The sequence below is a fragment of the Misgurnus anguillicaudatus genome, chromosome 3 (genome assembly GCF_027580225.2).
Source record: "Misgurnus anguillicaudatus chromosome 3, ASM2758022v2, whole genome shotgun sequence".
Taxonomy (NCBI): domain Eukaryota; kingdom Metazoa; phylum Chordata; class Actinopteri; order Cypriniformes; family Cobitidae; genus Misgurnus; species Misgurnus anguillicaudatus.
Genome location: NC_073339.2, coordinates 4,966,278 through 5,199,105, shown reverse-complemented (window position 1 = coordinate 5,199,105; position 232,828 = coordinate 4,966,278). Strand labels below are relative to the sequence as shown.

The following is a 232,828-nucleotide window of genomic DNA, read 5'->3' as shown; positions in this document are numbered from 1 at the left end:
ATGTAAATAATGTATAATATATTTACATACTACCACCATTGTACTGTTTGAAATGCTTAAGTTTATAAATATTTAATAATCAAATTAAAATAGCTTATTTTAAAGTAGATTTTTATTACATATCAGTGATGTATAGATCTTAAAAATGAAAGTACATAAGGTCTTTACAACATTTAAACTTAAAAACCTATTGAAATGCCTTGGAATGGAATGTGCAGCATTATTTGATGTGGTGACGTCAGTTTAAAGGCGGGGTGCATGATCTCTGAAAGCCAATATTGACATTTGAAATCACCTAAATAAACTCGCCCCTACCCCAAAAGAATCTGGACCTTCTTTTGATAAACCCGCCCCACACATACGCAACTCAGGCAACGATGTCGGTTAGTAGACATGCCCCTTACTGCTGATTGGCTACAAGTGTGTTTTGGTACTTGGCCTGACTCTCTTTTCCAAAATGTTTTTCAAAACTCATGCACTCCACCTTTAACTGACACAATGGAGTTATCGAGAAGACCCTTCCCCTTTTTAAAAAATAACCAGTAGCGTTTCATTGATGGCACAGTCCAAGACGTACTGTAACAAAACATTAAGGGCGGGATGCTTTAGCATCTAAAGAGCATTTGATTTTACAAGAAATTTGATGAAAAGTGTAGGGTGATGTCATACAAATTCTAAACTTTTTTATATGCATGTGGCAAACTGTATGTTTTGAATGCTTATATCTTCTGTATGAGAATTTTGTCATTGTGTTGGACCATACCAATTTATATTTATTCCTATACCTAATTTATGTAAAAATTTACTAAAAGGAAAAAATATAATTCATGGGGGCTTTAAAAGACTTAAACCTTTTCAAATGTTCATACAATTAAGGCTTTGTCAAGTATCAACATTTTGTCTTTCCTCTACATTTCAAGTTTTAACTACAGTGAGATTGTAATAATGTACTTATACTTTAGTTCTACTTATGTTGTATTACAACAGTATGTAAAACTGGATTTGCTTTATCTCTGTATAGATTTCAAGCTAATTCAACTTCATCCAATTAACATGAGAATACAGTAGTGCCACACCACAGACCATGATGCATGCTGGGTAACTAGGAACAAGAACAGGATACACACATACATACACACAGATACATAGACAGAAAGAGAGAGATCTAACGGACTGTGTGTATTTATATACAGCGTGTGTGTGTTTATATGTGACTGATGCTGGTCGGCATTGGGATGTATGTTTTTAAGGAGATGGGACACATCATTCCGGACTCGTGAGGTAGGATGATGACTGACAGCTGCGCGAGAACCAGCCGTTAGCCGTTAGTCGGCTAACGTTAGCTCGCTAGCATCGCCCATGTAAACCAATGGACTCCGATGCTACTCAGTGCATGCTAGCTGATTGAGTTTGCTATTTTAAATCATTTGTCTACGCAATAACAATGAATTTGTTGCTGTTTTTTTCATTAGTAAGAAAGAAGTGACTTATTTCGACACAGTTAAACTCTGTTGTTGTAATTTGATTGTTCGTATTAACCTGTGGGATCTGGTTATCAGCTAACGTTAGACAGGCTGGCTAACTGCTAGCCGTCATGTAAACATTAAAAACAAATCGAGTCTGCCCCTAAGACTAAATGTCAGCCATTCCGATTGAATCTAGATTAAGTCAGTGTTGGAAATAGTTTAGGATACCTTAATTTCTGCTAAAAGAATATATAGTTAAAGTAGGTATTTTAATCAGTGTATATGGGCCTGTCGTTTCCTGACAGCTGTTATTAAAGTGAGTAAATAAATCTATGACTCTATAACGAACTGTATGTTTTATGTATAAATATTGTCGAGTAAACAAGAAGTGTCTACTGACTTGTTGCTTTGCACCTCAGAGGGTAAAAAGTAATATTATGTTATGTTTATAAAAGGAAAAGTAATATCTTTATTTTGCTCTGTAATGTATAAGTTTCGCTTTCATTGATTATTATTGTTGGTTTTATGTAACCTGACAGAATTTTTATATACCATCAAAATACCCATGGGGTAAATAATTTGGCAACACTTTAAAATGAGGTTGTATTATTTAACATTAGTAAATGCTTCAACTAACTTGAACAAACAATGAACAATATAGTTTTTAAGCATGTATTTATGTCAATACAGTTATTTATAGTGCCTTAATTAATGTTAACAGTTAAGACGCTTGATTTAAAAAATGTATTAGTAAATGCCGATATTAACATGAACAAAGATGAATAAATGCTGTAGAACTATTGTTCCTTGTTAATCCATGTTAGCTAATGCATTAACCAATGTTAACAAATACAACCTTATTGTAAAGTGTCACCAATAATTTTATGGAAATCATTTTAATCCCCCAACAGTTAAAATGTTTTGTATTTGTCCATAAACTAGAGTATTTTAACCCGATGAAAGTTCTGTTCACATTCAGACTAGTTTGAGGTCATTTTTAATTTGGTGTTTAACATTGGTTGAATTGTGTAGCAGCATTCTCATTGGTCTGTTAGTTTGTTTATAAAATAAAAAAAGCCAAACTATGTAGATTTGACCCCCAGTATAAATCGGTCTGTATGAATGCATTGCTTTTATTATCTTCTTTATTCATGCGTGTAGTACTAGTGTGAATACGTTTATAGACGGTTTCAGCAGTAACAACATAAACAAGCGGCTGTCGTGGTCCGCACGTAACTTCCGGTAAATTCCGCTAAGAATATATAACAACAAAGTTCTTTAAACATAGTTTATTTATATAACAAGCAAAAAACAACTATATATTACCTAGGACACCAAAACATTTGTTATTTTCGACGAGGCATTTGTTTAAGAGATCAGTTTAGCAACTAGTCAGACCATTAAAAAAAAAGCGAAACCGGAAGTAAAGTTTTGGATCCAGACGTGTATCGCGTCAGCGCATGTGCGTCCGATGAAACCATCTATACTCTTAAATCCACTGTTGTTTACAATTAGGGTTATTGTCACAACAAAGTAGGACTGGGCGGTATAACAAGTTTTGTGAATATTTTGTTTTTTTTGCTAGCGGCATACGGGATGAGACAATACCATCTATATCGTTTTGGTCTGATATGACCCTTATTTTCAAGAAATGCTCTACTGAAAATGTACACAGAGGACAGATGTAAGCTTTCCAACTAGCTTGCATGTTGTACAGCTGTGTATATTTTCAAACAGGGAGGAAAACCCTGTTTTTAAATTTTAGTTTTATATACACTGAAAGCTTCAATAAACGTAATTATGACATATCACATAAGGGCTTTAACTTGCATGTAAACATTTATCTAACTTCGAAGAGATAGTTATCGTATAACGCAATTCATCACAAAATTTATAAGATATGAATTTAAGTCAATAACCCATAACCATAATACGAAGGTTTGAATGTTTACAAATTAATCGTTTGATCATTGTTGGAAGTTGCCATTGGACAAACAACATGGGCAGTTTACAGGACACAATATTCCCTTTAAAAGCCCTGTTATGTTTGGGTTGTGGTTTACTATTATTTAATTTGCTTGTGTGCTCTCTTTTGCATTCAAAGACTGAAATCCAGACCGAGTTCCTCACTGATTTAGTTTCTCTCAGTTCTGGATTGATCCGGTTTCCTTTGTTCCACTTAAGCGAGTCACTACTTCTCCCATTAGCACTTCATTAGTGTTCAATTCGAAGGCAATCTGTCTAGTTTTACTCTGGCTAATTTAATTGAGGCTTAATTTCTGTAAATATGCCCTGCAGCACTACAGTAATAGGCTGTGACAACAGTGAGCAGTTGCTACCATTTTCGAAAGATTAAAATCGTTTCATTACACCGGCGGCAGAATTTATCTGCTGTCTGTTATCAGTGCTTTGAATAAACAAATCGTACGGCAAAGTTTGTTCAAGGAAGGTTCTTTAAGGGAGTCCGCACAGCTGGTTGTTTAACTAAGATTTTTACATTTTCTTAAGGCATTTGTGTGTGTTTGCACTTGCAAAATTCACCTCCGCAAGTTGCCAATATATTCTAAATAGTTTACTGTGCTGTTAATAGGGTGTTTTCGAGTGGTTGCTTACTGGCCGACAAGTTGCTTACAAGTCAAATTCTCAGCTCCCTAAATGTCATTAGTATTATGGCTTGGGTCACTTGTACAATATAAATGTATTATATTTTTTCACTCCATTTTAAAAGTTTGATCCCTTATATAAACAATAGTATATCTACGTTCAGCAAGCTGCATGGCTTACAGATGTATCGGCATATAATCTGTATCGGCAGATAAAAGCTATTTTTACCAGTATCTGACATCGGCCAAATTATATCTTGACAATTAAAAGGGTCGGGAAAATATATCAGAACTCATGCTGTGTGATTATTTTGAATTGGGTGACAATTACCGATTTCCAGAATTTTATGACATAACAATATGAAACAAGGAGTAAAAAGCATAAAAACGGAGTAAAAAGCATAATTGCTTTGTGTAATTGAAATTATGTATCGGTTATCATTTTGGTAGTTGTCACTAGTTTTCATTTTGGTAAGTGCTTATTGGTGGTAACCATTCCAAACCCTGAGGATTTTATACATAGGGTAAGGGATTAAACAATATTAAAATTCAATTCACATTTATTTGTATAGCGCTTTTCACAGTTTACACTATTGCAAAGCTGCTGACGTTGTTCTCTCCTAAGCAAACACCAGTACTTAAAGCGATACCCCAGCCAAATATAAAAATTATCCTATGAATGCCCTTTTTTGGGGTTTACAGTAAGAAGTTATTTCTGATCCCTGTTTTCTATCATTGGAATATCATTTGGAATAGAACATCTACTAAAATGACTCCAAATGTTTAAAATGATGAACACATGTATCTCGAAATTGCTTGGGTAAGTAAATCATGGGTTAATTTTGATATTTGGCTGGAGTATCCCTTTAAGTGTGGGATAATAGCTCAAGACAACATGTGTGTAAAGTTTGATGAGGGTGAATGGACGCATGGAAGAAATTATTTTCAAACAGATTTTTGTCATATAAAGGTGCAGTGTGTAAATTTTAGCATCATCTAGTGGTGAGGTTGTGAATTGCAACCAATGGCTTACTCCACTGCTCACCCCTTGGTTTTGAAACACATAGAGAAGCTATGGTAGCTGCCACCGAACAAACATGTCATCGTCGGAAACAACTTAGTAAAAAAATTGTCCGTTAAGGGCTTCTGTAGAAAAATGGCGGCACAAAATGGCGACTTCCATGTAAGTGGACCCTCTTTGTATGTAGATAAAAAGGTCTCGTTCTAAGGTAATAAATACATAATGGTTCATTATGAAAGGTCTTTATACATCCCTGATAATATAGTTTTGTATATTATTTTGCATTTCTGTCAAGAGATCCTTCTAAAAATTACACACTGCACATTTAAAGGGAATCTAATACAATCTGAATAATGCTGAGGACATTTTGACACTCTAATCACATCATGAGTTAGTCAAGCAGTCTTATATTACATGCGTTACATTTCATTTTCCAGGAAAACACTGAGTTATATGTAATGATGCTGATATGAAGTTAATTTCTCGGTATTGCTTAACTAATCATTGTTTTCTGTTGCAGGTGTGAGTTCGTGGTTGTGGTTCTGCTCAGGGCTTCATGGAGCCTGACGTGGTTCGCATGTACTCCTCATCTCCGCCGCCAATGGAAGATGGCGCTGAGGAAGAAGATGATGAATTCAGTGATTTCACCGGCGTCCCGAACAGCGTCAGTTTCACAGAATTCGAGACACCCACAACATTTGACCAGTCTCAGGCTTTGAACGCCACCTCACCACCGGACTTACTTAGTAATGGCAGAATTGTGGGATTAACTCAACCTGTAGGGTCTATGAAGTCTAACGGTGTGGCTCCTGGCAGTGGCCACAGTGGCACGCCCAATGGTCGAACAGTTAGGGTAGATGAACTTAAAAAGTTCACAGAGCATCACCAAGCTCAAATCAACTCCCTGGAGTTTCCAGAGGGCTCTCGGACTGATAACGATGCCATTGACTGCAATGGTTCTGTTGAAGTGCTTACAAATGGATTTGTTACATTAGACAAAGGAGGAAGCCCTCTTACACCCCACAAAAATAAAGAAATCGAGCCCACCATAGAGCACAGTCCGGAAGTTGACGATTTTGCAGACTTTTCTGCTTTCAACCACAATGATGGAAATACAGATTGGGAACATTTGAACGTGAGAACGACTAAAGAGGATCTTGGTGTTGAAGAAGAAGGAGCTTCTTCGGAGGATGTTAACAGAGACTCAAGAATCACCAGTGCCTTACCTGGTTTCTCTTCTGAGAATTCGGAGGGCTTCAGGAATGGGGACTGGGGTTCCCATGTAGTGACGGATTTGGATCAGAAGTGTCCAGAAACGGATAACACACATCAGGATGCAAATACTACTGAGGCGGTTGGCACAGCTCAACCACCAGTGCTTAATGGTGTTGCTCAAACTGTTATTGACGATGAAGGCACAGTGGACAACAAGGTGTCACCAGACCCCAATGGTGAACAATTAGATGAGAAAGGCTCAGAGAATGAGACTGAAACAGAGACAGAAACTGAGACCTCTTTTGGTCGGCCACTATCAACGGATGCACTTGAAGAATTTGGGGACTATAGCACGACAGGATCCGTACCCTCTCCTCCGCTACAGGAAGAGACATCAACTCCGGCTGATGACAGTCAGCTGGCTGAGGATGACGATGAGGATTTTGGAGACTTTGGTGACTTTGGAGATGCTAACTCCTTTGGCGGAACTGGATTTGCTGAATTTGACCAGCAAGACACAACAACACAAATAACTCAGTCTGAACCAGCCTGTAATGTCCCTGTGGAACCTGAAGATGGTGAATTTGGGGATTTTGACAAATCAAAAGAACCTAGTGGAGCAAAGTTAGCAGGTGAGGAAGGAACAACGTGTGCAAATTTTCCTGAAAGCGACAGTTTCGCAGATTTCAGCTCGGCGCAAGTGGGTGATGCTGATGACAGCAGAGGATGGCAGGCTTTCTCTGAACCAGATCAAAGCCAAAATGATGGGGATTCCTGGGCAACGTTTGGGCAGGACACATCATGCACTGAAAAGTCTGGAAATGACTGGCATGAAAGCCGACCTGTTGTGGCGCCCCCTAATGAGGAGCGCAAAAGTTGCACATCTGTGAGTCTGTTTTTTTAGGTGCTTACCTTGAAAAGAAGAGTTCAGTCGTTCATGTGTACGGTTTACACCACTGTACCTCTTTTTGTTTGTTTGCAATCGTTGACAGTATTTATAACAAGTATATACCAGGACTGGATTAAGCAAACAATCTTCTCTTAAACTTCTTTACGTTTTGTTAATCCAGCTGTAGTTGGCTATTAGGTCGAACTTATGCTACTTAGAAAACGTATGTTATGTGACTACATGTTATCCAATGTTCTCCTGTGTTTGTGATCATCTTAGGCTACTTTGGCCAGCCGTTTGGAGAAGATTTTCCAGGCCAGTTTTCAACTGGCTCTTGCTCCTCAGGTAGAGTTGGAGGAAGAGGTGCGTGCACTCAGCACCATCCTCAAACCTCCTGACACATCACAACAGGAAGAGGGTGACAGAGAGCCTGCTAATGGGTGAGGAACTAGACAAATATTTCCTGTATCATTCAAGTTTATTTGTTTAGTGTCGTTGTTGATTGAGTACCCAGCTTTAGGTATTCGCACCGTGGGCCTGTTTGTTTGCCTGCAGCTGTGTGGTCTGTCAAATTATGTGTATGTGCTACTGCATCAAAAAGGATGACGCATCTCTTATTCATTTTGATATTTGCGGCATTATTAAACGCTTAAATCTTTCAGGCAGATAAAAGACAAACTATGGAGAGTATTAACCAAATTGTCAAAACATGTTCATGTTGAATGTTTTCCTTTGGGATTTGTAGGGCACTTCAGGACGTTTGGCAACAGTTACAGGATGTTAATAATGCCTATGGTCTCCGGTACCAATGGGGCGGTTCTTATACCAATAAATTGCTGCTCTGCTCCCTGGGGATTGACACAAGAAATATAGTGAGTTGATTTGATCTAATGTATATTTTTTATTTCACTTAGGTATTCTTTAAATAATTTGGCTTACTGTGCTTTCACCCCGCCACCGGCAAGAGCGTCAATAAAATCTTGGGCTGCCCTGCCAACGACGCTATAGAAAAGGTGTAGTGGACGCTCTGACATTTGAATGCATTCTCTGGAATCCTCTCAAGTGGCGGTTTCCGCCTTCCGATTGGTTGCTGCCTTCCGATTTGTTGCCACTGAACGTTTCCGCCTTCCGATTGGTTGCTGCCTTCCGATTTGTTGCCACTGAACGTTTCTGCCTTTTGATTGGTTGCGGCCAAACCACATCTCATTACCATAAAGTTGAGCTGATTTTAACTCTCCACAATGTACATGACACGCCACTGCTCGCCGCAGTCTGTCATTGAAAATGAATGATTTTCGGCCACTTTGACGCTCTCGCCTGTGGCGGTGTGAACGCACAGTTACAAGAAATTGGAAATATGGGCTTTGTTTTTATTGTATGCACCTTTTCTTCAGTTTTCCTTTCATCTTTCTTATCTTTTTAGCTGTTCACGGGTCAAAAAAAGCAGCCTGTAATTGTGCCAATGTATGCTGCCAGTCTGGTGAGTGGAGCTCAGCTGCAGGGGAAGTGCGTGTTAAAGAGGGAGGGTAGCGTAGTGTGTGTTAATGACACCTCAGTATTGTTGGGAATTCAGAAAAATTCTAGTTGATGTGTTAAATCCAGGCACCTTTTTAATGGTTTGTCCTTCTGCAGGGGATGCTGGAACCCACAAAAGAACCAGTAAAGCCTGTCTCTGCGGCTGAGATGATCGCCTCAATAGCACAATCTCCTTCGGTTGCTTCAGAGTTAAACACCTGCCCACCTGACACCAACCAGGTGAGCATCTTCAAATTTAAATATATTTATGGCGATAGGCCAACAACATTGAATCTCCGTGACCTTGTACCAAATGGCAACACTGATGGTCTTTCTACAAGTCCGCACTTTCATGACGCAACATGGCTTTGACTGTCGGGAAGAAGTCTGCTGCAAGCTTGCACAAATATGGGGTCAAAAACTGAGCATCAAGGGTGCTTATCAACCGAAAAGGGGGTGCCCATAAGCACCCATTTGAAACATTAAATAGCAAATGCGACATCCAACGCATGATGTCCATGATATTGCAAGTCAATAAGTTCACCAAGTTCACCATTTGTGACGCAGCCATTGGTTCTTGAATGTCTCGTGACAAAACATGCATGTGATAACTAGTAATGAGAATCGTATGAACCATTGAGATTCAACGTTATTTAGTGCCACCATATTCAAATTACCCAAATCTCGTCGCCAAATCCAGCCACCTCAAAATTGTTTCATTTGGAAGATAGTAGTGCGTAAGAAGTTTGGTCTGGTAAATGTTATTTTGTCTGTTTTTGGCCGGCAGGAGTCCCTTCCTCCTGTTCAGTTTGACTGGAGCAGCAGTGGCCTTACAAACCCTCTAGATGGTAAGACGCCGACATATAATCATTGCAGAGTAAAACTTAATTCATTCTCATTCTGAAACATCTAGAAATGTGCATTGCCGCTTTTAATGTTACTAAAACTAACTGTCATACAATAACTTTTTTTATATGTGTGAATGTGTGAGCGTTTACTCTTTCACCTTTAAGAGTTAATAACTTGGTCTTTGAATGCTTTTATTAACCTAAATGTGCACTAGCTATGGTCTAAGCTGTACCTATAAAACTATAGATACACTGAACGCAATATTCGCATACTTTCAATCACTAATAAACCTCTGCATGTTTGTCATTACTTTCCTTTTCTGTCTATCTGTCTGTAACCCTTCTCCCCTCTTTTACCAAACTTTTCTCCTGCCTTTGTTCTGAAGCGAGTGGAGGCTCGTCTCTGCTCAACCTTGATTTTTTCGGTCCTGTGGACGAGTCGCCCTCTGGCACCGCCACCTCCATACCAGGTTTGCAAGAAACATTTCCTGTTTAACACTTCGTTTTCTCTCTTTTCCTGTTTTGCATCTACATGCTTAACCATTTCTTAAAGCAACCCTTTTTGAATGCATACAGACGGTAATGTATCAAAAGAGTTTGCTAACACGTTGTGTGTGTGAAGGTGTGGACCCTGAGCTGTATGAGTTAACGCAAGCCAAGCTGGACACCAGCGGGGGCAGTAGTCGAGTCGTGGATGCATTCGCCCGCCTAATGTCAACCGTAGAAAAGACCAGCACATCCACCAGGTCAGTAAGATTCAATCCTGTACAATGTTACTGTTGTGCCACCAGGTGGAGCCACAAGGCAGTTTTACTTGAGGCTGGATGTAATCTTGATGCCCAATTCTGATTTGCTGCCTGTGTTTGATTTTGTTGACAACCTGCTTTCATCATCTTTTAAAAGCAACTCGTATCCGATATCAGCATTTACACTAAAAATTTGCAAAACAATTCAAGTTAGACATACTGACCCAGAACAGCTTAAACCACAGAGAAAGTAAAATGTCACGATATGCAATGGACAATACAATAATAATAGAATAAGATAAAAGAGCTTTATTTTTGTAACAAGACATAAAAGTTCAACATTACTCCACTAAGCGGAGCCGTCTTCCTCTATTGCGCTGCTTTTCAATAACGCACGACACGTCTTGAGATGGGAATATCTGATTTGTCCGCTTACATTGTGGAAGCGAATGCATGCATTTGATTCATATAAGATTTATTTCCACTAGGGATGCTACGATCGATCTGGCACAAAATCACTCTCTGCTCTTGACTGAAGAACTGTTTTACTTTATACGATTGCTTGTATATTTAATTTAATTCATACACTGAAGAAGTGTTTTATTTTCATTACTTTTAACAGACATAAGCCTTATTTGTTGTCTATTTGTTATAAAACAATAATATAGGCTACTTAATTACTACAAGTAATATAAAAAGGCAACATCTGTGGTATTACTTTATCTAGAAAAATATATTAGTAAATACAGTCATCAAAGAGCGTGCATATTAGTTTAAAGAATCAGAATCAGTATCAGGCATTGGTATTCCAGCTGATCACAAAGACAACAAATCGGTACTTGGTATCGGCTGCAAAAATCCTGATCAGGGCATCCCTAATTTCCATATATGAATGAGGCCTGAAACCGATCTGAGAATATCGGATTCTATGCATTTTTTCCCTGCTTACAAGTTCGTGGGTCATATCCAATATGTGCCACATGATGGACAAAAATTGGAATTAAGTCACTTCAAATATGCAATGTAAATCAGGGTTCCCACACCTTAGTTAACTTCAAATTCAAGGCCCTTTCAAGGACTTTTCAGGTCCAATACCCTCAAATTCAAGGACTAAATGTGGAGGCACATTTTTAGTGAGAGCAAGGTTACATTGAGTTACCTTTAAAGATACATTGTTACAGTTCCCTTTTAAGGGAACTCATGCTGCGTCACTGCGGTGACACTTGGGGGCCTCCAGAGGTAAGTGCGTCTGAATGTGTATATCAGATTCAATGAATGTTGAGGCTTAATGACAAAGACAGGGTGACGCGGGATCCAGGAAGTAAGGATGTTTTCACACCTAGTTCGTTTGAGCCCTCCAAATACTCTCAGAGCACTTCTGGAGGTGGTATGAGTACGGTTCGCTTTTGGGTTCTTTTGTGGTTCGATTTCTTTTTGATGTGTGAAATCAATGAGGTCCCGGTCCTTTTCGCGTGTGGTTTTGACATTCAATCAAAATAAACTGCTGCACAGAAAGCTGGGGTCTGAGTTCTTATGAAGTTGTAATGTGAACAAGAAAGGGTCTGAGATCACTTCAGTTCTGAAGAGGACCAAAAAAAGACCTGGGTCCTCTTTTGAGTCCACTATATTGTGAACACCAAAAGGACTGAGGTCACATTCGGCTAGTTCCTTTTCTGGTTCACTTTAAGTGAACTGGGTTTGGTTCTTTTAAAATGAACTATATGTGAAAACACCCTAAGTCGCTATCTTAAATATTGCCAAAGATGCCGTTACAGGGACACAGGAAGTATGGCAAGGGAGACGCAGCGTCTCGTTCCCTTCTCTGGAAACAACAGTTACATACATAACCCAAGACGTTTTCATGTGTCAAACACAACTATGCAAAAAAGCATTTTGGTTTGAATCAACATTTTTTGCATACAGAAGATATAAGCATTTAAAGTGAACAGTTTAGCACGTGTGATTAAAAAGTCTAGAAATTTTCTGATATTATCCTACACTACACAGGGAATAATATAGATTTTTTTTTCAGAAAACTTCTTGCATGACATGGGAGAACAACCCCTTTAAAGTCTGATCTCTCTCAACAGAAAGCCTGTCCAGAAAGAGGAGAATCTAAGTGAGGAGGCTCGGAGAGTAATCGCAAGGCTACCGGATCTCTCCTTCATGCAGGCGAAAGTCCTGATGTTCCCCTCCACCCTGACTCCTCTTCTTCCCTCCTCAACGCCCTCACCCACGCCCGACTGATGCGTTTTTCTCCTTCACCCTATTTCAACTGTTTTTCTTTACACATCATTTGCCAGTTATTGTTAAACTGATAATTGTTTTTAAAATTGCCGTCATGGTTCCACTATTCGTTCTTTGCTGAGTTTTGGTCGTTTTTAAGCTTAAACACATTGCCATACATAAGATGATGAAAGATGATGCGATCGATTTCTTTAGAAGAGAAAAATGTAGGAAATGTATTTTTATTTGTAGATCAACAGTAGGAAAGCGTTTTGTGTTTATATTAGAGCCAATCTGTATATAATCAGGGATGAAATTTTCTTTCGAGTATTCTACTGTTTAGTTAAATGTGTGTATGCGAAAGAAAAAAGGGCACTTTTTATGAAACACTGGTTTAAAAGTCCTTTGACGGCACAAATTTCATGAATTATTTGATCTGTATTTAGATACGCAATTATAACTTGAAACCAAATCTGCAAAATTTTACTTAGTTGTGATTTTGTGTAACAAAGGCTTTAGTTTAAAAGTTTTTGTTAGTTAATTAATTAATTTAATCACACCCAATGTTGTTGTAGCATATGATTTTTCACTTATTAGTGAACTTTCTCTTTGAGTTGTGTTAAGTTAAATTGTTAATTTTGCTTTCCACACTGACAAATCAAGAGACAACTACAGAAACGATGGCTTCGTTTCAATCTGCACATATATCTGTTAACTTTGTGTTCGTTCGTCGTTTGTTTGTTTGTTTTACATTGAAGTTGCAACACTGGCATTGAACTGTAATGTAGCGAAGGAATCAATGATAATTGAATGATTAAGTTATGAATATATATACACATATATATTGAGAATAAGGGACCAATATCTACTGTAACGCTCATTTCCCTGTTATCCGTGTGTTTCTGGTCTTCATTCTCATGCTGTATCTGTGTTTTATGCTATGCTAAATCTTAACAGACTCTTGGAGGACATTCACCTTAAAAGCAAACCTGTAAGCCAGGAGTGCATGATGGGAAATGTTTACCTGAAACGTCAGTTAAGAGGCATTTATAGTTATTATTTTAAGTTGTTATTAGTTGTATCACTGTTTATTCTGTATCATGGAGGATTTTGCACATTGTAAAGAAATACAGAAGAACTGCTTACATAGTTAACTGTGGCTTTGGACTGTGTACAGTCAAACTATGGAACATGTAAAAATTGTTATGGGAAAATTCCTATGGAAAAATCATGACGAATGATATCCCTAAAGAGCCTTTACCGAGGTCAATCGCGCATGCCCAGGTTCTTTAGGAAAACTTAAGTGTGTAAATTTTCTGTAAGTGTACACAAGAAATTAAAATAATTTAAGAGAAGCTGTGGATTTAAGCCTTCGTTCATCTCTGTGTTTCGTGTGCACCGAATTCTGTAAGTAATCTTTGATTTTAAGTATGATTTAGCAAAGATTTGACTGACTAAAGGAAAAACTAATGACGGAAACATGAGCCATACTTAACAAAGTGTGTGCAGCACTGGAAAATACTCACCATTCGTTGGTTTGGAGCCCAAATAATAAGATATTTGGTAATATTGTAGTTAACGGTTAAATGTAGACCTAGTGAGGAAAAAAGTATTTTCTCGCTCGAACACGTGACAGACTCTGACAAGAATGGCGCTCATTTCAGAGGCGAGACATTTACCGTCAAATTAAGTTAATGAAATTAATCATAAAATGTAATAAACACTTTCTCAGTAAAATTTTAACAAAGAAGAGAGTTTATATTAGCTTATAATGGTTAAACGTAACAATAGGACGTAATATTACTTCCAAGTTCTTGCTTACCTCATAGATTTGCGTGACGTAGGCTATATTTTGTATTTAAACAGCGAACTGCCTGCAAATGTAAGTTAACTGGGATAAAATTAAATTGAATTTAAAAGCCATTTTCTCATATATTATGCATTTTTTCTACACAAAGAACTAAAGTCTTTAAAACACTCAACTTTAATGAATTTGGGCGGAGCTTCATCGTTTCACCTGTGAACCTACGTCGTCACGTCTTGTTAGTTTGCTGATTCAGCCTGTTTTATTAGTTTATTTTACATTACATTTATACGATTGCCATACATTTTTATTTAAAACGAATTACAGTGCATTTAATATATACATTACTTTTATCAATGTGTCCATGGGATCGATGACCCCTGCAGAAAATAACAATAAAACCATTCCAGAAAATTCTATTGGTTTTATTGGGAATTTTATTGGTTCTAATGGAATATGGCCCAAAACACACTACAGTGTAGTGGTTTTAATGGTAAAAGCTAAGGGTTCCTATTGGTATTTTAATGGAAACCGAATTTTCTGTAATGGTTTTATTGTTTTTTTTTCAGCAGGGACCTTTGGAATATGCTACACTAGGTTCAATTTATACCCAATTAAAGGTCCCATGTGACCTTGCTAAAGAGCACTATGGCTGTTTCTCAGTTCCAAGAACGCAAAGAACGGACTTGCGTTTCTCGTAGAGATCGGTCTTGCCAGGCGACCTCGGAAGAACGAACTCAGAAGGTCGCGAGAACACAGAACGCACTTGTGAGAATTGAGATGTGTGCGATCTTCCTGTTTGTCACCTCAAGAACCGACAGCCGGATGACGTCAAAGTACCGCGAGAATGATTCAAGAAATCATTTTTGTCTCGTTCTCGTGATCATCCGGCTGTCGATTCTTGCGGCACCGCATGAAGTCGAACAAGCCTATTGTTTTGCCACAATGGCTGTTTCTCAATATGCGTTCTTCAGCGATCTTGCGTCCTTGTGTTCTCGCTCTGCGTCATCATTAACCGCCGAAGTTCAATTTCTTGATATCGAGGATGCATCAAATGCAGACCTGCGTGCTGAAATCTGGGGAGGTCAGGTGACCAACAGGAAGATCGCACACATCTCAATTCTCAAAAGTGTGTTCTGTGTTCTCGCGACCTTCTGAGTTCGTTCTTCAAAGGTCGACTGGCAAGACCAATCTCCATGAGAACGCAAGTCTGTTCTTTGCATTCTTGAAATTGAGAAACAGCCAATGACTTCTGGGGCGTAACGCGATTTTAGCGCAAGTCTGCACTTGATGCGACCTTGATATCAAGAACACATCCGGGTATTTTCATGCGTCCTCTGTACTTGCGTTCTTGAGGAATAGTAATTGAACTTCGACCGTTAACGATGACGTAGAGCGAGAACACGAGGACAAGATGGCAGAAGAACGCATATTGAGAAATATTTTCCACATATCATATATGGTATTGTTGCTCATCTGTGCCCCACCTTGAAAAAGACGATTTCCACAAAGCTCATCTTTCTGAAAAAGCGCGGTGTGCTTCGATTGGCCAGCTATCCATTGCGTTCTGATTGGCCCAATAAAAGAGCTATACGTTTTATTCATAATGACAAAGTCAGAAATATTTAAATTACAATTTTATTATTATTAAAACATCTGTATACTAAAATAAATGGAATGTATCAAAATATTAAAAATGTAATACAACAGCTGCAAAATGTCTCATCCATTTTGTACTTTTTGCACCTTTTGCTAGAGTACAAATTCTCAAGCATGTAAATAAATATCTTCATCATCACCATAAAACCTCTTTTGGTTTACATGCCATAATACAAAACTCTGATAAAAAAACGGACATTAATTACTACTAATTTATCACAAAGGACGAAATGTACAAAAAAATGTTTTAAACAGGTTTATGTGACAGTCAAATTAAGACCCAACCAAAACCTCCATGATGTGATCAAGTTCATTAAGGTCTGATTTGAATGTCTGATTTGATGGAAGAGCCGCTTGGCTCATCCCACCACTACCGTAACCGGTTAGCGTCTTAATAAAATCATCCTTTACCATGGAGACGACTTTTGAGGTGCCTGAAGATGCGTTTAAGGACGAAGTACATGTTGTATTGTCAAGCAGGAGGTTGTCTATTTCTGTAAAGAGAAAATCATCCAATGAGAAATCAGCGAGAAGTGAAGGGCTGTTGTTAAAAAGAAACTGGGCGGAGTCTGACAGTGAAGGGGTGAAGTAAGATAATGACATCAAGTCCATGGATTCATTTGCAGGTTTGATTTTATTTGAAATACTCAAGCCTGGTTCTGTTGAGTCAGCATTACTAGTAATATCTGCCACATCCCTGTTTAATGTGGGTGAGCTGGGTGTGTCCGGCTCCGACGAAGAGGTAGAGAGCGAGGGACCCGTATGTGAAGCAGTTATGCCCACAGTTGGACACAGATCCTCAATTTCAGCCAGTGCTGAGGTGAAGCTATCCTTTATATAATTGGATAAAGGGGGGCAGTTTCTAGTACCAGAAGGGGATGTATGGATGGCAACAGATGACTGCAGTGAGAGAAACAGATGTCTATCCTCTTCCAACAGTGACACCGGTGTCAGACTGCTCTCAGTGTGAGATGAGGACTCAACATCACAACCTGCTGACCGCTCCGAACTCCCATCAACAACACCTAATGGGGACCCGGCACTGGGCAATGACCAGGGTAGAGCGCCCTCCACTCTCAGCTCGTCCTGGATGTGACGAAGTGTGTTTGTGATGAGAACCCTGCGTGCCAGGCCTGGATCTGAGTGCGCTGGCTGGCTGTGCAACTTCAGTAAAGAAAGGTTAAGCACCGTCTGCCTCTGAAGCCAATAACAGGTGGGTGACAGTTCCTGAGGAAGGCCCATTTTGTTCTGGTCATTCTCTTCCTCCTGCTCCAATTTGCGTTTCAGGCCTTTACCCAACATGTGTCAAATATCTGAGAGAGAGAAATTCAAATGTTTTAATAAATATATTAATTATGTGTTTTATCTAAATCAAAATAAATATAAATTATTTTAAAAAATCAAATTATTATTCATTTTTCATTTATTTAATCATTTATAACTGGGCAAAGATTAATCGCGATTAATCCCATACAAAATAAGTTTTTTTTCTTTATACATTTATATGTGTGTGTGTGTGTGTATATTATATTTTTATATACTCCATATGATATATAAATAAAAAAAATATATATATAAATAAAAAATTTCGGAAATGAATATATGTTTGTGTGTTTGGTTAAATATAAATAATAATTACACAGAGGACACATACGTATTTTATGGAAAAAAATAACTTTTATTTTGTATGCGATTAATCGCGATTAATCTTTGCCCAGCACTATTTATAACACAATATACAATGCAAAAAATGAGTTTCTTATACTTAATATTTTTGTCCTGTTTTCAGTACAAATATCTAAAGATTCTTAAATCAAGATGCATTTTCTTGGTTAACTAGAAAATAAATCTAGTTTATAGACAAAAAATTAAGTGAATTTGTGCCTAAAACAAGCAAAAAATCTGCCAATGGTGTAAGAAAAAAAATCTTAAAATGTTTTTTACATCAAACACTTATTTCAAGAAAAAATAAAGACAAATGTTTTTTACCCCATTGGCAGATTTTTTTTGCAAATTCACTTAATTTGATTTTTTGTCTAAAAACTAGATTTATTTTCTTAGGTAGTTTTGCTCGTCAAGAAAATTTTATCTTGTTTTAAGAAGTTTTAGATATTTGTACTGAAAACAAGACAAAATAGTAAGTAAGAAAGTCATAATTTCTTAAATTCTGTATAATTTACATTATGTATAATTTACATTTTAATATTATAAACTATTTAAAAACTTTTAAACATACATTAACAATAATTCTATATAAACTATACATTTAAAAACATTTAAAATTAGCTCAAAAATGAAATATTTTATTTATATTATTTATGTATTTATACACTGTAAAATATGCAGTATTTTAACTTATAAAATCCAATTGAATTTGTCTAACTTAATTTTGTTAACTTTTCACAAGCCAAAACTTAAAATAGTAGGTTGAATTGACTTGCAAAACCAAGTTGATTTAACTTTATGCTAATTTTTTATAGTGTATAGTTAGTTCATCCAGATTCAGAAAATTGAAAGAGAAAATATTTTTTTCTTTGAAGATTGGGCAAACACCCAGACAATCATCCGCCTATGACAACTTACTACACAGATGACTCTTTTTTTAAGACTCTGAGATTCCTGTAAATCAAAGGGGTTCCTGGAAGTGCATCAAATTGCATCACTTCCTCCCTTAAAATGCAGCTATGGTTAGAAGTTTGATTCAGTCGCCCAGTTACATAATAAGCAGTCCTTATAAATTCACGTACTTAAAATGCCACATTAAAATTAAAATTTAGTTAAGAACTCTGAAACTTTGTATTTTTTATTTGATCTATTATGCCGTGTGATTGTATGATGTCATGCGCCTTTGTGATGTCATCGGTTGAATATAGAGTGAGGTCATAATGTAATGTATGCGCGTATGTGGTTCGCTTTTGTAGTCAATGCAATGGAAAACAGTCATCTGCGTCATATCCATATCCATATACATGTTAACTAGATGTGTCAGTTTAAGTAAATGTATAGTTAAAAGTTACATGTAAAATACCACCATGTGAAGGTTTGTATGTAAAATATTACGTGTAAATATATTGAGCCATCATGATGCAAACAATTTCAGCAGGTCGGATTAAAGTGACTAAACAAGTGACATTTTGTTCTGCACACCCACACAACCATTAGCCCAAAGTGAAACTCGCATAGGCTTACAGTAAAACGAAAGCTTCACTGCTGTTTTAAACTTAAGTAGCCAAACAAACAATAAGAAAATGCCTGCATGGATTGTGCTGGAAGCTATGAAGTTGAACCCACCCCTGACCACCTGCACTAAAATCACCGCTGACACACAGCACAGTGGATCATGTTTCAATATCGACCCCGAGTAAACGGTACGTTTCTAACCCTAATAAAAAAAGACAACCTACAAAACGCCCCCACATATTCAAAGTGTAAGTAAAACATGAAAGCATACAAAATGATCACATCTATAAATAACATTAAACACAATACGTTATTTTTTTGTATCGTTTACGCGATTTTCCCTCTTCGTTCAGTATGCGTTTATGTTAGATAATAAAGTATTTGATATTTTGACTACATCGTAATGAACCACAGTGTGCTGAACTGATCATGAACTCACCACATCAGGTCATCTGAAGAAGTGAAACGGCTCATCGGACTTGTTTATCCGTCATGTTTTTTTGTATCGTGTTTACACGCTCGCATCGCGGTGTAGTAGTTAACTCGATCCAGTCATCGGACTGACCGATCTGTTCCGCCTTTAACCAACCCTCAAGCGGAGTCTTCATGAGTGACGTAAGCTTCACAGATGCCTTGCGATATTTGATCCGCCAACGAATCGTTCATTTGAGCCGCTTTGACGATTCGATTGAAGCGATTCAGGTTTGTAATATCGCTCGACTGATGAGGTGAAACGCTTTCAACAATATTTAAACTAATAATGTAACCGCAAATAAGACAAACACCACTGTTTAATCACCATTTAATGTCAAAATATACTATCTCATAAAGAATTACTTTTATAGCATACAGCCGCTGGTTACAGAAATGTAGATACATCCTGCTGAAAAAAACAATAAAACCATTACAGAAAATTCTAATGGTTTCCATTAAAATACCAATAGGAACCATTAGCTTTCACCATTAAAACCACTAGACTGTAGTGTGTTTTGGGCCATATTCCATTAGAACCAATAAAATTCCCAATAAAACCAATAGAATTTTCTGGAATGGTTTTATTGTTTTTTTTCGGCAGGGATATCATTGTAATAGTCATGGTCACTGTATTGTCAGTTTATCCAATCAAAAGAACAAAATAGTAACATTGTTTAATGTGCATATTAATAAATAATATGCAAATAATTAAACTAATGAAAGAAATATTGTTCTACAGTCGTAAACAACAATATTTTCAGCGAAGAATCCAACATTTGACATTGATAAAAATGATTTTTCTACAAGTGATTATAAAATAAATGTGACGTTGGGAAAGCCTGTTGAGTGAATCATTCTAACCGTTCAAAGTATTTGATTCAGTTAAATGAATCGGACTGCACAGTGCTGTCATCTCTCTCATTCCAGTCTGCATATGTCAGTGAACGTGAACACTAGCTCAACACACTCCAAAAGAAAAGCCACAAGTATGTGAACTATTCACGACACGAGCCGAGCTCTATACAACTTTCAAGTTTCAGAAGTGCAGGGCCACTGTTTGTGTAAAACACCGAGCAAAAGAATAATGATACATTTATTCATAACTTCATTATTTCTTTGTCAATGTTTTTGAGTGTTCAACGTGGGTACTTTGGGAACAAACAAAAAAGCTAAGAAATGTTTACTGAAGTCTGTCATTTTGGGGATTGTGATAATGATTCATATACGCTAAATAATGTTTTATATACTATCCCAAAAGTTGAAAAGCAATGAGATTGGATCAAAATCAAATAGAGACATTTGCTTAAAGCGACAGTTTAAGCCCTAGTTCACCCAAAAATGAAAATTTGTCATCATCTATTTACTCTCATGTTGTTACAAACCTGTATAAATTTCTTTGTTTTGATGACCAGAAAGGAAGATATTTTGAAAAACGTATTTTGAAAAACAGATGTTGGGCACCATTGACTTTCATAGAATTCCTACTATTAAAAAAAATCAATGGTGCTTCTGATCACCTTTGGTACAAACACTCCACAATATTTTAATTTTTGTGCTGATAGGCCTATCCCTTTAAGTCTCCTTTATTTACAGTTTCATTGGACGAATGTGTGGTGACGCGATAATGCGGCTGGTTGGAACTTTACTTCCGGTTTCTGTTTGTTTAATGGTCTGACTAGTTGCTGAAACTGAACTCTTGAACAAATACCTCCCTGAAAATAATGTTTTGGTTTCCTAGGTAATCTATGGGTTGTTTATTTTGCTTGTTATATATACAAACTACTTTAAAAGGACTTTGTTGTTATTTATTCTAAGCGGAGTTTACCGGAAGTTACATGTTTTCCAAGAAAGCTGCTTGTTTATGTTGTTACTGCTGAAACCGTCTATAGATTTAGCATTATTTACAATTATTTATTATTTATTTAAAATTCTGTAGAAATTACAGTTGCAGCTGGGTTTCCGGTAACTTACCGTAGATGTAAATTTATGTTATTTACTGGCAAGAGTTTGTTCAAAGTTAAATGAACATTAAAAATGACAAGTCTTTGTCTTTACAGAGTAAAACTAAAATAACAGCATAAAGCAAAGCATTCTGGGAAACAAAATCTGAAGCAAAAAAACAGAAAAAGGTTGATGATGATTTCTGGTTTTCAGAATGCTTTGCATTAGGCTGTAATTGTATAGTTTAATTCTACAAAGACTTGTTAATATTTAACATTTATTTAACTTTGAACAAACTCTTGCCAGTAAATAACAAATTTAAATCTACGGTAAGTTACCGGCAACCAGCCGCAAGTAACACTTCTATGGAATTTTTTTACAGTGTATGATGCACCCCCATTTTGACAGAAAGCTAGGTATGTGTCATGTGTTTGTAAAGAACATTTTTGAAAGATTAAACAGACGTGTGTTGAAGATCAGCCATATTTGTAGAAAGTGAGACACACTTTTAGACATCTGTCCACTTGATCGTGTTTTCCATTTCTCCACCTTTCATACTATCCAGATGGTCTTAACAAGAGAAATGACAGACAGAAGCAACCCATCACAGCTGCTGACTCATTTTAAACCATCCCTCACCTTTATAACGTCTGCTCGAAAACCACATCAAGCACACAACATAACCAATTCAAGTGGGAGTTCTGAAATTTTCAATTTAATAGCAAATTCATTACTTATATACGTACTCATGTGCATGATGCTACACACCGGAGTGATGAATACACAATTATACAAAAAGTGCAAAATGATCTTAGGATGTCATGCCAAAAAAATCATACCAATGATACAAAGTACTCAAAACATCATTGTGCTGGAAAGCAAGACAAGTTTTATCATCTATATATTAACTTTAATGAGATTATTTGTGTTATTTGCTTATAAACAGAATGTCATTTTCGCTTTTATCTTCTGCTTAAATCCATCCACCCCCCATCTTTATCTCTTCTGTCCAGCTCCTAAACAGCTGCCACACATAACTCCGCCCCTCGATCCCCCAGCCTTTTGTCTATCAGCCATCGCAGATGAAATAAAGGCGAAAAATCACTATGCACACCCCCATAAGCACATGTGTTGCCATTGTCCTTGACCCTGACCTCTGAACCCTGCAGGCCACGGTGAAGACAGCTGTCTCTTTTTGCAGAAGTGTGTGTGTGCACATGTCTAATGTTCAGGCATGGCATTCTGCCTCCTTGCTTTCATTGTGTGACTTTTCACATGATACAATACAGCGTACGCCTTAAAATCCATTGGGATTACTTTTCTTGACATATATCTGTAAAGGAATTGTTGCAGAGGACGTCAATTCGCAAGGGATTAGCGATGTTTGTAAAATGCCAGAGAGATGGGTGAGATGTCTTAGTTAAGACTAACCACAGATGGAGTTTATTAGGTTTACTATCACATATGCCACTAACACTGGACAAGCATGCAATACGTTTTCTTAATTTTAAGTAATTTATATAAAATTCACAACCTTTGAAAAAGTGTTTGTGAAAACTTGTATTGGGTTCAAACCCATTACCTTTTGCACTGCTAATGCAATGCTCTACCACTAAGCTATACAGGAGCATTTTTATAACTTCTTTAAAAAAAGGCGTAAGTCAATTAAATATTCTGTCTGTGATCAACTTCAGCTTTTTGCGCCACCTAGTAAAACAATTAGTCAAAGGGTCAAGCTGCTGTTTATAGTGTTTGCCTAAATGTATCAATATGAAACGCATCAGAAGCTGCGTTTCCATAAAAAATTTGCGCAAAACTTTAGCGCTATTTTCTAAATGTCCACAAACTATTGTGAAATAATGGCATTTCCATTAACCGATGTCATGCAACAATGCGAATTACATAAAAATACTGTGAAGGCATCTCAAAGGCATAATCGGGCATACACACCAAACGCGAGTTCAACGATTTGCGCGAATAGATTACAAGGTCAATGCAAAGAGGTGATCAGACGCTTCCTCGCGGAGTGATGCGAATGACACGATATGGGCGGCGCATTTGCAGCGAAAACACACGCTATTCGCCTCAAACGCGTCTTCACCCAAGTTGAAAATATTCGAGCGAAAAATTCGCATGAGACGAAGTTAAATCACACGAGTAATCTAGAGCGAGTAACGTAGCATAAAAGCAGTCGACTCTCAAATCGCTCCAGCGGTTTGCACATCCACAACACACCTCTTCGGTCTTGTGTTATAACCAAACATACTGTGCCATATTAAAAAAGACGACCATGCGACCTGTAAATGGGCAGTTTTCCAATATATTCCTTTTTTGAATTGCATGAAAAACCACCTAAACAAAGCGTAAAAATGAGTGCTATATATGAGTGTTTATGCGAAATTGCCGTTTCCATTGGGCACATTTTCGATTCGCTATTTCAAAATTTGTTTATGTAGTTTATATGTTATGATGCTGTGTTTTCTTTTTTCTATATTTTAAAATTGTTCAGCACAACGGTCTGTTGTATTAATAATGCTTTATAAACTAAACTAAATTTGAAGAGTACGGGAAACACAGCTAGTCAATTTCAAAATAATACAAAAAGTTCCAGTTAAAACCATTTTTATTAAACATTTCCTTCATAGTTTAAACATTGTGTGACATAAAAGAAAACAAAAAATACAAGAGAAAAGCAATATTTTAGCTTTGAAAACATATTTTTTTTTACATATTTAACTATTCTCCGTGACTTTTTGTTTTACTGTCATTTGTCACTCAATGTAAATCAGCACGTGAGTGATTACATTTATATACCGTAGATACATTTATACATTAATCTGATATAGTGCCTGCATTGGTGTTACAGTGACGCTCTTGTGCTGTTGGTAAACAAATGCTGACAGTTTTTTTTAAGTCCAATATACATCATATATATATTTATATTACATAGTATCTGCAAAAGCAACTGCTAGATTTGACTTCTAAATAACTTTAAATGGGCAGCTGGTGTGTCAAGTTTTGGTTCATAATATTTTTTTAATTATTACACAAAATCCGCCGCGTTCAGAGGACCAATATCTTGAAATGCTAAAAAGCCCAACTAAAATATAATGCAAATGATAAACAACGAATGCCCAAATGGGCAAATGATCCACCAAACTGAAGGCAGAAGCTGAGGAAGCGGTCACCGTAGCAACCGCACTGGGATCCACAGTAACGGAACCCACAATTTAAAAGTCAATCATGACCTCACAGTCCACTCCTCTGCTGATAGGTCAGATGAGGAAGTTCAAAGCCAAATCTAGCTGTGGTCCTTTAAAAAAATATTAATAATGGGACATCATCGTCCGAAGTGCTGGAATTTTGTTTAAATGGACCTAAAGAATTTAAGACGTTTAACCCCAACAATTGAGGTTCTGTCACAGATTTTAGTATGAAACAGTTGGGAAAGTGTTTGTTTGGTCATGCAGCTATTTGCATGCATGATACAATATCAGGCAATGTTTAATTTGATCCTCTTATTATCATTACATTTCCTAGTCCTTAACTCTCACACACACACACTTACTCACACTCTCTCTCTCTCACACACACACTCTCTCACATACAAATGCACACACGCACGCACTCTCTCCACCTGCTCAATCAGCTCTAGTATACGGTAGGTAATGTTACTGTTGTTTCGGTGATGTTATTGGGACATCTGTTTGCTTATAAATCATCAGGGCCTCAGCAGCACCCTCCAGCGGACGATTTCACTGGCGTGCTCTGAAAGTTGACGTTGGATTTGTCCGCCCCTCCTGCTGTGGCCCCGGGTCCCATTCTCTTCTTGATCTCAGCTGCCATGGTCATGAAGGCCTGCTCTACATTAGTGGAGCTCTTTGCACTCGTCTCGAGGAACGGGATGCTCAGAGTGTCTGCAAACTCCTGAGAGAGAAAAGATAAACATACATATAATTACAGGTACATCATCACAGTTGACTATTTTCAACTTTAGGGACACAAAGCAAACAACTATTCTTAATTTATGGATAAAACACAATTTTAGGGTGGCACTGATATATCGTCCTATAATCGGTATCGGCAATTTGTTTAAAAACAGGTGATGATCAGGGCAAATTATGTCCTGACAATCAAAAGAGGGTGGAAAAACACATCTAATGTCATGCTGTTTGATTTTAAACTGGGTGACAATGACAACAAAATAGCAGTTTGTACGCTCTGCACTTTTTTATGACGTAATAATTTGACTTAAACAATAATCATAAAGCAAAACTATCGGTATCGGTAGATGTCATTCTAATGGGACATACACACAAAACCCAAGTAGATTTGCGCAAGTAGATTACATACAAAGTCAATTTAAATACGCAAACAGATGCAGGGCGATGCAAATGATGCTAATTAAAAACTGCGATTGCCGTAAAAAAAAGTGTCTTCGCATTAAATCCTGCAATGCTTTGCGTTTGGTGTGTACGCCGCATAAGTAAATAAATATAGGTATTAGCACAAAAAAATTTAAAATTAATCTTGTTTGTTATTGTATCAAAATTGCTTTTGTATTATGAACTAAATGACTTACATATAAAGACATATAAAGATGATGATATACACACGTGACCACACATCAGTAGAGAAATGTATTAAAGGGGCCATGTCACAGGAATTTTTTAAGATGTCAAATAAATCTTTGGTGTCCCCAGAGCACATATGTGAAGTTTTAGCTCAAAACACCATATAAATAATTTATTATAGCATGTTAAAATTGCCACTTTGTAGGTGTGTGCAAAAATGTGCCGTTTTGGGTGTGTCCTTTAAAATGCACATGAGCGGATGAAGTGCAAACACTGATCACAATGATGGTGGTTTGTTGAAAGTGAAACTCAATTGTTCTGTGAATTATTTTTTTCTCTGCACTAAATGGCAATGATGTGGTTGGATTAAGGGGTGGTATTATTATAATAAGAGCTTCTTATGACATCATTTTTTCATGTGCTTGTAGAGAATGGTTTACCAAAACTAAGTTACTGGGTTGATCTTTTTCAAATTTTCTAAATTGATACCAGCACTAGAGACCTAATCATAGCACTTAATTATGGAAAAAGTCAGATTTTCATGCCATGGCCCCTTTAAATGTCTTAGTTAGGTATTGGACAGATTGCATACCTTCGCTGTTGTGTAGTCCACAACTTTTTTTGTGGTCAGATCACATTTGTTTCCCACCAAGAGTTTGTTGACATTTTCACTAGCGTAACGATCGATCTCCTGAAGCCACTGTTTGACGTTATTAAAGGACTCCTAAACACATTCAGATAAAAACATAAGCCACATTTTTTTTCAGTAGCACTTTACATACTTTGTACATACTATGTACTACTTATTATGTGACTGTGTAATTACTAGGTACCAATCCTGAACCTAACCCAAATCCTAAAATGTTCAAGCTTTATAATGGTAGTAAATGGTGTTTCTGATTCAAAGCCCAAGAAGTCCATCCGTCTATCACAGAAGTAATCTACACGACTCCAGGTGTTAACAAAGACCTTATGAGGTCAATGTGATTTTCTAAAAAAAATATAAATATTTAAAACGTTATGCTTAGGGCTGTGCAAAAATATCGATACAGCTACACTCTCTCGTGAACGTGCATTAGTCGTTTCCTGAGGCTAATTATTTTAGTTTGTAAAGTTTTAAATATGGGTATTTCTCTTCCAAAATCGAATCTGTTGCCCTTGGAAGGCCTTTATTAACTTCCTGGAGCCATGTGGATCTTTAAAAGGATGGATTGACTTATTGGTCTTCAAATCAAAAGCACCATTTACTACCATTATAAAGCTTGGAACAGTCAGGACATTTCGAATATAACTCTGATTGAAACAAAATAATCATATACATCAAAGATGACTCAATGATGAGTAAATCATGGGGTAAGTTTCATTTTTGGCTGAACTATCCCTTACAGTATAGTATATGCATTTACCAGTATTTTGTTTGGGAAATACACTCCAAGTGCATGTACTGTAAAATTTGCAACAATTTTTTCCATAAAACATGCACAAAATGCATACACTCGCTGAGGCTAAGCAAACGAATCATATTGGTGTTGCTATGACAGAATATTCGGTCACCTGATCCGTCACATCGTAAACAACAATGATCCCATGGGCTCCCCTGTAGTAGCTGGACGTGATGGTACGAAATCGCTCCTGGCCTGCAGTGTCCCACTGGTGGTAAAACAAAAACATCAATATTCACACTAAAACATATTGCATGCATAAATCGCATTAATTGCATCCGTGTCACATATAACTCAAAATAGCAGGAAAAGAAAAACAAACAGCTCTGTCTGTGGTTTTACTTGAGTAGTGTCGAGAGAAACAATTGTTTGCACGACATGGAGCTTGTAAACCAATTAAGTTCACATAAAGAGTAAGTTTTGGACTCCAAGCACTTACGATCTGTAGTTTGATGGTCTTTCCATCCAGTTCTATCGTCCTGATTTTGAAGTCCACTCCGATTGTGCTGATATAGCTCTCTGTATATGTGTCGTCCTGAGAAAGGTTCACAAGACTTTTTAAGATGTAAAATAAATCTTTGGTGTCCCCAGAATATGCATGTGAAGTTTTAGCTCAAAATACCATATAGATAATTAATTATAATAGCATGTTAAAATTGCCACTTTGTATCAGTGGCGAAGCTACGGGTGGGCCTGGCCGGGCCTGGGCCCGCCCACTTTGAGTTGTGGCCCATCCAATCAGAAGGCCATTTTCCAGACAAATGTGTAAATAATTTAACAAAAATAAATAATAGTACTACGAATAGACGTCTTATCACACTATAATTTCATATATGTAATAAAATTATAAATATAATTAAAATATAAAATATAAGTGCAAGTTTGCATGTTCAGGCAGTTTCGCAGTTTTCTTTTACCCTATTGGTGCACACGCTTGTCAACATGAAACGTTGAATATGATTCGTCAGTCATTGTTAGTTCCGCCTACGCGCGATCGAACTGAATTTGAAAATAGCGAGTTGCAAATCATCGCGTTTAACAGCCTTTCCACGATGACATCTGCTGTTGTATGTTTACTTTTGGAGACAGAGACTATACATCACTCATGGAAATGTTGGATTACTGAGGACATCTTTTCAAACGTCGTCAAAATGAAACGAGCACTTATTACTTTGATAATGACGTCATGCTGTGTCAAAGACTGTTCTTCACCACATACTGTATAAAAAACATGTAACGTTACGCTCATCGATGATAAATGCGCGTCTGAGAAATGTATTTCTGCTTTTCTTTGCGCGAAGGGACATATTATGATCAAAGATATTGGACTTTGTTATTATGATCGAGACTTTCTACATCTTTAACCAGAAGCCCCGTCTCAGACCAGTAGGACATGTAAAGGTGAGTTCAGACATTTTCGTAATGTTTATAGTGGTGTCATTACTATTTACAGTTTATAGTCAGGACTCTATTAAGTTACTCCAGTCAACTATTTAAGGGGGCAGACTCTCCGTTGTGTCATAGACTGTATGATTTACTGTTGCTGGAATAAAATGTACACTTAAATGACAACACATGCAATTTTGTATTACGCCATGTTGTTTGATGGCCATTTTCTCATTAAATAACAATCTCTCAAACGAGTTCTTTAGTAAAATCAAATCACTAACGTTACCTGTTGAATCTGTCGTATTCTATGACGCTTTCACGTCATGCATTTTGCTGACGAGGAATGACAAATCATTGTTCGGAACTATGTTCACGTAACGTAAATAGCGTACAAACTAATTCCTTTACTAATTCAGTTTATATTGAGTTCTGCGTTTTCAAGTGAATTAATAATTTGGTGTGGCACTGCCCAAAGACTGTATAAAACAGGCACAGCCCCACCTGCCCATATACTGTAGACAAGCTACTGTTGGTTATTTATAAGTTGTTTTAAGTTTGGCTTAGGTAGCGTGCACACCAACGTTTTAAAACGCGGCTGAAAACGCCTGGAGGACGCCAAATACCAGCTGTTTTTTCAGCCGAGCGCTTTGGTTGCTGTGATACTTGAGCTGTGAGCAGGTTGGTTGTTGTGATATTTGTCCCGCCCTTCGTCCTCTGTGATTAAACGGCTGTGTGAGAACTTACATCGACAAGCTGAGCTTTTTCAATAAATGGACAGCTGCTGGCTGTTTTGAAAAACGCCATGTTTCCATTGGGAAAAGAACATACGCCCACCACCGGCGTAAAAACTTTGTTGTGCACGCCCCCAGTTTATGTACATTCTATGCTTTGCCCACCCTGTTTTATAAAGGCCCACCCACTTAAACATTTCTGGCTTCGCCACTGCTTTGTATGTGTAAACAAAAATGTGCCATTTTTGGGTGTGTCCTTTTAAATGCAAACACTGATCTCCATAATGATGGTTTATAAAAAATTGAAACTCAATTGTGCTGTCAATAATTTTTCTCTCTGCACTAAATGGCAGTGTCATGGTTGGATAGTTCAGATTAAGGGGCGGTATTATCCCCTCCTGACATCACAAGGGGAGACAAATTTCAATGACTTTAATTTTTCACGTGCTTGCAGAGACTGGTATACCAAAAATAAGTTACTGGGTTGATCTTTTTCACATTTTCTAGGTTGATAGAAGCACTGGGGACCCAATTATGGCACTTAAAACATGGAAAAAGTCAGATTTTCATGATATGTCCCCTTTAACTATGACCTTCTTGGCGGCTTGATCGCAGTACACTTGTGCAATAACAACGGCTAAGTTATCTGCCCTGACATGTGTGTGCTAATAACTTACAGCAAAACGTAACAGAAGGCAAGACTTCCCAACACCCGAATCTCCGATCAGAAGAAGTTTAAACAGGTAGTCACTAAGGGAGAACAGAAAGGAAGTTATCTCACCTATTAGTGCTTAATAACACATTTATAATATGTCACATAGCCTGCGTTTATCACCACAGCAGTGACTGAACAGCCAAAATGAAGGGTGTGATGGGATGTCACGTGACCCCATATGAGATTTCTGTCAGGTGAGAATCCCCCACCATGGTTTTATAAAACCTTGCATTATCGTAGTACTTTGTTTGAAGTAACCTGGAGTGACTCGTGCATGGTACATGAATCATTCATTACTATGGTGTTGATCAAAGGTGCCTTTAAATATCCCAACAGGTCCTCAAGAAAAACTCTTGAGTGAGGCCTTCCTCACTTTTCATAACCACACGAGACGATCATCTATAAGATTTACGTTATCATTTCATTTCTTCATAAAGATGAACTTCTGGGATTCAAAGTTCATAAACCATTACATCCGTTTAATCTTAACTCAATAACGACGTGGCACTTTTTCTGTCTGTCGGACAAGAGAGTGAGCTCATGAAAAACAAAGTGACATTAAACATATATTATTATTATTACTACTAAAAACTACACATAGGTTACATAAAACGAATAGATACAGACCTAAAAATATATCATTTGATATGTAACGCGTCGCCGGTTGATCAGGACAAACAAGAACTTATTTTTCTAATAACAAAACATTCATAAATATGGATATCAAATAAATACTTCCTGATAATGTAACGTTAAGTTGATTATTGTTAATAATAAAAATAAAACACGTCAGCACGTGATATGTTTGATGTGTCATCAGCGATTTTCTTCACACAAACTTACTATTCAGGATTCATGACGGACAGCTTACAAAAACTCCTTGTTTATAAGAGTTATACGTCTTTTTCTTCTCCACAACAACGACGATTACGTTTCGAGGCTTATCTTCTGTGGTTATCCGTTGTTTTTTGGGAATAAAACCTGTTTGTCAGAGCGAAACGAACGGAACCGGGGTCCAAATACAAATCAAAAATGGCCGACCGACGGGGAAACGTGAATAATAAGAGACGATAATGAGTCGCGTTCTGCAGGCAACCCGTCACAATAAAAGTCCTGACAGCCAAGCGAACGAACTCTGATTTATTATCATTTTTTGAATAAATTACATAATTATTTGATTATTAAAAAATGCACGTTAATGGAAATATTTTCAAACATAATACATTTTATTATATTCAGTAAATTATAGAGTAATTTATTCAGATTGACATTTTTACTGCGTTTCCCGATCTAAGTTACGGAGACTTTTGTTCTGACTGAAAGTGAAAGGGTTTGTTTAAACGTTTCTGTTTTGTTTTCGCATCGCATTATATACGTATCAAATGATACATGTTTCTCAATTCATATTTTTTTCTGTGTATTTAATCAAATAAAAAAATCACTAAAACAACGCAATGTCTGTACAAAACGTAGGAACAGAAGTTCCGCCGGACATCCTGTAGCACCTTCACCGTTTGATCACCAGATGGCGCTCTAACACAAAACACATCATTACAAGTCCTAAAATAAATGCCATTTCTTGCCAGACCACTCGTGGCTCACATGAGATACCAAAATTGCATTTGGTGACAACTAGTCAGCCACAGTGTACTCTTATTTCACAGGCCTTTCTGTCTCTAATTCACCTATCTCTTGCTTTTTCTCAGTAATAATCATCCTGCAGAAGCATTTCTTTGTATTCTTCCTAGATTCTTCCTAGTCTCTTTTCTATCTAGTTATTCACATGATGCATCCCAATCCAGTTTGAAATTGTATACAAACAATCTGCATCTTAAGAAAGTTCTCTTTGGCTCAAACATAGGGGCACAGATAACAATCTTCATTTATTTGTTATCTTTAATGTTTCTGATAAGGGTTTGACGAGTGTAGCTGATCTTGAACTGTCTTTGAACCAGTGGGCTCTTCCCTCATCCAAACACACACACGTACGTTTTCAGAAGCAGGACTACGCATGCTATTAATACACCTGTCTGGTGACTGATGGAGGAAAAAGGGGGTCATAGGATAGTCTTGTCAAAGGACAATAGACCAATGGATCTGGACGGCTTTTCTTTTATTTCAGGATGTTAGTTTTTGTTATCCTGCATTTGTTTCACACACGTGTCGGTCATTGTTTTCAAATTACTGTCTTGTATGTCAGCCAAAAATGCATAGGCTGTATCCAATCACACTCACGTCAGACTGATGTCCAGTTTGCTTTATGGTTACAACTGTGCAGTTTTAACACCAATTGTGACGGTGCAAACATACTAATGAAAACCAAAACAAAGAAAATCAAAACATGCTAATGAAAAGCAAAACATAAATTACTTTTTAAAATAATTAAAGTTTGACTTGATTTCAATACACACTTTGTAAAACATGCTTTGTACAAAGTTTTCTGCATGCTGGAGCTTGTGGAATAATAAAACGATGAAATCTGAACATCCCAGAGTGCTCCACTTTCACTGCCTATGTGTGCGTGATTACTGCTGGGGGGGACTGAGGGGCGGAGTTAACATTTCATGATTGGGGAGGAATGATGAGATTGACAGGTTAGAGGTGGGGATCTTAGAAAGAGGGTGTATATAAGGTACATGTGGGGAGTCAGAGATGGTATGAGGCTTTTTGGAAACTTTTCCAAACCCACGAACACTTAGACTCTTCAGAGCGACCGCTGATAACGGTAAGTATCTTTGGTGAGAGTTTCAATTTGTTTGTGTAGTTGTCTATGTAGAATGTTTATGTTAGAATTGGTTAGGGTCAAATTTTTAAACTAAATTTTTTTTTAAATTGAGAGTTCAGATTTCCAATTTTAGGCTAAATTATCTGATTTATTGCTGTGTAATTATATTAAAGAGATTAATGATTAATGCAAATGGCAATCCTCAAGGTCATTAAGTAGCTCCAGACCACTGGTGCCTGAAACTAGGAAAACAATTTAGTAGCAGAATATTGACAAAGTTGCACATGTTTAAAGGTCATCTCTGCTCATGTTTAGACAATGTCTGACTTTGACCTGGTTCTGAAATGCTGGGGCCCAGTGGAGGCCGACTACACGGGCGTCGGAGGAGAAGTTCTGACCCGGTCAGTATCGAATCAAACATCTGATACATTTTTTAGAAGTTGACTCGATTGACGTTCTTGCTCTTTCTCCATATCCAGGTTGTTCAAGGATCACCCCGAGACTCAGAAGCTATTCCCTAAGTTTGTTGGGATCGGTCAGGGGGATTTGGCAGGAAACGCGGCCGTGGCTGCTCACGGCGCCACCGTGCTGAAGAAGCTTGCTGAACTTCTGAGAGCCAAGGGGGATCATGCTGCGGTCCTCAAACCTCTGGCCACCACCCACGCCAACACGCATAAGATCCCCCTCGTCAACTTCAAGGTAACGACACACAATGGCTTTCATTGATGTTGTGTCCTCAGGCTACGTTACAAAATCTAGCAACTATAAAGGGAGGCAGCAACCTTATATAGATTTGGAAAAAATTGGATATATACGATAAGTAAACCAAAACATTATTTTCTTTTCTTGACAGCTTATCACCGAAGTCCTGGTTAAGGTGATGGCCGAGAGGGCCGGACTTGATGGCGCTGGCCAGGCCGCTCTGAAAAGAGTGATGGAGGTTGTCATCAGTGACATCGACAAATACTACAAAGAAATCGGATATGCTGGTTAAACGAGACCAAAACCTCAGCAGGGTGTAGTACGCAGGAAAATGGGAGCATATTAGCGCTTGACATGTTATTTGCAAATAGAACGAAGCAAGCCAATAACATTAAATTGCCTTAAATTTGTCTACAAAAGTAAAACAAATCACTTATATAGCTATTCCTGTTTATGTTTTTGGTTCTGAATGAGGTCAAGTTTGAATGTCACAAGATCTTAATGATGATGTCATTGTATTGTGGCTTTAAGGTGCGTTAGGGTCTCAGGAGGATACGCATAAACGTCTGTGAAAATGACACACGTGCATGTTAATTTGTTTTTCGGATTAACAGTGTATAATACCACCGTGATTGAAATGATGACTGCATTAAAAAAAGAAAGTGTACAAATCAAAGCTTGTTTCTCTTTTTTGAAGGACCATTGCTTTTCTGCACGCTTCTTTAATGTTTTTCACGATTATTTGTTAATCAAAACGTATCAATAAACTTTGCAGTTACCTGCTGAAAAAAACCTTGCAGTTGTCTTTAATTGAATGCATGTTAAAAACCTCAAGGACATTTTCACCTTGTCATTCACTAAACCACAACAGCGGTCACATGAAAAGCGAGCCTAGGTTTCTTCGAAGTACCAGCTGTCATTCAAATACAATATTGCCAAGTATTCACATTAATAACGTTGAGAGCCAATTATGTGTGTGTGTGTGTGTGTGTGTGTGGGTGTTGTTTTGATTTATAGTAATCTGGTGGTTAATCATGTGCTCAAGTTTTATGGCCTGATGCACACAAGTTCTGTCTTGAACGAGATTTACTTACCACTATACCCTTCGGCGACCCTTAAACTTCATTGTGGAAGTTTGCAAAATCCAGACATCACATTATTTTCCCTTTCTAAGGAGTTGAAAACTGAACTATAAGGTCATTAGTGTAGTTAATCTGCGGACACCAGCTGAGGTTTTTCAGTCGTCCCTACCCACCAAACTTCATTCCAGCAGTCTTATCAGAGGTCTGCGGACGTGACAAAACCCACAGAGGTGGTGAATTGAACCAACGCTTATATGCTGAAATCTGTTTACCCACTAGAGATTAAGCTTTGCTTTGATCACATGACCGGCCTTTCTGGTTTAGGTTCCTATGGATGATGTGCATTTATGCATGTGGGCTGTTTTCAGATGTGGTTTTGTAAAATCAGACGTGCCAACAGTCACTCCGGCACCCTCTTTAGCATTACGCCGTTATGCTCTCTCTCTCTCTCTTTTTATTTTCCCTCTCTGACTCCGTCTCACTCGACCTTCCGTTAACTGCTTTCTATCCAGCACGTAGCCGGGGTCAAAGCGTACTGGGACCTGACCTTGTATTGCACTCCTTTAGCTGTTTTTAGATTTTATACACGCACATGTGTCAAAGCGGGCCGACATCCACGGTGCAGCTGTCTGCATACTCTAATGTACACAAATATTTGATCACATATGCTTCTTTATGTGGCACATTACAAATGACTCCATTAAGCTTCCTAAGCTGCGAATAAGGGACGTCTGAGAAGGTTGCATCTCTCGCTTACAATAAGACCTTTGTTTTCCAGGTCTGTCGAAGGGGGAGCATTTGGTTTCTGAGGACTTTTAACCATTCCCCGAGTAAATGTGTGTGTGAGTGCATGTCTCCATTGTGTATTTGTGTGTTTGATTTTCAGGGAAGCTCAGTGTCTTCCTGCATTATCTACAGTGAAAGGAAAAGGCTGGGCAGGAAACCGAGATATCTTGGGCTCCCTGGAGGGTGCCTGTTCACACACGAACCACAAACACGCAACGGAGCTTGTGCATGCATATACTGTACTTTACAACGTACATTACATTACAGCCGCTTGACGTCACGTTCTGCGCAAGACAAACACTTCCTATCCTCCAACAAAAATAACACAAGTGCATCGAAAAACCAGATGATGTTTACTTATAAAATAATTGGAATAAATCTGATCTCTTTAAAAAGTTATAAATCTCCTCAACGCTGCATCATGCAAAGCATCATTCGATGCATACGTCTCGTGCCAGGTTTCATGTTGATTTTTACATTTACAACAAAGGTAGTCTCATGCAGTAACATGAGCTATAGTATGATTGATGTACGACTTCCACTAATAATTACCCCAAAGTCATTTTCACACCTTCAGTACCCGTTTCTAAATAAAGTAGTACAGTAAGGGGAAAAGTGGTACGTGCGGTAATGAACGCATCACCCTGTTGACATGTCCCGACAGTCTCTCAGCATGCACACACACACCGTCTACATTATCCAGTAAATGAATGTGGAGTGTGAGCGATGCAGAACAAAGGCAGGTCTCTTGGGATATGGCCACATTGGAGATGTGTTTGTAAAGGACTTCAATGAATGCCGGGCAGTTCAAGGAACACAACCCAACAACCGTGAATGAACAAAAACAGCTGTTCTGTCCATTTTTTTATAACTATAAAGACATCAGATTTAGAATGCTAAATTAAAGAAAGTAACGAAAATAGACGTTTTACTAGAAGCAAACCAATGAACACTAGGTTAAAAAAATACAATTGCATGGTCACCTTCTAGACAGCGCAAATCGTGAGCTATTGCAATTGCATCTTTAATGGGATTGTTCACAAAAAAGATGCTAATGACCAAACAGATCTGGGGCACCATTCACTTACATACTCAATTTTTCCTACATTGTAAGTCAATGGTGCCCCAGGTCTTTTTGCTTACAAACATTATTTAAAATGTCTTCATTTGTAATCAGCAGAACAAAGAAATTTATACAGGTTAGGAACTGAATCATTTTATTAAGACACTTAAGTGTCTCTTAAAATAACATCCAAATGTCACTTGAGTTTGGTTACACTTTAGGGCATCATTGTTACAGTGTAATAACACATTTAAGTACCAAGTACTTATAATTAACAACACTTATTATAGGGTTGGTGTTGTTTTTGAAAGGTACTGTCCCAGTGACAACTTTTGTCCCTTTTTATGAGTGCGGTAGTGGTTGACTGATATGGGTTTCGATGCCGATATTGAGAAAGATATTGAGAAAGATTCGGCATCATGCCGGTGTGTTGATCTGCGCAACACAACATAATGCCATGTTAAAACATGAATAACGATTTGTCATTTGACTGTCTGTCAGACTTTGACTTTACATTTGAGTGTCTTTGCAGAAACAATAGATTTCAAGGACAGAAAGGTTTTTTGGCCGACTGAAAAGATTTATTGGCACTGGTGTCAAAAGTATTCACATCCATTACTCGGGTATAATATAGTACAAATACTAGGGTTTAAAAAGACTTCTGTAGAAGTTGAAGTATCAACTCAAGCTTTTTACTCAAGTAAAAGTGTAAAGATTTCAAAACTACTTAAAGTATAAAAGTATTCGAAGGAATAATATGCCAGCGGGCCTATTTTGCACTACCACACCTAATAAAAAAATTCTAAAGGCCATAATGACTTTAAATGATATATTAAAATGTTGCACTAGGCTACTTGTTTCAGCCGCATATATGCCCATTACAAATGTTACTAACACATTTTAGTACAATGCAAATACAACAAAGAACCACATATGTGTACCACTGAACATTAACACGTGTTTTATTGAGCAAAATATATGATGACTAGTTGCCTATAAGTATTGTAATGGTGCAAACAGTCAAACGTCAGATGCATTTCATCAGTAATTTCTATTGGAACTTTGCATATAATAATAAAATAAGCTCGGATAATATTTGGTTAAAGTCTAATTTCAAATCTCACGCAAAGCCCACCAAACGAGTTTGCAACATTGAATCACAGCCTAGTGTTAGCAAGCAAATCATAGCAGGTCTTGGCATGTACCTAGTTATAGCAAACACAGCAAATTTACCATTATTAGTATGTTACTAGGTTACTACAATATTGCCAATAATTGACTGAAATTAGGGGATTGGTTGGGACATCACTCAAGTTCTCATCTTAAAGGGACACTTCACTTTTTTTTTAAAAAAGACTTATTTTCCAGCCCCCCAGAGATAAACATTTGATTTTACAGTTTTGGAATCCATTCAGCTGATCTCCGGGTCTGTCGGTACCAGTTTTAGCATTAGCATTATTCATTGAATCTGATTAGACCATTAGCATCACGCGCAATAACCAAAGAGTTTGGATATTTTTCCTATTTAAAACTTGACTCTTCTGTAGCTACATCGTGTATTAAGACCAACGGAAAATTAAAAGTTGTGATTTTCTAGGCCGATAGCAAAACCCCCAGAGTTACATCAACTCTGCTGGGTGAACATATTGTCCCAATCTTACAGAGAGTTAAAAAGTAACTCTGAAGCAGAGTTAAAAGCTGCAATCAGTAATTTTATCCTCTCTATCACCATCTCTGTTTGAAACCTAAAATTGCACTTACTTTTAGAGTTATTTTCATAACTTAGGTTTAGATGTTGGCTGTTTCATTTAAAGTCACAATTATTGTGATTAGTGTTTGTTTTAGTCGGACTTGACCCTTGAGCGTTGGCTTGTTACTTTTTTCTAGCTGCTGCTGCAGTTTGTAGGAACTATATTCTCATTCCGGCATAATAATCTGTGACTTTGGAGCAATAATATTACGCGGCGCGCGAAAATAAGTAAGGTAACAAAGTATTTGTACTTTGTTACTTGGCACCTCTGTTTATTGTCCGATGCCGATAATAAAAAGTCAAATATCGACCAATATACCCACCACTGCAACATATCGGTATCTTACTATGTAAATTCTGACTTGTGAACTACACTAAAACATTAAACCCTTCATAAAAGTTGTCTTAAAATTACATGCAATTTTCTGTGATTAAAAATAAAAAGTTCAGTCAAAGCTTTTGCATGACCTTGAAAGTCACAATTCTTGTGATTAGTGTTTGTTTTAGTCGGACTTGATGTTGGCTGTTTCATTTAAAGTCACAATTATTGTGATTAGTGTTTGTTTTAGTCGGACTTGACCCTTGAGCGTTGGCTTGTTAATTTTTTCTAGCTGCTGCTGCAGTTTGTACGAACTATATTCTCATTCCGGCATAATAATCTGTGACTTTGGCGCAATAATATTATGCAGCGCGCGAAAATAAGTAAGGTAACAAAGTATTTGTACTTTGTTACTTGGCACCTCTGTTTATTGGCCGTTGCCGATAATAAAAAGTCAAATATCGACCAATATACCCACCACTGCAACATATCGGTATCTTACTATGTAAATTCTGACTTGTGAACTACACTAAAACATTAAACCCTTCATAAAAGTTGTCTTAAAATTACATGCAATTTCCTGGTATTAAAAATAAAAGTTCAGTCAAAGCTTTTGCATGACCTTGAAAGATTTGAGATATAGCGCAAGTTGCATGGTTTTTTTTTGTGATAGCATGCCATACTGTCACTGAAAGCTTTCCACATGAGAAAATATTAAAATGACAGGTTTTTCTTTTGTTCTCATAAACTGTTTAAGCGTAAGCCATGGCTGAGCATGTGTGGATTGGGTTAAGAGGATATCAGGAGTTTGAACCCGCGCATGAAGTGGTCAATGAAGAGATTGTCAAATGAGGTCAGTCACAAGCGAGCAAATCTGAAAGACAGTAGCTGAAGGTAGAATGCCAGAAGGCCTTTTTGTCATTTCACTGCAAAGAACGTCCATCATTGAATACTTGAGTTACAGATAGGATTGGTTTGCAACAGGTGAGGTTGTCATGGAAACGCAACGAGGGAAAAAGTTAGGGAAAAAAGGGGGCGGTGTGTAATTGAAGGCGAGGTTACTGCAGTGCACCCTAATACAGCACCAAGTGATGAGAATGTGTAGAAAAAGATTTGTAGATATCTCACATAGAGTATGAGAATAATGAAAACCCTAAAACTAGATTTTTTATCTGAAAAAATAAAAAAATGCAAAAAGTTGCTTAGGGGGTCTGAGCTTAGTGCCCACCCCTGGGTCTCTGATAATCTCTGAAGAAATGGCTCAAGTACCTCCTTCGAATTAAGCTCATAGGATTTTCTTGCACATTCGTAAATCTGATAATATAGCCAAGTAACAATGCACAAATTGTAATCACCTTATAATGGTACAGGGCGAACAAGTCACGTATATTGGATAAATACTTGGGGTTTAGGAGTTTCACTAGACTAGAATCGCTTTATTGTACAGCTGTACAACAAAAATTTAACACTGAAAGAGCAAAGCACCAGCATGCATGCCTGCTGCCATCTTGAGTATATTTTAAAATAAAGTCAAATTTCCCCTGACTAAAAAAACTGAATTTTTGACCTGAGCCTGGATAATGTAGTGTACACCGTGAGTTTATAAATATGTAGCTAATATGCATAAAACCAATAAGCAGTGCCAATAAAAAGCTGTTTAAATTGTAGTCAGCGGAGGCTTGGACTCGGAAATGGTATTCCTTACGTCAGTGGTTCTCAAACTGGGGGACGGGGCCCCCAGGGGGGCCGCGAGATGGTGCCAGGGGGGCCCCAGTTTTATGACATTTTATAAAGTAAATGAATTTATCATGAATTCTTTGCAATTAAACCTAAAAAAATAAGACTACTAACCAACAGCACTACTTAATATCATTTAATATGTTTTGTTTAATCAAAAGTTGAGTTTTAAAACAGTTTCTTGTCATAAATTTTCTTTGGGGGGCCGCAAAGGAATGCGGCATACAAAAGGGGGGGCACACGCTGAAAAAGTTTGAGAACCACTGCCTTACGTCACAATTTAACCAGCAGATTACATTTCAATTATTGGAAAATAAAATTTAAAGCAACAAACAAAAATCCTTGATATTCAATGACTTGAAAAAATATTAAATTCCCTGACTTTCAATGTCTGGAAATGACCTTTAAAAAGCCATGATATTCCAAAAAATCTATGACCCGTGGGAACCCTCTGTATAAACTTTACAGGTCATATCAAGTCTCACTCATACTATAAACTTAGTATGATCTCATAGATCAAACTAAACGTATTTAACCAATCGTAAGAGCAATAAAAAATAAAACTGAATGCATAACAGAAAAACACCATTTTATTTACAAAAACATTTATAGAAATCAAGTACGTCCAAAGCTTTACATTAGTTCTCCAATGGCTCCCCCTGGAGGACTCAAGTGATGTGAATATAAACACACATTGACAAATCACACATTCTAAAAATATCTGGGTTATTTTTAACCCATAATGGATAAATATTGGACAGGACACACCGCTGGGTTAAAAAATGCCTCAATCTCGGGTTGTTGTTATGCACCCATGGGTTATAATAACTCAGGATTTGTGTTAAAACATCCCAGCATTGGGTCAATTTTAACCCAGTGGTGTGTTGTGTCCAATATTTACCCAACATTGCCTAAAAATAACCTAGCCATTATAAAGCGCAGACACAAACACTGTCCATATCTGCAAAGTCATGAGGATATCTGTAAGAAATGACATGAACAGCCGTAACAGAGTTTCTATAATAAACTGATCTGGTATCAGTCCTCTTCCAGCTCAGATGTGGCAGAGCAGCGGGTCAGTGTTGAGAGATAGAGGGCTGTAGTTGGGATGGGTGACATTCCCGCAGACACTTTTAAAATGCTGAGAAGCCGCATGGACGCTGCGTGGACGCCATCTGCTGTCTGTGTATGAGAAAGACGGCTTACTTTCTGTGGCACATACACATGTGGAGTTTATCTGATGCAGTAATTAAAGTGAAATGTGTGTGTTTACAGTGAAAAGTCAAGCCACTAGGTTGTCAAGTTGGGCAGTTATTTCAGTCATGCATGCAAGCTTAAAATCCTATTTACTTGAATGAAGAAACTAAAATCACTTAAACATCATTTTCTGCTCAACAATTAAGCCTGACATAACCTGTATACAGGGTTATGATACAGGTTTTGTTTCTGAAGCTCAAATTGCACTAAAGACACATTTTTCAAGGTGGTTTTGACTACTGTGTTGTGACGCACCTGAGGTGACCCTTCACAGAGCCCCTCCTCTTGAGAATCATCAGTCTTTATCGATTGATAATTGGTTCTTTAAACAGCAAGGCGTAACCGTGCTCGATCTTGTAATATCCTCCTATATCATTGTTTGCATTGTCGTGTGTGTATTTACCTTGTGTTCAGCAAAGAGAACAGGACAGTGATGTGAAGCAGCCAGTTTTCTGACACTGACCAGCCGCTCCTGCGTGTGAGAGCCACAGCGAGCTGAAGACGCACAAAAAGCAGCTTGAGAAAAAAACCTACTTGTGCCTTTCCACGGGCAAAATTGTTGGAGAATGAACACTGCAACTTTTCATACCATGGTAATTTTATGTAAGATGATAATGCATGCTCAATGAAAACGTGCAATATTTGCTTTGCAGACACTATTATGTATCTTTTCGTGTAAAAAAAGGACCCACCGTCAGTTACCAGGAAACACAACTTGCCCAGGAAACAGTCGGAATGGAGATGACTGAGAGAGCTCTCCACAGACTGAAGACTGGAGAAAGAGAGAGAGAAAGAAAGTAAGAAAGAAAGAAAGAGGTTAAAATGAATCCACACTTAAAGTGAAAGCGTGATGTGTGTGTAAATGAGTGTTGTACCTGCGCTCTGACAGCAGATTCACTATAAAGACTATTAAATCAATACGTGGCCGAGACTCCTTGTTCTCAACGGGCAGAGGAAGTTTCCTGGCCAACCGTCTGAAAAACACACATTTACATATGCTGTGAATTTTGACAGACAGACAGACACATAAATAGACAGACAGACAAAGACAGACAGGCAGGCAGACGGACAGACAGACAGATAAAGAGATAAAGATAGACAGACAGACAGACAGACAGATATATAGACAGACAGACAGATAAATAAAAAGATAGATAAAGACATACATAGATAGATAGATAGATAGATAGGCAGGCAAGCAGGCAGGCAGGCAGAGAGACAGACAAATAGATAAACAAACAAACATATAGACAGACAGATAAATAGCAGTGTTTCCCATACATTGATTAATTTGTGGTGGCCCACAACAGAATCAACACTGGCCCCCACAAATAGAATTTTCATGATTCCCATTTACATTTTTATTTCACTATTTAAAACAGCTTAATTCGGCTTAAAATATAATTTGATATATAATACAGACCAAATACAGATACAGATCAAAGAGTAGAAGTGAAACATATTTCAGGTGCCAACACTAGATCAAACGCAAACACGACATGATGACATCACATATATGCTAATTAGCGGGTGACGTCATCACCACCACAGTCTCCTCAAAATCCTGTGGGAAACACTGAATAGATTAAGATAGAAAGACAGACAGACAGACAGACAGACACATAAATAGACAGACAGAGAGACAAAGGTAGAGAGACAGATACGTAGATAGGCAGAGAGACAGACAGACAAATAGATAAACATATAGACAGACAGACAGATAAATAGACAGATCAAGATACGCAGACAGACAGATAAATAGACAGACAGACAGACAAAGGTAGACAGATAGATAGGCAGAGAGACAGACAGACAAATAGATAAAAAACATATAGACAGACAGATAAAGATAGACAGACAGACAGACGGACAAAGGTAGACAGACAGATAAATAGATAGATAGGCAGAGAGATAGACAAAGAGATAAAAACATATAGACAGACAGAAAGATAGAGATAATAGACAGACAAACAAACAAACAAACAAACGGACAGACAGACAGACAGATAAATAGATGGGTACAGACAGACAGACAAATAGATAAAAACATATAGACAGACAGACAGACAAACAAACAAACATACAGACAGACAGAGGTAGACAGACAGACAGACAGACAGACAGATAAATAGATAGATAGGTAGAGACAGACAGACAGACAGACAAATAAACAAACATATAGACAGACAACAGATAAAGATAGACAGACAGACAACAGATAAAGATAGACAGACAGACAGACAGACAGAAAAAGGTAGATAGACAGATAAATAAATAGATAGAGACAGGCAGACAGACAAATAGATAAACAAACAAACAAACATATAGACAGACAGATAAATAGATAGACAGACAGATAAATAGATAGACAGACAGATAAAGAGACAGTACGACACATAAATAGACAGACAGACAGAGGTAAATAGACAGACAAACAAATAGATAATCAAACATATAGACGGACAAAGATAATATAGACACACAGACAGACAGACAGACAGACAGACAGACGGACAAACAAACAAACATATAGACAGAAAAAGTAAACTGACAGACATAAATAGATAGACAGAGAGAGACACAGACATAGATAGAGAATATACATCACCAGACATACAGAGACAGTAAGATGAAACAGTAAGAAACTTAAGACACTAACAGATAGACTAAGAAATAGATAAATAACAATATATAGACAGACAGACACACAACACAAACATAACACTTACACATTAACGTTGAACTCTTTCTCATACTGCACTATGATATTAGCGAGTTTGGACTGCAGCTGTTCTTCATTTTCAACTAGCTGTTAAAGTAAAAATATAATCGACATATTATAATATCATTATGATGAACACCAACTCGTTATTTTTACTGATATAATAACAATACTCACGAGAATAGTAGCGGTGTTTAGCTCAGGGACTTTACTGTATGGTGTCAGGAGCGCCATACTGCTTCAGTTTAAATTATTCTTCATTTAATTCATTCACTGTTTTTATTAACTTCTCATTTGTTCCTGAACTTCCTGTTTCACGAGCGGCTTCTTCCTCGCGCCTCTTTTCAAAGCTCGCACACGTGACGTCAATAGCCGGCGACATCACTTTCTGCTGCCCTCTCGCGGTATTTTAATCTCACGCAGGGATAGTGATGAAGCAACTTTTGTTGCTTAATTTAGCTACTTTTTGACAGCTCTACTTATCTTTAAGAGAATTTAGTTTAGTTTTTAAATTTATTTGGCTATTTTTTGTAATTTTTGACGGAAATTAGTCAAGTCACAGATGTAAAAAGACATCTTTAGAATTTCCTACTAACTTTTTCTGACCTTCATTGTCCAATTTATCTCTAAAACATTAAGGGGTGGTTCCCCAAACAGGCATTATCTTAAACCAGGACTAGGCCTTGGATTAATTAGGAAATATAACTAGTTTTAACAAACATCCCTTACTAAAAACATTACTTGTGTGCATTTTGAGGCAAAACATAGGGCAGTGATGTATTGTAAGATATGTCAGTGCAAGTTGTTTTCAGTTTAGACAGCTCTTACATTTATTTTAGTCTAGGACTAATCTAATCCCTGCCCGGGAAACTGCCCCTATGTAACTAAAGTACATTTTAAATATACCCAAGTGTTTATTGATGAAAAATATTTTAATATTTTCTGATAGGGACAGACCACCGAGCTGTTACAAGTCATTTCAAAAGTAACATGTGCACAATAAAAAACAAACTGCTTGCGAAACAAAATATAATTATTTTTAAATAATCTTTGCATACAACAAACGGCTTTTGGAGACCTGATGACATCATGATGATGAACCACCCATGTTACTAATTTCTCTAGCTTTTACCTTTCTGTATCATGTTACTTAAAGCTTTAGCATTGTTCTTTCACTGCCTTGTAGAAACAGGCAAGCCTATTATTTTACATGAATATGTACACAAATTAACTTTTAAAGAAAGGCTTGAAACACTTCACATAAACAATCAAAGCAACAAATTTATTGTTTCATAGCACAATTGCATGGCAAGATGAAGTTCCAAGACAGCCTCTTAACACCGCAAAATGAAAGAGTGATAAAAAGAAGAAAAAAGTTGCATACTAAACTGTACCATGAAAGACAAGTCTGCTCGTAAGCCAAGCTAAAAATGTGTGTAGTTCTGAGAGAAATAAGTGGTTTGGTTTATATGGGGAAAAAAAATCACTTTTAAACTCGGGCTGAGTTTAAATCCATATCAAAATAAACAAGGGAAAATGCCTATGAAAAATAATATCCACATCAAATCATTTTAAAAAGCAAAAAAAAAGATGAGCCAGGTTAAAATGACGCAAGACATCTTCAGTGTTGGTTTTGTTATTCAAGCAAGCAATTCCTTCATCCTGTTCACACACACACAAAAATTTCATCAGCTATTCTTTTGGTTTGCTGACTAAATTGGATCAACTAGATCGCACAACGTGTAACTGTGGTGTTTATATCGGAGGCGGTCTCGCTCGCAAACGTTCGGTACATTGTGACTGGCTTTGTCTCCGTCGCCGCTCGGCTTTACTGATGTATAAATAACCAGACTGCACTCAAATCCGGTTATTGACAAATCAGCTTTTGTGTTTATAGACGGAAGAGGGAACAGAAGCTACGGTATGTAAAAGTATCTCTCTTTCATTTCTCTCAGTTTTCGCTTCTAGATCTCTCCTGACTCCCTCTCCTCTGAGCTGGAGCGCTGATCTCTCTCCAGTGAGACCGATCTTTCTCGCTCTCTCATTCGGCTCAGGTCTGGTGCGAAGGGGGATCTCTCTTTCTCCACGTCCCTCTGTCCGTTATCTCTCCATCTCTCTTCTGCGTCGCTCTCCCTCAATCTCTCCTGAGACTGAGAGTGCTCGCCATCCCTCGTGTGTGAAGACCTGGAGGGAGAGTCACAATAATTTTACCAAGCTAGAGTAAAAGGTGACTTATGTAAGAAGTTCCTTCAGAGCAAATGTAAGCGAGATGTTTTGGTACCTCTTCCTCTTGCTCCTGTGCGAGTGAGAGCGAGAACGATGGCGATCTTTGTGGCCGTGTTTCCTCTCTCTCTCTCGGTCCTCTCTCCTCTCGCCATCTTCACGGTGTCGCCGAGAGCGATGAGAGGATGAGCTTCCTCCATCCCTGGAAAAGAGATAGACAGCATATATACATTTTTAATGTCATCAGATGCGAAGAAGATGGAGCTCACCAAAATAAGTGATAAAATTTAATATAGAGAACGATAAGAAAGTCATGTGATGACAGGCATTATAATTGAAATTTACATTATACTTCTGATGATTTTGGAGATTACATAAAAATAAGGATTATTGTAAATATTAGGATGATTTTCATCTATTATTATTTCAGCTATTATCCACTAGAAGGGGCTCTTACACAACCTATAAAACATTGAAGCATCCACTGATCCAAAAACAGTAAAAACACTCTGTATTATTTAAAATCACTCTGCTGCGTTTACACCAGCCACGGTAGAGGCGTCAAGCGCGAGTGATTTCAATGTTAAGTCAATGTTAAGACGCGTTGACGCGCGTCTGGAGGTCTCACGGTGCGAATGAGGCGTTTAGTGCGGAGATCCCGTCTCATTCGCACAAATGGCACAAATTGAGCATTGCCGTGGCAAACGCGTGAGTTGAAAATACTGGCGGAACTTTAGCGGAAAAACGCGCCACGTTAACCAATCAGGAGCTTGCTTTAGCAGTGACGTGATTACAGAAAGCGAGCTTTCAAAATGCATCAAAAACTACAAAAAATTACTATTTGAAATAATATTTTTTTTTATGTCGCTTCTAATGTTTATATAAACATAAATTCACAAAATGTATCACTAAAGTAGTGATGTGAGCAGTTGCCCATATCCAGTGAAACGAATGGGTCTCTATGGACATCTGCTGGTCGAAATTATTTAATTCCTAAACTGTAAATGGCTGAATTCAACACCTAACACCAAAAAAAAGATATATTATTTGTATTATTGAAAATGTATATTTTTATTACAATTAAGGGCCAGTAGTGTAAACAGAAAACGAGGAGCATTTGAGGGTTAAAAAAGAATTATTTTTGGAAGGCATTAAATGTTTGTTAAAATCATAAAAAAATGCTGCCACCGGCTGGCAACTCAAAAAAAAAAACACTGGTGGGGAAAGAGTTAAGGATGAGGGTGTAACACAAGTGCTGATGGATTTGGGAAGACTGATTCATTTCCACTGATATAAACAATATTATGGAGTAATAATGAGATGTTACCAACCTCCTGCGGTCTCTCTCTCGTTCTCGGTCTCTCTCCCTCTCACGCTCTCTCTCTCTTTCTCTCTCGCGTTCACGCTCTCGTTCCCTCTCTTTCTCCATCTCCCATTCTCTGGTTCGTTCGTCCTCCTTGTCCCTCTCCTCCCGTCTCCTCGTCCGCATGCGCTCCTGTTTCTCTGCTACAGCTTTCTGGAAAGCACAACAGTTTGTCCGTGAAAACCTAAGTGAGATTGTGCCGACTCAATTCTGCATGCTATCATCTTACCCTCAGCTTCTCGAGTTTTTCACGAATTTCGATGAAACCTAAATGTAACTTTCCCCCGAAGTGGTCGGCCAAGCGGCGGTCGTTGTCGTGGAGACCGAGGTAGGCGGAGCAGACCTCGCAGACTCGCAGCTTCTGCTGCTGGAAGCTAGAGGCAGGCATGGAGTTGCGATAGATGTCCTACACACAAACATTCGGTCAATCTCTATAAGGATCTGGAGTGTACTTGAAGCTTCCACAGCTTCAAAAGAAACCATGACCCTCTGTGACCTTTGAACCCACCTCTGCCTCTTTCTTCAGAGTGCGAGTCTTCTCCACCTTCTCCAGCACCTGTTGAGCCTCATCAACGTTCCCCTCGCTGCCCAGCTGCTCCGCACGCGCCAGCAGCTTCCCGATCTCCTCGTTCAGCTCGTGCACGCGCTCCGCCTGTATATGGACGCAGGAGTCAATTAGCCAATCCAAACGAAGCTCATTAACATATACGAGGAAAAGCAAATTTACCTTAGCGGCGACCTCTGCGCTGATCTCCTCTTGCGTCTCTGCCAGTCGCTTCTTGGCCAGTTCTGTTCTCCGGTCACAGTCTGCGATGAAGGACTGCAAGTGCTCCGTAGCCTGAGGAGACGCCACAATTATTGCATTTCGGACCACACTTTAAAACACAGATATGTTGTGCACACCGTTTCAGACTAAAACTCTGACATAATGAAATATGAAAGAAACGGCTTGGATATTAATACATGGATTATAAATATATGGCAAGTTTGTTTGAAGGGTCCATACTCACATCCAGTTCAAAGAAATACTCCTGCTGTTTAGATGCAATCTCATAGTCCGCCCTCAGAGCGAGATCATGAATTTTTACACACTCCCCCAAATCCATGCGCTGCATGCACAAACACATTAAAAGAGCATTGAAAACTTGCAGGTGACACATGACTAAATTGCCAAAATTATAAACATTATATTAAATAAAGAGCAGGTATTATCAAAACAGATGCTGTCATAACCAAAGATAAAAGTATACTAGGGTTGCACTGAAATATCGGCTTATAATCAGTAGCGGCAGATCATTTTGAGTTGGGTGACAATAACAACAGAGTTGTTGTTTGTATGCTCTCCATTTTTTTAAGGATTTCACAACATAATTCTTTAAAAAAGGACTAAAAAGCTAAATTATCGGTATCTGTAGACGTCATTCTAAGTAATCGAATATCAGTATCGGTACAGAAATATTGTATCGGTGCATCCTTGGAGCCCCCCACATACATGCACGACAATCTGAGCCCCCCTAAACCCTTTACATCAACCTTTCCTTTTTATTTTACCGTTATGTTGACAAGCACATTGAGATGAAGCAAGCAAAATTGAAATTAACATTTTACATGAGATTTTTTTTTATTCAATTAAATTCCATTTTATTTATATAGCGCTGTTCACAATAGTTAATTGTTTTAAAGCAGCTTTACATTAATAGATGTATAAAAAGCATAGAAAAACGAGCATAGTAAAACGAGCATAGTAAAAATGTAACATATACAGTAAAGTAGTAAGTTAAGCCAAAGGTAGCAAACTCTCCAGGGGATGAAAAAAAACCCTAGGAGAAAGACTATAAATAAAATTATTAATGGACATTCTATGTATCTATTTGAGCTCAGAGCATATTGGATCTTTAAGGGGGGCCCAGGCCCCAGCTTTAGAGTAAACGTATTAATAGGGCTGGGCAATAATTAAATATCAATATATTTCACAGAATATTTTTCAATAACAGTGATATGGTTTCTAAACACATATGGGATATTTCGATATACATTACAGTGTCCTGTGGCCGTTCACATGTCAAATCTAAAAACGAGTGTTAAATGCAGGTCAAGGCGCTAATTCCTTCAAAGCGCGCTCCCGTGGCGTCTTTCGTAGCTAAGCATCCATGAGGCACGCTCTTTAGGATGGCAAGGAAAATGGATTGATGAGAAACGTGCAAAAGATAAAGGCATGTATGCAGCTATGACACTCGTCTTGTTATGAGAATAATATGTATATAATGTAGTATGTTAGTATCTAATACCGTATTTTTCGGTCTATAAGCCGAGTTTTTTCATAACTTGGCTGGTGCTGCGTTTTATAGTCAGGTGCGCCTTGTAAGTCAGTATGAATTAATTTTGACATTTATGAGGCAAGAGACATCATTACCGCCTACAGCCGCAAGAGTCCGCCATATGCTGCTTCTGTATTTATGTAATTCAATGGATTCAGTGATGTGGAATGACGAGTATGCGAACTTCACGTTAGTTGGATTGTTCGGTTAATTTAGACTATATAGATAAATAACTTGACTTTCCAGATTAAATGTCTGTTCTTCGGCTCGGATTCTGTGAAATAATTTTCTAAATAAACGCGACGTAAAATGATGGGTAATGGTCCATATGTTTTTAGTCTTTGGTTTAAATGCAGCTGAAAATGCCAGGCAGACGGCAACAGTTGTTGAACGATGCGTCAGTTGTTTGCTGTGATATTTTTCCCACCCCCCCTCTACTGTGATTGGATAGATGAGTGACTGAGAAGTGACATTGATGAAAAAGCCGAGTGCTGGCGCTTAGCGCGGACAAAACCCACCAGGGCTGCCATTTTTGAAAAGCGTGTCACTTCCATAGGAAACAATTAAAAACATACGCCGTAAATGCCTTGGTGTGCACGCCCCTTTATGTTTATTTGACAGCGAGTTTACATTTAGTTTTGTCTGAAGGCAAAATTTTAATTAAAGATGAACATCAATTTATTTAAACCATTTTTAAATTACTATATAGTTTTAATTGGAGGCTTCATAGACTTGGCAAATTCATTTGTTCAGAAGTTTGTAATTTGTGGGCATTCTTTACAATTTTTCCCAAGGTTTTTTTAACACTATCGGATTTATACTGTATCGACCGAAATTGAGAAGTATATTGGCGATAGTAATTTCTGCCATATTGTCCAGCCCTACATATTATAAGTAAAAAAGTGCTTAACAGGACACTTACAGTTCCAGAAAGTATATCATGGGGACAGGACTCCAACAGATGACTCTTACAAACACGTTCATCTGTAAATTTTATTCTCTGACGCATTGAGTCTCCTGAAAACACAACCACAGAAAATATGTAGGTCAGATTATGAACATCATGACGTCACATTAACTGATTCATTAAATATATGACATATCAGTCAAATGAGGTGAATTAGGATTAAAATGAGTCAGAGAATTCAGATTTAATCATGATTCCCATCAAATCATAAGATTCATGCGTTACAAGAGTCATTTTATTTCATCATGTCATGTCACATAATAGAAATGTTGGACACTTATAACAAATCACAACTGACTGAATCCAACAGAAGTTTACTTTCGCTTTGAGTTGAATGAAATAAAAAACTCACCATCTCTGCTAGTGCCCATCAGCTGGTCCAGCATGGCTCTCATCTGTGCCTGGGCCGACATCTTCCACTTCTGTATCGGTGTTGTCTTATTCGTTAACCTGTGTAAGTCGAGCTAGTTTATTTAACCTGTTAAACTGTCTGCTCATGCAGCAGGCCTCAACAACACGAGCGTCCAAAACCAAGACCAAATCCTCCCTGTAACACACTAAAACAACGTCTACCAACACCCCGCACACTTCTTTGCTTAAAAATCACTCGGACTGTGGAGTTTATAGTTCAGATATATGTTTCTGTTATAGTTGAAAGTCAAAGTGAGTTGGTCTCGTGAGTTAGCAACATTAGCTAACTGCCTCAGCGCCACTCTGAATCCGCCTTATGTGCGCTCATATATCAGTCCTAACGCTGCTTTATCAATCCGCACGTTATTATTTTGTGTAATGATCCATTTTCGAAAACTTTTGACAGTGTTTATTTAATAATGTTTTATTTTGATTTCTTTTTGCTCTATCGGAATCGGACTTCCGACCCGCGCGATCAGCTCCCGCTTGGTTGCGCGCGGCCCCGAGGAAGTGTCGCACGGCTTGAACGCTGATTGGTCGAACGGCCAAAGACGTCACATAGGTGGCGCTGTAGCGCCGGATGGTTATGAGGTCATCAGAAAGTAGGTGAAATAACACGACATTGATCATTAAATGTGTTTTAATATTTTTAGAATGATATTTTAGACAGTAAAGAACATATTTTATATATAATTAGTTATTTTATTTTTTTAAATACAGTATATGTGTTATAGATGTGACATTTGCAATCAAAACTTGAAATATAAATTCACAGAGAATGCATTTATTACATATTCAATATGTTTTTATTTTCTAAACCCCTATAGTCCAGACATAAAAAATATCAGTTTTGGGAGACAACATAATTTGTAGAAATTAAAATGCACCAGATAGAAGCACATTGAATGATTTTTTTTAAGGTAAGTGGTTGCAATCAATTTATTTAAGCCACATTTAAAAAATTTTTTTTCTTTTTTTGTTTAAATGTAGCTTAAATAAATTGATTGCAACCACTTACCTTAAAAAATTTGAGTAAATTGAATGAATAATTCTTTCAGTGCAATAATATCCAACAAATGGAAAAAAAGGATGTCTCTTTAAGAAACATTTAATATTTATTTTAATTTTGTATGCGCATTCATGAGGAAGAAAACATTATGCATGTGACATTTCTCTGGTATAGATGTAACAATTCTGAAATTTCCATCTACCTATAAAAAACTGTTTTGAAAACTTTATCAGAGACTTTGCATGGGTATTTAAACCACCAAATATTGATATCTGAGATTTCAGTATTTGAACATTTTTGGGTAAAAACTTTACTTTTCAGGATAAGGTTGACATTTAGAGTTGCCCATACACAGAAAGAAGTTGACTTTTTATTGTATAGTTTTATATGCGATTAAATTACACACAAACCCTTTGGAACAAAATAAAACATTTGAGGCGGTTTCCCGGACAGGGTTTAGGTTAATCCAGGACTAGGCCTTATTTATATTAAAATAATTAAGAAGTTTTTACAAACATACCTTACAAAAAACAATAGAGGTGTGCATCTTGAGAGAAAACAATGTCACTGATATGTGTTAAAATTAGTCAGGGCAAGATGTTTTAAAATTAAGGTATCTCAAACATGCATTGAAGCCTGGGACTAGAATAAACCTTGTCTGGGAAATCGCCCCATAATGCTTTAAAAGCACTGACATTTATATAGTTTTTTCTTCTTAAAATTCCTAGCTTGATATGGATGTTCAAGTGTTTGTATATTTGTTTTAAATATATATTAATGTAATGCTCTACTAGTTAAACTACAGAAACACAGTGGCAACTTGCTAGATACGCCCATAAAGTCTGAATAAATATTTAGTATTATTACATATAAATATCTGTTTTGATATTTGATATGACCAACAACTCAACAGATGACATCAATTATTATAAAGACAGACAATTTTTGTTTCTCTCTGTTTATTGTTCTGATGTGGAAGAGACATCTCAATTTATGCATGTTGTATACAGCATTATATTTATATGTATAAAAACATCCAGCCTAATAGTTTTTCTTCAACTATTTCCACAGAATACAAAATCAAACCAAGTTGTGATTATTATCAATCAGAGTAGTAAGAACAGAAACACAAAGAGGTCCTCACAGACTGACATCGGTCCACTCATCACATTTCCCATCTCACAGTCACATTGTCGTTTTGGCACCAGATGTTGTGAGAAGTTTATCACACAACACTAAAGCACATGAAAAAATATGAGCAAACTAAAACTTTAAAGCTGATCTGAAGCCTTTAGCTTTGTCTATGCATGCATCTTCCTGTATTTAGATTGTCTGGCGTCAAATAAACACGTAATCTATTGCTTCTTTTCACTGCATTACTATCATTTTCTGACTAATCTATGCAAGTTCACAGCTTCGGCCGAACAGCCTAGTTGCAAACTGGCCACTTGCTAGATAGCGTCAATGCCATGCGTGTTAAGTGTTTCAAAGCCAGACTGAACAAATCTAGCTTTTATTATTTAATACTTTCGTAATTGAATCTGTGCAATCATAACCTAACTTTAAATTTTCTAGATCCAACTAGAATTTGTTCATTCTCTCAATCTCAGAGTGGCCTGTCCTGTCTATAGAGGTCCTCTCAATAAAAGCTTTTAAACAACAGTTTCATCACCAAGAATCACAATTTATGGATATACAGTGTATAAATATACATAAAAGAAATCAACAGCTCACAGAGTAAAAAAACATGATGTGAAGTCGAACAAAACCTCGTACCTCCAGAACATTACAAAACTACACACGCATGATCTATTACAATGCTACATTTAATGCATACATCATATGCATACTTCTTTAGAATGACTCTTCCATACTTCCATATTCATAGTTTCAGTCCAAGATTGAAATTAATCTGTCAAAAAGATGTTTTTCTCCGAGCTGTATTATGACAAAATAAGAGGATTTTAATAATGGAGAATAATTGACACATTTACAGCTGCTCCGAGTGTTTTGATGCTACATCTCTTAACTAAGACAGATTAAACCATAAAAATAAGTATTTCCATTCAAAACCATGTGTGATCTGAAGCTATCATCAAAATTTAAAGAATAGTTCTTTTTAAAATAAAAAATTAACCCATATTTTACTTTCCCTCTCTAAGCCATAGGTGTACATGACTTTTATCCTTCAGCAAAAGACAGTCCGAGTTATATTAAATAATAGATCTTGTTAGCTTTTTTGATGGCATTGGATAGTGCCCCACTTTTAAAGCTACAAAAACAGCACTCAACCATCAAAAACGAATCCATACGGTTATTACATGTTTTCCGAGGCAAAGCGATGAATTTTGTAAGGAAAATGTATATTTCAAACTTTATAAACTATGCCGTGATGTCAAGTTAAGAATGGGGCACTATCCAATCACATTATAAAGCTAAAAAAAAGAATCAGGATATTATTTAATATAACTCGAACTGTGTTTGGCTGAAAGAAAAAAAGTCATGTACACCTAGGATGGCTTGAAGGGGAGTACAATATAGGCTAATTTTCATTTTAGATTGAACTATTCCTTTAATGAGAAAAAATGATGCGTAGAACGTTAAGAATTAGATAAATCCTGTTTATTTATATCTTGTTGCTATGTTGCTTTCAAAGAGCCATAGGTGGCAGCAAAGCTCTGAGATGGGGCGTTGCTCCGTCTCAGGCAGCCAATCAGACATCAGTGGGCGGCGTGTTTGTGCTGGTCTCGTAAGGCAGTGAGGGTTACATTCAGTAACACGGAGCAGAAGCCCTGACCATATCACGGCACTGATCCCGGATCAGATCTGCACCCAAACACACAGCGTTAGGGGTCCGGAAGAGGTCTGATCCAAGATCAGTCACATGTACCCTCTATGAGCTGCTATGTAAAAGCACACCCAGGCTTGATTGTGTGTATGTGTTATCATGCTTGTGGTGGTGGTGGTGTGTAAATAAATACAACAGAGAATTACATCACACACTACAAAACAAAGTGGAAGTACTATTAGAGGAGATCTTCTGAGGTATTGACTAACGTCTAGCTTCATAGCACCATTTCTATACGCGTTGATCAAATACGACTACCCAAATACTTTTATTTTACTTTGATCTGTGAACTTTAAGCTGCGCTTTATCTATGAAAGGTGCTATACAAATAAAATGTAATATTTAAAGGAATGGTCTGGTTGAGTGAATCATTTGTGGCATAATGTCCAGTACCATGAAAAATAATTTTGACCTTCTGTTTACTACAACAACTAACGAACATGAACGTACAATACCACGCAATAAACAATGAACTGTATAGCCAGCCCAAAAGAATTGCCTATTAATTTGTGCAAACTCTGGTCACGGCCATTACAAAAGTAACAAACGTTTGCGTGAGACGTGCAAGGATACACAACAAGGAAATCAGAAATGGATCAACCCAGAAACCTCAAGTCCCATTTCCGTAGAATAATGTTTTTATTTGTATGTTTTAAATGTATGTGCAATACTGTTAAACGGATTTATGTTTGTTCTTGCAAACCGAGGCTTCGATCGAAAATCGAACGTGGAACATTCCTTCAAAATCAAACCACTGATTGGTCATTTTCCTTTAAAGGTAGATCAACCATTTCAAAATGATTTATAACACTTTAATAACCCGTGAGACATGCAATAATATAACGTTGCATTGAAAGTGACATACTCCTTATATTTCTGGATGTAATCGAAACACTTCCTAATGTTAATATAACATATTTGGATTCAGTAATGTATTCGGCGCTTCCCCTATAAATTTGGCGTTTACGTTAACGTTGCGTGCTAAATTGTACATAATATGTACACTCTCAAGGACAGCCCTTATTTAAAATGAGCTAAGCTTTATCGATTTACATATCTAATCTAACTAACCAAGAGTCTGACCTTTAAAGGAAATTTGTTCACTTAGGAACGGTTTTAAACCCAAGACAGGTTTGGAATTTTATGAATGTTCCTAATAACTCAATGGTTGTCCACCATTTACCATTTCTGTGATGATGAGTGAATCTCACAGAAACACAGGTCACATTTTACCTTAAATCAAGAGTAAGAATTAAAGTATTTTAATTAGAGATGCACCAATGGCAATTTTAATAAAAGCAATTTTTCAGACTATCGGCCGATAGTTTCAAATCGGCAATAGTCATGGCCGATATATCCTGTCAATCAAGAGAACAGGAAAATGCAATGAATTTGAGCTCGGTGTATAGAAAATGTAAAAAAAAAACATCACTAGTTTAATGTTCAATATTGATGGTCATTAAATGAATGAATAACATTCAGAAAATTTAATCTTCAGGATTAAAGGAACAGTATGTAGGATTGTGGCCAAAACTGGTATTGCAATAACAAAACTAGTGGCTAAAACTGGTACTGCAATCATACAACTGGTGGCCAATACACAACATGACAACATAAACATCAGTTGAGGGCTGCAACTCCACTTTTTAAATGACAATATCCTGGCCAGACCACTGTTGTCAGTGATATAGGTATTTGAAATGAATATTATTTCTTAATGTCCAGTGACATATCAGGGACATTTTATGATTAATTGATATACATTTCTTACATACTGTTCCTTTAAGTTAATGCAAGTTAATGTAATCACCAATTAAAATTGCAAATCATCCTGAAATTTTACTTTAAAGTTTTATATTCTCAACCATTATCCTTAATAAACTGTTTTACTATTTTGCAATAAAAATACTGCATTACGATGATAGATTACAAACATTACATCTATTACTGCTATATATGCATAAATACTTATGAATATATATTTTTCACATTATAGTAATGAGAATCTAGGAAGAAGTACACTGTAAAAACATTAGCTGTATGCAGCTGGTTGCCAGTAACTTACTGTAGAAGATAAAGACTGAAAATGTTTCATGTTCATTTAACTTTGAACAAACTGTTGCCAGAAAATAACATAAATGTAAAGTCTACAGTAAGTTACTGGCAACTAGTTGTAGTTTTTACGGTGTATAGTTACCATTACCATAGCCTTTTTTATTTTCTTCATTGCAAAACATTTTTATTTTCCGCTCTCAATTTTTGGAGTAAAATACGATCCAGCATGTTTTGTGAGATTCACCCTGATATTATTAAAAACGAGCCAAAACGGAAAAGGGAGCGCTAAAACCCCAACCCTAAAAAAATGAGGTTTCACAACATTTCAGACGAAGACATGAGAGGTCACATGAGCTGTACAGACAGAGAGAAGAGTTTGTGTATGCATGTATGTGAGTGAGTGTGTGTGTTTACAAGCATCCCTGGGTTGTACATTTGTGTAACATGGTGTTATTCCACTTCACGTCGTAGGTGTTACATTGAACTGAACGTGCGTATATCTTGTTAACACCTCGGTGCTGTCGCTTGTGTGTGATTAAAGGTGCCGCTTCCACCAGAATGAGGTGAAAACATTATAAGAGAGATGAAAGAGAGCTGAGAGGTGGTTAAGGTGCAGTGATACACCCGTGCCTGCGGGGGCGCTGTGGCCTTACAGAGCGGTGAGTCTGCCCGTCAGAGCGGCCTGGAGTTCGGACGGCAGGAACACGCCGAGCTCGGTGATGATGCCGCCTGTGATCAGCTGGTGAGGGGTTACGTCAAACGATGGGTTCCAAACGTCGATACCTGCAGCCACGGATAGGACAACAGAGGAAAGATGGAGAAAGAATTAGAATATTTGGTTACTTTAAATTTTAGAATCCAAGTGTCATGCACTGTAAAAAAAGTGAAAGTTAGAAAGTTAGATCTACTTTGATTGGTAACACTTAAAATTTTTAACTAAAATTTTTCACTTCTTAAGTGAAAATTTAGGTGAAAAACTTTACATTTTAAATTAATTGGTAACACCTAAAAATGTTTTCATGAACAAATCGTGATTCAACAAAAACTTTCGTATCAAAATATCTTCTAAATGTACGCAAACATTCAAGAAAACCACTCGTATGCAATAATCACGTATGCTAAATACTAGGCTATAGCAGTGCTTCTCAATTATTTTCTGGCACGCCCCCCCCCCCCCAGGAAGAGGTAAACATTTCGCGCCCCCCCCCAACTCTCCGCCGCGACTGTAAATAGTATAATTTGTCTATAAAATTACACATCTGCAAAACATTGTATCCTTATTAACATTGAGAAAACACAAAAAGAAAACACAAAAAAAGAAATATTGATCAACTTACAACAAAGAATAACTTTATTAACATTGTTCTTTAGTCTGTAACAGAAAAGACTTAAAATGCATCAATTTGCATATAAAATAAAAAGTCAATCCTTATTAAATTAAAATAAATATAATCAATAAATAATAATAAAAAACACAAGCGGCTTATCAGCGTGATTGAGATGTAATGTCCTGAAAAAGTATTTTCCCTGAGGTCTCGCGCGCCCCCCCTGGTGTCGCTTCGAGCCCCCCCTGGGGGTCCCGCCCCACTAATTTACATTATTATTATTATATTATAATTATTATTATTATTTATATATTAATTTAATATAATTATTATTATATTTTATATTATAATATTTTCTGTATTATATATTATTATACATGATTATAATATACATTATATTATGCATTATTATAATATGTATATAATATGTGCTCTATCAAAAAATATTGTCATTCCCTAATATTTTTTTATATATGCCAAGCTGTTTATCGTTGAATTCATTTGTATTCATGTATGTATGTATGTATTCCATTATGGCGAATATTTGTAGGATGAAGGCTCTCGCGCGACATTAAGCCTGGAGTATAGTCAGTTTTTTGTGTGTACATGAACATACGCGCACAATCGAATGCACAGCCTTGCAAAGTATAGTTTATTTGAATCGTACGTGTACAAAGATGTTCAACACATGCGTGTTGCGACAAAACTGAATGAATCTCCTAAATACTAGTGATGGGTGATAATTTGCATGTTATTTTCATTGCGCATTTCGTCAGTGAAGCTGGTTTTGTGATTTGAAGTAAATCGCGATCAGCTGCTTTCAGATGGAGTGGCATTTACTACACAAAGCCGTAGTTCACGTACAATCGGGGCAATTTCACATTAATTATCGTGGACGTATCGCCTGCGATATGGCCCAGCTTGTTAGTGAACTATGGCTTTGTGTAGTAAATGCTGCTCCATCTGAAAGCCTATCCCTACTACATACTATATTCTCTGGTAGGCTCACACTATGTACGTGAGGTTTCGAAAATATGATACAGTATGCGCGCACTCTTCTGATGATCAAACTGTCACGCACACTATACCCTCACGCCCACGTAAAAAATGGATCATAATTCACCCTTTACTGGAATTAGCTTCTTTCTCATGTTGGTGGGGATTACGTTCAAACTAAATTCATTACAACTGCTACTAGGGGGCAAATTCGGACAGTCATGAATGTCGTGTGTAGTGAAAAGAAACCAACGTCAGTAAACCTGTGAACTATTAATATAACCAATTTATCTGATACGTTTTACCTTTTCATATACCATAGATAAATAGTTCTGTAACATTCCCACATAAGATTGCTCTTCTGTAATGATCTGGGAACAGCGTTTTTAATTCCTGGATTTGTCCCTTATGAGTCAGACGGGAGAGTTCCTGAGAGTTGGTCTGTGATCAGTCAGTTAACGCCGTCTCTCCCCTGAGACACAGCAGCTATTAAATTCCAGCGTTAATTAATCTGATGCTTCAGGCTTTAGTCTCTGTCATGTTCACACACATGTTGTATCACTCCTTGCTCGCCCCCAGTCTTATATCAGAAGAGTTTAATTAGAAACAGCTCGTCTTTTTAAAATCGCACATAAGCCCTGGAGTCACGCACACTTATCGTACTTCTCACTTTCTCACCCTTTCTTTAAAAAAGCTTTGAACATTTAAACTAGTGAAAAGATACTGATGTTTACAGTTTTACAGACAGGATCCAAAATTAACAGGAGGATAAATTTAGAAAATGTAGCATTTGTATATGTAGAGAGTCAAACTGCAAATTGACTTTTGGTATAAATGAACATGGTAGATTATTATTTTTTAATAATATTAATTTCCATAATTTGGAACAAACAGCAAAATGGAACCAAAAAAAAAGGAAAAAAATATTTGGACAATTTACAACAATTAAAGAAAATGGTTCTCTTACAAACATAGTTCACACGGTGTTTAAACTCTGTTAAAAAAGGCGTCATGTCGAAAATGCAACCTTGTGCAAAGATATTTTGCTGCATACCGAAGTTTTAGTCTGTTGAACTCTGACCTGCGTGACCTTTCTCTCAAAAGCAAAAATGGACGAAGCCAAAGAACTTATATTGACAAACCGCTTCTGACCCAAATTCGAAGTAATGTCTTAAAAATATTTGCATGCTCAAGGATTACTTCACTTTCATAATATATTCTGATAATTTACTCACCTTCTTGTTATCCAAAATGTTTATGTCTTTCTTTGATGATTAAGTAAATTTAGTTTTTTGATGAAAACATTACAGTATATTTCTCCATATAGTGGACTTTAGTGGACCTTAAAGGAATAGTCTACTCATTTTCAATATTAAAATATGTTATTACCTTAACTAAGAATTGTTGATTCATCCCTCTATCATCTGTGTGCGTGCACGTAAGCGCTGGAGCGCGCTGCGACGCTTCGATAGCATTTAGCTTAGCCCCATTCATTCAATGGTACCATTTAGAGATAAAGTTAGAAGTGACCAAACACATCAACGTTTTTCCTATTTAAGACGAGTAGTTATACGAGCAAGTTTGGTGGTACAAAATAAAATGCTATCGAAGCGTCGCAGCGCGCTCCAGCGCTTACGTGCACGCACACAGATGACAGAGGGATGTATCAACAATTCTTAGTTAAGGTAATAACATATTTTAATATTGAAAATGAGTAGACTATTCCTTTAACAGTTTGCAGTTTTAGTGCAGCACCGAGGCTCTAAACGATCCTAACCACGGCATAATGGTCTTATCTAGCAAAACCATTTTCGCCCCCCCAAAATTTTTACTTTTAAACCACAACTTCTCGTTTTGCACTAGCCATATGATGCGCCAGCGTGACCTTTGACGTATTCCTGTGGGCAGAGTTTAGTCAAGTACCTCATGCGCGACCTTTCGATGCAATTACGTAATATATATAAGGTCACGTTGGCGCTAGTAATGGTTGCTTTCGAAGCACTGCTTCATGAGGCTTTGAAACATTTACAAATCCTTTGTCTCGAATCATTGGCTCGAAGCATGTTTTGAACTGGCCAAGTCACGTGATTTTAGCAAACAAGGCTTCATTACGTCATAACGATTTCGAGAAGTTTTTGGAAAATCCGATGATTCACCACTAGGGGGAGTTGATCACAAAATGACCAGCGTCTAATATGATTTGGGTCAGTTTTATTATGCAAGGTCATAAATAATTTATCCTTCTGACTAATAACACTACCAGTTTGCCTACTTTTGTTTATAGAGAGATTTAATGACAAACATGCGCATAATTAAAAGTGGAGTAAGTTCTGAAATGATTCGTTTGCCCTAAATAAAACTAGAAACACATAATACACTTTTAAGTATGGCTTAATAAAGTTAAATAATTTAAAAACATATTTTTTTAGAAAAGTCTTGCTATTAGTTTGTAATAGTGTAAAATGTTTGGACAGATCTTGTTGCGTTTACACTATTTTGACCAGCAGGCGTCGCCAGCGTATGGTGTTTCAAACGCATTGAAAAACTGAATCAATTTGCAAAGCAACTGTTTCAATTGATTCAAAGCTTCGAAAAGCTTTGTTTCTCCCATCACTAGTTGGCACATTACAAGGCTAGATGAGAAGTTGTGGTTAAAAAATAGTTATTTTTTGGCAGAAATGACGACTGTTTTGCTAGATAAAACCCTTATATCTCGGTTGGGATCGTTTGGAGCATGGATCTCCAACTTGTTCCTGGAGGGCCTCTGTCCTGCATATTTTAGTCTCAACCCTAATCCGACACACCTCCCTCTAATTTTTAGGTAGCCCTGAACAACTTGATTAGCAGGTTCAGGTGTGTTGGATTAGGGTTGGAACTGAAATGTGCAGGTCAGGTGCCCTCTGGGAACAGGGTTTTAAACCCCTGGTTTAGAGCCCTTTGAAGCTGCAATTTTACTGCATTATAAAATCCACTATATGTAAAAAATAAAAAACTGTAGAATGTATTCCTCAAAAAACTTTCAACTGAAGAAAGAAACAAACATTTTGAATGACATTGGGATGAGAAAATTATCAAGATTTTGTTTTTATATAAGTGGAGTATAGGGCGAAGTCCAAATGATGTTTTAGTGCCCTTGGAAGGAATTGCGGCAAGGGGGCACCATTTTTTATATATGAAATGATTGTTGTTGTCCATTTGCCAAATAGCTTTCCAAATGCCCCATTATGAGACACAATTACCCTACCCCCCAAAAATCCTGCTTACATCCGATTAAAATTCGCCCATGGTTCTTACCGGGTGCTGCTACAGGAACTCCATTGATGCTGGTGAGTTCCTCGGGTGGACGTTCTTCGATCACGATGTCACGACCGCTCTCCAAACTCAAATCACAGGACGTGCTTGGCGCCGCCACATAAAACGGTACCCCGTGATGCTTTGCGACGATAGCCAGCTGATACGTGCCCACTTTGTTCGCCGTGTCGCCGTTGGCAACGACCCTGTCTGCTCCGACAACGACAGCTGCACACAAACCAAAGTTAACATGACGGACATGCGCTCTAATAGAAAAGAAACGCAACCAAAAACACTCGGATACCTGTGATTCCCTTTTCCCTCATGGTGAGCGCAGCCATGCTGTCTGTGATGAGGGTGGCGGGGAATCCCTCCGCGACGGCCTCGTATGCCGTCAGTCTGGCCCCTTGATTATAAGGCCTCGTTTCTGTGCAGTACAAACGCTTCAAACGACCGAGTGTGTGCAGCGACCGTACCACTCCTGCAACACACACAAAAAGATGGATGATATTGGTGATTTACAGACTCTTCTTCTGTACAAAGTTTTTTTCTTTATTAGACAGTCATTGAAATGGTTTATTGTTTCATCCTCCACGTTAAAACTGAATGCAACAAGCCTCTTTAAACAAGTACGACAAAACAAACGCTAATTAATGCTATCAATCAAAACTTTTAATTTAATTGCATATACACTAACCGAGAGCTGTGCCGTATCCTGCCGTAGCCAGACTTCCGGTGTTACAGTGTGTGAGGATTGTAACAGAATCTCGTGGAACTCCCGACAGGATGTGCTGGGCGCCGTAGTTTCCGATTTTTTTGTTGTCGTTAACGTCTCTCTCCAGCATCTCCTCAATCCAGCCAATCACACTGTAGCAAGGGCGTGGCCAAAAGATAAAAGTAACAAACTTTGTAACAAATACTGCACTTATTTTTGGAATGTTTGAAGATAAATATTGTTGAAAAAGTATTAACATATTTACACTTCATAAACCGTTTAAACGCCACTGCATTAGATAAATATATCAAAGCAATGCAATGTTTTCAAAAGACAATGTGCTATTCGGTCTTTAACATCAAAGCCACTTCTTGAATATTTTTTAATCTAATGCAAAGACAACATTAATTTTTCAAGTGTTTGATAAATGTCCGAAATTGGGCTGCAAAACGGTTAATCACGACTAATCGTTTGTAGAATTAGTATAAAGTTTTGGTTATTTATTATTATTTATTAACATTTAACATATTATTTATTAACATTATATGTGTGTGTGTGTGTGTGTACTGTGTATATTAATTATGTATATATACACACAGATGCAAGTATATATTTAAGAAATATTTACATGTGCATATACATTTTTATATTTATGTATAATTTATATTAAAAATATATATTATACATGTATACATATAAAATTATACATGTGTGCGTGTGTGTATTTATATATATTAATGTGTGTGTGTAATTATTATACACAGTACGCATATTTGGTGCAAACAAAACTTTAATTCTGAAAACGATTAGTCACGATTAATCGTATTGCAGCCCTAGTCCAAACACATTTTGGGGTCCCCAATTTCATTCATAATTTTCTCTCCTTCATCTCACCTCTCTCTCAGTTGTTCTGTGTTCTTCTCCATGCTCTCGTTCTCTGTGAACTCCATCAGCTCGCGGGCGGCTCGGCCCATGTTGACCGCCGTAGGACGAGCGGACGTCAGGTGGCACAGAGAGTCCCTGATAAAGGAAACGAGGTCGTCACCACCGGCACCCGCCCGCAGCTCCACTGCCAGGCTCAGGCACCCCACGATGGCGATAGCAGGAGCGCCTCGCACCTGCGGGGTGAAAGGTCACGTGACTGAGTCTGAACGGCAGGGCATGAAAGATTTTTCATTTATTTACCACTCCTAAAGGTCATCTGCTTAAGTAGATGCGTACACATGTGTTAATGTCATAAACCAGCTCAACCGGATAGAGATGTTGAAACTTAATACTTCAGTGTATCGTAATGTTTTGTATGTTCTGAATTTAGAGTTCAAAACTCAACTTTACAGTTCAAATAATGAACACATAGTTAGGAAGGAATTTATCTAAGGACGTTTCAGCTTTTAAACCCTCTGGTAATCTTGCCTCGCTTCAACAGTAATTTCAGAGACAAGCTGAAATTACTTTCAGTGCTAATGGACGGCAAGACACAGATGATGGAGCTTTATATGTGACGAACCCAGAAAATTATTTTAAATCTGCATGGGGGTTTACTCGAGCGCTTTGAAACCCATCCATTCCAAAGTTTATAACCATGTGCTCCTGCTCAGTAGTGGAGGATTGCACTAGCAGCGCAAAAGCTCATAGGTTCGAACCCAGGGGACATACATACTGATAAAAAGGTATAGCTTGTATTGGATGGATGTAGTCTCTATTGAATTCACATGTTTATTTTCATATTTAGTGAAATGAGTTTGTAATACAATATCTGTATAAATGAGTAACAGGGAGATGAGATGATTCATACTCAGCGCATTATGACATCATTTCCTTCACAAACCAACTCAAGTAACTATGATGTCACAGTGGCATCTAAAAATAGCATGACATCACCTTAACTCACCAATCTGACATCTACATTCCTTCATATATCTCTCATTACCTAAATGACTCTTGGTTAACCGTGTTTTCTTCAGATGAATGAGATCGCTGTGTCTCTTGGGTCGACGTGAAGTGGTCGAGGTTCAGTGTGATTGTCATTTCCTGTCCATTAGTAAAGCGCTCACGACAGTGACAGCATCTGGCACAGGACCAAGACTCCTGAATCCCAGATTGATCAATAATTCATGCAAGATATTTGCAGCAGCGACTATTAATGAGGCGCAGACGTCGCAACCGGAAGACCACCACCCCGAAATATTAATTATGCACCGGATTAATCAGGACTAGGATGGTCGGAAAAAGAAAATTAGAGCTTACAAAAATGTATCAACACCTTTATGATGTCACTATGTGTTTGCAAACAACAAAGGGTCAGTCTTGTAGATCAATGACAAAACAAGCTCCTAGAATGAAATACAATTTTGAGTCGGGAACATCAAAATGATATCTTTGCAGAATAAAAGTTTTTGTTTACATTATATATGTGTGTGTATTGTGTAGAATAATTAATTATGTATATATAAATACACACACATGCATGTTTAATTTTGAACGAAAATATGTGTATATATTAAGTATTTATATTAATATATAATACAAATTAGATATAAATATCAAAACGTATATACACATATTTAAATATTTATTAATACTTCTTAAACATATATACATGTATGTGTGTGTGTGTGTGTGTGTGTGTGTGTGTGTGTGTGTGTGTGTGTGTGTGTGTGTGTGTGTGTGTGGTGTGTTTATATATACATAATTATTATACACAACACACACCAATTATGTAAACAAAAACTTTTATTCTGCAAACGATTAGTTGCAATTAGTTGTTATCCAGCCCTAAATTATTGAGCTTAATGTTTTTTTATTTTTTAGGAGCATTCACAGCAGTTGATATACGTCACGACTAAACTTCAGCGATTGATCCTGAGTGACTCTGGGCAGATCCAATAGTTTTAAACTTCAACAGAGGACCCTCCTTAACGGAAGTAACGCTTTGCAATGGAGCGTGGCCAGACTCTATGTACAAATGAAATTAATGTATGAGAGTCTGGTTGGACCAGGCTATGAATGCTGTGCTGTCATACCAAATTCATGAATACACTTTTAAATACTATTAAGATGTGTTTGATAAAATAGCACTTTTTCTAGTTTTACACTGGTTGTACCACTTGACACAGAAAGTGTACCAGCCTACAGTATGCATTACATTAAAGTGGCTTTTTTTAGTATTTCACTATTTTACGTTCACTGGATGATGTGATATTATGTTTAGTGTTTATATTTGTTAACTTCTTAATAAAAGTCCCATGATTGTACTTGTACCTTGATATTAGAGAACTTCCAAATTGTTGGACAAATGTTTTTCAATTATCCTTAACATCCCAACAACTTTCGATATTTGTGAAATTTGTTTATCTGAAAGGTTTCGAGCATAAAATGAGTATCTTATTTTGAATTGTTAATAATTTAAACACAATTTTTAAACAGTTGTCTTAAACTTTTAATTTGTAAGGACAGTTAACCCGACTGCTATCTTACAAGTTACTAAAAAAACTGCATTTATTACTAAAAATACTAAAAATGTATTCAAACTGAATAGGTTTTACTGAATAAAGTGTCATAAATGCATATTATTTTTATAGTACATAATGCCTCTGGACACAAAAATACGCACGTCATGTCACTGACTCTCATACAGTTATTAAGTGTTTATTTTAGTACAATTGCACAACATTCCAGGATTGTTTTTTTCATTATTCTTATTCAATAACCTTTAAACGACATTTTGGGAATTAAATGTTTTGTCTCAAGTGTCTCAAGTCAAGAGCACTGCATTTCCAAGACATCATATCAACACTTTACAGCAGTGTTTCCCAATCCTGGTCCTCGAGGCCCCCCTCCCGGAAGGTTTTAGTTTTATTTAACACACCTGATTAACCTCATCAGCTTGTTAGGCAGACATGTTTACCATTTTGAAAGGAGGCTGATAAGTTGAAAGTTGTTTTAAATAGGGAGACATCTAAAACCTTCTGGGAGGGGGGCCTTGAGGACCAGGATTGGGAAACACTGCTTTACAGTAAGGTTCCTTTATTTTAACAAATTGGTCTATAACAAGGGTTTCCAACCATGTTCCTGGAGGACACCTGTCCTGCATTCGTTCCAACCCACCTGCCTCTAATTTTTAGGTAGCCCTGAACAACTTGATTGGCAGGTTCAGGTGTGTTGGATTGGGGTTGGAACTAACATCTGCAGGACAGGTGCGCTTCAGGAACAGTGTTGGAGACCCATGGCCTAGGCGATACAGCTTTAACTGATAGGATTGTTTTGTCATGATTACTGTGCATTATGGCAGGATAACAGGCCTCGAGACCAATCAGAATCAACTGAAGTATTCATAACTAATGTTAACACATACAACTTTTAATTTTGTAAATATTTTCGTAAATGTGGAAATGACAATTAACAAAGATTAATTAAAGTGGTGTATTGTTTATTTAGTTACTAATGAAACATTTGTGTGTTAACAAATGGAGCCTTATTGAAAATTGTCAGCAGTGAAAGCGTTCAGTCCCATTCAGTTGCGTTGCGTCCGAACGCGTTCAAGACGCGACGCAACGACCAGAACCGACAGCAGGACGCGTGAAAAACATAAATAACAGCAGACACTTCACAGAGTTAAATGACGTGCAGCATCACTCCAATAGATCCGCATGCGGTCAATTAACGGTATTATTGCATTACAGTATACCGGACTTAACATCAAACGCACATTAGGCAGATAACGCGAACAAAAGCGCGACCCCCTGCTCGGGTTTGACACAAAGGAGCCTCCGCTCGGCATCCCCGCGTTGCGATTTTGCAGCGCACCGCCGAACGCGCGCGCACCGAACCGGACAGAGGTTTCGTCGGGCCCGTCTTACCTTCATACTCTTGATGGCCTCATATCCGTCCCGCACCGAGCGGATCTCATCGAACACGGTCTCGTGCGGCAGCAGCAGCTGGTTCAGGATCTGCAGAGACCCGGAGCGGTACCGGATCGCTTCCAGCGTCATGACCCGTATGAGATGCGATTGAAGATATTGCGTGACAGAGGTTCGTTCGGTTCCCGTGGGTTGGGGTGTGTGGCTGTGTGCTAAAAGCGGGGCGAATTGATGTGGGCGTAGTTTAAAGGCCTCCGCGAACAGAATGAAACGCACACGGAACCGCGTGTGTGCTCCGACAGGAAGCCCCGCCTATAAGGTCACGCCCACTTCTGTCAGTCACTCCTCCGGCAGAGGCGCGCGCGCTTATTGTGTCAGGCGAATTTGACATTCAGATGGAGTTTTTTATTATCATAACTGCGACACAGCGACAGTAAAGCGATTTTAAAGAGTGAATGGAAGAAACTAACGTGCAGATCCTCAGTTTTTGTTTAATAAATAAAATTAAAAAACAGGCAGTGATTTTTAATGCTTCAAACAACATATAAAACAGAATAAACAGAAAAAAACTCTACAGTAATAAAAGTACATAGATAAGCCATGTAAAGTTTCACAAATAAAATAAGAAAACAGAAAAGATACATAAATACGATAAGAAAATAGATAAATAAAAATATAAAAAATAAAAATGTATATAGGAAAACATTATGGATCAGTGGTATTACAGAAAAGTCATCATAATATTTTTAAAAATATTTTATTTTTTCTTGTTTTTCCAAATTTTATTTTTATAAAAAAAAACAGGCAGCACTACTCAATAAGTTTGAGGTGTTTTGACATCATCCACTTCTGAGGGACGAATTGGACAGCCTCCTTTATAATGTTTAGGAAGGAAAGTTTACTTTTTTAGAAAGATATATTTTTTATTTTAATAGAAAATACCGAATCAGACTTTTGTTGTTAATCTTTTTATTGATTATGGGAAAATATACATAAACAAAAATGGGAAAACCCCACATTTTTGTTATTTTAGATAGATATAAAACATTAGAGTTACTACTTGGGTTGAAAAATAATAAAGCAAAATGCAGTAGGTTGCTATGTGAAGCTTTTACGTTATTTGTATGATGATCTCATTCAAATGTTTTTCTTATGTTTTATGTATTTATTTTGTTGAATTTATTTTCTATTTGTATGTTATAATTATTATTGTAATATGTAATATGACTGCCAGTTAATACAAAAAGAGTTATATTACAATAAAGTTTTATTCATACATTTATTCATGTTCCTATTTATTAAATTTAACGTGTCTTATAAAGCCATAAAATAGCTCTGCCTGAGAAACATCCCAGAAATGAATTCAATACTCACTGAAAATAGTTTGTCATACAACAATCATAATTTTTGGAAGTTAAATGCACAAAAACAACAAGTGTCATTTTTGGAATAACTTTTTTTAATTATTACATTAGACATTATTATCCATTACCATAGACACATTAACAAATTAATGCTGCTTTTGAAAAATAGACCCATCATCAACATCAGTTCATACATTAATGCATCTATACAGTGATTGCCTTCAGTATATGCTAAATAATGCTAAAAACATCTGTACATGCTGGAGTGACAGAGAGGGAGGCAAGGGGTTCAGACACCATCCCAAAAGACCATAGAGGGCTGAATAAAGAAGTTGTCATGGAAACCAGTCAGCTTTATATCTGGCTTTTAAATGAAAGCAAACAAACAAACAACCACCCCCATAAAAAAGTTTATATAATGACTGACGGCAGCAAGAATGAAAATACATAAATGTAGATCCGAGCTGCACAAAGTCCCAAAAAAGCATTAAGTGTGAAAAAGACCGACTGTGCAGGTCTGAGGTTAAAGTTGATGACCTTTCACTTCTGAATAGAAAGAAAATGAGGCCGCTTTCCTTTAAAACAGCAGATCTCAGACTCTCACCCCCCATGCGCCAAGACAAAAGATCTTCATCTTAAATTCACTCATGCCATTTCTTCATTTCCAACACAACTAGACTGATCAACACTCCCTCCTTCTGTCTTATCAAGACATACACACACAAAAGCACACCTTCCCCCACCCAAAAGAAATACGGCTGAGTTCACACGGCTGAAGTATTCGGATAATCCCTGATCTTCACCATCTAATACAGTCCCACGCATCTTCCCTGGAGTGCCAGATTATTCCCATATCACAGCCGTGCAGCGGTATTATCCTAATCTGGGAATACCGTAGCACACAGATTACTGTAAAGACGCTATTAGAGCACAGATTAACAGCACTTATTTGGGAAAAGGAGGATAAAGAAGGGAGTGTGAATGATAAAGAGAAAACATAAAAAAGGGTTAAAATAAAAACATCAAACACCATTTTTGTAATATTAGCATGCATTGATCTGTGATAAAGTATTTGTTTTTCCTGTAACTCTGCAGTCGGTCATCTTATCAGATTCTGTGATATGATTTACAGTATTTTTATTTACAATTAACCCAAAGGTGAATTTCACAAAAATGTTAAGGTCATATTTGAAACATGAATACATTAATTATATTATGTATACAGAAAATTAAGCCTACTTTTTGGACTACTGGTTTTACTTTATTTTCTAACAATTAAGCACATTTCCCCCAATTCCTATTAATCATCTAGTTCAATATAACACTTTAAAGATCTTTAAATAATTGAATAAATATTGTTTACAGTAATGTGAATGCAGCTTTCTTTGCTTTACAATATATGGTGTTTAAATGTTACAGGCTTACTTTGCTTAATGCACAATATTATCAATGTAAATTATGACCTTAACATTTTGTGTATTTCATATTCAGCTGACATTAGATGCCTGTAGTGCATGATTGTTCTTCATAAAACAAAATAAAGATGAGATCAGAGCAGTGCTGATCTCACTTTGAACATTCAGATGTCTCTCCTTAAAAAAAAAGAAATCATTGGAGCACATATTTTAGTGTTTTGATGGTTTAGAGACAATGCAGAAATACTAAAGGTGCTTCAGAATGTGTGTGTGTGTTTTTGTTGCAATTTTGTGTTTAGTTGCCCTCTGCGGTTACATTACATCTGTCAGTATTCATTAATATTTTCATGAAACTTAAAATATATGAGGACTGCTTATGAGGACAGTTTTCCCACAGACAGACTCAGCGTTTCTTCACTCTCTGACGGCCCGTTTTTTTCTGACTGACTCCAGCTGTGTGTGAGAGAGATGAGGATAAAATAGTTAGTATCTTCAACGTGTCAGTGTTAAAGAGTCAGAGAACAGAAAAATAAATAGCGTTTGCAACCTGTCTGTCTAATGTGATCTTTTCTGAGAGAAACAGAATATTGTTAAAAAAGGATTTTATTCATCTTATATTGGCTAGATGCATCACAATGCAGTCAGAGCTGACTATGAGTTTGGGGTAGATTGTGAAGAAGGTTTCAAATCTATTGTTATTCTTATATTATTTTAAAAGCATCTCGTTAACTTGAATTAAAATTATTTGTGAAATTTAGGAAAAACTACATTCCCAGTAACAGTAGCCTAAACAATAAATGATGAGGTATTTATTTACTTTATCATTTCATTATTGTCCCCACCCATAAGAGCTAGGTGACGGCAAAATAAGAGATTTGTTTAAAAGCAGGAAAAAGTTATAGTTTCTCTTTTGTATAACTTCCATTCACAAATCTTTCACAATAATCAGGAATGTGCTGTAAGAAAATATTTTATTTAAATATAATTTTTTACCTCATTCTCTACCATCTTCATTCGGCCAAGAGCATCTTTTGCTGCATCCTGAGCAAAAAAAGTGTCATCTTCAATAAAAATGTTTTAGCTGAACATTTTGCTATATTAATGCGTCTATTGTATACAGCTACATTATAGACGGTTTCAGCAGTAACAACATAAACAAGCGGCTTTCGTGGTCATCATCACGTAACTTCCGGTAAACTCCGCTAAGAATAAACAACCACAAAGTACTTTAAACGTAGTTTATTTATATAACAAGCAAAATAAACAACACATAGATTAACATAGAAAACCAAAACATTTGTTATTTTCGATGAGGTATTTGTATAAGAGTTCAGTTAAGCAACTAGTCAGACCATTAAAAAAAACCTGAAACCGGAAGTTCGGACCAGACGCGTATCGAAACCGTCTATACATTCATATCACAAAAAAGAATGAAGCGGGTTGTATGAGTGTGTATGAGTGTGTGTGTGCTCACCCTGTTTCCTTGGGTGGAAAACTTCTTCACCGAATCTGAGAGACCGTGCTGAAACTTTCGCAGCACATTTTCATATTCTGAGACACAGGAAAAGAAAAATAAAGATGATGGATTATGTGTATCTTTAGAGTATTTTTCTTTTCTGTGCTGTGAATATATAAAGGAAGACACTAAATTGGATTAAAGAAGCACAACTGTGTCATCTGTCTGAACTTCTTATTGGCCAGCAGAATTATGAGTCACTGCAGCAAAAATTACATCACTTTTAGTCACATTATTCTGGCAAATGCTTTCGTTTTCCTCTACCCGAGTGTGTGTGTTTGTGTACCCGTCAGTGCTGCAGGATTTTTCTCCAGGTATGATTTCTGCCACTGCAGTCTCTGACAGATCTCCATGTGCTGCTGGATGAGTTCTGATGGGTCTCGTCTGTTCTTTTTATATTCACTAATCTAAAAAAAGTAAAAATTAATGACACGTTCTTCAGTGTCTGCATAAAAACAGCAGTCTCTTATCAAACCTGTCCCAACTGAAATCAAACCAGAAACTCTGAACCGAGAGTCACTGTGCAAACTCAATGATTAGACAGAAAACTCTAAGATTGTTTCGAGCTTGTTTTACAAATTTCAAGGGCAGACTGTGTGCCACAGATGAACTGAAACACACGTACCTTCCACTCCAGTCTTTCTTTGTCATAGTTGAGCAGACTGAAGCTGTGCATTTTGAACTGTGGAGGAGATAAGCTGAAACACAATCCAAGAAACATCAGACACACACAGACAGGCACACACGTGGAGGCAAGTAAAGGATATCTAGGTGCTACCTCGGTTTGATGTTCCTGTCATGATCATTTCTGGGTTTGGACCTTGGAGAAGGAGCCTGCGGGAATAAAAAAAATTATGCAATCTTTAATCACATATAACTTAATTATATCACAAATATTCTGAACATTCTCTCATACCCTTTCTTTCTCTCTATCTTTATGTCTCTCCCTCTCTTTCTCCGGCGACGGGGTCAGCGGGTCGATCACAAGCCATTTCTCCGTCACTGGCTGCAGCTGAGCTCCACCCAGCGGCTCTCGGATCTTCACGCGCACCTCCAGTTTCCCTCCGGTTGCCTTCCGCCCATCCAACACCTGCATCGGTGATGCACGAATACACTTATGCAACACCAGCGACTGTATGCGTTTGCATGTGTGCGTGTGCATGTGTTATCACTTACGTCTATAATCTCTCTGATCTCACACTGGTTCTCCAGCGCTTCCAACTTCAGCTGAGCATTTCCCACTACTTTATCTGTTTTAAAGAGACCACTGCACACAAAAACCACAGATAAAATTACTCTAAATATCATTACTATTGCTGATGGATAGATTATTGCGCCAATCTCAAGTCCATGGCCATTTCATTCCAAAACCAAAGCAGAGAAATAATGAATTACAAGAAAATAAAGCTTTATTGGACAATGTTTTAATTTCTCTTGAATGTTATGCATTCTGCTTCATATGTTAAAATGTAATTTTTTATATTACTATTATTCTCAATGCAATGTAAAGATTTGCTTAAAGGGGACATTTTGTGAGATTTTTTTAATAGTGTAAAATAAGTATTCATTGTCCCCACATTGCATGTGTTTTAGATCAAAATACCATATAGATAATTTTTTTAAAACATGTTAACACTGCCACTTTGTATGTGCGAGCAAAAATGTGCCATTTTGGGCGTGTCCTTTAAAATGCAAATGAGCTGATTAATACATACACTAAACACCATAATGGTGGTTTGTTGAAATTGAAACTCAATTATGCTGTCAATTATTATTTCTCTTTCTCTCTGCACTTAATGGCAGTGATGTGGTTGGATAGTGCAGATTAAGGGGCAGTATTATTATAATAAGATCCCCTTCTGACATCACAAGGGGAGCCACATTTTAATGAGCTATTTTTTCACATGCTTGCAGAGAATTGTTTACCAAAACAAAGTTACTAGGTTGATAGAAGCACTGGGGACCCAACTATAGCACTTAATCATGGAAAAATTCAGATTTTCACACTTGACCGTCATAAACATAATGTTGCGTTGCACAACATGCATTCAACGTGAATGCTTTAAAAAAAAAATTGCTTTTGGAGTGAAATGTGACCTGCACACGTTTTTATGAGATTCATCAGATGTTTAACAGATTCTCACCCTTTGTGTATGACCTCGAACTTGATGCCTTTGGCTTGTACGACTCTTTTAAAGCCTCTGTGGTCTCTCTTAATGTTCAGTTTGAACTGCTCCTTAAACTCTGCAGACACATTCATATATTTGTATACTAGTGTTAGCATTTATGAGGCTCCACTTTTAATATAACACACGCTTCATATAGACAATAGACAGCGAGACAGATTGCTAAATGTCAGAACTGAGCTGAAGTATGTGTGTATGCATGCACCTGGACTGTTGGTGTTTCTCACAGTGCTGGTTTTGTCTCTCTGAGCTTCCTCCTAAGAAACACACACACGTAGTTAGATCACAACAGCGCAAACGTGTGTATGTATGTGTTATTAAAGGTGCGTCATACCGCGCTAGGGAAAGGAAACTCGAATTGCACGCTCGCATTCAGATCATTAGCAGAACCTCCTGGATGAAACAAGATTAGAGTCTGATAAACACACCCGCATACACAAACCCACATAAACACACAAACTCACACATACACACACCTGCAGGGGCTGACAGGTTGATTCCTCTGACAATGATCAGCAGCAGGTCATTAGCAGTCAGATTAGGAAAGATCCTACAGAGAGAGAAAGAGAAAAAGACATTAAACAAGTGTAATGAAACACATTTACTGTCGTGTGTGTGTGTGTGTGCTCTTACTTGACAGTGTTAAAAGTGCGCTCCTCTGTGTGATATTTAGGAACTGATCTTCCTTTTGCGTGAGCTTTCTTCAATATGTCTATGTTGGTCATGCACTCTTCAGCCAACTTCTCGAACCTACACACAGATACACACGGCTTAAATATCAACCTTTAATGGCACATATTTAACATAAAAATTCATGTAAACACACACCTGGCAGTTTCGCCCACATTCCCCATATGAGTGAACTGCTGAGAGTAGGTCAGACATTTCTGCAAAAAAAAAAGTGTTATAAAATGAACAAAAGATTTAAACCATGTGACACCAGTAGCTTAAACGAGCATGTATAAACCTCATGCTGAAGTCTGAGCTGTTCCATCAGTTGAGCGTATTGATCGGCAGCTCGAGGAGACAGAGCGGACGATCGAGACTGAGACAGTCGGTAGTCTTCCTCGCTCACTGGAGCTGCAGGCACCTGCAAATAATACAGATTGATATCATTGCGGACGCAACTGACCAATCACAATCAAGTAATCCAGAGAGCCGTGCAGTAAGGGAGTTAAATAAGACACAGGAACTGATTACACTTGTACACGCACCTTTGTGATGTCAACAGGAAGTCCTCCCTTTGCAGCAGTGATCATGTGGTCCAGGCCTTTAGCGTTTCTCAGGTGCTGCGCAGCCCCCTGCATGTCCTTCATCTCTTTGGAGCGCAAAGCGGCCTTCACGAACTGCTGCCTGCGCACCGTCAAGAAATCCAACTGCTGCTGGGCTGCAAAACAACAGGCATTAGACACATTAAATACACAAAACTTCTTGATACAAACTTGCTCTCAAAATGGTTAAGTAGGTACTACCTTTCCCTCCCAGTTTAGGGGGATTTGTAGTGGAAGTTGGCGTGCTGGCGGTGGACGAGGCTTTGGGAGGTACGGGAGCTCTTTTCTGAAGAGCAGGTTGAGGTGTTGGCTACACATCATAAGAAAATACAATAATAGTGATGAGGGTCTAACAATAAAATATGATTGGTCAGTTTCTTGATGTTCCCCTGACCTTCTTTTGTGGCTCTTCATCATCGTCATCATCCGCTTCTGCATCCTGATTGGCCAGTTTCATGGCGTTGTCTAGGACGCCCATAAAATTCTGCTCACCCCCTTCGGCACCCGGCAGCGGGGGACAACCTGAGATACAGACAAGTGACATTTAAAACGGGTACAGCGCACACACGTCCACGGAGACACATCGCAGTAAAACAAATCACACACCCGGTGGAACAGGAAGTTCTGCCAAATTCACAGGCCGTCCCGCTTTTTGAGCTTTGATGGCATCTTGGTATTGCTGCAGTTGGGAACACAAACAAACACTTGAGTCTGAAAGTACATGATGTACTACGCATGTTTTATTATGAGTATGTGTGTTACCTTAACAATGCGCTGATGCATGCGCGCTTTGCGATCGTCTCCTTTGCTCTTGGCGGTTTCTGCTGCTTCTTTATATTTGTCCATGCGCTGCTGCAGGGCCTCGCCGATGCTCCGAGGAGCAGAGACAGCTGCATACATGTTGGTGTTATCAATACTTTCAACTTGACCCTTACACATTTTGGGCAGGCCGGCTCATTTTGCATGTTAATTGTGTTTGTAATGTCACGTTTTTCTGCTATATGTCTGCATATTATGGCTAAAACAAAACACTCTTACCCACGACTGGGGTGGCAGTGGGTGCAGCAGGAGGGGCGGCAGTGGGTGCAGGAGGGGCGGCAGGTTTAGCAGACGACTGAGGAGGGTTTGAATGTGGAACTTCGACATCTCCTGTATGAGCGAGAGAGAGAGATTTCCGTTAGACTGTTTAAGACTTCCAGGCTAATAAAGGAATTAGATGATCTGTAATGTCAATACGTACCAGGAGGGGGCGGCAGTGTGTTAATATCTACAATCTCCCCTCTGTCAACAGTCTCAATCATGGGGTCCAGTTTCTGTGCAAAACATGATTGTGTTTATTTACATTTTTTGTGCCCTAGTGCTGATATATTGGAGCTAAACTATTACACCTACTTTGGCAATGAGGTAGAAATGTTTGGCTTGGTCGGTGTTACCGCTTTGTTTGGCCTGTATGGCTGCCAGCTTATACTCTCTCTGTCTGTTTAATATCCTTGCTTTGATCTCTGTAACACACAGATATGCATGCCGCTCAGACTCAGATTATATACAGATATGATGATGTGTAAAGAAAGTGTGAACACTTTTTGTGGGTACCCGAGTGCTGGGCGTTAGGCTGGCTAGGCGTGAGGGGCGATATGGCTGGTGTATCGGGCGTTACGGCAGTCGATCGCTGTGATGGTGGTTGCAACAGCTGAGGTTTAGCTGGGGCGACCGGCTTGTCTTGAAGCATGGGCTTCTGATTGGTCGTCTGCGGTGGCGTATATGGCGGGGCAGGTTTCTCCTGCTCTCCGACTGGCTGAGCCTGTGAGGTGGGGGCGGGTTTTCCACCAGTGGCCACAGCAGGAGGAATCTCATCTTCGTTGATGGGTTTCCCTTTTTTAACAGACGTCAACATAGACTGCAGTGTCTGAAAAACACATGAACGTCTCCCTCTGAATTCAGCACACATGAAAATAATGAGAACTAAATAGAACGGAAAGTTTGTAAATCCCACCTTCAGCCCTCGGTCGTATCTTCGTGCTTTGCTTGTCTCCCCCGCAGCCTTGGCGTTAGCGATGGCTGTCTGATACATGTCGAGACGTTCCTGCAGGCGAGACTCCAGGCTCCCTGAGGAAGTCTGGGATGTGGGCGCATTTGAGCGCTGAGGGGGCGATGGTGATGGAGGGGGCTTCCTGATCACCTCCTCCTCCTCATCATCATCCAATACCTCGTTCAACTCGGCCTGAAACACAAAACAGTCCAAAGCTTTGCTCACCTGTAGTGCTGATCTCAGCTACACTGCATTTAAAGAATAAGAATGAATGATCGGGTTCGGTCCTCCAAGGACAAAACCTTACCAAGAGATCAGCATCGTTCTCTAAATCACCATCATCTTCTCCATCCTCATCCAAGTCCTTCATACACATCGCTGCCATCCGCTCTATGTGCTCCATGGGCACTGGAGCTACATGTGCAAAGAGAAAGAGTTGACTACTGCGATTAACCATCATTATCAGACTATATTATTGACTCAAGGTCCAATAAAAAACAACAACAGCACAATGCAAAAATAGTGTTTCAATATTCCTAAGATTTAAAAATTGTACTGTACAGTATGGCATTAATGATGGAAAAATACTTTCGATGAGTGAGTAAGCAATGAATAACTTAAATCACTAGATGTTAAGCATTACCATCAGATACTAAACACAACCATCATACTAAATTTTCAGCTTCTTTTTGCCATAACAAGTGTGATTTTAACACACAAAGTTATAGCAGCCAGGGAAAACCTAAGATATAAGTCAAATTAAAACAAACACGGATCACCATAATGGTCACTTTAAATGACGCAAAACATCAACATCTAAACCTAATATGTGAATTGTGTTTCACAGTAATCTTTTCACCAATCATTCAAAAATAACATTTTATAACAGTTTGAAAATAATAAAGTGCAACTTTTTTATCATTTACAAAAAATAAAGTAAATATAGAAAACAGTTGTTTTAAACATTGTGTAAACATTAAGTAACTTTTGAAAATAATAGAATGTAACATCTCTAACATTTAGACAATCGATCTTAAAACATAATAAACTGAACACTTTTCACGTTGGCAGAACATTTTTGAGAAAGTTGAAAACGTTGTTAGAACTTTTCTATGTTAGCTGGGACTGTGTTACCCAACATCCCAAGCAGTACATGTAGAAGATGATCGCCCTTACCTTTACCTCCACCTTTCTTGCCTGCTTGTCCGCCCTTTCCTCCTCCACCTCCCATCAGGGCCAGAAGCTCCGCCTCCAGCTCCTGCTCGTTTCCTCCAGAGTCATCCAGCCCATCATCAGGAGCCAAATCTAACAGCAGTCCCATCTGACAATTTGCAAGAATAAGATTGAGTGGCTGATTGAATCAATTATATAAATGATGGGTTTGGGTTACTGATTTTATATGCATAATATGACTTTGGCCCATCTATTACCTGTTTGGCCCTTGCGGCCCCCTGGCCCTTCTGCGGAGGGTTCCGGCTTCGACTCATTTTCTCTGCGGGTCCCTTAAACCTGCAAAGGGCAATGAAATTTAAAAATGTTGTTAAACTATTGCATAGGGTTCAATCCGTCAGCAACAGCACAACCAACCAGACAGGAACGTGGGTGACGTCATGACGCATTCCTAAATCACCTGCGTAAAAATTGACGTGTATATCTAAATAATCCAAACACAGACCTTTAAAATCTGTTTATTTGTACCATATTTCTTTGTCAACGCCTCACAGATCTCCCTAACATTACATTTGCTGAGTACGAACTGTTATTAAAGCTTTAACCTACCAGTCTAAACAGATAGCAAACTAATCAACCATTTTTAACAAAAATGGCAGTACATGACACTCTGGATATTTTTCACAGGCTGTGATTAGGTGCACGACAAAACAGCCCTTTACATAAAGCAGAACATAAACAAACCCACACAAGTGACTCAGTTAAGTGCTAACTTAGTTAGCAAGACAGCTAGTCATTTATACCTCGATCACATGTGTTCCTCCAAGCGTGGCTTACGGGATCAGAATTTGTTTCGTTGAGAAAAATAAACTGTCCGTCATGAAGTTTTTAAACTAGAGAGTCATAAATACTGTGGTAAACACAGATCTGCAACTGTCAATGGAGACTCAGCACTTCCTGCTTTTTGCCCAGTTTCCCATAGCAACAGCAGACTACGACAATACATCGCGGTTTACGGCAGGAGGCCACGCCTTTGTCCTAATTTGCATACCACAGGTCATAAATATATTGAAATATGCAGCGTTAACAATTGTAATTGCCGTTATATTTTGTGGTGACCTTCAACTCGAAGCTGTTTACGTCCTCGAACTGATGGGCATGGCAATGCGGTTGGTAGCTCTAAAATACATAATTACAACATTAAATGACATTTTTAAATGTTTCTCCTAAATATTACAGAACACAGAAATTGCGTCAGGTAACAGTAATAATATACTGAAAGTGAGGTTGCAGCAGTCACGTGGTAGAAGGCAAAGCTAGAAGAAAAGAAGGAAACTCCCAGTACACAAGTTGTAATTACGAACTCCACGAGGACGGGAACGCTCTAATCTCGTAAATACGGTAATTACGATATAAAGTATCCGAATGGCAACTATTTTAAGTTTAAATTCAAAATGCAGATCCATGCACACAGTTCAAAATATTTTTTTGTAGGAATCATGTTTTTGGGGTAGGCCTATTGATTAAAATGGTCAAAACCACGGTTTCACTCTAATTACCATGTTTTTTAAACATTGTTGAATTATTAGCAATTTATTCATTGCAAGAGTTTAGTGGCATTACCTTCATTAATAAATTAAATATGTATTTTATTATATTTATTTGCTTTTGAAGCATAGTTCAACTTTTGTAGTTTTATTAATTTCTAATTTGTAAGTGAATCATCTTTATATGTAATAAATTACACAGGTTTCCCGTTATAACCATTACAAAAAGTGTCCTGTGTTTTGGATCTTATACCAGTACCTTTAATGGTGTTCTATTGTTTTCCGTCAGCCAGATAAAATCCTACCAACAGAATCCAACACATTATAACCATTATAGCTACCATTTAAAACAAATCCCATTAAACCCATTAGAATTTCTGTGATGGTTTCTATTTTTGAACAGCATTGATGACATGACAGTTTAATATCTGTCAGATGTTTATGTGCATTTTAATTACATAACACTAAATTCTATAAAAAAAACCGATTGTGACCCTAAGTTCTCATGAGAGTGATATCACAATAAAAACCAAAGAGAGCACAGCTACTTAAACAAATGTCAAAGTGACAGATGTTAAAGTTGGAAATTATTCAGGAGTTTAGCGGCATCACCAATCAAACACATCTGAAGCTAAGATCTTACTTAGCATACAAGAAATGTCCAGGCAGGTGTGCTCAGGCTAATTAGAGAATGATTAAGCAAAGGAGAAACAGGACAGCTCCACCTACTGGTAAAGATTGGACCTTACAAAAACATTGACGTGGTGCAATAAGATTTTTTTGCTGTGTTTCAATGTGTTTGTAGGATTTGTATCTATATGTTTACAATACCCAACAGATAATTTATTATAGCGGGGTGGACATTCCTGGTCCTGGAGGGCCACTGTCCTGCAAAGTTTAGCTCCAACCCTGATCAAACCCACCTGAATGTCATTTCCAAGTAATCCTGCAGCCTTTGATTAAGATTTTCAGGTGTGTTTGATTAGGGTTGGAGCTAAACTTTGCAGGACAGTGGCCCTCCATGCCCACCCCTGTATTATAGCATGTTAAAATTCCCACTTTGTAGGTGTGTCCTTTAAAATGCAAATGTGCTGATGAAATGCAAACACGGATCGCCATAATGGTGGTTTGTTAAAATTGAAACTCAATTGTGCTGTCAATTATTTTCTCTCTCTCTCTACACTAAATGTCAGTGCAGTAGTTGTATAGTGCAGATTTAAAGGCACCTATTTCATTGCTAAAACAACGTTATTTTGTGTATTTGGTGTTATAAAATGTGTTCGCATGGTTTATGGTTAAAAACACATTATTTTTCACATACGTACATTTTTGTAGCACCAGATTTCACTCTCTTTTGCATATCTTTAACATGTACTAATACACACTTGCACACCAAAGGAAATGTAACCTCATGAATCGGACCACAAGTGCCCTTTAAGGGGCAGTATTATTATAATATGATCCCCTTATGACATCACAAGGGGAGCCAAATTTCAATGACTTATTTTTTTCACATGCTTGCAGAGAATGGTTTACCAAAACTAAGTTACTGGGTTGATCTTTTTCTAGGTTCATAGAAGCACTGGTGTCCGAATTACAGCACTTAAATCTTTTCTTGTCAGTCATAGGGCATGACCTTTTGGTTAAAGAATCGTAACCTTAGCAACCAGATGTCAAAGTTCTAGCCAAACCTGTCCAACCTCCAACTCCTTGTTGTTCATAAAAATGGATGCAAGCATTTCACTTTAACATGAACGCTTAATGCATATGTGTTGGGGTCCAAAAGCTGCCTGAGACTACTATTATGGAAAATTTTATATTAAAAGCATGTAAACCTGAATAAAGGTTTAATACAAGACTTCAATGTAATCAAGTTGTTTCTGTCAGAGTTTAGTCCAGTACTTCACATGAACGTTTCTTATGGTTTGTGTAAAATGAGAAATTCTCAGAAGCCAATTTTGTTAGCATCTTTTTACTGATGAAGAAAACCAGACAGCATCAAGAGTATAAAACAACCAAATTTCACATAAAAAACTTTTTTTTAAATCGCACTACAGAGGATCATAATTCTTACATACAAATAATTTGGTCACAAAGAAAAGAGCTTGTCTTTGTTGTAGTAAAGCTTGTGCACCTGTAGCAAGCCTACAAGGCCTGTGTACAAGTTTGTTATAAAGGTTTATAAATACATCACAAAACACACACACAAAACCCACAACACAATAGTGCGAAAGGAATTGAAAACACAGCAAGCAGATTTAAAAAAAGTGACAAAAACATGCAAAATCAAACCACATATTCAAACTCGGACACAAGCTGTTGCTACTGATAAAAAGAGCAAACGTTAAAATCACTTCTAAAATCAGTAACGTGAAGATCTGACGTACACTGAGGAGTAGGCCTCGTCCACAAATGGACAAAATCTCTTGGTGTGTGCTCTAGCCCCAGTGGCCCCGCACTGTGGGCACACATACTGCCTCAGGTAAGGGCACACGACGTCTCCATCACGGTCTTTAAGGTAATGCGACGTGAAGAGAGTCTCCGACTCGCCGTTGTGTTTGCAAAAACTGCAAAACTTTCTGTCGGTCCCCGCGCTACTCTTATCACTCGCCTTCACCGTGCGCGCTCGCGTTGGGCCACTTGGAGACTCCAAAGGGGCGATGGCGCGCTCGTCGTTACATGAACCCTCGACCGGACTCTTCCGACGCCCTGACGCCTCCAAAAGCGCCGGCGTCCTCTGCATGCCTCTCACCATGTCCGCCAAGCCCATGTAGTCTCTCCAGGGCTGAAAGTCCTGATCTTTGGACTCCATGGATCCATGAACCGACACGATGTACTCTAGCAGAGAGAAGGCCATGTCACGAGTGCACGCACCCCGAAAACAAACTGGGCGCAGGCGGAACACGCGTGGGTTATGAAGGGCGGGCGCGTGGGCGTCACAGACCAATGAGAAGTTGCGTTGGATGCGCTCAGGTGTCATTTCTGTCCCTCATATCCGACAACTATTTTATTAATTTAGCTCATTTATTAACACACATTTATTTAAAAAATGTTTATAAATAAATAACTTTAAATGACTTCAGTCACGTGTTTTAACACTCATTTGGCAGAAGATGGTAAGGCTAACATCAAGGACCATCAACCATTGAGAATGGTACATAATGGAGAACAATAAACTTGCAAGGCTAGTTATTATTTGATACAATTATTTAGCTATAATAGCAATCTGGAAATATGGGTTGTATTCTTATATACAGAAATGCATAAAAAACAAAAAGCTCAGGAGATAAAGCTTACATTCACTACAGTTGTATCAGTTTATTTGTTGATCCTGTCTCGTTTTTTGATTACAGCAATTATTCTTCTGGGCCTTGACTTAAAGGGGGCATTTCACAATACTTTTTTAGGATGTCAAATAAATATTTGGCATCCCCAGAGTACATATGTGAAGTTTTAGCTCAAAATATTATATAGATATTTTATTATAACATGTTAAAATTGACACTTTGTAGGTGTGAGCAAATGAGCTGATCTTTGCACTAAACGTCAGTGTCGTGGTTGGATAGTGCAGATTAAGGGGCGGTATTATCCCCTTCTGACATCACAAGGGGAGACAGACAAATGTCAATGAGCTATGATTTTCAATGATTTTCTAGGTTGATAGAAGTTCTGGGGATCCAATCATAGCACTTAAACATGAAAAAAGTCAGATTTTCATTATATGTTCCCTTTAATAAATTTTGTGCACATTTCGTGTGTGTGCGTTTGTGCCAAGCCTCCCAAAATTCTTCCCAAAGCTGAGCATCAGTTTACAAAACTATGCAGAACAGATGCAAGATTTTAAGTACATCTTCAATAATGTTTTTGTAAAGATACATTTTTGTCCAACTTTTGTCAATTTTCCAAAATCAAACATCACTTTTGGAAACTTCTGTTTGTCAATATTAAAAGTAAACTGTACATATATCAACTCTAAATTGTGATGTTGAACTACCTCAAAATGCACAGATAACATCTTCATTTTATGAACACCTATTTATAAAATTTACAAAAGTGTATTTGCTTTCACAAAGATTTGCCAGTTTTGGCACAGAAATTATGGATACCATGGTGAACGTTTTTAATGTGTTGTAAAACTTTATTAAAACCTGTTTAAAAGTTAACCAAATGTACACATTTTTACAAACAAGGAATACAAAGTAGTTTGCATATTTTATTATTCTATCATTTATTCTGCAAATTACTAAAATAATATAACCGTCGATTAAAAAGGCCAGTTCATTTTGGGTATATCCGGAGTGCCGTCTCTCTCGTTCTCCTCCCCCCAGCTGTCAGACTGAGGGCTCCGATCTGACCTGAAATAGAGGATGAGTAAATTCATTCACATTAAATTTATCACACCAGTAATATGTGTGGTCATTTGGATTTTAGAAGACCTCTAAATGTGATCCAAAAGACAGAATAACAAATGTTTTGAACATAGTTTACATTATTATGTAGTGCTGACCACTATATATCCATAAATGCATCAATGTATCATTTCGAAGAGGTACCAAGAGATGTCTGACCTGTAGTAGGGCAGTTTAAGAGCAGAGTAAAGCTCAGGGGTGTTAGGGGTCATGACTCTGTTCAGACGGGACCATGCTGTGACCTCTGACCTCTCAGATGATGGTGTGCATGGAGCACATGGAGACAGAGAGAGTTGATCCTGGACCACGACTCCTAACACAAACACACACTCACTATCATGTTTCTGTACTATAGTGCAATATAAATGCTATCATTGTATGTATGTATGTACGCAGGTCACTGAGCGCTGTGCTCTCTCTCCTGTTCCACTGGGAATTTCTTTTTACGGGAGAAACACTGAGGATGTCCGTCTTGAGGAGCGAAGCCTTCTGCTGCTCAAACTCACATCTCTAAAACACACACAGAGGTTATATCTGGTATACACATATACATTGGTATATATACTTTTAAATCACAACTACATGAAACCACTGAGCTTTCCCCACCTCATGACCCAGTCGGATTGCAGCTTCAGTAAAGGTCTGCCTCTCTCGCTGAAAGCTCCGCCTTTGTCTCTTAAGCTCCTCCCATCTGTCCTGCAGCCGCTCCCACTCCTCCAGGTAATAGGAGTCCATTAGTGCAGCCGGGAGGGGTGTAGTTACACTGTCCTGAGAGAGGAAATACTTACCCCTGTTTATATATGACCTATACTGTAGCTGTACTCTGATCAGTTATTGTCTCTGTGTATAAGTGCGTGGTTGTATTTACCTGTAGTAACTGTTGCTGTACTCGGATCAGTTGTCTGCTCTGCTCCAGCTCTTCCTCAAGATGAGCAAGAAGTTTCTCCTGGTCCGTTCCTTTAGCAAAAAGTTTTTCCTGGTCTGTCCCTTCAGCAACAGGACCTATGCACCCAAACACACACGCATAAACATTGGTATAATGCAAATCCATTTTTGGGCCTTCACAAATTAACCAAACCTCTTCTTACTTTGTGACATCATTATCCTTAGTCGTTTCTGCACATGTGTCCACTCCTGGACCACACCCCCTGTCACATGATCACCGAGACACTGCTCCGTTTGGACAAGCACATTGTCACCTGACGCATCCTCCGCTTCTGTGATGTTGTTCCCCTCAAGAGTCTACTTAAAAATAAATTCATTAATTGACATACCATCTGTCACAAATAAAATTAGCATCCATAATCATAAGTGTCTGGATAATTCACATTTGGCTCATGCATAAATATGCAGGTCTCTCTCTAACCTGTGCCATTTCATTTCTGAGCATGTGCAGTAGCGTGGTTAAGCCGTGCCGTAGTCTCATGGCTTCTCGGAGCTCGGCTTCCCGACGGTCCAAAAGCAATCGGAGTGCTTCTTCTGTCCTGCATGGTTAGGTTATCACAACACTTTTAAACTTTCTAAAGTAATTTTTACTAATATATTTTTACTCTTTAATGCTTTCCATTCAATGTAAAAGATGGAAGTTGTGTATAAATCCTGCATAATACATCTCAGCACCTTCAATGTTGTGATAGCAAAGGCTATCAGGACACAAATCTCACCTCCCATCAGCCTTTGCGGTCTTGAAAAGCGGCACTCCCCGTCCTGGCCGCTTCGGCAACACATTTAATATCTCCATGGCTATGAACAGGAAAAGGATTGTTATTGGACTGTCTAGACTTACTGTCCTCCAATTGGCCAACTAACCAGAACGTTTTGATTGGTCTGAATACCTCTGACGTCAGCCGGAAATGTGACGCTCCTTACCGTATTTGAAAGATTAGCTCCCAATGCAATACTGACAGGAGTTAATATCATCTTTACTACCTTATCAACATGAGCTGAATCTGATCTAGAAAATCATACACATGTATATGACTTTGACCCAACTTTAGAAAAACCCATCGCTTCTCTTCAGAAGACATTTAATAACTGTATGGATCAGTTTTTGATGATGTGCTTTCTAGAGCTATAAAGAATGGGGCACTATCCAATGCCATTATAAAGCTATATATATATATATATATATATACACATAGGATGGCATAAGGGTGAATAAAAAACTGGCTATTTTTTTCAATTTGGGGTGAACTAGTTTAAAAAAGGCTGATTTTAATAAGAATGTTTGACTTCATAATTATAAAGACCACCTGCTTCTGACTGGCAATAAAACTAGATGCTATAAAGCAGCTAATGAATGAATCTGTTAAATGAGTTAATGTGAACATTAGTGGAAAATAAATTTGTGAGTGGTTTGTAAATCTCACAGGCACCGCGGTGTTTCTGTCGGTCTGTGATCTGTGAGAGTTTCTCTCTCATGCGATTGATGTGCTGTTCCCTTCGCTTCAGCTCCGTCCCCTGCTGGTTACAGCGACGCTGCAGTCTCGCACACTGACATATAGAGATTATTAATAAACATATGAACGCATAACAGGACTGTACCGTACTGTGGTAAATCAACCATACCCAGTCATAATAAATTTACTTTTACCTTTTCTCTTTCAGAGTTCAGCGAGTCTTGCAGTCTGGAAATGTGGAGATCCTTTTCTGTGAGTTGCTCCTGTAAAATTCAGTTATCCACAGAAAAAAGCAAGTCAGAACGTTGCTATGGGCCCTTAACACAGTGTTTTTTACTAGGATTTATCTCTTTATCATTTTCCCCACCTTCATAAGTCTTTAGATTAAAGCTACATGCCTAAATGTAAATGTGCGGGGACAAAACTATAAGGCCGGGTCTCAAAAAGGTACATCACGCCTTCTTGTGGTGGGGCAAGAAAGAAATAAGTAACGATCACGTCATTTTTAGGATTTGTCCCTTTGAAAGAGCACCTATTGTCCGATTCACGTTTTTTAATTTCCTTTGGTGTGTGTGTATTGGTATGTTAACGATATGCCAAAGGTACAAATAGGGTGGCCATACGTGCCATTTTCACCGGAAGCGTCCTGGCCAGGATTTCGGGTGCGTCCTCCGGAAGTCGCATTGGCCGACCCCATACGTCATCGAGCACACAAAATTCTGGCCAGGACACATCCAGTGAAAATGGCATATATGGCCACCCTAGGTAGGTACAAACCCCAAAGTAAACGTTGACGCGAATGATCGTCTCCAACGTAAATCTCTTTTCTTGGACTACAACAAACACACGGATTGTAGTCAACAGTTTACTTCCTGAGATTGGTGATGTTGACAAGACCGACATTATCATAATTCTTCCCGCTTTGGACTCACAGCCTGTAAGTTAACTCCTGTTAGCATTGCATTACGAGCGAATCTTTCAAACATGGTAAGGGGCGTCACATTTCTGGCTGACGTCAGAGGTATTCAGGCTAATCACAAAGTACAGATTTGCTGGCCAATCAGAGACACAGCGCTTTTCAAATCTGTGCGTATCAGGAAGAGTGTGTATTTATAACCATAAACCACACAAACAGATTTTATTATACCAAATACACAAAATTACATAGTTTTTAGCAATGAAATAGGTGCTCTTTAACATTCATAAGCAAGGTTCACGTCACAAACTTATCAAATCATCCAAACATTTTAGTATTCATACTGTCTTTCATGCATATCTGATATCACAGCCAATCATATAATTTCTTGTGTCTGTAAAATAGTGACAGGTGTGAACCTGTAATGTGACGGTCTGCTCATCCTGCTCTCTGGAGATCCTGTGTGGGACACTTTGAGTGGTTTCATCCGGATGCAGTGGAATGATGAGAGAGTTCAGCCATGCTGAAAGAGATCAAGCTATGCTTTATACTTTTGCAAAATGACTTCAATGCTCAGAGTTTGGGTTAAAAAAAGTTTAAGCCAGTGATTTTGTTTTACCCGAGCTGTCCTGAGGTCTCATTTGTGAAGTTGACAGTTTTGTGATTTGCCCGTGTGCCATAACCCAACTCCTGCAAAGCTATAATCACAAAGATAACATTAAATATACCTCTGCAATGTATGGCATCAATGTCATACAGTAAATAATACAAAGAGATGATTTGTGGATTAAATATGATTGATAATGACGTGAGAGTGTCACAAAATAACTTACCAGAGCAAAGAGATTAATTTTTCAGATTGAATGACCTGAGATTTCACGTGACCACTGATTGATTTATTCAATCATCTTATCTGTCATCTGCAGGTTTACCTTAATCATCTCATCAGTGATCGACTGCTTTAGTCTACTTAAGATCACCTGTAAGCACTGATCCCATACCAGATGCTATCAGAGCATACAACCATGCTTTGTAACATTTTAAGGTAAATAAATGTATTTCTTTTTATGGCATGATATTTAAAGTCAATATGCTTTTTCAATATATTGCAATTTAATGGCAGTGTGTTATGTGAAGAAATGTCACACAGATAAATAATCAGTCATACAAGTTTTTATTTTAAAAGTCAGTTTAGCAAAAAGAGAACAGGAAGTAAAAAGTTGACATGTAACAGATTAATTCAGTTGAGTTATCTAGAATCTCAGGACAACATTTTTTGAGAATACAAACAAAACCAAATTCTGCTGTGTATACATCTATAAATTAGTTTAAAATAAAAAATCCCTCTCTTCATGTAAGTAAATTTTTGATATAAAATTTTTAAAAGATTTTTTCTTACTTTTTGTGACTGGATCTACCATTGCAGACATCCAGAAAATTGCATGTAGTGTTTTTGTGTTCGGTGCATTGCACAATACAGGACAACAGCACAACAGAAAACTGTATGCTCAAAATCTGCGTTCAGGGCATGTAACTTATGAAGTTTACAGAATTTTGAAACTGTAAATGGATCAGACCGCATCACACAGTAAATATTGAGCCAAGCCCACACGTGTAACAGTTTACACAAAATAAAGAGTAAAACAAACAAGTTTTTAGGTGAGTGAGCCTATTAGAAACAATACAAACACAGTGTTTTAATGCTAACCAAGGCATTTTTTAAATGTTTTTTGTAGTGCTCCAGGACGTTTCAGCAGGGTAGTGTGAAGTTAGAGAATGAGACGGCTACATCACCTGCAACATCTTCATCACCTTTGAAATAACAGAGAGAGAGAAATTATAAATAATAACCAAAAAGCACCACTTTTAAAAGACAGATGTTCCAGAGAGAGAGAGAGAGAAGCTTGTGGTACCCTAAAGCAAACTGCAGGAGGTTGGGGGTCTGAAGGGGTTGTCACTGGATGGGACCCCCATCAGCAGTGGGTCTTTATGGGCATTCTGCAGGCAGAAGTTCTTCAGGTCCGTAGCAGCCTGAGACACGTGAAGACATCAAAACCGTGAGCTTGTCATGTTAAATAACATCTAGTAAGTGCTGAGCCATGTAATTTAACCTGTTTTTAAACTGGTATATAGACAGTTTTCGCAGTAACAACATAAACAAACGGCTTTCGTGGAACAAACTTAACTTTCGCAAATAATCAACAACAGGAGTCCTTTCTAGAGTAGATTATTTCTGATAACTAGCAAAATATTCAAATCATAGCTAAAGCGTATCAAAAACTACACTGAGCTAACATTACGATGTTAAATGTGTAATACCCCTGCTAAAAAAACAATAGACACCATCACAGAAATGCTATTGGATTTATTGGTTTTAATGGGAATTTTATTGGTTGTATTGTAAACTATAATGTTCTCTGTTACCGTGGGTTCACACCAGCCGCGTTTCAAGCGTCAAAATCGCGTCTAGTTTGCCGCTTGAACATTTTGAGTTTACTCGCTTCATTTGCGCGTGAAATTCTACTCATCGAGACATTCACGCGAAAATAGTGTAATCTACTAGAGCAAGCTCCTGATTGGTTAACACTGCGCGTTTTTCTGTCAAAGTTGAGATTTTTGAACTTGCGCGTTGCCGCAGCAACGCTCAATTTGCGCCATTCGTGCAAACGAGGCGGAATCACGTGTACCGTGCCGCACTAAACACCTCATTCACGCCGCGAGAACTCCAGACGCGCGTCAACGTGACTTCACATTGACTTAACATTGAAATCACTCGCGCTTGACGCCTCTACCGCCGCTGGTCTGAACGCAGCATTAGTCTCTACTGTTATTTGTTGGGTTCTATTGGTGGGGCCATTAAATCCTAATGAAATATGTCCCAAAACACACTACAAAAAGGAATTGTAAGCTTTTAAGCTAATGGTTCATATTGGTATTTTAATGGAAACCATTAGAAATTTCTGTAATGGTTTTGTTTTTTTCAACAGGGACTATATAATGTATACAATATTAAATGCAGATCAAAAACCAAAACATTTGTTATTTCTGATGAAGTATTCGTTCCAGAGTTAATTTTAGCTACTATGTTAACCAGACCACTAAAAACAGAGACCGGAAGTTAAGTTCCTTCCAGATACATAATCGCGACAACGCAACAAGTTGGATGAAAACGTCTATATAATTTATCCATGGTTTTAATTTATAACCATAGTTTGTACTAATAACATCATCTCATTTATGGGAACCATAGACTAACAATGATAATTGTGGTAAAACTACCCTGCTGAAAAAAACTATAAAACCATTCTAATGGATTTATTGGGAATTTTATTGGTTCTAATGGAATATGGCCCAAAACACACTACAGTGGTTTTAATGGTAATAGCTAATGGTTCCTATTGGTATTTTAATGGAAACCATTAGAATTTTCTGTAATAGTTTTATTGTTTTTTTTTTCAGTAGGGTATATTAATACATATGCTTTCAATCCAACAAAATCAAGGTTACTGTACTTTTAAAGTTGTAATTTAATGTAATTGTTTTACATTTCTTTTATAATCAGATAATTGTTTTACATTTCTTTTATAATCAGTTTCCTTCGGTGCGTAAAACCATTACACAATTGTGACACTAAGTAGTTTTTAGACACACACACACACGTGGTAAGAATTGGGTACCATAATAAACAACAGAGCTGACTCGTTACTGTCCAGATCCGTTTGCATATATTTGCATTATTGATAAACATGAAAACGACACCCAACTGTTGAGTGAAGTTTACACTTCAACGCTTTTCCGACCCTATAAAAAATTATAAACCACATTACTTCAATTTGGAAGAAACATGCCGCCAAAATTATTATTTATCCATAATCGTATACTGAAGCATAACAAACTTAACTATATAGCGAACTCTAAAAGACTATCTGACTGTGGGCTAGCGTTAGCATTAGCATAGTCACACCAGTAATCTTCAAGTAAACTTTACTGTGTTTGTCGTTCCGGCAGAAGTTGACAAACTTACGTGAATTCGTCGTATTTTGGCCTCGAGTCTGAGCTGTTTGACGATTTTCTGCGCCGCGACCACATTACTACTGCTCGAGTTATTATTAGAGATCATGATGATGACCACTGACCAGATAGTGCGGAAGAAAGAGCTGCCACGATCCGCCCATAGACACTCAAACCACACAGTCTCTCTCTCTCTCTCTCTCTCTCTCTCTCTCTCTCTCTCTCTCTCTCTCTCTCTCTCTCTCTCTCTCTCTCTCTCTCTCCGATCGAACCGGTGTGAGAGCAAGTTGCAACTGAAGTCCCCTTAAAGGTAAAGTTCACCCAAAATTAAAAATTCTGTCATAATTCACTCACCCTCATGTTGTTCTAAACCTGTTTTTGAGTTTTTTATTTTAATGAACACAAAAGAAGATATTTTGATTAAATGATGGTAAGCCCACAGTTGATGGTACCCATTGAATTACATCATATTTGTTTTTTCCTACTATGGAAGTCAGTTACAATAAGCTTCATAGACTGTAAAAAAATGGACGCAGAGTCCGTGATGTCACCCATTGGTTTGTGAAGAATGTTTTTGAAGCTTAAAGTAGGCGCTGCTTGCTGTCGCCACGAAACACTCACGGAAAACCGAAAATAGGTAAAGAGGCGGGATATGGGTGAAGCTGAGGTGGCTGGTTGCTAAAACCACGACCGCCTAGCTCGATTCTGGTGACAGCAGTGGCTGTTCAACCATCATTCAAGTGGCCACGCCCTTAATTATGCAGAAGTTTAAGGCTTAAAGGCGGAGTCCACGATGTTTGAAAAAAATATTGGAAAAGGAGACGGCCTGACTACCAAAACACTAGCCTGGTAATACCATCCTCTGCTATTTTGCTTCGCTTCATAGACAGAGTCTGGCTGGGCATAATTGACAATCGTTTTCCTTCTCGTGGGAGGGGCTTGTCTGAAGTTTAAAATCATTGGTCTAAACGTAAGCCAATCACACATAACATTTGGATATGATGTGCTTTATGCGCCGGATCAGCCGCATCGAATCTCTGCTGTAAAATACACGTATAAACCCATCGAGCGAAATACCAGAGTTAACATGGCTATGAACGACTTTTGCAGATTATGTAAAGTAAATCGGGCCAGAGCTAGTTGAACACTATCCTTACGGTGGCTTTCCACTCACGTCTAACGGGAGGAAAGCCCCTCTCTCCTCTCAAACTCTTCCACCAGACAGCCATAACCATATGTAAATTAAATCTTCCTACCTTATTTTCTGGTTAATCAGGAATGTCACCAAAGAATGCTTGCCCACGCGTCCTCCACCATTAACTGTAAACAATATAATTCCATTCCATGATTTCTCGATCGTTGTGCACGTCAAGCTGTGCTGCACAAGTTGTGCTGTTTCTCGCTGACGATCGGTAAAGTTGATAAATTAAACTTTTCCAAAAACTTGTTGGGAGTAGGGCAACAACATAATCTCCATTCAAATGTTTAACAAACACTTTTCTTGTTCGGGTTTAAGTTGGCAAGTGCCGGTTCTCCACAACAGAGCAAATAGCTTTGTGTGTCTCCATGTCCACAACAAACTACAACCGTGATTCGGCGTTTAGCGTCTACGTCACGGCTCTCAGCCCGCCCTCTGTTCGTTGATTGGACGGACGTTTTGAGACCGGAGGAAAACGGTTTGAATGGGAGGTATCTCAGACTGAGTACAGAAGCGTAATGAAATTTAGCGGAAGTACGAAGTCTGACGTAGTCAGGCTACCAAAACACACTTATAGCCAATCAAATCAAATGCCGGGTTGCGTATGTGTGGGGCAGGTCTAACAACCGAAGGTCCAGATTCTATAGGGGCGTGTTTGTTTGGGTGATTTCAAATATCAACTATAGGTGTGTTCGACATCGGCTGTGGCTGGATGTAACCGATCGGTGAGATTAGCCGCGTGCAGGCGGGGAGGAGCTGAAAACGGAGACGTGAAGTCGGACGCGCTGTGGTTCCCGTAGTTTGCGGCATTTACGTCAGACATGGCTGATCACGTGCCGTTTGCTTGCTTTATCGCAATAAACATGATTTGTAAGATGTAAACTACATAAAAAGTGAATTATACTGTTAGAATGTCCGTGTATGAGCATGAGTGGAACTGAAGAGGCTTACAGCATCTGTTTTTTACAAGAATAACGTTCAAAATAAGCATAAATTATTTAAATACCAATGAAGTGGGGTCTACGTTTTTTCATTTCTATTTACATTTTATTTTGATGAAGATGACACAATATAACATCGCGACTACATGAAAAGAGCTTTAACTGTTATAAAAATACAGATTTGTGAGCATTTGTGAGGGCGTGAAAATAAGCACGAAACACACGTGATTGTTGTCATGTGGTGAATCCGACCAATGGTGAAACAGCTGTGTCGTCATTACAGCCCGTGCAGCTCCTCTTCGGGAACTGCGCTGGCTGACTCCAGCGGCTGATCTCGAATCGCTCTCGCGGTACTTAAAAACCACATGACACAGTCACGTGCCTGCAGCGCCAGCTGAAGTCGGACAAAAGTACTAACCGGAATGCACTGCTTCAAGTCAGCCGCCGATCGGTCTGCGCAGTGCCGCATGAAGTCGAACACACCTATTGGCTTTCAAACATCGTGGACTCTGCCTTTAATATAATTTAAATAGATGAGTTACAAAAAAATCCACCCCCCTCACAGTTGTCATGAAATCCGCCCACAGGAATATTTCAGTCGCCTGCTAAGCTCAAACGGCTAAGCTAAGCTGCTGTAGAATCACAATACACTAAACAAACTACACAATCAGAACTCTATACATATTTCTGAAAAAGGGACTTCATAGAACAAGGAAGACATCAGAGCGTTATTGGGACAGTGAAAACAGCGCTATACAGATAAGTAAATTGTGTTGAAAATACACGAAACATGAACACATGTTATATTGCGCACCATAAACACAATCATATATTTAAAAACACAGGAAAAACGGGACCTTCAATAACAGTCTTTAAATATGGAAAACATGGAAGTGTTTGGTGCCGCCTAAATTGATCCTTGTTTGGATCCTAAGGAATGAATGGGGCTAGGCTAAATGCTAACACATTCACGAAGCACTGTGCAAAGATAAAAGGCATGCATTGAAACAATATAGGTATGTTTTATTAGTCTAAGTTGAGGTAAGAACATGGTAAAATTTTAAACAACGGTGGTGTTTTCCCTTTAAATGGTGAATGAGAGTCAATTTCCAGTAAAATGACTAAAGTAACATTTGTGGAAAGGCATTTCATTTACTGAAAAACCTTTTCATCTCAATTTACGAGAAAACATGTCAGACACATCTTAACTTAAAACAGGAAGTTAGGGTGTGACATTGAGGAGCTGCTCCTCATTTTAAAACACCAGTAGTGTTTAGTTTACCTCACAGCCTGGAATCGGATGAAAAGTGCAAAATGATGTAATAAAAGTTTTTGATAGAAGTGAGAGACTGTATGTTTTGAATGCTTATATTATGCACTGTATTTGCATAAAGATATTCATTGACAAATCTGAGCTTCATCTGATATCTTATTGTAGTATTTTTATGTATTTTAGCATGTGTTTATTTATTTGGCATAAGACAAACGTATATAAATAATGATCTGGAAAATTTGAAAGGGTTTAGTCTTTAAAATACACTGTGAAAATTATTTGTTGGTTCAACCAAAAGTAAGTTACCTGGTTGCCTTAAATTTGAGTTCATTCAACTTAAAAATATTACTGGACAACCTTTTTAAGGCAACTAATATTTTTTAAATTGAATTAACACAATATTTTACTTTTTTTTACTTTTTTACAGCATAGAAATACTCAGAAATAGGAAATCAAGAGGATGGTCTTATTTCTTATTTGGAACCTGATTTGACATATTGCTGAATAAGAAAGTGTAAAATGAAAAGTGCAGTCAGCAGTTTTTTCTTGCCACACTCAAAAGGGGAGGGGGATGTAAAGTATTGTTTCTTGGGTTATTTGGTCTTCTTGCTTGTTTGGCTTCACTTCTTGACGTTTCATTGGCATCATTAGACTTCAGATATAATGGTAATGTCTTTGATTTCATAACTTTTTGGCATTGTATTTCGGGAGGGTTTTTTTCAGATATTTCTAACTGTAAGTGTTAGTCATATAACATTGGAGAATACATAAACATGTTAGGAGGTAAAGGCGGACTTGTTTTATGCTCAGTATCATAATAAGTCTGAAATCAGCATTCAGTAAAAGCTTTTGCTCAATGTAAAGTTTGGATTAAAGCTCACAGTTGATATCTTGCAGGTTTATCCAGCTGTATTTTTCCAATTTTTGATCTGGATCTGTCTGATGAAAACAGGTAAAGTCTTATCTGTAATATGCGATTTCATTGTAAGAAGACTGTACTGATAAGCAAAACTGCTTTCACATATCTGTTATAAATTTAATTGCCGGTTTCCCAGACATGGTTTAGATTAATCCAGGATTAGGCCTTCGATGTCTTTGGTGTCCCCACTGTGCGAATTTAAAGTTTTACCCTAAAATACCCCAAATATAATTTATTATAGCATGTTAAAATTGACAATTTGTAGGTGTGAGCAAAAATGTGCTGTTTTTGGTTGTGTCCTTTTAAATGCAAATAAGCTGATAAAATGCAAATACTGATCACCATAATGGTGGTTTGTAGAGATTGAAACTCAATTCTGCTGTCAAATATTTTCTCTTTTTAGGATTTAGGTTTTAAATGTTGTACCTGATATACTAAAAATTCTTCTTTAGTACTTTTTGAGATAATCCTAAGAACATCTAAGTGTACTGATCTGTGCGATTTTGAGACATCATGAATATGAACTAAAATCTGTTAAAAATGTATTTAGGAACCACTTGTCGTAAATTTGAAACCATCTTTGTATGAAAGTTGGGTTCAAGTGTTAAATACATTTTATAGTGTCTCAAAATAGCACAGATAAGTGCAATAAGATGTTCTTAAGTTTATCAGGGGTCATATTACAAGATTTTTAAAGATGTAAAATAAGTATTTTGGTGTGTCCTTTTAAATGCAAATGAGCTGATGAAATGCAAACACTAATCACCATAATGGTGGTTTGTAGAGATTGAACCTCAATTCTGCTGTCAAATATTTTCTCTTTTTAAGATTTAAGTTTTATTTACAAAAATGTTGTCCTTGGGTCAACACAATACTGTACACTATAAAGCCTAAATGTTAACTCAACTCAAGCCATTTAAGTGAACCGGTTGCATTAGTTTTAAGACATACGTTTGAGTACTTTGAACTTAAACAAATTGAGTCATGTGCAGTTGTGCACTTGCATTTAAGTTCACACTACTTAAATGTGGGTGCATAATTGCACATGACTCAAGTTTACAGTACTTAAATTTATGTTTTAAAACTTAAATGGTCTAATGCAACCGGTTTACTTAAATGGTTTGAGTTAAGTTTACTGTTAGGTTTTACAGTGATGTTGCCCTGAGGATATATCTCACTTGGCAAAATTAGTTCAAGCTTAGTGAAATTAGAACATTTAAGCAGCCCCTAAACCACACCTAGTGTCTTGTTCACATTTGGGTTGAGAGAGCAAAAGGCTAAAAACCTCCCCTTTTAGATAAGTCTAGATGCATTTTTTGACAGTCTCCAAAAAAATTCCATAACCTCATCTTAACCCTATAGTCATATGATGAATCATAAAAGGAAGGATGTTGCATTGGGTGGAAATTAACATACACAATTCCCTTATATGGTTTTGCATGTGTTCCAGGTTTGCAACAGCGTGCGGTTACTCATATTATCAGCACTATGTGTGTTGTCCGACAGTCGACGGTTCTCATACCCTGCACGTACCCTGACTCCAGATATGGGAAGCTGAACATAGGGCAATGGGTTCATCAGAGGGGGAAAAGCATTAGGGTCGTCTCTCGGGATGCGTTTGAAGGCCGTGTGGAGTTTGTGTACTCAACTGGAGGTGACGTTGGCAACTGCTCAATGCTGCTGAAGAACGTGAGAGACAGTGATGCCGGCATCTTCAGTATTAGGTTCAGGAGTCTTAAATCTGGTCAAACCTGGTCAACGTCTAGTGGTGTCAATCTGAGCGTAACAGGTGCGTTTGTTGGCAAGTTTATTGGAGGCAAACCTTTTAAATTTGCACACAAAATAAACAATCTGAGGCATGGGTGAGTTTAAATGTTACACATCATGGGTCAAATAAGTTCCACAAGCTAAAAAAATGTTGGTTTGTTTTAACCCATGCTTGGGTAAAATATGTAGAAACCCAGTCGTTGGGTTATAAATAAACCCATAGGCTGGGTTATTGTTACCCAGCCATGAACTCAAATCTAAACATAATCTGGGTTAATGTGATAAATTATTTTATAATAAACATAGATGGACCTGCTCTTGGTCCTCTCTTTTTGGACCTAATGGTGGCTTTGGGCAACAGCCCCACAGGTGCCCCCCAGAACTGATCATGCAAGAATCCAGTTTCTTATTAACCCCCTTAACTTAAGATATTACAAGAATGAAACTGTTAAAAGTATCATGATGCTGTTTTTCAGTAAGTGGTTGAGTTAAGTAACAATGTCAACCTCACCTAAGATGAGTCAAATCTAGGTTTTTCCATAACAATTAATTTTCTCCAATCGATCGGTTTGTCCCATTTTTAATCAACCATGAGTAAAAACAACCCAACAGTTTTTAAGTGTGTAAAATTTGAAACATACTAAACGTTCGAGGTTGAATATGGTCCAAATTTCTTAGGCAGTTCATCCCAACCTGGGGTCTGGGCCCCCCTTGGGGGATGCCAAAATTCACGGTGATCCGATATGCTGTGAGCTCAAATAAAGATGCATAAAATGTTCCACTAATCATTTTATTAAAAAAAATATATATATTTTTTAATATATGCTTACAATGCCAAAGTTAGTTAAAATATTTTCTTGTGTAAAATAAATATTTCAATTTTGCTCACTCAATCTCAATGTGCTTGTCAATGTAACTGCAAAATTAAACGAATGTAAAGGTTTGGGGGTTCTCAGATTGTCACACATGTACTTAGGGGGCCCTCAACGAATAAAGTTTGTGAATCACTGGTCTAAAGAAGTGACTTTATCATAGAACGAAACCAATCAAAACTATCTTTGCATTGTTTTATTTAACTTTTCAGAAAGTTTTAGGAACTTTTATGAAAGCACAAAGTGTTTGTCTCACAATAAATATGTAGGTGTATATCATGCATCAACATCTTTTTGGTTTAGATGCAGAGGTGGAGGTGATCTCCCAGTATGATGTGGTGACAGAAGGAGATTGGTTGGTGTTTTTTTGTGGCTCTTGCGTCCCCTCCATGATCGTGCCAACCTACATCTGGAGGAAAGATGGTCTTGTGTACAGTCAAAACTATGCGACTAACCAGCTTGATCTAAACTCTGTCAGACTGGAGGATGCAGGTCAATTTTCCTGCGTGTTAAGCGGTCATGAGGGACTCAACTCCTCGTCTGTTACCATCAGCGTTAAACCTGGAGGTAAGTCTCATCTGTAAGATCTCAACACATGCCCTAAACAGATTATACATTATAGATCACTTTATATCTATCACATTTTATATTTTGCTCTACATGATAGTAGGAAACCGCGCGGCTGTGAAAAAGGTTACAGTGGGAGTGATATCTGCTGTCTTCATCACATCTGTACTGTTGGTTGTTGTGAGGATATTTCTCAGAAGGTGAGAATTTAAATGTACACTGAAGTGTTACGAAATGCAATTTCGCTTTGAAACGGGATGTTAGGGCGAGACATTACTGGAAGTGGTTGCCAGTAGTGTTTAGTTTACCTTGGAAACGGATGGAAAGCTATTCTGTATTAGAAGTGAGTGTATGTTTTGAATGCGTATGGGAATGAGAATTTTGTCAGTTATGCACTTGGACCTTTTATGTACATCGACTGCATTTGACACATGCTTTTCCCTAAAATTGACTGACTTAAATCGCGGTTTTCCACTATCCCAGATGAAAGATGGTCACAGTGTTAAACATTCGTGATGATTTCTTTGATTGTAGGTCCTCGGTTAGTGAAAGAGATATCAAAAAAGCAATTGTGGTTTTGCGATCAAAGATTATTTGCTGGTAGTGTCAGAAATTTTGCATGATCCTACGACCTAGTAGGTAATTAAAACGCAACGTGCATGAAAAATTATTTACTGCGTACACTCTTACTATGTGTGAGACACTGCCGAGCTTAACAAAGACTTTAAAGATATCTTAAAAGATATTTAAAGAGGGCCACCTCTAGAGAAGTTAACACAGTCTCACCCCATGTCGTCAATATTTGACGACACTTGACCATTCGTCAATATGTGACGCGGAGGGTATACCTTTCGCGTCATTTTTTGACGAACTGGGGACTTCAATACTATTACGTCCGTTGCATTCTCTTCTCCTATTTTCTTACCATTTTCGCGTCGGTTTAGGGTTAGATTACGCAAAATTAAACAGTGTACGCGAAATTAAACAGTTGTCACCTGGCGTTGGGGTTAGAAACAGTTGTCACCTGGCGTTGGGGTTTGAGTTAGGTTTGGGTAGGGATGTCATTATGTAAATCTAACCCTAAACCGACGCGAAAATGGTAAGAAAATAGGAGAAGAGAATGCAACGGACGTAATAGTATTGAAGTCCCCAGTTCGTCAAAAAATGACGCGAAAGGTATACCCTCCGCGTCACATATTGACGAATGGTCAAGTGTCGTCAAATATTGACGACATGGGGTGAGACTGGAGAAGTTGATGTCTCCAAAATAATCCTTTTTCTTGTTTCACAGGAAAAGGGCAACATCAGAAGTTCAAAACAACACAAATCTACAGGACGATAAAACGGTGAGAGATTCTCCTGCTGTATTTTCTCATTTGTGAGCTGTCAATTTGATTTTCTCATTAATCTATGTCATCAGATGAAGTCTTCTGAAGGGACTTACACGACCCTTGACCCCAAGACCATGAGTGCTGATTATGACACACTGGATGTGAGTTACTCAGTGGTTCTTGTTAGGTTTTGTTCCTCATGTAGAGTTTATAATATGATGCTTTGGTTGTGATGTTTATTTCTACTGTTTTCCAGAATGCAAGTGAAACCACTGATAACAGGAAACCCTGAAAGCACACAGTTCTGCCATCAGAAACAGCTGGAGATGACAGAAGATATAATGACATTAAACACTGGATGTTTGTTGGATGAATAGTAAAATGGTTTATAGTTAAGGTCTAGTAACAGTAAGTGCTTGCAGCAACTTGGTGCATTCAGATTCATTTATATCAGCATCATCTATGCTAGAAATAAAATACTGTCTCTTATTACCGCTGTGTAGTTACCGCTATCTACCCCTAGATGTCAGGTTGGTGAGAGTTGAATCTGTAAAGGTGTAAAGTGAACTGTGCTGATTATTATTTACTTAATACTTTATTATTTTCAAATACAGAAACTTAAAGCATTAAGATATTTATTGACAAATCTGTCCTTTAACTCGTGTCTTTATGAAGTATTTTTATTTTATAAGAATCCTGTTGAAATAGAAATACTCAGGAATGCACAACATGATAAAAGACAACAGCATGGCTATGGGAGTAATACTGGCTGTCGTCATCACATCTGTATCTGTGATACTATTGGTTGTTTTGAGTATCTGTATCAGACAGTGAGGATTTAAATATTCACTTTTTTAAACGCATTGTTTTGTGTTAAACTATTTAACGCATTATGTGTTATTTCGTCAGATCAGCAGTATCTATTGCAGTAGTTATAAGAAAACATTCAAGTGCAGCACTTTTTTTCCTCACCACAGTTAAAAGGGGAAGAGGAAGTATAGTATTGTCTTAGGTCATTTGGTCTCTTTTACTTGTCTGGCTTCACTTTCTGATGTTTCATTGGCATCATTAGACTTCAAATATCATGGTAATGTCTTTAATTTCATAACATATTGATATTTAGCATATTTCAAGAGTTATTTTTTTCTCAGACATTTATTACTGGAGTAAGGTTTAGTTATAGACTCAAACACTGAAGACATAAACATATTAGGAGGTGTAGGCAGACTTGCTTTATTTTTGGAGACACAAACAGGAGGAAGTATCGAGATATCGGACGTGTCAGATAAACTTCTCTGCTGCAGACAATAAAACAACTGAACACAGAAGACGACGCTAAAGCAAGGTAAGACTAAACCTCTTAATATTTGACACTTTTATGAGTTTTATATTATATACAACTTCGTGAATATTATAAATATCAATAATGATCATGAATTTCAAATATGTAGACAATCCTTTTAAATTTGTATAAATTCTGCATGAAAACTATTTACCTTATGATTTGAATACATTATTCAGTATACAATTAAAATAATAAATATGTCTCTTCTACTAAGTTAACTAAAATCATGCAAATACACCTCTATTATTACCATTTCTGTAATTTAAAATCTTAATGTCTTACAGAATGTTTGCTCTTTTCTCTTTAATTTGTCTGCTTGTGATCCCAGGTAAGACTGAAAACTGACTTCACGTGTTATTTTCTTCAACTTAGCATTTCAAATTTTGTTAGTGGTGAGTTTCTGTAACTTATAACAATACATTGATATGACTTAGTAAATGAGTAAATAAGGTTAATAAAACTAAAATACATTTATTTAAAATTAAAAATAATAAGTTGAAAAGACTTGTAAAAGCAATTTAATTCTATTGAAAAAAGTTTTTTTTAATCTAATTTCCAGATTTTATTGTCACAAGCTTTTAAGATGTATTGTGTAACTGTTAGAAGGATCTCTTGACAGAAATGCAATAGAAAATACATATCTTTATTATCAGTGGTGTATAAAGACCTTGAACTGAATTGTTTTATCTACATAAATTGTGGGTCTCCTTACATGGAAGTCACTGTCATGTTTCTACAGCAGCCCTAACTGGACAAACTGCTCTGAGTGTGTTTCAACACTACATTAAATCAGACAACATGTTTGTCCTGTGGCAGCTACACTGTAAAAAGGATTTCATGGTGCTGCTATCTCACCACTAGATGTCACTAAATTCTACACAGTGAATCTGTAAAATAATTAAAGGGCCCATGGCATGAAAATGTTAGCATTGTTACTTTGTAGGTGTGAGTAAAAATGTGTAGTTTTGGGTGTGTCTTTTAAAATGCAAATGAAGTGCAAACACTGATCACAATGATGGTGGTTTGTTGCAATTCAAACTCAATTACGCTGTCAATTATTTTTTCTCACTCTTTCTCTCTGCACTAAATAGCAGTGCTGTGGTTGGATAGTGCAGATTAAGGGGTGGTATTATTATAATAAGAGCTCCTTATGACATCATGAGGAGGGCTAAATTTCAATGACCTAATTTTTGCACACACCTACAAAGTGGTAATCCTAACATTTTCATGCCATGGCCCCTTTAAAATAATTTTGATAAAACCTACACTGGGTTATTTTCAATACAGCATTGGTTAAAAAGGGATGAACCAAATCTTTTTGGTTTTAATTTAACCTATAATGGATTATTTAAGCACAAATTCTGGGTTGTTTTGTTGGGTCAAATATAAAAATTTTCAGACTTAATTTACCCCAACGCATCGGCTCAACTTTTTGACCCAATACTGGGTTGAAATATCCCAGCATTTTTTCAGAGACATACAAACATACATTTGAAAAAACCTAAATACCTTCATAATCCGTACTCTGAAATTTGTTTGGATCCATTTAATGTTTTTCAGGAATGTGTAGCCAAAGCTGGACAGTGAAATACTCAAGCAGAGTAAAATGTGTCCTGAAGGGCTCAAACACAAGTCTGGGTGGCAGTTTCGCCTATCCTGATGGTCTCAATATAATCAAGATATTTTTGACTATAGATCCAGTAAACGTTGAGGATAAGCCAGATCTGTCTGAAGTACCAGAATATAAAGACAGAGTTTAGTACATTCTGCATAATAAACAAAACTTCTTTCTCACACTGAGTAATATAACAGATGAGGATGAACATATGTACTACATGAAAATTTTGACAAATGTAGAAAAATATTTAGGTTATCCTGGAGTTCAAGTGAAAGTGACAGGTACAGTAAAACTACAATAACACTATTGTGGTGTCAGAGACTTCACTTAAAAACACATCTGAACTCAATATGTCAACTGTGTGTTTTGTCTTTGTAGAGCTCAGTGTTGAGGTTTACAATGAGGGAAATTCTACAGTTTTATTTTGTAAAACCACATGCATCCTTGCAAACAGCACAAAATATATCTGGTACAAAAACAAAAGTCCTTTATCAGAATCATTCAGTAATAAACTGATACTGCAGTCTGTGAGCAGTGATGATGAAGGAAACTACAGCTGTGCCGTGAAAGGAGATGAACATCTGAAATCTCCTGCTGTCACACTGATGATTCTTACAGGTAAAATAATCTGCAGAACTCAAGATTCAATTAAATTATGGTGAGAGTTAGTGACTGATCTGGAAACACCCAGCTAACAGAAAAAAGTTCTAAGAACGTTCCCTGAAAGTTCTTTACGTTCCCAAAAACGTTCTGCCAACGTTAAAAGTGTCCAGTTTTCTTGACGTTCTAAGAACGTTTTTGTGTTGTCTCAACGTTAGAGGAATGTTACATTTTACCATTTTTAAACGTTATGACAATGTCATGTTTTAATGTTAACACAATGTTTAAAACAACAACTGTTTATTATATTGACTTGTTTAATTGTTATGTAAATGATAGAGAAACATTGCATTTTATTATATTTATTTTTTATATTTATATTATTTTATTATATTTATTATATATTATATATTTATTATATATTATATATCTATTATATATAAGTTTAGATGTTGATGTTTTGTTTCATTTTAAGTCACCATTATTGTGATTAGTGTTCGTTTTAGTTGGGCTCTTGAGCCTTGTCTTTTGCTTGCTAGTTTTTTCCCTGGTTGTATTAACTTTTTGTTAATACACCACATTTGTTATGAACATGTTAAGTTAGCAGTGTAATTCTGTGGTGTGGTGGTTGGTACATAATGATAAAAAATCATCCCTAATTAATTTACTAATCAAAATTTTTTTTCTGTCAATAATGTAAATGAGATCCAGCTCTTTCACAGCAGTTTGTCATTGAAGAGTTTTAGAAACTTTGGACAAAAATATCCGCTGTTTAGTTGGGATGCGCAAACATCGAGAGTCGGGCTGTGAATCTCAACCATGGTGACAATTAAATGAAAAACTTCATGCTGCAATGCATGCTGGGTATTAACAAATTACAAATCTCATTCAGGACTCCCAGCATGCACTGCAGCATGGATAAATAATGATTCTTTTCCCCCATTTTCTTTGTCACCATGGTTGAGATTCGTGGTCTGATTCTTGATGTTTGTGCGTCCCAATTGTACGGCGGATATTTTTGTCCAAAGTTTCTTAAACTCCTTAATGACAAACTGCTGTGAAAAAGTTGGATCTTATATACATTGTTGACAGAGAGTAAACTTTTGATTAGTAAGTTAATTGGGGATGATTTTTTTCCATTATGTGCCAGCCACCACACCACAGAATTGCACTACTGACTTGGCATGTTCATAACAAGTGTGGTGTATTGACAGAAAGTTAACACAACCAGGGAAAAAACTAGCAAGCTAAAGACAAGGCTCAAGAGCCCAACTAAATCGAACACTAATCACAATAATGGTGACTTAAAATGAAACAAAACATCAACATCTAAACTTATATATAATAGATATATAATATATAAAAAATATATAATATATAATAAATATAATAAAATAATATAAATATAAAAAATATATATAATAAAATGCAATGTTTCTATATCATTTACATAACAATTAAACAAGTCAATATAATAAACAGTTGTTGTTTTAAACATTGTGTGAACATTAAAACATGACATTGTCATAACGTTTAAAAATGGTAAAATGTAACATTCCTCTAACGTTGAGACAACACAAAAACGTTCTTAGAACGTCAAGAAAACTGGACACTTTTAACGTTGGCAGAACGTTTTTGGGAACGTAAAGAACTTTCAGGGAACGTTCTTAGAACTTTTTCTGTTAGCTGGGCAGCTCTTAACTGTTTTAGAGTTTATATCATAACATTATATTTATTATGTCTTCTGCTCTACATGATAGTAGGAAACAACCCGGCCATGATAGTGATACTAATTGGTGTCATCACATCTGTATCTGTGATAATGTTGGTTGTACTGGTACTTGTAGGGATCTGTATCAGAAGGTGAGGATTTAAATATTCACTGAAGTGTTACAAAATGCTTGGCTTGCTGCATTGACATTTTATCTTTAAACGCCAATTTTGTCAATGTTTTGAAGCACACTAGTTTATAGATATCCTTAGAGCTAACAGATTCAGAATATAACAGAATACTAAAAGCCAATAAAATTCATAGGGACCTTAAATGTGTCTTAAAAAAAGAAGGGCAACTCAGATTATAAAAACTGTGCTGTTATAAACATTCTAGAGAAGTTGATGTCTCTAAAATAAATGAGTATTTCTTGTTTCACAGGAAAAGAGCGACATCAGACGTTCAAAACAACACAAATCTACAGCACCATATGACGGTGAGAGATTCTCCTGCTGTATGTTCTCATTTGTGAGCTGTCAGTTTGATTTTCTTATTAATCTGTGTCATCAGATGGAGTCTTCTGAAGAGCCTTACATGACCCTTGACCCCAAGACCATGAGTGCTGATTATGACACACTAAATGTGAGTTACTCAGTGGCAGAGGCGGACAATCCATGTGCCATGAGTAAAAGTCATTTCCAGTATTTTTTCCCCATCACCTGGATTTGCTAATTAGCACAGTTTTTCAGCAGGAGGTGACCTCCTGGCTCGCTGGTGTTTTGGGCCCTCAACGGGGCCTTCGGGGCGGCGCTGCCTGGAGGGCGCTCCACGTGCCCCGGGCGTTTCGGCCAGTCGCGGCGCTGGTGCGGGATGTCGGGCCTTCTGCCGGCTTCTGGCAGTGTGAGCTCACCGTTGGTCAGGTGAGTAGCGCAGACATGGCAAGACAGGAACGTGACTGAATTGGAATTTAGCTCAAAATGTTTTGAGCGTTCAAGCGACGTGTTTCCATGTGTCTGTGGCACGACTTTCTTTTTCGTGCCAGTTTTACGTAGGTTACGCAACTGTTTTTCCTATTTTCTTACCATTGTTGCTTGGGATTGGGTTTAGAACAACTTTCTGTTCCAAAATATTATATTCTCACCCTAACACAACCGAAAACAGTTTAAAATTCTGACATATAAACCAATGCATAAAATGACATCCACACAAACCTAACTCGCATGAAAACAGCCGAAAAAAAATGAGAGGAAAACCACAAATCTAACCCCAATCCTTAGCGACAATGGTTTTAAAAAATGAAAAACAATTGCGCAACCAATACGAGAAACTGGCACAAAAAGAAAGCCGTGTCACGGACACGTGAAGACGCGAAAACACGTCACTTAAATGTGCGAAAAATTTCAAGCTGAATTTTAAAACAGTCACATTCCTATCTTACCATATCTGCTGCGTTGAAGGCTTCGTTGAGGGCTTAAAACACCAACGAGTCAGGAGCTCACCTCCTGCTGAAAAACTGTGCTAATTAGCAAATCCAGGTGATTGCAACAAAATACTGGAGAGGACTTTTACTCATGGCACATGGATTGTCCGCCTCTGCTCAGTGGTTCTGGTTAAGTTTTGGTCCTCATGTAGAGTTTATAATATGATGCTTTGGTTCTGTTTTCTAGAATGTAAGGAAACCCACTGATAACCGACAACCCTAAATCCAGACGACTGATTCACCCCTGCAAACAAGCCTACAATAGCCCTTTATGGGCATAGCCTTAGGGCCCCATGCAGGTTTGCTCACTGGCCCCTTGGTCCCTTAGCGCTGGTCCTGCATGGGCAGCCCTCACTTAGCCCCCAAGAAGCCCTCATACACAAAACCCCTTTAAATAAACACTGCTGGATGTACAGTCTTGTTCAAAATAATAGCAGTACAATGTGACTAACCAGAATAATCAAGGTTTTTAGTATATTTTTTATTGCTACGTGGCAAACAAGTTACCAGTAGGTTCAGTAGATTCTCAGAAAACAAACAAGACCCAGCATTCATGATATGCATGCTCTTAAGGCTGTGCAATTGGGCAATTAGTTGAAAGGGATGTGTTCAAGGAAATAGCAGTGTCTACCTTTGACTGTACAAACTCAAAACTATTTTGTATAAACATTTTTTTCTGGGATTTAGCAATCCTGTGAATCACTAAACTAATATTTAGTTGTATGACCACAGTTTTTTAAAACTGCTTGACATCTGTGTGGCATGGAGTCAACCAACTTGTGGCACCTCTCAGCTGTTATTCCACTCCATGATTCTTTAACAACATTCCACAATTCATTCACATTTCTTGGTTTTGCTTCAGAAACAGCATTTTTGATATCACCCCACAAGTTCTCAATTGGATTAAGGTCTGGAGATTGGGCTGGCCACTCCATAACATTAATTTTGTTGGTTTGGAACCAAGACTTTGCCCGTTTACTAGTGTGTTTTGGGTCATTGTCTTGTTGAAACAACCATTTCAAGGGCATGTCCTCTTCAGCATAGGGCAACATGACCTCTTCAAGTATTTTAACATATGCAAACTGATCCATGATCCCTGGTATGCGATAAATAGGCCCAACACGATAGTAGGAGAAACATGCCCATATCATGATGCTTGCACCTCCATGCTTCACTGTCTTCACTGTGTACTGCGGCTTGAATTCAGAGTTTGGGGGTCGTCTCACAAACTGCCTGTGGCCCTTGGACCCAAAAAGAACAATTTTACTCTCATCAGTCCACAAAATGTTCCTCCATTTCTCTTTAGGCCAGTTGATGTGTTCTTTGGCAAATTGTAACCTCTTCTGCACATGCCTTTTTTGCGGGGGATTCTTGAAAATAGATTAGCTTCACACAGACGTCTTCTAACTGTCACAGTACTTACAGGTAACTCCAGACTGTCTTTGATCATCCTGGAGGTGATCATTGGCTGAGCCTTTGCCATTCTGGTTATTCTTCTATCCATTTTGATGGTTGTCTTCGTTTTCTTCCACGTCTCTCTGGTTTTGCTCTCCATTTTTAGGCATTGGAGATCATTTTAGCTGAACAGCCTATCATTTTTTGCACCTCTTTATAGGTTTTCCCCTCTCCAATCAACTTTTTAATCAAAGTACGCTGTTCTTCTGAACAATGTCTTGAACAACCCATTTTCCTCAGCTTTCAAATGCATGTTCAACAAGTGTTGGCTTCATCCTTAAAGCTGTAGTCTACGATGTTGAAAATCGGTCTAGAAAGCCTGAGACGGTTAGTAAGTTTTAAAAAACTCATCCCGCCCCTCTGTGCTACCTGATCCCTCCCACCGGGAAACCGCCTGAACAACGTCACTCATTCAAGCTGTGATCACTGGTAGTAAACATCAGAACAGAGATTTACCGAGCAGTAAACACATAAAGGCTTGAAGGAATGAACAATTACAATTATGATTGTAATTGACGTTATTTACTTTCACAACAACGTTTGGCATACGTTTCCCCTCATGAGCTTCAAGAAATGACTTTATAAATATAATTACTTTGACCCGTGATACGCGATGCTAAACGGCTAACATTCCAATGCCGACCGGCAGCATGGGCATGTTGTCAGACTGATAATATCATATTTATGTAACACCTCACACAATCTTTGTAAATATAATTATTTTGACCCGTGATACGCGATGCTAAACGGCTAACATTCCGATGCCGACCGGCAGCATCAGCATGTAGTCAGATTATAATACTATTTATGTAACACCTCACACAATCTTTGTAAATATAATTATTTTGACCCGTGATACGCGATGCTAAACGGCTAACATTCCGATGCCGACCGGTAGCATCAGCATGTAGTCAGATTGATACTATATTGATGTAACACCTCACACAATCTTAGTAAATATAATTACTTTGACCCGTGATACGCGATGCTAAACGGCTAACATTCCGATGCCGAACGACAGCATGTACTCATAAAAAGATATTTATGTAACACCTCACACAATAAATGTATAAATAAGTGCGTACCTGTTCAACAAAAAGTCTTCCGTGTCGGCGTCGGTTTTCAGCCCCAAATCTCCCTGAAGCTTCCTCCAACGGTCAATGGCGGACCATATATTGATTCTACTTAGAGTCCGGCGTTTTTCAAATTTTTTTAACCTCTGCTCTTTCTTCAACAGACTTCCTTTTTCTTCCAACCTTTACTGTAGGGACAAGCAGGGGCTGCTTGCCGCTGTCGTTTAGTTTTTTTTCCATTAGTGAGATGTTGCTGCTTCGCTAGCTACCATACACTGATACAAATTTCATGTCGCAGGCAGGAGAGGGGCGGGGTGGTGTGCGATGGGGTGGAGACGCGAGCACGAGGTGGATTTTCAAATGTAGCAGGGATTGGATGAGAGCAGTTAACCAATGTAAGCTATCCGGCCGGACAGTTTACATTGGTCAACTTATCTGCTACCATACACCCAATAGACTGAATGGATTTTTTAAATTCTTTTTTCTCTTCATATTGTTAGGATGTTACTGTAGAACCATAACCAGCATCTAAACGAGGTTATTAATAATGAACAATCTTTGAAATCGTAGACCATAGCTTTAAATAGGGGCCACCTGATTCACACCTGTTTCTTCACAAAATTTATGACCTCTGTGATTGAATGCCACACTGCTGTTTTTTTCAGCACACCCCTTTCGGCTGGTTGCCCAATTGCACGGCCTTGGGAGCGTGCGTGTCGTGGGTGCTGGGTCTCGTTTGTTTTCTGAGAATCTACTGAACCTACTGGTAACTTGTTTGCCAGGTAGCAATAAAAAATATACTAAAAACCTTGATAATTCTGGTTGGTCACATTGTGCTGCTGTTGTTTTGAACAAGACTGTATATATTACATCTTACAGAGTGTAAAAAAGTAACACTGAAGCAGAATTAAAAGCTTTGTTATCCTCTCTCTCACCATCTCTGTCTGAAACATTGTTTTAGTTGAACTTGACTGTTGACTGATATATTTTGTTCGGTTTTTGACTGCTGTGGCTTTGTGTGTTTGAGACATGTTTGTTGTGGCTGTGAAAAGACAATAGAGCAGTTCTTTGATGGTGGTTATTACTGTACATGAAGTCTAAACATAATCATATATAAAACTTATGTATTAGTTTAATGTTTGCACACTTATCAGAAGGATCTTTCTCTGACAATGATGTGATACTACAGAATGCGTTCCAGCTCGCTCATAGCAGTTTGTCTTTCTGAAGAATTATGAAACACTGAAACTTAAAAATTACTGGTGTGTTATGTACAGGGGCGTCATGCACCAATTTTTTTTAAGGGGGCACAGTGTCAACAGCTCACAGAAATTTGTGCATACACAGACATCAAACGAAATATTATAGAGCTTTCAGTCTTTTCCATGGCACTTACATTTCTAACAATCTGAAAACCCCTGCTTTAATGCAAAAACCTCCAAAATAAAAGTGATGACTAACTTTAATATCAAATACTATTCAATCGGAATAATGACACATTTGCATCATATTTACATCTGAAACGGCATGTTTTATTTATTTAAGTCTTAATGGCTTGTTTAATTGTGTCATTAATGCATTTTGCACAACAACTGCATTATCATATAAAATTAATGTAATTTTAAATCCATAAAGTATATAAACAACGAAAATGACATAAGCTATAGCCACGTGATGGATTTTAATGTTCAATAATGATTTTAAAAAAATATGTTTAGATAAAATTATTAGAGGAACGGATTTTTGCATTAAATTTTAATTTTTTTAAATTTTAAATTTTAAATTTTGCATTAAAGTTCTGGCGAACTTTGGCGTTGTGCCAAGAAGATGAATCTCTACTAATAAAACGTTGAGACGGTCATATTTAAAACCATACATTTTCTACACAGAGGAGGTTAACTGCACATTACCGTACTGGGGTTTGGAAATGTTGGGAGAGTTTCTAACACGTTTTAATTCCTCAGATAGCCAAATGCAGCAAGCCAGCAACAGGAGAGAACTCGTGAGCACGCCCAGACGCTGATGACGTCTGCGACTGTGGTGACTGCATCACCAGCTGCCGCCAGAATAAAAGTAATGTAACATGATCAAAACGGCGAAAATCTCCGAAAAGTGACAAGGATGCAGCACAAAATGTATAATAGTGTGCATATTAAATAGATTAAAAGTCAAATAACAGATTAATGGACGCTTATTTGATTTTGAGGTTGGATGCAAAATCCATTGGCTCAAAAAACCAAGGGGGCAGGTGCCCCCTTAGTTTGAATGGGCATGACGCCTCTGGTTATGTAGACAAACAAACAGCAAGAATCAGAGTATGAATCACAACAATGGTGACAATAAAATGAAAAGCTTTCTGCTGCAATGCATGCTGATGTAATGGGGTGACCACACTGGGTATCAACAAGTTACAAATCTCATCCAGGACTCCCAGAATGCACCGTGGCATGAATAATAAGAGATGTGTACTACTTTCTTTGTCACCATTGTTGAGATTCATACTCTGATTCTTGATGTTTGTGTGACTAATTTGCAAAACAGATTTTTATGTGTTTTTCAAAATCCTTCAGAAGGACAAGATGCTATGAGAGTTCTGGACCTTCCACTCTATTATTTTATAATTATTATTTTATAAATATATAAATAATAGTAAGTTGAAATGACTTGTAAATCCGAGTTGATTCAACAAAAAATTTTAAGGCAGCAAAGTATTTTTTGCACTATTGTCTTTTCTCTGCCATAACAAACATGTCTTAAACACACAAAGTTATAGCAGTGAAACAACTGAACAAGGTAAAAGTCAAGAGTCAATTTCAACTAAAACAAACACTGATCACAATAATGGTGACTTTAAATGAAACACAATCTAAACCTGAAATAAGAAAATGACTCTACAAGTAAGATGTAAAAATGCAATTTTATGTTTCAGACAGAGCTAGTTCACTACAAGTAGCGAAGCTAGTAGTTTAACTACATTTTTCAGTAGCTTGGCGGTAGCTTAGCTGCTTTCTAAATCAAATACCTTTTTAGTAGCTAAGCTCTTTTTTTGACCAAGTAGTGCGGTAGCTTCCACACAAGCTACAATTTTCCAAACATTTCTGAAGTCGTCCTGGATTTGTGAATAAGCGCGTCATTTTGAATCGACACGTGACATTGTTCATACAAAATTTATACAAAACATTACCACTCGCATCCTGTGAAGACTCGTGCTCTACCTCTGATTGGGTAATGGAACTGCCATCATCAGTTTGATTAGTTGTTTCATACAGTCAGGGTCAGGTCGGGGTCAATCAGGGTGAAAGGGAGGGTGGGTCTCGTTACTGTGTCTGGAGTTGGTTTTAAATGATTGTAGAGGTAGCTCCAGATCCGCGTACACCTCTGAAAGTTTCGGAGCTGTGTTAAGGTATGCAGGGCAAGGTGTTTTTAAATTAAGGCAGCTCACTCGTGCATTTTATTCTGGGAGTAGAATGAGACCAGTCTAGGAAACCGCCCCATAATGTGAAGTACCTAGGTCTACATTATGCTTTAATTGCCTATAATTATCAAAATTCTAAATAGAAACTGAATAAATAATTACATAATAAAACTGGTTAAAAATAAAAAAGTAGCTTGGATGTAGCAAGCTACTATTGATGTAGCTTAGCTTGCTACATTTCCCAGGGGGGTAGCTTCAGTGTAGTGAAGCTTCATTTAATGTAAAGTAACTGGTAGCTTAGCTCACTACATTTTCCAAGTAGCTTGCCCAGCACTGCTTCCTGGGGGCTAAGTGAGGGCTGCCCATGCAGGGCCAGCACTAAGGGGCCAACATTTTGCCAATGAGCAAACCTGCAGAGGGTCTTAGGCTAGCCCTAAGTGGGCCCATAAAGGGCCATCGTAGGCTTGCTTGCAGGGACACAACACAGTTCTGCCCCCGAAACTATTATGATGCTCAAAGATGAAATATACGTGCCAAGTATTGATTACAAGGGGGACTTTAATAATGTAAATTGTCTGAGGTGCTGATTATTATTTACTCAATGAGTTACTGTATTTGAATAAAGATATTCATTGACAAATCTGTGCTTTATCTCATGTTTTATTCTAATATTTTGTCTATTTTGGCAGGTGTTTATATTTTGACATGACAAACATAATAGAATTTTTGCACTGTAAAAATGATTTGTTGGTTCAACCAAAAAAGGAAGTTATCTGGTTGCCTTAAATTTGAGTTCATTCAACTTAAAAATATAAGTTGACTCAAAAAAGTTGTATAAAATTGTTGTCAACTAATATTTTTAAGTTGAATTAACTCAATATTTTTAGGCAACCAGCTAACTTACTTTTTAGGTTGAACCGAACTTTTTCCATCAACAAATAAAAACAAAATAAAAGTGAACACGTACGCAAACAAATGCAAAAACTTAAACACATTTACACACACTTCATAAACACACAACGATGCGTATGAGGAAATGCAACACAGATTTTTTTCCGTAATGGGAGGGGTTCTAGCAGACCAATCACAGCGCTTGCAGTAGAACCGATATGCTACGTTTTTGGAGAGGTGATCGTAGTTATGCACAGCCTATGCATAAGTCCTATGCAGAAGTATTAATTGCATTTTATGGTATTATATGTGTGTCTTAAATGTGATGATGCATTTGATTTTAGAAGCATGTCTGCTTGTTTTCACACATCTGTTGCTAAAAAAAATCCAAGTGCAGTCAGCTGTTTTTTTCCTCACAAAAATAAAAAGAGGAAGAGGAGGTGCAATATTGTGTCTTGGGTCATTTGGTCCCTTTGCTTGTTTGGCTTCACTTCTTGACGTTTTATTGGCTTCATTAAACTTCAGATATTATGGTAATGTCTTTTGATTTCATAACTTTTTGTCAGTTTGTGTATTTCAGGAGGGTTTTTCTTGATTCCTCAGAAGTTTATTACTGGAGTAAGTGTTAGTAATGAGTACATAAACATGTTAGGAGGTAAAGGCAGGTTTGCTTATTGCTCAGCTGTAGATCATTATGGGGTGGTTTCCCAGACAGGGATTAGCTTAAGCCAAGACTAAGCCTTGGAAACATAACTAGTTTTAACAAACATGCCTTCCTAAAATCATTACTTGTGTGCATTTTGAGGCAAAACAAAGGGCACTGATGTGTTTTAAGATATGTCAGTGCAAGTTGTTTTCAGTTTGGATAGCTCTTACATTTATTTTAGTTTAGGACTAATCCCAGTCCAGGAAACCATCCCAATAAGTCTAAAATCAGCATTCAGTAAAAGCTTTTGCGTCATTTTAAAGTTAACTTAAGTATTCCAGTGATTTTGTTGATGTCCTGCTTGATAAATCTCACAGTCAATATCTTGCAGATGTGTCCAGGTGTATTTTTCCAGTTTTTGTTCTGGATCTGTCTGATGAAAACAGGTAAAGTCTTACTTATCTGTGATGAGTGATTTTATTGCATGCCATTTCTGCAAAGTCTGTGTTCTGATAAGCAGGAAGCAAAAGTGCTTTCACATATTTGTTTAAAATAACGTTAAGTGTCTTGTTCACATCTGGGTTGAAATAGGAAAAGGCTGCTGAAAATAGATGCATTTCTTTTAACCATCTCCAAAAACTTCCATAACGTCATATTAACCCATATGTTATATGTTGAAACATAAGAGGAAGGATGTTACATTCAGTGGAAAATTAACAAACAGAATTCTCTTTTGTAACATAAAGATTTTTTATGTTTTCTTTTGCATTTTGCTTGATTTAATCAGCATCTCAAACATGACAATGGTTTTGCATGTGTTCCAGGTTTGCAACAGCGTGCGGTTACTCATATTATCAGCACTATGTGTGTTGTCCGACAGTCGACGGTTCTCATACCCTGCTCATATGGTCACTCCAGACACGAGAGCTTGTACATAGAGGAATGGGTTTATCAGAGATCACCGGAGGACAATCATAGGGTCGTCTCTCAGGACCCTGCGTTTGAAGGCCGTGTGGAGTTTGTGAACTCAACTGAAGGTGGCGGTGGCAACTGCTCGATGCTGTTGAAGACTGTGAGAGACAGTGATGCCGGCATCTTCCGTTTTAGGTTCAGAAGCAGTGTTTCTGGACAAACCTGGTCAAACTCTAGTGGTGTCAGTCTGAAAGTAACAGGTACATTGGATGGCGGCTTAAATAGAAGCCAACCTTTTAAATTTGAGACATGGGTTAATTTAAATAAAGGTATTAAGTTATAAGAAAGTTTAAATTAACAAGGATTTTTTACAGTGCAGGTGGATGTTTTCTTAAATTAGCGCTTTAATTTATGTCTTTCTTTTAAGCTGTTTTCTCTGCAAGATTTACCAATAGTTGTAAGATTTTCCTTTCCTAGAACTGAGTGTTAAGAATTGGTTTTCACACTTTGTGCAGAAGTTGTCAATGTCTACAAATGCTGTGTGCTTTGACTTGTTCTTGGTCTATTAGGCACGGAGTATAGTCAGTTTTTATACATATACGTGACGGTCATATGCATGGCTTTGACTTGTACGTGTAGGCAGACGTTTAACGCATGCGCACTTTGACAAAATAAAAAATGCATTTCCTAAGCTACATACTACATTCTCCTGTTGGCGCATATGTGACACATACAATGTATGCTGGGGTTCATAAATCTTGCGGTGTGTGTACACTGTACAGTACACGCTTACTCTTCCGAAATTGCGTCACGCGTACTGTACGAGGACCTCGCATACGCGAAAAAAAGGAACATACAACAATTTATTTTTTATTAATCCTCTTAAAGGAGTAGTCCACTTTAAAGATGGGGCCCATTGACTTACCATAGTATTTTTTTCCTATATGAAAAGTCAATGGACCCCATCTTTAAAGTGGACTACTCCTTTAAGGCTGCTTAAGGCTGGGGGGTATACTTCTGCAAAGGACCTACGCCATAGGCTGTACATAGCTTAATGCTCACCTCTCCAAAAACGTAACAACACACAGTTTTCGTCATTAGATTTTTAAAACCCCACGTACGTGCATGTATACAAAAGGTACAAATCCCAAAGTAATTGATGACGCGAGTTATTGTCTGCAACGTCAATCTCTTTTTCTTGGACTACAACAAACACACAGATTGTAGGCAACAGTTTACTTCCTGAAATTGGTGATGTAGAGAAAGCCGACACTATCATAATTCCTCCAGCTTGGACTCACAGCTTGTAAGTTAACTCCTGTCAGCATTGCATTGTGAGCGAATCTTTCAAACATGTTAAGGAGAGTCACATTTCTGGCTGACGTCAAAGGCCAATCGCAACGTACAGATTAGCTGGCCAATCAGGGACACAGAGAAGCCTTCTAGTGCATCATCTCATGAAAGCACAAAGTGTTTACCAATATGTCTTCATAATCTCACAATAAATGCATTAGAGATAAAGGTGTAAGGAGATAAATGCATCAAGATCTTTTTGGTGTAGATACAGAGGTGGAGATGATTTCCCAGTATGATGTGGTGACAGAAGGAGATTGGTTGGTATTTTTCTGCGGCTCTTGCGTCCCCTCCATCATCGTGCCCACCTACATCTGGAGGAAAGATGGTCATGTGTACAGTCAGAATTATGGGACCAACCAGCTTGATTTGAACTCTGTCAGACCAGAGGATGCAGGTCGATATTCCTGCACGTTAAGCGGTCATGATGGACTCAACTCCTCGTCTGTTGCCATCAAGGTTAGACCTGGAGGTAAGTCATCTGTAAAATCTCACCACATGCCACGTGTACAGTAAACATAAAAAATGGGAAAAATGGAAGTGTTATTAATATAATGTATGTCCCCCTGAATATACACTTATTTTTCTTTTTAGATCCTCCAAAGAACACAACAATACGCATCAGTCCATCTGCTGTAATAATGGAGGGTGATTCAGTGAATCTGACCTGCAGCAGTGAATCAAATCCACTTATTAACAACTACACCTGGTTTAAGGTGAATGAAACATCATCTGTTGGATCTGGACAGACGTACAGCATCACTAACATTAACTCCAGTCACAGTGGATGGTTTTACTGTGAGGCTCAGAATAAATATGGATCTCAGAGATCAAATGCTGTTCAGCTGATGATTGTAACAGGTTTGTGTTTTTGACTGATCTGGAAAAAGCTGTGTACAGATTAAACATTATAAATGATGTTATATTTATCATTTGTCTTTTGCTCTACATGGCAGGAGGAGACAGCCTGGCTGTGAGTAAGGTTACAATGGGAGTGATACCGGCTGTCGTCATCACATCTGTATCTGTGATACTTTTGGTTGTTATTGGGATCTGTATCTGTAGGTGAGAATTTAAAGGGGACATTTCATGATACCCCACAGATAATTTATTGTTAAAATCGCCAATTTGTAGGTGCAAGCAAAAATGTATCGTTTTTGGGTGTGTCCCCCTAAATGCAAATGAGCTGAAGTAAACACTGATCACCATAATGGTGGTTTGTTGAAATTGAAACTCAATTGTTCTATTAATTTTTTTTCTCTCTCTTTCTCTCTGCACTGAATGGCAGTGCTGTTGTTGGATATTGACGATTAAGGGGCGATTTTATTATAATAAGATTCCCTTTTAACATCACAAGGGGAGCCAAATTTCATAGAATTTATGTGGACCTTTCATTTACATTGATGCATATGGCAGGATGGCCAGCGTGAAACAATCATGACAATTTCTATAAAACTCTCTCACTTAATAAGGGCCTACAATCAAAGACTGCAAATGTCACAATTTTGCAATCAAAGATTATTTTCTGGTGGTGTCAGACATTTAGCATGATCCTACGACCTACACCTATTGAGTAGCCAATTAAAATGCAACATATATTGACATGAAAAACATTTTATTGCATATATTCTTACAGTGTGAAGGCACTGCTGATTTTAACAAAGACTTTAAAAGATATCTTTAAAGAGAGCCACCACATGTGCTGTTATAAACATGCAGACACTACATAGAGAAGTTAATGTCTCCAAAATAAGCGAGTATTTCTTGCTTCACAGGAAAAGAGCAACATCAGACATTCAAAACAACACACATCTTCAGCACCATAAAACGGTGAGAGATTCTCCTGCTATATTTTCTCATTTGTGAGCTATCAGTTTGATTTTCTCATTAATCTGTGTCATCAGATGGAGTCTTCTGAAGAGACTTACATGACCCTTGACCCCAAGACCACGAGTGCTGATTATGACACACTGGATGTGAGTTACTCAGTGGTTCTTGTTAGGTTTTGGTCACATGTAGACTTTATAATCTGATGCTTTGGTTCCTATGTATTTTTAAACTGTTTTACAGAATGTAAGAAAACCCACTGATAACGGAAAACCCTGAAAGCACACAGTTCTGCCATTTAAAACAGCTGGAGAGGACAAAAGAAGATATAATGACATTAAACACTGGATGTTTGTTTTTAGTGAATAGTAAAGTTAAGGTCTAGTAACAGTAAGTGTTAGCAGCAAGTGGTGCAATTTAAGTTTATTCATATCAGCATCATCTATGCTAGAAATACTATATTTTTTGTATTTTTCTATTTTAAAGGGGACATATAATTTGAGACTTTTGGTGTCCCAAGAGTGTGTTTAATGTAGGTGTGAGCAAAATGTGCCGCTTTTGGGTGTGTCCTTTATAATGCAAAATGTTGAATAGCGCACATTAAGGTGTGGTATTGTTTTTTCATAAGATCCCTCTTATGACATCACAAGGGGAGCCACATTTCAATTACCTAATTTTTCACATGCTTGCAGAGAATGGTTTACCAAAACAAAGTTACTGGGTTGATCTTTTTCACATTTTCTAGGTTGATAGAAGCACTGGGGATCCAATTATACCACTTAAACATGGAAAAGGTCAGATTTTCATCATATGTCCCCTTTAATGAGGATTTTTGTCAAGATACGTCTCTCACTAACATTGTGTAGTTACTGATATCCGCCTCTAGATGTCAGGTTGGTAAGAGTTGAATCTTTAAAGGTGTAAAGTGAACTGTTCGATTATTATTTACTCAACAGTACTTTGACAGAGTTTCTGTATTTGAAAATAATAAAACATTAAGATATTTATTGACAAATCTGTCCTTTAACTCGTGTCTTTATCATGTGTTTCTATTTTTTGAAGTATCATGTTGAAATAGAAATATTTAGGAATGGGATGTACGGTTAATATTCTTATTTGGACCCTAATTTGACCTTTTCAACTCCCACTTATAATTACCATGTTTATAATGAAAATATTATGGGAGCACTTTTAACTGGGATAGTTAATACAGGAAGTAAAGTAGGGAGTGGTTGACGACGGTCCATTGAATTATAGTAAAATAATGCAAACCAAGGTGGTAATGCAGCACGACGCGAAGCGTCCACGGGTCTGTTGAATGCTGCATTCTGATTGGCTGAGAAATGTTCTAGGGGTGTTGATTATTTTTCTGTGAACCGCACACCTTACTTGTCAAATGTCTTACAAATAGTGCCGCATTGCCACCTTGGTGTGCGTTATTTTCTTATAGTTCGATGACCCGTTGTCAATTATTCCTTACATATATGTATTTTTGCATGTGAAATTAGAAAGTCTCGCTCTGAAGATCTCCTTTAGGGTTTGTTGCCGGGGAGAAGCAGACAGGAGGAAGTATGGAGATACCGAACATGCCAGATAAGCTTCTCTGCTGCAGACAATAAAACAACTGAACACAGAAGACAACACTAAAGCAAGGTCAGACTAAAGCTCTTTTAATATACTTTATGTTATATACAACTTAATAAATATTATAAATATCAATAAATATTATATTTGTTGTTATATATAATCATTTGTAGACCATCCTTATAAATTTGTAGCAATACTGGATGGGTTACTAAAACCTCCTTATGATTTGAATACATTATTCAGTATGCAATTACAATGATAAATATGTCTCTTCTACTAAGTTAACTAAAAATCATGCAAATACACGTCTATTATTACCATTTTTTGTCATTTAAAATCTTTGTCTTACAGAATGTTTGGTCTTTTCTTTGTAATCTGTCTGCTTGTGATCCCAGGTAAGACTGAAAACTGCCTTCACATGTTATTTTCTCCAACTTAGCATTTAAAAATATGGCTAGTTGTGAGTTCATGTAACTTATAACAATAAATTGATATGACTTATTTTAAAAAGAATGAAAAAAAGAGTAAGTTAAAATTACTTAAAAGTAGTGATGTACCGATGTATCGGCCGCCGATATTTATCAGCCGATTTTTTATGAATTTGAAACCATCGGCAAATCGGCAATAGCACGTGAAAGGCCGATACCGATTGTTTATTAATTAACTGCATAAAGAAATCCATTATATGTAAAAAATGAGTTAATGTTATTAATAAAATAAATGCTGAATAGCAAAAACCACCTTTGAAGGTTGTTATGCTGTCTTATTATATTTGTTTTAGCTTAATTTGTGCCTCTCTTATTATGTTGGTCAGTTGAATGTTAATTCAATCCAATCCATGTTTAGTAAAAATAATTTGATGCAGAAATAAGCTAGCTAATAGACCAACTGTATAGTGTTGTATACATGTGTTTAATATCGGCATCGGTATCTGCCAGAAGTTGTCTGTTTAAATCGGTATCTGTATCGGCCCAAAAAATCCTATCGGTGCATCCCTACTTAAAAGCATTTTGATTGTATTTTAAAATCGAAGACAGTAAAGCTTTTTACAGTAAACCTTAATCTAGTTTCCAGAGGTGGACAGTAACAAAGTAAATTTATTTGAATACAAAGTACACTTTTTGAGAATCTGTACTTTATTTGAGTATTTTTTGTGAGTATGTGTTCCTTTAACGTCACTACATTTGAAAGACAAATATCATACTTTTTTCTCCACTACTTTTATTAAAAGGTCCCAAAGTAGAAAGTCGTTTCTATGTAGTGGGTTTTCCTGTTTGTGCTTTTTTCTGCCAGGACTTTTCCAAATATTTCCCTTTTTAAACTCATGGTTTTCTGGCTAGCTTTGAATGGCCATTTGGACGTTTTTTTTTTACGCAAATCATGCAACCCTGGGATCTTCCCCGCTCAACTAATCTAAACGTTGGCTCTACTACACAACTACACAGCGCTCTAAAAAAACCAAATAGAATAACATTAGATGAAAAAGGCACATGGTTTAGTGTGGTGTGATTATCTGTAGCTTCCACTTGATGCGTAGCTTAAAACGACTGTTATGATCAGTCAAAGATCATTAAGGACATTGACATGGAAATGAGCGGCATAACGTTGCATAAACATCACAAACACATTGAGCTTCAGGACAGGGAAAATGGAAAAAGTTATCCTTATCATTTGTTGTAAGATGGCTTAGCCAGAGTTAAATGTGAGTGTTTGTGTGTGTGTGTAAACAATAGATCTCTGTCCAAAACAACAAAACATTTAATGGATGTAATGGTTATAATAGGAACTTTATTATTATAGTTCCATACAAACATTATTGTACTACTGGTATGTGATGGATTCTAATAGAATCCTATTGAAACACTAGAATTTGGTAATAGTTTTAATAAAAAACTAATTCTAATTCATACATTTATTGTTTTATCAGCAGGGATGGTATTTGTAGTAAAACCCCAGTATGCATATGTACCATTTTCTCTCTAGTAACCATACTTAATTTAGGAGTCTACTTACAACAACACTTATTTGTATAGCACATTTAAAACAACACTTGTTGACCAAAGTGCTTTCCAATTCACTATTTACATAAAACAAGGAAGACAAAGCACAGCACACATTAAAATTCCTAAAGCAAAACTCTCAAAGGCAGTTTGAGCACAAACATTACCACGAACAATTATAAGCAGCCGAGTAAAGATACGTTTTAAGTAAAGATTTAAAACACTCCAGCGAGTTGCAGGCTCTAATATGAGACGGTAGGTTGTTCCAAAGGCGAGGAGTGGACACAGAAAAAGCACAATCCCCTTTTGTTTTTAGTCTTGATTTTGGGACACTCAATTTAAAACCAGAGGAAGACATCAACAATCAGGGTCATAGCATATCAACATGTCAGCAATATATTCAGGGGCAAGCCCGTGTAAACCTTTAAAAACCATTAGCAAGACTTTATATAAGTATATTATACTTACTTTGAAGTCGCCATTTTGCGCTGTCATGTTTCTTCAGCAGCCCTAACTGGAGCTCTACAGAGCATTTCATCACTACGTTGTCTCAGACGATGACATGTTTGTCTTGTGGCAGCTACCGTAGCTTGTGTATGTGTTTCGAAAAAGTGGGGTGAGCTGTAGACTGAGCTATTAGTTGCATTTCACAATCTCACCACTAGATGTCACTAAACCCTACACAGTGGAGCTTTAAAATAATTTCTATAATTTCTATAAAACCTACACTGGGTTATTTTCAACTCAGCATTTAAAAATAGAGACGAACCAAACCCTAATAATTTATACTGGATTGTTTAATCCCAATTTCGGGGTTGTTTTGATGGGTCAAATATAAACATTTTCTGAGTTAGTTTGGGACCCTTTTTGACCCAACATTGGTTTGAAAATAACCCAGGATTTTTAGAGTGTACATATAAACACACATTTGTAAAAACTTAAATACCTTTATAATCCATGCTCCTAAATTTGTTTAGATCCATTTTATGTTTTTCAGGAATGTGTAGCCAAAACTGGACAGTGAAATACTCAAGCAGAGTAAAATGTGCCCTGAAGGGCTCCACCACACTTCTGTCCGGCCGTTTCAAATATCCTGATGGTCTCAATATAACCAAGATATTTTGGATCATAGATCCAGTAAAAGATGAGAAGACGCCCGATCTGTCTGAAGTCCCAGAATATAAAGGCAGAGTTGAGTACATTATGTATGAGAAACAAAACTTTCTCAAACTGAGTAATGTAACAGATGAGGATGAACATATGTACTGTATCAGAATCATAACCAATGTAGGAAAACAACAATATTTGGGTCATCCTGGAGTTAAGCTGAAAGTGACAGGTACAGTACAACTACAGTAACACTATTGTGGTGTCAGATACACACATTTAAACTCAGGATGTCAAATGCCTTTGTTGTCTTTGTAGAGCTCAGAGTTGAGGTTCACAATGAGGGAAATTCTGCAGTTTTATTTTGTAAAACCACATGCAACCTTCCAAGAAGCAAAAGATATATCTGGTACAAAAACAAAAGTCCTTTATCAGAATCATTCATTAGTAATAAACTGATACTGCAGCCTGTGAGCAGTGATGATGAAGGAAACTACAGCTGTGCCGTGAGAGGAGATAAACATCTGAAATCTCCAGCTGTCACACTAAGGATTATTACAGGTAAAATAATCTGCAAAACTCAAGATTCAATTAAATTATGAGAGTTTGTGACTGATCTGGAAACAGCTTTTAACTGTTTAAGAGTTTATATCATCACATATTTATTATGTCTTCTCCTCTACATGATAGAGAGCCTGGCTGTGAGTAAGGTTACAGAGGGAGTGATACTGGCTGTCGTCATCACATCTGTATCTGTGATCATTTTGGTTTTCTTGGTGCTTGTAGGGATCCGTATCAGAAGGTGAGAGTTTAAATATCCACTGTTACGAAAGTGTTATGTTATGCACAACATGTGTTTGATAACTTTGACTTAATTTCAGTTGAAACATGAAGTTTCAAAATAGCTTTCGAAATGCCCAATAACACTGTAAAAAGTAGCTTCTGATGGGAAGTTAAAGTGCAGAATGATCTTTGATCTGTTTAGCACCAAACCGCAGCATTTTTGTCAAATCAACATTGTTACTTTAACTTATTAAGTTAAGCAATTTCAACTTGTTTCTATAAGTTATATGAACTTATCACAAGCCAAAATAAATTTTTGGGATAGTTCACCCAAACGATGATAAGCACACAGTTGATGGTGCATTTAATTCCATTGTATTTGTTTTCTTATGGAAGTCAATGGTTACAATCAGCCGTGTGCTTATACCATCATTTATCAAAATATCTTCTTTTGTGATCATCAAAATGAAGAACTTTTTTCAAGAATTTTCATTTTTGGATGAACTATCCCTTTAAAGTAGTAGGTGGAATTGAATTGCAAAACCAAGTTGCTTTAACTTTATGCTGCATTCTTTTACAGTAAATGTGTTTATCTTCCAAATGCTAATTTTGTCAATCTTTTGAAGCACACTATAGATATCCTTAGAGCTCACATGTGTTTTAAAAAGAAGGGCAACCCAGATTATGACATGCGTGCTGTTATAAATATGCAGACACTTCCTAGGGAAGTTATGTCTCCAAAATAAATATTTTTTCTTGTTTCACAGGAAAAGAGCGACATCAGACATTCAAAACAACACAAATCTACAGCACCATATGACGGTGAGAGATTCTCCTGCTGTATGTTCTCATTTGTGAGCTGTCAGTTTTATTTTCTCATTAATCTGTGTCATCAGATGAAGTCTTCTGAAGAGACTTATGTGACCCTTGACCCCAAGACAACGAGTGCTGATTATGACACACTGGATGTGAGTTACTCAGTGGATTTAGTTAAGTTTTGGTCATCATGTAGAGTTTATAATATGATGCTTTGGTTGTGATGTTTTTGTTTTTTTGTTTGTTTTCTAGAATGTGAGGAAACCCGCTGATAACAGATAACCCTGAAAGCACACAGTTCTGCTGGAGTGAACAGAATCCCAGCTAACAGAAAAAAGTAAAAAAAAGGACAAAAATATCCGCTATATAATTGGGACGGACAAACATCAAGAATCAGAGTATGAATCTCAACCATGGTGACAAAGAAAATTGAAAAAAAAATTATTATTAAAAAAAGTATTATAGTCCTGGAAGGGATTTGTAATTTGTTGATACCCAGCATGCATTGCAGCATGAAGATTTCATTTTATTGTCACCATGTTTGAGATTCATACTCTGATTCTTGATGTTTGTGCGGCCCCATTGTAAGTCGGGTATTTTTTGTCCAAAGTTTCTAAAACTCCTTAATGACAAACCGTTGTGAAAGTGCTGGATCTCATTTCTGTTATTGACAGAAAACTTTTAATTAGTAAATTAATTAGGTGATGATCTTTACAATTATGTACCAACCACCACATAATTACACTATTCACTTACATGTTCATAACAAATGTGGTGTATTAACACAAAGTTAACACAACCAGAGAAAAAACTAGCAACAAAGAGTCAAGAGTCCAACTAAAACAAACACTAATCACAATAATGGTGATTATAAATTAAACAAAACATCAACATCTAAACCTAATAAGTGAATTGTGTTTTCTACAGCAATATATTTACTTAGAAATAATGTTTTATAAAATAATAAAATGCAATGTTTCTCTATCATTTACATAACAATCAAACAAGTCAATATAATAAACAGTTGTGGTTTTAAACATGTGTGAACATTAAAACATGACATTGTCATAATGTTTGAAAATGGTAAAATGTAACATTCCTCTAACGTTCAGACAACAGAAACGTTCCTAGAACTTAAAGAAAACTGGACACTTTTTATGTTGGCAGAACGTTTTTGGGAACCTTGGGAACTTTCAGGGAACGTTCTTAGAACTTTTTCTGTTAGCTGGGATGTTGCTTTAGCTTCCTTTTGCCCTATGCATCTTAATTGTCGGTAAATAAAAAAAAGCTAACTAAAAGAGCGTTAATTCTTTGTTGTTTCTTATTGGTTATTCATGGTCACGAAGGCACGATCACTTTTGATATCTTTATTATTTCCTTTGTTGGGTTAATTGTGCATTGTTGGGGAGAATGAGTAGTGGGAACCACTTTTTGGTTGACCGTATTTGTTCTGATCAAATCATGTTTTATATGTTTAAAGGGGATATATTATCAGATTTTTTAAGATGTAAAATAAGTATTTGGTGTCCCCAGAGTGCGTATGTAAAGTTTTATCTCAAAATACTCCACAGATTATTAATAATATATAATAATTAATTAAATCAATTAGTAATGTTAAAATCGCCACTTGTAGGCTTGAGCAAAAGTGTGCCGTTTTTGGGTGTGTCTTTTAGTTTGTTGCAATTAAAACTCAATTGTGATGACAATTATTTTCTCTCTCTCTCTCTCTCTCTCTCTCTCTCTCTCTCTCTCTCTTTCTCTCTGCACTAAATGGCAGTGCTGTAGTTGGATAGTGCAGATTAGGGGTGGGTGATTAGGGTCACCTTACTACCTACATCACAAAACAGGCGAAATCTGAATGACCTAATTTTTCATGTGCTTGCAGAGAATAGATTTACCAAAACAAAGTTTACCAAAACATGTCTCAAAAGTTGTTTGCTCGAAATAGCTTGTAGGGAAAGATTGTTACCCATCTCTAGGAGCCTCTGTTTCAGTGCATTTCAGATTGTGCCGTTTTGAGCTGGTCATTACATATTTATGAGCTGCTGCTCATCCACTAATGTCATGTGCCCGTGCGCGTGCTCAGTGGTATCGTGAGCAGTACAGACCATACTGTGTTATTTTTATATATTATTATTAACGGTTTATGTTGCCAACAGACAAATCAAGCAAAAAAGTATCACTAATAAGTACACTACAGGCAGGGTAACCTAATTTAACTGTAACCTAATGTGAGGCCCCGGGGCTAAGAGGTTTTGTAGGCCCCCCTTCCCCTCGATTTACAGTCACATTTTTTTTAAAGTGTAATATCTAGGTAATCTACATCACAAAATGCATTAGTTTCTTTCGAGACATACAATAGTGAGTTTTCCCTCTTTGAGCCAGAAAACACCATAATATTGTTATTAACATATCACTGAGTCCACTTGAGCATAAACACAAGACACTTTATTTAACAACCACACACAGCAACTTGTGATGATAATAAAACCAAAATGTGTGAAAGTTTATATGTTTATAAGCTTTATATTTATATAGTTTTTGGTATATACAAATTTGCAGAAAATTGCCACTCACGCGTCACTGATATAAACGCGAGTAAACTTAAACTTTATAACAACTAACAGCATTGTGTGCGCGAATTCCTTTCTTAATTTAGCGGCACAGTTTCTTGTGCACGTTTGTAGAGACTTCTGCATGCCAGAGACTCAGACAGCTGAACGAGCGGGCGCGCACACGAAAGAGAGAGAGACCTGCACCTCACTAGTGCTTATTATGAAATTTCAGAAATTACTCTTTCATTTGTTGGTGGATTATTTCCCGTTTCTCTGTCACACTCAGTCTAACGTGCAGGAATGTCAAGTTGACAACGCGCACTTAATTACATTACGCGGAATAGAAAATATGTTACGTCTAACATTTTATTTCATGTTAAGTTACAACAGACCAATCAGCAGCCATGTAACGTGCAGTTAGATTGATTGACAGAAAACCTGACAAGTTACAAAACAATATAACCTTTTCAGCTCATCATGAACGCAAACTTGGGAGGCCCTTGAACTTGGGAGGCCCCTGGGCTTCAGCCCAGGTAAACCCGTGCATTAAGGCGGCCTTGACTACAGGAGAAGAAACTCATGACACACAATGATTCCAGAGTCAATTGTGATGTAGCAGTCTCAACCATACACTCGTTTTCCCTGGACAATGCTAACATATTCTCGTTATAAAACATTTTCAAACACATTATTTTCGCAAATGACAGAAATTTAGACCCGGCGAGGGATGTATACTGCTTGTGGGCCGCGTGCTAATTGCTAGAAGCTAGCGGGTGGTCTGGACCGTATCTTGGGAAAGTAATAAGAGACTCGGGGGTACGTTAGCCTTGTCAGAAAAGCCGGGTCGATAAGGCCCGGTCTCGGTTAGTTTGGCAAAACACTTTCAGTTTGGCAAAGCACAAGTACTTAGTTCATGTAACGTTAGAATTGTAAAATAATGCCGTTAAATTTTTTTTAACTTTCGAAACCACGCTGCAAACTATCTAGCCTGCAAAATATCTATAATTGTATACAAACAATATTATTCACATTACTATACATTAAAAGGTATAATTTACGGGATTCGCATCAAGGTATGGTCTCTGTTTTGAGAAACAGATGCCCTAGCATCATAAATGTAGTATTTTGTGACAGAAATTGACAACATGCAAAATATAACGTGACTTCTTACATTTTGTGTTGATTTAACGATCGCGAATCGAATCAAGTCTGTTTCAGATGTGTGAATAATCCATGAAAGTCCAATAAAATCCAATGACCATTTTTGTCCACAAATGCGTATAATCCGTGAAATATAGATACATAGTCTGTTGTTTACATCAGATTTTGCATGAACGTCTTATCGCCTACGATCTGAGGACTATTTGCGTCGTAACTTTGTTTTTAAAAGTAGGCGGGAGTATAATCCATAATATCCAAATAGCGCTGTTATTTCAGTGAGACATGATAACACAGAGTGCGTAATTCTACATTAATATGTTCGGTTTAATTCAGTACATTATTTCATTTTTAAATTGAATTAATTAAACTGAAAAGTAACGCGCATTACTTTAAAAAAAAGTTTCAGGCCTGAAAGTGTTGTCGAAACTCTTGAACATAGTTATGTCCGTGATGATATGAGACGTAGCCCCCGTGTCCACCATTAGACCTGTTTCCTTGATGCTGCACGTTGGCTGCCGCTGGATACGGGACACAGAGAGAGAAAAACACCGAGTTACTTGGATGACTTCGTAACTGAAAACAGTGATAATGATGAGGTGAATATCACAATAGATTATTGCTGCAGAGCGGTGTGTGGCATTCCACAGACTTTTGAGGGAGCAATGAGGTCAGCTAACTCAAAAGAATGGATAAAAGCCATGGATGAACAAATCCAGTCTCTAAACGAAAACAAAACGTTTACCCCGGCGATACTGCCCATCGGCAAGAAAACAGTGGGGGGTAGATGGGTCTACTCTATAAAGACTGATGTAGATGGAAAAGACAAGTACAAAGCCAGGTTTGTGGCCAAAGGTTACAACCAGAGAATGGAGAGACATTTTCGCCCACTGCGGACTTGACAAGTGTAAGGGTCGTGCTACAAAAAGCTGCACAAGAAAATTTACTCCTACATCAAATGGACGTGAAAACCGCATACTTGCATGCTCCCATAGACTATGAGATCTACATCAATCCACCAGAGGGTTACCAAGAGAAAGAGGGTATAGTTTACAAACTAGAGAAGTCACTTTACGGTTTGAAGAAATCCGGGCGAAACTAGAATAAGATTTTGCACGATTGTCTTTCTGAGAACGGATTCACACAAAATGCAGCTGATCACTGTGTTTATGCCAAAGAGTCAAATGGAGAAAAGGTGATCATAATTACATGGGTTGATGATTTAATCATTGCTGCGAGCAATCATGAGAGACTGAAAGAAGTGAAAGAGATGCTTGCAGAAAAGTTTAAGATGAAAGACTTGGGTAAATTGAAACATTTTCTGGGTATTGACTTTAATCTGTCAGATGGGTGTATAAAAATGACACAGGAAAAATACACTAACAAGATACTACAGCGTTTTAATATGCAAGATTGTAGGATCAGAGAAACACCATGTGAACAGAAATTAGAGTATACTAAAAATGCTGTAAAGATGAAAGATGTAAAAATGTACAGAGAAGCTGTGGGAAGTCTTATATACCTAACTGTTTGTACCAGACCTGATTTGAGTTTTGTTGTGAGCAGATTATCACAGTATTTTGCTGAACCTACAGAAGAACAATGGGTTACTGTGAAGCATGTGCTTCGATATCTCCAAGGTACAGCAGAAAAAGGGTTAAGTTTTAGAAGAAATGACTCTGAGAAATTAGGCATACAAGCCTACAGTGATGCTGACTGGGCATCTGATGCCACAGACAGACGCAGTACTACTGGATACTGTGTGAGTTTAAGCCAAAACAGCTCTCTAGTATCATGGAAGACTAGAAAGCAGCCAACGGTGGCTCTTTCCACATGCGAAGCAGAATACATGGCGCTTGCTTCAACCATACAAGAGTGTTTATACCTAGAACATTTACTGGAAGGTATAGATAACTACAAGTATGCACAAACTGTGGTACATGAGGACAATCAGGGAACAATTGCTCTTGCCAAAAATCCTGTGAACAGAAGGAGATGTAAGCACATAGACATAAAGTATCACTTTATCAGGTCTATTGTGAATGAAGGAAGGGTAACTTTGATGTACTGTTCTACTGATAACATGATTGCTGATATAATGACCAAACCTGTTACTAAGTTCAAATTAAGTAGGTTTGGAAATGTTCTTTTTGGAGAATAATATGTGTTTGACAAAGGGTCTACATGTATTTATATCTTCTATTTTTGTTATATAACAACCTGAGTACAAGTGGGGGTGTTAGAATATGTGATATAATGTCCTCAGTTGTTCTTAATGTTGTATGTTGTGCATGTGAGTTGTCACAAGAGGGCACCAAAGTGTTTATTATTATAAACGCGTTTGCGTATGTGTGTCCTCTGTAAGCTACCGTAGTTCTTCTCTGTGTTCATCTGTGTGAGCTGTTCTGACCGTGAGAATGATGTGTCGGCAGCCAGAAAATAAATATGCCTATAATGGCTAAAGAAAGATTAATCTCCATCCTCATTTGATCCTCCGAATGCATCGCTAGCTGCAACAGTAGCACAACTCCAGTCGATGAATTGCAGTTTAAGTCACTTCCGTGTTGGCTTCATTAGAGAGATCGGAAGGTTGCCCCTCGGTTACCCCCAACACTGTTGACCTGTGATAAGTTGACAAAAAACAAGTTGAAATCGTTTAAGTTAATTTCTTAGGTTAAAGCAGTGCTTCTCAATTATTTTCTGTCACGCCCCCCCTAGGACGAGGTAATCATTTCGCGCCCCCCCACCTCTCCGCCGCGACTGTAAATAGTATCATTTATCTATAAAATGACACATCTGCAAAACATTGTATCCTTATTAACATTAAAGAAAACACAAAAAAAGAAATATCGATCAACTTACAGCAAAGAATAATTTTATTAACATTGTTTTTTAGTCTGTAACAGAAAAGACTTAAAATGCATCAATTTGCCTGAAAAAAAATCAATCCTTGTTTAAAGTATAATATTTTTTGACCGTTTGATACGGAAAAATTAAATTAAGTATAATCAATAAATAATAATAAAAACTCAAGCGGCTTATCAGCGTGATTGGGGTGTAATGTCTTTAAGTGACTGTGCAAAAAAATCACTTCCTGAAAAAGTATTTTTCCCCCTGGGGGTCCCGCCCCACTATTTGAGAAGCACTGGGTTAAAGTAACATTTCAATATATGTTGATTTGAGAAAAATGCTGCATTTTTTTGTGTGATTATTCTTTAAATATGGGGCAGTATATTTGATTGGCAGACAGCACAAAAACTAGGCTTGTTTGACTTTATGTGGCGCCGCAAGAATGCAAGAAAGGCGGATGACATCAAAGTACCACTTTCTCATTTTTTTATGTCATCCCATATGTTGGTCTTTCCTGCGTGGTATGAGGTTGAATGCATTTGTCGTCATCGTTTTTGGAATTGCTTATTGCGAGACCAAAAATTTCGTTTTAGTCTCATAACATTGTTTAATGGAAACGGCGTCATTTCGCAATCGGTTTTTTGTTGACATTTACTCACAAACACGTTCACCACACTACACAAGCACAAACTCACACATAAGTAAAGTTGATATCATTGTTGGTATGAACATATGACACACCTGTACAACCTGTAGACTCTGAGCTGGTTTATTTTGTGTATAAATGGTAAAAAGATCATTTTAAGTTGTTGTGTTTACTCGACTGTGGTAGATGTGTTTAACTTTCACTGCCTGTCTACTTACCTAAACTTATTTAAGGTTTTGCCAAAAGGTTAAATAATGGGTTTAAGCCAATGCCGAAAAACCTTTTGTTTGTTTGGTTTGTTTTCAGACGTCTCTTGACAGATAACTGCCATCACAAACATGATATTGTGATTGTTCAGATCAGCAGTATCTATTGCAGTAGTTATAATAAAACATTATAGAGCAGCACCTTATTTTTGCACAACAGTTAAAAGGGGAAGAGGATGTAAAGTATTGTGTCTTGGGTCATTTGGTGTTTTTGCTTGTCTGGCTTCACTTCCTGACATTTAATTGGCATCAGACTTAAAGGTTTATTTCATAACTCATTGATGTTTAGTGTAATATCAATTAAGAGTGATTCTCCTCAGACATTTATTATTGGGGTAAGGTTTAGACTCAAACACTGAAGACATAAACATGTTAGGAGGTATAGGCAGACTTGCTTAAGGTTCATTTGTAAATCATGCAATCATAATAAATCTGAAATCAGCTTTCAGTAAAAGCTTTTGCTCAATGTTAAAGTTTGGATTACTCAAACATGCAAGTGATTTAGTGGAGGTCCAACATCTAGTGTGTTGTCCTTAATTTAACACATCTCTCTGTTATTTTTGGAACCACACTTTGTGTTGTTTTAACACATCTTTGTTGTCCCTTTTATTTATATGACCTCAAATCAACACGAAATGACACATTATGTGTTAAAAACAACACATAATGTGTTATATAGTTTAACACAAAACAATGTGTTCGAATTAAAACATCCTGGGTGTTGTCCTTAACTAGACACAAGATCTGTTAATTTAACACATTCATTTTAAGAGTGTAGGTGGCGTGTCAGGTTAGTGAGTGTTAAACACAGCAGAGATGAGGAGCTGTCCGATGTGCTGAAGTGTTTTTACTCTTAGGCAGCGTCACGTGAGTAAGCCGTGAGTTTGTGATTAAAATGTCTAAGATTCATGGATGTCACAGTCCTGATGTGATACAGATGACTTTAGCTGAGGATCCAACATATCATTTAAATGTCCCACCGCTGTTATTTTCCATCAGAGCTTTAAACTTTCTGCTGGTTTACCTTTATTAAACTATGTTTTTTTGTCATATTTTCATCGCTGTGAATTTAAGATTAATATGTACAAAATCATGATATAAAAGTGAAGCTGTGTTAGTTACAGAGTCAGGAGCTGTCTAGGTCTGCTGAATGTCACTCAAGTCTTGCAGCAACAGATTCTAAAAATGAAAATAAGGAAGACGCTTTTCTGCAAGATAAGAGTCACAATGTATATGTATATGTATATATCTTAGGGTGGTCCTTATAATGGATCAATTTTTTTTAAATGTTCAACTCTCACCCCCTTAAATGTTTTAGGATATCAATAAAAACACACTGTGAAAATTTTTGAATTGTTCTTACAATATCTAGAGGTTGCTCAAAGCCTTTGAATATTTCTAAAATCAAATCACATAGTTTTGCAAAAACTGTACTAAAAACGCACAACACGTATAAAACTTGTTGGAGGGTCAAACATATCGCAACTAAAACAGGAGGTTTAATTGCATGGGGCATGGTCAAAAAAGTCCATTGCTGACAAAAGTATATATTATTAAACAATTATATATGCTAGCATTTGTGTATCACATGTGTTAAACTTCAAAGGTCTTGAGCAACCTCTAAATATGAATTAATATTGAAAAATTTTGCCCAATTTTTTAATTTATTTATTTAAACACATTGGTGGGGTGAGAGCATGAACTTTTAAAAGTTCAAAAATAAGGACCACCCTGATATATAAATATTAAATCTATATATGTATGTATGTATATTTGTGCATGTGAAACAAGAAAGAAAAGTCCCGCTCTGAAGATCTCTTTTAGTGTTTGTGGCCGGAGGAGAAGCAGACAGGAGGAAGTATGGAAATACCGAACATGCCAGATAAGCTTCTCTGCTGCAGACAATAAAACAACTGAACACAGAAGACTACAATAAAGCAAGGTCAGACTAAAGCTCTCTTAATATAGTTTATATTATATACAACTTAATAAATATTAGAAATATCAATTATTATCATGAATTTTAAATATGTAGACAATCCATAGAAATTTGTAGCAGTACATGAGTTATCTTATGATTTTGTAAGGAGCCACCCATCGACCCCACAACTGTATCCAATGGCGTGGGTGAAAGGAATTTTGTATTCTTTCCTACCTTAGCACTTCTATAAAAATAATTATATTGTTTCAATTAATTTCTTTGACCTCTGTGTGTTTAAATTATAATCTGACTCTAATTTAATTTAATATAACATGAATTAAGTGCATTATTCAAATTATCTGTTGATCATAATTTAGATTTTAATTATTTATAAATTCTCATAATCTTAGTTATTCATTCATTAGAGATCTGATATCACACATAGTATATGTCTGCCGCCTATATCTCACGAACACAAAATTGTCAGTCTGATCTTAGTCAGACGTTGTTGGGAAATCTACTTTTAATTCTGGCTGCCCGTGCTTTTACCATTTTACCCATCGCACCATGACCTTTAAAATGATATCTCACATGAAAATAAAATTGCAATCTTAGAACCACATAATATATACATTCGATCATATATTAGATACCCAGTGATGTGAGCCTAAAGTCTAAGAAGACTGTTCAGGGTAAAAAACTTTGTGATGATGAGAACAAAAGATCAACTTTAGGTTAACTGAGGTTTTATTGCTTTACAGTGTCTTTCCATCAACAAACTCAAAGTTGATTGTTTAACATTCTGAATTTGAATACATTATTCATTATGCAATTACAATAATAACTATTCTTGTAATAAGTTCACAAAAAATCATGCAAATACATGTCTATTATTACCATTTTTATAATTTAAAATCTTAATGTCTTACAGAATGTTTACTCTTTTCTCTCTAATCTGTCTGCTTGTGATCCCAGGTAAGACTGAAAACTGACTTCAAATGTTATTTTCTTCAATTTAGCATTTAAAATTTGGGCTAAAGGTTTCTGTAACTTACAACAATAAATTGAAATGGCTCATTTTAAAAAGAATGAACATACATTTAAACATTAAAAATAGTAAGTTAAAAAGACTTGAGCGCAATTTGATTGTATTTAAAAATCTTCGGCAGTAAAAAAAACCCCTCTTAAATCTAATTTCCACATTTTATTGTCACGAGTTTTAAAGGTGCACTGTGTAACTGTTAGAAAGATCTCTTGACAGAAATGCAATATAAAATACAAATTATGTTATCAGTGGTGTATAAAGTGGTACCTTAAAATAAGCCGTTTTAATCTACAAATATTGTGGGTCTCTACAGCAGCCCTAACCGGACAAACTACTCTAACAAGTGTGTTTCAACACTACATTAAAGGGGACATATTACAAAAATCTGACTTTTTCCATATTTAAGTGCTATAATTGTATCCACAGTGCTTCTATCAACCTAGAAGGTGTGAGGGGGATCAACCCAGTGGCTTGGTTTTGGTGGACCATTCTCTGCAACTATGTGAAAAGATAGGTCATTGTAATTTGGCTCCTATTGTGATGTAAGAATAAGAAAATACCACCCCCTTTATCTGCACTATCCAACCACAGCACAGCCATTTAGTGCAGAAAGAAAGAGAGAGAGAAAGAAAATAATTCACAGCACAATTGAGTTTCAGTTGCAACAAACCACCATCATTGTGATCAGTGTTTGCACTTCATCGCTCATTTGCATTTTAAATGACACACCCAAAAACGGCACACTTTTGCTCAGGCCTACGAAGTAGCATTTTAACATGCTGTAATTTATTATCTGTTTGGTATTTTGAGCTAGAACTTCAATTACGCACTCTGGGGACACCAAAGATTTAGTTTACATCTTAAAAAAATCTCATCATATGTCCCCTTTAAATCAGACGACATGTTTGTCCTGTGGCAGCTATACATTGTAAAAAGGATTTCATGGTGCTGCTGTATCTTACCACTAGATGTCACTAAACAGTGTATCTTCAAAATAATTTAAATAATTTTGATAAAACATGCACTGGGTTATTTCAACAAAGCATTGGTTAAAAGGGATTTTAATTTAACCTATACTGGATTGTTAAAGACCACATTTTGGTTTGTTTGGGTCAAATATAAAAAAATTAATTTTTATTTAATTTAATGAGTTAATTTGGGACCCCAACACTGGGCTAAAAAGAACCCAGCATTTTTAGTGTGTACATACAAACATACATTTGAAAAAACCTAAATACCTTCATAATTCATACTCTGAAATTAATTTGATGTTTTTCAGGCATGTGTAGCCAAAACTGGACAGTGACATATTTGAATGCAGTAAAATGTGTCCTGAAGGGCTCAACCACTGCTCTGTTTGGCAGTTTCAAATATCCTGATGGTCACAATATAACCAAGATTTTTTGGACCATAGATCCAGTAAAAGATAAGGAGACGCCCAATCTGTCTGAAGTACCAGAATATAAAGACAGAGTTGAGTACATTCTGGATAAGAAACAAAACTTCATTCTCAAACTGAGTAATATAACAGATAAGGATGAACATATGTACTGCATCAGAATCGTGACAAATGTAGAAAAAGAAAAATATTTGGGTTATCCTGGAGTCCAGCTGAAAGTGACAGGTACAGTTAAACTACAATAACACCATTGTGGTTTCATAGACTTCACCTATACACACATTTAAACTCAATATGTCAAGTGCGTTTTCTGTCTTTGTAGAGCTCAGGGTTGAGATCCACAATGAGGGAAATTCTACAGTTTTTTTTTGTAAAACCACATGCAACCTTTCAAGAAAAACAAAATATATCTGGTATAAAAACAAAAGTCCCTTATCAGAATCATTCAGTAGTAATAAACTGATACTGCAGTCTGTGAGCAGAGATGATGCAGGAAACTACAGCTGTGCAATTAGAGGAGATAAACATCTGAAATCTCCAGCTGTCAGATGTAAGTATATTATTTCATTTTATATTCTGACACTTAAAAAAATATAAAAATAAAACTCATCAGGATCTCACTGAATGTGAAGATCACAATGACGATAAAGACATTGCCATATGCTTTGCTTTTATACGTTAATATTCGACTATTTAAACAACACACATCCATGTCTCTTTCTCTTCAGTTGGCAGTAATACAGTTCTGCACGTAACTGCAGGAATTGCGGCTGCGCTCATCTGCATTTGCATTGTTATTGTAACAATGAGAATCATAAGGTATACGAAAGCCTAACACACACCATTATACACTTAAAATATCATACATTAAAGCAACTATTCGGCATGTGCTCCCCTCGTGTAAAGTGCATCACTTTGTGTCCCACAAAAAACAATCTCAAAGTTAAATTAAACAACACATATTAAAAACTGTTAAGCGTTGCCGTCCCACATACGGGACACCTAAGTTTGCATTAATATTGTTGATGTAAATTTTAATCTATCACTACAAACTATATATCGTTGGAAAGGTCTAAGCCTCCAGAATAGACATTTCAACAGTGTTTTATAAAATAAATTATGTAGGGAGAGTAATTGATTCATTTATGAAGAGAGTCTGCCTCAAAAAAATTATTTTCTGCTTAATGTCACTGTCCCACCAGCAGGACGACTACATTTACTTCAATGTTTGCATATGAATTCTTATCTAATCATGACAAACTGTATATTGTTTGAAAGCTCCAAGAGTGTAGACTTAACTCAATAGGGTGGGGTGACACTTAAAGGGTTAAATTATACAATGTAGTGCTGGTTAGTAAACTTTTTCTGAGGTTTAATTTATGATAAATTAATGTATTTTATAAAATGTTATAAAAGTCCCCCTGTACCATCTCGCTTTCCTTATGCCCCCAGTTTAAAAATCACTGCTTTAAAGGGATAGTGCACCAAAATAAAATTTTTAGTTTCTCTGTTGTCATTTTGCTTCCTGTTTTTTTTCTTCCCAGCAGAAAGACTGCAGATACAGGAATCAGAAGCGACAGACCAAAACAGGCAAGTCTAGCAGCTATTTTACCAGATTTTAACTTTTCAACTACATATTTTCTAAGCTGTGTTTACCTGGGAATCAAACCTGTGATTGTTGTGTCCTATAGTGCCGTGCTCCACCAGCTGAGCCACAAAAACATTACATTATGATGTTATTGGCAGCATCTTTAAACATTGGTGTGTTTATTTAGGAGAACATCAGCGTGGCAGCGACAGATCAGATAAGCTCACATCCCACATCATGTGATTCAAAAACAGCAACTGATTTAATGTACACCAGCATTACTTTTCAAAGACCGAGTGCATCCAACAGGGATCAGAATGATGAAGATGCTGATGAGGTTCAGTACGTCAGTGTAAACCACCACAAAACCACACAGAAGAACAACGTAGATGCTGAAGCTCAATGTGGGAATGTTATCAACAGTCCTGCTATTTCATTCAGGTAAAACACACTTTGGTAAGGCAAGCATCACTGGTAATCATTTTAATATTCATCCAACACCCTCTTAAATGAGTGCATTTCTCATTGCGGTTTGTGAGTAGAAGCTATTAGTTTGGCTGTCTGGGTACCTCAGACGGTTTTAGTTTGTTAACCTGGTTTTGTGAATGATAATTATAATTTTTGTTGAACAGATCTAAGGGTGGACTCACAGAAGATTTCTCTGTCATCTACAGCGGCATCAATGTCCCGTAAAGAATTTCAGCATGAGCGTAAAAACATCTTGCACTGACATATTTTAACATATATCACTGCCATTGTTTTTTCTCAAGATGCACACAAGTGTTGTTTTTTGTTAGGTATGTTTGTATAAACTACTTAAATGTCCTAATATAACTAAGCCCTAGTCCTGGATAATCTAAACCCCCGGAAATTAACCCCTAATGCATTATATATACTGTTTATATCTTACAATAAAATAAACTATACAACTTTAAGTTAATTGATTACTTATTTAGCTAGGCCTCCTTATAATAAGCAAGCAATGTTTTGCCATTATTAAAAGCGAACTATAATGTGCAGTTTCACCTCACAACCAGCAGAGGACAGCAGGGCTGGTGGATAATCATGTTTGTGGAGAGGGCGGTGCCACCCTTTAAAGGCAGGTTATCTGATTTGATCCAGAAAGATTTTTAGTTATACTGGTTAAAACTCACATCCTGATAGCAATCACTATGTTAAGTTGTTTAAATGTATTTTTATAAATATGTGTCATTTGTGAAAGGCGTAGCACCAAAAAATGCTCAACAACCGAACCCAATAATTGGACGCATGTAATTTCCCCCCCCCCGTCGGTCAGCGTGTTTTGCATGCCACTGCTCAACCTGTTCATGCAGACACAATACGTTGTCAGCACGTCTACGTGCACTCACCTCGTATCTGCAAACTTTCCTGCTGAATTGACAACCTGCACAGGAGCCACAAATGAAAGACATGTTTTATAACAACAACGACAAAAAACATCTTGAACAGCAAAGAGCAAAAACCTGAATTAACATCAATAACTTTACTGGTTTACCACAAGATGCAAACAGCTGCAGGAGACAAAGGGTCTTAAAGGGTACTGTTTATTTTGGTAAGGTAGGTACGCGATATGATTTGTATTTAAATGGATTCAGATATTCTACTTTGATGACCATTGTGTTGCTTATGAAGTTTGTGTTGCTTTACGAATTAGCGTAACCATATACTCCTATGTCTACAGTAATGAAAACGTGCTTTAACTAATTCCGATTTAAAACAGTTGTTTATGTTGGTTATTTTGGTAATGTTATTCACTTTGTACTGCAAAGTTTTCTCACTGGTGAAGGAGACATGAGATGTGGACGTCTGATTTGTGCATGTTCATGTGTTTTGGAGGAGGCGTAGCTTTGGATGGTGGGTGGGATTGTGATTTCTGTGCAAGTAGGCTACTGTAGCATTTTTCAAAACCAGATACCACACCTTTAAAAGCAAACTATAATATGCAGTTTCACTTTACAACCAGCAGAGGGCAGAAGCGCTGATGGATAATCATGACACGGCAATGTTGTTTTGAACAATGTTTATGTAATTATTTCATGGTTTACAAAGCTTGATAAAGTATATAGAATAAAAAAACCATTTGGAATTACAATTTGTCTGTTTTGTAGATTTGTATTATCAACTGCATAACAGGAGGTTTTGTGTACTTAAATGTTTATTATTAAATATAGAGCTTAGAAAAGTAAAGTTAGTAAAATAAAAACATAAAATAAACTTCAAGTATATAAATATGCTTTTGGATTGTATACAAATATTTTCTATTAGTTTTCTCTGGATTTCATAGTGTGCTGATTTTTCAGTAAATACATTTCTGTGTTTAGATTCGCTATTGTGTTTATTTTGTGTTGTTTTACACTAGTGTCACGGAGTGACTAGAGCGGGCGGAACCAAAAGTAGAGTGAAGAGGTTCCGCCCGGGCCGGGTTGCACGAACACCGACACTTCCGGGTTTCCCAGGGAGCCCCCGTAATCACCACAATACGGCACAGCTGCGTGAGCGACGTGGGGAATGATGATTGGGCGAGCCACGCTGAAGAGAGGGACATAAACGGAGAGAATAGTAGTCACTGGGTGAAGTTTGATCGCGTTGGATGTACGCTGTGGATACCGGCTGGGTGGTGAGTCGTTCAGGTGCTGGAATACGTTGTTGTGATACGTCTGGGATCTGTGAGGAGAGAAGAAACATTGTTCAAAGTCAAGTAAGGACCTCTTGCAATTGAAACGTACCCATCGGCACCTTTGGTGTGTTGTTGTCTTCACAAAGAATTGGGAGCTCTGCATCAACGGCGTTGTTTATATTGGAGACGCCCTGAGGGAAGAGAGAGATAGATTGGAAACCGGCCAACTGTGAGTAACAGAAAGTCAGCAACTAATATTGAATGCTTGCATGTTAAAGGAGAGTGTAACCCATTTCTAAGCGGCCCCACTAGATGTGTGCCGTAGGTGGGCGAGCCGAGGGGTGTGTTTATTGAGAGAGAGATCGATTGGAGACCGCCAACTGTGAGTAACAGAAAGTCAGCAACTAATATTGAATGCTTGCATGTTAAAGGAGAGTGTAACCCACTCCTGAACGGCCCCACTAGATGTGTGTAGTAGGTGGGCGAGCCGAGGGGCGTGTGTATTGACTAACCCTGGACAGTGAGAGTTTTGCCATTAGGTTGAGGCGCTGTACTGCGTGGCCAGTACCATTCTACCCGGCTATTCAGGCACAGTCCCACCAGGAGAGGAGTACGGACCCTAACTTACCATTGGAGTGTGTGCTGTGCAACAAAAGCTTTCTTGAAGTGTTGTGCTGTGTCCTTGTTGTTCGTACTCACCTTAGGAGGGATTGGACCTTTGTGGATGCCATTGGGGGCAGCCGCGACGGTGTGTGCCCAGCCAACTCAGTTACGCTCTGTAGCGGTGTCCAGCAGGAGTTATGTGGAAACACCGAGTGAGATCTTCACCTGTCTAGGGAAGAAGACGTGCTGTGATTGGCCATCTGCAGTTTACTCAGCGGGACGTAACGTGTCGGCCCCGGCCGTGAGTCCGTCCTAGCCCCTCGCCTCTTGCTGCATTGGATGGTTGCTGTGATGTATGGATTTAAATTCAGATACTTACCTTCACACTAGCTAAAGCTGACTTACCCAGTAACGACCCACAGCCCTAGAGAATTTCCAAAGTGCGGGAGATACTCACTTTTACACCAGCTAAGCTAATTTACCCAGTAACGGCCCACAGCCCTAGAGAACCGTAGAGTAAAGAAGAGACTTACCTTTGCACGAGCTAAAGCTAACTTACCCAGTAACGATCCACAGCCCTAGAGAACCTGTAAAGTGGAGAAGAGACTTACCTTTACCTGAGCTAAAGCTAACTTACCCAGTAACGACCCACAGCCCTAGAGAACCGTAGAGTAAAGAAGAGACTTACCTTTGCACGAGCTAAAGCTAACTTACCCAGTAACGATCCACAGCCCTAGAGAACCTGTAAAGTAAAGAAGATACTTACCCTTGCACGAGCTAAAGCTAACTTACCCAGCGACGACCCCTAGCCCTAGAAAGCCTGCAAAGAAGGGAAGCTACTTACCTAGCGCGGATACAGGCACTCAGGGAGAAGGCGTAGTGAGGAATTATCGAACAGAGAACTCATTTGTTGTTTATTCTGCCCTCAGGAGAAACGAGGTGCGCCACGGGAAGTCCTCGCACGCAGGAGGTGGGCCGTGGACGAAGGAGCTCCGCCCGGCCCTTGCCCTGTTGTTTCTTGGCCCCGCAGAAAAGGCTTCTGCCCTCCAACGTCCCTGGCCCCGTAGTATTCCCCCTGAGGGTGAGAAGCGAGACTTTTTAGATTCCCTTTTCCCCATTTCCCACTTTAGTTTTAAATAATTTAAATAAAGTTGATGGTTTTAAAAGTACTTATCTCTTGTTGTTTGGTCATTGGGGTGCTTTTGGGACCTCCTCGAGGTGGAACGTGGGAAGGAGCGAGACGCACACAGTCTGTGGTCCGCTCCCCCCCCCTGTGACACTAGCCTATGTGATAATTGAATCCATTCACCATTAAAAAAACACAAAAGCCATCAGTTTATTCTGTTTCAGTGAGGTGTGTTGGATTAAATCATTTCCACTTGTTAAGGTCTCAGAATGGAGGTACTGTAGCTTTAAGAGCTGATTTGGAAACCTGTGACTCACGGTCACTTTTAAAACTTTAACAAAACGCTTCAAAGTTTCACCTCTGGCCTGCAGAGGAAATGAGGGAGATAAAAAAGTTCACACATGAAAAGTGTGAAGATTGGTCACAACCAGTTTGATGTCAGTCAAAATAGCTCCTCTGATCCTTCTGCTCAAGTTTCCAGATAAGTCAGTCTGTTTTTACTCACTTTAAATGAAGTTGTTTATAGCATACACACTTTATTATTGTCATATTTCATAAGGTTGCCATGAAACCGAAATAGCGATTGTCTTATTTTCTCCCGTGGAAATGTATATCCGGCTTCTGAAATTAAGAAAGGTAGGGCTTGACTTGAATTCGTCCATCGAGAACTGATTGGATCGTTTAAAGTTTGGTCATGCTGTAGATGTGTTTAACTTTCACCCCCCGTCTTTAGTAAGTGTACTGCAGTGTGAAATGTATTTTAGTGAGTGAGAAGCTTGTGTTGAGAGTTTTGCAAATAGTGCATAACTACCTAAACTTGTTTAAGGTTTGGTCAAATGATTGAATGAGTTGACAAATGGGTTTAAGCCACTGCTTAGAGCAGGGTTTAGAGTTTTAGATCAGCAGTATCTGTTGCAGTAGTTATAATAAAACATTCAAGTGCAGCACTTTTATTTTCTCACCACAGTTAAAGGGGGAAGAGGAAGTATAGTATTGTCTTGGGTCATTTGGTTTCTTTGCTTGTTTGGCTTCACTTCTTGACCCTTCATTGGCATCATTAGACTTCAAATGTCATGGTAATGTCTTTGATTTCATAACCTATTGATGTTTGGTGTATTTCAAGAGTGATTTTCCTCAGACATCTATTATTGGGGTAAGGTTTAGTTATAGACTGAAACACTGAAGACATAAACATGTTAGGAGGTATAGGCAGACTTGCTTTATGCTCATTTGTAGATCAGGCAATCATTATAAATCTGAAATCAGCTTTCAGTAAAAGTTTTGCTCAATGTTAAAGTTTGGATTACTCAAATATTCCAGTCATTTAGTGGATGTCCTGCTTGATGAAGCTTACATTTGAAATCTTACAGGTGAATCCAGTTGTAGGCTATTTTTCCAATCTTTGATCTAGATCTGTCTGATGAAAACGGCTAAAGTCTTATCTGTGATGTTCAAGTGTCAAAGCAGTCTTTTTGTGTTCATGTAGTTATATTCACCTGTCTGTAGGTGGCGTGTCAGGTTGGTGAGTGTTGATCACAGCAGAGATGAGGAGCTGAAGTGTTTTTACTCTTATGCAGTGTCACGTGAGTAAACTGAGAGTTTATCATAAAGTGTCTAATGCAGGGTTTACACCAAACGCGTTTTGGGCGTCAAAATCGCGTCTACCGCGCCTAGTTTACCGCTTGAACACTTTGAATGCATTCGCGCGTGTAAAGCGGAGTAGACGCGCGGAAAAAGCAAGCATTTGACGTGTGTCAGAGGCAAACTCCGCTTCTTGTGGGAGGGGCAACTGCTGTGCGAGTGTCTGTTTGCAAGATGACTGATGTTGATTGTGCATGATGTTGAGTTACCAGTTTGTATTGGGTAACCTTACTATAGGGGGAAAATAAACGGCGCTTGTCGATAAACGTAACCTAACTCAAAAGTAAAGTGTGTATTACAACTTACCAGGTTGCCCAAAGTCCTTACTGACACTCTTCAAAGCGAGGTCCTTTTTATTCCTGTATCCTAATAAGAACTTGTGTCATATAGCTCCGAGTGACTGCTTGAATGAGTGACTCTGGGCGGGGCTGCCACCACAGCAGCAGGCAGGCTCCTGATTGGTTAACGCGGCGCAAAATTCCGCCAAAGTTCAAATTTTTCAACTCGGGCGTCAGCCGCAAATAAACGTGAACCGCAAAATGCACAAAAGCACCATTCGCGCGTACCGCGCACAACGCTCAATTTGCGCCTTTCGGCGGAAACGCGTCTTCCGCTCCGCGCCGAACGCCTATTCCGCGCAGCGGGACCTCCTGACGCGCGTCAACGCGTCTCCACATTGACTTAACATTGAAATCACTTGCGCTTCACGCCTCTAGCGCGGTTGGTGTAAATGCACCATTAGATTCATGGATGTCACAGTCCTGTTGTGATACAGATGACTTTATCTGAGGATCCAACATATCATTTAAATGTCCCACCGCTGTTATTTCCCATCAGAGCTTTAAATTTTCTGTGGAGTTTGTTTGCTTTCCCGTCTTATAGCTTTATTGAACTGTGGTTGTTTTTGGGATATTTTGTCATATAATGTGCATTTATGCTTATCATGAAGTAAAAGAGAAGCTGTGTTAGTTACAGAGTCATAGATCTGCTGAATGTTGCTCAATTCCTGCAGCAAAAGATTCTAAAAATGAAAATGAGGAAGACATTTGAAAGACACTTTTTACAGTTTTTATATTTCTGCAAGATTTGAGTCACACAGTTTTATGTATATGAAGAGTTTGGTTCCAAAACGCAATAAATCCATTTTGACTCATTTGGGCAAAAATGTGTTTTCTATACCTAGAAAGTGACGAGATGAAAACCATTATTTTCTGTTACAAACTTTCACATAGCATCTTTAGGTTATAAAAACATAAAAAAACAAAGTAACAAAGTAAGTTAATCGACATATGACTGCCTCTGAACTTGATCAATACTAATACTAATACTAATAGCATATATACAGCCACTGGACCAAAAATGCATTCAGTCAGTCATCGCTCCCAAAATAAATTCAACAGGTCATCTTGTTAATGCTATAAATTGATTACAACAACAACAACAAAACACTTTGTCATATTACGAACACTTTCATTGTTGTTGTCATCCTTATGACAATCAGCTGTAAAATGTTTTGGTCCTGCTTGATTTTCGTAAAATAATGGAAAGTTTTTCATACGATCTTCTGGGTCATGTGTTAGCATGACAGAAGTATGATTTTGATGGCTTACGTTTCTTTCCCGTCACAGAAAACCACCACAGGTTTATCAATGCCATCATAAGTATTATTTTGTTTTTGTTTGTTTGTTTATCACGAAGTACAAAGTAGATGAGGAAAACTAGGATTCTGTGTGTATTCAACGCACTGCCATTATTGTTTACAATGCGTGGAATGGTGTGCTTTGTTTGCTTAAGCGGATCTATTGTATTTTGCAAAGGAAGACTTGCGTTTGTTGGGGTTTGAAAAAATAAATAAAATTAAAATTAAGAATTTAGTTTTAAATATTGCATTTTGGAATCAGACACTTCATATACAGGAACTGGTCATATAATTAGAATATCATCAAAAAGTTGATTTATTTCACAAATTCCATTCAAAAAGTGATTAATATATTTAAATGTTTATTTATTTTAATTTTGTCTAAATCTTTTAATATTCTAATTTTCTGAGATACTGCATTTAGGTTTTTCTTTAGTTGTCAGTTATAATCATCAAAATTAAAGAAATAAAAAAATTAAATATATCAGTCTGTGTGTAATGAATTAATATTCCATTCAAAAAGTGAAACTTTTATATTATTAGTAAAATAAATAAACTTTTTGATGATATTCTAATTATATGACAAGCACCTGTATTTGTGTGTGTGTATATATATGTAGGTATTTGTGCATGTGAAATAAGAAAGAAAAGTCTCGCTCTGAAGATCTCCTTTAGCATTTGTGGCCGGTGGAGCAAATACGTGACTATTTCACGTATGGACCAACGTAAAAATGTCACGTTTTGCCACATTTGAACGTGAGCATGTCACGTTTTCTGTTTGTGTCACTGTCATGTATTGGTTACTCAACTTTTTTGTCCTATTTTCAAACCATTGTCGCTTCGGTTTAGGGTTAGATTTGGTGCTTGCGTTATATGTCACTTTAAGTATTTGTCACTTTAATTATTGGTTTATAAAAAAAAAGATACAAGACTTATTCTTCTATATTTTCTAAACTTTAACCAATTGTCGCCTGACATTGGGGTTAGAGTTTGTTTAGGTAAGGATGTCATTTTATGTAAATCTAACCCTAAACCGAAGCGACAATCAAACGGGGCAAAACGTGACATTTTCACGTTGGTCCATACGTGAAATAGTCACGTATTTGCGTGATATAGGGTTGGGTGGAGACACAAACAGGAGGAAGTATCGAGATATTGGCCGTGTCAGATAAACTTCTCTGCTGCAGACAGTAAAACAACTGATCACAGAAGACGACGCTAAAGCAAGGTCAGACTAAAGCTGTATTAGTGAAAACTATATGATTTGAATACATTATGCAATTACAGTTATAAATGTTCTTGAACTAAGTTAACTAAAAATCATACAGCTCTTATTACATTTTTGTAAAATTTTTATGTCTTACAGAATGTTTGGTCTTTTCTTTGTAATCAGTCTGCTTGTGATCCCAGGTAAGACTGAAAATTGACTTCACATGTTATTTTCTTTTGGCTAGTGGCGAATCCTTGTAACTTATAATAATACATTGAATTGGCTTATTTTAAAAAGAATGAACATACATTTAAACATTAAAAAGTTAAAAAGACTTGTAAAAGCAATTTGATTGTATTTAAAAATCTAAGACAGTAAAAAACTTTAATCTAATTTCCACATTTTCTTGTCACGAGTTCTAACTGTTAGAAGAATCTCTTGATAGAAATGCAATATAAATAACTTTATTTTTTTAGTGGTGTTTAAAGACCGCGAACTGTGTTTTTTTTAATTTATTATCTACACAGCAAAATCCCCAGAGTTAAATCAACTCTGCTGGTTGTACATATTGTCCCAATCTTACAGAGAGTTAAAAGTAACTCTGAAGTTGAGTTAAAAGCTGCAATCAGTCATTTTATCCTCTCTATTACCATCTCTGTTTGAAACTTAAAATTGCATTTACATCTTACTTGTAGAGTTATTTTCTTAACTTTTAGATGTTTGCTGTTTCATTTAAACTCACCATTATTGTACTCAGTGGTTGTTTAAGTAGGACTAGACTCTTAGTTGTTAGTTTATTCCAACTGCTATAATCTCATGTGTTTAAGACATGTTATGTTGTAGCAAAGAAAAAACAACACTGTAGCTCCATAGTAATCTTTAGTACATAAATTCCAAACACTGCCAGCATCCAGAAAACTTATGTGCAGAAGTATCCTTTTCCATTAATTATGTGAGACTGTAGTGTAATATCCAGCACCCTCATGACAGCTTGTCACTCTGAAGTCTGATTCTGAGGGACTTAAAAATTAACCGCAGTACAATGTAGACACACAAACATCAAGAATCAGAGCACGAATCTCAACAAGGGTGAAAGAAAATGGTAAAAATTGTCATTACTTTTTCATGCCCCAGTGCATTCTGGGAGTTCTGGATGAGATTTGTAATTTGATGACACCCAGCATGCATTGCAGCATGAAGCTTTTCATTTTATTTTCACCATCATTGTGATTTATGCTCTGATTCTTGATGTTTGTGTGTGTACATTGCACGGTGGTCGAATTTTAAGTATCAGTGTTTCAGGGTCGTTCAGAATGACGGGCTGCTATGGGGGTGCTGTATTTAGTACTGCAGTCTCGCACAATTGATGGAAAGGAATACTTCTGATAAGTGTGCAAACACTACACCTGCACATAAGTTTTCTAGGTGCTGATGATGTTTAGACTTTATGTACTAAACGTTACTACGGAGTTGCAGTATTGTTTTTCTTTGCTATAACGTAACATGTTTTAAACAAACATAGTTATAGCAGTTGGAAAAATGAGCAACTAAGAGTCAACTCCTACTAAAACAACAACTGATCACAATAATGGTGACTTTAAATGAAACAGCCAACATCTAAACCTAAGATAAGAAAAAAAATCTACAAGTAAGATGTAAATGCAATTTTAAGTTTCAAACAGAGATGGTGATGGAGGGGATGAGGTGACAGATTGCAGCTGTTGACTCTGCTTCGGAGTTGCTTTTGGCTCTCTGTGGGATTGGGACGGTGTGTACACCCAGCGGAGTTGATTTGGCTCTGGGGATTTTGCTGTGTACATACAGCGGGGGTCCCCTTACATGAAAGTCATCATTTCACGGCGCCCTGTTTCTACAGTAGCCCTAACCGGACAAATTGCTCTACAGAGTGTGTTTCATCACTACATGAAGGGCTCTATCTTACACCCGGCGCAATGCAGCGCAGTGCGCGGCGCAAGTGTCTTTTGCTAGTTTCCACCCTGCGCAATTATAATTTCCACGTTTAGCGCCGCATTGTTTAAATAGCAAATGCATTTGTGCCCCCTTTTGCGCCCATGGGCATTCTGGTCTGAAAACGAGGTGTGTTCAGGCGCATTGTTGACGCCAGTGTTGGGTGTAACTAGTTACTAAGTAATTAGTTACTGTAATTTAATTACTTTTCCTATGAAAAAGTAAAGTAAGGGATTACTCTTATTTTTCTTGTAATCTAATTACAGTTACTTCTGATGTAACTAAATACTGTGTATGGACTGTAAAACAATTATGTATACTTAAACACAATAGTGGATTTAACATGGTTTTAGTTACAATTCTCACTATTAACTGGTTGATTATTATTAGCATTAATATTAATGAGATGATGGCTGTATTTTAATACTTAATAGCACATATTAATGCCTGATTCTGCAAAACCTTATTCTACATCTTTAACCCTCCCCATTTCTACCAATACTTAAATTAACAACTTCTTTAGTATTAATTAGCAGTAGTTGTATATTGAGCGAAAAGTAGTTAATAATTAGTTAATAGAGAGAATTGGACCCTAAAGTGGGACCAGAATAATTTATGTACTTTTATATATTATTTCTTCGAGCCGTTTCAAGCCTATCCTTGTATCATATACTAAAAGAAAGTAATTAGTAATAAGTAATTAAATACTTTTGGGAGAGAGTAATTTGTAAAGTAATCTTATTATATGATTGAAGATGTAATTAGTAACTAGTAATTAATTACTTTTTTTGAGTAAGTTACCCAACACTGGTTGACGCGTTGCATTGCTATTTTGAGGCAACTAAGATAGACTACGCCATTGACCAACTAAAACCTGCTCTAAAGTCTAAAGTTAATGGTGCAATATGTTTTTTGTTATTTAAAGAGCGCATTAGTAATATGTGCCTTTAAACGGGACAACAACGTGGGCTTGCTTATCACATAGTACATGAATGCGCAGCAGCACAAAAATGTTTTTAAATATGAAATATTAAAGGATTGAATGTAAAAGATTATTATTGAGTCTCTTGGACATAAATGCGGACTAATTGTGAGACGTTAGAATGCGCAAAAAGCTGCTTCATCTGCAGCCTGGTAAGTAAATAAATGCTTTGCTTTAAACAAATGCATCTGTTTTTAAATGTTTTTAAATGCTACCTCACGGATTTATTGTATATGATGACCCTGTACCTGTGGATATGGTGAGATGAGAAACATTTTTAAATAATGCTTAAAAAAACTTGTGACGCTGTCCAGGTGCTGAAACGTATACGCCGTTTGTAAATTCTTGTTACTTGTTACAAATAAAGTATTTTTATAGTACAAACCCTTTCTTACATACTTATTTTGTGATGATATTGGATAGCCATACATTTAAAATAATTAAAAGTCTGCTTTTTACTTCCATGACTAAACGAAAATGGGTTTTAAAGGTTTAAATGAAAAAATAAAAATTTCAATACAAGTGAAAAACAACATAATTATTTAACATTAATCTTAAACTGGTGGTCTGTTTCCTCTGCTTAGTTTTTCAGTTTACAAAGTCCGTCATCTAAATAGGGATTAGACACAGCGCTGAGAGCTGAGACTCTCATTGGTTTATTGCACGTTACGCCCAAAATACTTCCATTAATCATTAAAAAAATAGGACCAACCCTTTTCGACCATGTGCTCGGCGCACAAACCATTTTTCCCGTCGTTAAATTAGGAAAAGTGGATTTGTACACACCCATTTAGACGTTGCGCCGTGCGCTTTAGACAATGCGCTTAGATCGTTAAAATAGGGCCCGAAATCAGACGACATGTTTGTCCTGTGGCAGCTACACTGTAAAAGGATTTCATAGTGTTGCTATCTCACCACTAGATGCCACTAAAAGCTACGCAGTGGATCTTTAAAATAATTTAAATAATTTTGATAAAACCTACACTGGGTTATTTTCAACACAGCATTGGTTAAAAAAGGGATGAACCAAATCCTGTTGAGTTTTAATTTAACCTATACTGGATTGTTACACAGTAACCTATACTGTTGACCACAGTCTGGGTTGTTTTGTTTGGTCAAATATAAAAATTTTCTAAATTAATTTGGGACCCTTTTTAACCCAACACTGGGTTGAAGATAACCCAACAATTTTACAGTGTACATACAAACATACATTTGAAAAAACTTAAATGCCTTCATAATCCATACTCTAAAATTTGTTTGGATCAATTTCATGTTTTTTTCAGGAATGTGTAGCCAAACCGGGACAGTAAAATATTTAAACGCAGTAAAATGTGTCATAAAGGGCTCAGAGACACTTCTGTTTGGCAGTTTCACCTATCCTGATGGTCTCAATATAACCAAGATATTTTGGACCATAGATCCAGTAAAAGATGTGGAGACACCCGATCTGTCTGAAATACCAGAATATAAAGACAGAGTTAAATACATTCTGGATAAGAAACAAAACTTCATTCTCAAACTGAGTAATGTAACAGATGAGGATGAGCATGTGTACTACATGAAAATCTTGACAAATGTAGAAAAAGAAAAGTATTTGGGTCGTCCTGGAGTTCAGCTGAAAGTGACAGGTACAGTAACACTACTGTAACACCAGGTGTCAGAGACTTCACAAATACTTTTAAACTCAATATGTCAACTGTGTTTGTTGTCTTTGTAGAGCTCAGGGTTGAGATTTACAATGATGGAAATTCTACAGTTTTATTTTGCAAAACCACATGCAACCTTCCAAGCAAAACAAAATATATTTGGTACAAAAACAAAAGTCCTTTATCAGAATCATTCAGTAGTAATAAACTGATACTGCAGTCTGTGAGCAGAGATGATGAAGGAGACTACAGCTGTGCCGTGAGAGGAGATGAACATCTGAAATCTCCAGCTGCCACACTTACTGTCAGATGTGAGTATATTTATATTCTGACAATTAAATAAAAAATAAGTCTCATTAGGGTTTATGCGACCCTTACTAAACTCATAGCAAGATGGGAAGATCACAATGAAGATCTATGAGGATTGACATGGCCCTTTCCCACATAGCAATGTTGTTCCGGCCCAGCTCCGGCCCACACAACCAGTTTTCCTCGGCCCAGATACAATGAAAAAACTGCATGAGGACTTCCTGGGGGCTAGGGCTGCCCATGCAAGGGCCATCGTAGGCTTGTTTGTAGGGCCTGTTCTGGCCCAGGTCTGGGCCAGTTATGTGCTATTGTCTGTAATCCAGAACTGGGCCATTGAAGGGCCGTCATTCTTCGTTGTGTGGGCCGAGGAAAACTGGTTGTGTGGGCCAGAGCTGGGCCGGAACAACATTGCTATGTGAGTTGCTTTATTTGTTTAAAGGGATACTTCACCGATTTAGCATTCAGCTTTGTTTCTGTAGAAACCCGCCAGTATTACTGAATGACCATGTTTTCCTCCCTCATTTCCCCCTGAGAGGAGAGATATCTGCATTTTGGTTCTGCAAAAAAGTCCTCCGATGATGCAAAAATCGTCATATTACATCATCGGAGGACTTTTTTGCAGAACCAAAATGCAGATATCTCTCCTCTCAGGGGGAAATGAGGGAGGGAAACATGGTCATTCAGTAATACTGCCGGGTTTCTACAGATACAAAGCTGAATGCTAAATCGGTGAAGTATTCCTTTAAGTATTTATGTTAATATTCGACTATTTAAACAAAACTCATCCATGTCTCTTTCTCTTCAGCTGGCAGTAATACAGTTCTGCACGTAACTGCAGGAATCGTGGCTGCACTCATCTGCATCTGCATTGCTGTTGTAACAATGAGAATCATAAGGTAAGACAAAAGCCTAACACAAACCCTCTATTTAAGCAATATCGCTCGAGTAGGAGTGTGATATAGCTCTATATCATCACGGCTGTGATTAGGCCAGAGGCACGAGGCCGTATCACACGACTCCAAGAGCGATATTGCTTTTATACAACAGTTCGACGGCACATGTTTGAAAAACAAAAACTAGAAAACAAAAACAGAGTTATTTTAAAAACCTCTTTGTTTGAGAACTACTTCTTCCGCCACGGATTTGAGTGCTGCCAGAATGACTGGTAAAACTTTCGGCTGCTTTGAATCTCATAATAACTCAATGGACAGATAGGCGTTTCTTTATATTAATGTTTCTTGGTCACAAAGTGTAGTTTTAAGATTAGTTCAGTCGAGAATGTATATGTATTATATTTAAATCTGCAGTCGATTAGTAAAGATACCGCCTGTTTGAACGTTTGCTTAGTGAGATTCGGTACATATGAGAACCAAAGCATGAGCGGACGTCAGTGTTCACTCGCCCCGCTGACCACCGCTCTCTCTGGGCTACATCTCTGACAGGGATTCCCTGGCTCTGGTATTCACCTTGTCTGTGTTTGATGGTCAAAATGAGATCAAATCAGCAGTATTTGGTGTCATTATGAAACTATTACTTGTTTTCTTATTCATATTTAGTGTCTTTTGTGTTGTTATTATTTTGGCGCGAGGTAAAAGTTAATAAAACTATACTAATATAATGTTACTATTGGTTTCCCATTTACTTTTAACGCGATACAAGCACTCGATTATTATTTTAAACTGTGTTCTTGTCAGTACTATATAAAACTGTTTTTTATGAGAGATGTGTTTGCATGCTGCTTATAAATATACCAGTGGCGATATTCTCATAACATGTTTTAATAGTCACGTCACGATAAAGTAAATGATCAATGTCCACATTTAAAAGCTGCTGTGCTTACCTGCAGTTCCACGGTGTTTTCGCGTTCTGATAAGAGATATAGCTCCAGAAAAAATTAGTGTTTACATTCCTCTTCACAAGTGTCCACACGATGTGACGGTTGGGATTCACCGACTGATTTACGAGCTAGTGAACTAATGAGACACACGGAGTGTTTAAAAACAGCGCATCTGTGTTTTTCCATTCAGAGATGAGCCTGTTTAGAGGACCTCCATTCACTAGGTGGTGGAATGATACGAAAGGTGAAGCGGTTACTGTGCCGTTATCAGTACAATATCGCATAGCTCTTAGCCAATCAGATTCGAGAACCAGAAAGAACTGTTGTATAATATACGTTATCATACATTAAAGCACTGGTTCTCCAACTTTACAGCATTCACCCCCCTTGTGTATCACTTGTGTCCCACCACCCCAAAAAATATGACATAAAACCAAAAACAGCTCAAACTAAGTTGTTAAATTAAACAACTCATATGAAATTATACAACGTAGTGCTGTTGGGTAGTAGACTTATTTTTCTGAAGGTTAATTTATGATAAATTCATGTATTTTATAAAATGCCATAAAACTAAACCCCCATTTATCATGAATCTCCACATAGGAGAGAGAGAGAACCCAGGTGCAGGCTTAAATGAACACGTAATGAACACGTAATCAGTAATACAGGACACAGAAACAAAAGACACACGAGGGGGGCAAAACCAGGTAACACAAAACCAAAACACTAAGTAGACTTGACAAACTAAACAAAGAACTAGACAAAACCTCTCTTTACAATTGTTCTTGACAAGACCTTACACAGGCTAGTGACACGTAAATATAAAGCGAACCAGCACAGGACAGCATACACATAGGGGAGAACTAATGAGGGCAACAGGTGACATGAATCAAACAATAATAGGGTAATTAACGAGAAGACGAGGGGGCGTGGTCAAGAGACCGGACAGAAAGCACATGGCCAGAATAAACAAAAGGTGTGTTCGACTTCATGCGGCGTTGTGCAGACCGATCAGCAGCTGACTTGAAGCAGTGCATTCCGGTTAGTAATTTTGTCCGACTTCAGCTGGCGCTGCAGGCACGTGAATGTGTCATATGGTTTTTAAGTACTGCAAGAGCGTTTCGAGAGTAGCCGGCTAGCTCAGCGGCTGCACAGAGTTGTGATGACAACACAGCTTTACGTGATTGGTCGCCTCACTGATGACAACGATCACGTCCGTTTCAAGTTTAATCCAACCTTTAGTTCCACTAATACAATTATAAATTCATGTTTTAAAACAGGAAAAAACACTTTAATATGCTTAAATATGTCATATTGTGTCGTGTTATAAAATAAAAATGAAAATAACAAACTCTATTGGTATTTAAATAATATAGGCTTGTTTCCCGTTATTTTTGGGTATACAGTAGGCAGCAATTAAAATATTCGATATAAAATGTTTCTGGTTGCAACTTTTTATTAAAAGGTTTGTTTTTATCAAATTCAGCATCTAATTCACTTCATTTGCGATTAAAAACAAGGAAACACGGTGCACACGTCACTACGGCAAGCAACATGTGTCCGGCTTGACGGCTCTGTCTTCAGTTCCTCCCTCGACTGCAAGCGGCAAACCTCGCCGATCGGTTTGCGCAGTGCCGGATGATCTCGAACAGACCTATTGCCAGTGCTTTCACACAAAACATGGGCCTGTCATGATGGTGAACGTGATTTCACCAAGTAAGATGTGATCCTGGATCAACACCATTGTTGGTCCTGGATCAACATTTTCATTAACCAATCAGATTGCAAGATTAAGATTAGTGTGCATGTTAGATTTAGGTTTAGAATTGGGTTAGGGGCTTTTAAGAAACATTCCTCAAACTATTATTTCACACTAATTTGAGGGTTTAAAAATGGTTACGGTTTGAGTTAAGGGTAGGTTGGGGTATCTTTGATTAAAACGTTGATCCAGGATCAACAAAAAATGTTGAGCCAGGATCACATCTTACTTGGTGAAATCACGGCGACCCTGTCATGATCCTGCCTCAAGACTAATAATAAAACAAGGACAAGAGAGCAGAATCATGACACCCCTGTATCTTGCGCCCCTATGCCCCCAGTTTAAAAGCTACTGCTTTAAAGGGATAGTGGACCAAAATAAAATGAGTTTCTCTGATGTCATTTTTCTTCCCGTATTCTTCTTTCCAGCAGAAAGATTGCAGATACTGGAATCAGAAGTGACAGATCAAAGCAGGCAAGTTAAGTAACAGCTATTTTACCAGACGTTAACTTAGTTAAACAGTAAAGTGAATTGCAAAGCTTTTCAACTACACATTTTGTCAGCTGTGTTTTTACTTTTACTGGGAATGAAACCTGTGACCTTTGTCTTCCTTTAGTGCCATGCTCTACCATTATGATGTTAATGGCAGCATCTTTTCTAATGTCTGATCATCTATGTGTTAATTCAGGAGAACATCAGCGTGGCAGCGACAGATCAGATAAGCTTGTGCGATTCAAAAACAGCAACTGATTTAATGTACACCAGCATTACTCCTCTAAGACCCAGCGCATCCAACAGGGATCAGAATGATGAAGATGCTGATGAGGTTCAGTACGTCAGTGTCAGTCATCACAAAACCACACAGAAGAACAACGCAAATGCTGAAGCTCAATTTGGGAAGGATATCAACCGTCCTGCAATTTCCTCCAGGTAAAACACACTTTCATAGTTTAGTTTTCCAAGTCATCTACCACCCAAACTCTACAGTATTAAACATTTCTCAGATCTTGCGGTTTGTGAGTAGAAGCTATTAGTTTTTGCTGTCTGGGTACCTCAGTACCAACTGTTTTAGTTTGTTAAACCTGCACAGCAAAACCCCCTGGTTCTGCCACAGGCTCAGGTATTTATATGGGTACCACCAGCAGGGTGTTAAAAGTAACACCGAAGCAGTGTTATGCTGAGTTTACACCAAACGGGTTTTGGGCGTCAAAATTGTGTCTACCGCGCCTAGTTTGCCGCTTGAACACTTTGAATGCATTCGTGCGTGTAGAGCGGAGTAGACGCGCGGAAAAGCAAGCATTTGACGCGCGTCCGAAGCAAAATCCGCTTCTTGTGGGAGGGGCAACTGCTGTGCGAGTGTCTGTTTCTAAGATGACTGATGTTACTTATGCATTTATCAAGAGAGTTACCAGTTTGTATTGGGTAACCGTACTATAGGGGGAAAATAAACGGCGCGGGTCGATAAACGTCACGTGACTCAAAAGTGAAGTGTGTATTACAACTTACCAGGTTGCCCAATGTCCTTACTGACACTCTTCCAAGCGAGGTCCTTTTTATTCCTGTCTCCTCTATAGAAATAACAACTTGTGTCATATAGCTCCGAGTGACTGTTTGAGTGAGTGACTCCGGGCGGGGCTGCCACCACAGCAGCAGACAGGCTCCTGATTGGTTAACGCAGCGCGAAATTCCGCCAAAGTCCAAATTTTTCAACTCGGGCGTCAGCCGCAAATTCGCTTGAACCGCAAAATGGACAAAAGCACCATTCGCGCGTACCGCGCACAACGCTCAATTCACGCGCAAATGAGGCGGAAACGCGTCTTCCGCTCCGCGCCGCGGGACCTCCTGACGCGCGTCAACGCGTCTGCACATTGACTTAACATTGAAATCACTCGCCCTTCACGCCTCTACCGCGGTTGGTGTAAACGCACCATAAGAGTTAGTTAGATAATTAAGCAATCATTTGAGTGATCATTCCATCACTGAAGACACCTGATGATAATGAACAGAACTACATCTACAACTTCTAGTCACTGCCTTAGATAAAATCAACTGAAAAGACATCACTCTTATTACAAACCAGACTGACTTTTGTCTACTTTGAAATTGTTTGGTCACCATGATGGTGATCTGTGGTTCCTTTAGTTGGGCAGTTTGACTCTTATTTCCTTTTGACGTCTTTGCAACAGTGTTTACTGAACACATTATTTGTTGTAAAGGTTGTTAAAGCGAAGTTTATAAAGTTTTTATAACAGAGATTGTAGATTTAAGTAAATTGTTTAGACAGTCAAAGAATATAACTTACAGAGCTTTTCAAATTTTATTGTTAAAAATACTTGCCGAAAAGTTTATATTGTGCCTCACATGCAGATATCATGAATCACCCCATTAATCGCAACAAGGGTGACATAATTTATGTTGCAATGCATGATGGGAGTCTATGGTGGACCCCAGCATGCTTTGCAACATTATGTTTGTCACCATGATTCCGATTGGTGGGGTGATTCATGATATCTGCACGTGAGGCAAAAAAGTATTTCCAGCAGGTGTTTGATAATAAAATTTGAAAAGCTTGATCCGAGGAAAGCTGTTACTGAAGTCCAATAGAGAATAATATACATATGATCAACATCTAATTTTCTAGGAACGCTGAATTTTTAGACAAACAATTTACTTAAATCTATAATCACTGTTATAAAAACTATATTAACTTTGTTTTGACAACCTTTGAAACAAATAATGTGTTCAACAAACACTGTTGCAAAGACCTCAAAGGCATAATGGTGACCAAACAATTTCAAAGTAGACAAAAGTCAGTCTGGTTTGTAATAAGAGAGACGTCTTTTCAGTTGATTTTATCTAAGGCAGTGGCTGGAAGTTGTAGTTGTAGTTCTGTTCATTATCATCAGGTGTCTTCAATAATCAAATAATCACTCAAATGATTGCTTAATTATCTAATTAACTCTAACACTGTTTCGGTGTTACTTTTAACACCCTGCTGGTGGTACCCATATAAACACCGAGCCGGTGTTAATTTAACTCCGGGGATTTTGCTGTGTGGTTTTGTGAATGATTAATTATAATTTTTGTTGAACAGATCTAATGTTGGACTCATGGAAGATTCCTCTGTCATCTACAGCGGCATCAATGTCCCGTAAAGAATTTCAGCATGAGCTTAAAATTAATTTAAGCAAACTCCTAGCAGAACATTTAGCTTATAGAGGGGTGGTTTCCATAGTCCCAGATTTAAATACATGTTTGTCTGCCTTCATTTAAAAACATCTTGCACTGACATATTTTAACATATATTAGTGCCATTGTTTTGTCTCAAGATGCACACCAGTAATGTTTTTTGTAAGGTATGTTTGTATAAACTACATAAATGTCCTAATATAACTAAGGCCTAGTTCTGGATTAATCCTAAACCCTGTCCCGGAAACTAACGCTTAATGCATTTATATATACTGTTTATATCTTACAATAAAATAAATGATACAACTTTAAGTTTCATGATTATTTATTTTGCTAGGCCTCCTTATAATAAGCAAGCAGGATAGTTAAAATATGTAATGACAAACCCTTACAAGCACTCTGAATTGGCATTAAAGGGGTCATATTCTGAGATCTTTTTAAAAGATGCAATATAATTGTTTTTGAGTGTGTTCTTTAAAATGTAAATGAGGGGATGAAATGCAAACACTGACAAAACAGGCAAAATCTGAACAACCTAATTTTTTTAAATGCTTGCGTAGAATGGTTTACCAAAACTAAGTTACTGGGTTGATCTTTTTCACATTTTCTAGATTGATAGAAGCACTGGGGACCCAATTATAGCACTTAAACATGGAAAGAGTCAGATTTTCATGATATGACCCCTTTAATGTTTTGCCATTATTTAAAGGGGTCATATTATGAGATATTTTTAAGATGTAAAATAAATCTTTGGTGTCCCCAGAGTGTGTATATGAAGTTTAAGCTCAAAATACTCCACAGATAATTAATTACAGCATGTTAAAATCGCAAATTTGTAGACCTGAGCAAACGTGTGCTGTTTTTGGGTGTGTTGTTTAAAATGCAAATGAGCCGATGAAATGCAAACACTGATAACAATGATGGTGGTTTGTTGTAATTAAAACTCAATTGTGCTGTTATTAAGTCCTTCTTTTCTCTCTCTTTCTCTCTGCACTAAATGGCAGTGCTGTGGTTGGATAGTGCAGATAAAGGGGGCAGGATTATTGTAATTTGCCTGGCTGCCTACCTCACAAAACAGGCGAAATCTAATTTTTCATGTGCTTGTAGAATATGGCTTACTCAAATTAAGTTCTTTATCACATTTTCTAGGTTGATAGAAGCACGGGGGACTCGATTATAACACTTAAACATGGAAAAAGTCTGATTTTCACGCTATGACCCCTTTAAAGCAAACTATAATATGCAGTTTCACTTTAAATATTTAAGAGCACCTGTGGTCCCATTCAAGATTTTACATTTCCTTTGGTGTGTAAGTGTGTATTAGTTAATGTTAACGATATGCAAAAGGTACAAACCCCAAAGTAAACAATGACGTTAGTTATCGTCTCCAATGTAAATCTCTTTTCTTGGACTACAACAAACAGACTTATTGTAGGCAACAGTTCACTTCCTGGGATTGGTGATGTAGTAAAGACAGACATTATCATAATTCCTCCAGCGTTGGGCTCACAGCCTATAAGTTAACTCCTGTTAGAACTTTTCAAATCCGTGCATATCAGGAAGAGAGTGAAATCTGGAGTTACTAAAATGTACGGTATGTGGAAAATAATGTGTTTTTTAACCATAAACCACTCGCACACATTGTACTATACCAAATACAAAAAATAACGTTTTTAACATTAAAATAGGTGCACTTTGATATTAATATCTGCTTGTTATGGTTTGGTGATTGTGTTTGTTCAGTGCTGTTTTGCTCTGAGAATTTAATCCAATCACCATCAAAACACCAAAGCCAGCCGTTTGTTCGGTTTCAGCTGTGTTAGATTAACCATTTCCACTAAGGCCTCAGAATGGAGGTACTGTAGCTTTAAGAGCTGATGTGGAAATCTGTGACTCACAGGTTTTACCTCTGGCCTGCAGAGGAAATGAGGACGATAAAAAAGTGCATGAAAAGTGTGAAGATGGGTGACAACTGGTGAAAAAAGAAGCTTTAACAATAGAAACCAGTTAATATTCCTTAAAAAAACTTCTGTATGTTCCTTTAAACTTTTTATGAGTTTATTTCATTTGTAATTCTTCAGATCAGTAACATTATCAGATGGTATGGTAGTGGTTGAGTTTCTGCATTAAACATCTGAATAATTGTTAAATGTAAATATTTCCTGTTGTCACAAGTATACAGTCAACACACTCAAGTAAAAAAAACAAAATTGATGCTAAATAGTACTAAAAAAGCTCACGATCTTAGGGGAACCGTTTTTAGTGCTAGGTGAGGTTTAGCACAAAATTGCTTCCCATATAATAACGAGCCAGTAAACCACTCAGTGGTATTTAGCACCATTTATTTACAGAAGTAGATGTTATTTCATGTTTTGGCAAAAAACTTCTTTGCCCCTCTTCCTGAAAACTAAGAAAACTTTGCTCACCATTCTGCCTAAGCATCATATGCATCACCACATCTTAAAATAAGAGCTGTTAACCACAAACTGGTCAAAGGTTGATAAACACAATGCCATTTTTTAATTGGTTTCCAGTGAAACAGGTAAGAGCATTATTTTGATATGGGGTTTAAAAGTTTTTTATGTGATCTTTTATGTTTGACATCTTTTTAAATATTGAAACAACTCTGAAAGTACTTTGTAAAGACTTCAAATATATGCAAATGAGCATAATAGTTGCACAGTATTGCATAATGTTTTGTACCTTTTTAATAGATAATAATTATTTTACAAGTTTTTGGATAACAAGTACGGCACATAAAAATGTTTTTATAGCATGCATTTTATTTTTAGTAACTATATCAGTTTATTGTTTATTGTCTGGAATGGAAAATAAAGGTGCTTCATAAACCATTTTTGGCTAAATGGTTTCATAAAAAACTTTCACAAAATGTTGTTTGCGGTGAAATAAGGTTCTCCAGATTATAAAAAAACTGTTAAGAAATTATTTTATATGAAGGATCATTATGAAATTGATATTATTTGTTAATATTTAGAAGTGGGTATACCCCATGCCATCTGATAAAGAATTGGGTATACTCCAGGGGCCTTTATTTATACAGGTACAAAGCTTTTATAAGGAAACATAAAAAATCGTACTTAATTATAAAATTCTGATACAGTATCATATCATTTAGTATGAAAGAGTTAATATAGTTTACAATAAATATGAATTTCCTGTTCCTCAGATTTGAAAGTCCTTCCACGAGGAGTTTGAATGGAGTTCACTCTCTTGCAACTTTTAATTTTCCGTCGGTCTTAGTACACGAAAACTACAGAAGGGTCAAGAAAAATATAGAAACTCTTTGGTTATTTTTTAGCACAATGTTAATGGTCTAATCAGATTCAATGGATTATGCTAATCTATGCTAAAAGTGGTAGTGCCGGACCCGGATATCAGCTGAATGAATTGCTGAATGGATGGACCTAGGGAAGTTGGAAAATAAGCATATTTAAAAAAAAGTGTAGTGTCCCTTTAAATGATAAGTTTGACCATACAATACAATGCCCCCCCTTGGGGATGGGCCTGATCGACATGTTGATTGATGTGGGAATATAAAACAAGCAATTCTCCCATTATCATCCTCTACATTTAATGTTTTGGACAATTTCTTCTCTCGGGTGTTAGAGAAATATATGCACACTGTGAAAAGAATTTCGTGGGTTGATTGTTGTCACATTTAGTCATTTACTGTGTATTTATATTTATGCTTCTTACAGAATCATGATGTAAAAGAGAACTTGTGATAGTTACAAGCAACTTATTTTAGACCTTCTGAATATTGCGTGGCCTCAAGTCTTGTCATGACAAGCAACAGATTTTTCTTTAAATGAGGAAGATAAAAAATAGATGGAATGATGCAGAAATGTTCTGTATCCTGTAGAATCATAAACAGTCACTAATATTTCTGTAAGATTTGAGTCACCCAGTTGAATATATATGTATTTTTTATATGTGAACTTAGAAAGAAAAGTCCCGCTCTGAAGATCCCCTTTAGCGTTTTAGTAGAAGCAGAGAAGCAGACAAGAGGAAGTATCGAGATATTGGATGTGTCAGATAAACTTCTCTGTTGCAGACAATAAAACAACTGAACACAGAAGACTACAATAAAGCAAGGTAAGACTAAAGCTCTTAATATTTTACACTTTTATGACTTTTATATTAGCCTATTCAACTTCATGAATATGCTAAATACAGTATCAATAACTATTATATTTGTTGTTATAATCATGGATTTCATAGAAATATGTAGACAATCCTTATAAATGTATGAACATTGCATGAGTAACTAAAACTATTTACCTTTTAGTCATGTACTACATTTACTAAAAATCATGCAAATAAACCTCTATTACATTTCTGTAATTTAAAATCTTAATGTCTTACAGAATGTTTGCTCTTTTCTCTCTAATCTGTCTGCTTGTGATCCCAGGTAAGACTGAAAACTTGAACATTTTGACTAATGGTGAGTTCCTGTAACTAAAATAAGCAATTTAAATTTATTGTTAAAATAATGAACCTCACATTTACACATTAAAAATAGTAAGTTAAAATAACGTATAAAAGCAATTCGAGGCAGTAAATCTTTTTACAGTGAACCTTAATCTAATTTTTACATTTTACTGTCACAAGCTTTAAATATGCTTTGTGTAAGTTTTAGGATCTCTTGACAGAAATGCGATATGAAATACATAACTTTATTACTGATGTATAAAGATCTAAATGGACAAACTGTTCTATAGATAGCCTTTTGTCACTTTGGCCCTGTCCCAAATGGCGCGCTTCATGTGGACTGTCTGTCTCGTGGCCTTAAATTGTGTGTGCTTGCTTAGTCTACGAGTCCGTAGGGTGTTATCTGTCATTTTTACGTTCCGAAGTGTGCTTATCAGCGCCCCCTTTGAACCCTTGATGCGGCCTTTGGCGAAGCCCTCACTCCAGCAGGCTTCGTGCACTTTATCAACCCAGAAGTCATTGCGAAAGAGAAATCAAACCATTCAGAAGACAGAAGGGAGGAGTTCACACTGATGGGCAACTTCTCTTCCTATTTCTGGCGTGACGCTCAAGTCTGTCCCAAAATACAACTTCAGTGCACCCTCTTGGACTCGCGTCAAGCGTCCCTAGGGTCTGCACTGCATGATGTCATCAAAGTGTGCACTCTGAGGAAGTCCACAAGTCTGCAGTGTGCCATTTGGGACAGGGCCTTTGTTGTCTCAGACAACGACATGTTTGTCCTGTGGCAGCTACCGTACATAGTGTATGCATTTTGAAAGGAAGGGGTGAGCTGTGGACTGAGCAGTTGTTTGCAATTCACAATCTCACCACTAGATGCCACTAAAAGCTACACAATGGACCTTTAAAATAATTAAAATAATATTTTTAATTTAACTATACTGGATCATTTAAACCAAATTTCTGGGTTGTTTTGTTTGATCAAATATAAAAATGTTCTTGGTTCATTTGGGCTCAACGCTATTGGATCAAACACTGGGTTGAAAATAACCCAGCATTTTTTAGAGACATACAAACATACATTTAAAAAAACCTAAATACCTTTATAATCCATACTGAAATTAGTTTGGATCCATTTCATGTTTTTCAGGAATGTGTAGCCAAAACTGGACGGTAAAATATATAAACAGAGTAAAATGTGCCCTGAAGGGCTCAACCACACTTCTGTTCAGCAATTTCACATATCCTGATGGTCACAATATAACCAAGATATTTTGGACCATAGATCCAGTAAACGTTGAGGAGACGCCCGATCTGTCTGAAGATCCAGAATATAAAGGCAGAGTTAAGTACATTCTGGATAAGAAACAAAACTTCATTCTCAAACTGAGTAATATAACAGATGAGGATGAACATATGTACTACATGAAAATTGTGACAAATGTAGAAAATGAAAAATATTTGGGTCGTCCTGGAATTAAGCTGAAAGTGACAGGTACAGTAAATCTACAGTATCTACCTGTATATATACACACATTTAAACTCAATATTGAACTTGATTTTTTTTGTCTTTGTAGAGCTCAGGGTTGAGGTTTACAATGAGGGAAATTCTACAGTTTTATTTTGTAAAACCACATGCAACCTCACAATCAGCACAAACTTTACCTGGTATAAAAACAAAAGTCCTTTATCAGAATCATTCAGTAGTAATAAACTGATCCTGCAGTCTGTGAGCAGAGATGATGAAGGAAACTACAGCTGTGCCGTGAGAGGAGATGAACAGCTGAAATCTCCAGATTTCACACTGATGATTCTTACAGGTAAAATAATCTGCAGAACTCAAGATTCAATTTAACTATAGTGAGAATTTGTGACTGATCTCGAACAGCTCTTAACTGTTTTAGAGTTTATATCATAACATTATATGTATTATGTCTTCTCTTCTACACGATAAAAGGAAACAACCTGCAGGTGGCTGTGAGTAAAGCGGGAGTCAACTTCACATCTGTATCTGTGATACTATTGGTTGTTATAGGGATCTGTATCAGAAGGTGAGGATTTAAATATTCACTGACATGTAAATTGCAAGTTGGTTTGATGATTGATGTAATTTCTGTTGAAACAGGAAGTTTTAAAATAGCCTATAGTGTTGACCTCAGAGTCTGATGTTTAATGAAAAGCTAAAGTGCAGAATGATGTCATGCAGACATTGACTAGAAAAATTGATGTCTTTATAAATTATTATTTTTTTGTTTCACAGGAAAAGAGCGACATCAGACGTTCAAAACAACACAAATCTACAGCACCACAGAACGGTGAGAGATTCTCCTGCTGTATGTTCTCATTTGTCTCAGATGGAGTCTTCTGAGGGGATTTACATGACCCTTGACCCCAAGACCATGAGTGCTGATTATGACACACTGAATGTGAGTTACGCAAAGGTTCTTGTTAGGTTTTGGTCCTCATGTAAAGTTTATAATTTTATGCTTTGTGATGTTTATTTTTACTTTGTTTTCTAGAATGTGAGGAAACCCACGGATAACAGATAAACCAAGAAGCACACAGTTCTGCCATCAATAACAGCTGGAGAGGACAGAAGATATAATGCCTACATTAAACACTGGATGTTTGTTTTTAGCGAATAGTAAAGTGGTTTATAGTTAAGGCCTTGTAACAGCAAGTGCTAGCAGCAACTTGGTGAAATTCAGATTCATATCATCTACTCTAGAAATAAAATACTGTGACTTATAAAAAAAAGGTGTCAGGTCTGAGGTGCTGAATATTATTAACTCAACAGTAGAGTAACTGTATTTAAAAAAATAAATAAAAGCATAAAGATATTTATTAACAAATCTTATTTTAACTTGTCATTTAAGTATTTTGTTTATTTCGGCAGGTGTTTATTTATTTGGCATAAACAAACATAAGATGTTTTTAAAGATTGTTCTCTTGTTGATATAATGTAAAAAACTCTCAATGGGAAGTCAAAATGATGATCATATTTTTTATTTTTTTCTCTAATAAAGCATATTGCTGAATATGATCTAAATAGCTGTAGTTTCCTCTATACATGTTAATTATCGGTATGATATGAAATTATATAATGGTGTTAACTGGAATATAGTCAGGAAGTATGTGCAAGATCTTGTACACACATACAGTTTTGTACATCCATTTTAAAGTAACCCACACAAAAGTTATTTTGGGCTTTTGCAATTTCATGTTCATCTGCAACCCCAAACAAACACACCAAAATGAGCTTATCTGTGTCTTTTAATTTTTAAATGTTTCTTATATTGATTTTAATTCGAGTCTCTGATCTCTCTACATGTGGTTCTGAACATAAATCTTATTTGCAGACCTTTTTGTGTTCATGTAGTTATATTCAGCTGTCTGTAGGTGGCGTGTCAGTTTAGTGAGTCTTAAACACAGCAGAGGTGCAAAGATGAGAAGCTGTCCCATGTGCTGATGTGTGTTAACTCATAAGCCAGAGGTACGCAAGTTCGGTCCTAGAGAGCCACAGTCCTGGGGGGTATTGCACAAAAGTAGAATTAAGAAAGCCAGGATAACAGAAAAGGCCCAGCTTGACCTAGTTTAATCAGCCCATCCTGGCTAAGTCTGTTGCACGATTGCTAAGCCAGGATGAGAACGTGCAGCTATGTCAAGCCAGGTGTAGCTAGCTAGGATAAGTGCACGTTCACGGAATTCTTAAACAGACCACGGGATCGATCACAGAATCACTGATGCAAAAATTGATAAAACTCATAAAAATTCATCATGAAACTGCAAACACTTAACTACTACTATGTGTATCTACAGTATTTGATGCAAAAAAAGTGTGCATTATCTTAAAAAAGCTATTTATTTCCTATAACAATTTATATTTGGTGAAACTAAACAGAAATCATTGAATTATTATAAGATTTATGTACAGGATTTGACCAAATGAAGAATTTTTTTAAGGAAAATATTAGGAAAAGGCAACAATAAAAATGCCACTGCTAAAAAGCAAACATGCTAAAAAGCCCTCAATATGGGATCCTTCAGTGCATACAAGTGGATTTCAACCCCACCCCCAAACTAAAGTTTTCAAAAATACTACATTTACTGTGAGCTTCATAAAGTTTTCAAACAGTTGTGTTCATTGACATGCTATAAAACACTGAATAGTATATTCTGGATTGTTGGTGAATAGCCACCATGTTCAAACAAGGCTGGTTTGGACTGGACTATTGGGAAGTAAGATGGTAAGTCCCTTGAGGGGGCCAAAAGGACATCTGGAAGATATGTAGATGGGCATGGGAAAAAATGAATCATGTCTTCTGAAATTAATTTACTTTCATGCAGGATACTTCATTATTGCATGCTCCAAAAAAGCAGCACTGACTTTTTTCATATGGGCATGAAATAAGAAAAAAATTAAGGTACAGTATGAATACTATCCTCTGACCTCTCTATAGAGCATCAATATATGAAAGATCTGTGAGGTGGACAGCACTATAATTCATATTCAAACATAAACTCTGGGATGTAATACTAGCATCTTCAAGTGAAATAAAGACAGAAACTATAGACTTACAAGTTTAATGAATGGGAGAGTTAAAGTCATGTCAAAAATATGCTCATATATGAATATGTAACCTATATGTTAAATATATTATTTGATTTACAGTGTGTTTTTAATTATGTGTCCATGCAGCAGATTTGACAGATATGTTTTGTGGATCATTTTAACACACTGAATTTTGATAAAGTGCATTTTGCATAATAATTTGGAAAAGCATAATTTGCATATTTTTTAAGTAATAAAGTATCTTTTGACATTTTAAATATGTCAAATTATGTATTTAATTAGAATAACATGCACACTGTCATATAACTATTGAGATTAAAATACAATTTGTAAACTTACTAACTTTATTAAATAAAATAGCATGTGCATAATAATTTGGACCATTCATCACAATTTTAACATTAAAGATATCTGGCACAGGGGTGGGTGCAGTCCACTGCATCCAATGACAACAGGGAAAGCTGTAACAGAAAATAATGCATGTTCTACTGCCCTAATGTAACACTTTATGGACTAATCTGTTTATGTTACTTGCAATCTTGTAGAAGTGATTTCAGTGCTAGACTGACATTTCTTCACCTGAGAATCTGTACCTCTCAGTCAGATATTTCTCATGCCTTAATGCTAGTCTACATATGTACTTAATTAAAACCGCCTTTCAACTTCATCTGCCATTTCTTATTTCAACAACTGTATTAATAAATATATTCATCAAACCCCTGACAGCAGTCTTCATAATAACACTAAAATAACAGTATGCATACTTAGATAAATTACAGTATATCTAGTATTTTAATGCAGGATCATGAAGTGACTAAAACACATGAACATCTACTAGGATTGAAAGAGGAACTAGCCGATTAATCTGAAATGGTATAGTCTGCTATACCATGCTGTGGATGTTTTATGAGTCTGTGGTGTTTAGCATCATTTTTTATGCAGTGGTCTGTTGGGGAATTGGTATGAAGGTGGTGGACAGAAATAAACTGGACAAATTAATAAGAGGGGCTGGCTCTGTACATGGTAGCCTATAGAGCTGGACTCTGTTCATGTTGTGGCTGAAAGAAGAATACTCTCAAAACTAAATTCAATTCTGAGCAATCCCTTTCACCCACTACATAGGATGCTGGCCGACCAGAGAAGTCCTAACCCTAACTGAGCATTTTAGAAGATCCTTTACACCTGTGGTCATTAGGCTTTATAACTTTTCTTTGTAAGTGCTAGGAAAATTCATTTAATTCAATTAATTTTTTTACATTTCTTATCTATTAATTTTTAAATCATTGATGGGCATATAATTATGTTTTTATTTCTTTTCTTTTTTTTCATTTCTTTCTTTTCTATAATTTTAACATGAAAGCAATGTCCCCCCGGGATTAATAAAGTTCTTTGAATTGAATTAATCACTAGGATTAATCTTAGCCTGGTTGTTAGCCTGCTCTGGAGCAGGCTAGCTGCAAAGAGTAAATCTCCATAGTAACTTCATCAAGATGAATTTAGCCTCCCTTCATGCAACCGAGCAGGGCTAAATTCAGCCAGGATAACTGGAAAATCCCAGCTTAATCCCTTATCTTGCTTTTGTGCAATACCCCTCAGCTTAGTTTAACTCCTACGTTAAAAACACATCAACTCCGTAAAGACTTTATAATCTTGAAGACATTGATTAGCTGCTTCAGGTGTGTTTAAACTTTGCAGAACTTGTCTGCTTTCCCACCTTATACCTTTTTTGAACTGTGGTTGTTTTTCATTCGCACATTACGTTTGGTTACACTATATTTAGAGAGTCTTCATTTTTACATGGTAATTTAGTAAATTAGCTAAAAATAACGTGTTCAATATTAATTACATAAAAGTTAATGTAGAAATTCAATTATCTTAATTTATTATATGCATTTAGATTATTATAATATGTAATTTAACAGTGATTAAAAATCCCTAAGTAAAGTGACCTGTTGCTCCTTAAGTGTGTGTAGTTACATCTGTCTGCCTCTAGATGGAGACAAATTGAAGGTGCTGTCCAAAGTTCTGGGGCCTCATTTATAAAATTCTGCGTAAAAAACATCCTACATTTGATCTTACGATCATTTAACAAAAATGTGTACGTGTGATTCATAAACTGAACGTACGCGCAGAAAACGCATGTACCCCTTTTTAAATCTATAAATTGCAAATGAACTTGACCTTGTGGGCGCAGCTGAGCAGTTTCAGACCTCCGCCTTTAAACGATGCCTAATGTCATAGACATATAAAAGAGCGCTTGTCAATGTTTAAACCCAATTTCAAAGAACAAGAATGGCTTATATTTCCAAAAACCTGCAGCAATCAGACAAGCAAAAGTGCGTACGTCTGCTCAGACCCTGACGTGGCGCTAAGCAGTTTTCCATGTCAAAGACAGTTTTTATAAATATGGACTTTGCCGTGGATTTTTGTGTACGCACACTTACAATCAAATCTGTGCTTACGCACTTTTTATAAATGAGGCCCCAGATCTGTGATAAACATTGACACGTGGAGTGATGTGGGAATATAAAACAAACAATTCTTCCATTATCATCCTTTAAATTTGATTGTTTTGGACATTTTTTCTAGATTGTTAGAGAAATATGCACGATGTGAAAAGAATTTGCTGGGTATTTTTTGTCACATTTAGTAATTTACTGTGTATTTATGCTTCGTACAGAATTATGATGTAAAGGAAAAGCTATAGTCATAGACCTACTGAAAGTCCCTCAGCCTAGATTTTAAAAAAGAAAATGAGGAAGATGGAAAAAATGGGATCATGTAAAGGTCATTTGTAGTTTATATTTGACACACACACACACACACACACACACACACACACACATACGCGCACACACACAGATGCATGTGAAATAAGAAAAGTCTCGCTCTGAAGATCTGCTTTAGCATTTGAAGAATTTGACTTGTCAGACAAACTTCTCCGCTGCAGGCAGTAAAACTAAGCAGAAAAGACGACGAAAAAGCAAGGTCAGACTACAACTTAATAAACATTATAAATAAATATTATATTTGTTGTTATATATAATCATAGATTGTAGACCATCCATATAAATTTGTGGGTTACTAAAACTATTTACTTTATGATTTGAATACATTATTCAGTTTGTAATTACAATAATAAATATTCTTGAACTAAGTTAACTTTAGTCATGCAAATAAACCTCTATTATATTTCTGTAATTTAAAATCTTAATGTCTTACAGAATGTTTGCTCTTTTCTCTCTAATCTGTCTGCTTGTGATGCCAGGTAAGACTGAAAACTTGTTGGCTAGTGGTGAGTTCCTGTAACTAAAATAAGCAATTCAAATTGATTAAAATAATGAACTTCACATTTAAACACAAGTTAAAATTACGTAAAACTTTTTTACAGTGAACCTTAATCTAATGTCTTTTTGCTGTCACAAGCTTTAAAGATGCTTTTTGTAAGTTTTAGAAGAATCTCTTGACAGAAATGCAATATAAAATACAATATTATAAAGACCTTACACAATTAATTATCTTGTTTTTATTTCCTTACTCTCTAATTCTGCTGGGTTTTTAACCAAATGCTGTGTAAATATTGGACAAAACACATGATAGGTTAATAAATGAACTTATGCTGGGTTGTTTCAATGCAATGGTGGGTTGTTTCAACTCCTGGTTGGGTTAAGAACATCCCAGCATAGCTTTCTTTATTACCCCCAACATGTAATGAGCCATTTTTATCTATGTACATAGGGGGTCATAAATCTTGGTCCTGGAGGGCCGGTGTCTCTGCAGCGTTTAGCTCCAATCAAACACACCTGAGTTTAGTTTCAACCCTTATCAAACGCACCTGCATTTCCTTCCAAGTAATCCTGAATAATTTAATTGGATTTTTCAGGTGTGTTTAATTAGGGTTGGAACTAAACTTTGCAGGACAGTGGCCTTTCAGGACCAGCCTTACCCCTGCCTTACATGGAAGTCCTGTTTCTACAGTTGCCCTAAACGAACAAACTGTTCTATAGATAGCGTTTTGTCACTATATGTTGTCAGACGACGACATGTTTATCCTGAGGATGCTACCGTGTAAGCTTGTGTATGCGCTTTGAAAGAGTGGGATGAGGGATGGACTGTTGCAATTCACATTCTCAATGCTACATGCCACTAAAAGCTGCATAGTTGACCTTTAAAATAATTCAAATAATTTTGATAAAACTGGGTTATTTTTAACCCAGCATTGGTAAAAATGGATGAACCTAACCCTGCTGGGTTTAAATTAAACCTATACTGGATTGTTTTAGCCTAGATTCTGTGTTGTTTTGTTGGGTTAAATATGAACATTTTCTGAGTTAATTTGGGCTCTACCCTTTTTGAGCCAACACTGGGTTGAAAAATAACCCAGCATTTTTTATACAGTGTACCCAGCTAGAAATAAAAAGTTCTAAGAACGTTCCCTGAAAGTTCCCGAATGTTCCCAAAAACATTCTGCCAACGTTAAAAGCAGCCAGTTTTTTTTAAGTTCTAGGAACGTTTCTGTTGTCTGAACGTTAGAGTTATGTTACATTTTACCATTTTTAAACGTTATGACAATGTCATGTTTTAATGTTCACACAATGTTTAAAACAACAGCTGTTTATTATATTTACTTGTTTGATTGTTATGTAAATGATAGAGAAACATTGCATTTTATTATTTTATAAAACATTATTTCCAGTGCTTTAAGTGGCCCAAAAGAGGTGCCGGTACTCTATTTTTTTTTTTTTTGCTGACTCGACTCCTATATTGAAGGGGTTTTATATTTAGCAGTCAACAGACGACCTTGTAAAAAATAATTAATCCTTTTATAAATTTGTGGATTTGCTTGAGCTAGAAATAGCTACTGAACATAAATAAAATCTGCAAAAGGATTTTGAAAAAATACCATTAGAAAGAGCTACTGTAGAAAGAGTTTTTGAACATAAATAAAATGTGCAAAAGGTAGATACGCGAGTAAAATTTTCAGCATGGTTAAATGCTAAAACTAGTGGTTCAGATAGAAAAAGCTTGAAAAAAAAACTTTAAAATGACACCAAGACCATGTCTATGGGGTCAAGAATAACAAAATACTGGCCATTTGAAACTCTTATTAAAGTCATTTATTTTGTCCCATTGTTTTCCATTTTGCGGGTGGTAAAACTACTGTGCACGTCGTTCAAATTCATTGAAATTTCGTTTACTTTTAGTTTAGCAATTAAACTAAATGTATATTACAATATCAAGAATGTTTTCTGCACATCGCCTGAGGAAATCCGAAGTTGCGGCGAGGGGAACCAAACTGACAGCGGAGATTATCACGTACCTACAAGGCTTGCGTCTGACCTGCAGCTATCATTCTGGCTTGGTGGGATGTCAGCGAGTCCTCTGATTCTGACGGCGTTCTTTTACTACTCAGAGTCTAAAACAAGGAGGGCATATTACGTGTTCATTGTATTTTCATTTTAACCGAGCAGCTATGGTTGCGCGTTTCACACACAAACAGACACCTCTCCAGAGCACGTTGACACTGACTGAAGGACGCATGCGCTTTTAACTTGTAAACGCAAGGGTGTATGGGTAATGTAGTCTCTGCTCTCGGTGGAACGAATTAGGAAGCGTACATTAAGGGCGCTCTGAAAAGCGGCAGCGCAGCCAAATGATTAAATTAAACCTCTGATTTTTAAACAGATGAGCGTTCCGGTACGCTAAAAGCACGTTCTGGGCGCACGTAGAGGTGGTGGTACGCTCAAGAGCTATTTTTAGAAGTGTCGGTACTGAGTACCGGGGCGTTCCGGCCCACTTAAAGCACTGATTATTTCTGAATGTTCAGTAAATATATTGCTGTAGAAAACTCAATTCACTTATTAGGTTTAGATGTTGATGTTTTGTTTCATTTTAAGTCACCCTTATTGTGATTCGTGTTTGTTTTAGTTGGTCTCTTGACACTTGACTTTTTGCCTACTTATTTTTTTCCTGGTTGTGTTAACTTTGTGTTAATGCACCACATTTGTTATGACAAGTTATTAGTGTATTTCTGTGGTTGTTGTTACATAATGGTAAACATCATCACCTAATTCATTTACTAATCAAAAGTTTATTTTCTGCCAATAATGTATATTAGATCCAACACTTTCACAGCAGTTTGTCATTAAGGAGTTTTAGAAACTTTGGACAAAAAATATCCGCTGTATAGTTGGGATGCCCAAACATCAAGAATCAGACTATGAATCTCAACCATGGTGACAATTAAAATTGTTAAAAAATCCTTATTTATCCATGCTGCAGTGCATGCTGGGAGTCCTGAATGAGGTTTGTAATTTGTTAATACCCAGCATGCATTGCAGCATGAAGTTTTTCATTTAATTGTCACCATGATTGAGATTCATACTCTGATTCTTCCCAATTATACAGCAGACATTTTTGTCCAAAGTTTGTAGTTCTCCTTGATGACAAACTGCTGTGAAGGTGCTGGATCTCATTTACATTTTTGACAGAAAATGAACTTTTGATTGGTAAATGAATTGGGTGATGATCTTTACCATTATGTACCAACAACCACAGAATAACACGATTAACTTGGCATGTTCATAACAAATGTGGTGCATTAACACAAAGTTAACACAACCAGGAAAAAAATAGCAAGGAAAAAGTCAAGTGTCAAGAGACCAACTAAAACAAACACTAATCACAATAAGGGTGACTTAAAATGAAACAAACATCAACATCTAAACCTAGTAAGTGTTTTCTGCAGCAATGTATTTGCTGGATACAGAAATAATGTTTTGTAAAATTATAAAATGCTTCTCTATCATTAACATAACAATTAAACAAGTCAATATAATAAACAGCTGTTGTTTTAAACATTGTGTGAACATTAAAACATGACATTGTCATAACGTTTAAAAATGGTAAAATGTAAAATTACTCTAACGTTCAGACGACAGAAACGTTCCTGGAACTTGGAAGAGGCTGGCCGCTTTTGACGTTGGCAGAATGTTTTTGGGAGCATTTGGGAACTTTCGGGGAGCGTTCTTGGAACTTTTTATTTCTAGCTGGGTATACAAACAGACATTTGTAAAAACTTAAATACCTTTATAATCCATGCTCCTAAATTTGTTTGGATTCCTTTCATGTTTTTTTTCAGGAATGTTTAGCCAAACCGGGACAGTGAAATACTCAAGCAGAGTAAAATGTGCCCTGAAGGGCTCCACCACACTTCTGTCCGGCCGTTTCAAATATCCTGATGGTCTCAATATAACCAAGATATTTTGGATCATAGATCCAGTAAAAGATGAGAAGACGCCCGATCTGTCTGAAGATCCAAAATTTAAAGGCAGAGTTAAGTACTTTCTGGATAAAAACCAAAAGTTCTTTCTTAAACTGTATAATATAACAGATGAGGATGAACATATGTACTGCATCAGAATCATAGGAAAACAACAATATTTGGGTTATCCTGGAGTTCAGCTGAAAGTGACAGGTACAGTAAAACTACAATAACACCATTGTGATATCAGAGACTACACATATACACACATTTAAACTCAATATGTAAACCGTGTTTGTTGTCTTTGTAGAGCTTAGTGTTGAGATTCCTGAAGAGGTTGTTGAGAGACATTCTGCAGTTTTATTTTGTAAAACCACATGCATCCTTGCAAACAGCACAAAATATATCTGGTACAAAAACAAAAGTCCTTTATCAGAATCATTCAGTAATAAACTGATACTGCAGTCTGTGAGCAGAGATGATGCAGGAAACTACACTCTAAAAAAAATCCGTAAAAAAACGGACAAAGTACTGTGTAAATATGAAGGAATTTTCCGTATTTATGTTTTACAGGCATTTATCCGTTTTTTTAATAACATGTTGCATTATGGGTGCAACAACTCCTGCTGCAATCTTTCACTTTTGGCTCTCTATCCCCATCTCTGTTTGAAACCTAAAATTACAACTTGCTTGCAGAGTTATTTTCTAAACATGGATGATGTTTAACTTCTAAACAAATGCTGTCAGAACAAGATACAAGTGTTAAACTATTCCAGCATCGACACATGTGATTTAGTAGACAAATCTTCTTTCTGACGTGACGTGTAAGTCCAATGGATATTTACCACAACATTTATCACATTAAATCTCCACTTTGTGTTTGTTTTAGATTCATTTGAAGTCACCACTATGGTGATTAGTGTTCCCTTTAGTTAGGCTTTTGTCCCTTGACCTTCACAGAGCTGACTCTGCTCTTTTAGCATTACAACAGTGTTTTTGCTTGTAGCAGTTACAACTTGTTTGTTGCTTGAGGAAGGAAAATGTTCTATGATGTCATATAAGCTTATTTGTTTTTATGTTTTACTGCCTAACATTTAAATATGAAATAGTAAAATAAGAATAAAGAACTAAAATGTTTAAGAGTGAGACTGTAAAACACACAGTTTTGAATAAGATGGCTGAAAATCTGTCAGCTGTGGTTTTTGCTTTAGAGACATCATCACTTTGGATACAAATCTCAACAATGGTGAGAGTAAACGTTAAGAGAGTTTTCTACAATCCTGGTACCCAGCATGCATTGCGGCATGAAGCTTTGTTGTTGATTGTCACCATTGTTGCGTTTCATAGGCAGATTGAAGTGTCCCTAAAGGTTACGGAAAATGTTCTGTAAATCTACGGAAAGTGTTCTATAAATCTACAGAATGTTCAGTTTTTGAATAAACGGAAATGTCTGTAAACATAACGGAAAAGGTACCGGTAATTTTCTGCCAGGACATTATCCGTTTTTTTACGGAATATTTTTTTAGAGTGTATGGAATTGCACCAGGGAGGTACTGGGACTGAAATTCAGCCCGGGACTTTAAGATGGAGAGGCCTTTTACGCGAGTGCCCTTGGTGCACGAGCAGGATTTTTTGCAATTATTTTAATTCTAGTAGTGTTTTTATGGTATGAACTTGAAGAGAATCAGATTATGCTGAAGACCTAAAAGAAACTTTAGGATAACACCTGCCTCCTCAGGTTGTATAAGCAAGTCACCACTGCACTAAACACAACCAGGTCAGCAAAACCTAATCTCGAACACATAAGTCACAGTATACTGCTAACTACCAGCATGTCATGTGTACAGTCAGTTGGAGTGATAAAATTGTTACAATTACTCACACATACCCACTCAGATAATCAAAAACTACAATACAGTCCCATAAAATAGAGATTGTGTGTGTACGTACTCACTTTCAACTCTCCCTGGCTCCACTTCCTCTGTGCTGGACCCTGCCTCTGCTTACTGATTGTACAGCTACATATGCATGAGAAGAACATCAGTAATAAATATGACTAAGAATAATTCCTTTTTTTAATTCAATCTGTGCTTTAGTCAGGTTATAATCTAGTAAATGGACTATTGCATTTTATCCTATATGTAAATATGTAATATTGTGCTGTATTTTTCTATTTGTGTGTCCTTAAAGCTTTGATTGATTGATATGCCTACCCTGCTGAAAAAAAACAGCATCAAACCAGCATGGGAATTATGCTGGTCTATGCTGGTTTGATGCTGGATTAGCTGGTGGTCACCAGCATACCAGCACCAAAACACAACATATGCTGGTCTTGCTGGTATGCTGGTTTTTCCAGCAGGGTAATATGATTGCCTACCCAGCCCTGCACACTGCCCCATCACTGTTTTTGTACTGGTTCCATTCTCCTCCTCCTCTTGTTCTGCTTTCCTTCCTCCTCCTCATCAATATGACTGCAAGGGTCATCATCAACCTGTCTCTCTCCATCACTGACCTTAACAGCTAATATACAGACATACAGGGATTCCTTAGACCATTTTACTGTTTGAACACAATGATGACGTGGAAACGTATGCACGCGCATGTTGGCAATGGAAGTATGGCAAGAATCAGTAGTGAAGCAACACAGACAGAGAAAGTTATATTTAAAAGTTGACTTTATCAAGTTTTTCAACACAGCTACCAGATCCGTGTACTATAGTGGAGTGAATAGAAGACGTTAGCAGATGGCCAAATATAAAGTGACCATATATACGTATTAGTATATTATTAGTGCAACCAAACGCAATTACCAGACATTTTGATGCTGGGAAACTGTTTTGATAAACTTACTGAGTTGCTAACACATTAAAACCACTGGGGAACAACACCACTTCTGTTGCCAAAATACGCATGCAGGCTATTTCATCAATTTCATAAGCGGGATAATGTAGAGCGAGGCGGTTCTTATAGCGAATACCATAGATATGTATATAAAGGCGAATACAACCAAGCTCCGCTTTGCGTGGGGTCCTGATAAGCCTGTCGGGGTTGAATTCGCTATAACAACCGCCTCGCTCTATTATCCCTACATTATCCCTTATATATGCCTATATTTAAATGCAAATATAAATGATTTCAGTGTATAATAGATGCATCACTAATTGTGGACCTGTCCTGTCCATGCTGCTGGTCCTTCCTCATCTGCACCTCCTGCCACAGCGTCCTTTTGACTGCGAAAAAGGTCTGTTAATTTGGCGCATTTAGCTGCCTCTTGTGCCAACATTTTTATGTTTTAGGCCCCACCCATTTCTTTCTCTTCTTTTCGCAATTTTTACCGTCTTGTCTATGTTGCATTCACACGAATCCAAACCTGACCGAAAGTAAACTCTTTTGATCGGCGCCTTTGAGCCAATCGGATGTGAGGAAAACCGAGGATCAGTCCAAGTTGGGAGGGGCCGCTCTTATCTCCCCTCAAGATTTGAAGAATTGGTTTGGCCCGGTCTGAAACAGACACAGCGTTCCGCTGCAGCTGAGCGCCTGGTCAGGCATTAAAAAAAAAAAAACTTTTTGACCTCCGGCCGGTTCGGCCTGAAATGGACCGGCCGTTCGGGATTGCTCCCGGAACTCCCGATGGCCAGTCCGCCCCTGAATTGCACTATTGTCTTTTCTTTGCTGTAACATATATGAGTGGTTTCCTGGACAGAGATTAGCGTAAAGGGGTCATAGCATGAAAATGTTAGCTTTGCCACTTTGTAGGTTTGAGCAAAAATGTGTCGTTTTGGGTGTGTTTTTTAAAGGGGACATATTATGAAAATCAGACTTTTTCCATGTTTAAGTGCTATAATTGTGTCCCCAGTGCTTCTATCAACCTAGAAAATGTTAAAAAGATCAACCCAATAACTTAGTTTTGGTAAACCATTTTCTGCAAGCATGTGAAAAATAGGTCATTGTAATTTGGCCCTTATTGTGATGTCAGAATAAGGTAATACCGCCCCCTTTATCTGCACTATCCAACCACAGCACAACCATTTAGTATGGAGAGAAAGAGAGAGAGAGAAAATAATTCACAGCCCAATTGAGTTTCAATTGCAACAAACCACCATCATTGTGATCAGTGGTTGCATTTCATCCACTCATTTGCATTTTAAATGACACACCCAAAACGGCACACTTTTGCTCAGACCTATTTTAGACTTAGTTTACATCTTTAAAAAAATCTCATAATATGTCCCCTTTAAAGGGGTCATATGATGAAAATGTTAGCATTGCCACTTTGTAGGTGTGAGCAAAAATAGGTCATTGAAATTTGTCTTTCATTATGATGTCATAAGGATATCTTATTAGAATAATACCGCCCCCTTAATCTGAACTCTCCAACCACTGCACTGCCGTTTAGTGCAGAGAGAAAGAGAGAGAAAAGAAGGACTTGACAGCACAATTGAGTTTGAATTACAACAAACCACCGTCATTGTGATCAGTGTTTGAACTTTATCCGCTCATTTGCATTTTAAAAAACACACCAAAACGACACATTTTTGGACTTGACAGCACAATAGAGTTTCAATTACAACAAACCACCATCATTGTGATCAGTGTTTGCACTTCATCCGCTCATTTGCATTTTAAAAAACACACCCAAAACGACACATTTTTGCTCAAACCTACAAAGTGGCAATGCTAACATTTTCATCATATGACCCCTTTAAAGCCGCGCTACTTTTATGATACCTGAAACCCAGGGTTGGCGCAAACTAATCTTAAACTTTCCTGGCTATCCACTTAAACCGGCTTCATGGTATAGGCCCCAGTTCAGATAGGAGTTTTACTTAAACATGATCTCAGGGGCAGAAAGAAATTTGATTGGTTCACAAAAATTACCAATTAAAGTCCACAACCGGAGCCTTCAAGGCAGCTTCTGCCGTGAAGCAGTTGGAGCTCATCGTTGGTCAGGTGAGTAGCGCAGATGGTTAGATAGGAATGTGACTGGTTTTGAATTCAGCTCGATATGTTTAGAGCGTTTAAGTGACGTGTTTCCACGTTTTCACAAGTCTTTGGCATGACTTTCTTTTTTCTTTTCCCAAGTGACAATGGTTTGAAAAAAGGAAAAAAAATTGAGCAACCAATACATGAAACTGGCACGAAAAAAGTTGTGCCACACACACATGAAAACGTGGAAACACATAACTTAAACGCTCGAAACATTTCGAGCTGAATTGAAAACTAGTCACATTCCTATCTAACCATCTGCGCTACTCACCTGACCAACGGTGAGCTCAAACTGCTTCACAGCAGAAGCTGCCTTGAAGGCTCCGGTTGAGGACTTTCATTGGTCATTTTTGTGAACCAATCAAATTTCTTTTTGCCCCTGAGATCATGTTTACAGGGGTCATATGATGAAAATGTTAGCATTGCCACTTTGTAGGTTTGAGCAAAAATGTGTCGTTTTGGGTGTGTTTTTTAAAATGCAAATGAGTGGATGAAGTGCAAACACTGATCACACTGATGGTGGTTTATTGTAATTGAAACTCTATTGTGCTGTCAAGTCCAAAAATGTGTCGTTTTGGGTGTGTTTTTTAAAATGCAAATGAGCGGATAAAGTGCAAACACTGATCACAATGATGGTGGTTTGTTGTAATTCAAACTCAATTGTGCTGTCAAGTCCTTCTTTTCTCTCTCTTTCAGAGTTCAGATTAAGGAGGCGGTATTATTCTAATAAGATATCCTTATGACATCATAATGAAAGCCAAATTTCAATGACCTGTTTTTGCTCACACCTACAAAGTGGCAATGCCAACACCTTCATCACACGACCCCTTTAACTAAAACTCCTATCTGAACTGGTTTGGGGGAAAATTCAAGCGTAGAGCGTAGTGACCAGAGGTGGACAATCCATGTGCCATGAGTAAAAGTCCTCTCCAGTATTTTGTTCCAATCACCTGGATTTGTACTGTGTAAATATGAAGGAATTTTCCGTATTTTTGTTTTACAGGAATTTATCTGTTTTTTTAATAACATGTTGCATTATGGGTGCAATAACTCCTGCTGCAATCTTTCACTTTTGCCTCTCTATCACCATCTCTTTTTGAAACCTAAAATTACAACTTGCTTGCAGAGTTCTTTTCTAACATGGATGATGATTAACTTCTAAACAAATGCTGTCAGAACAAGATACAAGTGTTAAAGGGGTCATAGGATGAAAATCAGACTTTTTTCATATTTAAGTGCTATAATTGGGTCCCCGGTGCTTCTATCAACCTAGAAAATGTGATAAATATCAACCCAGTAACTTTGTTTGGGTAAGCCATTTACTGCAAGCATGTGAAAAATTAGGTCGTTCAGATTTCGCCTGTTTTGTGAGGTAGGTAGCATGGCGAATTATAATAATACCGCCCCCTTTATCTGCACTATCCAACCACAGCACTGCTATTTATTTCAGAGAGTAAGAGGGAGAAAAGAAGAACTTGACAGCACAATTGAGTTTCAATTACAACAAATCACCATCATTGTGATCAGTGTTTGGACTTCATCCGCTCATTTGCATTTTAAAGGAAACACCCCAAAACGGCTCACTTTTGCTCAGACCTACAAATTTGCAATTTTAACATGCTGTAATTAATTATCTGTGGGGTATTTTCAGTTAAATCCTCACCTTCACACTCTTGGGACACCAAAGATTTAACTTACATCTTAAAAAAATCTCATAATATGACCCCTTTAAACTATTCCAGCATTGATACATGTGATTTAGTACACTGAAAAAACGAACTTTTTGGTGTAGTAATATTTATTAGATTAACTCTCATAATTTCTACATAATAATATTAACATTTATTGAGAACTAGATTTTCCTAAGTAAAATGATGATAAATACACAATTAATTCATGTAAAAAATGAACTGTGTGGGAATAGTAAGTCTTATTAGATATTTTCTTGTATTATTTAAAGGGGTCATATGATGAAAATGTTAGCATTGCCACTTTGTAGGTTTGAGCAAAAATGTGTCGTTTTGGGTGTGTTTTTTAAAATGCAAATGAGTGGATGAAGTGCAAACACTGATCACACTGATGGTGGTTTATTGTAATTGAAACTCTATTGTGCTGTCAAGTCCAAAAATGTGTCGTTTTGGGTGTGTTTTTTAAAATGCAAATGAGCGGATAAAGTGCAAACACTGATCACAATGATGGTGGTTTGTTGTAATTCAAACTCAATTGTGCTGTCAAGTCCTTCTTTTCTCTCTCTTTCAGAGTTCAGATTAAGGAGGCGGTATTATTCTAATAAGATATCCTTATGACATCATAATGAAAGCCAAATTTCAATGACCTGTTTTTGCTCACACCTACAAAGTGGCAATGCTAACATTTTCATCATATGACCCCTTTAAGTAAAATTTACTTACATTTATTTGCACATGTTGTAAGGAATACCCACAATTCTTTGTGCCTGAATATTTTTATTTTTTAAACTTTATCACAGAATAAGAACTGATAAGAACTTTAACTACTTAAATATTTGTTAGCAAAATGTCAAAAAGGTTTAAGCTCTTATATTATTGATGTTGTTTTGTTGTAAATAATAATTTTGTGAAGTCACCGTTCAGGTGATCAGTGTTTCTTTACATGAACCCTGTTCAGAACATTGTATTGTAATTCTTTCCACAGTGCTGATAATGCATGTCAGAAACACAGTTTATGTGCGTTTCTGTTCCGAATCAAGTTTATTCAATGGCTGACTTGTTGTCAGTCATGAATTGTGTGTTATAATGCCATTTATAACACTTAAAAGAACTATGTCCATATTAATATGTTAAAGAAAATAACAAACAGAAAATACGATTTATTTAATATTATTAGGACAGCAATGCTTAAATTTAAAAAAAAACCTAATAGACTTTACCTAAACAATTAAAATAAATCTAACTTCTAAATAAAATAATTAAGTAACATTTAATTAATTATTAAACATATGTTTTATCATGCAATTTTAAGTAAATTTTATTAGATTTTAGTAGGTAAGTTTTACTTATAAAAAAGCAGTACATTTTACTTAAAAAAAGTTCGTGCAAATTGTTACGAGGATTTTTTTAAGTAAATTTTACAAGTTGTTTTTTTCAGTGTAGACAAATCTTCTTTCTGATGTGACGTGTAAGTCAAATGGATATTTACCACAACATTTATCACATTAAATCTCCAGTTTGTGTTTGTTTCAGATTCCTTTGAAGTCACCACTATGGTGATTAGTGTTCCCTTTAGTTAGGCTTTTGTCCCTTGACCCTCACAGAACTGGCTCTGCTCTTTTAGCATTGCAACAATGCTTTTGCTTATAGCAATTACAACTTGTTTGTTGCTTGAGGAAGGAGAATTGTCTATGTTGTCATCTAAGCTTGGTTGTTTTTATGTTATGCTGCCTGACATTTACATATGAAATGATGAAATAAGAATAAAGAACTGAAATGTATAAGAGTGACACTCTATGATGATCTAAAAACACACTGTATTGAATAAGATTGCTTCAAATGAGTCAGCTGTGGTTTTTGCTTCAGAGATATCAACACTTTGGATACAAATCTCAACAATGGTGAGAGTAAATGTTAAGAAAGAGCTTTCTACAACCCTTGCCATAAATATGGAAAATTCCTTCATATTTACACAGTACTTTGTCAGTTTTTTTACGGATTTTTTTTAGAGTGCACATGCCCCGAGCGTTTCTGCCAATCACAGCACTGGTGCTAGAAATCGAACCTTCCGCCAGCTTCTGGCAGTTCGAGCTCACCATTGGTCAGGTGAGTAGCGGAGATATCGTAAGATAGGAATGTGACTGTTTTTGAATGCAGCTCGAAGTTTTTCGAGCGTTGAAGTGACGTGTTTTCGTGTCTTCACGTGCCTGTGGCATGACTTTCTTTTTTGTGCCAGTTTCACATTTTGTTTACTCAAATGTTTTTCCTTTTTGCAAACCATTGTTGCTTAGGATTGGGGTTAGATTTGTGGTTTTCCTCTGATTTTTTTTCGGCTGTTTTCACGCGAGGATAAAGTTGGGTTTGGCATAAATGCGGATGTCATTTTAAGCATTGGTTTATATGTTTATTAGTCAGATTTTTAAACTGGTTTCGCTTGTGGTTGGGTTTAGAGTTGGGTTAGGGGGAGGATGTAATTTTCTGTAACAGAAAGTTGTTCTAACCCCAATCCCAATCGACGATGGTAAGAAAATAGGAAAAACTATTGAATAACCAATATGTGAAACTGGCACGAAAAAGAAAGTCATGGCACGGTGCGCGTGCCCGCGCGTGCTTGTGTGTGTGTCTATGGTATTACTTTTGTGTCAATATTATTCAATCAAACATACAGTATTTGAGATTAAAACTATTAAATTGTCGTAAAAAAATTATTTGCATTTAAAAAATGTTATCTTAAAATTATTTTAGTTACAAAATACAGTAATTGTTAACCAAATTTTTTGCAATATGAATTTTTCTTTGAGTAGTTTCATCGCGTGTCCCTACATTTTGCTCTCTGCTACGCTGTTTTTGTTTGCGGATCAAAAATCTTTGCTTTTGAGTCAAAAAGTTTTGGATGCAAGTTACAAGCGTCTCAGTGGGAGGGATCAACCTAGTTGAATGAAAGACCCGTTTCTATTGGCCACTACTGTCACCATTTGGCCACGCCCACCACGGAAGTCTGCCTGTAGAACGAGGAGAGCGATGCTCTGCTATGCAGAGGTGTCAAATCCATGTGCCAGGAGTAAAAGTCCTCTCCAGTATTTTGTTCCAATCACCTGGATTTAATTAGCAGTTTTTCAGCAGGAGCTGACCTCCTGACTCGTTGGTGTTTTAAGCCCTCAACGAAGCCTTCAAGGCAGCGCTGCCTGGAAGGCACTCCCTGTGCCCCGAGCGTTTCAGCCAATCACAGCACTGGTGCTAGATATTGAGCCTTCCGCCAGCTTCTGGCAGTTTGAGCTCACCGTTGGTCAGGTGAGTAGCGCAGATATGGTAAGATAGGAATGTGACTGTATTTGAGTTCAGTTCGAAATGTTTTGAGCGTTTAAGGGATGTGTTACTGCGTTTTCACATGTCCATAGCACAATTTTTTTCGTGCCAGTTTCATGTATTGGTTCCGCAATTGTTTTTCCTATTTTTTTACCATTGTTGCTTGGGGCTTAGATTTGTGGCTTTCGTCTAATTTTTAGAATGTTTTCATGCGAAGATAAAGTTGCGTTTGGCATAAATGTGGATGTCATTTTAAGCATTGGTTTATATGTTTATTTAACAGAATAAACCAGGAGTTGGGGTTAAGGTGAGGATGTCATTTTATGTAACAGAAAGTTGTTCTAACCCCAATCACAAGCAATAATGGCAAGCAAATAGGAAAAAGAATTTAGCAACCAATACGTGAAACTGCCACAAAAAAGCATCTGCTGAAAAACTGCTAATTAAATCCAGGTGATTGGAACAAAATACTGGAGAAGACTTTTACTCCTGGCACATGGATTTGACACCTCTGATAGTCACAATTATTGTGATCAGTTTTTGTTTTAGTAGGACTTGACTCTTAGTTGTTATGTTTCCAAATGCTATAATTTTGTACATTTAAAACATGTTGGGGCAGTTTCCCGGACAGGGATTAGACTAGTTCTAGATTAAAATAAATTTAAGAGCTGTCCAAACTGAAAACAACTTGCACTGACACATCTTATAATACTTCAGTGCCCTTTGTTATGCCTCAAAATGCACACCAGTAATGTTTTTATTAAGACATGTTTGTTAAAACTAGTTATATTTCTTACTCCTGGCACATGGATTTGACACCTCTGAGCAGAACCACAACAACTACAAAAAATAAATAAACATTTCTTGGTGGAGCTAATGTACACTGCAAAATCCCCAGTGTTAAATTAACATTAACACTGCTTAATGTTTATATAGATCCACACTACAGAGTGTTAAAAAAGTAACACTTGAAGCATTTTACATCTTACATCTTACTTGTAGAGTTATGGTTTAGATGTTTCATTTAAAGTAACCACTATTGTGATCAGTGGTTGTTTTAGTTGGACTCTTGACTCTTTGTTTATTTTTTCTGTTTGCTATAACTTTGTGTGTTATATTTGTTATGGTAAAGAAGAGACCATGTTGCAATTCTGTTATGGTGGTTGATACGTATGTCGAACATCTAGAAAATGTATTTATTCATTCAGTGTTTGCTCATTTAGCAGATGTATTGGTCTCTCTCAGTAATGTGATGCTACAGTATGATATCTGGCACTCTCACGCGGTTCATCATTCTGAAGATTTTGAAAGAATGTGTACTTAGATTAACCATGCTGTAACTTAAACACACGAACATCAAGTCTCACAGTATGAATCTCAACAATGGTGACAAAGAAAAATGCCAAAATGTTCATGATTTTTTTCCATGCCGCAGTGCATTCTGGGAGTTCTGGATAAGATTTGTTGATACCCAGAATGCATTGCGGCATGAAGCTTTTCATTTTATGGTCGCCATTGTTGAGATCCATACTCTGATTCTTTATATTTGGGTGTCTAAAGTGGACAACAGTTAATTTTGAACTATACAGTATTTCAACTTTCTTTAAATGACAAACTGATATGAGAGTGCCAGATGTCATACTTCAGTATCACATTACTGACAGAAAAATATTTTTGGTAAGCAAACCAAAATAGCATGTCAGTTTTTTTACATAACAATCAACACTATATCCTAACAACCACCACCGCCGTCATAGAATCACACTGGATACTTTTGTCTCTTTTGTTGCCTTAACAAACAGGTTTTAAACACACCAAGTTACAGCAACCAGAAAACAAGTCAAAAACAGTAAAGAGTAAAGAGTCCAACAAAAACAACCACTGATCACAATAATGGTGACTTTTAATGAAACAGCCAACATCTAGACCTAAGTTAATAAATAACTCTACAAGTAACAGAGGTGGGACCTTCAAGTCAAAATCAAGTCTCTCAAGTCATAAATCCCAAGTCATCAAAGAGTTCAATTTCATGAGATAATTGATTAATTATATGGTGATTGTGCATTAATGATGAAAACCTGTTATTAACAATCAACATCACTGAAGAAAAGAGAAACACAAGAACTACAACTAACTTCAGCCACAGCTGTAGAAGGAATTAACAGAAAAAAACAACAACAACAAAATGCCACCATAAGAATGGTCAAGGTTTGCTTTAGTTGGTCTCTTGACACTTTTACTAATTTAAAGTAATTTGTTTTTAAGCAACTGTATTATTGCTTTGCTGAAGCAAACTGCACAAAGTCACCATGATTGTGATCATTGTTTGTTCTAGTAGGACTGTTGACCCTTGAGTTTTTGCCTGTTAAGTTTTTTCCTGGTTGCATTACTTTCTGTGTATAAAACACATTTGTTATAGTAATGTAAAATTAGGTCAATTTTGTGGTGGTTAGTACATAATTAAAAATTATCATCTAGTTAATTGATTTACTCAAAAAATTATTTTCTTTCAGTAATGTTTATGAGATACAGTGCTTTCGCAGCAGTTTGTCATCAAGGATTTTCAGAGTATGAATCTCAACCATGGTGACAATGGCTGCGTCCGAAACCGCATACTGTATAGTAGGTACTGAATTAGATGAAGTACCTACTTACTTGGCGTTAAAACAGTAGGTACTGTATAGTATGAATCCTGGTAGTATGAATGAGATTCGGACGTACTACATCCGCCATGTTGTTACATCACGTGACATACGTCGTCATCACGTCGTGTCATTTCAGCGCGAAAACAGCGGCGTGCCTCTTCTCCTTCGTTGGATAACTCCTCGTCCGGGGCATCATGGGATAGTGAAGCGTCCATCGTATGCACACTGCAAAATCTAACCGGAAGTAGTAGGTCATCCGGGTACTTTTCGCATACTGTTTTTCGAATACTATGTATTCGGACATACTACTCGCCTCGCCTACTGCTTTTCGCGTACTATATAGTATTTAGTAGGCGGTTTCGGACGCAGCAAATTAAATGAAAAACTGCAATGCATGCTGGGTATTAATGAATAACACATCTCATTCTGGACTCCCAGCATGCACTTTTTACAATTTTCTTGGTCACCATTGTAGAGATTTGTACTCTGATTCTTGATGTTTGTGTGTCCCAAAAACACAGCGGTTAATTTTGCCCATGGTTTCTAAAAAACCTTTGTGACAAACTGCTGCGAAAACACTGTGTCTCATATACATTATTGAAAGAAAATACATTTTTATGAGTAAATCAATAAATTAGACAATGTTTTTTTATTATGTACCAACCACCACAAAATTGAACTAATTTTACATTACTATAACAAATGCGTTTTATACACACAAAGTAATGCAACCAGGAAAAAACTTAGCAAGCAAAATCTCAAGGGTCAACAGTCCTACTAGAACAAACAGTGATCACCATCATGGTGACTTTATGCAGTTTGCTTCAACAATGCACAAATGTTTGCTGTAAAATAATACTGCAGTTGCTTAAAAACAAATTACTTTAAATTAGTAAAAGGGTCAAGAGACCAACTAAAGCAAACCTTGACCATTCTTATGGTGGCATTTTGTTGTTATTGTTTTTTTCTGTTAATTCCTTCTACAGCTGTGGCTGAAGTTAGTTGTAGTTCTTGTGTTTCTCTTTTCTTCAGTGATGTTGATTGTTAACAACAGGTGTTCATCATTAATGCATAATCACCATATAATTAATCAATTATCTCATGAAATTTAACTCTTTGATGACTTGGGATTTATGACTTGAGAGACTTGATTTTGACTTGAAGGTCCCACCTCTGGTCTGTGTGTGTGTGTTCATGACTTGCAGTGTGTTTGTTCACTACCCACTGGGATGGGTTAACTGCAGAGGTCACTGATGGTAAACTGATGGACACTGGAGTTTTCTTTGGTGAATCTGTATATAAAAGTATAATTTAATCTTATTTGGTTCATTGTATGATTTACTTACTCAAATGTATGCGTAAATACAATCTAACTTTATATTATTTTGAGAATTAAAATTAGAATGATCTGTTTATAAAAAACAAACAATCTGAAAAAATAACACAAAGTGGATTTCGAAATCAATAAACAATTGTACATATATAAAAAATGTATCAGTGTGTACTTACATTCAACACTAAGATAAACATCGGGACAGGACAGAAGATCAACAACATGAGAGAAACATCATTTAATGTCTTTAATATCAGATTTAAAAATATATTAAAAAAAACATCTGAATTCAGCGGAAGCAACGCGGAAGCAATGTACACAGTGACAGTAAATATTAATGCAGACAACATGAAAAATGTGACACACATTTCAAAGCAATTTATGAGTATTGATCCATATAGTCACATATTTCTCCATTCTTTTAAAAACATAAAATGTCACATATACTTATAAAAGAAGTGCCTGAGAAACTTCCTGTCAGGCAGGACAATGTAAAAATGCTAAATGGCATTAAGTAACCTACTCTCAGCCTCAGACATCACACATGAACTGTTGGCTGAATGCCTGATGCATATGGACCACTTAACCAGAAACAGTTTAGCATGTTCAAAGCCTTCCTCTGATTGGTTGAATTATACAGGATTTCCGGGACAACACAAAACCCAAAATGTATGTAAGTTTCACAGTATGAACTTCAGAGGCGTGTGAATAAATCATAATGCTTATTATTACAAAACTGTTGTAGCCCCATTTACACACTCACTACTGCTAAATTATCAAATAGATGACGGAGCCTGATGCTAATAAGAAACTGAAATGTCGCAAATCCTTCCTCGAGTCTGATGAATTCTTTCACTCTTTATAGAAGAAGACGTTTGATTTGAAATGATCAGATGCAAAGGACCTGCCCGGGTCAAAATTCATGTATATGCCATCACTGGGGCCAGCAGGCTAAAGGAAAGAGACAGAAAAACAAAATCATAAGGCCATTTACCAAAACGCAGTTAATACCTCTGACATTGCCCTGTAAGATGTTAAAATATATTGCCTTTGTTGTAAAATAAGTATAACAGATGCTTAAAGATAAAGATATAAAAACAATGCATAAAATAAACGCAAGTAGTTTATTATATCAACTTACAGGTGTATCCGGTATACAGTACACATCTTCGGAGGACGCGTGTACTGTGTCATAACTTCTGTATGTGTCATATCTGTCGTCAGCTTCCTGTCAGGAAAGAGAAAGAGAGAAATCATTCACATATTTTTCACATATTTTGTATTCCACTGTTCACTCTGTTTTTGTTTATTTGAAAAAGTCTGTTTAAAAAAAACAAACATAATGATAGCTTCACATCTTGACTTACTGCTGAAGATGAAGAAATACCCTCCTCCTGAAAGACATTGCATGCAGGGATGAAATTTGTGTATGCGTTGTTGCCAAGGTCATCGTTCTGTGAAAAGAACAGGACTCATAAAGGAAACTTTGACATAACTGTGACATAACAGACGCAGATGATACTTCCTGTTTGATTGATAAATTGAGCTTATGTTCGTTTGGTATTTTGCGAGTTATTTACAATTTAAGTTGTTGTGCCTGGTTTTACACATTCTTTTTTTTTTTTTTTGCTGATTTATGATTTAGTCACACTGGCCTGAAGTCTCATTTATAAAGCATGCATATGCACAAAATTGGACTGGAAACGTGTGTACGCCAGTTCCCATGCAAAGGTTGTGATCTTTAAAAAACAATCTTGTTAAGAGAATGGGCTTGCAGGGTGGGATCTGAGGATGATTAATGGATGCACACTTGAAGGTGATCTGTGATTTATAAAGAAAACTTTTCATTGCTTAATATTTTTTGGTGTATGCCATTTTTGTCTTTTGTGCATACGTAGACTTTTAGTAAGGATCCTATGCACAGTTTTATAAATGAGACTTTTGGTCTTTCATTATTGAATTATTAATGGTTAGACATTTTTTTATTTCTTTTTAAATCTTGTACATTTGGATCAGTGGTCTGACATCCCCTTACATTTATGCATTCAGAAGATGCTTTTATCCAAAGTAACTTACAGTGCTTTACAAGATATATAGATTTACAATACGTGTGTTCCAAGGAATCGAACCCATCACCATTTGCGCCACTGACACAATACTCTACCAGTAAGTGACATGTTCGTATTGAAACTTTACCATCTTCGCCAGTCTGACTTCATATTCTGTGTCATTGTCCTGCATTCCTCTAATGTTATTAGTTCTTTGTTTTTTCTTCCTGTGTGCACAACTGTTCAGTAGAAACAAATCAAACATGTTTAACAAAAACATGCATGCTTTGTTGATTCGAATATGTTTTGACTGTATAAACGAGATCAACTTACTTACCTAAAGAACAAAATTATGAAAACAAAAACTAAACCTCCAAATGCACCTATGCCCCCAGCAATTAAATACAAAGGTATGTATTTTCCACCTGTAGAGAGAGAATTGAACATCTTGTTACACGATTATGCCAAGCTATTGTGCTGACATGACCCTGTTATGGTTATGCAGGAAGGGCGGGGGGATCTACAAACTAAAGTAGGTAGTGATCAACAGACTGATGGCTGCAAAGGGGATACATAGACAAATGACTGTGAGGAGTGATCTACAGATTGAGGCAGGGAGTGAACCACATAGTGGTGACTGCAGGAAGCGATCTACAAACTATTGTAGGGAGTGATTCACACAGTGCTGACTGCAGGAAGTTATCTACAGAGAATGGTAAGAGTCAGTGTTGGGGAAAGTTACTTTTAAAAGTAATGCATTACAATATTAATTTAGTCCACAATAAAGTAACTGAATGCGTTACTTAGTTACTTTTCATGGAAAGTAATATGTTACGTTACTTTTGGGTTACTTTTTCTTAAAGGGGTCATAGCGTGAAAATCAAACTTTTTTCATGTTTAAGTGCTATAATTGAAAATGTGATAGACATCAACCCAGTAACTTTGTTTGGGTAAGCCATTTTCTACAAGCACGTGAAAAATTAGGTTGTTCAGATTTCGCCTGTTTTGTGAGGTAGGTAGCAAGGTGAATTACAATAATACCGCCCCCTTTATCTGCACTATCCAATCACAGACCTGCAACTTAGTGCAGAGAGAAAGAGAGAGAAAAGAAGGACTTGACAGCACAATTGAGTTTCAATTACAACAAACCACCATCATTGTGATCAGTGTTTGCACGTCATCGGCTCATTTGCATTTTAAAGGACACACCCAAAAACGGCACACTTTTGCTCAGGCCTACAAATTTGCAATTTCAACATGCTATAATAAATGATCTATATGGTATTATGAGCTAAAACTTCACATAAACACACTGGGGACAGCAAAGATTTATATTATATCTTAAAAATATCTCATAATATGACCCCTTTAAGATCTAAAGACTGTGGAAGGGAGTGATGGACAGACTCCAAGGAGTGATGTATAGACTGCATGGAATTATTTAAAGACTTTAGGGAGTGATGGACAGACTTTAGGAACTATTACCAAGTATTACTGCAACTGCAGCTGATCTCTGAAATCCGTGTTTATTCTCAGCCACACAGTAGAACCATCCATTCTCCATAGCTGTGAAAATCTGTCCAGACCCAACAGATGATGTTTCATTTTCCTTAAACCAGGTGTAGTTTTGAACCGGTGGATTTGATTCACTGCTGCAGATCAGATTCACAGAATCACCCTCCATTATTTCACCAGATCCATTCATGAACAATGAGACATTCCTTGGTGGGTCTAACACAAAGTGAAATCACAAAACTTATAACCATTGTATAAACGTATAACCATTGATGGAGTAACTCTGTTGATCTATTGCTGAAATTACACTTAACTTACACATAACATTTAAAATCACAGCTTTTGAGTATTTCCATCCAATTTCATTGAAGACCTTGCACTTGTATTCTCCACTTTGATCTGATCTGATACTTTTGATGCTGTAGGTCTTTCCAAATCCTACAAATAAGTTTCCCCTAATCCATCTGTACTGGTAAACAGGTGGGTTAGCATCACTGCTGCAGGACAGAGATACTGAATCACCTTCCACTATTTCACCAGATGGACTTATCCCCACCAAAACTTTCCTTGGCGAATCTAAAAGTAACATTGGGGACATTGTAAGAATCAAAATAACAAGAGAGGGTAAGGTTTTATCATTTCGACCTTGTTTTTTCTTAATCTGAACATATTAACCAAAAATGCCTTTTTCCGCAACAGTCAAACCAACAATCATTTAGGATCATTTTAAAAATGATTTAAAATGAACTTACACATGACATTGAGATACAGAGCAGATGATATGAGTTTGTTTCCCTGTACAGAACAGCTATATCTGCCTGCATCCTCTCGTGTAACTGACTGCAGGATGAGTTCATTGTTTCTTTCTTTTCTCTCACTTAATGACTGTGTGTTTTTAAACCAGATAAATGTTGATCTGTCAGGCAGACTGCATCTGCTTTTACATGTCAGAGTCAATGAGTCTCCTTCTTTTACTCTCTGCTGTGTCTCCACCTGCAGATCTTAAAATAAGAGAGCTCTGTGCAAGACTTTGTCTACTCCTGATGAAACAATAAGATGCCATTCACTAATAAAGAGATTACCTGTAACTGTAAGAGTAACTCCAGGTGTGCCTGTCCATTTTCCATTTGTTATATTAGTGATGAATCTGAAATAATATTTGTGTGAATCTGTCTTTCTCAAATCAGTCAGTCTGATGGCGCAGCGGTGATATTTATCTCCCAGATACTGAATCCTCTGACTGTATTCAGAGTCTTCAGACAGATCTAGAGGCTCTATGCCTGTTGGGGTTGAATTTTTGGTCCAAAATGCTTTGGTGATTTCATATCCAGCAGGGTATTTATAAGTGCAGGGGATTATCACAGATGAGCCCTCTAGTGCACAGATCTTTGAAGAGCTGTAATTCACAACCCAACCGACATCACTAGAAACCCCTGAAACACAACCATTACCATACTACAAATCAGTTTTCATAAAAATACAAATAACAGATATAACTTAAATATTTAAAGTCACAGTGAAATTGAAATGAAAAACTGTAATTTGTTTAAGATGATCTCTCTTTATTTTTGGTCATTTGGTATATGCCAGGTGGGCAGGGTCCGGACAAGATAGCAGCGATTAGCAAATAGAAACCAACTTCAAACTATCCAATAATTTCTCAATGGACGAATTCAAGTCAAGCCCTGCCTTTTTTTCATTTCACAAGCCAGATATACGACACCACAGGGATGATAAGACAATTGCTACTTTCACTTCATGGTGACTTTAACTTCATGAAATACGACGATAATAATCCAGCTGGAAGAGTGTATGCTTAAAAACAACTTTATTTAAAGTGAGTAAAAACAGGCTGACTTACCTGGAAACACGAGCAGAAGGATCAAAGGAAGAGGAGGTGCTATTTTGATTGACATCTCTATAGCCACACCTACAGAGCGATTTACAACTATTTTGTTGTAATATTTAAAGAAAGTGATTATACACAGGCACAATACAATCTAAAAACCAGTACGGTCAAAGCTCCTGAATGTTTGGGGATTTTCATTTATGCTTTCACAATTTTTTTATACCAAATATATCAAATTTAAGTGATTTTGTGCGTAAAACACGCAAAAAAAATTATTTTTCTTGAATTTAGTGTTTAAGAAAATTTTCAAGATGTTTTTGCTTATACCACTGGCAGATTTATTTGCTTATTTTATGCACAAAATCACTTACATTTGATATTTTTGGTCTAAAAACTAGACTTATTTTCTTGGGTCGTTTTGCACATTATTTAAAGAATTTTTTGATATTTTTACTGAAAACAAGACAAAAATTCTAAGAATTTTTTTCTTGAAAATCCTTTTTTGCAGTGTATAAACTTCCTGTGGAAAAGCTGATATGACTAATTGAAAACAAAAACTTATATAAACTGTATAAAAATGATTGACGGCTGATGGCTTTTTTTCGAGGGCGCACAATGCAAGCTCGTCACAACATGTATTTAGTCCATCATGTGTGTGGTTCATCATGTCAAAATATGTGTGCCATCATGCGTTATGTCAAAATACATGCCTGCTGTGCCAGATACTCACATAATCTCATGGGTAATCAGAGTTTACTGATAAGTTAGTCTCTTGCGAGTATTTTGTGAAGGTGAGCGTCTCATTTATCATAAACCCTTTCGACATGTATGCTGTTGAGTCCTGCAACAGGTCAGGTACCCACGGGTACCCTCATAAAAGTGTCTAAAACAGGTGGATTGTGACATTCCTAAAATTCATGGGCGGGGATGCAGGCGGATAAATAACTCAGTGCGGGCGGGTAGTAGCGCAAATGAAAATATATGCAACATTTGTATGTCTAAATTACCATTAAACACGCAACCTATGACATGTGACCCATTACGTCACCACCACTGCGATAGTGCGAACTTTGTTGATGCTTCTCGTTGCCTTATTGGAACAAGCGTTGTATAATGTTTTTCCGTTGATGGCCAGAAGCTGGGAATGTCTTCTTTTAGAAAGCATTTCGAGGCTTGTAGGAGCACAGCAGGGGTTGTGTAGGTAGGTTGTATTTTTTTTGTTGTTTTTTCATTAATAGGTCTATTTGTGTATAGTTATCAGGTTCCATAGCCTATTTAGGTGCCGATGGTAGGCTACTTGAATGGCCCAAAACAAAGTGCACTTTAGCCTGTTTCATGTGCCCATTCATGACGCTGTTGTGATGTTGAGAGAGGTGAAAGATAAAAAAATAAAGCACTTTAATTAGAATGATTTTAGTGTGCGTGATTTATGCATGTGTACGGGTACGGGTCGTGTGGATTTAATTTGATATTATCACAGGTGGCAGGACGTATCTGGTGCTAAACTTTGGGCTGGAGCGGATCTCCAAAAATGGACCCGTGCAGGACTCTGCAGCAGGCATGTATTTTGATATGACACATATAGTTTTTCTGAATTGCTAAGACACTAAACCCCTGAACCATATTCATAGTGGCCTAAACCCTTTTGTCAAATCATGCACTCTTTTTGCAAAACTCTAAAAACAAACTTCTCACTAAAACACACATTTCACACTGCAATGCACTTGTTTTATAAATGCTAAACACAGGCAGGCAAAATTTGAACACAACTACAACACCGTTATCATCGAGTAAACACAACAACACTGTTATCTAATGGTATTGTTTACCAATTGTGTGGATTGGAAACAGTCTGAGAGGTAGATGAAGAGTATGAGGAAGAAAAGACAACCGAGACGATGCAATTGGCAAAATTTGCAGTTGGATTGCTGACTTTATACAAAATACAAGTGCTGCTTACAGTAATATTGAAAACTTACTATTACTTGCAGTACTTACAGTAAAGTATTCACTGAACTTAACTTGTGATTATAGATTTTTAACAGTATTTGTCAAGTGTGTTGTTATGTACAATAAACATGTATTTTTCTGTAAGCAGATGTCCTGGATGTTGTGTTTTCCATTTTTAAGGTATGTCTAATGGATTCTCTGTAGTGTTTTATATTATAGACTTATGTGTGTATGATTTGAAGGCTTAGTTTGATTTTGAGTACAAGTGAATGGTTTTGAAGGAATTGTTTGATTTTGCTGGAAGAGTCAGGGGTTCTGTAAATTTTGTTTAAAATTGGGATTTGTGTTTAAGGTTTTGAGAAAATGAGTGTTGGTTTCAAAAAATGTGTTTTAGCAATTCAGAGAAACTGTAATGCACATGGTTCACATGACACAACAAACACATTTTGAATTTTTGCCCCTCAGAAGAGAAGCACCGGCCCCCACTGAAAAGGAAATTGTATTTATTGACAACTATAGTAACTCTTTCATAGTGAATTATATGATACTAGGAATTAAGCAGAATTTTTTGACAGAATTAACGGTCAAAAATAGTCCCTGTCACTGAGACGTTGCGCTTCCAAAAACATGCTCCTTTGCACTTGAAGAGTTCCTATTTGTACCTCAAATGCAAATACTGGTACCAAATCTATACATATATGTACATAAATGGTACGTATTAGCTTTACAAAGTGTACTACCCCAATAACAGCTATAGGTACAATATTTTGACCATTTCTTCTGACAGTGTATAAAAATAAAAGTGCTTTAAAGGTTCTTCACAGCGATGGCATTAAAAGAACCAATTTTGGTTCATCAAAGAATTCCATTAAAGATTCTTTAAGAACCACTTCTGAACTGCCTTATTACAATCCGAAGAACCTTTTTTAATACACCACAAAGTACCTTTTGTAAAATAGAAAGGTGATGTTAAAGAGTCTTTATGGAACCATTTAGCCGAAAAAAAGGTTCTTCTATGGCATTGTAAAGCACCTTTATTTTTAAAGTGTACATTCTAGACAATAAAGCATAAACTGATATTATAAAGCAAAGCAGTTTTAACGTGAATAAAATTTGACTTGGGTATTAAAAAACTTTTTATGTACAGTATTTCTTAATAACCAAAAACTTATTTTTATAGTGAGATAAAATAATTATCTTTTGAAAGGTACCACATATTATGCAATACTGCGCCACTATTATACATGCACGCTTGCACATATATGTGAAGTCTTTATAAAGTACTTTCTTTGATCTTTTAGATATTTTTAAATACATTAAAAATTATTTTAAACAACATATCAAAGAATGATGCTCTTACCTGTTTAACTGAAAACCAAGGAGAAAATTACTGATCAGAAGAGCATTGTGTTTAACAACCTCTGACCAGTTTGTGGTTAACACCTCTTATTTTTATATGAGGCGATGCATATGATGCTTATGCAGAACGTGCGCAGAGTTTTGTTTTACTTTGCAGCAAAGGGGGGCAAAGGAAACGTTTGCCAAAACACTTGAAATAACATCTTCAGTTGTTGAGTGTATAAAAGTGACAACATAAGCAGATGCGTATGGTAAATACAATACAGACCTAAAAATCTCGACCACTGCCATCTAATAATGTTACTGATCTGACGAATGACAAATGAATGATGAAATAAATGTAAAATGAAGGCATCATAAATTTACTGTTGTGGTTTCTATTGTTACAGTTTATTATTTCACTGGTTGTCACCCATCATCACACTTTTTTTTGCACTCTATTATTGCCCACGTTTTCTCTGCAGGCCAGAGGTGAAACTTTGAAGTGTTTCGTTAAAGGTTTAGATATGAGCATGAGTCACAGGTTTCCACATAAGCTCCATTCTGAGGCCTTATCAAGTGAAAATTGTTTAATCTAACACACCTCACTGAAACAGAACAAACTGCTGGCTTTTGTGTTTTAATAGTGAATTAATAAATTTCTCAGAGCATTCTGCACTGAACAAACACAATCAGCAAACCAAACACAAGCAGACTAGAAATGGGTTTAGCTTACAGTCTTCTGAAAAAATCAGCACCTTAAAATTTCCAGAGAAAACTAATGGAAAATATTGGTATACAACTGTCTAAATGCATATTTACATACAGTACTTTTAAAAATGCATTTGTTTTATAGAACTAACTTTACTGTTCTAAGCTCTATATATAATATTGCATAACGTCTTCATCTGATTTATAATATAAACATATAATTTCACAGTGGCGGCTCCTAATCCGAGGGGCGCTAATTCAAAATAAGTGTTCAGAGTATCATGTATGTGGTTCCCTTTTCCAAAATATGTGTCCTGCGTGTCGAGAGATCCTGTGTTCATCACGCGTTTTATCAAAATAAGTGCCTGCTGCACATGCATCAAAACCGTTTATGATAAAAGAGACGCTCACATTCACAAAATACACACAAGACACTCCCTTAACAGTAAACTCTGATTGCGCATGAGATTATGCAAGGATCTGGCAAATGCAAGCGTCTCTTTTATCGGAATCACTTTAGATGCGTCTGCAGCAGGCACTTATTTTGGCAGGACATGTGATGCACACACGATCTCTCAAAGTGCAGAACACATATTTTGAAAAAAAAGAACCACATACATGACAGGCTGATTCTTGATGTTTGTGTGTCTACATAACAAACCGGTTAATTTTAAGTGTCAGTGTTTCAAGATTCTTCAGAATAACAAACTGCTATGAGAGAGCTGGATCTCATACTGTAGTATCACATTATTGTCAGAGAAAGATCCTTCTGATAAGTGTTCAAACTTTAAATTAACACATACATTTTCTACTTGATGATGTTTAGACTTTATTAACAACACAAAATTAAAGCAGTCAAAAAAATGAATAAGGGAAGAGTCAAGAGTCAAGTCCAACTAAAACAAACACTGATCACATTAAGGGTGACTTTAAATGGAACAAAATCTAAACCTAAAGTATGAAAATGACTGTACAAGTAAGATGTAAAATGCAATTTTATGTTTCAGACAGAGATGGTGAGAGAGATGATAACAAAGCTTTTAATTCTGCTTCAGTGTTACTTTTTAACACTCTGTAAGATTGGGACAATGTATACATCCAGCAGTGTTTATTTAACTCTGGGGATTTTGCTGCATAAGGACTTCCTAGGGGCTAAGTAAGGGCTGCCCATGCAAGGGCCATCGTAGGCTTGTTTGTAGGGCCTGTTCTGGCCCAGGTCTGGGACAGTTATGTGCTATTGTCTGTAATCCAGAACTGGGCCATTGTAGGGCCGTCATTCTTCGTTGTATGTGGGCCGAGGAAAACTGGTTGTGTGGGCCAGAGCTGGGCCGGAACAACATTGCTATGTGGGATATTGTGCTATGTTGAAACATGAATGATGCTATGCTTTAGCACCACTAATGGTTCTACAGAGGTGCTATAGGCGCTCTGTAGCACTAAAAATGGTTCCCCTATGATTTCGAGCTTTTAGACAACGTATAAAAAGTTTAAAGGAACAAAACCTTTTTTTTAAGGAATATTAACTGGTTTCTAATGTTACAGTTTCTTTGTTAACTGGTTGTCACCCATCTTCACACTTTTCATATATGCACTTTTTTATCATCCTCATTTCCTCTGTAGGCCAGAGATGAAACTTTGAAGGGTTTTGTTTGTGAGTCACAGATTTCCACATCAGCTCTTAAAGCTACAGTACCTCCTTTCTGAGGCCTTAACAAGGGGAAATTGTTTAATCCAACACAGCTGAAACCGAACAAACTGCTGGCTTTTGTGTTTTAGTGGTAAATGGATTAAATTCTCAGAATAAACACAATCACCAAACCAAACATAAGCAGACTAGAAATGTGTAAGTAAAAAAGTTACAGAAAGGCATTTAATGCAAAAACAACACAAAAAAGATGTCCAGAGAAAACTAATGAAAAATATTGAAATTATCCAAAATGATATTTACATACTTTTAAAAATGCAACTTTAACTTTAATAACTTTACTTTTCTCAGCTCTATATTTAATATTGCCTATCCTCCCTTTTAGATTTATAATAAACATAATAACACTTAAAAAGGAACACAAACCCTTAAGTTTTGCGGTTAATAAAAACAAATTTACAAAACAGACCAATTTTAATGAAGTTTATTTAACTAAGTTTGGGAGGAGCATGGTAATGTAATCCAACGAATCAGCGTGAAAATGTGCTTATAAAAAAACGTCCCTCACCTCCCAGCCAGCACACTGCAAAAATGACTTTCTTACTTAGTATTTTTGTCTTGTTTTCCGTAGAAATATCTAAAAATTCTTAAATCAAGATGTATTTTCTTGATAAGCAAAATGACCTAAGAAAGTAATACTAGTTTTTAGACAAAAAATATACAATTTAAGTGAATTTGTGCCTAAAACAAGCAAAAATATCTGCCAATGGAGTGAGAAAATGTTACTTGAATTAAGTGTTTAAGAAAAAAGAAATCTTATTTCACCATTTCTTTTCTCACCCCATTGGCAGATCATTTTGCTTGTTTTAAGGACAATTTCACTTAAATTCTATATTATTTGTCTTAAAACTAGACTTATTTACTTAGGTCATTTTGCTCTTCAAGAAAAGGCATCTTAATTTAAGATTTTTTAGAAATTTCTACTGAAAACAAGACAAAAATACTAAGTGAGAAAGTCATTTTTTGCAGTGCATTGCTTGGTGGGGCCAATGTAGGCCCCATATGGGCTTGCAATATGGGCCCCAAGTTGGTCTTGCACCCAGGTTCCATGCTGGCCCCATCTGACTTAGCCCACATGAACCTTCTGTAGAAACTAAAGCCAATGTGGACTAAACCATTAGGTGTGTTCGACTTCATGCGGCGCTGCGCAGACCGATCGGCGGCTGACTTGAAGCAGTGCATTTTGGTTAGTAAGTTTGTCCGACTTCAGCTGGCGCTGCAGGCACGTGACTGTGTCATATGGTTTTTAAGTACCGCGAGAGCGTTTCGAGAGTAGCCGGCTAGCTCAGCCGGTGCAGCTTCTCCAGAGCGGCTGCACGGAGTTGTGATGACGTAACAGCTTTACGTGATTGGCTGCCTCACTGATGACAACGATCACGTGCGTTTCAAGTTTAATCCAACCTTTAGTTCCACTAATAAACATTATAAATTCATGTTTTAAAACAGGAAAAAACACTTTAATATGCTTAAATATGTTATATTGTGTCGTGTAATAAAATAAAAAGGAAAATTCCAAACTCTATTGGTATTTTAATAATATAGGCTTGTTTCCCGTTATTTTCGGGTATACAGTATAAGCAGCAATTAAAATATTCGATATAAAATGTTTCTGGTTGCAACTTTTTATTAAAAGGTTTGTTTTTATCAAATTCAGCATCTAATTCCCTTTATTTGCGATTAAAACAAGGAAACACGGCGCACACGTCACTACAGCAAGCAGCAGGTGTCCGGCTTGACGGCTCCGTCTTCAGTTCCTCCCTCGACTGCAAGCGGCAAACCTCGCCGATCGGTCTGCGCATCGCCGGATGATCTCGAACACACCTAATGCCAAGTATGGGTGTGGTTGGGTTGAAGAAGTGATGAAGTTAATTAGATAATGAAGAGATGAATGAAGTGATGATTGACCATTAATGATAAACACTTGCCGTTATTAAACAGAATCACTAAAGAAAGATAAACAAGAAGAGAATAAAGAGAAAAGACCAACAGAACCACAACAACTACAAAAAATAAATATACATTTCTTGGTGGAGCTAATGAAGACAGCAAAATCCCCAGAGTTAAATTAAGTAGTTTATACAAACATAGCTAACAAAAAACAACACTGGTGTGCATATTGAGACAAAACAATGGAATTGATATATACGTCAGTGCAAGATGTTTTTAAATTAAAGCAGCTCAAACATGTGTTTTAGTCTGGGACACCGCCCCTATAAGCTTTAAATGTTCTGCCAAGAAGTTTGCTTTAATTCACTTTAAGCTCATGCTGAAACACTTTATGGCACATTGATGCCGCTGTAGATGACAGATGAATCTTCCACGAGTCCAAAATTAGATCTGTTCAACAAAAATTATAATTAATTATTCACAAAACCAGGTTAAACAAACTAAAACAGTCTGGAGGTACCAAGACAGTAAAGCTAATAGATTCTACTTACAAGCCACAAGATTTCAGAAATGCACAGTGTAATACTGTAGAGTTTGTGTGTTGGATAACTGTGAAAAGTATTACCAATAATGCTTGCCTTAACAATTTGTTTCTTACCTGGATGAAATAGCAGGACAGTGGTTAATAACATTCCCAAATTGAGCTTCAGCACCTATGTTGTTCTTCTGTATGATTTTGTGGTGGTTTACACTGACGTACTGAACCTCATCAGCATCTTCATCATTCTGATCCCCGTTGGATGCACTCGGTCTTTGAAAAGTAATGCTGGTGTACATTAAATCATTGGTTGTTTTTAAATCATATGATGTGAGATGTGAGCTTATCTGATCTGTCATTGTCACACTGATGTTCTCCTAAATAAACACACCAATGTTTAAAATTGCTGCCAATAACATCATAATGTAATGTTTTTGTGGCTCAACTGGTGGAGCACGGCACTATAGGACACAACAATCACAGGTTTGATTTCCAGGGAAAACACAGCTGACAAATCTGGTAAAATAGCTGTTACTTAACTTGCCTGTTTTGATCTGTCACTTCTGATTCCAGTATCTGCAATCTTTCTGCTGGAAAGAAGAAAACAGGAAGATAAATTACATCAGAGAAACTCAAAATTTTATTTTGGTGCTTCCCTTTAAAGCAGTGATTTTAGTGGCAAAAGGGGTGCGAGATGGTCCCTTCCTCTCTCTGCTTATATTGGAGCCAAATTACATAGCCCCCAGTGTTGAGGAAAAGAACTACAGTAACAGTAAATTCAACACAGAACTTTTAAAAAGTGATGCACCTTACACAAGGGGCGCATGCCAAAAAGTTTGAGAACCACCGTTTTTATGTTTAATGACATGATAATAGGGTTTATTTTACACTCTAAAAAAATAATCCGTAAAAAAACGGATAATGTCCTGGCAGAAAATTACCGGCACCTTTTCCGTTATGTTTACAAAATTTCCGTTCATTTAAAAACGGAACATTCTGTAGATTTATAGAACACTGTCCGTAGATTTACAGAACATTTTCCTTAACCTTTAGGGACACTTCAATCTGCCTATGAAACGCAACAATGGTGACAATCAACAACAAAGCTTCATGCCGCAATGCATGCTGGGTACCAGGATTGTAGAAAACTCTCTTAACATTTACTCTCACCATTGTTGAGATTTGTATCCAAAGTATTGATGTCTCTGAAGCAAAAACCACAGCTGACACATTTGCAGCCATCTTTAAAAGATGGTGTGTTTTTAGATCAGCATAGAGCATCTCTTTTATACATTTCAGTTCTTTATTTTTTGTATCATTTCATATTTAAATGTTAAGCAGCATAACATAAAAACAACTAAGCTTATATGACATTATAGACAATTCTCCTTCCTAAAGCAATAAACAAGTTGTAATTGCTACAAGCAAAAACACTGTTGCAATGCTGAAAGAGCAGAGTCGGTTCTGTGAAGGTCAAGGGACAAAAGCCTAACTAAAGAGAACACTAATCACCATAGTGGTGACTTCAAATGAATCTAAAACAAACACAAACTGGAGATTTAATGTGATAAATGCTGTGGTAAATATCCATTTGACGTGATTTGTCTACTAAATCACATGTGTCGATGCTGGAATAGTTGAGCATTTGTATCTTGTTCTGACAGCATTTGTTTAGAAGTTAAACATCATCCATGTTAGAAAATAACTCTGCAAACAAGTTGTAATTTTAGGTTTCAAACAGAGATGGTGATAGAGAGGCAAAAGTGAAAGATTGCAGCAGGGGTTATTGCACCCATAATGCAACATGTTATTAAAATAAACGGATAAATGCCTGTAAAACATAAATACGGAAAATTCCTTCATATTTACACAGTACTTTGTCCGTTTTTTTACGGATTTTTTGTAGAGTGTAGTGGTGTTTCGTATGTAAAGTCTACACTCTAAAAAAAATCCGTAAAAAAACGGACAAAGTACTGTGTAAATATGAAGGAATTTTCCGTATTTATGTTTTACAGGCATTTATCCGTTTTTTTAATAACATGTTGCATTATGGGTACAATAACTCCTGCTGCAATCTCACTTTTGCCTCTCTATCACCATCTCTGTTTGAAACCTAAAATTACAACTTGCTTGCAGAGTTATTTTCTAACATGGATGATGATTAACTTCTAAACAAATGCCGTCAGATCAAGATACAAGTGTTAAACTATTCCAGCATCAACACAAGTGATTAAGTAGACAAATCTTCTTTCTGATGTGACGTGTAAGTCAAATGGATATTTACCACAACATTTATCATATTAAATCTCCAGTTTGTGTTTGTTTTAGATTCATTTGAAATCACCACTATGGTGATTAGTGTTCCCTTTAGTTAGGCTTTTGTCCCTTGACCTTCCAGAACTGACTCTGCTCTCTTAACATTGCAACAGTGTGTTTGCTTGTAGCAATTGCAACTTGTGTGTTGCTTGAGGAAGGAGAATTGTCTGATGTCATATAAGCTTGGTTGTTTTTATGTTTTGCTGCCTAAATTTAAATATTAAATGATAAGATATGAAATAATGAACTGAAATGTATAAGAGTGACACTCTATGCTGATCTAAAAACACACTGTATTGAATAAGGTTGCTGAAAATGTATCAGCTGTGGTTTTTGCTTCAGAGACATCAATACTTTGGATACAAATCTCAACAATGGTGAGACACTCTAAAAAAATAATCCGTAAAAAAACGGATAATGTCCTGGCAGAAAATTACCGGCACCTTTTCCGTTATGTTTACAGAATTTCCATTTATTCAAAAACTGAACATTCTGTAGATTTATAGAACACTGTCCGTAAACTTACAGAACATTTTCTGTAGCCTTTAGGGACACTTCAATCTGCCTATGAAACGCAACAATGGTGATAATCAACAACAAAGCTTCATGCCGCAATGCATGCTGGGTACCAGGATTGTAGAAAACTCTTTCTTAACATTTACTCTCACCATTGTTGAGATTTCTATCCAAAATGTTGATATCTCAACATTTTTTTTTAGAGTGATAAGCATCATCAGCATCTATAAAACTTATGTGCAATTGTAGTGTTTGCACACTTATCAGACGTATCCTTTACTCTTAATTATGTGAGACTGTAGTATATATCCAGCACTCTCATGGCAGTTTGTCATTCTGAAAAATTTTGATGGAATTAAAAATTAACCGCAGTACAATGTAGACACACAAACATCAAGAATCAGTGTATAAATGTCAACATTGGTGAAAAGGAAAATGGTAAAAATGTGCATTCTGGGAGTTTTGGATAAAAAAATGCCACTTTGTAGACCTGAGCAGAAATGTGCCGTTTTTGGGTGTGTCATTGAAAATGCAAATGAGCGGATGAAGTGCAAACACTGATCACAATGATGGTGGTTTGTTGTAATTAAAACTTAATTGTGCTGTGAATTATTTTCTCTCTCTCTCTTTCTCTCTGTACTTAATGGCTGTGCTGTGGTTGGATAATGCAGATAAAGGGGGCGGTATTATCCTACTCTGACATCACAATAGGAGCCAAATTACAATGACCTATTTTTTCACATGCTTGCAGAGAATGATTTACCAAAACTAAGTTACTGGGTTGATCTTTTTCACATTTTCTAGGTCGATAGAAGAACTGGGGACACAATTATAGCACTTAAACATGGAAAAAGTCAGATTTTCATAATATGTCACCTTTAAGAAAATAACTCTACAAGATGTAAAATGCAATTTTAGGTTTCAAACACAGATGGTGATAGAGAGGATAACGGTACAGATTGCAGCTGTTAACTCTGCTTCAGAATTATTTTTAAAGGGCCCATGGCATGAAGATGTTAAAGGGGTCATAGCGTGAAAATCAGACTTTTTCAATTTTTAAGTGCTATAATTGGGTCCCCAGTGCTTCTACCAACCTAGAAAATGTAATCAAGATTAAACCAGTAACTTTGTTTGGGTAAGCCATTTTCTGCAAGCGTGTGAAAAATTAGGTCGTTCAGATTTTGCCTGTTTTGTGAGGTAGGTAGTAAGGCGAATTACAATAATACCGCCTCCTTTATCCGCAATATCCAACCACAGCACCGCCACAGTGCAGAGAGAAAGAGAGAAAGGAAAAAGTACTTGACAGCACAATTGAGTTTCAACTACAACAAATCACCATCATTGTGATCAGTGTTTGCACTTCATCCGCTCATTTGCATTTTAAACGACACACCCAAAAATGGCTCACTTTTGCTCAGGCCTACAAATGATCAATTTTTACATGCTATAATAAATTTGCTGTGGAGTATTTTGAGCTAAAACTTCACATACACACTCTGGGGACAGCAAAGATTTATTTTACATCTTAAAAATATGTCATAATATGACCCCTTTAACATTGCCACTTTGTAGGTGTGGGCAAAAATGTGTTCTTTTTGGATGTTTTCTTTAAAATGCAAATGAGCTGATGAAGTGCAAACACTGATCACAATGATGGTGGTTTGTTGTAATTGAAACTCAATTGTGCTGTCAAGTCCTTCTTTTCTCTCTCTTTCTCTCTGCACTAAATGGCTGTGCTGTGGTTGATTAGTGCACATTAAGAGGGCGGTATTATTATAATAAGAGCTCGTTATGGCATCATACAGAGGGCCAAATTTCAATGACCTTGATGATTTTTTGCTCACACCTACAAAGTAGCAATGCTAACCTCAGTATGCCATGGGCCCTTTAAAGGGGTCACATGATGAAAATGCCAGCACTGCCACTTTGTAGGTGTGAGCAAAAACAGGTCATTGAAATTTGGCTTTCATTATGATGTCATAAGGATATCTTATTAGAATAATACCGCCTCCTTAATCTGAACTCTGAAAGAGAGAGAAAAGAAGGACTTGACAGCACAATTGAGTTTGAATTACAACAAACCACCATCATTGTGATCAGTGTTTGCACTTTATCCGCTCATTTGCATTTTAAAAAACACACCCAAAACGACACATTTTTGCTCAAACCTACAGGGTGGCAGTGCTAACATTTTCATCATATGACCCCTTTAAAGCAAAAATGTGTCGTTTTGGGTGTGTTTTTTAAAATGCAAATGAGCGGATGAAGTGCAAACACTGATCACACTGATGGTGGTTTATTGTAATTGAAACTCTATTGTGCTGTCAAGTCCAAAAATGTGTCGTTTTGGGTGTGTTTTTTAAAATGCAAATGAGCGGATAAAGTGCAAACACTGATCACAATGACGGTGGTTTGTTGTAATTCAAACTCAATTGTGCTGTCAAGTCCTTCTTTTCTCTCTCTTTCAGAGTTCAGATTAAGGAGGCGGTATTATTCTAATAAGATATCCTTATGACATCATAATGAAAGCCAAATTTCAATGACCTGTTTTTGCTCACACCTACAAAGTGGCAATGCTAACATTTTCATCATATGACCCCTTTAACTCTCTGTAAGATTGGGACAATATGTACACCCAGCAGAGTTGATTTAACTCTGGGGATTTTGCTGTGTACATCTGGTTAATGAAACCACATTATGTCAGCGCATAACTCCTACCAAACATATTCACTTCACCCAAAAGTTAGCCGGCAAAGAGGCAAACAAACAAAGATGGCACGGACGACACTGGGTAAAAAGCTTTCTAGAACCAAATAAAAGAGTTTAATGACAAACTTGAATGATATTAAACAAAGAAATAAAACTTTGAGAGAGTTTTGTGAACGCTTTTTCCCATCATGGACCTGTACATTAAATCACTGCTGCTCTGTACATTAAATCACTGCTGCTCTGTACTGTGCACCCCAGCTCGTTCCGAGCAAGGAGACACAGGTCACCTGCCCAACATAGAGTACACCATACAATAAGTGCTGCCTTTTGTTGCATAAACATCGTCTTAACTTTTTCAAGGCTGAGAAATTGTTTTTGAATTTTAGGTGGGAGTAAAAGATCGGATTCATATCTGTTTTGCCAAGACGCATTATGTGGCCAAATGTAAATGGAACAGTTTTAACAAATCAGATACTGTAGCTATCAGATTAGAGAAAACACATTAGGTGACCAGGTGTAAAAAGGCAAGAGTATTTGAATGAATGCAGATTTTTGGACTTGTTTTGTGTTACCTTTAAAGTTTCCTCATCTCTATGTTTCAGATGTTGATGGTCAGCAGGTTTGGTTGACTTACAGCCCTTCATATGTTTGTGCATTAAGAGGATCAACAGTGAAAATAACCTGTACTTTTAAAAATCTTCATGATTGGGTCAGAACAGCCATCTGGACCAAATCAGCCTATGCAGGACCAAACCTGTGCTCAGACACAAACTACAGAGGAAAGATTCAGTGTGTTAGAGGCTTTAAAAACATTATCAGAATCACTTTGACACAAGTGACAGAAGCTGATAAAGACATCTACTACTGCAGATTTATAACAGACTGTGGATACTTTTGTGAGAATGATGATTGGAATCCTGGAGTTCAGCTTAATGTCACAGGTAATGAAATAAACCGAATCATATTAACACACAGAGGACATGAGGGATTATATAATTTAACTGTGGCCTGATATAAACTAATATGGTTAATGTTATGATAATATAATATAATACATTATGTAATGTTATAATATTGATCTAGTTTATTCTGTAATGACATTGATTGGAGGATTTCAGTATGATGATGATGATGATAATGGACTAACAGAGAGTTTGTTGTTGTTGTTGTGCTGTCAGACCTGCAGGTGGAGACAAATCAGCGAGTGAAAGAGGGAGATTCAGTGACTCTTACATGTAAAACCACCTGCAGACTGACTGAAGAAACAACATTCATCTGGTACAGAGACACACAGATATTCACTAAAGGAATAAAAACATTGAATCAACTTCACCTGCATTCAGTCAGTCGTGATGATTCAGGAGTTTATAGATGTGATGCTGTAAGAGGATCTGAACATCTTCTGTCCTCTCCTGATGTTTATCTTAATGTTGAGTGTAAGCACACACTGATTCATAATCATACACAAACAAACATTTTACAAATTTACATGAATTTACATCAGTTTACAGAGTGTATAACATTAGATGTTGTTAAAACATTTATTAATACTACTGTATTGATGTGTAAAATTATTGTGTATGTTTGGTTTGTGTTTCACCTTTATATTTTAATATTAGAATCAACTGTAGATTACTGTTTATAAAGACGTTATTGATTGAAAATAAAATTCAGTTTTGAATTCTGTTTACACATACTGTATATTTCAGTAAGTGTTGAAGTGGGAAATCATGTGGTGATTAAAATAATCCTGAATAATACATTTACATCTAGATCCTCCTGAGAACCCTTCAATGTCCATCAGTGGATCTGGTGAAATAATGGAGGGTGATTCAGTGAATCTGACCTGCAGAAGTGAATCAAATCCACCTGTTTACAACTACACCTGGTTTAAAGGAGGAGAGTTTATAAGATCTGGACAGATCTACAGCATCACAAATATGAGATCAGATCACAGTGGAGAATACAAGTGCAAGTCTAAAAATAAACATGGAGAGAAATATTCAGATGCTGTGATGCTAAATGTGATGTGTAAGCAGCAGTAGCCTATTATAGATGTTATGTGCATAATAGATATGGGTTTCAGTGTCTATAAAGAAATATATGTGTGCTTCACACAAACATTTCATACCAATATCTTAAAAATTCTAATTAAATTACAGATTTTTTTCATATCTTGTAGATGCACCAAGAAATGCTGTGGCGTCCATCAGTGGATCTGGTGAAATAATGGAGGGTGATTCAGTGACTCTGACCTGCAGCAGTGAATCAAATCCACCTGTTCACACCTACAGCTGGTTTAAAGAGAATGAAACATCATCTGTTGGATCTGGACAGACGTACACCATCAATAACTTTAACTCCAGACACAGTGGATGGTTTTACTGTGAGGCTCAGAATGAAGTTGGATCTCAGAGATCTGCTGCTGTATCAGTCACAGTAACAGGTGATCTGTTCACTATTCATTCATTTTGTGTGTTTTGCTTTTTATCTGACACTAGTGTTAAATGATCTTCATAAAACTTGTTTTAGGGGCTCAGGGTTTTGCTGTTTATTATGGGATTGTGGCAGGATGTGGTGGGCTGTCCTTCATCATCATCGTCATCATTCTGTGTATCAGGTGAGTAAAAGTAATATTTGTCTTAAATTTCAGAAGTTTTTTGCCAGTTTTATTAATGGGATACAGTAAAGTACAGTACATATGAGAAAGACAGTGATCAGGTTGACTAGAAATCTAGACGCACCCTAGCGGCCGCAAAATATATTTGCTGCCAGGGTTTAGTCTAGGCACTCACAATACACTTAACAGCTCCAAAAACCAAAATTTGGTCAGGCCAATCACATCGTGGGTAGCGTCTGTGGGGCGGGCTTAACATGATGACGACAGAGCTGCGACGGTTCCTACTTGAAAACAAAGAATGGCTGCTGCTGCTGGCAAACAGCTTTCTTTTGAAGCGGCTTTGGCCGCGACTCTGGAGGACTTAGACTTATGTTTTTCTTTGAGAGAAGAGCAAATAACCCTACTGAAGTCCTTTTTAAGCAAGAAAGATGTGTTTGGAGTTTTGCCGACTGGTTACGGTAAAAGTTTGATATACCAATTAGCTCCACTGGTGGGGAAACGCATGGGACTCAGCCACAATCCGCTTGTGATTGGTCATAGCGCTATCCTATTGCGTGCAGATTTTCTGTTATTATTTTTCCTTGTTTTCTCCAGGAAGGGCAGGAGAAATCGTACAGCAGAAGACATGAAGCAGAAGCAGGTGAGCAAACACAAACCTCCATCTACACCTGCAGTAGATTTTAATTCTGCTTCATCTATAGTGAATCCTTCGGTGCTGATGTTACATAAATCAAATATTGTTTCTGAATAATGATGAAAATCTCTTTCTATAGACGGCTGACTCGAGTGATGATACATACACAGCTCTGAGTCCTGAGTCCAGAACATCTGATGACATTTACAACACAATCAGAGTAAATCTCTCAAACATTTCAACACTTAAATTGATCCAAAATGAACACAAGATCTATTGTTCATCTTTCTTTTACAGTCTGATCAGTGCAGGACTGCTGATGGCGTCTACACGACTCTTGAGCTTCAGTCCAGATCTTCTGAATATGACACACTTACAGTAAACACACATTAAACTCTCTCTTAATGCCAATATGGGAAAAATATCTCTCGATCTCTTTGTCATCTCTCCTCAGTTGTCTTTGCTGTCTTGCTTTTTTTGAGGGAACTTTTTTAAAGTTATTAAATTTCATGAAAATGACACACTTATAAAGTAAACTATGAAAATGCTCGTTCTAAACTGTACACAGTGTGCCCTGTAACCAGCTCTTATGTTGTTATATCTTGTTATAGATTAATAGTTAACATAGACTAACAATAAATAATGCTTTCACTATTGACTGTACATTGATTTCTATGAGAAATAGAAGTGCTTATGTTAAATTATTACAAGATACAAGTTTTTGTGAATCTTTTAGGCAATTCTGGGAAACCTGGAAAAGTGAGCAATGCAGATTTAAAAATATTATTTTGGTGGTTGGAAATTAGTAATGTTCATATAAGATCTCATTTAACCATATGCTTAAAACAACGTTGGAGTGGTTTGAGAGAGAAATCCTTGTGATTAATAAGAATACGATGGGAGATCTTTCTGCCATTATACAAAAGTGAACTAAAAAGAAACTGAAGTCGAGATCTATTTTAAGTGATAAAGGTAAAATGAGATCTTTTTAAAAATTTATTTTTATCAGTAAAAGATATTGACAGTTCCACATCTTTCTTTCTTACACTGTAAAAAATGTGCTGTAATTATGCAGCTGGTTGCCAGAAGCTTACTGTAGAAGCTAAAGAAAATGTTTCACGTTCATTTAACTTTGAACACACTGTTGCCAGTAAATAACATAAATGTAAAATCTACAGTAAGTTACTGGCACCTAGTAGCCAATAATACACAGCAAAATCCCCAGAGTTAAATCAACTCTGCTGGGTGTACGTGTTGTCCCAATCTTGCAGAGAGTTATTTTCTTGACTTGGGTTGGGATGTTGGCTGTTTCATTTAGGGTCGCCATTGTTGTGATCGGTGTTTGTTTTGGTGGGACTTGACTCTTGGCACATTAGTCGCTTTCAGCTGCTGTGACTTTGTGTGTTTGGAACATGTTATGTTGTAGCGAAGAAAGTAAAATACTGCAGTTCCATGGTGGTGTTTGGTACATATATTCTACATATTGTCAGCATCTTGAGGGCTTATTTGTGGTGTTTGCACACTTGTCAGAGGTGTCATTTTCTGTTAATTATGTAAGAACGTAATATGAAATTCAGTGCCCGGTTGCATGAAACTCCTTAAGTGAGGGTTTCCCTGAGGGAGAAAAAAATCCCTGAGGTAAGGGATTTATTTAAGAGCGTTGCAACAAAGGTCTTAACTGTCACCCTTACCTAAGTGTTTATACCAAGTATTTTACGGTAGTCTCTGCCAAAACACGGCAGCGGAGACGCGGTTGCTATGGTTACAAAATCTCACAGCGGTAACAAATCAACGCACAATGAAACATCGCAAATAACAGACTGTAAAGTGCCGCGTGTATAAAACCTTAAAGTAATTCAAACTAGAAACACTTTAGATTGACGGACGATCAAACCGATATTCTCCTAATAAATGCGCATCTTTTTCTCTAGAAATTATTTCGATCGTTAGAAATGCGCGTTGGTACTTCATTTTCTTAAATAACCATAAAATCAGCCATCGCGTGTGACGTTAAGGGACCTGTTATAGTCCCTTAAGTTTTTAATGGAAAAATGTGACTTAAGGACTTTGTAGCAACGCATAGCAGAACTTAAGGTAATACTTTAGCATTTAAGGGTAAATACTTATTGACAGCCTTAAGGTTCACTTAAGGGTTTTTCTTGCAACCCATTTTTTTATTAGGGCACCCTTAACCTTATATTTAAGGGATTTCTTAGCTTAAGGACTTTCATGCAACCGGGCACAGCACTTTTATGGCAGTTTGTCGTTCTGAACGATTTTGATTGACTTAACCAGGGTATAATGTAGACACACAAACATCAAGAATCAGAGTATGAATCACAGTGATGGTGACAAAGAAAATTGTAAAAATGTTCATTATTTATTCATGCCACAGTGCATTCTGGGAGTTTTGGATAAGATTTGTAATTTGCTTATACCCAGCATGCATTGCAGCATGAAGCTTTTCATTTTATTGTCACCATCGTTGTGATTCGTGCTCTGATTCTTGATGTTTGTGTGTCTACATTATACTGTGGTTACTTTTAAAGTCAATCAAAATCGTTCAGAACGACAAAGTGCTATGAGAGTGCTAGATATTATACTACAGTCTCACATACGTTTTCTAGATGTTGATGATGTTTAGTACTAAACTTTATGTGCTAAACACCAATATGGAATTGTATTGTCTTTTCTTTGCTATAACATACAATGTTTAAACCCACAAATTTATAGCAGTTGGAAATAGCATGCTAAGAGTCAAGTCCTACTAAAACAAACACTGATCACAGTAATGGTGATTTTAAATGAAACAGACAACATCTAAACTAATAACTCTACAAGTAAGATGTAAATGCAATTTTAGGCCTCAAACAGAGATGGTGATAGAGAGGATAAAGTTACAGATTGCAGCCCTCAACTCCGCCTCAGAGCCACTTTTTAACTCTCTGCAAGATTGGGACAACATGTACACCCAGCAGAGTTGATTTAACTCTGGGGATTTCAGTAATACTATAATTTCTACAGAATTTTTTTTACAGTGTAACTTGGAGCATAAGATTTTACAAGAAGTGCATAGTTAGAAAATTGTAGTGTTCTTTGTACAAGAGATCCTATTGAAATGTGCAGTGGATTTTTATTCCCGCTTATTTTCTGCTGAGAACACTGTTACTCAGAGCGAAAATAAATTTTAAGAACTTACCTTCTTAAAGAACTGGGGACCAGTAGCAATTATTTGTTCTGAATATAAACTCATGTCAAAATGTCTTGCTAACAGGTTAATCAAATTATTGTATAAAATTATAATCAAATTTATTGTATATTTGTTTGCACCCTCTATTAATATTGGAAAAGTGTTGAGATTTCAGCGGGTCACCATTGTTGTGATCAGTGTTTGCTTTAGTTGGGTCCTTGACTCTTGTTATTCACTAAATTAAATCTTTCTTTTCTTTTTTTTATGTTTGTATGTGTTTATGTAGAAACACATGTGCATTGGAAAAGAAAGACGTGTTTCAAAGTTAAGGTGAAACTGGTTGCTGTTTGTGAAGAAGTCAAGATTATATAAAATTAAGCTGCTTAACATGATTTTGTTGATCCATTTTTGAAATTTATAATTGTTTTGGTTTGTAAATACACTGTGACAATGTCACGATGCTGCACACAATTGAGTTAAGACAGGAGAGAGCGGATCCAATATGCAGTATTTATTCAACTTGAAAATGTAACAAAACACGAAAAAACTCTGGGCGACACCATAACATACGTGGAACACGCTACAATGAACCGTACAAGACAGGGGAAACAGAAGTGAGTGAGTTTAAACAACACAATGACCAATGGGTAAACGGAAACAATGAATCACCAAGACAACAAATAAGGGGAGGAGCGTAAAAACAATGAATAACCATGGTAACAAATGACAAGGCGGAGACAGAATTAACACAGGGAGCTCAGGTAAGACACTGATCAAAACAAGGTATACAAAGACAGTAAGAACAAAACAGTACAAGATATACCAAAACCATAAGCAAAGACAAGACCCCAATCAATAAACACGACATAATGCAATAAACAAGGAACCCAGGTAACAATAAGCAAAATAAACAAAGCATGACAAGGAAATAATAAATATCAAAAAACACACAAACAGAATCCCAACAGACAAGACAAACAGCAAAATTGCTGACACATTCGGACATCATTACTCATCCTACGAATCTCAACAATGGTGACAATCATCAAACAAATTCATATAAAACGATCAACTGCAATGCATGCTGGGAGCTATAAATTAGTTTAGAACTACGATGATACCCAGCATGCATTGCAGCATAAAGCTTTCTTTTGTTGTTCGTCACCATTGATGAGATTCATAGACCGATTCATGATGTCAGAGATAGATTCAGTAGTTTGGCTTTTTGAATTTGTTTTTGTAATCCTTAAAATAACAGGCCTGACATTGTTTCCAACTACTACTGTAACATCCATTTTTTGCATACCTTTAACAGTATTTCATTCATATTATTTAGGTATATCTACAAGAATTTAACTACTTGATATCATTAGATCTTTGTTTTCTTTGCAATAGCAGATGTATTTTAAAACACTGCTTCAGCAGCCAAAGAAAACTTACCAGTAAAACACAAGAGTAAAGGGCCCAACTAAAGCAAACACTGATCAAGATAATGGTGATTTGTTGAAATTTCAATATTTTTTTCAATATTAATGGAGGGTGCAAACGTGATATTGATTCAATGGTATTAACATTGATAAAACAACGATTTTTAACATTGTTTCAATGGCTGCATGCAATCTGGGACATGTAGCCAGATATTATGCAATATAAAAATATGAAACTTTAAAACATTATAACTTGTCTTATAGGGATTGCATTATAATGCACTAAGAATGCCTTAATTATGCATTGTAAATACGGGCTTCGTAGAAAATGTTACCAAAGTTTTTCCTGTATGAATTTGTCCGAATCTTGGTGAGGTCATTGTCCTATAGTTGTGCGTAGGTTCTACGCTGTAGCTACGCCGTAGGCCACGGTTCCCCAAATCTTACCCTGGAGGGCCGGAGCACTGCAGAGTTTACCTCCAACCCTTATCAAACACACCTGATGCAGCTAATCAAGGTCTTCATGATCAGAGGCGGACAATCCATGTGCCATGGGTGGGTGTCCTCTCCAGTGTTTTGTTCCGGTCACCTGGATTTGCTGATTGGTACGGTTTTTCGGCGGGGGGTGGCCTCCTGGCTCGCTGGTGTTTTAAACCCTCAAGAAAGTCTTCAAGGCAGCGCTGCAAAGCAATCCCCATGCCCGAGCGTTCCAGCCAATCACAGCACTGGTGCTAGATATCGAACCTTCCGCCAGCTTCTGGCAGTTTGAGCTCACCGTTGGTCAGGTGAGTAGCGCAGATATGGAAAGATAGGAATGTGACTGTGTTTATATTCAACTCAAATGTTTTGAGTGTTTACGAGACATGTTTCCACGTCTTTTCGGCACGGCTTTCTTTTTTGTGCTGTTTCACTGTTGGTTACTCAATTTTATTCCCAGTTTTCTTACCATTGGAGCTTGGGATTGGGGTTAACACAACTGTCTGTTACATAAAACGACATCCTAACCCAACTCTAACCTCATTTGAAAACCGATTAAAATTCTGACAAATAAAAATATAAGCCAATGCTTAAAATGACATCCGCATTTATGCCAAACCCAACTTTATCCTCGCGTGAAAACTGTTTAAAAATCAGAAAATAACCACAAATCTAACCCCAATCGAAAATCGACTTAAACGCTCGAAAACCTTTCGAGCTGAATTAAAATTCAGTCACATTCCCATCTTACCATATCTGCGCCACTCACCTGACCAACGGTGAGCTCAAACTGCCAGAAGCTGGCGGAGGGCTCAATGTCTAGCACCAGTGCTGTGATTGGCTGAAACACTCGGGGGCGTGGAGTGCCTTCCATGCAGCGCTTCCTTGAAGGATTCGTTGAGGCCTTAAAACACCAACGAGTCAGGAGGTCACCTCCTGCTGAAAAACTGTGCTAATTAGCAAATACATGTGATTGAAACCAAATACTGGGGAGGACTTTTGCTCATGGCGCATGGATTGCCCACCTCTGTTCATGATCATTAGAAAATCACAGGTGGGTAAGCTTGATTGTGGTTGGACCTGGACTCTGTAGTGCTCCGGCCCTCCAGGGTAAGATTTGGGGAACCCTGCCGTAGGCTGTGTGTAGCTTTGCATAGCCTGACGTGCACCTCTACAAAAATGTGACAGCGCTTCTGTTCTACGCAGACCACAAGCACTGTGATTGGTCCGCTAAAACCACTCTCAGACCTTTGTTTATCATCCTGGAGCCGTTTGGATTTAATTTGTGAAGGATGGACGCACTTTTTTTGGACTTGAAGGTCGTGGACTATTGCTGGACCCCGTAACATTACATTTAATCAACAGAAAGATCTAAAATATTTTCAAAAATATCCGAAAATGTGTTTGTCTGAAAAACGATGGACATATGCAACTTGGACAGCTTGGGGGTGAGTAAATAATGGGTTTAATATCGTTTTTGGCCGAACTACCCCTTTAAAACTGCAAAAAGACATTCAACCCCTTAAAGGGGACATATCATGAAAACCTGACTTTTTCCATGTTTAAGCGCTATAATTGTGTTCCCAGTAAATGTGAAAAAGACAAACCCAGTAACTTAGTTTTGGTAAACCATTCTCTGCAAGCATGTGAAAAAATAGGTCATTGTAATTTGGCTCCTATTGTGATGTCAGAATAGGAAAATACCAACACCTTTATCTGGCAGTGGGGGCGGCAGTGGCTCAGTGGTTCATGTAGGTTGTCTACAAACCGGAAGGTTGGTGATTCAATCCCTGGCTCCACCGGACTAAGTGTTGAGGTGTCCTTGAGCAAGACACCTAACCCCAGCAGCTCCCGACGAGCTGGATGGCGCCTTGCATGGCTGACACCGTCGTCGGTGTGTGAATGTGAGGCAAACTTGTAAAGCGCTTTGGATGGCCATAGGTCTGTTAAAAGCGCTATATAAATGCAGTCCATTTACCATTATCCAACCACGGCACAGCCATTTAGTACAGAGAGAAAGTGAGAAAGGGAAAACAATTCACAGCACAATTGAGTTTCAATTACAACAAACCACCATCATTGTGATCAGTGTTTGCCCATCATCCACTCATATGCATTTTAAATGACACACCCCAAACGGCACACTTTTGCTCAGGCCTACAAAGTGGAAATTTTAACATGCTGTAATTAATTATCTGTGTGATATTTTGAGCTAGAACTTCAATTACACACTCTGGGGACACCAAAGATTTAGTTTACATCTTTAAAAAATCTCTTAATATGTCCCCTTTAAGCTGTGGTTCACACCGGCAAAAGAAAACTAAACAACAGGCTTTTGTTTGAGGAAAGTATGAAATGGGTGAGATCTTATGTAAGGTGAGTGTAAGATGAGTAGCAGTAGGACTCCGTTTCTTCAGTTCAACTAATGTAGCACAACACTAAACCTGAAAACCATTAAATTAAACTTAAAGATTCTTGGCCATCAAACACATCTCTTCATTTAAAAATGAGTTAAAGATTTACATAGGTTACAGAACACTTTTGTTGATTTTGATGTTACGTGCATGCTAACACACTTTTTGCTCTTCAAATACATGTGTCCAGTTGAACTCTTAACACAGCATATATGTCTAAATAAGGAAGTGACACTAACATCTATAAATATCATATTAGATGCTAATCTGATGTTCCTGCAGTCCTGATCTTCTGACTGTTGCTCCTCAAATTTTTGGGAATTCTACTGATGGTGAAGTTTGTTGCTGTGTTTTTAAATCTGGAGACATTAAACGATTCATTATTTTGGTTATATGGCTGTCTTGAGTTCCTCTTATGTTCATGGGATGATGGCACAAATGTCCAGGAAGGGGAAGATAAAAATATATTCATATGCTGTAGGCAGCATATTTAAGTGTGAAAACCACCAACACTCTGCCACTTGAAACGGCCTGGAGAGTTTGTTCACGTCTAATTTGTATATGGATATAGATGCTCATTAGCACGGTAAGGTCATTTTTACTTTGTTTTAAGAGTAAATCAATCTGTAGAGCTTTGAATGAGATATAAGACTTCAAAAATTGAATGTTCTCTCATTAACTCAAATGATGAAGAAATGAATGTTTGTGATGATGTCCTGATGTGTATGTGTTGATCTGTATGTTTTATGATTGTAGAGGTTTGATATGGAGATGTGTTTCAGAATATCTCTGATGTTTCTGCTCATGACTGCTTGTAAGTGCAGATCACACTTCACTCTTCAGACTCACTTTATACATGTTTTCATTTCTTTAAAAAGAGCTCATTGATTGATGACATGAAATTAATTGTATGAGTGTTTGAATGATGTTTAGAAAGAAACATAAAAGATAATTTGTCAGGACCTTTGTGTGTGTTATCTTTAATTAATTGTTTCCTCATCTCTGTGTTTCAGATGTTGAGAGTCAGTATCTTCTGGAAATGAATTACAGCCCTTCATATGTTTGTGCATTAAGGGGATCAACAGTAACAGTGCATTGTGCTTTACAATATCCTCTTGGTTATATGGTCACCTGGATCAAATCAATTTATATACCTGGAAGAGAACCACAAAACCTGTGTTTAGGCACAAATAACAGAGGAAAGATTCAGTGTCACAATCAATCGACTTTCAGTATCACGTTGACACAAGTGACAGAAGCTGATAAACACATCTACTACTGTGGATTAACAACAAACTGTGGATACAACTGTGGATTTGAGTACAATGTATGGACAGGAGTTCCTGGAGTTCAGCTTGATGTCACAGGTAATGAAATAAACCACTGAATCATAGTAACACACAAAAGGACATTTAGTTTTTCATATTAATTAACTTAAAGGGGACATATTATGAAAATCTGACTTTTTCCATGTTTAAGTGCTATAATTGTGTCCCCAGTGCTTCTATCAACCTAGAAAATGTTAAAAAGATCAACCCAATAACTTAGTTTTGGTAAACCATTTTCTGCAAGAATGTGAAAAAATAGGTCATTGTAATTTGGCCCTTAAGGTAATACCGCCCCCTTTATCTGCACTATCCAACCACAGCACAACCATTTAGTATGGAGAGAAAGAGAGAGATAAAATATTTCACAGCACAATTGAGTTTCAATTGCAACAAACCACCATCATTGTGATCAGTGGTTGCACTTCATCCGCTCATTTGCATTTTAAATGACACACCCAAAACGGCACACTTTTGCTCAGACCTATTTTAGACTTAGTTTACATCTTTAAAAAAATCTCATAATATGTCCCCTTTAAGATTGACTTCATTCTGTAACGACATTGATTAGAGGATTTCAGTGATTATGAACTAACAGAGAGTTTGCTGTTGTTGTGCTGTCAGACCTGCAGGTGGAGACAAATCAGAAATTGAAAGAGGGAGATTCAGTGACTCTTACATGTAAAACCACCTGCAGACTGACTGAAGAAACAACATTCATCTGGTACAGAAACACACAGATATTCACTAAAGGAAGAATTACATTGAATCAACTTCACCTGCAGTCAGTCAGTCGTGATGATTCAGGAGTTTATAGATGTGATGCTGTAAGAGGATCTGTACGACTTCTGTCCTCTCCTGATGTTTATCTTAGAGTAGGAGGTGAGTCCACATTTATTTACAGTAAATTTGGAAAATATTTCACACCTGGATTCATTTTATATTTTGTTTAAATCCAGGTTATAATATTTTATATTTTTTATAAACAGTGCAGATTTGAAAGATTTGTGTAGCGTAGTTAATGATTTATTTCTGTTTTGTGTTTCAGATGTTGATGGTCAGCAAGGTTGGGGAGTGAATTACAGCCATTCATATGTTTGTGCATTAAGAGGCTTAACAGTGAGAATAACCTGTACTTTAAAATATCCATCTGACCATGTGGTGTATAAAGCTTTCTGGACCAAAGCTGTTGTAAGTGATGGAGAACTACCTGACCTGTGTTTGGACCCAGAAGACAGAAGAGGAGTTCTGTGTCACAGTGAAAATAAAGACACTCACAGCATCACTTTGACAGATGTGACAGAAGCTGATAAACACATCTACTACTGCAGATTTATAACAAACAAAGTAGGTGGTAAATGGATAGGAGTTCCTGGAGTTCAACTTGATGTCACAGGTAAAGAAATAAACCACACAATCATATTAACACACATAGGACAGGAAAGATTATATAACTGTAGTCTTAAGTAAATTCATAAAGTTGATGTTATAGTGATATCAATAGACCCTTTTACAGCTCACGTGATCAAATAGCTTGCGAGCGCATTTGGGCAACAGAAGTGGTGTTATTCCCCAGTGGTTCTAACGTGTTAGCAATATATGTATCTGGCAACTTTATTTTTGGCCATCTGCTAATGTCTTCTATCCACTCCACTACAGTACACGGATCTGGTAGATATGTTGAAAATGTTGATTAAGTCAACTTTTTAAAATAACTTTCTTTGTCTGTGTTGCTTCACTGTTGATTTTTACCATACTTCTGTTGCCTAAATGCGCGCGCATACGCTGCCACGTCATCATTGTGTACAAACAGTAAAAGGGACTATATACAGTATTTTGTGTTGCATTACTACACTGCACTATGGAATACTTGATTCTGATTCGTCAGTGTCAACATTCCAAGGTTTGTTATTCCTAGTTATACCACAGGCCTATTCAATGCTTTATTCTGATTAGTTGAGAAAAATTCCACGGGTGTTGATTATGTTTTGTGAAAAGCACACCTAACCTGTCAAATGTCTTAACCCCCCCCCCCCCAGAGCAATGTATGTGGTAAATGTGTTGTGGAATATAGTGGAATATATGTATCTGGCAACTTTACTCTGGTCCTTTAAATATTTGAAACTAATGCACACTCAGCTTCGCATCGTGTTACATTACCACCTTGGGTGTGCATTATTTTCGAATAATTCAACAACCTGTAGTCAGTTATTTCTTTCATAACAACCGCCTGAATGTAATAACACAGCCTCAACCAGGTGCTGTCAGTCGATAGGTGCAGTGTAATACTTAGAAATGAATGAAATATAAAAATGCACAATTAATAACACACATGAGATTTTACATACAAATGCATGTTCATCTTGTTTAAACTTTAAACTTGAATGCATCGTGGCATATGGGACATTATATTTTATATTTAAATTATATTTATATTTTTCTTGAGACAGGTTTGCATTTTTTACAAATGAGCTAGTAAAGTGCATCTTTACTCTGTTGGTATTTACCCTGTGATAACAACCTTTACATTACATTGATCAGAGGATTTCAGTGATGATGAACTGAGTGTTTGTTGTTGTTGTTCTGCTATCAGACCTGCAGGTGGAGACAAATCAGCGAGTGAAAGAGGGAGATTCAGTGACTCTTACATGTAAAAGCACCTGCAGACTGACTGAAGAAACAACATTCATCTGGTACAGAAACACACAGATATTCACTAAAGGAATAAAAACAGTGAATCAACTTCGCCTGCAGTCAGTCAGTCGTGATGATTCAGGAGTTTATAGATGTGATGCTGTAAGAGGATCTGAATGTCTTCTCTCATCTCCTGATGTTTATCTTAATGTTCAGTGTAAGTACTCATTGATTCATTAGCATACACTACAGTTTTCACAAAGTCAGAATTGTAAAATCGTTTATTAATTGCAGTCATTTTTGTGTTAATAATTAAAATATAAAATCATAAGATATCAAATAATACTAAATGACTTTTACATTTAGATCCACCTGAGAAAACCTCAGCATCCATCAGTGGATCTGGTGAAATAATGGAGGGTGATTCAGTGAATCTGACCTGCAGCAGTGAATCAAATCCACCTGTTCAGATCTACAACTGGTATAAAGTGAAGGAAACATCATCTGTTGGATCTGGACAGACGTACACCATCAATAACTTTAACTCCAGTCACAGTGGATGGTTTTATTGTGAGGCTCAGAATGAAGTTGGATCTCAGAGATCTGCTGCTGTATCAGTCACAGTAACAGGTGATCTGTTCACTATTCATTCATTCTTTGTGTTTTTGTTGTTTACCTGACAACATTAAATGATCTCCAACATCTGATTTTAGGGCTTCAGGGTGGTCTGTACACAGTTTACTGGATTGTGGCAGGATGTGGTGGTTTGTTTTTCATCACAATCTTCATCCTCCTGTTAATTAAGTGAGTAAAGTTTAAATTTCTAATTTGAATTTCAACTTTAAATTTCAAAAGTGTTTATCAAAAACATGTGAGTTTGTTTGAATGCAAACAATCCAAAACAAAAACATTCAGTAAGAATTCATCAATTATTTTTACCAGTTTTATTAATGGGAAGACACAGACAGGAAAGACAGTGATGGAGAGATGTCGGGTTAATTTTGTGACAAAAGCTCAACGTGCCAGAGCTCAAGCGTAGTAAACAATAAATGATTATCTTGCTTCTTAAATAAATTGTGTTATTTCTCCTTGTTTTCTCTAGGAAGTGCAGGAGAGATTGTACAGCAGAAGACATCAAGCAGAAGCAGGTGAGCAAACACAAACCTCTATCTACACCTGCAGTAGAATTAAATTCTGCTTCATCTATATGAATCCTTCAGTGCTGTTGTTAACAATAAATCTAATATTGTTTGTGAATAATGATGAAAATCTTTCTGTATAGACGGCTGACTCGAGTGATGATACATACACAGCTCTGAATCCTGAGTCCAGAACATCTGATGACATTTACAAAACAATCAGAGTAAATCTCTCAAACATTTCAACACTTAAATTCACTTGATCCAAATGAACACAAGATCTATTGTTCATCTTTCTTTTACAGTCTGATCAGTACAGGGCTGCTAATGGCGTCTACACGACTCTTGAGCTTCAGTCCAGATCTTCTGAATATGACACACTTACAGTAAACACACATTAAACTCTCTCTTAATGCCAATATGGGAAAAATATCTCTCGATCTCTTTGTCATCTCTCCTCAGTTGTCTTTGCTGTCTTGCTTTTTTTGAGGGAACTTTTTTAAAGTTATTAAATTTCATGAAAATGACACACTTATAAAGTAAACTATGAAAATGCCTGTCTAAACTGTACACAGTGTGGCCTGTAACCAGCTCTTATGTTGTTATATCTTGTTATAGATTAATAGTTAACATAGACTAACAATAAATAATGCTTTCACTATTGACTGTACATTGATTTCTATGAGAAATAGAAGTGCTTATGTTAAATTATTACAAGATACAAGTTTTTGTGAATCTTTTAGGCAATTCTGAGAAACTTGGAAAAGTGGGAAATGCAGATTTAAAAATATTATTGTGAGGGTTGGAAATTAGTAATGTTCATATAAGATCTCATTTAACAATATGCTTAAAACAACGTTTGAGTTTGAGAGAGAAATCCTTGTGATTGATAAGAATACGATGGGAGATCTTTCTGGCAATATACAAAAGTGAACTAAAAAGAAACTGAAGTCGAGATCTATTTTAAAGGGGTCATATGATGAAAATGTTAGCATTGCCACTTTGTAGGTGTGAGCAAAAACAGGTCATTGAAATTTGGCTTTCATTATGATGTCATAAGGATATCTTATTAGAATAATACCGCCTCCTTAATCTGAACTCTCCAACCACTGCACTGCCGTTTAGTGCAGAGAGAAAGAGAGAGAAAAGAAGGACTTGACAGCACAATTGAGTTTGAATTACAACAAACCACCATCATTGTGATCAGTGTTTGCACTTTATCCGCTCATTTGCATTTTAAAAAACACACCCAAAACGACACATTTTTGCTCAAACCTACAAAGTGGCAATGCTAACATTTTCATCATATGACCCCTTTAAGTGATAAAGGTAAAATGAGATCTTATAAAAAATAGATTTTTATAAGTAAAAGATATGGACAGTTCCACATCTGTCTTTCTTACACTGTAAAAAATGTGCTGTAATTATGCAGTTGACCAGTTACTTAGTAACTTACTGTGGAAACTAAAAAAAAAAATGTTTCATGCACAAAAAATAATCTGTAAAAAACGGATGATGTTCTGGCGGAAACTTACCGGTACTTTCTCCGTTATGTTAGCATACATTTCCGTTTATTCAAAAAATGAAAATTATGTAGATTTACAGAACATTGTCTGTAGCCTTTAGGGACACTTCAATCTGCCTATGAAACGCAACAATGGTGACAATTAACAACAAAGCTTCATGCCGCAATGATGGGTACCAGGATTGTAGAAAACTCTTTTTTACCATTTACTGTCACCATTGTTGAGATTTGTATCCAAAGTGTTGATGTCTCTCTGAAGCAAAAACCACAATTGACATGTTTGCAGCAATCTTAATCAATACAGTGTGTTTTTAGATCAGCATTGAGTGTCACTCTTATACATTTCAGTTTTTTTTCTAATTTTATCATTTCATATTTAAATGTTAGGCAGCATAACATAAAAAACAACAAAGCTTAGATAACATGACCAACAACTCTTCTTCCTCAAGCAATAAACAAGTTGCAATTGCTAAAAGCAAAAAAAAAAAATTGCAATACTAAAAGAGCAGAGCGAAAATAAATGTTAAGATCGTACCTTCTTAAAGAACTGGAGACCAGTAGCAATTCTTTGTTCTGAATATAAACTCATGACAAAATGTCTTGCTAACAGGTTAATCAAGTTATTATATAAAATTATAATCAAATTTATTGTATAAAAGACAGTTGTGTATCGGATAATTTAAATCTAATACATGATGTTACTGATTATGTTATGAGTAATAATACCATTGAAATTGTATCACTTGATCATAAAAAAGCATTTGAGCATTATTTTTAATAAAGGACCACACATATGTAGCCAGATATTATGCAATATCAAAATATGAAACTTTAAAACATTATTACTTGTCTTATAGGGCTTTCATTATAATGCACTAAGAATGCCTTACTTATGCATTGTAAATACGGGCTTCGTACAAAGTGTTACCAAACTTTTTCCTGTATGAATTTGCCTTAAGTGCAATTTATAGTTGTGTGTAGGTCAGGGGTGGGCAATTCTGTTCCTGGAGGGCCACAGTCCTGCAGAGTTTAGCTCCAACCCTAATGAAGCACTCCTGAAAAATCGAATCAAAGTTCTACGCAGACCACAAGCATTGTGATTGGTCCGCTAAAACCACTCTCATCAGGTAAAAAAAATATTTGTTGCATTTCCTCATACGGATTTCCGCTTACAATGATAAAAACAAAGATACACTCTAAAAAAAATCCGTAAAAAAACGGACAAAGTACTGTGTAAATATGAAGGAATTTTCCGTATTTATGTTTTACAGGCATTTATCCGTTTTTTTTAATAACATGTTGCATTATGGGTGCAACAACTCCTGCTGCAATCTTTCACTTTTGCCTCTCTATCACCATCTCAGTTTGAAACCTAAAATTACAACTTGCTTGCAGAGTTATTTTCTAACATGGATGATGTTTAACTTCTAAACAAACGCTGTCAGAACAAGATACAAATGCTCAACTATTCCAGCATCGACACATGTGATTTAGTAGACAAATCTTCTTTCTTACGTGACGTGTAAGTCAAATGGATATTTACCACAACATTTATCACATTAAATCTACAGTTTGTGTTTGTTTTAGACTCATTTGAAGTCACCACTATGGTGATTAGTGTTCCCTTTAGTTAGGCTTTTGTCCCTTGACCTTCCAGAACTGATTCTGATCTTTTAACATTGCAACAGTGTTTTTGCTTGTAGTAATTGCAACTTGCTTGTTGCTTGAGGAATGAGAATTGTCTATGATGTCATATAAGCTTGGTTGTTTTTATGTTATGCTGCCTAACATTTAAATATGAAATGATAAAACAAAAATGATGAGCCGAAATGTACAGAAGCGACACTCCACGCTGATCCAAAAACACACTACATTCAACAAGATTGCTGCAAATGTGTCAGCTGTGGTTTTTGCTTCAGAGATATCAACACTTTGGATACAAATCTCAACAATGGTGAGAGCAAATGCCAAGAAATAGTGTTCTACAATCCTGGTACCCAGCATGCATTGCAGCATGAAGCTTCGTTGTTGATTGTCACCATCGTTGCGTCTAATAGGCGGACTGAAGTGTCCCTAAAGACTACGGAAAATGGTCTGTAAATCTACGGACAATGTTCAATAAATCTACAGAATGTTCAGTTTTTGATTAAAAAATAATCCGTAAAAAAACGGATAATGTCCTGGCAGAAAATTACCGGTACCTTTTCCGTTATGTTTACAGACATTTCTGTTTATTCAAAAACTGAACATTCTGTAGATTTATTGAACATTGTCCGTAGATTTACTGAACATTTTCCGACAACAAATCAACAACAAAGCTTCATGCCGCAATGCATGCTGGGTACCAGGATTGTAGAAAACTCTTTCTTAACATTTACTCTCACCATTGTTGAGATTTGTATCCAAAGTGTTGATGTCTCTGAAGCAAAAAACACAGCTGATGCATTTGCAGCAATCTTATTCAATACAGTATGTTTTTAGATCAGCATAGAGTGTCACTCTAATACATTCCAGTTCATTTTTGTTATTTTATCATTTCATATTTAAATGTTAGGCAGCAAAACAAAAAAACAATTAAGCTTAGATAACAACACAGACAATTCTCCTTCCTCAAGCAACAAACAAGTTGTAATTGCTACAAGCAAAAACACTGTTGTAATGCTAAAAGAGCAAAGTCAGTTCTGGGAGGTCAAGGGACAAAAGCCTAACTAAAGGGAACACTAATCACCATAGTGGTGACTTCAAAGGAATCTAAAACAAACACAAACTGTAGATTTAATGTGATAAATGTTGTGGTAAATATCCATTTGACTTACACGTCACATCAGAAAGAAGATTTGTCTACTAAATCACTTGTGTCGATGCTGGAATAGTTTAAAGGGGTCATATGATGAAAATGTTAGCATTGCCACTTTGTAGGTTTGAGCAAAAATGTGTCGTTTTGGGTGTGTTTTTTAAAATGCAAATGAGCGGATGAAGTGCAAACACTGATCACAATGATGGTGGTTTGTTGTAATTGAAACTCTATTGTGCTGTCAAGTCCAAAAATGTGTCGTTTTGGGTGTGTTTTTTAAAATGCAAATGAGCGGATAAAGTGCAAACACTGATCACAATGATGGTGGTTTGTTGTAATTCAACTCAATTGTGCTGTCAAGTCCTTCTTTTCTCTCTCTTTCTCTCTGCACTAAACGGCAGTGCAGTGGTTGGAGAGTTCAGATTAAGGAGGCGGTATTATTCTAATAAGATATCCTTATGACATCATAATGAAAGCCAAATTTCAATGACCTGTTTTTGCTCACACCTGCAAAGTGGCAATGCTAACATTTTCATCATATGACCCCTTTAACACTTGTATCTTGTTCTGACAGCATTTGTTTAGAAGTTAAACATCATCCATGTTTAGAAAATAACTCAGCAAGCAAGTTGTAATTTTAGGTTTCAAACAGAGATGGTGATAGAGAGGCAAAAGTGAAAGATTGCAGCAGGGGTTATTGCACCCATAATGCAACATGTTATTAAAAAAAAAAACAGAAAAATGCCTGTAAAACATAAATACGGAAAATTCCTTCATATTTACACAGTACTTTGTCCGTTTTTTTACAGATTTTTTTTAGAGTGTAGGTCAAGTTGAGGACAATAGTCGAGTCTATTGACCTCCATCACTGCTGGTCTTTTAAAAATAACATTCACACAAGCTGTTTCTTTTTCTTCCTTTGTGGGTTTACTGGCTAAGCTGCTTCTTCTTTGACTGTTCTACTGCTTCTTCAGGTTACACGCATAAATACACATCAACGGACGTCGAGAAAGAAGTATAAATGAAAACTGATGCGTAGCATATGGCGTACGATCTACATACTACACAAGAGTATAAATCGCCCTTAAAACTGCAAAAAGACATTCAACCCCTTAAAGGGGACATATCATTAAAATCTGACTTTTTCCATATAATTGTGTCCGTGAAAAAGATAAACCCAGTAACTTAGTTTTGGTAAACAATTCTCTGCAAGCATGTGAAAAAATAGGTCATTGTAATTTGGCTCCTATTGTGATGTCAGAATAGGATAATACCCCCCCATCTGCACTATCGAACCACGGCACAGCCATTTAGTACAGAGAGAAAGAGAGAGAGAGAAAATAATTCACAGCACAATAGAGTTTCAATTACAACAAACAACCATCATTGTGAGCAGTGTTTGTCCTTTATCCGCTCATTTGCATTTTAAATGACACACGCCAAAACCTACAAAGTGGCAATTTTAACATGCTGTAATTAATTATCTGTTTGGTATTTTGAGCTAGAACTTCAATTACACACTCTGGGGACACCAAAGATTTGTTAACATCTTAAAAAAAATTCTCATAATATGTCCCCTTTAAGCTGTGGTTCACACCTGCGAAAGGAAACTGAACAACAGGCTTTTGTTTGAGGAAAGTGTGAAATGGGTGAGATCTTATGGAAGATGAGTGTAAGATGAGTACCAGTAGGACTCCGTTTCTTCAGTTCAACTAATGTAGCACAACACTAAACCTTGAAAACCATAAAATTAATATTTAACACATTAAGATCAGTGATGGGCAGTAACGCGTTAGAAGTAACGCGTTACTGTAATCCGATTACTTTTTTCAAGTAACGAGTAAAGTAAGGGATTACAATTGCAAAACCAGTAATTAGATTACTGTTACTTTCCCATTAGCAGGCTGCGTTACTGCGTTATTTTTTAATCTTGATTTTGTTTCGTGAGACTCTCTCGTGTCGTGACGCGAGTCGAGTGACAATGACGTATGAGCGCCGCGCCGTCAGTCAGTGTATTGTTGAACGTGAGAAGACAACATGGAGCGCGGAAGAGAACAAGACTATGCAGCGTTCAGTGCTTGGAAGTACAGACATTACTTTGAGTTTAACCCAGTTAACGGTGACAAAAACATCAGCGTCCGCTGTACACTCTGCGTGGGAATAAAACTTTTATCTACAGCGAAAGATTCCACCTCAAATCTAAGCAAACACCTAGCAAGCCGGCACAGGAAAGTGAAACTTACTGAAAATATCCCTGAACCCCCAGCTGACATGACCGCTGCGGGTCCATCTCATACACGTTCACGCGAAATCTGATGTAACTTAAAACAACAGACTATATATCTGTATTTCATGGATTATACGCATTTGTGGACAAGCTGTGACCGCTGCGGCTCCATCTCATACACGTTCACGCGAAATCTGATGTAAACAACAGACTACTATATTTCATGGATTATACGCATTTGTGGACAAAAATTGTCATTTGATGAATTTTATATTTCATGTGTTATTCATCTGAAACAGACCGGATTCGACTCGCGGTCGTTATAAGGTAAGAAGTCCCGTTTATATTTTGCATGTTGTCATCTGGACTTCTGTAACAAAATAACTTACTACATTTATGATGCTATATAGCATATAACGTTAGCCTATGATATGTAT

At 37.1% G+C, this 232,828-nt stretch overlaps 19 protein-coding genes and 1 long non-coding RNA gene across 26 annotated transcripts; 10 read left to right on the top strand and 10 right to left on the bottom strand.

Annotated features, from left to right (window-relative positions):
• The first annotated feature begins 1,082 nt into the window (after nt 1–1,082).
• On the top strand, nt 1,083–13,884 carry aftpha (aftiphilin a). Of its 3 annotated transcripts, none has more exons than XM_055204195.2 (10): nt 1,083–1,281; nt 5,611–7,191; nt 7,474–7,634; nt 7,940–8,066; nt 8,618–8,674; nt 8,827–8,949; nt 9,497–9,557; nt 9,944–10,027; nt 10,180–10,303; nt 12,394–13,884. In XM_055204195.2, exons 2-10 carry the CDS (start codon nt 5,647–5,649, stop codon nt 12,548–12,550), a joined length of 2,439 nt encoding a protein of 812 aa, XP_055060170.2. In that variant the 5' UTR covers nt 1,083–1,281; nt 5,611–5,646; the 3' UTR covers nt 12,551–13,884. The 3 variants fall into 3 exon arrangements, with proteins under 3 accessions (XP_055060170.2, XP_055060172.2, XP_055060171.2); XM_055204196.2 differs by lacking the exon at nt 1,083–1,281 and adding an exon at nt 1,326–1,782; XM_055204197.2 differs by lacking the exon at nt 9,944–10,027.
• Nucleotides 13,885–15,955: 2,071 nt separating this feature from the next.
• sertad2a (SERTA domain containing 2a) lies at nt 15,956–19,800 on the bottom strand. Its single transcript, XM_055204198.2, has 2 exons — nt 19,612–19,800; nt 15,956–17,305 (listed from the first exon to the last, which is right to left on the bottom strand). Exon 2 carries the CDS (start codon nt 17,292–17,294, stop codon nt 16,266–16,268), a length of 1,029 nt encoding a protein of 342 aa, XP_055060173.1. The 5' UTR covers nt 17,295–17,305; nt 19,612–19,800; the 3' UTR covers nt 15,956–16,265.
• A 5,367-nt stretch (nt 19,801–25,167) lies between these two features.
• rab1aa (RAB1A, member RAS oncogene family a) lies at nt 25,168–31,466 on the bottom strand. Its single transcript, XM_055204193.2, has 6 exons — nt 31,282–31,466; nt 30,401–30,473; nt 28,043–28,138; nt 27,716–27,811; nt 26,754–26,885; nt 25,168–25,514 (listed from the first exon to the last, which is right to left on the bottom strand). Exons 1-6 carry the CDS (start codon nt 31,293–31,295, stop codon nt 25,317–25,319), a joined length of 609 nt encoding a protein of 202 aa, XP_055060168.1. The 5' UTR covers nt 31,296–31,466; the 3' UTR covers nt 25,168–25,316.
• A 1,557-nt stretch (nt 31,467–33,023) lies between these two features.
• On the top strand, nt 33,024–34,638 carry mb (myoglobin). The gene is made up of 4 exons (XM_055204194.2): nt 33,024–33,163; nt 33,479–33,564; nt 33,643–33,862; nt 34,017–34,638. The coding sequence occupies exons 2-4, from the start codon at nt 33,482–33,484 to the stop codon at nt 34,155–34,157; spliced, it is 444 nt and encodes a 147-aa protein (XP_055060169.2). The 5' UTR covers nt 33,024–33,163; nt 33,479–33,481; the 3' UTR covers nt 34,158–34,638.
• Nucleotides 34,639–41,174: 6,536 nt separating this feature from the next.
• pane1 (proliferation associated nuclear element) lies at nt 41,175–44,955 on the bottom strand. The gene is made up of 6 exons (XM_055204192.2): nt 44,759–44,955; nt 44,589–44,668; nt 42,735–42,833; nt 42,552–42,631; nt 42,263–42,354; nt 41,175–41,784 (listed from the first exon to the last, which is right to left on the bottom strand). The coding sequence occupies exons 1-6, from the start codon at nt 44,813–44,815 to the stop codon at nt 41,641–41,643; spliced, it is 552 nt and encodes a 183-aa protein (XP_055060167.2). The 5' UTR covers nt 44,816–44,955; the 3' UTR covers nt 41,175–41,640.
• An 887-nt stretch (nt 44,956–45,842) lies between these two features.
• Nucleotides 45,843–52,392, bottom strand: LOC129443923 (putative RNA-binding protein Luc7-like 1). Its single transcript, XM_055204190.2, has 9 exons — nt 51,805–52,392; nt 51,408–51,502; nt 49,178–49,276; nt 48,895–49,005; nt 48,676–48,819; nt 48,397–48,573; nt 48,136–48,320; nt 46,863–47,006; nt 45,843–46,765 (listed from the first exon to the last, which is right to left on the bottom strand). The coding sequence occupies exons 1-9, from the start codon at nt 51,863–51,865 to the stop codon at nt 46,546–46,548; spliced, it is 1,236 nt and encodes a 411-aa protein (XP_055060165.1). The 5' UTR covers nt 51,866–52,392; the 3' UTR covers nt 45,843–46,545.
• Nucleotides 52,393–53,814: 1,422 nt separating this feature from the next.
• On the bottom strand, nt 53,815–69,265 carry mri1 (methylthioribose-1-phosphate isomerase 1). 2 transcript variants are annotated; one of them, XM_055204189.2, is made up of 7 exons: nt 68,962–69,265; nt 64,997–65,220; nt 64,085–64,254; nt 63,692–63,868; nt 63,391–63,615; nt 58,429–58,558; nt 53,815–57,078 (listed from the first exon to the last, which is right to left on the bottom strand). In XM_055204189.2, the coding sequence occupies exons 1-7, from the start codon at nt 69,091–69,093 to the stop codon at nt 57,063–57,065; spliced, it is 1,074 nt and encodes a 357-aa protein (XP_055060164.1). In that variant the 5' UTR covers nt 69,094–69,265; the 3' UTR covers nt 53,815–57,062. The 2 variants fall into 2 exon arrangements, with proteins under 2 accessions (XP_055060164.1, XP_055060163.1); XM_055204188.2 differs by having other exon boundaries at nt 53,815–55,698; nt 68,962–69,264.
• Nucleotides 69,266–70,402: 1,137 nt separating this feature from the next.
• On the bottom strand, nt 70,403–80,910 carry cc2d1a (coiled-coil and C2 domain containing 1A). Its single transcript, XM_055204186.2, has 29 exons — nt 80,716–80,910; nt 80,173–80,251; nt 79,919–80,063; nt 79,050–79,156; nt 78,707–78,934; nt 78,307–78,619; nt 78,106–78,215; nt 77,954–78,026; nt 77,752–77,862; nt 77,476–77,603; nt 77,320–77,392; nt 77,108–77,235; nt 76,915–77,023; nt 76,657–76,829; nt 76,410–76,532; nt 76,271–76,329; nt 76,076–76,192; nt 75,919–75,992; nt 75,777–75,835; nt 75,648–75,699; nt 75,401–75,500; nt 74,433–74,523; nt 74,173–74,346; nt 74,035–74,090; nt 73,882–73,954; nt 73,543–73,663; nt 73,215–73,291; nt 72,734–72,781; nt 70,403–72,193 (listed from the first exon to the last, which is right to left on the bottom strand). Exons 2-29 carry the CDS (start codon nt 80,227–80,229, stop codon nt 72,155–72,157), a joined length of 3,018 nt encoding a protein of 1,005 aa, XP_055060161.2. The 5' UTR covers nt 80,230–80,251; nt 80,716–80,910; the 3' UTR covers nt 70,403–72,154.
• A 2,505-nt stretch (nt 80,911–83,415) lies between these two features.
• On the bottom strand, nt 83,416–84,358 carry nanos3 (nanos homolog 3). Its single transcript, XM_055206611.2, has one exon. It carries the CDS (start codon nt 84,314–84,316, stop codon nt 83,822–83,824), a length of 495 nt encoding a protein of 164 aa, XP_055062586.2. The 5' UTR covers nt 84,317–84,358; the 3' UTR covers nt 83,416–83,821.
• Nucleotides 84,359–85,654: 1,296 nt separating this feature from the next.
• On the bottom strand, nt 85,655–90,140 carry LOC129443916 (afadin- and alpha-actinin-binding protein). Of its 2 annotated transcripts, none has more exons than XM_055204176.2 (13): nt 90,017–90,140; nt 89,803–89,881; nt 89,603–89,706; nt 88,462–88,530; nt 88,238–88,361; nt 87,533–87,611; nt 87,235–87,352; nt 86,957–87,110; nt 86,737–86,870; nt 86,475–86,636; nt 86,261–86,378; nt 86,028–86,178; nt 85,655–85,814 (listed from the first exon to the last, which is right to left on the bottom strand). In XM_055204176.2, exons 2-13 carry the CDS (start codon nt 89,861–89,863, stop codon nt 85,724–85,726), a joined length of 1,365 nt encoding a protein of 454 aa, XP_055060151.2. In that variant the 5' UTR covers nt 89,864–89,881; nt 90,017–90,140; the 3' UTR covers nt 85,655–85,723. The 2 variants fall into 2 exon arrangements, with proteins under 2 accessions (XP_055060151.2, XP_055060150.2); XM_055204175.2 differs by having other exon boundaries at nt 86,028–86,181; nt 90,017–90,138.
• A 201-nt stretch (nt 90,141–90,341) lies between these two features.
• LOC129443920 (guanine nucleotide-binding protein G(I)/G(S)/G(O) subunit gamma-5) lies at nt 90,342–93,392 on the bottom strand. The gene is made up of 3 exons (XM_073860178.1): nt 93,213–93,392; nt 91,097–91,228; nt 90,342–90,995 (listed from the first exon to the last, which is right to left on the bottom strand). The coding sequence occupies exons 1-2, from the start codon at nt 93,301–93,303 to the stop codon at nt 91,098–91,100; spliced, it is 222 nt and encodes a 73-aa protein (XP_073716279.1). The 5' UTR covers nt 93,304–93,392; the 3' UTR covers nt 90,342–90,995; nt 91,097.
• Nucleotides 93,393–93,482: 90 nt separating this feature from the next.
• On the top strand, nt 93,483–102,647 carry LOC141357377 (uncharacterized). The gene is made up of 8 exons (XM_073860177.1): nt 93,483–93,504; nt 97,504–97,558; nt 98,976–99,314; nt 100,468–100,731; nt 100,832–100,931; nt 102,023–102,077; nt 102,152–102,223; nt 102,319–102,647. The coding sequence occupies exons 2-8, from the start codon at nt 97,549–97,551 to the stop codon at nt 102,352–102,354; spliced, it is 876 nt and encodes a 291-aa protein (XP_073716278.1). The 5' UTR covers nt 93,483–93,504; nt 97,504–97,548; the 3' UTR covers nt 102,355–102,647.
• Nucleotides 102,648–103,107: 460 nt separating this feature from the next.
• On the top strand, nt 103,108–127,085 carry LOC129443919 (uncharacterized). Its single transcript, XM_073860176.1, has 8 exons — nt 103,108–103,407; nt 122,327–122,370; nt 124,973–125,314; nt 125,401–125,643; nt 125,773–125,884; nt 126,633–126,687; nt 126,762–126,833; nt 126,934–127,085. Exons 2-8 carry the CDS (start codon nt 122,328–122,330, stop codon nt 126,961–126,963), a joined length of 897 nt encoding a protein of 298 aa, XP_073716277.1. The 5' UTR covers nt 103,108–103,407; nt 122,327; the 3' UTR covers nt 126,964–127,085.
• LOC129443917 (cell adhesion molecule CEACAM6) lies at nt 115,921–122,036 on the top strand. Its single transcript, XM_055204177.2, has 9 exons — nt 115,921–116,183; nt 116,688–116,742; nt 117,121–117,468; nt 118,770–119,033; nt 119,156–119,422; nt 119,518–119,626; nt 120,337–120,391; nt 120,466–120,537; nt 120,632–122,036. Exons 1-9 carry the CDS (start codon nt 116,181–116,183, stop codon nt 120,665–120,667), a joined length of 1,209 nt encoding a protein of 402 aa, XP_055060152.2. The 5' UTR covers nt 115,921–116,180; the 3' UTR covers nt 120,668–122,036.
• A 7,874-nt stretch (nt 127,086–134,959) lies between the features above and the next one.
• On the top strand, nt 134,960–144,009 carry LOC129443915 (uncharacterized). Of its 3 annotated transcripts, XR_012363762.1 has the most exons (7): nt 134,960–136,098; nt 137,009–137,052; nt 138,402–138,746; nt 138,844–139,071; nt 139,250–139,340; nt 140,066–140,550; nt 140,742–144,009. XR_012363762.1 is itself a non-coding variant. In XM_073860175.1 (6 exons), the coding sequence occupies exons 2-6, from the start codon at nt 137,010–137,012 to the stop codon at nt 140,253–140,255; spliced, it is 897 nt and encodes a 298-aa protein (XP_073716276.1). In that variant the 5' UTR covers nt 134,960–136,098; nt 137,009; the 3' UTR covers nt 140,256–144,009. The 3 variants fall into 3 exon arrangements, 1 of the variants encoding a protein (XP_073716276.1); XR_012363779.1 differs by lacking the exon at nt 137,009–137,052; XM_073860175.1 differs by having other exon boundaries at nt 140,066–144,009.
• An 81-nt stretch (nt 144,010–144,090) lies between these two features.
• LOC129443914 (uncharacterized) lies at nt 144,091–157,953 on the top strand. Its single transcript, XM_073860079.1, has 8 exons — nt 144,091–145,552; nt 145,983–146,059; nt 148,873–148,984; nt 149,123–149,166; nt 153,203–153,547; nt 153,637–153,876; nt 154,680–154,770; nt 157,902–157,953. The coding sequence occupies exons 4-8, from the start codon at nt 149,124–149,126 to the stop codon at nt 157,951–157,953; spliced, it is 771 nt and encodes a 256-aa protein (XP_073716180.1). The 5' UTR covers nt 144,091–145,552; nt 145,983–146,059; nt 148,873–148,984; nt 149,123.
• A 5,464-nt stretch (nt 157,954–163,417) lies between these two features.
• LOC129443913 (uncharacterized) lies at nt 163,418–168,240 on the top strand. Its single transcript, XM_055204169.2, has 7 exons — nt 163,418–164,775; nt 165,048–165,091; nt 166,259–166,603; nt 166,686–166,928; nt 167,066–167,159; nt 167,369–167,534; nt 167,628–168,240. The coding sequence occupies exons 2-7, from the start codon at nt 165,049–165,051 to the stop codon at nt 167,655–167,657; spliced, it is 921 nt and encodes a 306-aa protein (XP_055060144.2). The 5' UTR covers nt 163,418–164,775; nt 165,048; the 3' UTR covers nt 167,658–168,240.
• Nucleotides 168,241–191,219: 22,979 nt separating this feature from the next.
• Nucleotides 191,220–196,435, bottom strand: LOC129443912 (B-cell receptor CD22). The gene is made up of 10 exons (XM_055204168.2): nt 196,328–196,435; nt 195,549–195,899; nt 195,219–195,467; nt 194,785–195,042; nt 194,437–194,682; nt 193,289–193,376; nt 193,100–193,190; nt 192,271–192,357; nt 192,045–192,131; nt 191,220–191,854 (listed from the first exon to the last, which is right to left on the bottom strand). Exons 1-10 carry the CDS (start codon nt 196,380–196,382, stop codon nt 191,756–191,758), a joined length of 1,611 nt encoding a protein of 536 aa, XP_055060143.2. The 5' UTR covers nt 196,383–196,435; the 3' UTR covers nt 191,220–191,755.
• A 16,719-nt stretch (nt 196,436–213,154) lies between these two features.
• LOC141357269 (uncharacterized) lies at nt 213,155–214,458 on the top strand. The gene is made up of 3 exons (XR_012363754.1): nt 213,155–213,245; nt 213,379–213,459; nt 213,537–214,458. It is a non-coding gene; the product is annotated as an uncharacterized lncRNA (long non-coding RNA).
• Nucleotides 214,459–220,881: 6,423 nt separating this feature from the next.
• On the top strand, nt 220,882–226,626 carry LOC129443911 (B-cell receptor CD22-like). Its single transcript, XM_073860173.1, has 11 exons — nt 220,882–221,333; nt 221,504–221,561; nt 221,761–222,114; nt 222,697–222,954; nt 223,121–223,468; nt 224,666–224,923; nt 225,073–225,336; nt 225,420–225,510; nt 225,809–225,854; nt 225,989–226,069; nt 226,151–226,626. The coding sequence occupies exons 1-11, from the start codon at nt 221,319–221,321 to the stop codon at nt 226,244–226,246; spliced, it is 1,869 nt and encodes a 622-aa protein (XP_073716274.1). The 5' UTR covers nt 220,882–221,318; the 3' UTR covers nt 226,247–226,626.
• Nucleotides 226,627–232,828: the final 6,202 nt, after the last annotated feature.

Coding starts and splice junctions, on each gene's coding strand:
- LOC129443920 (XM_073860178.1), bottom strand. CDS start 93,303: ATGATCTCTAATAATAACTCGAGCAGTAGTAATGTGGTCGCGGCGCAG. Junction 91,229..93,212: donor CGAGGCCAAAATACGACGAA/TTCACGTAAGTT, acceptor GGTTTTGATGTC/TTCACGTGTCTCAGGCTGCT.
- LOC129443917 (XM_055204177.2), top strand. Junction 116,743..117,120: donor GATCTGTCTGATGAAAACAG/GTAAAGTCTTAC, acceptor CATGTGTTCCAG/GTTTGCAACAGCGTGCGGTT. Junction 120,538..120,631: donor CTGATTATGACACACTGGAT/GTGAGTTACTCA, acceptor ACTGTTTTACAG/AATGTAAGAAAACCCACTGA.
- LOC129443912 (XM_055204168.2), bottom strand. CDS start 196,382: ATGTCAATCAAAATAGCACCTCCTCTTCCTTTGATCCTTCTGCTCGTG. Junction 193,377..194,436: donor TGCAGTTGCAGTAATACTTG/GTAATAGTTCCT, acceptor CTCTCTCTACAG/GTGGAAAATACATACCTTTG. Junction 192,132..192,270: donor GTATTTCTTCATCTTCAGCA/GTAAGTCAAGAT, acceptor CTTTCCTGACAG/GAAGCTGACGACAGATATGA.
- LOC129443916 (XM_055204175.2), bottom strand. CDS start 89,863: ATGGCACACGGGCAAATCACAAAACTGTCAACTTCACAAATGAGACCT. Junction 86,871..86,956: donor AAGGATAATGATGTCACAAA/GTAAGAAGAGGT, acceptor TTGGGTGCATAG/GTCCTGTTGCTGAAGGGACA. Junction 85,815..86,027: donor CTTAAACTGCCCTACTACAG/GTCAGACATCTC, acceptor CCTCTATTTCAG/GTCAGATCGGAGCCCTCAGT.
- cc2d1a (XM_055204186.2), bottom strand. CDS start 80,229: ATGAGTCGAAGCCGGAACCCTCCGCAGAAGGGCCAGGGGGCCGCAAGG. Junction 76,330..76,409: donor AGCTCAGACTTCAGCATGAG/GTTTATACATGC, acceptor TTTTTTTTGCAG/AAATGTCTGACCTACTCTCA. Junction 74,524..75,400: donor TTCGAGGTCATACACAAAGG/GTGAGAATCTGT, acceptor TTTTGTGTGCAG/TGGTCTCTTTAAAACAGATA.
- LOC129443915 (XM_073860175.1), top strand. CDS start 137,010: ATGTTTACTCTTTTCTCTCTAATCTGTCTGCTTGTGATCCCAG. Junction 139,072..139,249: donor GAAATCTCCAGCTGTCAGAT/GTAAGTATATTA, acceptor CTTTCTCTTCAG/TTGGCAGTAATACAGTTCTG. Junction 139,341..140,065: donor GTAACAATGAGAATCATAAG/GTATACGAAAGC, acceptor TTTTCTTCCCAG/CAGAAAGACTGCAGATACAG.
- mb (XM_055204194.2), top strand. CDS start 33,482: ATGTCTGACTTTGACCTGGTTCTGAAATGCTGGGGCCCAGTGGAGGCC. Junction 33,565..33,642: donor GGAGGAGAAGTTCTGACCCG/GTCAGTATCGAA, acceptor CTCCATATCCAG/GTTGTTCAAGGATCACCCCG. Junction 33,863..34,016: donor TCCCCCTCGTCAACTTCAAG/GTAACGACACAC, acceptor TTTTCTTGACAG/CTTATCACCGAAGTCCTGGT.
- pane1 (XM_055204192.2), bottom strand. CDS start 44,815: ATGGCGCTCCTGACACCATACAGTAAAGTCCCTGAGCTAAACACCGCT. Junction 42,632..42,734: donor AATCTGCTGTCAGAGCGCAG/GTACAACACTCA, acceptor CTCTTTCTCCAG/TCTTCAGTCTGTGGAGAGCT. Junction 41,785..42,262: donor TTCTCTTTGCTGAACACAAG/GTAAATACACAC, acceptor TCTCATACACAG/ACAGCAGATGGCGTCCACGC.
- LOC129443923 (XM_055204190.2), bottom strand. CDS start 51,865: ATGTCGGCCCAGGCACAGATGAGAGCCATGCTGGACCAGCTGATGGGC. Junction 48,574..48,675: donor CTCTGAAGAAAGAGGCAGAG/GTGGGTTCAAAG, acceptor GTTTGTGTGTAG/GACATCTATCGCAACTCCAT. Junction 47,007..48,135: donor CGAGAGAGAGACCGCAGGAG/GTTGGTAACATC, acceptor TCTCTTTTCCAG/GGATGGAGGAAGCTCATCCT.
- rab1aa (XM_055204193.2), bottom strand. Junction 28,139..30,400: donor GCCTTCTGTTACGTTTTGCT/GTAAGTTATTAG, acceptor AACCTTTCTCAG/GACGACACATATACAGAGAG. Junction 25,515..26,753: donor TGGACTACACAACAGCGAAG/GTATGCAATCTG, acceptor TTTCTCTCTCAG/GAGTTTGCAGACACTCTGAG.
- mri1 (XM_055204188.2), bottom strand. CDS start 69,093: ATGACGCTGGAAGCGATCCGGTACCGCTCCGGGTCTCTGCAGATCCTG. Junction 65,221..68,961: donor AGGCCATCAAGAGTATGAAG/GTAAGACGGGCC, acceptor TTCACCCCGCAG/GTGCGAGGCGCTCCTGCTAT. Junction 58,559..63,390: donor AGTTCCTGTAGCAGCACCCG/GTAAGAACCATG, acceptor CCGTGGCTGCAG/GTATCGACGTTTGGAACCCA.
- LOC129443919 (XM_073860176.1), top strand. CDS start 122,328: ATGTTTGGTCTTTTCTTTGTAATCTGTCTGCTTGTGATCCCAG. Junction 125,644..125,772: donor CACACTAAGGATTATTACAG/GTAAAATAATCT, acceptor TCTACATGATAG/AGAGCCTGGCTGTGAGTAAG. Junction 126,688..126,761: donor ATCTACAGCACCATATGACG/GTGAGAGATTCT, acceptor CTGTGTCATCAG/ATGAAGTCTTCTGAAGAGAC.
- sertad2a (XM_055204198.2), bottom strand. CDS start 17,294: ATGTTGGGTAAAGGCCTGAAACGCAAATTGGAGCAGGAGGAAGAGAAT.
- LOC129443913 (XM_055204169.2), top strand. CDS start 165,049: ATGTTTGCTCTTTTCTCTCTAATCTGTCTGCTTGTGATCCCAG. Junction 166,604..166,685: donor AATTAAGCTGAAAGTGACAG/GTACAGTAAATC, acceptor TTGTCTTTGTAG/AGCTCAGGGTTGAGGTTTAC. Junction 167,160..167,368: donor ATAGGGATCTGTATCAGAAG/GTGAGGATTTAA, acceptor TTTGTTTCACAG/GAAAAGAGCGACATCAGACG.
- nanos3 (XM_055206611.2), bottom strand. CDS start 84,316: ATGGCCTTCTCTCTGCTAGAGTACATCGTGTCGGTTCATGGATCCATG.
- LOC129443914 (XM_073860079.1), top strand. CDS start 149,124: ATGTTTGGTCTTTTCTTTGTAATCAGTCTGCTTGTGATCCCAG. Junction 149,167..153,202: donor CAGTCTGCTTGTGATCCCAG/GTAAGACTGAAA, acceptor TGTTTTTTTCAG/GAATGTGTAGCCAAACCGGG. Junction 153,548..153,636: donor AGTTCAGCTGAAAGTGACAG/GTACAGTAACAC, acceptor TTGTCTTTGTAG/AGCTCAGGGTTGAGATTTAC.
- aftpha (XM_055204195.2), top strand. CDS start 5,647: ATGGAGCCTGACGTGGTTCGCATGTACTCCTCATCTCCGCCGCCAATG. Junction 7,192..7,473: donor AGCGCAAAAGTTGCACATCT/GTGAGTCTGTTT, acceptor TGATCATCTTAG/GCTACTTTGGCCAGCCGTTT. Junction 10,304..12,393: donor AAGACCAGCACATCCACCAG/GTCAGTAAGATT, acceptor CTCTCTCAACAG/AAAGCCTGTCCAGAAAGAGG.
- LOC141357377 (XM_073860177.1), top strand. Junction 99,315..100,467: donor TGTCAATCTGAGCGTAACAG/GTGCGTTTGTTG, acceptor TTTTTGGTTTAG/ATGCAGAGGTGGAGGTGATC. Junction 102,224..102,318: donor CTGATTATGACACACTGGAT/GTGAGTTACTCA, acceptor ACTGTTTTCCAG/AATGCAAGTGAAACCACTGA.
- LOC129443911 (XM_073860173.1), top strand. Junction 221,562..221,760: donor GTTTCTGCTCATGACTGCTT/GTAAGTGCAGAT, acceptor TCTGTGTTTCAG/ATGTTGAGAGTCAGTATCTT. Junction 226,070..226,150: donor ACATTTACAAAACAATCAGA/GTAAATCTCTCA, acceptor TTTCTTTTACAG/TCTGATCAGTACAGGGCTGC.